The sequence below is a fragment of the Sceloporus occidentalis genome, unplaced genomic scaffold (assembly GCF_023333645.1).
Source record: "Sceloporus occidentalis isolate IW3139 unplaced genomic scaffold, rSceOcc1.0.p SCAF_1, whole genome shotgun sequence".
NCBI lineage: Eukaryota > Metazoa > Chordata > Lepidosauria > Squamata > Phrynosomatidae > Sceloporus > Sceloporus occidentalis.
This window is the reverse complement of record NW_028316981.1, coordinates 270,667,337-270,955,694: the sequence shown is the minus strand read 5'-3', so window position 1 is coordinate 270,955,694 and position 288,358 is coordinate 270,667,337. Positions and strand designations below refer to the sequence as shown.

The window sequence follows — 288,358 nt, the reverse complement described above, 5'->3', positions numbered from 1 at the left end:
AGTTCAACCTAAATCAGTTATTATTTGTACAAATTTACAGTAGCACTGTCATTTGTTTATCCAGTTTGTAAAAAAAAACATCCTTTCAATTACTTTCATTGACTTCAGATTACAAAATTTACTTTTACATAGTTTTGCTGGTTTGTTATTTTTAGAGTTTTTTGTGCTCTTGACCAAGTTGTTATTTAACCCTTATTTATTTATTTATTTATTTATTTATTTATTTATATCCTGCCCTCCTCCCAAGGCTGGGACTCAACATTAAAAAAACACCATACAGTTAAAAACATACAAAAATAGTATATTGAAATTAAATTAAATTACTACAATAATTATAACAAATTCAATACTAAAATCAAACTTAAAAGATTAAAATGCTTAAAATACATAAAAACAATATAACAGCACCCCGTCACCTGCCTTAAAAACTCTTACTCTTATCTATATCAGTTGTAACATTTCTTTTTACAGTAATTTTCTTCAATGTATTATCATGGAATTTCTTTTTCCAGTATGATTTATTCAGTATGATTTTCAGACACACCTACATGAATTATTGATTGGATAGGTTTTGATAAATGAAAGGACTTTAAGGCTATAAAGCTTCAATTTAACATTAAGATGGCATGCCTACGTGTGGTATGGAAAAACAAAAATACAGAATGAAATTGAAGGTCATTATCTTAGAAAAGCATTATTAAGAAATTGGACTCAACAAAATAATAAATTTTATAGCAAAAATCCTTTATGGATTTCTCCCCATGAAGCTTTTTATGGAAGATGGTGAACAGTAAATCTGCGGCTGACGTATAAAGATATCTTGATAAGGTAGCAACCAGGAACTAAATGTTGAAACCTCTGGAAGAAATAAAAGAACAAGATGTTAAACTACATTGGCTTCCAGATAAACAGCTATTAGAGAGATTCAAAAATGACCATAAATTGGAAGGCTTTTAAGAAGAAGAAAATGAATTAGATAAAGTGTTAAAAAAACAGGGAGAGAAGCTTAACATCCAAACTATACAAATGATTTCTGGCAAGAGAATTAGAGCAAAATGTAATCAAAAAGACAATGGAGGTTATCACATAGACATTTAACACAACTGCACCCTAACGGGATGCAGGCGGATCACAGGATGCATGTGGGAATTATCGCACGTAATTTGCCGCCGATTCCTTTGGTCAAGTACAGCCTGGCTGCATCCCAGCTCCCAGGCACACTTTGGTGGCTGCTTTTCCAAGTCAGAAAGCTCCCGGCTTTTAAAAGCAGCCACCAAAGCACGTTTGGGAGCCAGGATGCAGCCAGACCCGGCCAGCGGAATTGGTGGTGAATTATGTGCAATAATTTCCGGCTGCATCCCGCATCCTGGCTGCATCCCATTAGGGTGCAGTTGGGTTAAATGTCCATGCAATAAACTCCAATGTTGAAATGGTGTGTTGATATTGGAAGACAACTAGACATAGAAAGCTGGGAACATTCAAGGAAGAAAACTCAAGAATTTTCAGGATGCCAAGTTCTAAAAGAAAATTACTTTAAAATGGCTCAATGCTGGTACCTGACCCCAGTAAAAATTGCAAAATATATAAAACAAAGGATAACAAGTGCTGGATGTGTAATCAGGCAGTTGGGTCATTGTATATGTGGAATTGCCCTCTTGTCAAATCATAAGCCTCATAATTCTGAAATGAAGTCTCATTAATAGGGTGGGCCCAATATGTTTACTTGGGGGCTTACTTGAGACAGTGCCAAGAATGTAATCAATGGCAGCCTGAAATCATTGTAGTTGTTGTTCATCCCATGCTAATTTTCCTTGCATTAGTTGTTGCCTCAGATGACATGCTTTTTTCTTGAATCAACCCCAAAGAGAAATCAAGTGATGATACTCACCAAATAGTAGTGCCTTCCAAAAAGCAAAGAAAAACAAAAACATAACACTTGAGAGTTTTGATTAAAAAACAACAAAAACAACAACAACAACAACATCCAATTTAAAGTGAACTACAATTGCCCCTCCGTTTGCACAGACTTCAGATCTGCAACCCTTGTTTACTCGCAAGGAGCAAACAGAGGGGGTTAAAATGGGGGACGTGCCCCCATTCAAGCCTATACAGCTTGAATATCTGCAAATTTCCATTCTTGCAGGGCGTCCAGAATGGATCCCCCGTGACAACAGAGGGCTGGCTGTAGTTTTAGTCCATGCCATAGACCAGGGGTAGGCAACCTGCGGCCCGTGGGCCGGATGCGGCCCGGCGAGGCCTTGGGACCGGCCCCAGCCTGGTCCTGCCGCCGATTGCCACCGGGGCCTTTGGGGGGCAATTGTCTATAGAAGCCTCAGAAACATGCATTTATATTAACATTTTTTTAAAAATCAGCAAATTTTTTTGGTTGTCCTCCTTTTTTTAAAAAAAAGTGTCTTCCATTTGAAAATTTTGTCCTACATTTGTCCTGGTTTATTTATATATTTAATTTTTTAAAAAATTATTTAATTATTTATTTTTTGGCTTCGGCCCCCCAGTTGTCTGAGGGACAGCAACCTGGCCCCCGGCTCAAAAAGACTGCCTACCCCTGCCATAAACCTTAGGGCATTAAAAGAAATAGGTTGCTACTCTGGGAAGGAGCCAGCATCACGTACCTTGTAAGGTTTAGAGCTGAAGGCTAAGCTGTGTTTTCTGCCCCATGTAGTTTCATCCCTGGAGATAGGATGTGGCATCAGAAAGTGTTAAAGTAATGGGTAGCCTCAGCTCCAATAGCCAAATTTGCTTTTCTGTACTTTGATTTCTAAATATCTCTATGAGTCTTATCCAAGAGGAAAAAGCTAAAGTTAAGTTCTGTTTCTTAATAAAGTTTCCATTATCTGTCGTTTGTCAGACTATTTCTGAAAGGTGTGGGAAATGTTATTAGTTTGCACATTTCAGCAGAGATCCCATCATATCAGTCAATGTAATTAGTAGATTAAAACTCCCTTCAGCTGCTATTTTAGTCCATCAGTGGGTAAATGAAAAAAGTACTATCCTCTAGGATTGATATAGGAATTGTATTTCATTATTTTGTTAAATGAACCCTAACTTATGATAGCAGCTCTAAAGGAAGATAAGGTAAAAATTAGCCTACCAACATTATATGAAAGATGATTTATGAGTAGTTAGTTTAATTTTAATAAAGTCATATAATCCCTGGTTCCAGCTTTATAGGTAAAATTTTGCCTTCTACTTTTACAAACCATTTTCTTTCTGAGCTCTATCAACTGACAGCATTTCCTTCTATAGATCCCCAACGCTACTGCAACCAAATAACTCTTTCCAGCTATGTATAAGTCACTGAACCAATGAGCAAAACCTATCTATTTTGATATTTTTTCCCAAAATCCATTTACTTTTGTAAGGTCTATCACGAATGGTGCATATATGAGCAATTTCTTGCCCAGAGTGCTACTAAAACAGGAGTAGGGAATGTGCACTGTTCATTGACAACTTTTATAATTGCTAGCCAACTATTGTGAAGGGTGATGGGAGATGCAATGCAACAATACCAGGAAAGCTTTACATTCCTCAACCTTGTACCAGCAAATACTCCCCCCCCCCCCCACACACACACACAAGTGTTATTTGCAGGGAAGGTGAATTCAGTACACCAGGAACCAGCTTCCAGGCCATCTCATGATGGCAAGGATTCCCAGCCATGATAAGATTTGTCCTGGGATTGTGTGCTAATATCTCACATTGATACAAAACCCAGGAAGGGTTTATATCTATAAAGCAAATAGAACAAATGTTTGGGTAGCCAAAGTCAGTGCTGAAAGTCTTAGAACTGGACTGTTTCATCTGGGCTGGGCTGCCAAAGTAAGGAATGGGGGTTGCAGATTCTAGGCAGGAGGCTGGATGAATGAGGCTAGGTAAGGGGCGATTCAACCCTGAACCCCAGCTGGTATTGAACTCACAATCTTGTGGTTTGTAAGTGAGTGGCTGCAGTACAGGCATCAAGGCTCTTGTGGTCTCTTTCAACTCTATGATTACAGTCTGCCCATCCCATATGCAGGGTTCCCATATGCAGACTTGAGGTCATGTGGATGGGAAGCTCCATTTAGATGAAAGGCATGCATGCCCGTGGCACATGAGCTGCACCGCACTGCATACTGGAGATTTAATCAATCCTCATTAATCTAAATGGGGGTTGAGCATGCGTAGAATTCACTTGACCGGGGGGGGGGGGGAATCTGAAATGGATCCCCTGCATAAAGGAAGGATCCACTGTAAATGGAGATTATCACATGCCAAATCTGTGCCAGGATAAACGCGGGTTGTAACCATCACTGACAGATCTTATAACACTGCCCTGTACCCAGGCAGTAGGCAACCCATATCCAATCCAGGCTTCTCTGGCAGCTTTTCAAGAACAGGAAAATCTCATTCTTGACAAACTGCTGGAGAAGCCTGGATTGGATATGGGCTACCTGTGCCTGGGCACAGGACAGTGAGTTAAGATCCATCGATGACAGTTGCAACCCGCACCTATCCCAGCACGGATTTGGCATTCAATAATCTCCTAAAATAAGCCTGCATATTTGTAGTGACCACTAAACTAAAACATGGGGTTTCTTATTACTGTAGTTGCTGCTGTTGGCTCTTTCATCCGGTGTTTTGCTCTGTGAATGAAGGCTGCATACATTGAAGGGATCTGCTCTTCTCTTATGGAAAGAAAAGACTATTGGTATTTGGATTATAATATACTGCCTGAGAGCCAAAGACAATAGGAAATTGTCATGTTAGGGAAAGCTGACCTAAACCTATAACAAGTTCAAGTGAGTTTTCTCACTGATCTGCATCTTTTATTTCTCCTACCCTTGCCAACACATATATTATTGATTCATCCTTGTTGGTATAAGATTAATAAGGACTGATGTTAAAGGTTAGTAGAAAATGATGCAATTACTTCAACTAGAGGACACTGATCGTTTGAAAATGCAGTAGAAGTGGCTGGTTGCAAAGATCAGTCAGTGAATCAGTGATGACAAGTTCTTCAACATAAGTGTTTAGCGTATCTTTGAGTATACACAGAACAATTTTCTGCACAGTTATTTCTGCATCCTCACTGTCTTTCCACTCCCAAACAAGAAGCGTGGGATGTAAAGATCAGTGGTAGAGCACGTGTTTTGTATGCAGAAGCCAGGGATATCATGTTCAGTCCATGGCATCTCCTGCTTAAAATATAAGGTATCTAACAAGCTCAGTATTCTCTGATCCTCTCTTACCTTAGAATTTGTTTGTTGAAATCTCATAACCATGTAAAGTAAGGTTAATGAAATAGATTATTTTCAGTCATATATTTTGTTGTCTGTTTTTTTCACAGGACACAGGTGATATGTTTGTAACAAAGATTCAGGATGGAATCGAAGTATTCCAGGAACTGATGGACATATTATCATTAAAGCAGTCCAAAACATGTACACTGCCAACCTGTCCTGGCTGGTTCTCTGAAACAAACTCTATACCCTCCTGCTTACACATTCTTATCATTGAAGGAAAATGCAGTTATAGGAAAATTATGCAACCTTCCTATATCTACTTGCACAGGAGTAAATCTTATAAAATTTAATGGGACAAACTGCTGAGTATAGGGAGAACGTAATATTTTAGCTCCACATGATTAGTTCCAACATTACAAAAAAGATGTGTGACTCACTGAAGGAAAACTGGGTGGGAAACATAATAAAGGGTGAAGGGAGTAGGATTGAGAGTTTTCATGAGAGATGTTAGATACCTCTTATGACTAACTAGGTGCATTTTCTATTGCCTTCTTTTCTTTCTCTCTATTCCACCTTTCTTCCCAGCCAGATTTCTGCGATAGAAGCCTGGTCAGCATTCTCATCCAGGATCAAGTCCTGGAACAAGGATGTTTTTCCATTCACCAGCCTGGCACTGAGCAGAAGCCCCAGGAAGCCTGTTGCCAAGGCTACTCAGACTATCCGAAGTGGGGAACAGCTTGGAGGTAACCAACACTCTCTGGTCCTCCTTTCTAGCATAATAATAAGACTGTCTCTGCATGCCATATTTTCCTCTGCTCTTCATTGTCATAACGCCTACTTTTATATCCTGCCATATATCTGAGCATCTCAGGATAGTACAATTTGAACAACTGAGAACAATTTAAAACAGAAAGAATAATTTAAAGGCTAAATGAACATTAAATCATTTAACACTTAGAAAGAGACAGATTAAAAGCTATTAAAACAATTTAAAAGCACTCACATACAGATTTGGACAAGATAATCATGCCCCCAAAGCTTTAGTAAACAGTTGTGTTTTTATTTGGTGCTAAAATGACAGCAGTGTTGTTCGTAATTGGATGTACTGCTTTTAAATTTGTTTTATAGATAAGTTTGGTTTTCTTAGATTACTTGAATGCAATACAAGCTACAGACCAAGGTGGTTTTGTGCCTTTTAACTATCTAAAAGCATAAGTTTCTGTCTGATCGTGGAAGCTAAGCTAGATCAGGCCTGGTTAATAATTGGATGGGAGACTGTCAGTTCATGAGATCACCATAAGGTGACAGGTAACTTGAAAGTGCGCATACATGCACACATATGTTATTTCCTTTACCATATTCCCCCCTCACAGAACTCCTGTGTCTTTAACATCTGCAGCTTCTGTTTTCAGATATAGGCCCGAGGACCTGAACAACTGCAGAAGGCTTTCCACATTTGACCAAAAAAACCTCCAATTAATTAATTTAAAAAATATTAATAGTGTAAATATATGCATGTCTGCTCAGATGTAAATACTTCATAGAGTTCAACAGGGCTTGTTGCTGTTTAAGTGGATCTAAGATGGACTGTAGCTTAAAAGATAAAGTGAGTCTAATAGGAGACATTTAACCCCACCACTTCCTTCTTTTTTACTTCAGCTTCCCTGCCTCTCTCACCCTGTCTCAGACACTCACACATTAGCTTTCTTCTCCCCATTCTCAGTGCAGAGAAAATCCAGTTATCAATTTTATCTGTCTGTACTAGAGATTCCTACTCTTGAGGAGACATCTTGTGGGGGCTCCTCTTACTCCTGCAGACCATGGTGCCTGCCACTTAATGAATGGATATGGTACAACAAACCAAACCAGATTTTTAATTAATTAAGAAGTTTATCGCACTGCGTTCTGAGACCGTTCTCATCACGTGATGAGAACGGAACGCATTTGAGTATACCGCACAGTATGTGTTCCAATCGGGTTCTCAGAACGCTTAAATGCGTTCCAAATGTGTTCCAGGAGGGTACAGATATGAATGTGTTCCCAGAGAGCTGGAACGGGATGAGAACGTTCCAACAGAGGTGTGTGCGGTATTCTTATGTGTTCTCAAATCCGTTCTCGCATTCCTCCGTCTCCTGATTGGCTGAAAGAATGCCCTTCCCTTTTAGTCCTCCAAAGTCCTAGAGCGTACTAATTTTTTCTTTGCTCTCCCATGTATGACGTGCCCCCGTCTTTGACAAAAGGATTTTATCCTATTCTCTGCATACACACACGTGTGTGAGGTTTTTTTTCTGTGCACGGGTACAAAAAAGCAGAAATGGAGATATTACATAGACATAATGCATAGCACTAACTATCACAGGTTGCATGTTTGCAAACTGTTACCGAGTCGCAAAAGCAGAGGATACAAGTGTCTCCGGAATTGTCACAGAGTGACTTCTGTCGCCAGCATATTGCAATGTGTCTAGACATATTTATCTCTGGAGTTGTGTAAGTGACCCATCTCTGTTGTGTGTATGCACAATACACCATGATATCCGGGGGCTGGGGTTTAAAGGACATCTGGGGTCCGCGGATGCAGCGACACCGAGGGCAGCACTAGGAAAAGGGGGGAAATATTCCGAGGGGGGGGGAACCTGGAGGTTTCTCAGTTTTTTGTCTTTTTAAAACCTCTGTCGGGCTCTGAGGATTTGGGGCTGGCCTCCCTGCGTGCTTATGACAGATTGGGCTTTTTCCAGCTCGGCTTTGGGGCTTCTCCTCCCCTTGCAGATGATTGACAGAGGAAAGGGAGGCATTTAGGGGCAAATTTAGACTGGGGATTGGTTGTTTGGGGTCACATGTACGGAGGCAAGGAGACTATTGGATGGCCGGGTTTTGGGTATTGAAGCCATGGAGGCCATAATGGATGAGGGGTGCTGGAATGCTGGGAAATATATGCAAATTAGCTTTAAATTTTGGACAAAACGAGCTCATAACAGCAAAAGGAGCGGGTTGTGGGCAGCAGGACAAACGGTATAGGATCGACCATATAGAAAGAGATGTCATAGAGCAAGGAACGGCGATACTCGCCATGACACGAAAGACAGTGGAAATGTGTGGGGTCTGGGTTGCTCTTGATGCCAAATTGCTCAGTCGTGGCTCCTGTCATGGGAGCTCGACATGCCGCTGTATGCTGTTATCCTTGTGGGTGACACAGAAAAGAAAGGAGTCGCCTGCAGCGGGCAGAATTCTGGAACAGCATTAAAGCATCTCATGAGATGCTTTAATGGGCTGCCAGAAGACCGCTGACCAATATGATCCTGTTCTGATACTGTGTGACCTACAAGGATGACAGTATATTTCGGCCTGCACAAAAAGAGGCGGGGAACTTCCCCGCCTCACATTCTGGTAAAAGAAAAGAAATAGAAAAAAAAACCTTCCCTCCCCAGTGTCCCCTGAAGGTCTCTTCCATTTTGGGAGAAAGGGTGGGGGCCATGTAGAAATGCATGCAAGGCAGAGTTTCACACACTATAGGCATCCATGGAGGGTGTGCCGGGGATTGGCAGCATGCTGGCTAATATGCAAATGGATCTGGTTCTTTGAACAGCATGAGCAGCCCAAAGAAGAGTGTTAACTAAGCCAAAATTACATCTGAGGAAGTGGGTTTATGTGTAATGTTGACCATGGTTTTCATTGCTGGCTGGTAAACTTATTTTCAAAGAACTATTCTCCCTCCAGCATTTTACAAAAGGGATCATTTCTGGATTTCAGGAATTATGTTCTTTTTCATCTGTAATCTGTTATGCATTTGAGAAATTATTTCATATTCAGAATTTAACTAATATTAGAATTTGTTTATAGTACTGCACAATTTGCCACTCAAAACTTACCATTGCTGATGGATCATGAAGCAAACATGTATATCAATACTCTCTGCCTGAATATTATTACTATTATTACTGTTAAGCTTTATTTGCAAAGTGCTGAAAGTTTACACAGCAATGTATTTCCATTGCTTTTAATTGGGATGATTTTTATTTTGTAGAAAATTTCTACTTGCATGTATAAAACAACATGTATGGCCACTCTACCATGCATTTGGGATTGTTTGAATGAAGACACTTCTTGGTCACAAAGTACATGTAAAGGCTGTCAAACAGAAGCAGTATGATGTGGGCTAACTTTACAGGGGCCTACTGGTAATACGTCATACCTGCATCTACCTTGACTGTTTGGAATGCTAGCTTTTCACAGCTAAGCGAATTTGATATCTGGATTAAGGTTGTTATGTTACCTCTATCTTTATGAAACTATGTACCTTTGATGCTCTTGGCAGTGTGTATTTCCTGTACTTGGTGGCATGGTATTCAAGAAATTATCAATCTGCCAGTCTGAACAGCTATTTTTATATAGAAGTAAAGGACACTACTGTTAAGCATGGCAACAGATGTGAGTTATTAATTACAAACTGCGTTTATTACACTGCGACGCAATACAACAAAACAATCTTCTAAATCTGTAATAACAAACAAATGATTACCCAGAAATTGGGGATTCACACTTGTTAAAAATAAAGTCTGGTTCCCTTGGAACAACATATATGTACCATATGCAACTTTGGATGCCAGTCAAAAAAAGGTTTTATAAAAAAAACAGAAATACCCTTTTTAAAAAAAGGACAATCATAACTTCGTTAACATCGATCGATGCATGTTATTTGAAAACAAAATAACAGCCATCTTACGTTAAGAGTACAGTACTGTGTCCAAACTCTAAACTTGTATTCAATAACAATGCAGTAATAAAAACATGTGTGAATACAATTAAGTGTTGGATGTTTTCTGCAGATGCAATTCAATTATATTTTCGATTTTCTTTAATCTGCCATTCATTTTCTGTAGTACTCCCACAATTTTCCGATTGATGTTTTCCTGCGTTTTCAAGGAAGATTGCACTGTACAGACAAAAGATATATACAAAAAGCTTTTAATAAGACAGTTTATTGCAATGTATTCTCTGTTTAACACAATATGTTCATATATTTCTTTTTATTTACTGTCTTGAAAGTAAAGTTTTCGTGATATTCAGTTCTCCGGTATATAGATGTATGTTATTAATATAAACCTTAATCCTTATATGACCACCACTCTCTTTTGAAAAAGACAATGCATATTTATTTAAATTCACCTGACTGTTGAAGTTCAGTTATGTAGCTGGGTACAAGAGTTTGGGGTTCTGGCAAGATGTCTCTTGCCGATGGTCCCGACTGGATTCCACTACAGCAAGGTTCATCTATAGTATCTGCATGTTGATCAATATAAAAAAATCAAAGAGATAACTAGATCAGAAATTGTGCATTGATCATAGTAAGAATACTCTAGGAAAACTGCAGGTTGATAATACAACTAAAAATGTAGGACATCATAATTTCTCCATCTTTTTGCAGTTAGAAAAAAGTAAGAAAACAGAGTGGCAATGCTGTTGTCTAATAAATTTATCCTCCATATGTACACCCATCTATCCCTTCCTATGTTGGAAAAGTATGGCGACCTCAGGGCTGGTAGTCCATTGTAGTGTTTTTTTCTTTTGGAAACTGATAAGGGAAGTAGCCTAATATGATATTGATATAGTGACTGTCTTTAGCAACTGTTCCTTATGGCTACAACACTGGAGGAATTCCATGGCATACTATGCAACAATGAGCCTTTACTTGTAAAGCTACAAACTTACCCGAGGGATTTTTTTCCTGGGAGCCATGGTTCCCCGCCATAAGCCACAGCTCTTTCATTAGGGGGAAAAAGGGTGGTTGTTTTTCTTTGGGGGGTGATGGCCCAAAACTATTTAGACTGGCCAAAAATTTTTCACGCGTCATTTTGAACTTCCTGTACACCTCTTCGGCGGTGCGGTTGTAGCCATGCATTTTTAATTGCTCTGCTACCTCTCTATGCACAGGAAGAATGGGTACAGAACGGGACCTCATGAGCGTCTTTAATTTTCCGCTCCCCCTAACACTTCTCAGGAGCAGATCAATCTCCTTATTGACCCATTTGGATCCCTTCCTACGCGCCATCACTGCTTCCCAATAACTTCGGCCACTCCGAAAAGTCCAGCGGGAAGAGGGATTTGCAACGTCATCACTGTGCAGGGATTCTTGGCGCCAAAACTAGACTTGCGCCCTCTAGTGCTTTTACTGCAGTGCCGGGAGTTTGGGAGTGCAGAGAGCCAGCATCAGCAGCTAAGTGCTAACGCAGAAGTTTATTTCACAGCCTATATAATTAAATTGCAGACAGTATTATTTTATACTTTCTGTAATTAGGAAAGCCATGGATAGCCATGCAGTGACCGAAAGCAGTGCCTCCGCACAAGCAAGGGGGAGGGTGTGGAGTGCCAATGAAGTTTTGGCCTTATTGGAGATATGGAAAGAACAAAAATTGCAGTCCAAATTAAAAAAGAATTACAGAAATTTGGATAAATTTAAAGTTGTATCTGATGAAATGGCAAAGAGGAACCATGTCAGATCTGCCGAGGAATGCAGATCTAAATCAAAAAAATTGAGATTTGAGTACAGAAAGGTTGTGAAACACAATCAGAGAAGTGGAAGCAACCCTATTACATGTCCCTTTTATAGGGAACTAGAGGAAATCTTTCATGGGGATGTTAGCATCACCCCTAACAGGTTATCCCGAAGTCTTGATTTTGAAAGGGAGGGTGAAACCACAAATGTGAATCAAGAAACCGCATCCACCTCCATGGCTAACACAGGCGAAGGAAGCACCCAAGAAACAACTACCAGACAAGACAGTGATGAAGGCAAGTTGCCCATCTGTAATGCCTGAAGATTTCTGCTATGTGCATGACAACATTATTTTGTTAAAAAGACAAAGGCTTTACTCTTTTTTTCCCCTTGCATTTTTCAGATTCTGATGACACTTGTCTCGATGACACAGTCATTACGATACCTGTCACAATTTTGGAAAGTGGACCTACGCAAATAGCAGGTAGTCATATATAAATTTATGTCAATTTCTGGATCTCTGTTTTCTTCATAAATATTGTGAACCTGTATATGTGTTCAAAAGAAATAACGTTGGTGTTTAATGCTCCACTTTGAAGGTGCGACTGGAGAACAATTGGGTGACTTGGAAAGACGTGCAGATGATACAAGCGGTACAAGCAATGGTAGGTAGCATCTGCTTTTCTAAGAAAATTCTTTGTCTACAACCCTTTACATGATGCTACCATTAGAAATAAATTTCCTTCCTGTGGGCTTAATCTATTTTCACTAATTTTTAAATTTCAGTACCTAACGATCCAGAGGACGAACCACCCAATGTATTGCTGTCTCCTGGAACAAGACTGCGTTCAAACAGGAACAGGAATCGTCGCGCCAGAAGAGGAGAACATATTGCGCGCACTATAATGCAGAGTGCAAGTCGAGAGGCCCAACTTACCCGGAGAACACAGGAACGGTTCATGGAAATTGTACACGACAGCATGAAAGACTGTAGGAGGACAGAAATGGAACTTGTACATATTATGGAGGAAGATGTAAGGAGAAGTGCACAGGACAGACAGAGAATGTTGCAGTACATGGAGACCATGACTGAACTGTACCGGAGGAAAGTAGATCATGAATGTGCACTTCCAACGGGGCAACATGATACTGTTGCCCAAGGAACTATGCACACATCATTCAGGGCATCTCCGTGTGATATTCCTCCTTCAACACCAGGCCCAGCTGTCTTTACAGATTTCCAGGAGCAACCATCCACATCAGATTTTGGTGGGAAATGTCAAGGGAACAATTCCCCTGAACTCTTTGATGAACTTCCTCCTGCTTATGCTCCTGATGGTTGTCCTGTCACTCCTAGTAGTGAAATTAGAGATGGTGACAACACAGTAGAGAACATCAACAGGGATGTTCAGAATGTTGTTGCAGTCACTGATCCCCCAGAAAATGAAGGCTGCATTGGAACCGTGCAATGTGTGAGCAATGCAGGAACATCTTCCTTGCAAGGCGCAGTTGCACCTGTTCAAAACCAAGATAAACCATGCAGTTCTCGTACTGGGAGGATAATCAAGAAAAAAAAAATATTTTCCCCATAAGGGAAACATATAGGGAAAAGGTTCTGTTTTGAAACCTCAGATATGTTTCAGCATTCTATGTTTACCCTGTTACGTGCCCTTTGTGACCGATAAAGAGGGACTTAAACCATTTCTCCTTGAACCACAGTAAAATTTCATTTTCATGTTAAGGAAAGGTTTTGTATGTCACCATGTATATATGGATATGTTCTCACCTAATGTATATACAGTGTATATAAATGCGTGCTTTGTTGACATAATGGAAAACAAGCCACCAGACGGTTTTTTTCCAAAAGAAAAAGGATATTTAATCGTGTTTTAAAATGTTAAGTTATATTGTTGATAAAATACAGCTGTGTTCTCAGAAATTGGTCTACCGTCCTTAATATACCTAAACATTTCCACAACAATAGCAACATTATTCAGCAATGGTTTCTAGAACAGCCTTCCTTTTGGTTTTCAAGGTAGGAAACATGATGTATTACTATAAATGTAATATAAACAAGCCATTTTTACACCATTGTTTTCCTATATTGCCAAAAAAGGATATTTGAAACATCAATATAGCAATTGTATAACACTTCAAAATAGATTTCCAAAATTTGGGTAAACCATGAAGCTAATCTATAACAATCGGGTATTTATACCCCACAATAATATAAACACCACTAGCAGAACCTGATTGGGGAAAAAAAAGTTAAAAGAAAAAAGAATCTAAACAACCGTGATTCAACATTGCCGTCTGGTAAAGTTATTCACATGTTGTACATGACATGTTGTCAAACACATGTATATCAACATTTGTAGATTGATACAAAGGTAAACCAAGAAGAAACGTTTTGATCAGATCAATGCTGTTGCCATAACTGAGGTGATGTTATGAAACATCAAATAATGTCAGTTTCTGGTGTTAACGACCCAAAATAATGTTAGTTACTGCAGATCTAACAGTTTGACCCTCTTTTTTGTGATTTGTAGAGTGTCCTCTGATGCTAGTCGCTAAAGCGGGGAGGACAATTTTCGCAGGTGGCTCTACATCGGGATCAAGCACTTCTCCCCTCGTCTCGCAAATATTGTGCAGTATGGCACATGCTGTGACAACAGAGATGAAATTTTCCTCTTTCACAGTTAGTCTACCAGACAGACACCCCCACCTAGATTTCAATCGCGAAAAAGACCTCTCCACCACGCATCTTGCCTTGCAATGGGCGGTGTTATAAGCAAGTTTGTCAGGTGTTAATTCTCCACGATATGGTGTCATGAGCCATTTCCTGATTGGGTAGGCACCATCCCCTATAATCAGTGGAGGAATGGCTACATCGTGGACATGAAGGGTGGGATTTCCGGGCACAAAACAGCCTTCATCCATCACTTGACAGATAGCGGAATTGGTAAATATGTGGCTGTCATGTGATCTCCCACAATTCCCTACTTCAATGTCAATAAACCTCCCACTGTGATCTGTAGTTGCTTGCAGAACAATTGAAAATCCCTGCTTGCGGTTGATGTATTCCTCTCTGCGTCCCAGCGGTGGGCAAACAGAAATATGAGTGCCATCAATAGCTCCTATGCAGTGTGGGAATCCGAGTCTCTGAAATCCATCCATAATCTGAAAAAAGGCAAAGGTATAATAAATTTGGGATATCAAAAAGGTGGGTTAACATATTTCATATCAGATGATGCATTATTATTATTATTATTTGGTATATGAAACTGGGATCAAAGAGACAAAAGCATGAAAAGGACAATAGAAATTATTAGGGTTTATATATATACCTAGAACACACTGAAGGGGAATCCAGATGTTACTTGTTCACATATCAACTCTTGCAAATATATCAAGATACATTTTTTCAGAATAGCAAACCACAACAGCACAGCTGGATAAGAGAGAGGCCAGCAGCAGAGATGCACCTACGAAGTGCATGCTCCAAGCCCAGGACCACCCCCCAGCACAGCTGGATAAGAGAGAGGCCAGCAGCAGAGATGCACCTTTTAAATCCATGCCCCAAGCCCAGGACCACCCCCCAGCACAGCTGGATAACAGAGAAGCCAGCAGCAGAGATGCACCTTTTAAATCCATGCCCCAAGCCCAGGACCACCCCCCAACACAGCTGGATAACAGAGAAGCCAGCAGCAGAGATGCACCTTTTAAATCCATGCCCCAAGCCCAGGACCACCCCCCAACACAGCTGGATAACAGAGAAGCCAGCAGCAGAGATGCACCTTTTAAATCCATGCCCCAAGCCCAGGATCATTAACCCACCCCCATAATTGCAAAGGTAATTGAAAGCCTTTCTTTTTTTCCCAAACAAGGAAAAGGCAGGATGTAAACATATCTTAATGGTATTACATAAGCAAAACCTATCTATCTTTAGATATGCATTAATGCATTTGCACCCAGAAGTCTTAGGTTTAAAAGTAATATTGATACACACCGTGTGGTAGTTTCCAAGCTGGATAGTTTTCCTCAGCAGCAGCTTCTCCATAGCAAGGCACACCTCGATGGCGATTTCTGCAGCTGTGGATGCTCCAACCTCGAAACGGGAAGCCACCTTCCTATACATCAGAGGGCTTGAGAGCCACCAAATAGTCAGGGCCACTCTCTTCTCCACCGGGATGGGACTCCGGAATCTAGACTCCCCACGCTCCAGCTCTGGTCTCAAGATGCTGGCCAGATCAAAAAGGGTTTCTTTAGACATGCGGAAGTTAGAAACCCACATGTCGTTATCCCATCTCTGGAGGACTTCGTCACTCCACCAGTTGGTCCGCTCCCGGGGTTGCTGCCACCAACGTGGGATGCGAGGCCAGGTCGCCATCCATGCCAGACAACTGGATATATCAAGATTGCCGCTGGCAGCCATGACTGCAATCTTACTCAGAGCAGCCCTCTGGCGCGAAATGAGGACCAGTGATTGAGCAATGCGACTCATTCTTCTCCTTCTTCGCTCTTCTTCTTTCTCTACCATGCTCACAAGATCAAACCATGCTTTCTCCGACGCCATCTTTACACCCCACAAGGAAGTCACCGGACGACTTCCGGTTAAAAACAACCACCGAGTGGCGACGTCATTGGTACACCGCCCCCAAGATCTAATACGCATGCGCTATAGCAAACCGTTCTGAGAACGGTTTCAAGAAAAAGGAATCGCAGTGCGGTAAACTGCCGTTCTGATCACGTTCTCATCACGTTTTGATTGCTAATGCGGTAATATCCGTTCCAGGAACGGTCTCATCACGTGATGATATGGAACGTTCTCAGAACGCAGTGCGATAATCTCCTAAGGTATACACCACGAGGTTCCCCTAATACCCATGCTACATTTTGGGTTGCTCAATTTCACAGTTGTAGAGCTATGTCTTATACATACACACTTTAATTGTTACATGTTCTAGGCCATGGGTGGGCATGTTTCAGAGCTTGGAGAGCCATGCTGTATCATTTTAGTCTTTGCAAGAAGACCACACCAATCTATCACAGTCACCATTTCAGGCAACTAGAATTGACACTGTGTCACTTCCAGTCACTTTGCTGGCTGTTTGGGCTGGGTTTTCTTAAAACATTTCAGGTAATGCCTGAAATAGCATTAACTTTGAGTATACCTTTGAGCCCCTCCCCCCCAAAAACCCAACTCTTCTTTTCCTTCAACTAAAATAATTGGAAGGTGGGGTTTGGAGGGCATTGGAAGGGAGCCACACAGGCTGTATGATTCCTACACTGTTCTAGACATTTATATCTTGTTTTTCTATCAAGGTTGCCTAAAATCATCTATCAGAACATAAGAAAAGCCACAGTGTATCAGCCTAAAGTCCCATCTAGTCTAGCATTCTTCTCACACAGTGGCTAACCACTTTCCTATGAGAAATCTGCCAACAGCTGCACCTTCCTTCTTGCATTCCCACCAAGTGAACTACAGGGGCATTCTGCCTCCCGTTCTAGAAAAATCCTGTATAGAGCAGGGATGGAATGGATATTCAACAATTTTCAGAATATCATCAAAATGTGGTGTTCCCGACCACTCAGGGAAATCTAATGGGAATTAAAACAACACTGAGGGTTAAGCACCAGTAAAGCACCGGTAAAATGTCCCTGAAGCGTGAGGGTGTGAAAGCTAGCCATGGAAATGGCTGCTCTGTGAACAATTCAAGGATGGTAGAGGTGAAGGGACACTTCACTGACGTTTCAGAAGTGCAACCAGCTTTCACACCCTCCCACTTCAGAGACGTTTTACCGGCACTTTACTGACGCTTAATCCACAGTAAGCACTGACGTGAAAATCTTCTATGACATTATTCTCCCCTAATTTACTTTATCGCTACTCCTCTCCTGCTGCCCCCACTTCTACTACCACTTTTTCTTGTTTGTTTGTTTGTTGTTTTGTGTAACTTGGTCCCTAAGGTCTCTGGGCTCTGAGTCAGCACTCCCCTTCTTTTTGACTTACCTGACTCCCCAGTTCCTTCTCAGTCCTGATCATTTGCTTCAGTCCCAGAGTCTGCTGCTCTCCAGCCCCACCAACTCCTCTGCCCTTTCTCAGTTTTTTGTTTTTGTTTTGTTGGCGGTGGGTTGGCAATTTGCTCCCTGAACTCTCAGGACTCTGAATTTGTGCACAGAGATTTGATTGTTTGTGGGTTCCTTAGACTAAAGGGTAAAGGGGAATTGATTGTGATTTTCACTGCATGCCTTGGCCCTTCTATCAAGCAAGTCTAGCTAAATAAATATTTGAGAAGCACATTAAAGCATGTCATCAGATCTCTGGGCAGAGTACAGTATATGGGAAGCCATCTGTTCAGATTTTGAAATCACTAGAAAGATATCACAAGGGCATTGGCATACTGAAATCTGGTATAAATACAAGGTATGATATTAGGAAGGCTGGTTTCTTAGAACAGTAATAGTAGTTCATCTGTCCAGAATCTCTCACCATTCAGCTTCAGTGAATTAATTTCCATATAATACAATAAATATGGAGGAAAGCTTTTATTGTTTACTGTTACTTGTTCTGAGACACCATCCTTCCTAATATCATACCTTGTATCTATATCATTCTGAGACATCTCTTAGGATATGGTGCCATTAGCTTGGGAAAAGTTTGCATCAAAATTGCATTCCCAGATTGCAATATGCCAATCCCCCTGTAAAATCTTTCTAGTGATTTCAAAATCTGAACAGATGGCTTCCTATAGATATGAATCTTGTGTCAGGAACAGATAAATATTTGATCAGCACATTAAAGCATGTAATCATATAATGGATCTCTGGGCAGAATATAGACTCAAGGATTCTGTCTATTAATTTAGCAAAGAGTCATTTAAATTTTCACCATTGATTTGCTCATTCCTACAATCTTTTAAAACATACATTGTCTTAATACATTCAATTTGGTATTTAATTTCATTAAGCAGACTAAGGAAACTTTCATAACATGTTTTCTTTACTTCTCATTTTTAAAAAGAAAAAGAAAAAAGGCCATTTTCCTATAGCTGAAATCCCACCAGAGCATTTTAACTTAGAGATGATCACTACCAAAATACCAGTATTTAAATTTACACACAAATTACACTTCAAGCCAGAGACTGATAGACTCATCTTCTGGAAGTGCAGTAACATTACAGACTTTGTCACCTTATCTTGTTCAGTCATTTTATTAAAAGTTCTTTGTGAAAAGCTACTGTATATGTTACTGGTCTATAAGATCCTATCTTGACTTTGCTTCATTTTGTAGTGATTTATTACACAGCAGGCTAAATTCATAATATTAAACCTGCCCTTGTTAGAGATAATGTTTTGTCAGATAATATAACCTTTGTAAATGTTGCTTTCAAAGGAGTTTAAAATGTCCTGAATAACATTTTTGAAAGCTTCTTAAAGTGTGGAAGAAATGTAGGAAATATTATTTGGACTACGTCCTACTGCAACACACTGTTTACAGTTTGGAAATCTGAGTAAGTAAGGAGCATTTCTCTAGAATGGTCTGTGTAGAGCAGCTATCCTCCCCTTCCCCCTGGTGCCTCCAAGATGTTTTAATAGATTATCACACAAGGCTAAAAAGTGGAAATAAAGCAGGATAGTTTCGTCTATGGCAAAACCTTATCAGGCAATGTCGTAACTGAGCTGTAGCTGTTTATCCTCCACCCGTGACTATTGCGAACCTTTTCACTGATGGGCTTTGTTCATTAATAGCTGGCAATATCACTATTGTGGGATTAGTTCTGCATGCAATAAACTTCCAGCAGTAGTCTTGGCATTGGTCAGTCTTGAGATTTCTGTCTCCTCTCCTTTCCCTCTCCCCCACACCTTGCCTAACCAGTGCTGTAATTAATCTGCTTTGAGGTTGAATTAGTGAGTTCTAAAATTCTTCCAGTTTATTAAAATAATATGACAATTGCATTAATATTCTTAATAAGTTCCTATTTAGGAGTTAATTTGCCACACTGTGACAGTTGAGGATTCAATAAAATGATCTGGTTAATGGTTCAACCTTACCAAAGCAGGATTTTTATGTAGATCCTATATAGAGCCATTGATCAATCCCTTCATCTGACATATGGGTAATAAAGGCATATTTGCTACAATTTATCTTTTAATAAGAGCTATATATTAGAAACAGGGGGAAGATTTTAAAAGTGGACAAGTTCATTTCCCAATTTCTGAATGGGGCTATAAAAAGCTATCTATCTATCTGTCGCAATTATGTCAGTGTGGAGAGTTAAAATTTACTTCCTCATCATAAATGCTACTTAGAACTTCATTTCACATGTATGGCATGGAGTATATTAGGGAATGGTGTTACATTTGAAAGTAATGCACACAGCCATTATTATTGCAGAGGTAATCTGGCGCTTTATGTGACCCATATTGAGAAACAAACTAAAGGCTCATCTGGACAGGGCAAATGAGCGAGGAGGTGGTGTGGTATTTTTTTCTGTACTTCTTTCCCTTTTGGGGAAAAAAAGATACTTGGCACAATATTTTGGACTATCTCCCCCTTTCTGCTGCATTCCAAAGTAGTAATCATGGTAGTAGTAGTAGTACTAGTAGTAACAGCAGCAGTTTTATCCCACCTTTATTAGAACAGATACAGTGAAGTTAGAATCACATTAAAGTTTTTAAATATAATTAAATTATCTGCAGTATTAATTTATCTTTTATTGTTTTAAATTTAAAATTTTTTCAGTTCTCTCGATTGATTTTATTTGTACAAAATCCTCAGAGTCTATGATACTTTTAAAGAAACCAATAATACTTTTTCACCTATGTGTTTTAACTGTGTGTATTTCAGCAATAAATAGCCAAATGGGAATTCCAAAAGACGGTTAGCTCTGTCAGCTGTATCCCAAATGGGACAGTGTTGTTTCTTTCTTTTTTATTGCAATACATTTCAGCTCATCAGGGCAAGGATGTTAACTACAATAAAGCCAACTACTCTTTTGTTAATGGCTCCTGTTAAAATAATGGGCATTTTTGAATTTTCTCTGGTTACAAAGCTCACCATGTTTATAAGTTCACCTCTATCCACCCAAGCTTGGGTGTACAGTTGTCCCTCCATATTTGCGAGGGTTAGGGGAACAAGCTCCCTGTGAATATGGAAAATTCCCAAATAGCACAAATTCCCATAATTCCCAAATAGCCACTCGCCTCCTACTCCGATGCCTGGGATAGCTGCAGCCAGGTATCCCAAGTACAGGAGGAGGAAATGGGCAGGGCTCACACTGAGATCATGAATAATCAAATTTGCGAATCCCAAGTCTGCGAATATGAAGGGGCGACTATATGTACATTTTCTAACTGAAGTAACACCTCATGCATCTGAAGTAGTAAATATAATGTAGGAAAACTTACAACTTATAGGAAAACTCTAAGTTGCCCCATGACTCTATGTTGTTTAAAGAAGGCAGACTTCTTTAAATTGGTATACATCTACTGTTCAGGTATTGGAACATTTACTCTAAAGTATATGGTCAGTGTGGATAAACTTGTTGAAATCAATTCCCAGAGGTCCACTGTCTGACACTGAATATTATACTAGCTCAAGTAGCAAGGACTGTTTACACAATGAAAGGTGAGATTTAAATATTGATTCCAGCACTGACCGTGCACTCTTCCATGAGTTGATTTAATGAAGTTGTGGCCTTTTATAACCTAAAACTTCAGTTGCTAGACTTTCCCATCAATATAAATCTATCTTGACAAGTACTAAAAGAGACAGATAAAAAATGTCTATCAAATAGCAATGTACCAACTTCAATATCCTGCAAATCATAAGCGGCAACTACATTATTTCCTTCATGAAGACAAGATAGGGCACTTATTTTAGGAGAGAAAGTGACCAAAGTGAGTAGTGGATCCCTATAAAAATAAGGAGTTTGAATATGTCTGATGGCACCCAAAGGTTTTAAGCAATGCCTGAAATTGTTTGCCACAGGCTATGCTCTGAGTCTACACATTTAGTCCAATAAATTCTATAGACTGATGCTGTGATTCCAGTGGCAGACTGTTGATTTAAGGCGTAAATAGATGACATCATTTAATTTGCATTTAACAGGAAGGGTTTTAAGACTAGATCGAGCATGGGGAAGGAATTTAAAATGCTTTGAAGCAAGCATTTACATTGGAAAGAAATCCCTCTTGAGACTTATGCAAAAACTTGTAGCTTTGTCTTTACTCTATGTTTACATTGGTATTGTACCTGAATGGTGGCTGATAAATTTCATTAGCAACCTAATAAACACTTTCATTTCCCAGGTTTTTAAAAACAGGAATTCAGTGACACTGATTTTATATTATAGGTAAACTAAATGTTATTGTGTGTCTTCAAGCACAGGGTCTTCTTGGAAAGTTTTGTTCAGAGGAGGTTTGTTCTTGACTTCCTTTGAGGCTGAGAAAATGTGACTTGCCCAAGGTCACCCAGTGGGTTTCTATGGCTGAGTGGGAATTCAAGCCTTTGTCTCCAGAGTCATCATACAGTCGGACGTCTGTATGTGCCAGTGATCCATTCTGGACCCCCTCCCACCCACCCATGTACACACACAAATACAAATACAAATAAAGTGGGACCTTGTCCTGGTCTCTCTAATAGTGGTGTGATGTGTGCGTGCTTGCTTGTTTGGCTGTGTGCACACAACATGCACACAACAGGGCTGGCCATCCACAGATACTCAGATGTGCGGATGGCAAACCCGTGGATATGGAGGTCCGACTGTACAACATTAAAATCACTCCATCATGCTGGCTGTCTAATAGGTCTTCCTATTTAGTAAAGAAATCACCTTTTCATTTCCTTTGACAAATTGCAGTGCTTTGTGCTTGATCAAAAGTTGCTGGTCATGTTGTCTCACTCACTGTCCTTAATTTCCTGGCAAATGGTGAAGTAATGCCATGTGCACTGATCATATGATAATTCAAGTGAACCAAAATTTGTATTTCATCACATTTTGCCCTTTTATTCTCTGTTATTGAGCTGTTTTAATTAGACTTGGTCATTTGTGTAGCTAAGTTCCCATGGGAAGTTTGCTTGCCAAGCTCAACACACCAGAAGAAGAAGGTTATAAAATAGATTGGAAGTGTTCCTTTTTCCAGCTCAGTTCAACTCTTTAGTTTGGTAGTTCTGTCTGAAACATAGTGCCATACTGTATATACACAGCTAGTGTCAATTTTGCTGAAGATCAAAATGTATTCCTAATGTTTTTCTGCCAAGATTTATATTATATATGTCAAGTAGTCAAACCTTCTGAATCCAGGGACCATAGTAAAGGGGAGGGGGGACAGGCATTCCCCCTTAAGATATATAGCTTTCTTTGTCACATGCTTCTCCAATTGCTTGAGGATTTCTTGATTGTAAAAAGAAATTGAAAAAAGAGAATGTAAAAAGACATTGTCACATACAAATGATAGCTGAATCATACATTGAAAATAAAAATAATATTGCTGTTGGTAGCTACCCTGAATCTGGGAGTAAGTACCCTGAATCTGAGAGTCTGGGAATAAGTCAAGATATAAATAAAGTGATGGATGGACGGACTCACGGAGATGGATGGATGACACTTGTACCTGAAAGTTACTTCCACCCAAAACAAGAGGTTGTACTTCAGATAACCTAAGTTTAGGATGGGAACAGTTATTTAAAATGTATTGTTAATTCACTCTCAGGAATCTAGTTGTAGAACAAAATGTGTCTCCCCCCCCCCCACACACACACACACACATACACATTCACTTTCCTTCTTCTGTTTTCATCTCCTCACCCCTGTTGTTTTTTTCTAATGCTATCTCACCTTGCAAAAAGGGTAACCTGAATGATAAGCATATTGTTCTAATGATACACCAGCAGCTAATTTCTCCCTTGGCCTTCGTCATGCAGACAGTTCACTTACATCAGCAATGTTATGTTGGAACTACTAACTCATAAAAGATTACAAGCTCTACCTGCATGAAATGAAATATCACAGTGGAGGAAGGAGGAGAGAGATCAAATGAAGTTCATGAAAACTTGAGTGCCTTTTCCCCCTTGTGAGTTACCACATGAATAATGTTTCAAATAACCAGGCAAATACACAAACTGACAATCATGTTTATAAATGGATAATGTGGTTGTCCAAATTTGCCCAAAGCATCATCAAATAATGGACAGAACATTTCCAAGTAACTTGCTGGTTGCAAGATTTGAAGAGTTCAGCAAAGTAACTTTTCCATGCTCTGCACCAGTTGTAAGTGAAGAAGCAGTAATATCAAGAAATGTAAATGCAAGCCACATCCCCAGCAGGATTGAAACTCAGTCAGTCCAGTCATCCTCTTTAAAATTGTTAATTCTGCAAGCACACCTGCAAACTTAGTGGGTGAAATCTCTTGCGGGAAATGCAGTGCAAAACCACCACAGTGAAGTCACCAGCAATAAAAATTCAAATATAGTGGGCTAGATCAGTACAGTCGTTAAGGAGTTCAGCAAGATTATCTGAAGTAATGAATCTCTTTTCCTTCTCAGGATTAATCTGTATGTTACTTTGAGTTCATTTATTTAGAAAATAGATTGTCCTGTTAAGAAATAACAAATTGGACTGAAGAACAATAAGAAGATTGGTTTACAAAAGGATTCCATTCTAGATTATGTTCTTTTTAGCATTCATTAATTGCCTTCCTTTAACTTATCTGTGTATAGCAATCCTGACAAATCACTTGCAAAGTATTTGTATTTAGAAATCCATGAAATCTTTTTTGCAAGGCTGAGGGAAAGGAATCAATTCTTTATGTTTCTTGTTGCTTCACAACTACTTTATCTTCTCATCACATCAGTGCCTGGAAAGACAACATACAAAGGAATTGCATTTGATGAGCCAAAGATTTAGAGACATATTTAAAGCATGCTAAATTGTCTTTTGGTAATATTTTTTTTTTGGGGGGGGGGGGGAATCTAAATAAGAATTGGACTAGGAAATTCTCTGAAGTGGTAAACCAAAACTTCCTGATTTGCATTATTGATACTGAGATGGCTAACACCAGATGAAATAAAAATGTTAAAATCCAGAAGAATTAGTAAGTGGCTGTAGTGCATAGAACACCCGGCTGACCAATCAGAAGGCAGCTGAAGACCAGCCAATGGAAAGTGGGCTGGGACTTTTTAAAAATTCTGAGCTGCTAGAGAAGAGAGACAGTTGGGATTTGACAGTTGAGTCCAAGGGAGGGCTGAGTTCTAGGAGTTCCTCAGGAAATGGTTAGTTAGGGCTTGGAATCTGGAGAGTGAGGATTCCAGGGATAGAGAAGGACGGTTAGGGGCAGAGTCTGAGTGGAAAAGGGCTCCCTACTATTTCACTTCCAAGACTCTAGGAAAGGGAGTGGCTGGAGGGTGATATCCTGCGGTGTTAGCTTTGGTGGCTCTTAGGACTAAGTTTAAGAGAGGAACTTCATAAAAGGACTGTGAATCTTAGTTATAGGAAACTGGTGATTTAGCTAAAGAGTTATAAAACCAATACTAACTATAACAAAGTAGCAATTACATAAGATATCATATTAAAAACAATACTGTTAAACCTTCTTATAAATAAAGTTTTATTTGTCTGATTCAAGAAGGACACTCCTGGACTTGAGTTAATACCATGCTACTCACATTACAAAACAGGTGACAGCGGTGGGATAAAAAGGCCCAGGGGGCTGTCATCAGTGAAACTTAGTTGGGTGCATTACATAAATTGGTGGTAGCGGTGGGATAACAAAAGTCCCAAGCACCTGCCATCATAGAAAAGGATTGTGGTTTGGGTGTGCATTACATAATTTGGTGGCAGTGTTAGGTTAAAGGTTGACTGAACAGGGCCTTCACATAATTTGGTGCCACAATAGGAAAACTTCGTTACAGTGGCCTCCTTTGCTACATTCCAGCATCTGTTACCTGCCATCCTTTCTTCCCCCTGCCTAATGGTAGGGCTGGCCCTGTTGACAGTATTAGCCAACTTGTTGCTGTTGTGTGCCTTCAAGTCATTTCTGACGTATGACAGCTCTACAGCAAACCTATCATGCAAATTTCTTGGTCAGATTTGTTCAGAGGGGATTTGTCATTGTCTTCTGAGGATGAGAGAGTGTGACTTGCACAAGAGAACTCCGGAGACATAGTTGAATGGCCTTCAGAGTCATAATCCAATGCTCAGACCACACCACCACACAGGCTCTGGCTGATAGTTATACCGGGCTCATTTCTGTACAGCTGTAATATATCGCTTGGATTTTAAGAGATAATGATATCTCACTTTATGAAGAGTCACTCAGGGTGAAACAATGTGTAAAACCAAGCCCATTAGCCCAGCCTGTTTCTGCCAGTAAATGTAAATATATGAGAAAGGCATCATTTGCTAGGAAAAAATGACAGACTGGCCAAGGCAGTGTTTAAATATCCCTATCTCTGCCAGATGTCCCCAGTAAAAGTCCACCCCTGTTTTGTTTCCCTTGATATATAGAGCTTTAGATGTGTACAAGAATAATTCCTTTTGTGATAGAAGCATAAAACTTGGTAGAGATCTTCTTCTAGGTATTATGAGCAAGGTCAGATGTAGAGTCATGATCTGTCTGATTCCTTTCATTCATCCTTTAAATGGCTACCAAATAGATTTTCTCCTGAAAGGTAAATTCATTCTTATCAAACTGAGGACATATTAGCAAGTCATCTTGGTGTCAAAGGAAATAGAAGTGTTTCTTCTATTATCTGGAGATGCATTTTATTTATTACAATAACAATATACACTTGACCGAGTGCAGACTGCAGTGCAGGAAGAAATGAAATAATATAACCAACCAGGAATGATTTTCAAAGTCATCTTGGACAGCATACCACACATTCAAGTTATTACCATGACACTCTCCCATGTGTATAGTTCAGCTTCCACCTCTGTTCCCCAATTCATCAAAGTCTTCTTCTTTGATTCGCCATGCTGTGACTCTAGTTAAGAAAAATATTGAGTTTGTGAACTCATTAAGTGGTACCAATGTGGATCAGCCCCTGAATGCTATTAAAGCTTGGAAAAGTTACTTTTTTGACAGCTTCCCAAATGTCTCAGCCAGCCTGGTCATTGGCCAGTGTTGTTATCCCAAAAAGTAATGTTTCCAAGCTCTGCACAAAGCATAATTAGTAAACAGGACCTGTGATCCATTATGAGAAGAAGTTCAAGCTGTTGTAGGTATGATTAGATTGCGGCTGAAATAGAGTGGCTGGGCAGGAACTACAATTACATCATCTACTTTGGTCAAGAGGGCAAATATAATGCAAATTTACACTATGCAGGTTGAAAAGTTACACTCAATAGTGTACTTATGTAGTGTGATTCATTTTCCAATGAGCCCATACTGTTAGAGAAATGGTGCAGTGTGAAAACACTATAACATGTTCAGCTTTGATTCTGGATCCGTACCATACACCTAGAAGAACTGTTGTACTATTTGTTAAATTACTACAAGTGGAAAATTTCACAGTGAACTAAGGTTGCTCTTCTAAAATGACACCTTGGCTTTTCAGTTATAACAATCAAACTATGGTTAGTGGCTTAGTTTACTTATTATAAGACCTTGTTCTCTCAGAAACTGCTTCAGTGGAGATGATTCTTCTGGATTAAAAAGCTATATTTTTCATGTTCAAGATAGATATGGCTAAGACATTGGAAGAGTATACCCATTGTGTTATACTTTGTTATATTTATGGGAAACTGAAGAGTCGCAACCATGTAGGATTTTTTTTTAAAGGCGGCTTAAAAGCAACATCAGAACGCCAAAAGTTTAAGTAGTGATAAAAACATAAGAGTCCTGCTGAATCAGGCTTCCAGAATTCTGTTCCTCACAATAGCCCCCAAGTTCTCAGAATGGTTGAATTGGAGAGAATCTGCAAGCAGAAGAGGTGTTGGGAGGGCATTTGCTTTCATTCTGCTGGTTCTCCTTTGTAATTGCTCCACCACCTTCCATCAGCACTACAAGGTAAACATGGATTGAAAATATAACTTAATTCAAACCAAGATGCTTCTGTTGATTCTCTCAAATGTTTCTTTTATTCATTTTTAAAATGACTGGCAAATAGAATCTTTCTTGAAAGATATATTAATATATTATCAAGTTACCTTGATGCTGAAGGACATAGAAACCATTATCTAGAAATGCATTTTATCAATTAATATACTGCAGTTCAAGAAGAAATTAAATAGTTTGAATTTATAGTAGAGATGGCAAACCAACCAGAAAAGAGTTGGCTGGCATGCAACGCCATTTCGCCAGGCACAGGGCAAAGGAGAAGGTGGAACGGGCGTGTGCCCGTTCCGCCTCCTCCCTGCCATTTTCGGGCCTCCCGCTGTCTCCCTGAGACAGCGGGAAGCCAGAAAATGGCGCCTGGAAGGAGGAGACAGAGGCGCGCACGTCTGTCTCCTCCTTCTCTCCCAGCTTCTCTTTGCTCCACGTGAAAGAGCTCCATGGAGCCCTTTCGCAGGGAGCGAAGGGCTGAGGAGAAGACGGCTGGCACGCGGGCCCAGCCGGCTCCTCCTCCCTTTCCCTTCGCTCCCCACGAAAGGGCTCCATGGAGCCCTATGACAGGGAGCCAAGGGCCGAGGAGAAGGCGGCTGGGATGCGGGCCCAGCCGCCTCCTCCCCCTTTCCCTTCACTCCCCGCGAAAGGGCTCCATGGAGCCCTTTGATGGGGAGCGAAGAGCTGAGGAGAAGGCGGCTGGGACGTGTACCCAGCTGCCTCCTCCTCCCTTTCCCTTCTTTTGCCGGCCTCTGATGGCCCCAGAAGGGACCCTCAGGGGCGGTCAAAAGCTGGAGGACAACCTGCAGTCATCCACGGCCCTTTTGCCAGCCTCTGACGGCCCCAGAAGGGACCCTCAGGGGCCGGCAAATGCCGGGGCAGGAGCCAGAGGCTCCTCCCTCTGAAAAGGGGAAGAAGCCCCACCCCCGGAGGGTGGAAGCCCCACCCCCGGAGGGCAGAATCCCCGCCCCTGGCACTCAACCCCCATCCTGGGGGTAGAAGCCCCACCCCCTGCAAGCGAACTGGAAAAGGTTTGCCATCACTGCCATAGCCTGATGGCCTGGAGCTAGCCTTTTGGAGATCATGCAGAACATCTGTCTGACTATTAAGCAATCTGTTGATTTGGTTTACTAGCAGTTGAACAAAAATTAAGTTTGTCTTTTACTCTTATTAATAAAAATCTCCAGAAAACCTGAAGGTCAAATCTACTCGCATTGTCTTTTGAAACCCTTTCCTTTCTGCAACCCACACATATTTACCTCCAAACCTGACATTTTAAAGTTCAACACATTTGCATGATTAACTTTACATTTCTGAGATAATACAAGGACTGTTATATTATGAGCAAAAGAGCTTGAACCTTTATCTGTTCATTTTTTATTTACCTCATTTATTTTATAGAACCATGCTGAAATTTGCTTTGAAAGCTCACTGTATGTGAAAAAGCATTATTTTATTACTTGAAGGAACATAAACTCTGACTAGTAGTTCAACTTTTGCTAGCTGCAGTTGCATCAGGATAATTGAAAGTCTAGGTGATCTGTGTTCTGGATCATAAGTCCCTCTTCTGTATACAACTGGAGGCACTTTATGTTGGCTTCACAGGTATTATACAGCTAACTGGAAATCTGAAAAGTTCAATTGGAATTTGGCATTTCCTTGTGTACTTCAGAGAATATCTGTTTTATTTCCTATTTATTTAATATCAACAAAGTTTAATTCCATCTCTGCATGCAGCTTATGGGAAACATTCTGAAATATGTTCTTTAAACTATCCCATTGATGTGGACTTTGGGGCGATACAGATTGCCCCTAAGGAGCGGCAGAAGGCTGCCCCTTTACTGCCAGATCAGGGCCATGGCAACCTCATGTCGTGGCACAGATACAGCCTCTGGAAGTCCTTTTTGCATCTTCCAAAGGGTGCCATAGCCACGGCAGCACAGCTGTATGGTGACCCTTTGGCACTGCATCATCTGGATGCGGCATTGGAGTTCCGCCATCATGCTGCGTGCCGTCTGGAATGGCATGCGGCATCTTGATGCCCTGGGGGCAGAGTTAGGGCATCCAGCATCAGGACGCTGTGCCCTGACTCTGCCCACAGGCTGGAACAAAGTGCCGGTCTGTATAGGGCCTTCCTTTCCTTTTCGATAGTTACCAGAATTTTAGGCTGTGCCAGCCAGTTCCCAAATTACAACATTGATTATACTCCTAGGTTATGGATAGGATATAATATAGTTATGGACATGACTGGGAGACATTACAATGTTTGCATATTTCTTCAGAAATGGGCTGAATGAGCCTGAATTTTTTAAAAGAATTGAGAAAAAAATGTAGGAGCAAAAATAAATTTGTCCCACTTATTGAGAGAGTTTTGTGAGCTTCACTTTCCAAAATCTATCTTTTAAGCTTTGTGTAATCAGCAGCCTCCATTGTGGTGAATTAGGTGTTCTCTCTCTTCTCTCTTACAGGTTCCTCATCTTTAACAACTTTAACAGTGGCATTAACAGTGGCATGTAAGTACAATTAGGTCTTCTTTGTGGTCTGAAAGTTCATATCAGTTTTATTATTATTATTTTAGTTATAGTTAGGGAGATACAAACTATTCATACTCTGATACTGAGATGCCTTCTTTGATACTGAGATGCTTTCTTTCATCCTATCCTAGATGAAGCAAGAACATGAATAATGAAAGTGAAAATTGTATCCATGTGCTTAGCAACCTACAAATCACAATTTCCTTATGACAGCTTAACTCTCAAGTGATAATTTTTCACCACAATGGGACTAAAAAATGATGTGTGCATATAGGTTATTTTCAGAAATAAGCATTAACTATTTGAAGGAATGGAAGTGATTCTGCTGAGTTAATAATGTAACATGCCAGGACCTCAAAAACTAACAAATGCAAAATAAGAGATTAGCTGAAAACTCCTTTTAGTATAGATCTGAAATGAACTGCTGAAAGGTGATGTATTGTAAACCATTAAAGACCCAAGGTACTGGAAAAAGTGACTCATAGATAAAAACGCGCTAAGAACAAAATCTTTAGATGTTTAAATACATCACCTTCTCATAGCAATAAAATATGTTCCGATCAATATCCCTAGACATCAGCATATAATAAATGTTAGAAAGAACTATTGAACCAGTTTATTTTATTTTTTTTAAAACACAAATCAAAGCTTTTTAAGGTCTTTTGCTAACAAAGTTGTGGATGTGTAGTTAGCAGATCCAATAAGCCTTTGATACAGTCCAACCTTTCTTCAATTTGTTCCCTACACTTCTCACAGGTGAGGTGTATTTTCGAGTGCCACTACAGCCATGGTACATACATTCTGTACACAGCAGGCCATAGGACTGAAACTTAGATTCATGAAATGTGGGACCTTGTCACGCTAGTCTCTTGTTACACTAAAGAAGTAGCCTTGATACCATTGCTATGCTCCTAGGATTAATGCTTCCTTTCAAATTTCAGTTTTGGTTCCATAATTGTAGTGGTCATTCATGCTATAGCTTTTGGCACAAGGGGCAGTTTAAGGATGGCTGCCCATTGTTCCCTCAGCAGCAGCATCACTGGGGGGGGGGGAGCATCCACACTGGGTGACACCACTGAAGGGGAATGACATCACAGAACAGGTGGTGACACCTGGTGAGCACCCACCACCTCCCTGCCACTCACCATGGCACACAGCAGGGAGGTAGAGGGCACCCCCCAGTCCCTGCTCCATCCTATGGCATCCTGGGATTTGTAGTTTGTTTTTGCACCAGAGCTCTCTGACAGAGAAAGCTAAAAATGCCACAAAACTACAGATTTCATATTCCATAGCATTGAGCCATGGCAGTTAAAGCAGTGTCTTAACCCTCTCTGTTGTGATTCCAGCCAAACCTCCCCATCCATCCATCCATCCATCCATCCATCCATCCATCCATCCAATTGAATCATTGCTTTTGTTAAAACCATCAACCAGTCTGGAATTCCATTGTCAGTTCCTGGAACAAGTCATTTAGCCTTTGTTGCCTGTCCAGATAGTCCATCTCTTGGGGCTAGTTTCAAGGTATAAAAATGGTTTTGAAACCTAACCTCTGTGCACACAGCTGGCATATACACCACACTCTGTGTATATTCTGTGTCACCCTCAGACTTATTTATTTCCAAAATTTATATCCTGCCTTTCTTCCACAGTGGGACTCAAGGTGGGTCACAACTTATAAAAAAATACAAAGTTAAAACATTTATAAAAATTAAAAAAAACACTACTAACAACTAAAATATAAATAAAAACAGCCTGATTCAAAGCAATAATGATAAAACATTGAACATTAAAACAGCACTCAAATAGAATCTAGCCACCTACCTGAATAAAAATGTCTTCAGCTGCTGGCAGAAAGAGAGCAGGGAGGGGACCAATCTGACCTCATGTGGCAGGAGGTAACAGAATCTGGGAGCAGCCACAGAGAAGGCTCTCTCCCGAGTCTTCACCAACCGCACTTATGAAGGTGGCGGGATTGAGAGAATGCCCTCTCCTGCCGGTCTCAGTGCTCAGGGCTTGGTCTGGACCCAAGCCACTCAGGGTTTTAAAAGTCAAAACCAGCACCTTGAATTCTGCCCGGACATGGACTGATAGCCAGAGTAGCTGTTTAAGCAAGGGGATGACATGGTCCCTGTAGCCAGCCTCAGTCAATACTTTGGCCGCAGCATTTTTCACCCACTGCAGTGTCTCAACAGTTTACAAGGACAGCCCCACATGGAGTGTTTTACAGTAGTCCAAATGGGATGTAACCAAGGCATGTATCACTGTAGTCAGATCTGGCATCTCAAGGAATGGGTGCAGCTAGCACATAGGTTTTAACTGTGCAAATGCACTCTTGGCCACTGCTGAGACTTGGGCATCCAGGCTCAGGCTATGAGCCTGAGATTTCAGGGGGAGTGTAACCCCATCCAGCACATGTAACATCCCTATTACAACTGTCCTGTCTAGATTAAGCTTCAGTTTGCTTACCCTCATTCAGTCCATTACTGACAGCAGACACTGGTTCAGTACAGAGACAGCTTCCTTGGAGTCAGATGGGAAGGAGAGATAGAGTTGGGTGTCATTTGCATACTGGTGACACCGCACCCCAAAATTCCAGATGACCTCTGCCAGTGGTTTCATGTAGATGTTGAATAACATGGGGGACAGAACAGAACCCTAAGGGACCCCATAGGCCAACAGCCAAGGGGTCAAACAGGCATCCCCCAATACCACCTTCTGATTCCATCCCTCCAAAAAAGACCAGAACCACTGCATAACAGTGCCTCCAAGTCCCATCCCAGAAAATTGTCCCAGATGGATACCATGGTCGATGGTATCAAAACCTGCTGAGAGATCCAGCAGGACCAACAGGGACACACTCCCCCTGTCCAGATCTCTGCGTAGGTCATCCACCAAGGTGACCAAAGCTGTCTCTATTCCATAACCAGGTCTGAAGCCAGATTGAAATGACTGACTTCCCAGTCTGAGCCACTCCTGTTTTCCACAGTCTATGGAGCTTATCACACAGGCCCCTGGGATGAGATTGAGATGGAATGGAAGGGGGCAGGATGGGAACAGAATGGGAGATATTACCCATTTTATCACACTCCAGAACACAGCCAGTGCACTTCAGAAGTGTTCCTGAAAACTGCCTCCTGTGGGATGGAATGTAAATGGAATGGGAACTTCTGGCAGCATCAGCGGCATTCTAGTATGTGATAAAATGGGTGATAGCCCCCATTCTGTTCCCATCCCAGCCCTTCTGTTCCACCCCAATCCCATCCCAGGGGCCTGTGCAATAAGCTCTTACCTTTGGACAGGTAATTATAACCCTACTGCAACCCCTAAAAACTCCGCTATTCCCTTTCCATGTTTCCATTGAGGTTAGCTCTTTATGCTATGCTTGTTTGGATCGCTATCTTGTTTGTGTGATTGCACTCTGCATATTTTTCTAAATAAAAACCTTTTTAATTCACCCAGAACCTAGAGTCCTCCCATTTAGTACTGCTATATACTGATGCACAATGCACAATGATCCAAAGTTTACTCAAGCCTCTCACTAAGCTAATTTTCGTATTTGATATATCACTGTCAGCTGGTGAGAACCTGCAGTCTGCCCCCCCCCCCACCTGTTCTAACAACCTCCACATGTAGACTGTGTAACCTGAAGCAGAAGAAGAAAGTGCTTGTGCACTGACCCCTCCTCCTTGTGTGGAAAATAGAACTATAATTTAGTTAATATTTAAAAAAGAATATTGCAATTGATTCATTTCTTTCATATGAGAGAAAGTGAAAATTATCAATTGTCTTCATAAATCTGGTGAAAAGACTGAAAAAGAAACAAATAAATGTAGATGAAAGTGTAACCGAGATATTTATCCATCCCATCTCTTTTTGTATTGAAAGCGAAAGTTTCATTCAAACTGTATAATTTGTTATACAAATTATATGATTAGTGTTAGTTGCAATTACCTGTGTTCTCTTTTGCATCTATCATTGCTTATTGTTACCAAGACTGCAACTGGTAAATTTTCGATTAGCCCTGGGGACTTCTGATATCTTGATTGTGCTGGAAAACCAAGCAGGTTAAATGTAATTTGCTGCATGCCCCTAACATTCTTTAAATTTGTTCCTGAACTGAAATGTCAAAGAAGTGATGCAGTCAAGGATGAGTGCTTTCTGCAGAGAATTTAGCTGTGCCATTTTAAATAAGAAATCAGACTGCACTGAAGGAGAGCTAAAGGGAGAGATGATATTGGGGCCTATATAGCTGCAGTTGTATGACTGTAAATCTATAGCATAATGCACAATACAGTAAAAGGTTGTACAAGCATTTCATAGATATATATGATGATAAATAATATAACAAAAGAAAAGAACAGCACCCCTGAAGGAAAATATGGAATACCAATGTAATAAAGCTGAGGACCATATGCAATATTTATTGCAGGACTGTGAGCACACACGCATGCATGCATGCATGCACGCGCACGCACACACATTGCTAACCCATTCCTCCTGTGTATGCATACACATACCTACATTTAGTATCTGTTCCACCAACACACACAGCTCTGTCACGGCTACAGCCATAATTACTCCTCTGTTGTTCCACTTTTTCACCTGCTTTTAAATGTTCCAAACCCTAAGCAGAAAGGCAGGACATCACAGGCCAAGCCCCTGTTATCCTGCCCTAGTTTCTGCCCTGAGCCAGGCCCAAGACAGACGAGTGGGAAGGGGCATGTTCGCGCTGATGCTAGGGTTCGGGAGTGTGCCACATCCACATGTTGGGGCACCGCAATTGCATCATTAACGTGGCACAGTGTGCAATGGTGCACTGATGGTGGTGCCTGCCCACACCAAAAAGAACCTACTTTTAGTGGGTTCTTTTTGGTGTGGAGGGAGCCTGCACGGTTTTGTAGCTGTAGGCTCTCTTCATAGGGAAAACGGGCAGCTCCAGGCCACTCCTTTGGGGCAGTCTGTTCAGCCCCTCAGTCTCCAGGCTGTGCAGCAACAGGTGGGTGTTTTTGCACCCACTACTACCATATCATTGACCTGCTACCATTGCATGTCTTATACCTTTCTCCGCCATCACATCTGGTGAGAAGACTCCCATCACCACCAGTAAGGTATGGTCAGGTAAGGCATGGGTCATGTGGCCTTGCACCCCTTTTCCATAGCTGTGACAGGAGTCTTTCACCAGATGCAACAGGGGAGATATGTACAGGGCATGCAGGGTAGTCTGGTCTACCTGCTGTTACCATGCAGTTTCTAATTCTGTGGCAAAAAACCTGGCTTTTTAGACCAGGTTAAAGTTCCCTTTGGGTCGGGATCAGATCAGATGAGATCCACCAGACCTGATGCCTGTCTGCCAGATCCCAGCCCAGAGCTTATGGCTTGCAACATCTGAACAGGACGATGTGAGGCTGGAGGGGAGTGTGGGCCTTTTGTTCAATGCATGCAGACCCCTCGTTTCTCTTTCCTTCTCCCATGTTCCCCCTTTGTAGTTAGCTTACTTTGCTTATTGCAAACTGAGCTAAAAGCTCACAAGCAGTTTCCATTCAGTTAACTCAACATGTGTTGGAGCAAAGGAGGCAGAAAAATCTTGCCCTTCCTTCTAGACTATGAGTAGGGAAAGTTCACCCACATGAACATTTTTGTGGCCACATGGTTCAAACACAATTTTACCCTGAAAAGCCTCTAAATTACTTCTAGGTGATGTGGAGGTAATTTCCAACATGTTTAGAGGCCCCTGAATCCTACCTACACACACTTCTGATATCTGGCGGCGCCAGCGTGGCGTAGTGGTTTCAGCGTCGGACTCGGAGCCTGGAGACCCGGGTTCGATTCCCAGCTGCACCAAGAAGAAAGGTCCTCCTTAATGGCAAAGGAGAAGAGGATGAGGCACCACAAAAAATCTTCATCAGGCAGGCCCAGCTCCACCAGGGCTAGCCTGAAGAAGATGAGCCCTCCCTCTAGTCCATCTGCTTTGGTCCAGGCCTCAGAGGGAGAGAAGAATGCTGGACCTAATCCCCTCCCCCCTCACCATTCCCTTCTCCTTTAGTGTCGTTTCTTTTTAGATTGTAAGCATGAAGGCAGGGAAATGTCTATTATCCTCTCTGTTGTAAATCCAATTATTATTATTATCTCAGAGTAACAATGTGATTTTGCAAAATCTTTCAAAAAAAGTGTGATGAACTGACTCACAAACCAGCCAATCAGAAGCCAGAGACCCTAAGCCAATCAGATGCTGGCTGAGGAGTTTGAAGATTCCGCTTTGCAGTTGGTTTTAGTCAGTTAGGGTTTGGAATCTTGAGGGTGCAAGCTGGTGTTCAGTGGGGGAACAGTAGAGTCCAAGAGAGGACTGGGTTCCAAGAGTTCCTGAGGGAACAATAATTTAAGAGAGTGGGTTTTGATTACAGACCAAGAGAGGGTCTAATGGTCTCAAGAAGGGACAGTAGTCCAATTGAGAGTCTTGTAGTGAGAGACTCAGGGTTAGTCAGACTCTGGAAGAGGGGTCTCGGTTGATTAATATCCTGAGGGACATCATAGCCTGAGTGGCTGACTTTGGTTTACTACTGAGATAGAGTAGTGAGATATCTGTAACTAATTTGCCAAGTAAAGATACAATAATAATAATATATAATATTATATATTATATAGTCAGTTGGGACCCGGGGGCGAATAGGGTAGGCGTATGGCCATTGCGGGGGCCATAACGCGAGAGCGCCTCCCGGTGACTATATAGGCCATGCTGCCAGCCCCGGCCCTCAGTCCTATTGATTGGCTATGATGTCCCTCAGGATATTAATAACAACTGTTCTTCAAAAATTCTTAATATACTTCTGTTATTCAAATAAACATTTATTATTGTTTGAAGAAACTGCTTGGCCTGAATGTTCACAACACAGAAACACGCTACTGTATGTTAAAGACCGGAATAGAAGTAGGTTGGGGTGTGGAGTATGTCACATAAATTGATGGGCAGCACCGGGGTACAAAAAATCCGATAGCCAGAGGTGTGCTGAAGTTAAGGGGTGTGAGTGGAAATACCAGATACCCAATAGTAGGTTTAAACTTAAAGAAAGGAAAACCTGCAGTTTAAAATCTAGGCGTTAGATTCAGAGGAGTGATCTCTGAGGTAAAAACAAAAAGGGTAATTTGTAGGAGATCACTTGAAAACTGACAACCCTAGATAGGACTAGTCTCTGAGGTAAACGTACTGGGTATTGGTAAGAGACCAATACAACAAGAAAAAGCACACTTTGTGATTCCTGAGGTAAATGTCAGTGGTAAATGTAAGGAATCACTAATCTGATTTGAGGGAAAGTGGAGCCTCTATGCATAGTTGATACCTGGTTAAATAAACGTGATTCCTGAGGTAAAAAATTGTGGTAACGTAGGGAATCACCAGTCTGACTTTAAATCCAAGTGGATTCTTTTGACTCGGTTGAGGCATAGTAAAATAAGAGTATTTCCTGATGTAAAAGTTTGAAGTAATTGTAAGGAAATACTATCAACAATGCCTCCTAAAAAGTGAAACCTCCAACAGGGTCAGAAATGGTGGAGGAGGAAGTTGGAGAAGAAATGGTGGCTAGTGTTGGCACAGTAATTTCTGAACCTCAAGAGAGTGTAGAGATTTGGAAAATAAAAGAAAGAATGGAAATGGCCAGACTTGAAAAAGAAAAGGAAATTGAAATGGCCAAAATAAAAGAATGAGAAAGTGAGGGACTTTGTAGGGAAAAATAAATTGCAAGAGAAAAATAAATAGAAATAACCAGACTTGAAAAAGAAAAAGAAATTGAAATGGCCAAAACAAAAGAACGAGAAAATGAGAGGCTTTTAAGAGAGAAAGAAATGGATCATCAGCTTTGGATGAGGAGTTTAGAACAAGGAATCCCTCAAACCCAGATGATGACTGAGGTAAATAGAATACCTCGAATTGACATGAAACGATTTCCATGATATTATAAAGGAGACAATATTGAGTCCTTCTTGACTAACTTTAAGAGAACTTGTGAAGAATTAAACATAAAAGAAGAAGAAAGGATGAGCTATGTGAGGTCACAAATTAGTGGTGGTCTGACAGAAATTTATGCAGAAATGAGGCCAGATGAGGCCCAAAATTACAATCTGTTTAAGGACATGGTAAAACAGAGATTTGGACTAACTCCAGAGCACCGCAGAAGAGAATTTCGTGCGATTAAAAGAAAAGGTGATGAAACGTATACCCAGATGGGATGCAGATTGGATTATTTGTTAAAAAGTTGGATTGAGCGGTCCAAAATAACAACAAAGGACAAGTTTCAAAGTCTGATAAGCTTGGAACAGTTTTATAACGTCATTCCCCAGGAATATAGGTGGTTGGTTCAGGACCGACAACCTAAAACCATAGCTGAAGTGGCCAAGATATTAGATACATTGGCCTTAATCAGAGGGGATGATAGAAATATGGCAAAGACAGAAGGAAAATCTCCAGAAAATGAAAAAAAAAAATCCCAAAATTTGGTATACCTCAAAAGAGAGGAATAACAATGGTAACCTTGGCAGCAAAAGAAAACACCTGAAACTGAGAGAAAAAGAGTTGCAACGAGAGAATATGACCCTGAAGCTTATAAAAAAGATGGTTGGTCTAAAGAACAATCAAAATTCAATCCAAAAAAATGTTACGAATGTGGAAAATTGGGTCACCTCAGATATAATTGTCCAACAATATTTAATGAAGACTCAAGATCAAAAATAAAATCAGCTTATTGTGTAAAATCAGTTGGGCCAGACATACAAGAATGTTGCCACAGAGAACAGACTGAGGCAGCAGTTGCCATAGAAACGGCAGAAACTGACGCTAAAAGGATTCCTTCTCCGAGACCTTGCCTATTTGTAACAAATTTACCTCAAGAGTTAGGCACAGATGAGCATAGAGAATTGATACAAATAAATAAGAAATGGGTGTGGGGTTTTCATGACTCAGGGGCCGAGGTGTGTATAGTTAAATCACACTTAATACAACCTCAAGATTGGTGCCCAGAGGAAGAAATGACCTTAAAGGGTTTAGGGGGCCCTGCCTTTAAGGCACCGGTAGGCAAGATAGACATTTCATTCAGAGGACATAACTTGCAGTGGAAATTCGCATTATGGGATGACATTCCATTTCCATGCCTAATTGGAAATGACCTAGATAGATATTTTAGATTTGTGGGTGTAGTCACCAGACAGCAAAAAAAGGAAAAATCTTCAGAACTGGTTGTGATGAACTGACTTACAAAGCAGCCAATCAGAAGCCAGAGATCCACTAGCCAATCAGGTGCTGGCTGAGGAGTTTAAAGATTCCGCTTGGCAGTTGGGTTGTATCAATTAGGTTATGGAATCCTGAGAGATGAAGCTGGAGTTCAGTGGGGAAGATAGTTAGGATTAGAGACTGAGGGAACAGTATTTTGATAATAGACCAAGGAGGGGTGTGTTAGGTCCAGAGAGGGATAGTATTAGTTCTGGAGAGTCTAGAGAGGAGAGATTCAGTGTAGCCAGACTCAGAAAGAGGGGTTTGGGCTACATAATTTCTTGAGTGATAGTATAGCCTGTGCGGCTGAGTTATTATTGGAAAGTTAAAACCAGGCTTGTATATTTGCAACAAAAGAAGACATAGTAACAACTTCATGTCAAAGTTACCTTTGCCTATTCTGTGTTAAAATAAACTTTTATTATTGTTTAACTATCCACTTGGCCTGTGATTTAACATCCATCCACGGGTGTGTTGGGTCGCAAAGAAGGAAAGAATTGTTAGGTGGTGGGGACACGTTACACCGGTCAATCCAAAGTCTGAAGAAAACCAAGACAAAGCAGTGGTTATTCAAGATGAGGTTAAAGTGACAAATACCTCAATAAAGGAGGGATCTGAACAGAGTCATATCAAAGCCAACCCGGAATTTAGTCAAGAACAACGAAATGATGAAAGTTTAAAACCTTTGTTCGTTTTGGCAGAAGACAAAAGTGATGTAGATTTGAGTGAGGAACACCCTCACAGATTTAGAGTCATAAAAGACAATTTATATAGGGAAGTCCTGAAGTACAAATTTAACACACAGAAGAAAGTCCAAAAGCAGTTAGGGGTCCCTCAAAAGTATAGACACCAGATATTAAAAATGGCCCATTCTAGTTCATTTGGAGGTCATTTGGGAATAAAAAAGACTACCCAAAGAATATCTTAAATTTCTACTGGCCATGGATGGAGCAAGATATCAACCAGTATTGTAAATCTTGTGATACTTGTCAAAGAATAGGCATGGCCAATGATAAGACCAAAGCAAAGCTTTGCCCATTACCAGTAATTTCACAGCCTTTCCACAGGACAGGCATAGACATTGTGGGTCCGTTATCATAGGCAACCCAGAGAGGAAATACATTCTTAGACTATGCTACAAGATATCCAGAAGCAGTGGCTTTGAGAAATATGGAGATAACAACTGTGGCCAATGCTTTAATAGGCATTTTTTGTAGAGTAGGATTTCCTAGTTTGATTATGTCAGATTTGGGAAGTTCTTTTACTTCCAAGGTGATACAAAAACTATGGGAGGTCTGTGGACTTAAACATTTGACAACATCTGCTTATCACCCACAGAGTAATGGATTGATAGAGAAATTTAATGGGACATTAGTCAACGTGATTAAAGCCTATACCAAAAAAAAAAAAAAAAACCACGGGACTGGGACCTCAAGTTGCAACATCTATTAATATCCTATCATGAAGTCCCACAAGAAAGCTTGGGATTCAGTCCATTCGAGCTAATGTTTGGACGCAAAATAAAAGGACCTTTAGATCTCATTTGACACGAGTGGGAAAATCCAGTCGAAAGGGAGCCGGAAGATGTGGTGTCATATGTCCAAAACCAGATGACATTCCTAAATCAAGTCTTATGAATTGCAAGGAAAAACTTAAAGATGGCTCAATGTCGACAGAAGACTTGGTATGATAAAAAGGCCCGAGTTAGAGTGTTCCTGCCGGAAGATGAAGTTTTACTCCTGCGACCAATGAGAGGAAACAAACTTCAATATGCATGGACCGGACCAGTTCAAGTGACAGAAAAGATCAATGACATAAATTATATAGTGGACTTGGGGGATGATATGGGGTGTAAGTTTGTACATGTAAATATATTGAAGCCCTATCACAGGAGAAAAAAAAATCTAGTTTTATATGCTGTCAAAGAGACAGGAAATGATGTGATTGCCATTCCCAGTTGGAGACAGAAAAATGGGGAAAACGAAAAGATACAAGAGATTACTCTTGACTCTTCTCTCACTCCCCAGCAATGAGAGGAAGTAATGCAGGTGTTCACTGAGTTTAAGAGCATCTTCTCAGATCTACCAGGAAGAATAAATGGGATAGTTTATCATATCAATACAGGAGAAGCAACTCCTATTGCTACTTCCCCGTACCGTGTTACTGGTCCATTGGCAGACAGCATAAGTGATGAAATTGATACAATGCTAATGATGGCGATTATTGTACCATTGCAGAGTCCTTGGGTGTCTCCAGTAGTTTTGGTGGAGAAACCTGACCATACTATTAGGTTTTGTGTGGATTATAGGCAGTTAAATAAAATCACCCAAACTGATGCCTATCCTATGCCCAGATCCGAGGATCTAATTGAAAAGATGGGAAGGGTTCAGTATATCACCACACTGGATTTGACTAAGGGATATTGGCAAGTGCCTATGTGTCCTAAAAGTCAGATAAAAACTGCCTTTGTTATACATAGGGGATTATATGAATTTACAGTGTTGCCGTTTGGTTTAAAGAATGCACCCTCCACCTTCCAAAGGTTGGTGGACAACATTTTAGTGGGGTTAAAGCATTGTGTGGTAGCCTACATAGATGATATTGGTATCTTCAGTAACTCCTGGGGGAACATATCCGACATCTCACTAAAGTACTGGAAAGACTTAAAGAGAGTGGAATGACAGTCAAAAGTTCGAAGTGTCACATAGGGAAAAGAGAAAGCCAATATTTAGGCTATATTGTAGGTGGCGGGACCATCAAGGCAGAAACTTCTAAAGTGGAAGCCATAGTTAATTGGCCCGTCCCTACTTCAAAAAAAGGTGTACTGTCATTCCTGGGATTAGCAGGCTACTATAGGAAGTTTATTCCTAATTTCAGCAGTATTGCCAGCCCATTATCCGATTTAACCAAAAAGGACAAGCCTGCTAAAGTCCTGTGGTCAGAAAGATGTGATAGTGCATTCACAGAATTAAAGCACCTGATGACCACAGTTCTGGTTCTGATGGCTCCGGATTACACCAAGACTTTTATAGTTACTACGGATGCCTCTAATGTTGGACTGGGTGCAGTCTTAAGCCAAGAAGGGAAAGAGGGTCAGATCCATCCGATCTTATATATAAGTAAAAAACTCCTACCTGGAGAAAGACACTTAGCCACAATAAAAAAGGAATGTCTGGCTATAGTGTGGGCTGTAAACAAACTTAAGCCATACGTATGGGGAAGAAAGTTCATGATTAGAACAGATCACTCCCCCTTGTGTTGGTTAAATCAGACCAGAGGAAATAACAGCAAGTTACTGCGATGGAGTCTTATTATACAGGATTTTGATTATCCAGTATGTAAAGGATAAGGAAACTATAGTGGCCGATAGTCTTTCTAGACAATTTGAAGAGGGATAAAAGGGGGAGGGAGGGAGAGAAACAAGGTCTTTGGATAGGTCAATGTAATGATGTATATAAATGATCTATATGTATATAGTGATGGTGTTTACATGATGTTTGTATAATGTTATATATAACATTATATAATGGGTAAATATAATTTATAACTGAGATTTCATTGGCCCATATAACCGTTTGGTTATATGTGTAAATGAAGTAAATGAACCTATTAAAGGGGGGAGTTCATCAGTGTGATGAACTGACTCACAAACCAGCCAATCAGAAGCCAGAGACCCTAAGCCAATCAGATGCTGGCTGAGGAGTTTGAAGATTCCGCTTTGCAGTTGGTTTTAGTCAGTTAGGGTTTGGAATCTTGAGGGTGCAAGCTGGTGTTCAGTGGGGGAACAGTAGAGTCCAAGAGAGGACTGGGTTCCAAGAGTTCCTGAGGGAACAATAATTTAAGAGAGTGGGTTTTGATTACAGACCAAGAGAGGGTCTAATGGTCTCAAGAAGGGACAGTAGTCCAATTGAGAGTCTTGTAGTGAGAGACTCAGAGTTAGCCAGACTCTGGAAGAGGGGTCTTGGTTGATTAATATCCTGAGGGATATCATAGCCTGAGTGGCTGACTTTGGTTTACTACTGAGAGAGAGTAGTGAGATATCTGTAACTAATTTGCCAAGTAAAGATACAATAACAACTGTTCTTCAAAAATACTTAATATACTTCTGTTATTCAAATGAACGTTTATTATTGTTTGAAAAAACTGCTTGGCCTGAGTGTTCACAACAAAAAAACACGCTACTGTATGTTAAAGACTGGAATAGAAGTAGGTTGGGGTGTGGAGTACGTCACAAAAAGGTTTGCTTAAAATTTTCCTTAATGATCTAGGGAAGCTATTTTGTGGGAGGAGGTGCATCCATGGTCTCCTGGGGGGCAAATGATCTCCCCTAATATTCCTCAGTTGCCAACCCCTGCTTTAGACTGGATCACAAAATTGCTGCAGTATCTCCTAGCTTGTTTGATTTTCATCATTTATAACTTTTGACATTTTGACCAGATTCTGATGTTGCTTGGCCAGACATGCCCTGATTTTCATCTGAAAAATGTGGAAAGGTATGGCATAATTAAGGTCTGAAACTGAACAAATAACATTTAGAAACATCTATATACTGCTGCTATATTCCGTGTGTGTGTGTGCGCGCGCCATTAAGATGCCTTTTGTCTTAAAGCAACCTCATGAAATCAATAGTTTTCTTAAGCATGGTATACTCAGAGGTGTTTTTGCCAGTTCTTCCCTTTGAAATATAGCCTTGAGCACCTCCAAATGTCCTGCCTAGGCAGTCAGCCAAGGCAAGGAGTTCTATAGAGTTATTAAGGCCCAGTACAGATGGGCCTTTTGTGACACCCTCATTACGTGCTAGGGTTGCCTGGGGGCAGAGTGCCCACACACACCACAACCCTCGCACGTGACAAGGGCATAACAATGGCGGTGCCCTGTATACATTGTTATGCAAGCGCTATGCGGTGTCCGCAGAATGCCGCATGGGCCTTACGTACTGAGCGCACCAGTGGTGCACTCGTTACCCCATTGCCATGGGTAAAAAGAACCCACTTTTCGCGGGTTCTTTTTCCTCTGCAGGGAAGCTGCATGGTTTGGCGGCTGCAGCTTCCCTGCAGAAGAAAAACAGATGCCACAAGCCTTATTTTTTGGGAGGTCTGTACTGTGCCAAAGCTATCCTTCCAGAACTTCCAGTCCAGCATTTAGAGTTCTCAAAATCAAGCTAATCCAGATCAGCAGAAGAAGACGATCAACCAAGGCATCAAATCCAAAGGGGTATTTGTATCAAGGTCAGGCTATGAAACAGGGTTTCAAATTCTTGGGATTACACAAACTAAAAGTTAAGATCAAAGCAGCTTGCAATCTCCAGAAAGAGTCGTTGTCAAAAACCATCTTCCAGAGGCAAGGTTGGGAGATTTATGTTCTAGTAAACTCTCACAGTTTTGCCTGTTTGCAGCAGATTTTCTATAAATACACTCTGACCGATGCAAGCCCTACCTTTCCTGTCTATGGGGTTGTACAGACTGGCCATTCATGCCAGCCTGGCGGTGGAGCTGGGAGGAAGTCTAGATGGTGCAGGACCAAAGGAGTGCCAAAAAGCCACAGTGGCTATGGCGCCCTTTCCGCAGGGCAGAAAGGAGCCTCTTTTTGCAGCTCCTTTTTGCACCACAGAAAGGTGAGATCAGGGCTGTGGCATGTGGTTGCCATGGCCTGATCTGGCACTAAAAGAGGTGGCTGCAGGCTGCCCCTTAGGGATGGTCTGTACAGCCCCTACATTCACTTGTGGTCTTGTGGTAGGTATTATTTGGTTTGTATCTATGTCTTGTGGCTCCTGGGAGGTGGACCTTTGTTTATCTCCTGTATGGGGCATGTCCCTATGTTCTGCCTCTAGTTTTGAGAGCAACATTTGCTACCCTCTTTGTCTGCTTTGCTGTCTGTCTCACACTCCAGATCAGGGGTCTAGGAAAAGTTTAATGCAAAGTATTAATCATAGCTGATCCTGCTTATTTTCCAAAATCTGATGGGATTTGGTGCCTTTGGGATATTCAGATTCCCCATATTTTATACATTCCTGAAAATATCCATTATGCAATGTTTTTCTTCTCATCCATTGAGAACATGATGAGAATTTTTTTAAAAAAATATTTTTTTCAAAAGTCCCACTTTCAAAAGGTTGTTGATCTCAGGTGGATCCGACGGTCAGAAGCACCTGTTACCAGCTTCGGCTGATACACCAGCTGCGACCCTACCTAGGCCAGGGGGGACCTTGAAACAGTGGTACATGCTCTTGTAACCTCTCGGTTGGATTTCTGTAATGCGCTCTACATGGGGCAACCCTTGTACCAAACCCGGAAGCTTCAGCTAGTGCAGAATATGGCAGCTAGGTTGGTCACTGGATGTCCCAGGGCCGACCATATAACACCGATTCTGCATGATCTCCATTGGCTGCCTGTTCGCTTCCGGGCACAATACGTGTTGGTTATAACCTATAAAGCCCTAAATGGCTTGGGCCCAGGGTACTTGGAGGGCCGCCTCTCCCCATATAGTCCGCCCCGCACACTCAGGTCGTCTGGGAAGAATCTGTTGAGGATCTCGATAACGAGATATGTATCAACCTCACAAAGGGCCTTTTCTATTTCGGCCCCTGGGATCTGGAACACCCTTCCTGAGGAACTCTGCTCTGCCACTTCCCTGGATCTCTTTAAAAAGAGACTTAAGACCTTCCTGTTTCGGCAAGCCTTCCCCGATGCTCCTTGATGCTATATGACTCCCCCTTATATGTACAGCATTTCGAGCACATTTAGCTGGCCTAGATTTGATGTATGGATTTGATGTATGGTTTTAATCTGTATTTTGAAATGTTTTTATTGAAGTTTTATTTATGTATTGCAATTTTTATCTTGTATTTTGTATTTGATATTGCAATTTTTAATTGTATACCGCTATGATCAACACGGAATAGTAGTTTATAAATAAAACTTATTATTATTATTATTATTATTATTATTATTATTATTATTATTATTTTGTCTCTCCCTGTCAGCAGCTAGAGAAGTATTTTTCACAGATTTCCCGAATGACAATAAAAGAAAGTCGAACATTAACGCTAATTACTTGTGTTGGTGCTAATTTAATTTGCATTTCAAACTTAATTACCATGTCAATAGGAAGTTTGGCAGAGGTTTAAAGAACATTCCTCTGCTTGAAAAAACCTGAAGGCGCGCGTGCACACACACACACACACCAGTCTCAACAAATAAACTTTGATTGCAGGCCCAACAAGAAATGGTAGAGTTGGGGGGACCCTCAAGGACCATCCAGTCCAACCCCCTTCTGCTATGAGGGAATACATAGGATCCTAGAGGACATGTAGTCTGACCCTCTGTTCAACATCATGATGGCATTGGAAGATGTGACCAACCAAGGGTTTTCTTGGCATAAAGAGGAGTTTTGCCATGGGTTGCCCCTGAAGCTGAGACAGTGTGACCCTCACAGAAGAGAAGGGGTGGGGTGACAAATGGCAATGCTCTTCTGCCAAGTAGGAATTTTGCCATGGAGGAATCTTAGCATTGGAAGGGATTCCCAAGGGTCATCTCATCAAAGCCCCTTTTTGGATACACCACACTCTCTCATTCATGGGTATTCTGAACTCTCCTTGCAAAAAATAAAATAATAAAATGCATGATAGGTTTGCTTTAGCATCACTCATGGATATTCTGAACTCTCCTTTTCAAAAAAAAAATTGGGTAGGTCAATGATAGGTTATTATTTTATTATTTCATTTTTGGCAAAGAGAGTTCAGAATATCCATGAGTGAGAGAGTGTGACCTACCCAATGTCACCCTGTGGATTTACATGGCTGAGCTGGGATTAGAACTCTAGCCTCCCACTTCACCATAGAAATTCACTGGATCACCTTGGGCAAGTCACATGCTCTCAGCCTCAAGTCCATCCCTAAAATCTTAGGTACTTATTCATGGTAGAAGGCCAAGATGACCCTTGGTGATCCCTTCCAATGCTAGGAATTCCTGCCATTGCACCCCACCTTGCCCCTTCTTCTCTTCTGTGAGGGTCACACTCTCTCAGCCCCAGAGGTAGGGCATGACAAACCTCTCTCTCCAGCTCTCTCAAGGTGATGCTGAGGCAAACCTACTTTTATTTTGCATTTTAATTTTTTTAATTTATTTATTTATTTATTTATTTATTTATTTATTTATTGAAAAGGAGAGTTCAGAATATCCATGAAGGATGCTAAAGCAAACCTATCATGCATTTTATTATTTTATTTTTGGCAAGGAGAGTTCAGAATACCCATGAATGAGAGAGTGTGGTGTACCCAAAAAGGGGATTGGATGAGATGACCCTTGGGAATCTCTTGCAATGCTAGGATTTCGCCCCACCCCCTTCTTCTCTTCTGTGAGAATTTGAATGGCAGAGCATAATGTAAAGGGGAGAAGGTCTGAAAGTATCAACCACCACCTACACACAAAATGCTCTCCCCTTTTGTTCTCTTTTGTTTTTCAAAGCAAAGTTGTGGGCAAAGATGGGAGGGGGCATCGCCCTAACAAAGGAAATAGCCGCTGGTAAAACCCAATATGAATGGTAGCTTTGCTTATGCAAAATACACAAATCCTGGCCATCGAATTGTCAGCTGAAAGGTCCCGTTCCTTCACTTCATTTGGAAATGATTAAAAGTCAAAATTCTTACTCATTCATCAAGAAGTGCTCATAATTTCTTCTCTTTAAAAATGCTTTTGAAATCTTCGAATAACAGGTATTTCTACTGTTTTTCAAATTTTGACGAATATTCTTTACATCACTAAGTGGCACTGGCACATCATCAGTTTGTCTTGTGAACAACAGTTACATTGGAGAGTTTGTGTATGTCGTGCCTGGCAGAAAAACCAGACTGGTGATAAGTTTTTAAATCACAAAATTCTTAGGATTATGCACTTGATTCATCCCAGTACTCAAATCATTCACTCACCTATAAGCTTAAAGTATTGTTGTAACTTCCCATCAGGACAAACCTACAGCTACTTTCTGGACTGTCACGCATGTTGCACACCCAATCTTTTATGCCATATTTTTGTAATCAGGCACCAACTAGAAGCAATCAATAGAATTGATTGAATAATCAGACATAATCCTATTGAGCAGTGGATTATATTTTTTTGGTATCTTGAAGCGTTTAATACTTGCTTCAGCAGTAAACCGAGGCAATGACTAGTCTTCATAGTGAGGCTCCTGCAGATTAAGTTCTTTTAAAATCTGTACAGTGCTCACAAATATGGAAGATCATGAAAGGCAATAAATACCTTTTCAGTAAATTAATACATTAAATTTAAAGGCAAGATAAATAGCTTTTAATTGAACATCTGATGTTTTAGTTACTTACAAAGAACAAATTTCTTTTAACTTTCTTATTCAATCAATCATCAAGACCTTCCATATTTTGGTGCACTGTCATATCAGTGGAAACCACGGTGACTCACAAGTCTTGGCTGAGATTTGCTTTGAATCATAGAATCATAGAATAGAATCATAGAGATGGAAGAGACCGCAAGGGGCACCCAGTCCAACCCCTACCATGCAGGAACTCACAATCAAAGCACCCTTGACAGATGGCCATTCAGCCTCTGTTTAAAGACCTCCAAAGAAGGAGACTTCACCACACTCTGAGGGAGTGTCTTCCACTCTCAAACAGATCTTACTGTCAAGATGTTCTTCCTAATGTTAAGCTGGAATCACTTTTCCTGTAATTTGAAACCATTGTTCTGTGCCCAGGAGCCCTGGTGGTACAGTGGTTAAATGCTAGTGCTGCAGCCACTCACAGCCATAAAGTTGTGAGTTCAATCCCAGGAAGGGCTCCTGTGTCCACTCACACCTCCATCCTTTTGTAGGTTGGTAAAATGAGTACCCAGCTTCTTGGGGGCAATTGGCTTACATATTGTAAACCACTTAGGGAGTGTTAGTTCACTGATAAGCGGAACAGAAATGTACTTGCTATTGCTATTATCTGGAGCAGCAGAAAACAAGCTTGCTCCATCCTCAATATGACACCCCTTCAAATATTCAAACAGGGCTATCTTATCACCTCTTAACCATTTCTTCTCCAGGCTAAACATACCCAGCTCCCTATGGGTCTCCTCACAAGGCATGGTTTTCAGACTCTTCACCATTTTGGCTGTCCTGCTCTGGACACACTCCAGCGTATCAACTTCTATTTTGAACTGTGATACCCAGAACTGGACACAGGATTTCAGGTGAGGCCTAACCAAAGCAGAATAGAGTGGCACTTTTACTTCCCTTGATCTAGACACGATACTTCTATTGATGCAGCCTAGAATCATATTGGCCTTTTTAGCTGCCACATCACACTGTTCAACTTGTGATCATGTTCAACTTGTGATCTACTAGGACTCCTAGATTCCTTTTACATGTAGTCAAGTTAAGCTAGGTGTCTCCTGCCTAGCCACTTAAGTGCAGTACCTTATATTTCTCCCTGTTGAACTTCTTCCTTCTACAAAAATCTGGCATGAGGTGGTTCCCTTCATGCAACCACAGGCCATGATCCAAGAATCCACATTGTTCTCATTGGCACCATCTGTGGAGCCAGTTATTCACATCTGCTATTTTCCTGTCCCTTCCTGGACCATGTCCTTCAACTGGGAGAAGAAATGAGATGACAACCTGTGCATTCAGCTCTTTCAGCTTCCTATCCATTGCTTCATATTCTCTTATGATATTCTGAAGGCAGTGCTTTGCAGTAACATTGGTTCCTATATGGTCCAAAAGAAAGGGGCAATGGTCAGTAGGCTTGACAAGTGTTAACCTCACTGTCACATCATGGATTTTTGCTCCAGGGAGACAATACCTTTCCTGAGACATCTTATTAGGCCCACAAACCACTGATTCTGTACCCCTTGGCAATGAGTCCCCCATAACCATGACATGCCTCCTCTGAGGCTTAGTAGTGGCTATTTCCTGTTTTGGTATTCCCAGGGTCCCTTGCACTTTCCCTGAGGACTGTCTCTGCTGCTCTTCCTCATCATCCCTGATAAGAACAGAGCTTCAAATCAGTTCTGTAGCGGCAAGCTCACAGAATGATCCTTGGTTTCCCTATTTCTGTGTGTCTCATTCCTCCAACTGTCTACCTCCTCTGTTTCGGGGGAGTCACCTTCTCCCCAGAAACTTCCTCTGTGTGTTCCCCATCCAGGACCATTCGTTCCGTTCTGTTTGACATTCTAAAAGGAATATATACCTAAGAAATAGTGAAGGAAATACATTTGTTGACTGCCAGACAATTCTGATGAATATAGTTATGGTCCCCAAAAGAAAACGTGTTACCATATTTGGGATTTCAAATAGTCTAGAACAGTAGTCCTCAAACTGCCCTGTAAGAGATTTTGGAATTTAGCTCCCAGAAGCCTCAGCCATGTTGGTCAGTAGTCTGGGATTCTGGGAGCTGAAGTCCAAAATCCCTAATAGAGCACGGTTTGTGGACCACTGGTCTAGAATATAATATGACCAAGAACATTATATTTGGTAAATTAGAGAGATTAATGATTTTATTTATGTAATTTTACAAACAGTCATAACATTTCCCTGTTATGTACCTCACTGCTATCTTCTTCAAGGTTACAAACCAAATTTTGTGTGTGTTTCATCTGATTTTTAACTTCTGTGAAGTAAAAATAGCAAGAAAAATGTTATTTTGTGACTTTGAAGGCTTTCATGGCCGACATCCATAGTTTTTTGTGGGTTTTTCACTCAATGTGGCCATGTTCTAAAAGAGTTTATTCCTGATGTTTTGCCAGCATCTGTGACTAGCTTCTTCAGATAATTCTTTGGAGATGACAGCCACAGATGCTGTTGAAATGTCAGGAATAAACTCTTCTAGAACATGGCCACAGGTGTCATGCATAAAATGTTTCAAGATAAAGATACTGGGAAGCTTTTCTTGTCTCAGAACAAAAATTGTGACACTTTTTTCAGTTTTGAGTAAGCTGAATTTTAAAGGTCAATGAGGAAAATGTGTGTTTTGTACTGTGAATTTTGTTTTATTCCATACATCACAGTAAAGAGTAAACATTTATGAATTTTGAAAAGCCCCATTCTAATTTTAATGGGAAATCTAACACAATTAACTTAATTAGCTCTGTTCTCATAAACAATGCTATACATAATGTTGGATGGTGTATTAATTGCTGATGTATGTTTTTGATTTTGTATAACAGAGTTATATATTCTGTATAGTTTAATAATGAGCCAGTAAAACAATAACGAAGACAACAATCTCCTCACAATGTCTTCTTACGAATAATATGTTAATTTAAATATATGACAAAGGAGTATGAATTGGAATGTATTGCCATTTCATAGCCTGATCATTAAAGATTCTGCCCAGTCAGCACATGCCAGGCCACAATCCTACACACTCTAACCGGGTAACACATTAAATTTAATGAGTTTTACTTTTGAATAGATACTATAGGGCTTCACTGTTATATTACTTCTCAGTACTTTGAGGCAGTCTGGATGACCCTAATTTTAAGGTTAGTAAAGCAAAATTATTTGACTTATATTGCAGAGCAGTGATTGTAAGCTCCCAGTAACAAAAAAGAGCCAGGTTTTGCATTGGGTCTGATCCCATTTCTGATCTTTAACACTCACTGAATGGCATCCCAAACTGCAAGAATATGTCCCTGTTACATTTAATCTTTAGGATGTCATCATTCCGCTATGTAGTAAATTTATTTCTCACTGTTCTTCTTTATGTTACTTATATTGCTTATTGTCAAGGAACCAGCACCTTTATTTTTGTACATACATTTTTACTAGAATAAAAAATGACAAACAGCAGAAAATAAAAAGGTAGTCTCGCATAAAGCTTCACTTTAAAAGGGAAGGTTTTTTCTTTTAAATATAAGAAAATGTTTTGTGTCAATATGTGAAAAGCATGCAGCCTTCTTTTTCACTTTGAATGTGTAAATGGAGTTCTAGAACTGCTGACCTATCCATTCACTTTAATGGACAGAAAAAACTTACTTTGACAGGCAAGGGAGGGGAATTGTTCAATTTATATCCCAATTTTCTTCCATAGAGGTTGAAGAGGTACATATTGTATGATACTTTTCTCCTACTCCTGCCATGCACAATCCTGTTGAGATAGGGATTAGGTTAAATCATAAATTTCCTTGCTTTTTCACCACTTCTTTCTTCTCACTGGGGAATTGCTTAAGATAAAAAAGAAGCTATAGCTGCGCAGCAGTTTGATAGCTAGACCTAGGCCCTGTCTGCACGGGTAAAATAAAATGTTTCTTCCCCGTATCCTCTCAACAGGGAGTTTGGACAACACACAGTCTAAACCCTGACTCTAGTGCAAACAGTCCAGATGACATCCAGCCAGTTCAGCGCCAAATCCATGAGCTATACTCCCCTTATAATGGATTAAAATAACTCACCTTTTGTTCTGAATCTTCCCAGAAGATCCAGAATCCTATGTTGCAACACCAGATGGCTATTTACAATGTGTCTCGCTGTGCTGCCTGGTGTGGCTGCTAAGATGACAAGTCACTCATTTTGCCGAACTGACAATGACAACAACAATGATAATGATGATATGGGTTGTGTGTTACACTACACTTGTTGCATCATTTTTAGTGCTGGTGATATTTTTAAACTTCTCAATGGCTTTGAGCATTTTCGTTTAAATGGAAAAGTGGATTAAAAATACTTAGAAACAATTAGTCTTGCATAAACTCTTTTGTGCCTAAGCTTCCAGAAGAGCATAAGGTCCATGAGGGGATTATTCTCACATTTTGAGTTCAAATAGAAGATTCTTCTCCAGTGTTTTAGTAGCATATGATGGAAAAGCATTCTGCCACAATTGTGATAAAGAGGGCCGCCCAACTTACCAGATCGGCCGCACTGCCAGGCGGGAAGGGAGCTGCTGGTGGTGTGGCATCGTGGCCCTGGAGAGGCCCCTCATGACTCAGGCTGGGCTAGCTGAGAACTGATCGGCCAGTGGGGGAGAAAGTGCTGGACTACAAGTCCCAGAATGTGCCAGGGTGGAAGTGTCCCCTTATTAATGGCCATCACAGGCAGATGGTGCCTGCAATTGGAGGAGAGGTTGGGAGGGGTGGGACTTCTGCCCCTCCTGGCCTCTGAGTGATGAATTAGACTATTTAAGGCCATGTGGAAAAGAAGGAGGGCTCCATTATCACTCGGCTCTTGGAGAGGCAAGATCCGAGCTGAATAGGGAGGCGGCTGGGAGCATCAAGAGGTGAATTGGAAGCAACAGGGCTCAGCAGCTTGTAGCCCAGCCCAAGTGCAGGCTGCCCGGTGCCCATACCCAGGCATTCCAGCCACCCAGCAGCTGCAATAGCAGCCAGGGCATTAGCTGCAACAGTGGAGCCTCCCACACAGTGGAGCCTCCCTTGAAACAGCAGCAGCAGCAGTGGTTGCTGCATGTCAGGGGGCCTCTGCCACCGACTCCCCCCTCATTTCTTATGATTTGTCTCATCCGAGGCTAGTCATGCCTTCCAGGGACATGTCTAAAGAGGCCATTCCAGGGCCAGGGCTGGCTCGACCCACTACATGCGGCCAAATAGGTGAGCCCAAAATGTCCTGGGCAGACTTGGCTCCCAGGCCTAGGTGGCAGCACCCCCCAGGACCCACAGCAGCATCAACCTTGTCAGCCCCCTCACTGGCCTGCCTCACATTACTGGAATTTTTCCCCATTGTAGTAGCCATTCACATCTCGGGCAAGGATTTTGCCAACAAAGCAGTTTGCTTCTGTGTGACAACCAGGAGGTTGTCAGAATCATCAACTGCCAGAGCTCCAAGTCCAAGAGAGTCATGCAGCTGGTCCGCCATTTTGTGCTTTGTTGTCTCCACAACACCTTCAAGGCCCAATTCATCACAGGCCTCCAAAATAACATTGCAGACTCTCTCTCTCTCTCATTTTCAGGAGGCCAGGTTTCCTCAGCTGGCACCCAGAGCAGACCCTTTGCCCACACCCTTCCTGGAGAAACTGTGGGAGATTTGAAATCTGCTGTGATACAGGGCATCCTGTCTTCGCTGGCTCCAGCCACTCTTAGCGCCTACAAGAGAGCAATCTTCAAGCTGTCCGCATTTTTGTGGTATCAGGCCTCCAGGCCCACTGGTCTTTACAGTCTGACATGGTTCTTCAATTCATGGTCTGGTTAAGAGAGGCTAAGATGCACCCCAGACCATGTCTGTCCACTTAGCTGGTATATCCTTCTTCTCTAAGGTTGGGAGGTTTGGGGACCCTTGTTCATCCTTCCTAGTCAGGAGGATGCTGGAGGGCTGGAGAACGACACATGTGGGTAGAAAGGATGGCAGGAGGCCAATTTGTATTAACATCCTATTTCAGCTCGCTGGACAGCTGGCATAGGTTTGCATTTCCAGGGCCGAGGCCAGTCTGTTCAGAGTTACTTTTATAACAGCCTTCTTTGGGGCATTCAGGGTGAGTGAGCTTGTGCCCTCTTCCAAATCTGATGGTTCCAAACCATCACAGCAGAGGGAGGATGTTACTTTTGTGAGCAATGCTGTTTAACTCTCTGCAGGTCAAAATGTGACCAGTACAGAAATGGATCCTTCATTGTGCTGTGAGGGCTTCATGGTTCCCACTTGTGCCCAGTTTGAACTTTATGTAGATATGTGGCATCCCACGCCCAGACCGCAGACCCACTGTTCACTCATGTGACAGTTCTCCGCTGACTCAGCTCTGCACCCGGCTGTGAAACATGCGAGGCTGCCTCAAAAAGGATATTGGATATTGGGTTCACTCATTCCATATTGGGGTTGTTACATTTGCTGAAGGATGTGGCTTGCTGGTGGACTCCATAAAGAGACTGGGCAGATGGAAATCTGGTACTTACACAGGCTATATCTGCCTGGGTATGGACTTTTGGTTAGGACTCTCATGAGAGTGAGATCACTGCTGCGTAGGTTTGGGGGAAGAAGCCGGGGGGGGGGGGGCTGCCTTTAGTGGCAGTAGCATAGGCTACTGGGCGTGGTTTCCAAGGCTGCTTAACACTGGATTGGGAATCAAATGGGGACCCAGGGGTGCTGGGAGCAGCCTGGTGTTGCCATTGTGGGAGCAGCACTGAGCCAGCATCCCCCAGGGGCTAGAGGTGGTGATGCAATTAAGCAATCAGCTGGTTACCGAAGATGTGCATGGGCGATTAATCCATCACCCCTTTGTCATCCCGAAGCTTGGCCGTGATCAAGCAAATAGGTTCATCTATCAATCAGGGATTGGTTGATGGCAGATCTAGGCCTCATACTTTGGTATACCAACCTTACTTTATACCTATTATCTATAAAGTTGTGGCCTTTTCCTTCCAGTGGGTGTGTGCTGTTTCATTCTTGTGGCAACTCCCTTCCATGGCAAATTGTCATTCTTTAAGCAATCAAGCAACTGAAAATACATAAGTAACAAATACATTTCCTGCTGAGTAAATTATTCATGACTGAGAGCTCTGCATTTATGACTACCTTGTAGCTTTCACAAACTTTCTGTATACTTTTTCAAGAGACAAATGAGATTGCTCAGATGGATATCATGTTTGCAAGTGGAAAATATACAGCATTAATACATTGTCAGAATGTGCTGCCTGTACACTTTTACAATGCACAAATGACAGTTTATGAGGAACAGGCAAATCTGAAATCTATTGTGTCACAATATTAGCGTAACTTATGTGAGAGCTGTTGTCAAAACAGATGCAAACACAGGCTGGGTTATCACAGGTGTAGCTCACCAAAAAAGAAGTTGCATAAAATAAACACATAAAATTATCTTACAGCAACTTACAAGTCAAACCAATGTGCTGCTGCTATCACAGCCAAGGACAATAAATTAACATAAAACCACTATACCTCATTTTAATGTGTTTAATATTTTAAGTTGGCTCTGCAGTGCTCACATCTGCCAGGTGCCATTTACACATGAGACAAACAGCAAGCTTTTATTTATAATTTGAATTCAGTGCATTAAATGAAAGGACGACATTTTAATGGCAACCTTGATCTCATGGGCTGTTATCAAAAGGTTTTTGCACTTAGCAGGAGTGTTTCCAGAAACATTAGTGAGGCTGAGATCAATGTTACATTTTATTCTCAGTTTCCTTTCCCTTTTCCCTTCTCTTTCTTTCTTTCTTTAATCTGAAGCAAGTAGCTGAAGAACCAAATGGCACAATGTAATTGAGGAGGGATAAATTGTTCAGCTCTGGGAATCACAAGTTATTTTTGTCATCACATTTGAAAGTTGTCTATGTAATTATGTTGAAGGCTGGAAATCATGGTTCTGAGGTAATAAATTGCATAGAGGGATAAAGTGTATAGTCTTTAACACATGGGGGAGGGATTGGGGGAAAATCAGAGATTTAAAGACTCAATATCCCAGGAAAATCACAGTGAAGATTTTCACACACATCGCAATTAAAGAGCACTTATCCTGGGAACAACCAGGGAATAATCAGCAACAAATCATTCATGAGATTTCCCAATAAATGATTTGTTGCTGTTTATTTCCTGGTTATTCTTGGGATAAGTGCTCTTTAATCATGACATCGTGTGAAAATCGTCACCGTGATTGTGCAATTTTCCTGAGATATTGACTCTTTAAATCCCCGATTTTCCCTGTGTGAAGAAGTCCTATAAGAGAAAGTGCAAGTTAAACCAACAGCACAAGCCATTCCCATGATACTAATATAGATTTGCTATTTCCAGAAGCTTGCAAAGATATCCTCAAAATGTAATTAATCATTGTTATAGTATTAGGGAACTCCTAATAGTTATCTTTTTAAAAAAAATAAAAATAAGTATTTCTTTTTCTATTTCAGTTACTTTAATTACTTTACCTTGTTTATAAAAGTTACAGTCACACTGCAAAGAGGAGTGAAGTTGCACCTCACTAAGGTCCAAAACACACTGCAGACATAATGCAGTTTGAGACCACTTTAACTGCCCTGGTTCAGTGCTAGGGTGCCTGGTTCAGTCCAGGTTGTGCCATTCTACACAGTACAACACACAAACTAACTACACCATTAACCTGTAAACTACTTTCTGGTGGGTTACACACCGCCATTAAAGTACGCACGGAGCGAGTACTAGGGTTAGGGAGGTGCGGTGCTTCCACACCTCCCTAACCCTAATACACGCTCCACGCGTCAAAAATGACGGCGGCCGTTCCAGACGGCCACCGCCATGAGGATGTCACGGCCGCGCCGCCTCTATACGGGGCGGCGCGGATGTGACGTCCTCACTCTGCGCCAGGGCGCCTAGTGCACCCTTAGCGCGGACCAGGAAGGAGCTCCATTTCGGAGCTCCTTCCTGGTTTGTGGTGCCGCTTTGCGTCACTGGGTGCAGCCTTCAGACGGCTGCACCCAGCGAAGCAAGGGAGAAAGGGGCCAAGCGGCCCCTTTCTCCTCCTCCCTGCTGCCGCGGGGTGTCCTTGGGGCTTGAAGCCCCAAGGACACCCCTTTTCAGGCTGCGGGGAAGCGGCGTTTTGCCGCTTCCCCACAGCCTGAAAAGCGGCGGATCGGGGCCTCAGTGGCTGCTGTTCTGGCAGCTGAGGCCCCGATACACCGGGGAAAGGGGCGGGTACAGCCCGCCCCAAATGGGCGGTCTGTAACCCGCCTCTCTCAAGCAAGGGTCTCACAGGTATAGATACTCCACACACTTCCATGCCACCAACCTCTGAAGAGGCCAGCCACACATGCAGGCAAAGTGTCAATAATAAATTCTTCCAGAATGTGGCCACATAGCCTGAAATACCCACAGAAAGATAAGAATGTTTAATGTTTAGCCAAGCAACAACTCTAGTTTTGTAATTCATGTCCTACTACAAAAAAAAATAAAAGCCAGAAATGCCAAACAAGGACATGGGTGTGAGGACTCCTTAGGACAAAGGAGCGATGGAAGCAGCAACCAAGGGCAACACAGCTAGTGCCTTCCCTTTCTTTCATGGTTATGAGTGTACATTTCATAATACTTGAATTAGGATTCAAAAACTCAATTACAAACAGAAAAGCAATGCAGCAGGGAAATGAACCTTTTCCTCAGCATACCAGTTTTATTTTCAGGGAGATTTACCAAGGCAGTAGAGGGAAGGATGCTCATTTAAATGGATACCTTCCCTTCAGTCACCCCTTCTCTGGCATTGTAAGATTTTTTTAGTCTCTTCTACTTCTGGCAAATCACTAACTTATTTTGTTGCATTAGCTGCCTCCTAAGAAATAAGCTTCATATGTGTGTCAAAGTTAATCAATGTATCCTTTCTGCATTTATGAACCCCTTCATAGATGCTTCTTTTCCAACATTGTTTCTTCACAAAACTCTTTAGCGTCTCAGAACAGATTCTTAAAAATGCTGCTTTCCACTTCTTCATTCTCTCTCTCTCTCTCTTTCTTTTTTGTTGTTATTATTTTGAACTCCCTCCATGGCTGATAAAATACTTCTGTAATCTCACAATATTGACTGTCCCTCTTCTGGAAGCATGCTATTAAACTACTATTATGTCTTCCCACTCCAACAATGTAGCTACCTATATGAATTTTATCTAACACACATTTTGCCACTGTGCTGTCCAACAGGTTGTTCTCATAGGGGGAAATGTGTAGGTAGAAAAAGCACTCAAAAGATAAACATAAGTGAGGATCTCTGTTGACTTGAAAAGGACTTGCTTTCAGACATGTGGTTTACATTTTAGTGCTGGTGAGGCATGTCAGCAATAATAAGTACAATAGGCAAGTGCCACATCCCTATTAGAGGTTTGTGTTCCCTAGTTGCTTTAATCTACTGCCATCTTTTTCTATAATCCTGGCTGTGTTCAAAGACACAAAATAGAGCAGCAAGTATCAGCTTTCAGATCACAGAGACTTTTGAACATAAGATTTTTATTGCAGTTGGGAAAAAAGCAGGCATTTAAATGAGCAAAGGGTCAGAGGGGCTGGAATAAAAAATAAATGACCTAATATATATATCTCCAAGATGAATTCTATTACAGTAGCTCCACCAACAATCTCCCATGCTGTTTTTTGGCCAACATATTAATAATGCTAGTCTGAGAACCCTTTCCATTATCCATGTTCTGGTTTGAAGGCCTTTACTGGTGAATTTCATAACTTTAAGTCAGTTAAATATTTTTGGAAAGTATCTATTTGGCTGTAGATTGGTGGTGAGATACATTGCATGCAAAAGATTCCAGGTTCAACTCCTGACATCTCTGATTTGGCTGGTAAGGACTTCTACCTAAAATCTTGGAGAATCAATGCCAGTCAGTATGGATAATGCTAAGTTGGACAGGCCAACTGCCTGACTCAATAGAAGACAACTTCCTTTCAACTCACTTAAATCCAATTTCTACTCCCAGCTAGAATAGTAATTGTTGAATAGTAAATTGTTGAATAGTAAATGCCGTATTATCTCTTGTCTCTGGCTAAGGATAGGACAAGGAAAATGAATAATTTCTTAAGGTTCATAGATATGGAAATTTGCCCTCAGGATAAACCCAGGGTCCTGTCTTAATTTGATCCCATTGTTATGGAGGAGATGCACAGATATGGCATAGATGATGAATCACTATAATAGTAGATAATGCCACTATAAAGAGCTGTGTTGAAGAACAGACACCACACTCAGGAACTTTGGAAGACATTCTAGTAGCAAGGCAGCCAAGGAGAATGTCCCTATGGGAATCAGGCAGCCCACTGGGAATCATGCTATTCCCGGGGCTATTTTTTCAGTCCCACTTCCTTCTTCAGACCTCCCTTCCCCCAAATTAATGTTAGCCAGAAAAAGGAGAATCCTTGCTTCCAGACATCTCCAGTAGCAGCAATTCCCTTTTAAAACAAATTGGAGGCCTTGAATGGTTACAAACCCAGAACTGGATTTCAAACCACTTAAAATGTCACTTGATAGAAGTACGGAGGCCTATAGGGGGTCCCAGAAGAGGGACCAGAAGGGATGCTATCAGTATGTTAATGAAACCCAACTATATTTCTCTAAACCTTCAAAAACAGCCTCAGCTAAGGATAGTGTGCCTCCTCTGAATGAATGCCTGGAGAAGGTAATGGACTGGATGAAGAAAAACAAATTGAAACTGAATCCTGACAAGACAGAGGTGCATACTGTTAATGGTCCTAATCTGGTATTGAAGGTGTGTCAACCAATTGTGGATGGGGTTACATTCCCTCTGAAAGATTGTGTCCACAGTTTGGGAGTGCTCCTGGATCCGTCTCACCAAATGTCAGCCCAGATAGATATGACAATAAGGAGTGCTTTGGCTGATATGCCAGCTGTGCCTCTTCCTACATTTGGTAGTGCATGTGTTGGTAACCTCAAGGTTGGATTTTTGCGATGCACTCTACACTGGGCTACTTTGTTTCAAGTTTGGAAACTTCAGTTAGTTCAAAACACAGCATCCAGATTGATCACTGGTACATCTAGGAGTGAGCATACCACATCAATATTAGAATCACTCAACAGCTGCCAGTTAGTTTCCAGGCACAATACAAAGTCTTACCTTTAAAGCCCTACATGGTTTGGGTCTAGGTTACCTATGGGATCACATCTTCCTGTACATTCAGGTCCTCTGAGGGACTTTTATTTCAACTGTTTGCCATCATGCCCCCCCCCCCCCGAAGAGTGTAGAGGAAAAGACACCTGAAACAGGCCAAGGAAAAACTGGGAGTCACCTCCCGGACTTTTATTTCAACCAGTCAGAACTAGGCAACAGTCACCCAGAGAACATTTTCATCAGCTGCCCTTAGACTGTGCCATGACCTGCCAAGAATGTTTCAACAGCTAAACGTACTGTCTGAATTTAAAACAGTATTATGACTTATCTCTTCTTGCAGGCCTACCCAGTTGATTTTCAACTATACATTTTACACTGGGAATTTTAATCATATACTGGGTTATTTTAATGTTTCATATGTTTATGTGTTTTAATTTAATGTGCTTAAATGGATGTATGTATTTTACTCTACTCTGCTCTACTCTACCTCTTCACCAGCATTTTGGTTAAAGCTCACTGTTAACCTTTAGATTCCACATAAAGACAATCTTCTTCTCCCAAGTTTTTATAAACCTGTGCATTTCATCCTTGTCTGTTAGGGCCAAAACAAATGGCCCTAAAGGGGCAGCTTGATGCCACCCCTTTGAATGCTGAGTTGGGGCTGCAGCAACTGCACACCACATCCCCAGAAAGAAGCTCCTTTTTGAGCTGGCAAAAAGCCAGCTTTTCTGCCGCTGCCATGGCTTTGTGGTGTTCCTGTGGCATGAGGTGTCTAAATGCTGCACTGCTAGAGCACCGCAAAGCTGCCCGCCATGTGGTTGGGCAGGTGGCTTCACACTGGCTTCCTGCTGGCTTGGGGGCATGTGTCGTCTAAATGACACACACCCAAAGACACCAGGAAGCCGCTGCAAAGGGGCCATCTGTTTCACCACTTAGTTGTGCTCAGATTTTGCTTTGGCAAAAATTTCTAGTTTTATTCAACTTCTGTTTTTACTGGTGCTTCATTGAAGCATTATATGTTAATAGTTCAATAGTTTTAACTTTTGTTTTTAGCTGCCTTTTATACTGGAAAGCAGGCTAGCTGTATATCCATTACATAGGTGTAAAATCTAGGGCTACTACCCTATACTAATAGTAATTGAGAAGATTAATAGTGTGCAGAATTTCTTCCTTCTTACACTTGTTACTGTATCAGCACTACATATTGGGCTGTGTTCCATTCCACACAGTGCTGTGCATACATATGGGTAGTACTAGAGTTACCCATGAAGCTTCTTGGACATATGGCTTGGGGAAGTTTCATATGACAAAGCTACTGATATTAGTTTCAGCTTGAGGGAAGATTCTACTGTGTCTTTAAAACTCCTCTATTTTAAGTTCCTTTCTTATTCCCAGCAGGTCATCTGCATTGTCTACCATCAACTGAGACTGCTGGGATTTGTGGTGACCTACTCAGTCATCCTGAAGCTCAGCCCTACTGTCTTTGGGTAGTGAGGGGTAACTGTCTCAATGGCAGATGGTGGGGAGCAGCAACAGCAGCCCTCCCAGATGTATCTTAACTAGAGTATTTAGACAAATAAAAGGTTTTGAGAAGCTAAGATGTTTTCCACTGGCATGTTTTAATATAGAATAAAAGAAAAATAAGCTTTTGAGTCAGTCCTTAGTTTATATGTCTTTAAAGGAAGAAAAATGGAACTGTTTTATTGTGTAGGATTCCCACTGGAGGCCTTCTTAAATACTGTAAGTAACTTTAATAACGGTAAATCTTTCCAGATAGTGTAAGAAATGTCAGCTTGGTATTTTGGTATCCCTCAGTGCTGCTGTTCAATATGGTTCCTTTATTGGATAAGGGAATACATTTCCATTTAACAACAAATAAGACATAGAACAGCACAGGCTAGAATGAAATGCTTGCCAGAAGCCAAGTAATACAATTTTTTTAAAAAAAATATATAATGAAGCAATTTTCTAAGCTTTTTTTTCAAAAACAAATCACAATAGGAAGGAGGGTTTCAGCAGCAGTATGTGTATCTGTATGCATGTGGTTGTGTGTTTCTGTTCCAAAAACTGTTCTCTCTTTCTGTTGTTTTGTCCTGGTTTCATGAGATAAAAATTGTCCAACACTAAAAGCCCTTTCAAGAATTTCCTGTGAGATTGTCAAAGCAAAATTGAACTGGTTGGACTGCAGGATTTTCTTGAACATCATTTAGCTGAACAGCTTTTCTTTCCTCTTCTCATTCTTTGATAGTCAGTTCTTAATTTTCTTTTCTAACACAGTCATGTTTAGCAAGACCTTCAAGTATTAAGTAGGAATGACCTCCATGAATATATCAAGCTTCATAGCTTTTATGCCAAAGTAGCCTTCCTGTCTTAAGGAACTTTCAAACTAGAGCCAGAATTCCAAAGGGCATTTTAGGTCTTTAAGAAAGAAGTTTTAAGAAAAACAGAAACAACTTGGTTCTGCAGCAATGGCACGGTACAGACCATACAAATGTGCCATGCTGGCGCCCATTTTAGGGTTAAGGACTGCACATCAATCGCACAGTCCCTAACATGATTGCAGGAAGATTTTCACACAACATCGTGCATATACTATACTTATCCTGTCATCAAAGCATTGTACTAGTGCAACTTCTCATTAACGATAAAAAAGTGTTAATGGCTTGCCAATAGCACTTCATTAGCGCTATCACAAACGTGTGAATGGCAATCACATTTCAATAGCACCATTGAGAATCCATCATTAAATCTTCCAGAAATAAATTGAATCCTGCAGTCCCCCAATGTGCCGTTTGGCAGAACCACTTCCTGTGTCACACTTGTGAGTCACAGGAGAGTTCCTTAGCAGCGAGAGATTACCCATTTTTTTTCTCTGATCACATCCCCTTCTTTCAACGTGTGGAATATAAAAGCACTATTTTATCATTTGTGAATGATTAATGCCCCATTATTGCAACACTGTGTGAAAGTGTTGCAATATCACCATTGTATCGTTCTTGCTAAATAATGTTAGAATAGTATTATTAAAGTGTAAATAGCACTCATGTGATAATCTCCTTAGAGTTGGAAGGGGCCACAGGAAGTCATCCTGCCTTCATTAGGCTAAGTCATATTTGCACTTATTGTTGTGAGTTCTGCTTTTGACTCTGCAACCACTCACAGAAGAACACTGACCCTTTAAAGTTTTCTTGAACTTTTCCCCATTTAATGATGTGAGACAAAACCCCACAAGATTGCCCTGTGGAATGACTCAGCTGAAATACTCAAATGCCATTTCTACCTAAGATTTCAGCTCCTCAAAACATAACCTAGAACTAGAGCTGCATTGTGGCATTGTAGCCTAAAGCAATCCATCTCAACACTTTGAATCATAAGAGATCTCATTTTCCCATGGCCATGGCTGGGTCAGAGCTATTTATAGAGCACAGTTGCCAACTAACCAGAATAATCTCTCTGCTGTGCTTAATGTAGAGTAATCAGCTGTGTTTTTCACCTGCTAATATCTGCATGCAACATTGCTGTTAAAAGCTCCATTACAGAAAATGCTTCAAAGATTGGCTACCTTAAAGGGGGTGCAATCACCAACTTGTGGGTCTGTTAATCTGCACTCATTTTAGATTAATCCCACCTTGACTTCAGTGAAATGTATTACAGCACAATGGACATTGTGGTATATATTTAGACATGCAGTTAAAATGTATTATTATACCACTAATGTGTTATCATGGCCCAGTAAATTAATTTAATTTGTGTTTAATAATATGACTAGTGTAATCTGTATTTTACTAGTATAATTTCGTGTGCATTCCAACTATGGGAGAAAACCAGGATATTAATCTAAGGGGAAAAAAATAAAATAAAAAAGAAGAGTGTACACAGAGACTCAGGTTCAAATCCCCACCATGATACCCACTGCATGACCTCGGATGAGTCCTTATCTTTTATCCTATCCTACCTCACAGGATTTTTGTGAGAATAAAAAGGGCAAATAAAGACCATCTACATCATCTTGAACTCCTTAAAAATGGGATATAAATGTAGAAAATAAATAAATAATAGATAAATAAATAGGGAGAAATATTGCATAAACGTCTGTGTAGCGCCAAGATTATTGCTTTTGCATTTACATCCAACCAGGCCAAAAAAAAAAAAACAAAAACATTTGACACTCATTTTTTTTCAACATTATAGTGTAGATTTAGACATGTAAGTGTGGCAGAACAATAGACTGAACCAATACTTGAGCAGTGAAGGAATAGAGAGACATAGGCTGTCTTGTCAGCAATAAAAAATAAGAGAGACAAAGAGAAGGTTTACAAAATAGTCTTTGAATAGCTACCTGGTATGCAACCACACAATATGCTGCATTACCACCTGGGAAAGTTCAAAACCACCTTTGAATCACAGGTGCCAAAAGGTTGCTAGAGATTTGCTGGGAGAATTGTGTGTGTGTTTTTTGTTGTTGTTGTTTCTGGAGAGGCAGCAGCACCACTGTGGTTGGCTGAGATTGAAGTACTTTCCTCTTATTGATCAGCTTCTGACAGAGAGCTTTTCTTAACTGCTAGCTGAAGATAAAACTAAAAGGACAGTCTATGCAGAGACGGTGAACTGTTCTCAAATAAAGCACAGTTTTTCTGAACTACAAATTTATCTCTAGACAGACAAAAAAGGAGAAAAATGAAAAAGGAGACAGGGAAGGAAATGATAGAGAAAACCCTTACTGCAGAGTGTCTGGCAAGCTATGAAGCACTGATATTTCCTATCCTAAAAATTTATCAGCAAAAAGGCTGCATTAAGCACAATCCTAGAATCAAATCTTCTGGCCAAGGAGCTTTAGGAAGTGGCATTAGTTCTGCTATAATGGGTATATCACCAGCAGGAAAGATACAGTGGCATAACTCCCTTAATATGCTTGCAGAATCCTCCTCCTAGCAAAGACTTGCCTGCATAGTAAAAACAGCAGAGCCAAACTCAATGGCCCTGCTGTCTGGGGATTCTCTGAGTTGCAGTTCAATTAAAGAACATTTCTAAACTCCAGACAATAGAATGGATTTATGAATGGGTGTAGTGACACGAAGAGTGGAGCAGGGAGAGCTGAGGAGGGCCAGGTGGCAGAGAGGGGAGGGGAGAGCAGAGCTAATGAGGAGGAGGAGCCAGAAGAGGTTGGGGAAGGAGCCCTGGGAGACTTAAAAGAGGAAGGGCTGAGGTGCTTGGGGAGGAGGGCTCGATGCGGAGCTGTGGTTGGGGAAGGGACAGGTCAGGTGCAATGCACACCTCAGTGAGACAGAGCACCAGTCTCCTGGCAACGATATTCACAGGCCCACCAAAGAGGGCTGCATGAAGAGGTGCAGTTCCATAATCCCAGAGAGGTAGGTGACTTTGGGGTCTTGGGCACGGAGGACTGGGCCCCAAGGGCTCTGAGTGAGTTGGAGGATGAATGGTGGGACCCAAATGGGAACCGACGGGAGTTAGGGCCAGAACCCACTGAAAGGGAGAAGGCAGAGTACAAAAGCCTGGAGAAGAGCTCTGGGCTCTGGAAGTCAGGGGAGGAAGCATACCCCTGAACAGCACCCCAAATGAGGCTGAAGAACTAGACCTCAGGAAGAGGCTCTTTTATGTTGGAGTTGGCGGAAGAAAGCCTGTATTTTTGTTTTGTATAAAGTTGAGAGTTGTGTTATATAAAAAGTTGAAAAGCACATGGAGTGAGGAAAGTAAGTTTGTTACACATGTGTAATTCTGCAGAAGGGAGGAGTAGGAGGAGGGACTATGCAGCCTGCTCCGATAGCCCTGCCCACAATGGGACATGCCCAGCACGTACTATTTGCACAATATCCTAGATTCACTCCCCCATAAATCAGAGACCTTTGGAAGAACAATGTGACATCATCAGACACAATATAAGGTATTTCTTTCCTATAATAGTTGCATGGCAGCCAGCTGGAACCAAATGTATTATGCCTCATGGGTCTATCACCATGCTAGAAAGGTCATCACCTGCTGCATAGCTGTCTTATCAGAGGGTGCAAAGAAAGCTAGGGTGACCTGTCTGGGAAAAGTAGACACCATTACAAAGAAATGCTTAAAAATGAGAGAGAGAGAGAGAGAGAGAGAGATTCATAGGATATAATAATGGGCAAGGAATTTATCTACCTTGATATAAGCTGACTATTTATTGGCAAAGCTGTTGAATACTTGTTAGTTGGTTATTCCACACGGTAGGCCATGACTGCAGCTGATTGGGAGAAAAGGCTGACCTTGGTCTTCCTGTCCATCACTCCTCTCATCTGGCCAATCCATGTCCAAGAGCTTTTCTTCTGCCAATTTTGTAGACATAAGGGAGAGGCAGAGGACCCCCAAAATATAGGATGTTCACCCATTATGCTACCCACACCTTGCCTGTATCACATAATTATTGGCCTTAGACGGCTAGAGATGCAGTAGTAGTGTACATTTTTATATCCTTTCATCTGCACCAGCCCAGAGCTTAGAAAAGCTGCCTAATGGACACTGACTCCTCCAGTCAGCATGGTCATGTGGATTGGGAATTCTGGGATTAGTAGTGCAAAAAATAACATTTGTATGTTTTTCACCTGTCTGACATATGCCCAACAGCTTGGCTCCACCAGCACAATGTGACTTCCACTATATCTTACATCCCCTTGCCCTCCTTATCTCAGTTATAAGACTGTGTACTCAGGCAACATTGTGTTTGTTGTTTGTTTGTTTGTTTTAAATTTAAGTATGCTGGCCTAAACTGGACTTCATCTGGCACAATACACACTAGAGGTACCTTTGAGTGATTTAGAGTCAAATTTGTGTAATTAAAAAGTGACTGTTTTTCATCCTTTAAAATGTAATAATTAAATACATGTGCATGGTATATCGACATTTTAATCTACAGGAATGGAACTAAGCACAAAACCCAAAAGTTATTGGTCATTCCATATGAATTAAGGTGGAGTATAAGGTGTGAGCATGTATTATATAGAGAATGGAATTCTCTCATTATCATGGTACTTGTGAGGGGGAAAACATTTCAGGCATAACTGGAATCAAAGGTCTGGAGGTATCTCCGGGTTTATCCTCATAATAAAGCTGCTTTAGCGAATGTCTGGAGACATTGAATCAAATGCCCATTATTGTGTAATTTGTAAATGGTTTTTTGAAAAGCTAGATGAGGCTTTGGGGAATGGAGGGATGCTCCTGCCAATATTTTAGTCATGTTGACATACCAAAGCAATATGATGTACAGCATTTGTTTTTATTCTTCATGTAAGAAATAATTCTCTCTAAAACCATGCTGTCAACATGCTGCAATGAGACCACAAAGTATAGGGCTTAAACATTAATGGAACACAGATGGTGCATGCATCTGAATGTAGCTGGGTACACTGCCCATTGCAGGCTTCAACCTAAAATCCTGATGGCAGCAGAACCACCGCCTTGCCTTTCCTCACTCCTCTTACTGATTGCTCACTTGGAGAGAATAAAGGAAAAGCAAGTGACAGCAAGGGGAAGAAATGATGAGGTTGTGGGAATCAGGAACTGACCTGTGCCAGTGTGTGAAACTTTGCCTCATTGATGGCAGCTCTTTTCTACATGACAATATGGTGTCATGATGTTTTCTACAAGATCCCTGATTGTATGGATCTGGAGATGGATGGATTCATCTAAAGCACATGAGATGGGTAAAGTGTAGCCCATGGCTCATGCTCTGCCTACCAGACCCATTATAGGAGCCCACCATGCAAACTGAAGAGCCCCCAAAACCCAGACTGTACAAGTAGTGCTTGTCATGGTTTATCACATCCAAGTCATGCCAAAAGAAACACTCTTGCTTTCTCTTTCCCCCTTTCTCTTTGTTCTCTGTGTTAGTGTCTTGTCTTTCCACCCATATGCTTTTGCTTTGTGTCCAACACCACCAAAAAATGCCATCTGTATCCAGCTCCAATTATTCATCTTATTGTCAAGTTTCCCTTGCTCCCAATAAAATGAAATTATCTGCCTTCCATCTCACTATATTGTTTTCATCTAGCTTCTGAAGTATCAAAATGGCCCTGGAAATCTTTGAGAAGTAGTGAAGGCCTCAAGCTTATGGTCAAACTAGGCAATATACTTAGCATAGTTTTTAGAAAAGTGCTCCCTCCAATGGTAAAATATGTCTGTATGTCATTATGTAGTTTCTCTCATCTACAGATCTTGTATTTTGCATCTATATTTTGTTATTAATCATTGTAAACATGTTTAATTTGCAAGTCTGCTTAGCACAGTATGCATCTCCAAGGTAATTGCATTGCAGGAGGAAGAAGGTATTCATCAGAGAATATACCAATTCTCCTTAAATCTAGTTTTGGCCATCAAAGGATTTAATTAGAGATTAGAAATTCATGAAAATAAGGCAATCAATAGCTACTGGTCAAGTTAACTATACATTTTTTCAGGGTTAGAATGCCTCTGAATCAGAGGTGAGTTAAAATGCCCCACAGCTTCTCCCACCTTAACCTCACAGAAGTTGCAGCAGTCTTTCAGCATTGTTTCAGTTTCAGTAGCCACTGCCTTCCCCCCCCCCCCCACTCACCCCAGCAGTATGCAAGGCCTTCCTCCTCAGTATCAATGTGGTTTAACACTCCAAGGAGACCATGTGTATTTCCATAGTGTGTTCTGATTGAGATCTTACATCATGCTGGCAGAGCGCACATCATGCTGCCAGCATACAATACTGTACAGAGAGCATCTGATGAGTCTACAATCTTATTTCCATGAACTCCAGGGCTCTAAACAGCACTACTACTGAGCACCACTATGGGGGCCTTATAGAAGGAGGCACAGGTGACTGTATGTCCTTCCTCAAAGGTCTGAAAAAGTACATATGCAGGTGTATTCCCCCAGTTACACCCAAATATGTTACCAACAGGACATGCCAGCTGCAATCTGCAGTCCCACAACATCTACAATGCTTTGCTCTGAAGTGAAAATATCCTCCTAGAACAAGAAATGTGACATCAATAAGCTCTCTGAAGAACCTGCTAGTACAGAACTTCATTCTGAGAAGCCCAGGGGAAAGCTTCCTTGGAGAGCCTCAGCTGCCACAGACGGCTAATGCAACCACCAGCACCCCAAAAAATCTGCCAGTTTCCCACTTCAGGATCCTTTTTGCATTGCATAATTATAGCACTATTATTTCATTTCAACTGCCATGGCTGCACCCAGTCAAATCCTGGGGTTTGCAGTTCAGTAAGGCACTAATGCTCTCTGGCTGAGAATTCTAAATACCTCCCAGGAAAGTATAAATCCCAGGGTCTCATAGGATGGAAACACTGCAGTTAAAGTGGAATCACAGCAGTTAAAGTGGAACTCACATTGTGTGGCGCAAAAGGGCCCCCCTGATTTACAGCATACCTTCTTTATTTTGAATGTTCCAGCTTATAGATTCACCAAGAAGATCGGCCTCAGAAATGTAGCATGAGTTCAACAGCTAAGTCTTGATGTGGCTCCCACAGTAGCCTCAGAAATGTAGCATGAGTTCAACAGCTAAGTCTTGATGTGGCTCCCACAGTAGCCATGAAACAGATTGCTAGTGATTCTATTGTCTGTACTCAAATTTACAGGTTCTTTTGTAATCTTCCACCCTGTTGTTGTTTTGCCTACATGGACCAAAAAGCAAAAAGATAAAATAAAATAAAAACATCTTATCCCCAGTAAACCTGAATTAGTCATTTATTATTTACTTTCTTTGGGCATTGTGACAAGTAATTATATAAGATTTTGTGTCGGGAAAGGAAAAAAGAGTTTCTCTGTGAAATAAAATGCCTCAAAGGAACTGTGTGGGCAAAGAAGCTTTTATTCTATTCCTGCCTTCAGTAGATCATGTTTTGCTTTTAAAAACTGCATGTGATCCACAAATGGCTTAAGCTATGTACATTCACTTCAAGTGGGTTGATGAGTTTGGTTTAGACAAACTAAAATGAGTAGTCAGGCTTAGAACATACAAGTATCCCTTCCAGGATGAATTGCAGCTAATTATTCAACCCATGTTAAATGTTGTAATTTTAATGCAGTTTGGAACAGGGAATAGTTATTTTGCTTTAACGAGGGTGGAAGCAAGATGGGATCATTTCATTTCTGCCATCGCTTCCATCAGGACAAAGCATTCACAATCAATTATAACATGTGCATACTTTTTGGACCATTTCAGCAGCCATCTTGGGTCTGGTCCTATAGCAGCACGTCCAAACATTTTTGCAGGGATTACCCCACCACTTTTGTTTTGGTGCATTTACAGGACACGCAAACAACTCAAACCATTGTCCCCATGTTTTGGCCCATAGATTTTTTTATTAACTTTATAATCTTTCTGATATCCCTTCAAGATAGATTTAGGATTGTAAACCCTTCTTGCACATGTTACATGTTTGCCCATAGGTCAGAAAGTGTAACTCATGTTTAAGTCCCTCTTAGAGACTCTACAGATCTCGAAAGAGTGGCGTCCTTCCAGCACTGGATTGGGGCCATGACAACTGCATGCTGTGGCCCCGAGATGATGTTTTGCAGGCTCTAAAAGAAATATTAAGATGCTATCCCTTTTAGAGCCAGCAAAAAGGTGCCCTTGTTGCCACCACAACACTTTCCGGCACTCCTTTCGGCATGCAGCTTATAAACGCTGTGCAAAAGGAGTGCCATGATGCCACCTGCCATGCAGTTGGGCAAACAACATGATGCTGGTGTGGGGGCACACGTCGTCCAAACGCCATGCCCCCACACCTGCACTTATTTAAATAGACATCAGTCAACACAGAAAGGCTGGTCTATGGCAGTAGTTAAGAGCACTTGATGCTGGGGATAGCCATAAATTCAATCATGTCACTATTCTCATGTGGCAGTAATAGTACTAACCTACTTTAGAGCATCTTTGTAAGAACTACTAAGACAACTGCAAACTATACATGTACAAAAATGGTAATGACACTGTAGTCTCTTGGGCTGCTGCCACACTACAGAAATAAAGCAGTTTGACACCACTTTAACTTCCATGCCTCAGTGCTATATAATTCTAGGATCTGTAGCTTGGGGGAGCACCAGAACTCTCTGATAGGGAAGACTAAATATCTCACAAAACTACAAATCTTGGATTTCCATAGCATTGAACCATGGCAGTTAAAACAGTATCAAACTGCTTTATTTCTGCAGTGTGACAGAAAGGACCAGGCATTCAACTATTTGGTTATGGACAGAGTGAGCTAAAAACATAAGTAGGAAAGCAAGAACAGGAAAAAAAAATCTTGCAGGATCAGACTGAGGGCTTATCTAGTCCACCATTCTATTCACACAGTAGCTGACCAGTTGCCTGTGGGATTCCTTAGCAGGGCATGAATGCAACTACATCCTCCATATTGAATTTCCCAGCAATGAAAAGCAAAGACTTGCTGCCAAGACATACATCAATTCTGACTATATTACACAAAATTATGTATGCATATATGTAGGTAACTTCTGTACCACACATATAAATGGGTGGGGAAAGTCTCTCCAACTTTAATTTGACCATATAAAGACACTGAGATCTTAAACATCTCATTTTCAAATCTGTGTACCTGGTCTTTGTGGAATTTGTCAGTTGGGCTGCCTCATCATTCCAAGCAAATAGAATAACTCTAAAATACAGCCATTACTGTCCTGAGATCTTAAACGAATGCATCAGATAAATGCTAGACACACACAACCTACATGCTTATGTTTGCAAGGAGAAGAAAAAGGAGGCTATATTTGGCCTATGACTGTACATAAATGAATGGAAGAAAAAAGAGGAAATTCCCAGGTTCTTCATGTGGTGATCTCAACACTGCAAGGAAAGGCAATAAAACCTTAGGAGTGAAGATGAAAAAATATTTCAAAGTGTGATGAACATAATGTGGTCTCTTCCAACTCTATGATTCTATGATTCAGCTGCACTTTAAGTCATTTGTTGTCAAGAAGGCTCAAACTTACATTATTGTGCTGGTCTATGACCATAATAAAGGTGTTTTTTCTATTCTATTCATACTTACATTCCAATCAAAAACATGTCTACTCAGACATGGGTTCCACTGCAAATCTGGCTGCTGGATATGTGAGGAGTGAGTGTGGTTCTGGTGGCAATGAAGAGCTGGAACAAGATGGAGAACTGCAATGCATGCTATGAGAGTTACTTGGCAAGCAAGACAAGGATTTTTGAAAACTGCTGATGTGCGATCGCATATCCAAACCTTGGGTGCAGCTGCTTATCTGTAAGAAGAAGATGTCCAGAACTGTAAGAACAGCAACAGACTGATAAAGGATAGAAGGAACTGTTCAATCTAAGGGTGTTGGTTAATGTCAAAGAAAAGGATTCTTGAAAAAAGGCAAAGGGGCAGTGGACGTTTTAAAGTCAAAGGCCTTAAAAGAGAGACTTTCCAAACCAGAAGTATGTTCCTGTAACCGCGGCACCAGGACTCCCATGGGCTTTGTGAGGACAACTGATCACCAACTTCGGCAAAGTGCCACTTGTGTGTGTGAGTATATGTGTGTGAGAGAGAGAGCTCTCTTGATACTTAATGTTTGTGTTATGTTTGTGATTTAATAAATGTTACATGAATAGTGTATAAACCCAGATCTGGTTTCCCTTGTGTCTCATTTGAAAAGCCTTATAGTCTCACTGCCCCTTTCTGCCCATCTGTAGAGCTCCCATCAAACTGCTGTGGACACTGAGTAAGCATGGCTAGAGGAAGAAGAGAGTGACTGATAGCCATTGCAGCCACAGTGCTAAGGTGATGTCCCAGTGATAGTGTTAGGGTGGCAGGGATGCAGGGTGGAGAGTCCAGCTTGACATGGGGAGGGACATCAGTGGCACCATGTCAAAGGTTCCCTAAAGCCAGGCATTGATTTTCTTCACATGATGGGATTCCTTCCTAGGTAATTTGTATAAGATTTCTGCCTGCACATGTACATATTCACTCTTCATGTAATCACTGGGTAAACCAAGGAAGTCACTATGCAATTTCCAAGCCTGCCCTGGCTGTTAAAAGGTATCTGTGGTGGGATACAGACCGCCCCTTTGGGGTGGCCTTTACCCGCCCCTTTCCCCGACAGATCGGGGCCTGAGCTGCCACAGCGGCAGCCCTGGAGGCCCCTATCCGCTGCTTTTCCTGGCCTCGGGGAAGTGGCACGAGGCCGCTTCCCTGCAGCCGGGAAAGGGGTGTCCTTGGGGCTTCGTGCCCCAAGGACACCCCAACAGCGGCTGGGAGAAAGACAAAGGGGCCGCTTGGCCCCTTTCTCTCTGTATCACTGGTGCGGCGATTTAAAGGCCATGCCAGTGATACGCGCAGTGGAAGGAGCTCCTTCTGGTGCCATTGAAAGGGCGTCACAAGCGCCCTATAGTGGCGCCAAGACGTAACGGCCGCACCGCACCATTTGGACGCGGCACAGCCATCATGTCAAAATGGCGGTGCACATGTAGACAGGGCGTCACCATTTTTACATACTCAGTACGTACTAGGGTTAGGGAGCGTCTAAAAAGGACGCTCCCGGGCAACCCTAGCACGTACTGAGTACGTGCTTAATGGCCCGTGTAAACAGGGCCTATATTACTACTATTTAACACCTACTTTCTACATACTCCCAGCATTATGCAGGACTGACATGTTTACTAAGGCAACATTTTACATTTTCTTCCATGGTCTCATATGAAAGATTCCAATCCATAGCCCCTTTTCCAACTATTCCACAGTTCAATAGGAACACAGAGAATGAATGCTGGAGTTCTTCCATCCATGTAAGGGAGCCAGTTGTGAAAATTCTCTAACTGTACTTATTAGATGAGATGTGGATAAATAGATTTCTTCCTAATACTCTGAAATCCTGTCATTTATAGTGCACTGTCAGTTTCCTAACTGACCAATTTAAAAGGCCAGTGAACAAGCTGACAGGGAACATTGCCACTAATGCTTTAGCTGCTTTTTTTATGGGAAGGAAAAAGGCAAGGAACTAGCAACGGTGCCATCCTACATAAAAGTAGACATGTTAACGGAGGCATTTTCCTGCATTGCAGACAAAAGTGCTTCTGCTGTGAAACTTGCTCTGAGCCTGTGTTTATTACACCTAGATGTCTGAAGTAAAATGGGAAGACTTAAATCAGTAGTTTACTCACACCTGGCTGAGAAGGGCATAGAGAAATGGCAATTGCTTGATTCCACTGAACATTTCTAAGATGATTGCAACTAAAGATATTATTTTAAGTTGTTTAACTTTCTTTGTCCCTTGGCTGACAGTGGCATCTAGTGGTCACACATCAGTGAGAGTCAGCTAATGAAATGAAGACCAGCAATTCTGAATGCTCAAGGCTCTTCATTTATTTACAGTACTGTTTTCAAGATTTCGAAAATGAGCAGCATTCTACGCAGAACTGATCTGTTATTACTTTCACAAATAAAGGAGACAAGCTACAGGGGATTCAGAGAAGAGATACTAACAGTTTCCCTGTGCACTGGGAAGCATTCTATTGAGTTCAATAATCTATATATTTGTGGAAAGTACAGCCATTCTTTAAAAATTTTGGCAGTGCCACCCCAAGTCTCTATGTGTGTGTGTGTGAGAGAGAGAAACAGAAAGAGAGACAGACATAGATAATATATATATATGTAATCGAGCAATATGGTTGATTTAGTCAATTCTTTACTAAAATTTATTTACTAAAAATATTAATACATCACCCTGCAACAAAGTTTCTATAATAGTTTGCAGAAATCAGATAAGCTGCACATCTAAAAAGTAACAACATGATTTTCAAAAAGAAAAGAAAACTAAAATACATTCAAACGCTTGGGAGAACAACATTATTTTTGCTTTATACTGAAAAGATAACATTCTTTAGGCTCTGGCTACCTTTCCTCAGGTGAAGTATAGGTTTCAAACCCCTCCTAGCTTTCAGTGTCAACCACAGATGTATGATAGGTTGTAAATATAAAAGCAGCTACATCCAAATGACAACAGCAAAACATTGTAAGTCACCATATAGCTTTAAGGATACAGTCTTATGCATCCTGACCTCTGTGTAAGGCTCACTGAACACAGGATGAAAAAGGAAAGCATCAATTCTTCATGGAAGAGGATAGTTTTTGGCCTTCTCGTGCAAGACAACAGAGGTGTTACCTAGCTTCTTCAGATGCAACACACAAGAAAGTTGTATAATCCAATATAAGGTAGTTGCCTCTATAGTTCTTTCACTTATTCCAGGAATCTATACAAGAATCCTTGGCTGGGCTCTGCAAGGTAGAAGGATGGTCCATTATCAACTCTTGGTCTGACCTTCACCAAGGGCAAGCATAATAGCTGAGGTCAGAAGTGGGACTTATACAGCTTTCCTCATATTGTGTTGAACTACAAGTCCCAAAATTGCTCACCCTTCTCTGTGCTGGCTAGGGCTGCTTGAGATCCTAGGGGTCACAGAAGCCCTCCAACCTGCCTTAAGTTGTGACTTGCACTCTTGTCACAATCAGCAGTGCCAACCATTCCTAGGAGTTTATCACATGTAATTTTCATGCCGACCAAGGCACAGGAAGCTTTCCATGCTACCAAAATTGGCCACCAGAGCACTGCTGGAGGACGAGTGATGGTCAGGTGGCAGTGCAGCAGCAATTTTGCATGCGATAAAATCAGCCCAATCCCGTCCCGTGCCTGGGTCGGTGTGAAAATTACATGTGATAAACTCCCTAGGGCCTAGACATTCAATTTCTTTCTGAATTCTGCATCCCTGATGAAGAGAAACTTTTCAGCGACAGCTAACTGAGCCCCATAATGTAAAAATATTTTTGCATCATTTTATCAAAGGCCTGTTCTCTAATCATCGCTCAGATACTGCTGTGCTAAAGGCTACAAATGCTGATCTTTAAGGTTTTAGTGGCTGATGCTAAATGAAGCATTGAACTCCCAAGCTGTGGATCAAATAATTTCTGCAGTTTGCAACTAAAGATAGGAATGGTTAACTGGACTGAAGGTAAGCTTAGTTTCTGATCAAATTGAACTAAGGTTTAGGCAAGCATCAGGAGCTAGAATGGTCAACCCTTGATGCCCTGAAGGCTATTTTTGTACCTCCTTTGGCCCCCTGAGCACTAACACCAACCAAAATTGCTTCTGAAAAAAAAAAGATGTTTGCTTCTCCTGGAAGCTAGGAAGAAGTTACTTTATTTGCAACCAAGGTACAGCCTTCACTGCCTCTCTAAAAGGTATTTTTAAACAAAGAAAGAAACTAGAAGTAGGTTTCAGATCATTTTCAGTTTTCTTTCCTCTATTTATTTTATTTTTTTAAAAAATATGGAGCATAACTCACAGTTTATGGTAGTAATGTGAAATCCAGATCCCAGAACTTCCTCAGACCTGGTTTAGATCTTATAAATAAATAAATAAATAAATATTTTTATTTTTATCCCGCTTTTTGCCAAGCAATCAAAGCGGCATGCAACAAACTAAAATATATCCATATATACATAGTACACCCCCCCCCCTTTAAAACAAGATTAAACAGTATAAAACTAAAACTAACATTTTAAAATCCAAACAATAACCATGGGCAGAGTTCAATAAATAGGGAAGTCTTATTTGTGGCCCAGTATTTTATTCCAGGAAGGCCTGCCGGAAGAGATCTGTCTTAATGGCATTTTTGAAGCTCTCTAGGTTGGAAATTTGACAGATCTTGTCCAGCAGGCCTTCCCGGAATAAAATACTCGGCGACGACTAAGACTTTCCTATTTATCTTATGGAATTAAGATCTAAGTTTAAAGAAGTTTATCCCCTGTGGGCCTCTTTGTTACTGTACAACCATCCAAGTGGACCCATAAAGCTCCCAGACCTCCCAAAATATTAAAAGTATGTTTGGCAAACAACAACAACAACAACAACACTTGCTGGAAAATATAAGGGGGAAAACAATCAAATTGCCACAAAAGAATGTGGCAGTTTGGCTTTCCTTGCCATCCATAACCCTCACTGCCCCATGCAATGTGAAAACTGATCATATTTTGCCCAATTCCCAGAACCATAAGTGATCTGAAACACTCTCAATCATGGCCTAGGTGGCCATGATAAATGTGGGGGGCCCACATCCTCTGTAGCTGCCAACACCTACCCCAGGCCTATTTGGATGTTCCATCTCCATGGCAGGATTTGAAACTGCTCAGATTTCTGAGGCTCCCTGATAAGGAACTTTTCTCCCAAGAGAGGCACAGCACAGTGGAAGAATCTGTGCTGGCCCGCCAATACCTGGTCATGTTGGTTGGGAGATTCTGGAAGGTGCCCTCCCTAAGCAGTTACTTTCCAAGCTTCAACTGATACTCATTTCTTTTAATCCCTTGTTCAAGATGCAGAAAACTGATGCTAAAGAAAGCACTGTCCCTATGTTTCATCTCAGCTCTAACTCACAAGATCAAATATTCAAAGAATATTCAAATGTTCACATAATTAAATATTCAAAGGTAAAAGATCTTCTGCAGGTGACAAAAATGAAGATGTTGGAGATCACTTATCGTTGGCAGCAAGCATGCATTTTCCCATGCTAGTCTGTTTCTTGTGCATTTAAAACCAGCCTAGTTTACAATCAATAATCACACTTAGATTATGCTAAAATAAAATGGTGGTAGGCAGGCAACAGGGTGTTCAAATTTATCACATTACTAAAAGTCACATATCAAGTCTTTCAAAAGATAGACTGGGTAGATTTAAATGGGGCAAATACTTCAGTGTGAGAGGGAAAAACATACTGCAATGTGCTGCTAGTGACACCCTGTGGCAATCTAGAAACATCAGGTTTTATTTTAAATTTAGCTGAGACTGTAATCAGAATGAAGATACAGATACAGAAAGAATTGTTCACTTTGGAAAAGAAGTCTTTTGGTCAGCTACATATGTCCTAAGGTATACAAAATCATATCAAGGGATATACAACTGCTGTCCAAAGAAATATTGGCCAAATGAATAGTATTTTGATAATGATGCACAGTGAAATTTCAATGATGTTATAGTACATTTTACTATAAATATTAGTTCAAGGCAATTGGCAAACTACAGCCTTCGAGATGTGGCTGGACTACAACCCCTAACATTACTCACCAATGATTATGCTTCTGTATGCTGCTACAGGTGGAGACTGAGGTTGGGATGTTTGACCCAGATCAGTTACAGCCCCTTTGATGGTATAGCACAGATTTAGCAAACTGTGGTCCAAAACACACTACAGAAATCACTGCTCAGATACTGCTATGCTAAAACCTACAAATACTGATCTTTAAAGTTTAGTGGCTGATTCAGTCTGAGACCTCAATGCTAGGGAATTGTAGGAACTGTAGTTTTGTGAGACACTGAGCCTTCTCTGCCAGAGAGCTCAGGTGCCACAATAAACTCGAGTTCCCGTGATTCCCTAGCACTGAGCCAGGATAGTTAAAGCAGTCTCAAATTGGATTATTTCCGCAGTTTGTTTGGACCTGAGTCCCCCTTCACTGTATTTTAGAACATATCAGTTCATTTCTAAGCTCTGTCAGGAGCAGGTAAGTCCTCCATTCAAGAGCAGTAGGTTTCCACTTGGAATGGCATGAAATCCACAAAATGTTGGTGACACTGGCAGAAATATCCACCATATTGAAAAACAGCATTGACTATGAGCTGACTATACACTTAAAAGTATTATGCTTGGGAAGCCAGTGAAGATCGGGTTTCTAAAACTGCCCATGAACTACCATACAATGATCCATAGTGGACATGAGAAGTACAGCTTTGACTTTTGGGAAAAATATGTGACACCCATATTTATCACTGTGAAACCCAGCAACTAGTGACAGTGCTGGCCTTTGTTGACATGATTCACTTTGTTAATGTGGCTGCATGTTGTGTGTGTGTGTGTGTGTGTGTGTGTGTGTGTGTGTGTGTGCCAATATAGGGTTAGGTCTTTGATTAGCAAATCTTCTGGTAGACAAAAATGTGTCGCAGTACTGAATGTGTATGAAAATATTGTACAGTAAACTGCAACCAAGATGTCTTTCCTATGATGTACCAGGCTTTCCAACAGCATCCAAAAGGACCTGCTTACCCCATGTTAGACAAATAGATAATAAGGGCCTGGGAGAGACCACCCAAAAAGGGCGGCCTGCTGGTGGCCTACTTTCCTCTGGAGGGAAGTCGCAGCCGCCAACCGTGTGGCTTCCCTGGGGAGGAAAAAGAACCAGGGAAAAACGGGTTCCTTTTAAGCTGCAGGGGCAGTGTAACAAGTGCACCCCTGGTGCACTTGTTATGTAAGCGCTGTGCGGCAACATATGGATGCCGTGTGGCGCTTATGTAACAATGGTGGCTGCCATTGCTCCGCCACCCGTAAGTTCTCAGGTTAGATACTGTGCAGTTGCAACGCAGTCCCTAACCCTAGAATTGGCATTGGTACACCGCTTTATGGTTGTATGTACAGCACCAAGGATACTTTTCTCATTTGGATGACTCCTGAATTTATAACTGAATCCAGCTAATTTAAACAGATTTGAGATATGTCTGTATTGAAGTGGGCACCTCCAATGAAGACGAAATCCAAATCCAAACCTTTTTGCGATTCACTTGCAATTTAATTCAAGGGACCACAGAGATACATTTGGACTCCATGAATGGATATATTTATCTCCATGCTTTCTTCTTAAAGAGAACACCAGAAGGGGGAAAGGGGAAAGATAAAGAGATATGCCTGGTACCTCTTAGCTAATGTACTTTGAAGAAGCTGTACTGAAGTAATCAAAGGACTGGTGCAGTATTTGGTATTTATTGGTTCTTTCTTGTTCTTTTTCACAAGGACAGAAATGTTTTTGCGGAGTGGGACCTTGATGTGTATAGATTCTTGCATGGAAATTTTTGGATGTTTATTGTCCCTTGCCACTGTATGCTCCACATCCATTATGAAACCCTATCTAACTTTCCTTTCTATGGCCTTGATGCCCTCCGACCAAAAAACAAGAAAGCCTGAATCTGCTTTTCATCTACCATTTCCCAAACCCCGTAATAGTTTTTTTTTAGAAATTCTACAGGTCTCTTTCCTAGGGAGATCCTTATTTTAAAAGTCATTTTCACATACCCCCCTCCCCCAATCCAGGAAGTAATGTGTAAGTGAATAACTCCAACAACTGCAATTCATACACTTCCATTCCACAAAATGTGCATTTTATCTCAAATGTACACCCTATTCCACTTCTGCAGCACATTGCCATTTTTAATAGTCTGCATGCAAATATATGTACAGTGGACCCTTGTTATATGCTGGGGTTTGGTTCCAAGATCCCCCGTGTATAACAAAATCTGTGTATGATCAAGTCCCATTAAATATAATGACATAGCAAAATGGTGTCCCTTATAAAAGATGGAAAATCAAGGTTTGATATTTGAAATTTATACTTTTCTGAACATTTTCAAACTGTGTATGCTTGAATCCGTGTATAAAAAAATCTGTGTATAAGAAGGGCTGACTGTATATATTTACGGCATATTTGCATGCATATTTGAATGTTATTCTTGATTCTAAAGTCACCCCTCTTAACTGATGGATCTCAGATTTGTGACCTTGAAAATCTTCAGAGGGGTGACCTCCACTATTTTTAATGGGGCATGTCCTCACATACATGCAGAAGCGCGTGCGCGCACAGGCACACACCCCATTCAAACCTTTGGGGCTTGAATATGCACGAGCCTCCATTTTTGCGAGGTGCTCCACAACAGACCCCTCATGAAAATGGAAGGGCAACTGTATTACTTTTTCTTCATGCTTTCCAATAGCAGATACATTTCTGCAGGCATGTTTTGATCAGAGAGTCAGATATGTGGGGATAGGTAATACTGCTTTGCAAAAGTGCAGATTCTGATGAATATCTGAGTTTCAGTTTACATTCTGAGGTTCAGGAAGTGTGCACAAATTTCTCGCCCATCTCTGTTTTTGAGGCGTGAGCCCAAATATCAGTATACTATAGGAACATATCAGAAGGGTGAATATGCTGGCATAAGACCAAAGTTAATTTGGCAGGTGGAAATGAATATTGCCTTCAGGTAAATATGACAAAATAATGTGATATGACTCCAACTCATTATAATCATGAATGTTAAAATCTGTCTGCAAAACCTTCCATGTCTTTGCCACTTCACTCTAGAGCATTTAACAAGAGTTTGATTCATCCTATGCTGTTCATTAGCGATATGGTTTATAATGTCTGCTTCATGACAAACTGGATTACTTTGTATTCTAGGATGTATCTATTTTTAGCTGTGACTTTGAGTAACACTTATTGATTTTCCACTTTTACATGAAATTGCTATAAGGGATAAATGGCACCTGTATGTTAAGACTTTTGGGAAAAATACCAATGATAGAGTAATGACTCACAGGCTACATACAGAAGGTAAACACTATACACAAAATTAGCAGTGGTATGTAATGAAAACACGTCCATATGCCAGACATATGCCAGTGAAAAGTCATTAACTGTAATTTACAATACCCTTTTAGCATGGCACTGCTGATAGCAGCATAAATATTACCCTCCACATTTGTTTATTATAACAACAATGCAGCTTGAAGCCATAGTGCCACTGCTCAGCAAATACAAAATAAATAGCTATTTATAAAATGTATAGAATTTATGACTCAAACATGTATTTCCCAAGTGCTGGTAATGTTCAGAGTGCTCAGTGCAATACAGCATGATTTAGAGTAACTATGTACACTTTTCCATATGTAAATAGTGCACACTTTTGAAAAGAACAAGTTAATGGGGGAAATGTAGGCAAGACAGCATTCAGTAATTCTTAGATCATAAAATGGCAGCAATCCTGGGCAGGATTAAGGAGATATCCCAATTCAGATAAACACAGCAAACACTTGGAAGGCATCTTCTGTCCTACTACAATACAAAATTATACATACAATTGAAATACTGTTTATAGGAAGCCCCCTATGCCACTATTGACAAATAATTTTGGTTTCCTGAGATAGAGTTTTTAAGGCTCTGTGTTAAAGTTTGTTATCCTTTTGGTGTGAAATTCCAATGCTCCTTTTGGCCCCACATTTTAACTTTTAAGTAGTTGAGGGGTGTTTTTTTTAATGTAGGGGTCATCCAGTCCAGCAATTTGTGTTGATTCAATAAGGTACATATAGAGCCCGTACAGACAGGCCAAAATAAAGCTGGTTCAGGTCACTTTAGAGGTATGCTGTTGAAATGATGCATGTGTCCTAAGAGGCCAGAAGCCATGCCAAAGCCATGCTTCATCCCCACCCCTAGTGTCACTTTGGGCTGCTTCTTCCCATTTACATATTCAAATGCACATTTTTAAATATATATATATATATATATTTGCCTTGTCTTTCTTTATTATTATTGTGCTGAATGAAATTTCCCACCACACACACTCTCTCCTTCACTCATGAAGGCATGTGTGGTGGGTGGCAGTGGTGTCACTAGGGGGTGCGGCCCACACTGGGTGACACCTCAGAAGAGGGGTGACACTCTGTTGGGCCCTCTTCTTTGCCAGGCCAGTGGAGGCCTTCTCATGAGGAGACCTCCACCATCACCACGGTAAAGGAGAGGGTGGAGTGTGCCTCTCCCGGCTTTGCCATAGCAGCGGAGGCCTCCTCATAAGGAGACAGCCACCATGGCAAAAGGTAGGGCTGAGCGTGCCCTTTTAGCTTTCTGAACCCCCCTGCACCAGGTGACACCAGGGGTGGGGATGCCACTGGTAGGTGTGTGCATACCATGTGCACATACAGAGATCTTAACATAAAATCTGCAGTAGAGGGATAAGGAAAATAAAGAGGGAAACACTGGAAACTAGAAAGTAATTTTGTGTGTGTGTGTGTGTGTTTTAAACCCACCCTGTAGACAAGACAAACAAACAAACAAACAAAAGGACAGGATGCCTGGAATTCCCTAGAAGTGCCAAAATATTTTGTGGATCTCAAAAAAAAAAAAAAAAAGAAAAAGAAAAAGAAAAAGAAGCAGTAATAACAGGAATAAAAAAAAATCTCCCAATATATTTGGCTAGTCTGGATGAGCTTATAGCTATACTTTTTATGGCTTTGAGTCAAAAGGAACATGTGTAAATGTATACTTTTTATATTATGTGTTATTTTAAAATGTTGTACTCAGTTCTGGAATGCCTTGTAGATGAAAAGAAATTTGAAAATAATAATAAAAAAATGAGGTGGGGAGGAAAGGGAGGACAACAATGATTATGACTTCAAGGGCTCTTGGAAGTTTGACTCAAACCATGTACTTTTAAAACCTCAAATTGTTCTGTAACTAGATCAAAATCCAAGTTAAAGAATATTCCTCACTTTCCCCCCACATGTGTCAGCCATTCCTGACCTTCCTTCAAGCCCCCCATATGGCCCCTATCCACCCACCCATATTTTTAACATGGTGAGCATCCCTAGTGGAAGAAGCAGTGAAGAGTGATCAGTGTGCCTGGTTACAAGACTTTGGGATCCAAGCAAAATGCCAGTTTCCCATAAACTGCTACAATTGTTATATAGGTGTTCTGCATGCTGAAGTCATAATATCTAAATATGTTTTAATTTGGGGAATGGAAAGTCACTCAAAGCTGGCCATTTAATATAAGTTTCTAAACTTATGAATGAGAGCTAGCCTTATGTAGTGATTTGAGTGCTGGATTAGTACACTGGAATACTAGAGTTTGAATCCAATGTGAAAATCCTTGCAAAAAATGCAGAGTGAAAGAAAGCAGCACAAAGAAAGTACCATAATGGGGTGGGATATAACCATCTATATTAGATATTAAATTTTCTCTGAAGCAAGTTGTTTACCTCTCAGTAATTCTACCCCAATCACAGATTGTGCTACAGTACAGCAAACTTATTCAATAAACATTATTTATAAAAACTGAAATGTTCAGCTCAAAATGCAAGGGCAGTGCATCTTCCCCCTTTATTTATTTAATTAAAGTTTTGCCAGCACCTTTACATCATACCCTCCAACTGTCCCACTTTCCCAGGATCAGCCCCAATTAATCCTCTGCCATTCCAGTTTTTCAGCTGCTTTTAATATGTCCCAGTTTTTTTTTCTTCCTTCCACTTTCCCCCTTTGACCCCAGCTTACTCTGATTGCTGCAAACTGAATTCAAAGGGCAAAAATCGTTTGCAGAATTAACTCAGTGGGAGGAAGAATGGGGAGAGGCAAATTGCTTTTCCATAGATTCAAGAAAAAGCAAAGTGCTGCAGCCTTGCATGATAACCCTCATTAATAACTTTTACTACTGGCTATGCTACAACAAGTGAGTTGGTGTATTTATTTTATATTTTATTGTAACCAACCCCTGATAAAACTTTAAAGACATACATAAGACAATTGTTCCCCTTCTTTTATCTGGGGCTCCTGAGATAATGTGGCTACACTACTATAAGTGAGTTGGTGTATTTATTTTATATTACTTAATTTATATCATGCCTTTCTACCAACATGGGACCCAAATGTATAATCATTTTATTACATTTGGAATGCTTAGGCTGTTTTATAATAATTTGAAAAAACAAACAAAAACAAACAAATCCAATAGATGTTAAACAAAATGAGCAAGATCAGCAGCAGTAAAAATGGATAGATGCAGCAGATAAAAATCATCTTTAATAAAAACCCAAAGTAGTAAACAAAAACTTGTGTGACTATTCCATCAAACATAGGACCCACATACTGTAAATATGCACTGCCTTCATAGCACTACATGATCATGATCACATACACTGCTGCCACCCAAAGTTCTAGTTCAGGCTACCATACAATTTATTTGTACAAACACTGTAGATCTCAGATATTGATGTTACATATTTTTATATCGTATGCTTCATTATTGTTACATGCCACTTTGAAATCTTGCTATATGAGCAATTTATAAATACTTATTAATTAGTAAATGGATGAGATAAAGATAAGACTCTCTGCCCCCTTGAAACTCAGACTTCTTCAAGAAAGACTAGAGTTTTTTCTGATGAAACTTCAGTTCTTTTTAGTTATTTCTTCAAAAAAAAGTACAAAGAAACAAATGCCATTTCTCTACATCTTGCCATGAGTCTTCTCCAGAGTTGACACATGAGTCATCTGGCAAACTCCTTAGCAGTACACAAAACATATTTCTCTTCTAGCCTTTGACAGTACACCATAACAACTTCTCCTGCCTGCAATTGACAAGAATAATCCCTGCAGACCTGCCCCCTGCTCTCTTCAATGGCTTAGATGATTACATGGCTACAGTCCATTGGCTTTGGTCTGAGAACACGAGCTCAATAAAGACCTTGGAATAACTTTCTTCACTCAGGGGTTGTTTTTTTTAAGCTGTCTTGCAGTTGCAAGTGAAGAAATCTCTCTTGGCTGTCTTGTCAGTTTGATTTGGGTTGCAAGCCTTATGACAGGTGGATGACATGCTCCTGTCCAGAGGAAGCTGGACTATTTCATGCATTAAAAAAAAACTTACTTATAATGGCATGTGGGTCCCAATTCAAAAAAGAATTCTGCTTTTTAAAAAATTAAGTTTGACATCAGCTTCTTAACACACAGGATTTTTGTTATGAAACCGCTTAGAATCAGAAACAGTTTCCACCACAGTGTAAGAAAATTGCTTCTTCCCCTGCCCCCATGCTTTTTTTACACTGTAGTTTTGAAAAAGTGCCTGCATAATATGGTTCAATAAATTGAGGCCAAGGTTCTAATCAACTACAACAAATTCAACAGTGCTTAGATACATGGAAACCATGACCTATGAGGAGCAGCTTAGGGAGATGGGTATGTTTAGCCTGTAGAAGAGAAGGTTAAGAAGTGATACGATAGCCCTGTTTAAATAGTTGAAAGGATGCCATACTGAAGATGGAACAAGTTTCTTTGCTGCAGCTCCAGAGAATAGGCCCCTGATCAATGGATACAAATTACAGGAAAAAAGATTGTGCCTCAAATTTAGGAAGAATTCCTGACAGTAAGAGCTGTTCAACAGACATTCCCTTGGAGTGTGGTGGGGTCTTTTTCTTTGGAGGTTTTTAAACAGAGGCTAGATCGAGGCTGTTGGGAATGCTTTGTGTGTTCCTGCATGGCAGGAGATTGGATGTGATGGCCCTTGAGGTCTCTTCCAAACCTATGATTCTATTCTATATCTGTACATTTCAAAAGTAGTGACATTTTACAAGTTATACTACTTATTTCATGGTTAAGCAGAGGACCTGTGGGAAAAAGGCAAACATACTTGGTCCCGGTAGCAGCAATGGATGGGGAGCAGATTGGGGATGCAAACATTTCAGGGAAAGGATTACAAGAATGGAAAAGGAGAAGCCATGTTTGCCAGGATCAGTGTGCAAATGGGTCTTCTAGCACCTTTGAAGCTAAGAGAAAGAAATTTTTAGCAAAAGCTTTCACAGACTTAAGTCTTCTTCATTAGATGCATGGCATGAAATGCCTAGGAAAAGACCTTTATAGCTAACAATGAGCAGGTTATATGTGTTAATAGCAATAGAAATGTAAAACTCCATGCATCTTATGAAATAAACCTGTCTGCAAAAGCCTATGCTACCAACTTATTCCTTCTTAGTGCTGCAAGATCCCTTTGAATACAAGATACTGTGTGTGTGTGTGTGTGTGTGTGTGTGTGTGCGCGCGCGCGCGCGCCTGCAGATTTAAGGCAATCCCATGAATTGCACTGGGCTGTCTTAGGCAAAGAATACTCAGAGGTGGGTCTGAGATTGTTCACACTGCAATGTGGGACTTCTGCACAAAATTCACACATGGATGTTTTGCATAGAAAACATATGTACAGGAAACGGCCATTTTATTATTTATTTATTTGCAGAAATAACATTTCAGAGCAGAAATATTATTTCCTGCACGAAACAACCTCATGCATTTCCCCCCTCAAAATAAGACCCAAACTGTAAAGATTATTTTCAGTTCAGAAATCTTCTCATAAGGGCTTCTCAGCATTAAAAAAAAAAGCATGTTTTTCAACATTTTGTGTCTATGTGTGTGGTTCTGACTGTTATAGTGATCATTTATTTATTTTATTTCAAATCTTTTCCCACCCCTGGGACTCAGAGTAGCTTTTAAAGGTTAAAATTAGTACAACTAAAATGGCATGTATGGCTACATCATAGTATTGTATAGACCAGTGATGGTGAACCTTTTTGAGCTGCTGGCCCCAACTAAGGATTTTTCCAGCACCGGGTGTTACCCAGAGGTGGGGGTGGGACTTCCATCCTCTGGGGGTGGGATGGCCGGGGTGGGATTTCTCTCCCCTCGCACTTTCCCAGCCCCCGACTGTCTCTGAGAGACAGCTGAAAGCTGAAAAGGGTCTGGGAGGAGGAGACACAGGCGTACATCTGTGGCTCTTTCTCTCATTGCACTTTTCCCGGACCATAGCTGTCTCTGAGAGACAGCTGAAAGTTGGGGAAAGTCCGGGAAGTGGAGCAACAGGCGCACGCACACCTGTTCTTCCTCCTCTCCGCTGGGTTCCGGGTGAAATGGCATCATGTGCAACTTCTGGCACGCGTGCCATAGGTTCGCCATCACAAGTATAGACTTTGGGAGAAGAAAGAGCTTGGTAACATTACTTTTTTCAACTACAACTCCTCACTCTAACTGGCTACAATATTCTGGATTCCCCTGCATTAGCTACTCCTCCCATCCACTAACATGATAAAGACTTCCTGTACCCCATCATCAAAATCACTGATCAAAATGTTGAGGAGTGTCTATCCCATGCAACATTCCGGTCAAGACTTATCTCCATTTTGAAGAAATGTCATTGTTCTATCTTATTCAAAACAATGCAGCATAGGTACAGACTTGACATTTGACATGTATATAGATGGGCATTAGCCTTATGTTCATGTCTTCCAACCCAGCTGGTCAGTTCTCCATAACCATATTGGAATATCAGTATGTAACATGGTTGCACACAGAACTCAGAAAGCTTGCCTTTGGCAGTAAAATTCCTAACTTAATAGGAGACTCCCAGGGTTGTTGCCCAAAAAGTAACTTTTCTGCAATCTGGGTCCATTCACATGCTTCCCTCTCTTCTGCTCAAGGGCTATTTTATGTGTTGTTATTGTTGTTGCTGCTGCTGCTGTGTGCCTTCAAGTCATTTCCAGCTTATGGCAACCCTAAGGTGAGCCTGTCATGGGGGTTTCTTGGCACAGTTTGTTCAGAAGTGGTTTGCCTTTATCTTCCTCTGAGGTATAAAGAGTGTGATTTGCCCAAGGTCAACTAGTGTGTTTCCATGGTGGAGCTGGGATTCAAACCTGGTCTTGCCCCAATCTGGCCTTTCTGCAGCACCAAAAGTGGCTCCTTTTTGTGCCGTGGAAAGGGCACCATAGCATCTGACGCCACAGCTTTTCAGGACTCCTTTGGCAGAACGTCATAAGGACACAGCACCAGAGGAGCACCATGATTCCACCTGTCATGTGGTGGGGTGCACGGTGTCATGCCAGCATGAGGGTGAAGTCAGGGTATGCGTTGTGCAGATGCCACGCCCCCACTCAGCCCCCATGCCAGCCTTTCTCACTGGTCCGTCAAGGCTGTTTATGTCCTAGTCCAGCGCTCAAACCACTATACCACACTGGAGAGTTTATCGTTCTGACCCTGAAACGGGTCCAGTGCATTCTAAACGTGTGTGGGCGCGGGCGCGCACAGAACGGGATGGGGCCAAGAACCCCATTTTATCCCACGCTGGAACGCCACCTTTGCCATCGGGCGTTCCAGTTGTGTTCCCATTCCGTCCCAGAGGGTGCCATTTCTGAGAACGCTGTACAGTTTCAGGGCCAGTATGATAAATTCCTGGCTTTTTATGTGTGTGGGGAGGTCAAAACTGGAAATGGCTTTTTACGTCTTTCTGTTTTATGAAAAGGCATCTTCTAGGACCTTATTGCACGCACAACATGATTTTTGCCTGACGGATTACCTTCTGTCAGCAAAAAATGGCGCTCATCAGGACTGGACACAAATGAGTGTGCGCCGGGGGACAGAACGGGGCCTCTTGGAGGACATCTTCCTGTGCGATAAATTCTGTTTTCTGCAGAATGCGCACGTGCACACGAGCGTCCTCCTTCAATCCGCAAAACGTTGAAAATTGTGTGTGCGATAAGGTTCCTAGTCTTAAAATAGCCTGACTCACCTAAAAAATGGCAAATCCCCCCCCCCCCGCACCTCCACCTGCAGAGAATCTAAGGGGGAATTTGACACAAAAAAATAATAATTGCAGCAGGGTGCAGCAGCCTTCTGAGGCCCTGAACCTGCCATAAATGCTAAAACATGACAAGTATGCCATATCCAAGCCACTGTAGCTTAACACATTTCACTGCCCTATATGGGAAGTACATACCAAAGCAATTGTGAGAGACCAAATCAAGCCTCTGCAGAGGTCATAATACTAATAAGCTTGAATGTACATTTTAAGGAATTAAATATTTCTTTGTTGTATTTTGATTGCATGTATAAGTTTTCAAAGGCAGCACAAATATTCTTTAATTGCTAACTATTACAGAGCCATAGGATGAAGTATGAATGAATTAAGCTTTTAAAATTTTCATTTGTGGTTGTCTGCCATTACAGCAACCAAATCTATAATACCAAAGCAATACATACTATATCTGGGCCTATTCCTCCTACCTCATAGCTTAGACCAGATTTCCCAGACTGGGAAATAAACATCTGTGACTCTGTCTACAGCTGTATGCCAAAGCTGGTTAAACTCAGAGAGAGCTTGATTGAGTAAGATGTGGTGTTGATAATCAAATGCATCTGTTTCCTTTTTATTTCAGTTTCCTTTTTCACCTCAGCATGCTTTGAAACTATTTGGACGTTTTGAGTGTTCTCTAGGAATGTTCTCTAGAAAAACCTCCAAAAGAAGATTAAAAATATCCCCAATGTTTATTGTGCATCCATGGTCTAGTTAGTTTTCTTTACTCTTTACCAGCCATACCATCTTACCCTTGTAAAGGTAAGAAACCTTTGTAAAGGACAGAGGCTAACTTGTAGGAAAATATGAAGACAAGAATCCTCAACAGGTATACAGTTCCCAGAGTGCCTGTGGTGTGAGTGCAATTTGCCCTCTGGAATCATTCTGTTGCATACCCTCCAGTCTTTCACTGATGAATTCTGGGACCACACCAGAGTGGTCAAGATGGCAAAAGCTATTAATGAGGAAAAGCAGACAAGCTAGGAGAGGCTGTGGCAGCTTGCTTTTGCCTGATCCTGCTGGGAAGGATAGGATTCTGTCCTCCTCCTCCTCCTCCCTGCTGAGTTGAGCTTTGAACTCAGTTTTTAGCAAGGGAAGTAAGCTGAGGACAAAAGCAGGAGATGGGAAGTGGAGAGAGAGACTGGGTTCTTGCAAAACCAGGTGGAAAAAATTGACAATAGAGGATTAATTGTGACTGTCTCTGCCAAATGGGGACAGTTGGAGGGTACACTGTTGATGGATGTCTGTGAACTGTTTCTTGGGAGGGAGACTTATGCACTAGAAAAACATGTACTCTCTGTTAACTGAAGAATTCACTGAGATGTCCTGCGCTGCACTGGATCGGGACCACATCAACCGCACAACGCGACCCTGATCTGGCCTTTCCATGGCACAAAAAGGAGCTGCAAAATGATAGCTGTGGCACAGCGGCTTTAAGGTGCTCCTTTGGCACTGCGTCATGTAAATGCACCACTGGAGGAGTGTGGAGCAGCACGTGGCATCACACTGGGGACAGAGTCTGGGCATGCTTCATATGGATGCCATGCCTATACTCTGCCCTCAGGCTGGCCTTAATGGCTGGTCTGCACAGCTCCTGAATCTCCTGCAATAAATACAGTGTCATGAGAGTCCTGCTTCTTGTAGACCTATGCCTCATACCAAGGATGATTCAGAGATTCAGATGGATCCGAGGTCACCTCATTACTTAGGACCTTCCTCTGTGCTTTTGAGGTCTGAGCATGTAGGCCTTCTCTTAACTACTGTGATGATAGGCCTTACAGTATATCTTAGCCTTCAGTCAAGCAAAAACAGCCTAGTTCTCGACAGCCAGCAGGATTGAAGAAACTCAGACTTTTTAAGGCTTCAGTTGACTTCTTTTTTGGCTCTTTCATCAATTCTGTTAGCAGAGATGGGGATATAGGTTTTTATATCTGCTTTTCAAAGCAATAACTTTGTTATTTGGGGATTTCCTTCTATATTCCATTAGCATTGTCATAGATAACAAATGAAACCTAAACTTCCCTGTAATGGTTTCTTACTTTAGCGTTCACAGCCATGAGTTAAGCCTCAGTACCCCAATTTCATATTTGTTGCTGCCACTACCAATATTGTTTCATCTCTAGTGCAGCCAGTGAAGAGGCACTTATTTGTGAAAACAAAGCAATTTTTATTTTTATATATATATTTTTACTTTTAACATGTAATTTAGAAGAAGCAAGTTCCCTTTGTGTTCAGCAGCATACAATTGCAGTATGTCTATTGTTCTTTGTTTTAAATTACTGAATATATTGATAGAATGCAGCCTATCCTACCCATCTGCACTAATTTTCACCCTTAGACTATTTAAATCCCAACATAACAAATCAACACTGATCCTTCACTCTCTACCATTCATCTCTACACCTCATAACAAGCTCTGTCTAACTGCCAAAACAACCACCTTTCAATCTCTCCTTACGAAACACTTAAACAAGTCATCATCAGCAGTACAATATTCGAAATGTTCATTGTCACCACTTACCTTATATTGGTATCAACAGTTGCATAGGAGGGGTCTTTAGGCCTTTACCCTTTTTTCCAAAAAGTGCTGGTGGCTCACAAAACTACAAATCCCAGGATTCTGTAGGATGGAGCCATGTCAGTTAAAGTGGTCTCAAACTGCATTATTTCTACAATGTAGATGCTCCCTTCCTCAACCTTAGGGCACAAAGTTTCAGGGATTTTTTTTAAAAAAGAAAGACCCTTCAGATGCATAGTAGATAAAGAACCCTAACTTTGTTGTTCACCTCAGCTGTCTTCACAGTTGGGCTCTTCTCCTAAGAATGTGTTCTTTACTGCAAAACTCAGACCTAGGCATCTGCTCTTCTGTTTTGGTGGTGGGTGTCAGTTTTAAAAAAGTCTGCAAGTATAATTTTTCTTAGGGGAGCCCCTGTAACTTTTCAAATGTTGCAGGACTATTTCTGCTGACTGGACATGTTCATTGGGGCTGATGGGCACTGGAATTTAACAATATTTGGAGGGGCACACATCTCTTCATCCTGCTTTATACCAAGTTTGGCAAGAGGTACCTGGGCCAGGAAGGCCTCCCATTCATATATTTTTTCTTCTTCTTAGAATGCTTGTTTCATATTTCATTTGAAAACACTCTCTGTACCACTTCTGTGAATACCTCCCATGATTCCTTGCTTCAGAATGAATCCTAAAGCCAGAATCTAAATGGCATCTATTTTGCTACAGTACTTTGTACTGCTTTGCCTTGGTTTGAAAATAGGATACAATATTATATTGTCAACTGTAATGATCAATTTGAAAGGGGGAAAAGCCAGCAAAATGCAGCTTAAGAGCACAGTGACAGATGTATATGATGCTCTTCCAGTAATTATAAATAAAAATAATAAAAAATGTAAATAAAAAATATTTTTTAATTTCTATCCCGCTTTTTGCCAAGCAATCAAAGCGGCGTACAGCAAGTTAAAATACAACTATATATACACAGTACCCCCCCCCCTTAAAACAAGATTAAATAGTTCTCAGTTGGAAAGAGGAATTTTAACCATCTGAACCTAGTTGCCAATGTGGTGAATCACAATGCCTGATAAAAGCCAATTGGCTTCACACTTATTTCTAGTTTTTCCTTCACTGAACCCTGACTTCTCTTTAGAACTGTCTTCATTTGGAAGTTGGAAATGAACTAAAGCTGTTGTTTCCTATGAAGGAAGACTGGTGCATGAAGGTATTGTGTGGGTCATTTCACCATTACTGAATTGCATTTGAATGGCTAAATGGGGTGAGGATCAGTTCATCCTTCACACCTGACAACCTTGCATTCAATTGGACTTGTGTAGAAAGAGCCTCTCAAAATGTTTCATATTATCTCTGGATAGAACCCTGAGAAGGAACAGTAATCAAACCAAATTTCTCCAAGAATGGCCAAAAAACAAACACAAACAACTCGCCCATCACACACAGACACACATCAAATCCAGCAGTTTCTGAGAAGGTCAACATTTTATAAGTGGAACAACTTTAGTTTTTCTTAGCAAGATTTTTTCTTCTTCTTTCCAGTGCAGTAAGTGGCAACAACAGCAAATGCACTGGAAGTATAGCTACCCTCCACAATGCTGCAGACCTAGACTAGAATCCTGTTGGTGTTCTGTACTTGTTGCCACTCCTTTTTGAGAGTCATGCAACTGTAGTGAGGAGAAGCAGGTAACATTTTCTGGTTCCAACAAGTCTGTTTCTCCATACTTTATGTCCTTCACAGACACAGCACTCATAGTCATGTCCCTATTTCTGCACCACTATGCTTTTCAGTTACACTAGTATAGTGCATCAACAATATTTCTTGAGTTGCTGGACAGGAGCTAGTAGAGAAGGTAAAAAATGGTGCCTATTAAAGGGTGCAGAAGAAGAATCCACAACATGACATTTTCTGTAGGAGGTGGGGTAAAATAAAAGAAATCTCATAATTTTACTTAGGAAACATTTTCTGATCATGGTCCAAAGCAGATGGGCCAAAAGAACCTGTAGTTACCAGCTGTGTTTGAGCTGTAACATTTAGGTGATGCATGTCTCAAATATGGAGGGAAACTGCACTGGACCGACATCTTCCCCAAAGAATCAGGCCGAAAAGAAGTGGTAAAATACTGCTCCTTTTGCCGGCTGGTTCCAAATTGTGGTGGCGTTCCAGATCAGGGCCAGGCACATGTGGTTGCTGCAGCCCTAGCATGAATCGTGCTGGTGCAGCCACAGACCTCATTTTTCAGCCTGTCTGTTTCATGCCAAAGTTTCGCTTACCTCTAGTTTCAGTCTCAAACTTTAATAAAAGTAAATGTCAGTGCCACAACTTGGAAACATTACTTCATTGGATTATGAAGTCCAATTCTGTCATTACAATTCCCAAAAGGAATTTTGTCAAGCTTTGATAAATGCCTGCGACTTCTGTGTATTCAAGTATGTCTTCTTCCACTAGGCAAATATTTTTTTTAAAAAAATTAAGCCAACCTTTATTTTAAGATCTGTGGACTACTTACAATAAAATCAGTTTAAACAAATTAAAATTTAATGATAAAAGTAATGTAAAATTTCTAAAGATATATTAAACAAATGAATTTTTTTTAAAAAAATGTAAAATTATACAGTATATGTGTACAGATTTAGATGAAATTGTTAAACTCCAAAGATTTTCATAAAAAGCCAAATTTTCTCTTGGCACCAAAATAAAGCTAATGTTGGAAGCAACTGGACTTCCAAGTGGAAGGCATTTTAGGGTGTTGCAAAGGAGAAGGCTCTCTTCCATGTTCTCACACAATATATTCTTCCCACTGGTGGGACGCAGGAGAGCCCATTCAGTAGATCTCAATAAAACATAAATGAGAGACATTCCTCCAAATACCACAATCCCAATCCATTTAGAACTTTAAAATGTCATTTCCAGCACATTGAATTCAGTACGAAAACACATTGATAGCCAATGTACTTCCTTTAAAACCAATACTATGTGATTTCCTGGCGCTGTTACAGGAATTACAGCCGTGTTTAATTTTAAAATGGGTTATTATTGCATGCAGCTGGAGCCAGTCGAGTGCAACCCGTATGCAACCTAGATACCAGCTGTGCTTATCCAGCAGCTTTTCAAAAATGGGAGCTTGTCATTTTTCAAAAGCTGCAGGATAAGTGCTGCTGGGATCTTGGCTGCATACAGGTTGCATTCACCCAGCTGTGGCTGTGTGCGATAACACCCAGTTTTAAAATTAAACACTGTATCCCATTGTGGGTAAATTGCTTTAAATACAATGTGATAATCTCCTGTACAGTCAGTGATCTAACTCCATTTTGTGGATTGCCTCAGTCCATGTCTGCTTACTGTGAAGATTTGTCCCGTGCTGTGTGATTTGTGTGTTCTAGCAATGTTACTGCTGTGGGGACTGGTTGGCAGAGTTGCTATGCCTACTGTCCTTAGGAATGTTGTTTCTTCTTTACTTTGCTACTAGCCATGCATAGCATCACAACTTTTCTATGCTGATGTTACTGCAGTTAAGATGTCTATTGGATGCTGGCTTCCTGGGGCCATAAAATGCCTGACACAAGGGAATTAAAAACAAACCAGCAGATTTTACATTTCAGCATTTATCTTTATAATAGTTCAAAGGGGGAGGTTAAATAAATTGGACAATAACCACATTGGGGTTATCCAGATAATATTATTTGTGTTAGTCTGTTAGTGGTGGTGTGGGCAGTAGTTAGTACCTTTTTTCTAGTATCTACATAATGATGCTTTTTTGCCTCATTTCCACTTTTTTTCAATTTATTTTGGTCACTTTTGAAACTGACAAGGAGGGGAATATTTTCTGGAAGTGGCTCGACTGTGTTTTGCAAAGTAGATGGAGCAGAGATTTTAAGGAAGAAATTGTGCAGGTGTGTGTTAACTAATTGCAGAGAGAACTGGCATATCTCAGGATAAAAGAAGGATTAGCACAGAAACTTGCACTTTTCTAGAAGTTGCAGCTTTCTTCTTAAATATTTTTGGTGCATGTCTTTTCATTCCCATCCTGCTGCTAAACCATTGCAGTACATCAGATTAGTGCTAATCTTACAAAGGCTTTTTTAAAAGTTAACTCATTGAAAATGAACTCTGGATGGAAAATAGGAGAATAGGAGAATGGTAAATAGGGAATGCAACTAAAAACAAAGGCAAGTTGGAAGCGAAAGGGAGGAGTGGATTGTGCACACTGTCATCTAACATCACAACACATGTCAGAAGCAATAATGCCCACAAATGAACTGAAATCTTCAACTCTTATGAATCATACTGTTTGAGATTTTTTAAATAAGTCAAGAAGAAAACAGCATTTGGAAAGGGGCCTGACAAAGTGCAGTGTTAAATGGCAGAATGCTGCAGTAAAAAATCTCTCAAAATGACCCCATGTGTAAGAGCTTCATATTAATCTACCTTTAGTACTGTATTGAGTCTATAATATGACACTCAAAGAGCGAAAAGGAGAGTTCAAAAAAGATGGAACTAAGCCTTCCAGTGCTATGAAGCCGTTTTTTTATTTCTTCATTATTGACACTGTTTTGCTCTTCATTTTTCAACTTCTATTTGTTAACTTCATTTTGCAGTTTTTCATGACTGTCTTGCTTTTCTTTATATTACAAACTAGATCGATCCCTTCCTGCTATGTGATATCTGTCCATTGTATAATGTTCTTCCTCCAAGCGCTTCAAAATATAATACAGAAAAAGATATAATAAGTTAATCCTTTTTAAAAATGACATGCCCTTGAGGACTACAGTACAAATGGTGCAGCCAGCCTCCAGCATGCTGTATTCCTATTTAAGTGATAAGACTGAATATCTCATAGGTGACAAACAGTAGGAAAAAATCTGTGATATGCTGAAATACTATTTTCTTAATGTCACCTAATCTCAAGAAGCCTGGGTCCTTCATCTAATGGCCACTTAAGTGTGAGATAAGAAGGTATATGGGTGAGTGGGTGTTATAGATGCCAATATGATACTTCATTTTGTAGAGATAAGAATAATATTGCCAGTAGTACATCTAAGAGGAGGTATGAATAACAAATATAATTAAGATGTTATGTGTATATAATTTCACTTCTTGTTACTTTTAATGCATTAACATTGTGGTTGTCTTTTTAAAAAAATCTTTAGTAGTATACTAACACAACCAGTACTCCTTAACCTGAGCTCCATTCACTACTATACAATTCTAGCATTATGAATCCAGTTTAACTTCCATGATGACATCCTGTGGAATCCTGGGATTTGTGGTCAGGTGATGCATTAGAGCTCTCTTGTTGAGGATTCTAAATGACCCCATGGATTGGACCATGGCAGTTAAAGTGGAATCATAGTGCTATAACTGGGTGCTGTGGAAGAGCCCAAGCTCCCTCCTTGTCTCTCTCTCTCTTTTCCTCCTTCCTTCTCCAACTCTCCTGGAAACTCAGACCCTCTCTTTTGGACTTCTTCAGAACCTTATCTGCCAATTCTATGTGGCTCTCACATCCTTCCACCAACACCACCCATTCTTACTTGGTCACTAGTCACTACACTAAGGAGATTATCACATGCAGAAATACTCCCAATATAGATGCAGAATTAAAAACACAAAACTGGGTGTTATCACATGCACCAGCGAACAGGCAAGTGCAATTTGGATGCAGCCAAGACCCCAGTCACGCTTATCCTGAGGATTTTCAAAAACTGGAGCCTGCCATTTTTGAAATTTTGGGTTGCACTCACCTGGTCCACCAGTGCATGCGATAACACCCAGTTTTGAGTTTTCAATCCTGGATCTATATCGGGAGTATTTCTCCTCGTTATAAGCTCCTCTGTTAAGCAAATTAACTTCTCTTGCCATTCTGTTATAGTCACTCCATCTTCATGTACATTCCTGACCTAACACCATACATTGTACTGTAATATAGTTTTATGGGCAGAAACTATGGCGCGTTACAGACCGCCCGTTTGGGGCGGCCTGTAACTGGCCCTTTCCCCGCTGTATTGGGGCCTCAGCTGCCACAACGGCAGCCTCTGAGGCCCCGATCCACCACTTTCCAGGCTGTGGATCGGGGCCTCAGATTATGCAGTCGACACCTGGCGACGGCGGGGACCAAGAGAAAGGGGCCGCTTGGCCCCTTTCTCATTTGTGTCGCTGGCACAGCCATGTAGCAGCTGCACCAGCAACGCAAATCCTGGAAGGAGCTCCAAAACGGAGTTCCTTCCTGTGCCACTAAAAGAGCACCCCAGACACTCTCACGCAGCATGACTAATCTCTTTCTTAATCTCTTTCTTTGATAAAATTACCAGCTTGGTAGATGAAGGGAATGCTGTGGATATAGTATATCTTGATTTCAGTAAGGCCTTTGACAAGGTTTCCCATGACATTCTTGCAAACAAGCTTGTAAAATGTGGGCTAGACAAAGGAACTGTTAAATGGATCTGTAATTGGTTGACCGGCCGAACCCAAAGGGTGCTCAACAATGGCTCCTTTTCATCCTGGAGAGAAGTGACCAGTGGGGTCCCACAGGGCTCTGTCCTGGGCCCAGTGCTATTCAACATCTTTATCAATGACCTGGATGACAGAATTGGGAGCATACTTATCAAATTTGCAGATGACACCAAATTAGGGGGAATAGCTAATACCCCAGAGGACAGGATCAAGATTCAAAATGACCTGAATAGACTAGAAAGCTGGGCCAAAGCTAACAAAATGAAATTCAACACAGAGAAATGTAAGGTATTGCACTTAGGGCGGAAAAATAAAATGCACAGATATAGGATGGGTGACACCTGGCTGAATGAAACTACGTGTGAAAGGGATCTAGGAGTCCAAGTAGACCACAAGTTGAACATGAGTGAACAGTGTGATGCGGCAGCTAAAAAGGCCAATGCTATTTTAGGCTGCATCAATAGAAGTATAGTGTCTAGATCAAGAGAAGTAATAGTGCCACTGTATTCTGCTTTAGTCAGGCCCCACCTAGAATATTGTGTCCAGTTCTGGGCGCCACAATTCAGAAAGGACATTGAGAAACTGGAGCGTGTCCAAAGGAGGGCGACAAAAATGGTGAAGGGTCTGGAAACCATGCCCTATGAGGAACGACTTAGGGAGCTGCGGATGTTTAGCCTGGAGAAAAGAAGGTTAAGAGGTGATATGATAGCCCTGTTTAAATATTTGAAAGGATTTCATGTTGAAGAGGGAGCAAGCTTGTTTTCTGCTGCTCCAGAGAACAGGACCCGGAACAATGGATGCAAGCTACAGGAAAAGAGATTCCACCTGAACATTAGGAGGAACTTCCTGACAGTAAGGGCTGTTCGACAGTGGAATGCACTTCCTCGGAAGGTGATAGAGTCTCCTTCCTTGGAGGTCTTTAAACAGAGGCTGGATGGCCATCTGTCAGGGATGCTTTGATTTGGATTTCCTGCATGGCAGGGGGTTGGACTGGATGGCCCTAGTGGTCTCTTCCAACTCTACGATTCTATGATTCTATGATTCTATGATTCTACGTCACTTCCGCACCGCCTTGTTTGCAGGCAGCACGGTTGTGATGTAGTCACGGTGGCGCCCATCTGTATAGGGCACCACCATTTTCTACACGCTCCATGCGTATTAGGGTTAAGGGCGTCAGAAAGTTACGCCCCTTTCTAACCCTAGTACACGCAGAGCGCGTACTATATGCCCGTGCAGAACGGGCCTATATTTACAAGTTACCTTCAAGTGTACTATGTTACCTTTAGAGCGCACTGTTTCTATAGTAGCAACAGCTTTATGAGAACTTATTCCATCCAGACCACATCATTGATGGTGGCTTGGTTTTTATTTTGGGGAGGAAATTCAATACATTGACAAATTCTATCCTTCACACAGAATAAATAGCCACAATGGGGGAGGGAAGAGTCCTATTGTTTCTTTTTTAAAAATGTATACAAGCCAAGTCAACTTCCCAGCTTTGAATTTTCTTCCCCTGGTTCCATTTCCACACTGCAACAGCTGTCTCCACAGGTATCCACTGATGTTGCAGGTTGCCTGCTTCTGAGATCAGAATGAACTGCCCAGCAACAGTAAGATGGCTGGACACCTCGTGCTCACCTGAGAATGAGTGACTCATTTGCTTCTCTTGCTTTGTTGCTTTATTGTGGAGGTGACCCTGGACTCTTTAAGTCCACACTAGCAGAGTGAAAGCTTTGGCAGGTTATACCAAGCTAGTAAGGCTTTGAGATGAAGGCTTCATGGCAGGCTAAATATCAACTTTACTGAAGACTGGCCTAGCTAAATACAAAAAGGCTCATCACCAGAACATTGCCCACATTTACTATCAACATGGTGATGTGGCATAATTACAGTTTTCATCACTTGGAACCTATCTGCACTGATGGATATATCGACAAAGTGTTAAAGAATTTCAACATACCACTTTTTATTTCTCACTGTGTGTACAGATGCATCTCCATCTCTCTCTCTCTCTCTCTCTCTCTCTCTCTCTCTCTCTCTCTCTCTCTCTCACACACACACACACACACACACACACACACCACCTTTAATTAAATGTAAATGTCAAAGTCAACATATCTGTTCTAGAAAAATCTATATGCATAAGTCATATCATATTTTTATTGAAATGCCAATTATAGCTGCAGAAAATGGACACTCAATGCCACTGTTGCTATATTAAGCTAAACAAGTATATCTATCTGTCTGTCTATTTATCTATCCATCCTAAAGCTGAGGAAACTTTGCATGATTTGTAATTCAAAACTCTGATGTTGAAGTCTTTGCCATTTACAACTAATGAGATCCAAATCAATTGGCAACATTTATGGGAAGCATTCCACAGGACTGTCTCAATAAACTTTTATTGGCTTCCGAAATACTTATGGTAAAGGCTGTGAGCAGTACTTTGAAACCAGAAGACACAGGTTGGGAGTTTTATTGAGGAATACAAACAAGCCATCATGACTTTCATCCTTTTTGATATATGTAGCTAAATCTCTGCCAAGCTTGTGAACACAGCAACAAACCTTGGCTTAGATCTTAAAGTGAGTTAACTTAAGGAAGTTCATAGAAGAAAAGTTTCCAATCCTTCTGCAGACACCTCTCTACTAACTTCGCTATCTGTCTAACTTTTGTTTTGATTCTAGGACTCCAGGAGTAACAATAATGTGAAAACAGGATGAATGCCATTCTTTTTCATTAGGGCACTTGTTCTGTTTGGGTTCAAAGGATACATCCTACACTGAGCAATACTCACATGGAATGATCTCATTGATGGAGGACTTGACCTCATCTAAGCCCTTGTTTGATGACCTGGGAAGTGGAGAAACCCATGAGGTTTAGAATTTGGGTAGATACCTGCTCTGAAACACACACTTTGGAAATTTGGCTGCAGATACCTCCACCATGCTGCACAGTGACGAGAAGTTAACAGGGTCAGCACTTGTGCAGTCCCCCCATGTATGCATATAATAAAGTTTAAAATGTCATCAAAAATTGTTTAACTATAATGTCTGGATTTTGGATACAACTTCTGTTTGATCTCAAGGCAGGGCAATTTACTCATCTACATATGTGATGATAAATATAATTATTTTCTGTGCCAAAAATGCCAGATGTTAGTTTTTGAAAAGATTTCTTCTTTTGTGGATTTATTTTGGCTGCCCTTTGAAGTGGTCAGCTTGTGTATTAAACAGTTTTATAGTCAGAAAACATTTTAAAACTAGCAATGCACATGTGTGTCATTTTCAAATGCAGCATTACAGACAGCCATAATAATAAAAACCAGCTTCTAGCTTGTGAATATATTTTGTGTTCACAAACATTGTAAAAGAAATCAATACAGAAAGTCTTCAGTGGGCTGTAAGAGCCTAACAATTTGCTGACATAATTATTTCCAATTTTCCGTTCCAGTTAATTTCCAGAAAATGCAAGTCTTAGGCTGAGGGAGGGAAGAAATGGCTCAAATCTTTGCATCTATGGTATAATTTTAATTCTGTTCATGTTTTGAAGGTGGTTATAAACAATACAACTGGGTAATTTAATACCAGAATGCATACTGTATTCAAAATACATTTTGGAATCCCACAGAGCTCACTTGTTTGGATATTTAAATTTAAACCCCATTAGCAACAGAGCAAACAGAGCAAAGCAAAGTTACTTTTTCTATTATTAATAGAGTTTTGATTTTATTGCCTGGATTTTATGACTTGTCTCCCAGAGGCCACACAGCCCAAGTGGCCTCCACTTATATGGATATCCTTCCAGACCATCTTAACTGACAACAGCAAAAACAACATATGCCTGTGCTTCTGACATCATTTTTCTTCTTCCCCTCTATGATTTTAACATCTATGCCTGATGAAGAAGCCAGTGGAGCTTTGAAAGCTTGCATGATGTATTTTGTGCATTTTTGGTTGGCTTAGTAAAGGTATCACTGTTTTGTGGATTTTCAATGCTATTGTTGTTATTGTTGTTGTTGTTATTATGCTTTATTTATATAGCACTGTAGATTTACACAGCGCTGTACATACAAACAATAAACAGATAAAGTAAACCTGTCCATGGCGTACAATCTAAGAAATAATAGCATAATAATTGTTGGTTATTTATTGTATTTATTTATTCAATTTACATCCCATCTCTCTCTTGCCAAGCAATCCAAGGAGGCTATTATATAATATAACTTTTGTGTAATTATAGCACATTATGGTTGTAACTTAACAAGGATGATTTCATTCTTTCTGTGGTGCAACTTTTAACATTTAATTATTTTTGTATTTAAGCATGGTGTAACCTCACTAAATCTTGGAAGAGGATATCATATTGGCTTATTCTGTGCCTGGTATTGCTGCCTAGAGAAACTGAAATTTTTAATGAACTACAATTATAAACTACAACAATACATACTTTTTCCTCATTCACTGGGATAATGCCTTTGCCAGTTGTTGCAGGGATGTTTCCAGTGGGTCCCAACTTCTTGCTCTAGCTGGCCAGCATCTTCTCAGCATGTTCTGTGTGGAAACCATAGGCCTCTTAGGAGACGTGAAGACCAACCAATCAGGCTATAAGGAGGCAGGACCTTCTTAGCTTAGGTGAGGTCTTCATAGATATACAGGTATAGATAAATAGATATATATATATGTCTGTATCTCTCCACAACTCAGACCATCTTCAGATTTTGTTTCCACACCCACACCCTTAAATTGTAATAAATAAAATAATAAATAATAAATAAATAAAACTTTTATTTATATCCCACTCTTCTACCATAAGGCAATCAGAGTGGCTTACAGTATAAAATTGTGTAGTTCTAATTGTTGTTTATTAATTGTACATTCTAATAATCCTTATAATAAAGCACCTTATTTGGGTGGCTTTGACTTGTAACAAGATCCAGGTGGAGAGGGATGAGGAGAAGGCTGCCCCTTATAATTGGTTGAGGGTCCCTTTATGGCATGTTGAGGATGCAGAGAAGGAGAGGCATGCCTAGCTTGGGTGCAAGGGAAACACAGAGGGGCTTCCACCCATGTGGAAACATCACTGCAACAACCTTCCACCCATGGGGAAGTTACTGTTGTCCCACTGTCATCCCAGTGCTGTCATCCCAGGTAATTCCCAGCAGGTGGGATGGATGTTTTCACACATAGGTCAGCACTCCGATCAACTGGTGTATGGATCTGGACACATGCTAGGACCAAGCCTCAGCAGCTGTATATTATATATTTGTGTTCTTTCTTTCTTTCTTTCTTTCTTTCTTGCCAATGGCTGGTTATCTCTGTATTGTTCAAAGAAGCCAGCACTCATCAACGACCTGCAACAAATTATGCTTACCAAACCCTTGTGTGTGTGTGTGTGTTTGTGTGTGCGTGCATGCATGTATGTCTCTCTGTAAAACAGAATGCATGCACTCAGAAATATTGTTGATGTAGATGGCCCTCCAAATTTTTGATATTGTTTTAAAATTTCTCTTGAAGTATGTGATTATCACATCAACCTCTTGATGACTGATGGGTGGAATATATCATCCCCAGTTTAAAGATCTCAAAGCAAAAATATTTTCCAGAGGTAAAGCTCAGGACAGTTAAATCTATAAAAAATATAATATAAATGTCCTTTTATAGAACATTAGTAGCTCTTTGTTTGTATTCTTGTGACTACCAAATAACAAAGAACACTTTCATTTTTACAAAACTCTCACTGATCAGATGAATTTTAACAAAATCAGGAAGATTTAAGATATGCCTTTCAGCAGAAGCCAATGTGGTTTCTTGAGTTGTGAGCAAGCCATCTTCTCTTAATCATTGCTGTACATGTGACAACCACATCTGCCAGTGCATCTTGAACTTTTCCTGTTTTGATTATTTCCCTCCCATGTTTAGGATACACAGAGCACATTGTGCTTGCTTAAAGGACCATTTTGTTATATACATTTAAAAGTCATGTGGTACAAGGGAAGGGCTGTAGGTCAGTTGCATAGCACATACAAAAAGACCAAGGCTATCTAAGAGGAAATTTGAAGTCCTTTAATAAACTATAAATTCCAAGATTTTGTAAGACACAGCCATGGCAGTCAAAGTAATATCATTTTCTTTATAACTGTGTAGTATATATTGATACAGTGAACCACACAGTTATATCAGTCACTTTAACTGGCATGGCTCTGACCTATGAAACTGTGGTATTTGTAGTTTGTTTAGGTAGATGAAATTCTCTATTCTAGTTCAAATGAGTGAAGCACAGCTGACTAGGAAAAAATTCTAAGTACCTTACCAGACTACAAGTTCCTGTGCCTCAGAGGGTGAAGGTCTGGTAGTAAAAGTGGGATCAAGCTGCTATAATTGTTAGGAGCGCAAGGAGGCACGTGTTATAAAGAAATGGTGTGTGTGTGTGTGTGTGTGTATATATATATATATATATATATGCAATTGTCTTACTTTATTTACATGCCTTTGCACTAATTATAAGCTGCTCTGGAATGGTTTATATTCAGAACGGATGAATGAATATAAATGATTGCTAGAAAGTATTTTGTTGCAAACTAGATTATTGTTGGTTTGTCTTAAAGTGTAGGTCAGCATAAGTCTATTTACCTGGTAATCTGTATGGATAAAACTAGCATAATAAAAGTAGAATGACAAAACCCTAATAAATGAAACACAATGAGAAGGTTCAAGATAAAAATCAATCCATACATGTGTTTCATTATAAACTGTTGGGAAATATCAGTTAAAGTTTGACTGCCTGTGTGTATATCAATAAATAAATATTTTTAAAAGCTCCATGAGAAATTTCCAGGGAGTGCTCCAGGCAGTACAAGACATTGTTGTTACTCTTTATTACTTTGTATCTGCAATTATCTATTATTACCTCACCTCTCCATGTAGAAAGCGTGGGATGAGTCCCTCCTGAATCTTCGTTCGCAAAGAAAAGCCAGAGAGAGACCTCTAAATTTCAAAGGTCATGTTGTTCACCCTAGGGTTGGGTGTTTTTTTTAAGCTTATGACAAACTATAAAGAAGACCCAAACATGTAGAATTCTGGTCATTATCCAGGATACTTAATATCTTCAGAAAAGCACCCACTCTTCAAAATCCTCTCTGAAGCATTAATTGGCTTCCACTATGTTGTCTTTGGAAGGTCTAAAATTGACTGGAACTTCAATTTTTCAACCATGTTCAGATCATTGACAGAATGGCCCTCCTTCTCCCAAACCAAATGATGCCCATTAAAGTTGGTTGGGAGGTGAGTTATAATTGTGGTAGTGGTGTCAAAATTGTGACTAAATAGTGATCACGAATATGAAACATAAGTATAACTGTATCATATTCACAATCACTACTGAGGCCTGAACCACATGGGCAAAATGACATGGCTTCAGGCCACATTGGGGGTATGCTGTTTACATGATGCACACCCTGAATGTGGCCTGAAGGCATACCAATGCTGCATCATCTGCAAAGAACCAGGCCAAGAAGGAACTGATGGAATCGGGTGGTAGCCTGGTTCAGGACCATGGTGGTGGCCCAGTTGGGACCGGACGCATGTGGCTGCTGCAGTCCCAGCACGAACAGTGCTGGCGAGGGCTCCTGCCACTCTGTTTGCCCCATCTCTTTTGGGGCTGAGTCATAATTTTGACACAACTGCCACAATCATAACTCCCTCCCCAAACCTATTTTAATGGGTATCAGCTGCATGGGGAGAAGGAGGTTCATTTTGTCAATGATCAGAGTGTGATTAAATGATGTTCCCATCAGGTTTTTCACGTTCAGTCCAGGAAAAGTTACCTAGTTAAGATGATAACAAGATTCCTGCCACTGTGACATACTCTTTTTTAGAAGGTCATCATCTGCATTTAGCATTCAGTATTTCCCCACTCATATGCAACTGGAAGAGAGAAGAAGTAAACATATATTTGCATATATTTGCATATATTGCATTGTTGTTGTTGTTGTTGTTGTTGTTGTTAACTGCCCTCGTGTCAATAGATTCATGGTGACTCTATAAAAGAGACACCTCCAAAGCCCGCCTGTTCTCAACCACTCTTTTCAGGTCCTACAAGTACAGGCCTGTGACCTCTCTGATTGAATCTATCCATCTGCCATGCAGTCTTCTTCTCTTTCTTCTGCCCTCCACCTTTCCTAGCATTATTGACTTTTCTAATGAGTGATGCTTTTTCATGATGTGTCCAAAGTGTGACAGTCTCAATTTGGTCATCTTGGCTTCCAGTGAGTGTTCAAAGACTGATCTGTTTTAGGATCTATTTGTATGTCTTTTGGGCTGTCCACGGTATCCTCAGCACTCTTCTCCAGCACCACATCTCAAATGTGTTGATTCTCCTTCTGTCAGCCATCTTCACTTTCCAGGTCTCATATCCAAACATGGTGATGGGGAATACATAGCTTGGGGTATCCTTATTTTAGTGTTCAGCTTTATGTCTTTGCACTTTAGGCTCTTAGCATATATATTGCATACACGGCTATGAAATAGACTGAAAAAATAGACCTAAATCTTTTTTCACCCGTGCCTAATGTGCTCTCATAAGCTCTCTGTCTCTGTGATTTTTGTATTCGTTTGCTGGTTCACTCATGAAACCTAAAGGTTCTCAATCTGTAGCAGGATTTAAGCATGGAAACTCTTGGGCATAATGATAAATATGGAGCCCTGGTGGTGTAGTGGTTAAATGCCTGTACTGCAGCCACTCACTCAAAACCATAAGGTTGGGAGTTCAAGACCAGCAAAAGGGCTCAAGCTCGACTCAGGCTTGCATCCTTCCAAGGTCGCTAAAATGAGTACCCAGACTGTTGGGGGCAAATTAGCTTACAGTTGTAAACCACTTAGACACAGCTTAGGTGGTATGAAGCAGTATATAAATGAAGCTTATTTGTTTTGTTTTTGTTTGTAAATATATTATTGTATCATTCTATATATCATCTCAGCCAGAAGAAAAGGAGGAAAATATACATAGTTTTTTGTGGGTTTTTCGGGCTATGTGGCCATCTTCTAGAAGAGTTTATTCCTGATGTTTCACCTGCATCTGTGGCTGGCATCTTCAGAGAAACCCACAATAAACTATGAATGCCAGCCATGAAAGTCTTTGACATCACATTGGAAAATATACACACTGCATGGAAGTTTTCTGACCAGTTTACAACTCTTGCATACAATGCACGTATCTGGAACCATCCTAGGATCTACTCAATCTATATGATATGTTTATCATGTTTTTGCATAGGTACTTCCCCCAAGTGTTGAAAGATATCTGTTTTGGCATAGTATATGATTTTCCTCACCTAAATCTCTTGCATTTAGTTTTGTATACATAGGGTTAATTTGCCAGTCTAAGTGCTGATGTACATATCTCTGATGATATCCAATTCTGGGAAGTAAAATGGATTAATTGCAGGAAATATGTACTTTCCCTTTAACATCTCATTTGACCTTTAGGGTAGGAGAGAAGCTGAGTTGTTTATGGTGATGTGTATCAGCCTTCTTGCCTCAGGCTTTCCCTGAACCATGCCTGAATTGCCACCATTCTTCAATTGTTGCTGTCTGCCTGGATGCCCATTTAACTGAGATCATTTTGAATTTGTGGCACCCAGGTTTAACAAGTTGGGTAGATATCTCCAGGCCATTCAGCATAAATGAGGTTGTAATATACATGATGGCTCCATATTCTTCATCCACTCTTTTCTTCTTACTCTATGTTTCAGGTTTTTGAATCATTTATCATTTTCTATTAGGAAGATAAGGGTAGAGGAAGAAGAAGAAATATAAAGGGAGGGGGATACTTTAGTGCTTCCACAAGCATAATACAGTGAACCATCAAAAGGAGTGCATTCAAATGATGGCCAAAGAAGCAGGCATTTTATTTGATCAAGGGGATAAAAAAAACTTCATATTAAACAAAACTTGAATTGCTAATAGTATAAAAGAACACTTTCACAAAGAATACTTACAGCTTTGGGGCTGAGAAATCTATACCTGCCAAGCTCTTCAGTAAAATATAAACCAATCAATAAGGTGCAATCATTCTCACACAGCAACCATACAAAGAGAATCACTTGGTGAATGACTTTGTAAATGAGCAGAAATATTGATTGTATGTCTGCCTTGCTTTGTTGAGAGCCTAGAGGTTACAGGCACAGTTAATATTTAATATGTACGTATCCTACGGATCTTACTTTGACAAACGTAAAAAATATACACTAGGAAAAATAATTACTAGTGAACTTCAGCATTTGCAAAAGTGGTGGAATAGACTGCTGGAAGGAGTTTTCATTGTGGGGGAATCAGATTTGAAGGCCTCCTATTTTTTGTTCAGGAGGGATCACACTGTGGTAGTTAATTCATACATTTAATAGCTGACATCTCCAGATTGATGAGAAATCCATGGCTTAAATCCAATGAAATCATTGGACTGGTGAAAGGTGTGGTGCACAAAAAGCAATGGATTTCCAGACTTACCACAAAGGAGGAACCCAGTGCAGATTTTTCTTTCACAGCCAACAGCAGCACATGTGCTATCTCTTCTACTACCATTTCCGCTGTGGTGAAATCTACTATAACTATGATAGCAGAGTTTTCCCCTATGTTAGTGTCACATTGGATGTTGTAGTGCACCCCAAAGCCTTTATTTATTGTTTAATATCCCAACATTTTCCCAGTACTAGATATAGTAGCTTAACAATATACAAAACAGAATACAGTTAAAATCAGGTGGAATACAAAGTCTTAACACAATTAAATAAGCATAAGTATTAAAAACATTAATTTACAATTGTTTAAGAAGCAGTTAATGATGCTAAAAATACAGCACACCCCAGATTTTTTAAAAAAAATATTCAGCAATAACCAATTAACAAACAAAGGCTTGAGTGGACAAAAAGATCTTTGACTATAGGGAGAAAGAGAAGTGAGAATGGGCCAACCCAGACTCAGGAGCTTTATAGAAGGGAGCTTTATAGCCTGGAATTTTTCAAGTATTCATTGATAGAAAATAACAAAGAAACAAACTGCTTCACTTATTTCTGTGAACATGTTAATCATCCTTTCTAGTTTACAGTCAAAGAACAGAGACTGTGAAGAAATTTCCCAAGAACAGCAAGTTAAACTAAATGTCAAGAGTTACTAGAATCTGTAGTCTGGATTCTGTTAATCCTATTGTTAGTCATCCACCAGAATACACCCACTATATTCATTGTTGAATGGTGAAATGTCACCTAGCTACATCTTATTGATTAAATGGGTCTACTCTAACATTAGGATTTGAGCCTAGATGCAGCTGACTATCTTCTTAATGAAGTATCACAAAGACCCAATTTCTATCAACCACGTCTGGATAGGGAATGTTCTGTTTACCTCATCTGAGAGAGGAACACAAGAGAGCAGGATGCAAGTCCTGACTACACAATAAAGGAGTAGGCAAAGGCATAGGCAAAAGTCCATTCCAAAGGTCTGGCAACAAGAGTCTTGTATCAGAGTTTTCAGCAATGATGAGGACGGGTTGTTGACCACAAAGTAGTGAAGCTGTTCTCAATTACCTCTCCACTTGGCTTCCAGCTGGGACAAGTGCCTCAACAATTCCTTGGCATGTCTTGGCTCCATGGGTCCTGATGCTGGCAGGATAGGGTTTGTCTCTTCCTCTCTTGCATCCTGTTGTCCTCGGAGACTACAGAGGGCTCCCCCAGCCCAAGGTCCCCTCTGGAACCTCCAGGCATCCCCAAATCTGTCTCTGCCTCAGACTCTGAGTCAGACTCCACTTCAGACCCAGGACAGTCCATGACAACACTCCCCCTACTAGCATCCTCTTCCTTCCCAGGTCCAGGGGAACCTGGTTTAGCAGGATAACAGTGATGGAAGGCTCAGACAAGGTCAGGATCATGGACAGCAGAGGCATCTTCCCAGGAACATTCCTCTGGCCCAAACCCCCTGCTCAGTCAATAAGGTACTGCAGCCTACCCTGACGGGTCCACTGATCCAAGATCTGCGCTACTTCAAACTCTTCCTCTCCATCATCCAGGACCAGAGGCGGAGGAGGTTCAGAGCCAACATGAGGGTGGACATCTGTGGCAGAGACCAGGAGGGAATGATGGAACACCGGATGGATCTGAAGGGTCCGAGGAAGTTGCAACCGGAATGCCACAGGATTTATCTGCAATGTGATCTGATACGGGCCCACAAAGCGAGCATCAAGCTTCCTGCAGGGACGTTGGAATGGCAGGGGGTGAGTGGAAAGCCAAATCTGAGCACCGACTTTCAGAGGGGGGCCCAGCTGATGCTTCTAATCCTCCCTCTGTTTATAGGCCTGCTTCACCTGGTCCAGCTGGTCCTTGAGCATGCAACTTCTGTACTCATTGATCTGTGGCTGGGACTAGGCAAGGAGAAGCCACCCCAGGAAACAGATGTGGATGAAAGCCATAGGTCGCAAAGAATAAACTGCTGAGTGGAGGAATGCAGGGTGTTGTTATAGGAAAACCCAGCCAGGGAGAGCAACTACACCCACTTGTCCTGCTGGTAGTCTGTGTAACACCAAAGGTACTGTTCCAGAGTGACATTACTGCATTCTGTTTGCCCATCCATTTTGGGGTAATACACAGAGGACAACTGGGCCTGGATCCCCAACTGGTGCAATAAGCTGCACCACAACACATCTTAGACCTTAGCAGGGTCTATCTCAGTTCCCTAGAATGAGATCTTCTTGAAGGTGGTCTCATACTGCAACAGGTACCTTGGCCTTACCGGAGATGGGGGACCTCCCAGTCAATGCTCTCAGTTAGGATAGGATCCCCTCATGTGGCCTGAAACTCCTTGATAAACACAGCATAGTTGTTTAGTAGCAGGCTGTTTTGCTGAATCAAGGGAGTTGGCCATTGAGCCTTAGGTCCCGACAAGAGACTCATGACGAAGACCACTCTCACAGTATCTGTGGGGAAATCCTCTCCTCTCACATTGATGTATAACTGGTAGCTTGCCAGGATTGCATCAATTGCTCGGTCTTGCCCAGGAACATTTCAGGCAGAGAAAGAGGCACTTTCCGGTGAGAGGAGCCACGTGCGGAAGCTACCAGTTGTGGATATTGTTGAAGTTGGTTAAGCTGCCCTTGTAAAGTATTTACAGTGATCAGAAGCTGTGCAACTTGGGCCGTCTCAATTTGCTCTTTCGTCACCCTCATTCCATCTGCCTGGAAGGATTTATGGACACAAGAGTGCATGATGCAAGCCCCAATTGCACAACAAAGGAGTAGGCAAAGGCGTAGTCAAAAGTCCATTCCAAAGGTCTAGCAACAAGAATCCGATATCAGGTATCAGAGTTCTCAGCAACGATGAAGCCTCGAGGATAGATTGTCAGACATGAGGGTAGTGGAGTAGCTGGCTCCTTTTAAAGAGCCTTGGCGTGCCTCAGCTGTTCCGGATTAGCTCTCCGCTTGACCTCCATGTGGGATGAACACCTCGGAGACCACAGAGGGCTTCCCTGACCCCAGGTCCCCTCTGCAACCTCAAGGCATCCACAACAGATCCGTCTCTACCTCAGACTCCAAGTCAGACTCCGTGTCAGACCCAGGACAGTCCATGACAGGAAAAACTATAAGAAAATTTACATTTCCAGAAGAACCTTACCTGAGCCACATGGTCCTAAGCTTAATTGCTAGTACCAACTTGAGTAAACCTCTTGTATCAGTGGGTATTTTATAAGTTAATACTTATATAAATTCAATTGATTTGATGGACTTACTTCAGAAAAAAGTAGCAATTGGATTTAAGCCTGTGATCTTCCATAACTTTCATCTGTTCCTCTATGCTTTGTTATTTTTTCTCTCTCCTTTTTTCTAGTTTGGTCCATGGTCCCACTTTTTGTCCTGACTTGTTCTTTAGTAAAACTGGAAGTATGTAAATTTAGTTTAGAAATACAACAATATTTCTAAATTATTTCAGTTCCTCCAGAATGCTTAAATGTTGTGATTGCAGAGACTATACTTTCACCTACTTCCTAAGTACACAGACATATTTTGTGGCAATGCCTACAATTGTAAATGTAAAAGAATCAATGCCATATTGGTGGAAATATTTTTGAAAGTGTGCATATGTTGTATGATTGCCAACTCTCTAGTTTTGTCCTAAAATAACCAGAACCTGAACTTTGACTCCATGAAAATGGCCAAATATCCAGGTCTGGCCTGGGAATCCAGGGAATGGCCTTGTTGTCCAAGAACTTCTTGATGCCAGTAATATCAATCCATGATTGTGGTTTCAAACTTGCCTGTCATCTCAAGAGGGTTAAACTGTAAGGTACAGAAAATACAAAAGGAGACTAATAATAAGAGGGGGAAACCATGGAAGCTAGTCTTAGATACATTTTCCAAAATGAAATTAGGAAACTAGTACAGCTGCAGAGATAGCTAGAAGCTAGGAGTGTAGTATTCAAGAAGAATTCCCTGTATATTTCTGTGGTTAAGTATGCTTCAGCTTCCTACTGGGCCAGGATAAGGCCTCTCCACACTACGCTGGTCAGTTATACAATCTTTATTTCTCAAATTTCAACAAAACCACTCAAGTACTTGTAGGCAGTGATACTGCTGAAGAACATTCAGACTCTGGCACAGTTAAAGAGGTATAGTTTTGATGATGAATGATTGGGGGGGGGGGGAATTCAAAAATTGCCTTCATAAAATCCACATAGTTGCAACAGAATGGATTACATGTCATCAGGTTTTAGTTAAGGAAAGGAGAACAGGGAGAAGCCTCACTGAATGCATAAAAGACAATTAGAGAAACAACAGAAAAGAATGCCACAGAACTCATATTTTTTAAAAGACTGGAACAGACTCATCCCCCCCAAAACATGTGACAGTAGGTGGAGCAGGGTATGTTTGCTACAGTATTCCACACCATTTACATAACACCAACCATGATTGTGGAGACAAAATATTATTAAGACTATTGCCTGATTCTCAACTTGCATGTATGTACACACCCACATACATGTATCAACCAGCATAATAGAAAAGATTTTTGTCACCAGAATCATTGGAATTGACTCTATAGCTATATAGAGATGGGATGCTTTGTGATTGTTATATGGAAACTTATATATGCACTGATGTCTAGTCCTTTCCTTTGTGTCAGTCTTTGGGTTATTAGACTACTGACATCTATTTGCTGCAGCAAATAAAACTCTAGGTTCTCCTCCCTCCTGCGTGGACTTGGGCTTTATTGACATTATGGCAATGAAATAATAATACTAGAAAGCCCCTCTGCCAGCATTGGTGGTGGTGGTGGTGGTGGGTAGCCCTTCAGATAATATTAAACTGTAACTCCCCTGAATAACCCTTAGCCAGGATAGCTGAATTTGTGCACTACACATTTTGCCTTTCTCTATTATATGAAATTACACTGAAAGTACTAAATTTTCTTAAAGCATGTAAAGTTATAAGAGATTGGACACAATCATTAGTTTAATTCACAGTTTATCAGCTCCAGCTAATTATACATTGGAATTTCAATCACACATCTTGCCGTTCAAATTAAAGAAATCATTTGATCATTTATCTTTTAGTAGGTGATAGATGCTTCAGGACATTTGTTTTCCTTAATTAGTCTCTGTAAGGGACTGTACAAGATTTGTCGGCTGAAAGAAGAAGAAGAAATGCCTATAAAAGAATAAATTATCCTTTAATTATTGTTTTAAGTTTTCAATACTTTGAATAGGAAGATATATGTAGCAATTATATGCCAATTATTCCTTTCATCTCCACTGGCTGAAATCCTTCCTATTTTTAACTGTTACATCATGCAACAAAAGTAATAGTGCAACTTATTTAAGCCAGGGGAAATGCAACAGTCCATAAAGAGGAAGTTGTAGGATTGCTAAAAATGCTAGATTCCGCCATGATTTATTAGGCCACAGATTGGAAGATAATCAGATTTACCTGACCATTGCAGTTGTATTAACAATGGAATAATTTCCACCTAATTCCAAGGAAGCTGTTCCTGTTTTAAACCCGTGTCTGGCAGCTGTAATGGACTGAATGAGGGCAAACAAACTGAAGCTTAATCCAGACAAGCCAGAGGTGCTCCTGGTCAGTCAAAAGACAGATATAGGAATAGGGATTCAACCAGTGTTAGATGGGATTACACTCACCCTGAAAACTGAGGTTCATAGTTTGTACTTCTGGATTCAGTGCTGAGCCTGTAAGCCCAGGTTTCGGTGGTGACCAGCAGTGAGTGTGCACAGTTAAAGCTAGTGCACCAACTAGCCAACTGTCCCTGGAGAAGTCAGATATGGCCATGGTGGTACATGCTTTTGTTTCATCCCATTTTGAATACTGTAACAACGCTCTATGTGGGATTGCCTTTGAAAAGTGCTCAGAACCTTCATTTGGCCCAAATAGTTGCAGCCAGCTTGTTAACTGGAGCTGGCTACAGGAAGCATTGTTGCAACAGCTCCATTGGCTCCCAGTCCATTTCCAGACACAATTCAAAGTGCTGGTTTTAATCTATAAACCTCTATACGGCTTGGGTCGAGGTTATTTGAAGGAACATATCTCCATTTATGAGCCCACTAGAGCACTGAGATTGTCCACAGAGGCCCTTCTCCGCCTGGATTGGTTTGCCGTAGGGCGGTATACAAATTATTATTATTATTATTATTATTATTATTATTATTATTATTATTATCCTCTCTGTCCCACCACCCTCTCAGGCTCCTTTGGTTGGAACAAGAGAGAGGGCCCTTTCAGTTGCTGCTCCCAAGCTCTGGAACTCTTCCTAGAGAAGCCACAATGGATCCATCTCTGCTATCCTTTCGCCAGCAAATAAATACATTTTTGTGCTGTCAAGCCTTTTCAAACTGATAAGAACTAGGATTTAAATGTTGTGCAATTTAAATTTTATGTTTGCTGCCTTGAGTCCATATATTGGGAGGATATAAGAGAATAAAAAACAATAATAACAAAATAACAATAAGTAATCTTGAGATAAAGGGTAAGATTCAATGGAAGCATCTCTTTGGTAGAATTCTTTTCAGACTACACTTCTGTTGGCATAAGGTGGCAACATTTCTTAATTCTCTTTTGTCCTGCAGCCACTTTGAGGAGTTTATCTCATGGCTTACTAAATTGATTTACCTCTACATGTCTTAAAGCTTAATTCAGGTGGCATCCTGATGTTATCAGAAGGTTTTTGCCACCGAATTTGCCACCTGAATACAGCCCAGTTCCATCCTCACTTCCAGGAGTGCTTCTTGTGGCTCTTTTCAGATCTGGGAGTTTTCTGAGTTAAGAAAATGGCCGCCAGAGCACTCCTGGAAGCGCGGATGCACCCAGGCTGCATTTGGGCAGCAAATTCAGTGGCAAAAACCTTCTGATAACATCAGAATGCTACCCAAATTAAGCTTTAAGATGGATAGGGGTAAATCGATTTAGTAAGCCATGGGATAAGCTCCATACAGGCCTTCACTCTTTAACTGGGTGTGGCAAAAGGGTCTTTTAAGGTGTCATGCTGCACCTTTAGCTTAGGTTTAGTATGTATTTTAAACTTTAATATGTATTCTAAACTTTTTTTACATATTTTAATATAATTGGCTATGTAATTTTTAAAGAAACATTTTTACTATGCAGTGTTTTAATTGTATTTAGTGCATGAAACTCCATGAGTGTAACAAAATTTAAGTGCACATCTACTTTAATTCTCATGGTATTTTGGAGAATCTCAATATATCACAGGCTATAAAAATTCCTATGTGGAAAGAAGTGTTTAAGCAGAATCAGATGTGTTTTGCACATGATGATTAATGAAACAGCCATACATTTGGAAGCTCTTGACAGGTTTCCCTTGTCAGTGAAAAAGGACAACCTAACCACACTTGGTAGACAAAGCAGCAGCAAGTGAGATGTGGCATAATGTGGTAAGTATCACCAAAGACACTATTCTATTACTATAATTGCAGTTTAAAGGCAGCATGTGATAATGTCCTCAGTGTGACGCCTGATCACATCAAGTTTGTAAAGCTGCTCACACATTACCATGCCATTTTGCAGTGTGAACAGGAGAAGTACAGCTTTGCTTTTGTGGGGAATGTATGACACCAGTGTTTATCTCTGCCAAAACTAAACGCTTGTGACAATGGTTGCCTTTGCTGATGTGGCTGCATGGGATGTGGGAAATCTATGGCTTATTCTATCAAATTATGACAATGTTGGTCAAGGATGAGATCCTGCATCCTACATTTACCAATGCTACTCTATAAAAAACCCCATCTTTTCAAATATGCACCCCAGAAGAATTTCTAAGGCACTAAAAAGCCTGTCAAAATGTGCCCCACTACAGAATGTATATATTGTACAGGAGAGGGCTGGGCACATCATTGCTCACTACCCCCACTCTCAGTGTCCTAGAAATTCTCTGTAGAGTGGGGGGGAGGAGTTAAATGCTTTAAAATGTAGGATTCAGTGGGTACTTTCAGACTCTAAAAGTGAATTAGTGTAATTACTAAGTCATACATCGGGTTTACAACATCATAATTACTGAACAGGATGCCAACCTACACATTTCATTAACAGACCTTCTGCCTTCTGTGCTGGTAAAAAACCATTTCCCACTCTCAGTCCAACGTATAAATACTGTACAGCACTCTGTAGCCAAACTAGGTTTCCCATAGTATACTTGACTCCTTGCCAAGATAAACGTCTCCCTTCAGAGGTATAATGTTTTAGAATCCACCCACCCAACTATGAAGCAACAGTATTGTTTCCCATTAGAAAACACAGTCTTAAGTTGATCAGGCAGACATGGATTTATTGTTCAATAAAATCTGTGTCTCTCTCCCATGGTATTCTCACTGCAAATTCTTCTTTGCCCTGGTGATTACACAACTGCTCTTTCACACATAAGTTGCTGTCTTAGTAAACAATGGGGCTGTACAGATAGCCCTGAAAAGGTGGCCTCCAACCACCCCTTTTACAGCCAAATCAGGGCTGCAGCAACCGCACAGTGTGGCCCTGATCTGACTTTTTCAGGGCACAAAAAGGAGCCGCAAAAAGTGCGATAGCCATGGCGTCATGGCTTTTCAGTGCTGTGTCATGTGGATGCAGCGCCAGAGGAGTGCCGTAAAACTGCACGCTGTGCAGTGTGGTATGCAGCATCACTCTTCCCTGGGGGTCATGTAGAGTAGATGCTACACCCCGACTCTGTCTCCAACCCAGCCCAAACTTCTGCTCTGCACAGGCCCAATATGTCTTAGTACAGTCATCTTCCAGTTTCGCTCTTTTCTGCAGATGATGGAATTGTTTCCATCACCTGTTTCTCTTCATCATATTAAAGAAAAGAAATAGCATATGAAGTGGCACATTATATTGACTGGGACAAAAACAGATACCAATGATAAATCTCATTAGATTTGCTGGGTCTTCTTGCCCTAACCATTAATTTTAATTTTAATTTTTTTAAAAAACATTTATTTTTCCAGAGGTTTGAGAAAACTAACCACAGTAAGTGGCTGACACTTAAGAGCACTATTTTCAACTGTCCAAGCATCCATTCACACTACATAATACTACTACTATGATTCCACTTTAACTGTCTTGGCAACACCATATGGAATCCTGGGACATGCAGTTCAGGGCTGGGTATTTAGAATTCTCCATGAGAGCACTGTAGTTACGCACCAGACTATAAACCCCTGGATTCCGTAAGATGTTCCCATAGATTTTCAAATTGAATCCTAGCACTATAACCATGTATCATGAAAGGGCTCCTAGACAGTAGTAGACAATGTCCTCAAGTATTTGCCCACCATTTCATTTCATTTATTCATGGATTCAGAAGAGAAACTAGCTTTTCTTCAGGGCTCGGCTAACAATTGGCTGTCACATACATTAGAAATTGCAGGAGACAACATACTTAATTAGTTGTAGTGAAACTGCTAAAACATAAATGAGAGATGGGGCCAGGAGATGGGCTATTACCTTGGCATTTGCTGTTTAAGTTGGGGAGTTAGAATTCTTATCCAGAGAGCTCTAGTGACTTACCAAACTATAACTCCCAGGATTCTGCAGGATTCCATGGTGGTGCAGTGGTTAAATCCCTGTATTGCAGCCACTCACTCACAAACCACAAGGTTGTGAATTGAATCCCAGCCACGGGATCAGGGTCAACTCAGCCTGGCATCCTTCTGAAGTTGCTAAAATGAGTACCCAGTTTGTTGGGGGCAATTAGCTTACAGTTGTAAACTGCTTAGAGACTGCTTAGTGTGGTATGAAGTTGTATATAAATGAAGCTGCTATTGCTATTGCTATTATTGCCATAGCCATTGAGGCTGAATCAGTACTATAATTAAGTAGTTTGAATTGGACCCACTTGATGCTAGCTAGGTGGTGGCAGGAGGAGGAGGTAAAAGGCCCATGGTGCAAAAATCATGAAGGAATAAAGGTGCTGAAAAAGATCAGCTGCCAGATTTTATTTTCTTTCCTTTCCCATGCCATAGTGAGACCCAGAAGGAGTACAACTGCTAGTGTAGTGTGCCAACAAAATTCCAGCTAACATCACAGAATGCCTAAACTGTGAGTTTTGCTTCTCTTGATTCTGCAACAAATATAAGGCCACACTGGACAAGAGATGCTCAGAGTTGTAGTTGGGGGGGGGGGGATTGTAAAGCTCTGCTTCTCCTTATCACATGTTAAAAGACCTTGTGCAAATGTGCTGGGGCTTTGGGCGGACAAGGTTACAAAAATCCTATCCTGCCCCAAAATTATTTTATTCAGGACAGTATCTGGTTGTTCTGTTCAGAAACTCTAAGACATTTAGATTTTTCTTTCTCAGTTGTTCTATAGTGATATTTAAGGAGGTTCTGCCTTCCTCTCGCCCACCTGTTCCTGTAAACTGAGGCAAAGAGTTATATTTAACTTTCCAGGAATATTAAATATGAGGTGTGAAGACATATTTTCGCAACACCTGGCTGATGATGAATCATCAGGATGAACACCTCACATCTTGCTTAACCTCTGTGCTGTAAGGCAAGAGCACATCCTGTAACAATTTATGCCCTAGAAAAATCTGCCATGTCTTCTTGCTATACCTTCTTCAGTTTAAGCTCTGTTGCACTGATATTCAGCTTCTAATGTTCAACCCAGCATGCTTACCTCGGCACAGGATACAGGTATAACCAATATTTTGTAAACCTCAGAACAGCTCCTAATATATTTATCAATCCAATGATAATTTGATAAAGCATTAGGTGCCAGCATGAGCAATGTATGTATGTGATGGCATACATAGCACCAAAATAGGTAGTGTGAATGACACATAGACCCAGCCATCTGGAAAGGTGTGGAGATGAAGGAGCTTGCTGTAACAGCACCGCCACACAGACACACATCCCACCCTTCCCCTTCCCACCCTCATTTCTGATGGAAACTGAATGTCAAAAGATTTCTGACAGATAAAGTAAGACCATAATCCCCCTTTCATCTTTTGTGTATTCCTAAACAATCCTTCCTGCCCTCTCATTCCTGGGGATTCCACATTTTGTCTAGGTGTTCTAAAGTCCATGAAGCATCATCAACCAACACCAGTCCTTCTCATCTTCCATATATCAAAACAGACTCTCCACTTTGGAAACTTTCTCAGGTTTCATTGAAGAGCAATCAAGCTTTTGGTTTCCCATGGAACCTCCATGGATTGGGGTTGAATTTGAAGAATATATAGCACCCTAAAATTTAACCTTTCCAGTCCATTTGTGTATGTGTGTGCGCATGTGTGCACAGTGACTATTGCCTTCAGGCTTCAGTCTGAGTTGCTAGACTCTTGTCTGTTCCTGTTGGCATCCCTAAAACTGCATACTCAAGCTTTGTGATTTAAGCAGCTCCTGTTTTCCTACTTTCCATGGACCATCTTTTCAGGATTGGTAGAAATGCCCCCTTATCCTACCCTCAAAACTCTGCTATCCCCTTTCACTTTTCTATATTCAGTTATATTACTCTATTGTGTGTGTTCCTTTCTCCGAATAAAAGTTATTGTAGTTTGCCATGTCTGGAGTCTCTATCAGTTAGTACCGATATAACTGGTACTTAGTTCCTGCATATGTTATCCCCCCCCCCCCCCCCCGCAAAGCCAAGCTAAACATTCCCCTAATTAATTAAAGATAGATTGCAACTGTCAGTGGAGGCTCTAGAAGCCCCACACATTTTGGGTAACAATCTCTTCCACTGTAAGACACCACTGGGAGTTGTTGAACTCTATTTCTTATGGGCCCTAGCCAGCAGAGCTAATGGTGAGGGATGTTGGTGATTGCAATTCAACAATATTAGAAGGATCATACAATCCCCATCCATAGGAGGAATGGAAATTAAAGAGAGGAAGGGGATATCCACCTGAAGATATTTTTTTAAAAGTAAATGATTACAAACATTATGTCTTAATATTTGGAAGGTGCTATGGAACCATGGATTATGCACACATACAAATATATACCTGAAGTTCATATAATTTCAGTGTTCACCTATATGTAGTTCATTGCAGACAGGTCTATAGGGTAATTCTTTTAGAACTCACCCAAAGTCTTCTGTTCTCTGTTTCTCTTCCTCTGCTGCCTTTCAGTATTTTCACAGGTGCTTTAGGCTTCTGCACAGATATCTTTTCTCCAAATATCAATACACAGAGACATCAGTTGCACCCAACAACAGCTATACCTGCAGCAATCCACAATGCTCTCCATTGAAAACATTTTATATGTCTTTAAAACAGGGCTAAATGCCAGGGAATGTTATAAATGTTGATTATTAAAATGTTGCTGTTAGGTGGTGGTTTCACTGCTTTGCCTGGCAGTGGCTTAGGATGGGAGCCCTAACTTATTTATGGCTGTGGTTTTCCATGGCTTAAAAGACACATTATTAATGAGTGTATTAAATACTCAACAGGCTAGTATTAAAAGTTATCTATTGATCTTTGGGAAGGGAGGTTCCTGTTTTTCACACACAATTTTGAACAGAGCTTGGGAAAATCATTTTGTGTACTACAAATCCCAGAATCCCTCAGCAGCATGACCACTTGCATCAGACATAATTTGTGATGTCTCAATGGGTTATTCATAACTAGATGTGTTGTCATTTACTCTTCATGCTTTCTTTCTTTCTTTCTTTCCTTAGATGTTATGAAAACTTCTGCACCCGTGTTTCAATTTTTTGGCACTCATATTCACTGTGATGTTTGCCAGGATTCTCAGATTCATTTCAATGCATGCCAACACTAAGTGAACCAAATCCCATTATTTCTGCCTTATTGCCAAGCCCTCTAGTAATTTTTTCATGCTAATGCTTTCCTTGGAGAACTACACAAATTGGTCATTATCCAGATGAATTCAGGCATATTATCATTGTGTGCCTTCAAATCATTTCCTACTTATGGTGACCCTATCACTGGGTTTTCAGAGACTGAGTGTGTGCCACCCAGTTGGTTTCCATGGCCAAGTGGGACATTTTACTCTGATCTCCAGAGTCATAGTCCAGTGCTCAAACCACTACACCATACTTACTCTTAGGTTTATTGAAATCAAACTCTACAACACATCTTCTTTCCTCTGGTTCTCCTTCTTTCTTTAGTTTTGTAGCTTATATAAAAACCCACAGAGCATTTGAGAAGTAAATCCTATTCAGAATAGTGTGTCAGATCAGACCAAATGGCTATGGAAAGCCTACAAACAGAGAGGAAAATGAGGTAACAGGCCTCTTCCATTGTGGTTCAACTGGTATTTGGCCACATACTGCCTTTGATCCTAGACATAGCATATAGTGAACCTAACTAGTGGTGCCTGGACATAATTTATTACTAATAGCATTATTCCCCTAACCATACCTGGTCCAAACTCTGTACTGTGGGAGACTGTTATGGGTTGGAAGTGATAGCCACTTTTAAAATTTGCTTTAATACTACTAACTTTTGCTCATATGTATGTTGCTTTTTTGCATTTTGTGATTTTGGGGCTGTTCAGACCAGCAGTTTGGGCTGACTTGGGGGTGGAGTCATGGTGTAGCATCTCCACGATACACGCCATGGTTCCACCCCCAGGGTGCCATGATGCCACATGCTGAACCGTATGGTGCCATGGCAATACAGCTATCATGCCCTTTGCAGGGTGCAAAAAGGAACTGCTTTTTGAAGCTCCTTTTTGCGCCCTGCAAAGGCCAGATTGGTGTTCGGTTGCCACGGCCCCAATCTGGCTGAAACAGGGGTGGCTGCATGCCTCCTCTTTTGAGCTGTCTGTACAGCCCCTCTGTTATCTAACTTACTCACATTATAGACAGACAGAAGGGAAAAAGTAAAGATGGAACAAACACAATCAGTAAAACAAAAACAAAAAAAGACTGAAATCTGAGACCAACACAGAGGTCATAGAAATAAACAGAAACTTTATTTCTGCATAAAAAGTAAAGAAGAGCAATATGAAACTAAGTAAAGGTCTGGGGGGGGGGGACTGGATGCTATCAGGAATAAAAAAAAGGAGACTTTCAAGCAATGACATTATCACACCAGCCCTGTGTTTCTCATGGCAACTGTGTTATTAATGGAAATGGAAATTTGTAAATGTTTGTTATCACACCTGTTGTTTCCCAGAACTGCACCCCTTGGAACATATACACACCGGGGGTTAAGCACTTCTATCCTGGCATTATAGCCCTGAGGTGCCATGGGCAGGCCTGTCTCACTTCCTATTCCAAAGCCACACAGCCCCCAAAACCCATAAAAAACTATGGATGCCAGCTCTGAAAGCCTTCAGCTTCATGATAGGAACTGAGGTGCGTTACAGACAGCCCGTTTGGGGCAGCCTGTAGGCGCTCCTTTCCCCGCCGGATCAAGGCCTCAGCTGCCAGAACGGCAGCCTCCGAGGCCCCGACCCACTGCTTTCCAGGCCGCGGGGAAGCGGCAAAAGGCCGCTTCCCTGCGGCCTGAAAAGGGGTGTCCATGGGGCTTCATGCCCCAAGGACACCCGACGGCGGCGGGGAGGAGGAGAAAGGGGCCGCTCGGCCCCTTTCTCCTTTGCGGTGCTGGTGCAGCCATCTAAAGGCTGCGCCAGCAATGCAAACCGCGGAAGGAGCTCAGTTTCAGAGCTCCTTTGTGCGATGCGGAAAGGGCACTCTATGTGCCCTCCCATGGCACAAAGACATCACATCCGCGCCACCTGTTTGGAGGCGGCACGTTCGTGATGTTGTAATGGCGCCCCCTGTGGAACGGGCGCCGCTATTTTGTATGTCCTGGGGACGCATTGGGGTTAGGTGCGTGTGTAAGGCACGCACTTTGCCTAACCCTAGTACGTCCCCAGGACATACTTTACACCCGTTTGGTTTGAAATAATGAATGGGAGGGGAAGAGAGGAGGAGAATCAGGTCCCATTCTGCCAAGTGAGTGCTATAATGTTGAAGAGGCTTTTCATGCCATAATACTTGCGCTATAATAGCAAGATTGAGGATTCATTGATGAGTTTTGCCCAACAATGAAAAGGACACTACAGTAACAGAGAAGCAGCAGGACTTATCGTCTTTTATCCTGTTAAAATTTGACCATGGAAAGATGGTTGAAGACACAAAGACCGGTGTTGGAAATTCAGCTTTACATTATCTTGGATGTAGAATGGATCCAGCTCAGAAGCTTCTCTAAAATATGTTATATAGAAGAGTGGAATAATAAAGTAGAGTTTCAACAGCTACTCAGATATCTTGGGACCAGCTGCAAGTAGAAAGATATGTGAAGACACTATTAAAAATCCAGCACCACTCACAATACATTCTGGAGCTTTCTTAGAGCTTGTTTCGTTTGTTCAAGTAAATAGTGCGGACAGTTTGATTCCTTGTAAAACAATGCCACCAAGTGGCTTAACCATGGAGGGAGTCTTGGACTATTTGAGCAATAAGAAATCTAATGATGTAACAATCTGTGATTGTGGTTATTAGGAACTGTAGCAAGTTTATTTAAGTTGGATCTGTAATGACAGAATAATATATTTCCTTTTCATTTATCTTTTATTTACAGTTAGGATGGGGGGGGGGGGTTTGGTGGTCAGAGCCCTATTATGTTTTATATGGGTTTTTTTCTTTTTTCTTCTTTCTTTTCTTCTTCCTCTCTATCTGTTTTTTTATTCTATCTTTACCTTTCTTTTTGAATGTATTCTTTGAATGTATATTATCTTGGATTTGATTGAAAATTAAATTGTCAGTATTAAATGAATAAACAAATAATTTTTTGAAATAATGAAAGAAGTCTTAACAGTGACAGGAAATGAAAATTTCCCTTGACATGTGCAAAAGCTATTAAACACTGTTTGCTAAGAAGCTGTTAAGCAAATATTTGCCTTGGAAGAAAAAATTCAGCTACACCAGAACCATTTTTTCTAACTCTTCAAAATTGTCTTGAACTAAGAATATTATTTCTTCCTTGATTATGTATATTCAGTCAGGATGTGTTAATTTTTTTCTCATCTCTCACACACCCCAATGTCAAATCAAGAGGATTAGAAAGAATATAGCAATTAAAGACAATAAATATTTTAGATTTTTATGTAGGCAACATAAAAAGAAAGATAGAATTCTGTTGTTGTTGTTGTTGTTTTAAAAAAAACATTCCATTTATCTGAATATTGCTTAGCAACCTGTTCTGGAGAAAAGGTGGGATATAAATGAATTGCCATCACTATCAGTGTCCACAGAATGTGTACAGAGGACCCAGAATGGAGCTTTGCCACTCTAAGATTACCTGGCCATCTCTATTATCCTGCCAATTGCCAATAAGGATTTCACTATATGTGAGATGCAGATGTGTATTGAAAGATGCTGCAAAACGTGGGGGGGGGGGGGAGCGTGGGCTGTGTAAACTCACATTCATAAAATGAAGGGCATTTGTCTTTTCAAACTGATTGTTTCACAATTACAAGTTTTGACGGCTGAGAGTCTAGTCATTGTGTGTGTGGAGGAGAGCAGAGATTCACAGTCTACTTATATTCAGTACAAGTTGCATTTTCCTTTTCCAGAATTCCAAAATCCAAAATTGTCTACATGGATAGCTGAAATGGTGACACCTTTGCTTTCTGATGGTTTGATGTACACAAACTTTGTTTCATGCATAAAATTATTTAAAATATTGTGTATGAATTTACCTTCATTATTATTAGATAAAGTGTATATAAAACATAAATGAATTTCATGTTTAGACTTGGTTACCATCTCATGTATATGCAAATATTCCAAAATTTGAAAAACTCTGAAATCTAAAATATTTCTGCTCCCCAGCATTTTGTATAAGGAAGATTCAAGCTGTACTAGTTAGATGCTTTGCAAGTATAGAATCATAGAATCGTAGAGTTGGAAGAGACCTCAAGAGCCAAGATGTCCAGTGCCCAACCATGCAGGAACTCACAATCAAAACACTCATGACAGATGGCAATCCAGCCTCTGTTTAAAAACCTCCAAAGAAGGATAGACTACCACATTCCAAGGGAGTCTGTTCCACTTTTGAACTGTCAGAAAGTTCTTCCTCGTGTTGAGATGGAATCTCTTTTCCTGTAGACATGAGGCTCTTCGAGATTCATCTAAAGAAATGTGGATTCTCACAATATAGCTCCTTGTTTTTTACCAGCTTTCACTGGTTGTTCTCACCTTCATTTCTATTCAGTCCATTTTTTTTAGGTGCAGTTTCTGTACCAGCCTCTGTCTTTCTAACACTGGTCTCCATAACCTTACTTCCATGCCCTATCCCCTTCCCGGCATGCCTTTCAATCTGTATTTATTTTCCTTTCTTTTCATTGCTAGTACACTTGGGCAATCACATCAATCCATTAAAAGGAAGAAAGAAAGAAAGAAAGAAAGAAAGAAAGAAAGAAAGAAAGACAAGTAAAACAGCCTGCTTTGGAATAGCTAGGGGGAGTTGGAAAGTGTGGGGGAGAAGTGCATGATCCCACCCACTTGGATCACAAGAACTGCTTCTGGAGTAACTTATAACACATGAATCAATACTGGAATAACAGTGCAGTTAGAAGGCATTGAGGGCTTTGCCCCTCAATGAGAAGGAACACTCCAGCGATGAATGGGCTACAGACCAGCTACTGGATCCTGCTGTAATTCCACCTCTCAAGTCTCGTGTGATAAAAAGTCCTTGGAAATCAAAACAAACATACTTGGCAGTGAGGATAAATGTTGTTGCTGATGCTAGGTATTGCCAAAAATAGTCCAGGACAGCAAAAATGTCAGAGGAGGATGTGGGGAGGAGCAAACGGCAGCAACAAATAGTACAACCTGCCAACACACTTTCCCCACCTGGAGGAGCCAGCTCATGCACATGCATGCACACACAGAGAGTTGCATTGCTATTGTGAAAGATTTCTACAGTTACAAGACAGAGACAGAGGGAGATGGAGGGGATGCTGAAGTAGATGTGCCACCATTTCTTCCAGCAATGCACCTCTTACACTCTTAAGAGTTTACCACAGAACTAGATGTGTTTAACCACATCCGCCTCCCATTCTCAGATTCAGTTCCATCTTGGTCATTACTATTTCTCTGACCATGTCAGAAAATGTAAATTGAGTTATAGTATATCTGACCACATCCATCTCTCTCTTTTTTTTCTAAGACATAGAATATCTTGGGTTTTTCCTTCCTCTAATTTCATCTCAAAGCAGAAACTGAAGTGTGAGAGTGCCACACCTCCCACTCCCTTTATCCTGTGGCAATGAACTGATCTATGTCTGCACAATAAGCTACTTAATTATGAGTGTACGGTTTTTTTATATGATTTATAAATTTTATATTACTAGTATAGAAATTTATCACTGAACTTGATTGCTCTTTGTGGCCTTTGTGGGTGTTAGGCAGAAACTATTTTATTTTCTCATAAACTTCAGTTTTGCTCAGCACTTCCCAAATTAAATACAAATTTTTTGGACATCTAGGTTAGGTGGTCTTCATAAAGAGAGCCATTAACAATAACCCAGTCTACACAAAAGGTGTGGTACCTTACATTTAGTTTTATGTAGTTATCCCAAACTAATAAATTAGTTCCAACCAAACTGTATTTGTTGCAAATTCTGAAGCAGCTGGCAATGGGTTCTATAGTTATAGAAGATACAGAAAGACCAGACTATGTATTACAGTGCCAGAGCAATAGTAACACGTGCTAATATTCAAATAACAAATGTTATGCTTAGTCAGAACATTTATATATATAAAATTGGAATAAAAATAACACGTTAATTCAAACAACTGCACCAACTCCCCCATAACATCCAAAACAGTCCTTTGAAAACCATCAAATTCTACAACTTGGGGGGTAAGAAGGAAAGTGGTAAAGGTCCAAAGGTTCATTTGATCAATGTAGATGGTGAGACACAACCATTACCATAGAAGTTTTAGATTCTGCCAAGGTGTCTCATCAATCTCAGAAACAAGATGGGAATTCTCATAGTTTTATCATTAGTTAGGCAAACTGACCCTAATACAGAGACCCAACTACTGGACCAAGATACAGCTCACAAGGCTTTGGTAAATAAGAGCCCTTCAATTACAGATTCTCTCCTCAGGCTGATCAAATAATGAGAGGTTTAAAACACAAATCAGTGAACTGGACATACATAAGACTGAACCAAAGAGGATAAGAACTTCTGTATCTAGTGTGAACAGGGTAAGCTACCCAACAAAGGAGCTTATCACACGGGAGGAATTTCTCTTAGTGAAATGAATGAAAAGAAAGTGGGGCCAGAACACATTCACATGAATTTGCTAGTTCAGCGAATTTACGTGAATTCGAATTGCACTCGAACTGACTTCCCATTGCCTGAAAATAGCTTGCCATTGATCGAAATTGTGTGTGATCACCTCTCACGCAATAACATGAAACCCCATGATTGCATTCAGACTGACTTCCCATTCTCCTTCCATGTTTGAAGGATGCTTAAGGGACGTTTTACCAGCAATTCATCAAGTTATGAAAATCTTCACTGTCTTTAAAATATTTAGGAATGATAACTTAAAGAAAACTATTGAATTAAATTAGAAACCTTTATTTCAGGCTGTATAAAAATCAAGCCATGGAAGAAACTGAATTTCTTGCGGTTGGTCACAATACTTCTTAAACTCTGGTATCTATTAAAAACAATTCCAACTGGTTTCTCTTCAAATGTTTTGAAATATTGGCAAGATCATATAAATGTATTTTATTAATGTGAGAGTGGCCAGTCTAATACATTTAATAAACAAAAAGATTTTATTTATAAACTTGTCATGTTATTATGCAGCCTCTCAAATATCTCAGCATTAGAATACTTGAGGATAATTCCTCAAAAACATGATTCCTCACCAAAAAACAAAAACAAAAACCAATGGTTTTCTCTCATGATAAGGAAATCTAATCCATGTAGTCTAGAAGATATTTCATTCCTCTATGTTACTAAATACACACTTCTCCAGTCTGAGAATCCCCTTTCCCCAAAGAGTATGGGCAGAAAAGACAAAGGCATTGAAACTCTGTACAGTACCATCACCAATGATTCTCTTCTTAAATCATTCATTATTTTAAAGCCCAGAGAGGTGGGAATGGGGATGGAAATCAGGTCAATTATTTAAGATCAGTTCAGAACCTAAATCTGAGGTACAGGTCAATAACTGAGTAAAAGGTGAAAATTCAACAACTTCAGATCTTTCAGCAAGCTAGCCCTGTCACTTCCTGTACATTAGTCCTATATGGTGCAAGAAGTCACATGTGGAACAGCGCCAGCACTGAGACATTGCCTACACATAGGCCATGGCTTTTCCCCAGCTGCTCCAAGATCAAGCTCCAAAGGAACACTTAGGGCAATATCTTTACCACTGACACCTATCAGGACTGGGAAGCCCAGTTCCTCATCAACAATACCATCAAGTAGGTAGTTAGCAAGATAGCTTGAAGGATACCTTCAAATCCCAGCCCTCCTACAACCTCACTGGGAGAGGGGTATCCTCGAACATTACCACAAACACCAAGAAGGTCATCACCGAGTGGCAGGTGGAGACCAGAGGAGAACAAAAAATTGTCGCACTCAAAAATTCCAGGTTCACTTTCAATCTTCCATCACTACTATGTCACATTTGTCTGGCAACCACAATTGCAAGACAGGTTGGGTACGGGTTAGGCTTACTTTTATAAAGGCTCAAAAACCTTCCTCTTTGATTCAACAGATTTGCTGCTTAGTGCCTGTGGTTGCTGAGATGGGTAGTGACTGGTGTGATGTTGGGGGATTTTATGTCTATTTATAGTGTTATGTCTTTCTTTGTCTTTGACTGCACATGTTTAATGTCCCACCCTTTGGTGGAAAGGATGTTATAAATAAATGCTATTGTCATTGTTGCAGTGGTGATGCTGCTGGTGGTGATCATTATGATGATTTAGAAGTAATTTGATTTTTCTGCCTAAAAATAGCTTGACTAAAATGAAGCAATATATCTGCATCTTTCTTTCTAGTTGAAAAAAGAGACTCTGGTCTCTGGCCCTCACAGAAAAGCTGACCATGTATATGCATGATAAAATTGAACCAACAACATAATTTATTCTATATAATATGGGCCATTTATCATTTATTCTTATTATAATAGCAGGCAATATTTCCCATCTATTTTAAAGTGTAACTTATGGAAATATTTACTTACTAATTTGTTAAATACTGGCATCAGTCTGAGTGACACAAGAGGATGTTATGTTCTCTGTGTTTCTTACTGTACTGATTTTATATATTTTGTGTTTGTTCTTACTCTTGATCATTCTTTTAGACCAAATATAATATCCTAACAACTGTTGGGGATTTTTATCAAAGCTTTTGTATCAATTATACCATCAATTAATTGCTCAGGCCAAATGTACCACTACTGGACTAAAAAGCATTTGGGAACCAGATTTGGGTAGCTTTATTGTTAAAAAAGACTGGGCTAAATTTTGGGAAACAGCTACAATGAAATCAATTTTGGCAACAAAATAAATAAAAAATAGTTAAATAGCACTAGCCCAGTGTCTATTCTTAATACAATATTATTGCATTGATTTTGTCATTTGTAATTTTAATTTAAATGTTTTTTAAAAGAGAAGAAAAAAAGAATAAATGAATGAACGAAAGAAAGAAAGAAAGAAAGAAAGAAAGAAAGAGAAAAAAAGCTTGCCATGTAGCTTGTGAAAGCTACATGGCAAGACTGAACATTGGTTTCAGTGGGACAGCAGTCGTTTTGCCCATCAAAAAACTGAGAGTGAAACATCTCCTGTCAAACAGAAGTGCTCCTCAAAGTTGCAGTTTCTTCTTGCTGATGCAGCAGTAGGTGTTCTTTTGCCCTTATTTCTGAAATTGCTTTTAGAGGTTATATATTTATACCTGATCACTGAGTTATAAAGGTACTGTCTTAAAAAATTTGTTCTGCATGTTCAGGGACAAGGATGGTCTTGACTACTCAAACACCACACACACTCATACCATGACTCTCTGTGTCCCCCCCTCCCAAAATGAAGCTGATTCGTTAAGGATTAGGACAAAGAAAGCAATGTTCTTCTCCTTGTATTAGTGAAGACTGTACTATGAGAGATCATACTTTACATGTGACATTCTGAGATTGAGTAACTGCTTGTTCTAATAATGAAAACCTTCAGCTATTGCCACAAATAAAAACAGTCATGTCCAAGTGACTAAAACTTCAAATCATTAAAGAAAATGGCAAACACATTGCTGGATGCTTTTTAATAAATTAATTTTCTTTTCTTTTTTTAATTTTTATTCACAATTAACCAGCATACAATCCAACACACACACACACACACACATTATTAAAAGAAAGATTACATATACAGTCCAATCTCTTCATTTCATTTCGACTTTCTTGATGGTCATAATTACACTTCCAAAGTTGTCACATTAGAACTAATACTTCAAGAGAGAAAAAATAATTATTTACTAGCTCTTAATTATTTTCTTATAAATAATCCATAGGTGACTAATATAACAGTTCCCTTATTTCCACTGGGTTTGTTACTTCCTTAGATCTGGTACACCAAAACTTCCTCTCATTATATATATATCAATCCTCCAGTGATTATTAATCCTATATATTCATATATTCATTTATCTAAACCTTTATACCTACTATAAGACTTAATTACAATTTTTAATGAGTTTTTCATCTATCCTATCACCAGTTTTCTAGCATTAATGTTAGTTACATGGAGAGACAGCTAATGCTCTGGTAATACAGTATTGATGCATTTTAATTTTTTATGAAATATAGAAAATTGGCCAAAATAGCCTCCTTCATCTCTCAAATGTCTCTTTTTAAAAACCATCTACAAGTAATGCATTTGAGCATAGTCGTCTGAGGAAGTAGACTTTAGTCTATGAAAGCTCATGATGCCAACTTCTTTCTTTCAGTTAGTCTCAAAGGTGCTACAAGAGCTCTCTAAATACTGATTCTACTAATTAACACACCAATATGTTTGAATTCTGCAAGTAATGAGTATCTGTATAAATTTCACCACCTCCTTCCCCCGTGTAGTAACATCAACACCAAGATTTAAAAAATAAAAGTGTAATAATAATAATAATAATAATAATAAAATTTATTTATATTCTGCTTAATCTCAAGGAAACCAAGTGGATTACAACAGTAAAAATTATGTCCTTGTAAACAATATATATTATCACACTTGGTAACTGTTACTTGTAACTCATTTTGCCAGAATCATGTTGCACTTTTCCTGGGTTCATGCAAAGCTTTAAGCGGAATGCAAAGAAAATCTCCTCACTGTAAAAAGCATGTTCGTAAAACCATTTGGTTCCTTCATGGCCACTACAACGAATGCCTTTTTTTTCTCCCATGAATACCACTTATGCTGTAGTAGTTACACCAGTGTGTGCATCAATGAGATTCTGGACATTATTTCTAAGCTTCAGAAGTGGCAACATCCAAAGAGCACACAAAGCTGTCTATCTTTGATTGTATACAGAGTTTAATTCTGTACAACAGTTGGTATACACTGGCCCTCAAGGTGCCGCTTCTCTTTGTGGGGGACAAAGCTGTCTATCAGCACAACCTAACAATTCCCAGTTTCAGTAGAACTATATGGCAAAGGAAATTCAATTTTCTGTGAGAGAGTTAACAAAGAAGTATTCCTTTCACTTAATTGATACATTAGGGGTTAAAAAATCTAAGGGCCTGAACAGAGGGGCAAAATAAGTCCACTTCCCAGCATCATTGGTGCATGAGATTTAGACACCACACATAGTGATGATGTGGGGGAAACTGGCTTGAAGCTGTTCAGCTTCCATCGTAGGCGGCTTCATGATGCTCTGGCGGCAAGTTGTTTACATGCCGCACACTGCCGGGGCATCAAGATGCCACCATGGGGCCGCTGTGGGGCTGGCAAAGCTGGCTTTTCCCCAGCCAAAAAAGGAGGGGATATTATCCACTCCTTTTTTTGGTCAGGTTGAAGGTGAATGGGGGACACAGCAGGTGTTTGCCATAATCCCCAATCCATCTTCTTGCCACTTTGCCCCCCCCCCCCAATTCTGTTTTTCAATAACTACATTTTTACTTACTTATAACTTAAAGAGATGAAGTTAATAGAAAAAATAGGAAAATTTTACAATATTTTAAACTAATAATAATTTTGCATTAATGAAAACAATTTTTTAAATACAAAACTGCTTTTATCTTAAAAGTGTATATAAAATTCAGTGCCTTAATTTTATTAAGTTAAGAATGGTTCCCTGAACTATAGACCACTGAGTAACTCTTGTTCTGTCACATCTAGGTCATCTGACTTCTGCTTTCAGAATTCAACATAAATCTGCATATGAGTCAGTTGGATGTCTATAAATAGTTAAAGTCATCAGCATTTGATAGAATCTCCTCTTTTTTTAAAAAAAAACACAACGTTTTGAAACAGCTTTTCCTGTGGAAAGAAGGAAATATGTATGTATTTAGCTACCTTCTTCCTCTTTCCTCACATCTGTGATTTTTTTCTAAGCAGCAGAAAAGTCAATATAATTTGACAGAAGGAATGGAAAAAATATATCAGTATAACTCTGATATCAAAACAGCATTAATATTTCTGTTTCTATAATGCCATCCATGTATAGGTTAAAATATATTTCAAAAACTTAGAATGGGAAATCTAAAATGTATTTAAAACTGCAACACTATGCATGCTACCTTGGGATAAACTCTATGTAATTCCATGCTGAATAAATTTAGATATGATCATGCTACACCACTGCAATGTTCTTTACATTCAGGTTAAGCCAATATTCCCACCATTTTGCAGGGCTCTACATACAAAAGACGGAGATGGATAATTTGTCAAATGTTGAGGAGGAACAAGTTTAAGAAGGCTCATTTTTCCTTTCAATAGAAGTTGTGTTATATATATTGCACACTCACACTTTATGTGTATGTAAAAGGAAGAACTGTCATAGTAGGTGACTGTGTGTGTGTGTGTGTGTGTGTGTGTGTAGTCACCTACTATAGTTCTTCCTTTTAAAAAGAAAAAGAAAGGTCTCACTGATGGCCAGTGTTACCCTTACTGTTTACTTGAAGTTCATGCTGTTCTGTTTATGCATTTGGGTCAGAAGCAACCTCCCCATGCCATGCCCCATGTATTGATAAAGAATTCCTTTCTGCCCTAGGTCCTCAATGATAGGTGCCTATGGGCTGCAATTTACAATTTTCCACAATACCCCAACATGCCTGATGGCATGTTTTTCTAGAGCTTTGTATTCAGAAAGGTAGAAAGGAGTAAGGAATGTGACCCGACCCTGTGTCCTACACATGATTGCTGCTATCATAAAAGAGCAATCCTGCCTTCTCAACACTCTTCCAGTGCCAATTCCAATAAAGGCACACACACACACACACATATACATACAGATTCACAGTAAGTGTTACTATTTCTCCATTCATGGCCTGTAGCCAATTTTACAAGGTGTCCATAAGTCTGGGGTGCCCGTACCACCAACCTATGGATGTTAGAGAGAGGGTGTTTTGTTGAGAATAGCCTCAATTCTGGAGATACCCATGCTTGTTTTACACATAGACATTCAAGATTGTTTTTGGCACTCTGAAAGAAACATGGTAGTGTTCCTGATTTTTCATCCTCTGCTGAGAGTCAGTTTAAACATGTTGAAATATAAGAGTATGCAAATGGAGAAACAGAGTATCTGTCTAGCAGGGTTTCCCCTATCTGGTCTCTAACAAGCATATAACTGTGGAGGGGGGGCATAATTCAAGAGTGATTTCTAATGGAAAGAATAAAATGAGAAAGACAGTAAGATCATCGTTTGCACAAACACTATTGAATGAAGCAGGGGTGTGATGTTGCATGACTCCCCTTCATTTTAAATATGGCTTGTGCAGAAGTCATACCCAGCAGATGCTAGTGCCAACTAAATCCTTGATAAATGAGATCAGTGAATGTAACCCATATCGCACAGCAGTCAGCAGAAAAAAGAAGGAAAAAAGGACCATTGATTGTAATAGAACTGGATTGCATGCAATAAGACTTGCCTCTCTCCTACTGTTTTACCTGTAGAGAATAATCGAAAACTGCAAATAGAAATAAATTGCATGGAATCCAGTGTGGTTTCTAGATACTTTCACAATAACTATAAAGGCAGCACCTGCCACATTCATTCAAAACTGACTGTCAGATAGCAGGATATGGGATTTGCTTAAAATTATATTTAAGTAATATCCTATTGAATGTGTCAGTTGTAGGTCTCCATTTCCATCTTTCAGATTACTTAACACAAGATATTTCTTTCCTCACAGACACAAATAAGTGTCTCTGTGTGTTTATCAATTCCTTTATGTCTACACAATACAATAATTAATTTAGCCTTAAAAATAATGATAATAATGATGATGTTAATAATAATAATAATAATAATAATAATAATATGTTTATTATGTATTAAATAGTTAGATTGGTAGACTTCCCAAAACATTAGTAGGAGTAAGAAGAGGCAGGCTTACATAGGGCTGCATAAAAGAAAAAGAATAAGACACAGCATAAACCTCAAAGGCATTTTTCTAAATGAAGACGGGATTTAAAAAAATTAACACAGAAAAAAGACCAATCTATGGAGGCAAACACAAAGAAGAAGATGCCTATATTTTCATTAAGTCTGAAGATAAGGAAAAGCAACATGAAAAATGTCTAAAAAGAAAATAATGGCATCAATGAAATATGTTATATTAGCATACAATCAAGAAGCAAATGGTTAGATCTATGGGCAGATCTATGGCATCGTAGGAAGTTTGTGCTATAATACTGTATTAGGGCATAGCTTTTCCTGAAAATCCAAACTTAAAACAATGTTATAGCAAGATAAAGCTTTCAACTTCCTAATCTGAGTTATGGAGGATACTGCTGAGTCATAACTGAAAAAGATAATACTCATTTTCTACACAAGTCTGGAGCCATTTTGAATATTCCCCTCTACTCCCTACTGCAACAGTTCTCAGCATGGCATGCAGCTTCCAACCAGAATAGTACTGGATTGTGCCAGGGCAGCAGCACCATGCAGGAGGGGTCGATTGTGTGCTAAATTAGACACTCTAGGAGTGGGCACCTTGTTGGAGAGGACAGCCATACTTCCTGGGGCCATATGGCAGCACTACTGTCCTCTAAAATAAGGCATCCAATTCCCAGAGCACCTTGTTGTAATAAAAGTGCATGCTTTGTTCAAGGCTGATGCAGTAGCAAGTGGAGCAATGCATAATAGGATGTGGAGGTGCATCACAGTTAGCAGAGAGTTTGGCTTGCCTAAGGTCATCTAGTAAGTTCATGAGGGAGTTAAGGTGGAGCCAGGGAGTTACTAAACCATGACATATTCTAGCTTTCTGTCTAAATACAGAAATCCTCAAATGCCATCTTAGAAAAGGTATGACCGCATTCCAGCAGCAGGTAAACTCTTTTTACTTTTTATACATTTGTGTGCAATTGATACCACTCTTATTTTAGATTCTACTCATCACTATATTTTCAGTAGGTGGCTGTAAACTATTCATTGTTTATGAAACAATAAATCAATTATTCTTAAATCATGCTAGATGTAAAGCACAGCTTAATGCAGGGAGTGAAAATCTATGCAGGGCCTCCCGATATCACACTCCTTCCCACCCCATGTAGAAATTAATTCTTTTAAAACAAACTACCATTAAGTTTGATAGAGGCTTTTCAAGAGCCTAATTTTTATGTGTCATATTCACAAGCAAGTAGGAATTGCTGCTTGGAAAAGAAGGGATATTTTATCCTTGAAATGCAGTGTGGACCCTGCAATAAAAATCTGAAATACACAGCAGCTAGGCTTTAATTGTTGTGAAAAGAGTGAGAGAGGAAAGAGAGGGAAAATGGGAGAAAGACTGTGAGATGGCTCTACGATTGGAAAGTTTAGCAAGTCTCTAAGGTTGAAAAGATTCCCTATAACTGGGATAATTTGAAGCCCCACTCAGTCATGGAAACCCATTGGGTGGCCTTGGGGAAATCACACTCCGTCCGCCTAAGAGGAAGGCAATAGTAAACCCTCTCTGAACAAATGTTGCCAAGAAAATCCCATGATAGATTCACTTTAGGATTGTCATCATTTGGAAATTTGGAAAATACCTGAAGGCACACAAAAAGAAATTGTGTTTGTTTATTACATTTTGAGAAGGATTGGAAATATCTAGTTCTGTTACTGTTCCTAAATAGTAGACCATATTTTTCTATTCCTTCCATAGGCTCGAGCACTATAACATGAATCATGTGTCAATGGCTGTTATTTAGGCCAAAGAATATCTGGTTACAAATCAGACAGAATAAGGGTCAGGGTTGGGTTTTTTATCATAGAAGAACAAAATTGCTTTAGAAACGCATCTGCCCCTCCATTAATATATGGATAACCAATTTGGAAGCACAAAGGAATTGCAACATTAAGATTACTCTTGTGCACATTTCTACATGTTGAACTCTTCATGAAATCAAAAACAATTCTGTAGATCCATCTTGACAATCAGCCTAGAACCAGCAGAAGCGAAAGACCTTATCAAAGTTTCTGTTGCTGCCCACAGCACAGAGTGTCAGAGCAATGTCTCTGATGTGCACAGAAAGGAGATCACTAGCCTTAGGGTATCAACAATATTTTCATATATGTTGCTTCTTTTTTCATATAACTAAACTTCATATGCCTGGGCTCAGTTTCTGGTAAGAACCCCTCCCTCCCTCCAGCTTCCAAATGCCACTTGGCTGGTTGTTTAGAAAGAAGGGCAGACAGGCCTACCTCCATTGTGCCTTGGACCTAGCCTCATAGGCCCTTATCACACTGAGCCTTACCGTCAGCAAAAGGTTCCTGATGCATTCCTGAAGCACAAGGGTGGGATAGCCGGTTGCGCTTCTTAATCGTCATTGAGACATTCCGCTTCTCTTCTGTTGTCAAAGCATTCATGGAGCAGCCAGTTTTTTTAATAACGGGGACTTCCGTTACTCAAGAAATGGTTGCTCCATGAACACTTTCACAACAGGAGAGAAGCGGGACACCTCAATGACAATTGAGAAGTGTGACCGGCTATTCTACCTTTGCATTTCAGGAATGCTTCAGGAACCTTTTGCTAGCATTTTAACAATGGTAAGTGTTTCCATGTGAAAGAGTCTATAGAATTTTCTCCCCACACCCTTCTCACTCCCTATTCTTTCCCCCTTGTGTATCTTATCTCCTTTCCATTCTAAGCATGAGAGTGAGCACTGTTAAATTAACTATATTTAAGCAACCCTGGGAGCCTTTCCAGCAAAGGAAGTAATATACATGCTTCTAAATGATCAAAATACCTAGGTTTCAGTGGTGGCCAGGAGTGTATTTGCACAGCTGTAACTAGTGTGTCAGCTGTGCCCATTGCTTGAGGCATCAGATCTGGCTATTGTGACACATGCCTTGATTAAATCCTGTTTGAACTACAGTAATACATTTAAAGTAGGATTGCCTTTGGAAATGGATCAGAAACATCAGCAGGTCCATAATGCTGTGGCTGGAATGCTGACTGGGACCAATTATAAGGAGCATATAACACTGTTGTTAAAACAACTGCACTGGTTGGTTATGACCTATAAAGTCCTATACAGCTTGAGTCCAGACTATCTGAAAGAATGCACCTCCTCATATGCAGTGGCATCCCTAGGTTTAGTGTCCCCTGGTGCGGTAACTCATGGTGTCACCCCTTCCCCCAGTTTACCTCCTCCAAACAGACTCCTTAGCAATGCTTTTCTGCACTAATGTTACTTGTAAATCGTAATTTCCATATACCACTGAGTGTAATGCTAATAGGTGTGACATAAACAATTAGCAAAATTAAAATTATACCTTCAAATTACAATACCATATGCACAACCTAAATTTATTTACATATGCATAGTGAAGATTTGGTTAAAATGTGATGTTTCAAAGAAAATTTAAAAATAATTTAAAAATTAAAATTTCAATTTCTTAAAAAAATTAAGTGTTAAAATTTGAATTCATTGTGCTTCACCTCACACCATTTCTTAAAGCATTTTAAAAGGAATCAGATGAATGCCATAATCCATTTCTGCCAAAAGGTGGGTGTTTGAGGAGCAGTCACCTGGTGCAGTCCGCACCCCCTTAGTAACACCACTGCCCATATGAACATGCAGAACTCTAAGATCTATGGATGAAGGCTTTCTTTCAGTCCCACCACCATAACAGGTTCACTTGGTGAAGACATGAGAAAAAGCCTTCTCGGTAGCTGCTCCCACCCTCGGGAACTCCCTTCCATGGGAGGCTAGGCTAGCCCCTTCCCTGCTTTCCTTTTACCAGAAGGCAAAGACATTTCTGTTTAAGCAGGCTTTTAATTGGTGAGATGAAAAATGGCAAGACTGCCGGGATTGACGGAATTCTACCTAAAGCTTGGAAACATGGAGGTCATGTACTCATGCTAAACTCCATGAGCTCCTTGTGAGTTGCTGGGAAAAAGGCAAACTGCCATCAGATCTCCAAGATGCAGTCATCATCACCCTGAACAAGAAAAAAGGAGCAAAATCGGATTCATCACTTGCAGAGGGCTTTTGAAACTAGGTGCCTTTTTACATTAGAACAGTTTCAGTATTATGATTTTACTTTAACTGTCATGGTTCCATCCTATAGAACCCTAGGATTTGCAGTTTAGAGAGAGGCATTTATAATTATCGCTAGAGAGTTCTAGTGCCTCACAAAAGTACAAACCCCATCATTCCCTAGGTTGTAGCCATGGGAGTTAAAACAGAATCATAATGTATTAGCTGTGTAGTGTGAAAAAGCCATGGGGATGGCATGAGAGTGGGCTGCTGTGAAGCCTTAAAGCTGCAAGTTGCCTATCCTGATGTAGACAGAAAGCATCAGAAGCTCGATTTGATAAATTTATCCTTCACAAAAAATGAAGCTGTACTTTTCTTCTTCTTCTTCAACTTCCTGGTTCTTTTAACTTCCGCTTAGATAGTGTACAAGCCTCTAGAGATGAAATGATATCATTTTCTTCTATCTACTTCCAAGACTTGGCAATAACAAGTCTGTTTTATTATGGTTTTGTAAAGCCACAGAAGGAAATGGTGGAGTGTGAGGCTTGTTTTGCCCAATACAATGAAAATTCAAAACAGGAAAAAGGAAGAGTATGAATTTATCATCAGGAAAGTTACAAAGTACTCTCCAACGAAAGCCAGTTGTGTACCATGTGTGCCAACCTGTATCTCCTGCCTGTGATTGATGCAGGAATTAGAGAAAGTAGGCTAAAACTATCAGCATGCAAAAATAGCCAGAAATTTTAAAGAGCTGTCTTTTCAAGATCCACTTCTACCAATATTTGTCCATATATATCACTATTTGGGAATAATCTACTGAAACCCCTCAGACACTGAAATTGAAGTCACTGGGAAGACACAACATTTAATATAGATTGGGATCATGGGTAGGCAAGAAGAGCATAGGGAGGACTTCATATTTACTGTATCTTAGCCCTAGACTTGGCACAAAGAATGGCTTTTTCATTGAGAAGATATACAATATGGCAGCTATTCTACTGACATATCTTTTAACACAGACACAGACACAGACACAGACACACACACACACACACACACACACACACACAGAGTACTCTACAATATTTTAGTCCTGCATGTCAGCTCTTTCTAATCATAAGCAACTGGTTATGTAACACCATGTTCAGATTCAGGTTTCTGCATATTTTCACATATACTTTAAAAGACAATTGTGGTAGTTCCTAGGACCAGGAATACTCCTCTGGTGAACCAATGAATGTATGCTCTGACCCCACAGCCTACAAACTGATCAAAGATAAAGCAAAAATTATGAGAATTAATTTGGGGGAAAAAATCTCTCTTGAGACAATCTAATTATATCATCAAATTAGAACATACAGACTATTATTATGGATACAGAAGTTGACATAAAAACTACAAATGTTGGTTTAAAATAAGTTATTCTCCATTATTAGGTAATACACAAATAAATCTGAGTTGTTTTTGCCAGTTTCTTCCTCTGCAATATCGACTACAGCAACTGGTATTTGTTGGCAGTCTTCTATACAAAAATTAACCAGGGCTAACTCTGCTTAGCTTCAAAGATCTGACAGGATCAGGTGCCTTTAGGGTAATTAGGATATCCAATAATTTATAATAAGATATCCCCTTTTCCAAGAATGTAGCTCTAACATGATCTGTTTTAAATCCTCACAATGAATTCTATCATTACCTGTGTTGATTGTGCTATATTGTTTATTACCTGCTTTTATAATATTATTGCAGTAAAACAGTTTTAAGCAGCAAAAACAAAACAAAACTCAGAAGACAAGATGGCCATTGAGACATGCACATGCTGATTCATCTCAGATTATATGAATGTTGAAGAAAACCTCCATGTCAGCTGAATGGGAAACCAAAAATGTAATTTTGTGTGTTATAGGCTACATGTATTTCCTCCCTCTTCTATTCATCAGCTGAGGGTTCAGATGTGTAGCTGATTTTTAAAATACTATGGCGGGTTACAGACGGGCAGGGGAAGACATCTTGGAGGTGTATTCTGCTGAATACGGAGCCTCCAGACCGCCCGCCCCGGGGGCGTGGCTCAGGTGTATGGGGCTTCCACATGGGGGGCAGTGAAGACGCCTCACCTGGGGCCGTTTCTGACCCGCAGTTTCCATACCACCGCCTCGGAGGATGCTGCAAAGAGAGAGGCAGCTTCTGCACGGGCGGCCAAAAACGGGGCTTTTTTTTTTCTTTTGCCGGCTGGCGGATGCGCAGCTGCGCAGCTGCGGCGCTCAGCACCGGCGGCAGAAAGCCTATGTGCACATTTAAAGCGCCCAGGCCCCTTTAAACTTTTTCCCTCGCCATGCCCAAGAACAATGGTGGTCTCCTGCCAGCTGGTGATCAGCTGGTGTTGGCATCCTTGTCCGCTTGCACGTTGGTAGTGTCACCAGCATCATGGATGCCTCCTCTCCTTTGGTCCCCGTGCTCTTGCTGAATCTGCAATGCACAGCCACAGCTGTCGCCGCTGCCACCGCTGTCCCCCTGCCATCCCCCATCACCTCCCTTGTACATATGTAAATATTTAAAGTTTTAGGGTTTTTTTATTGTTAAGTGAAAATGGCACAGGAATGTGTGTAGGGGTTCACTTTAAATTCCAAACTTTCCCCAATTCTAGCAGCGCAGGCATACATGTTGCTCTAGGGTTAGGGTTAGGGTTAGGGTTACGAGCATTAAAATAGAGTGCAGATGTGCTGCAGCTTCCACATCTGCATGGCGTCTGATGCTCTAATTAGAGCCTCGGTGCAAACTGCACATGTTCCAGGACCCCGACTCATTATGCGACGCAGCTGACTCGGAGCTTTTAAATGGGCAACTCAAATTAGCGGCATAACAATTCTGGCGTACCAGTGCAGCAGCTTATAGACGGAGCTGCGCAGCTGCGCAGTATATAGAAAAGAAGCGGGGAAAAGCAGCACCTTTTTAATGCCGCTTCTTCCCGCTAGGGGCGTGCGGGCGGCGTGTTCATGGCGGCATTCAGGTAAGGGCCATCTGAAGGCTATACCTTCATGACGTCATGAACACACCCCTTTTTGCCCGTCTGTAACCCGCCTATGAGCCCTTTTTATCCACTGGAGTTTGGTTCCAGGACCCTCCATGGATAACAAAATCCGTGGATGCACAAGTCCTATTAAATGCAATTGCATAGTAAAATGGTGTCCCTTACATAAAATGGAAAAATCAAGTTTTGCTATTTGGAATTTAGACATTTTTCAATATTTTCAAGCTGTGGATGCTTGAATCCATGGATAAGTAGGGCCAACTGTAAAAATCTTATTGGTTGTTTTCTCTGGGTGAAGGAGTGGGCATGATGCCAGAACAAAGAATAAGTAGTGTCCACTGCCATCTCATGTTTAAAGGCCCAACCTGTTTTGAATTCTGACAATAAAATAAAGGTTGGAATCCTGTATGGCACAATATGGCATAGTAGTCCCAGGTTTTGCTTTTGCAAAGGTAGTAAGGGTGACCAAAGGCAAGCAATATGGCACAAGGCTCTCCTTTAGCACCTAGCTGCCCCTTTTATGCACTTGTTGCTGAAAGTGACTATGGGCCTGAACAGACAGGCCAAAATAAAGCTGCTTAGGGTCTCTTTCGAGGTATGCTGTTTAAATGATACATGTGTCCTAAGAGGCCGGAGGCCACGCTAAAACCACGCTCCAGTCCTAAGAACTGGAACACAGCTTTGGCATAGCTTCTGGCCTCTTAAGATGAGTGTGTCATTTAAACTGCATACCTCCAAAGAGACCAGAAGCAGCTTTATTTTGGCCTGTCAATTCAGGCCCTAAGTTACCTTTCCTTATGGTAAGGCTGGATCTGGGCAGTTGACTGTTCAAAATATAAGAATCTACACTATTTCATTCTGAAATGAAAGAATGAATGATTTCATCACTTTTGCCCCCATCTCATGAGAATATTAAGGTTTATGTACAAGCAGCTGTACCAGCATGCCAAGAGGTCCCTCCAGCTGCCTGTGATCTGCAACCAGAATACACTGTGGTCACCATTTCCAAGTGCCTTGATCTTCAGCATCACAGAAATCCTTTAGCTGGTTGGCTTGAGTCTGTTTGGCTGTTTGAGTGCTCTTGGCTTGAGATAGGTTTTTGTGGAATGTCATCAGCAAAAGATTAGAAACCATTAATATGCATTACAATTTCCAAGAAAGGAGAAACCAGGGACTACACTAACCAGAGAAACATTGCATTAATTTCCCATGCAAGCAAAGTGATGCTCAAAATTCTAGAACAAAGAGAAATGGAAAGAGAAATGCCAGCTGCTCAGGAAAGGAAGAGACACTAGGGATCATATTGCAAACATACATTGGAGTGCACCAAAGAATTTCAGAAGAAAATCAGCCTGTGCTTTATAGATTACAGCAGGGGTAGGCAACCCTTTTGAGACGGGGGCCGGGTTGCTGTCCCTCAGACAACTGGGGGGCCGAAGCCAAAAAATAAATAATTAATATTTTTTTTTAAAAAATTAAATAAATAAATAAACCAGGACAAATGTAGGACAAAATTTTCAAATGGAGGGCACTTTTAAAATAAAAAATGGAGGACAGGCGAAAAAATTTGCTGATTTTTTTAAAAATGTTAAGATAAATGCATGTTTCTGAGGCTTCTATAGACAATTGCCCCACCATGCCCCTCGCGCGAGACGCCAAAGGCCCCGACAGCAATCAGCGGCAGGACCGGGCTGGGGCCGGTCCCAAGGCCTCGCCAGGCCGCATCCGGCCCGCGGGCCACAGGTTACCTACCCCTGGATTACAGCAAAGCCTTTGATTGTATAGTTCATGAAAAATTGTAACTCACTCTTTTAAAAATAGCTGTGCTTTTCAGAAAAAAGAGAGAGAGAGAGAGAGAGAGAAAGTGGTCCTCGATCAGATCAAATCTGATTTCTCCCTAGAAACCAAGATGACTAAACTGAAACTGTCATATTTTGGACGTATCTTGAGATGACATGACTCACTAGAAAAGACAACAAAGCTTGGCAACAGGACAGTAGAAGGCAGTAGAAAGTAGTAGAAAAAGGAAAACTGCATTCCAGTTGGATAGACCCAGTCAAGGAAGTCATAGCCCTGAGTCTGCAAGATCTGAGCACATGATAATAGGGTGCTTTGGAGGTCTCTCATTCATGAGGTTGCCATAAGTTGAAAGCAACCTGATTGCCATTAAGAAGAACAAAGCAGTGAAGTAGCTACATCAACACAAATCCATCATCATAGCTACATTTGATGAGGCAGGATGCTTGCCATATTTTTTACACCAAAAATACATGCTGTCATGGGGGGAGGGGGTAGCAATGTAGGTTTATGAAGACTGTGTAATTTGAATATAATTTGCATAAAAATCCTAAAATGAGAAGAATCTTGTGACTGGTCTGACATCAGTGGTGTGCCTCAAGTGTTTAGACCCTCCTTCTTTTTAATCAGGGATTCAAAAATTAACAAACATTCTTCATATCCCAAATGCACACCACACTTTTTGCAAAGGATGAGGACTCAAACTAGTACTGCCTATAGCTGGTCATCCATATTTGGGGAAGGCTGCTATGAATCATAAAATATCTAAACCATTTTGCAGACTGAAGAAATTGAGCATTTTATTTTGATGGCCTCAGAAATGCTCATCAAAACAACTCAATCTCTTTAGCATTATGATATGCAGCATATCTCCTCTTTTGCTTTGGAAATTATCCCACAGAAAATGCTGTAGATCTGGTGATTAAAAAATAAAAATCACAAATGGCTCCAAGAGTCCAGTAAGGCTGTTCCACTTAGTCAATCCTTCACAGACATGAATGAGAATTAAGATTAAAGATTGGCTCCACAAGGCAGTTTTAGGAGCAGAATACTGAAATAAAATGACACTTCCAATTTTGCAGCCAGTCTGCTTCACAATGACAAGATGGCAACGGCCATGATTTGGACAGCACAGGTCAAGGTAAAGACCCAGATGAGAGAAAATGCATTTCAAAAGCCTTCTGCAAGCTGACATTCATAGCCCTGCTTTTGAGTATCTCCAATTCTGGCTCTTTATAGTAGATTGATACAGAGGGACTGAAGAAAGGAATGAAATTGCATGTCAGTTCTAATAACTCACAGCACACCACTGAAATTATTGCCTGAACATGGGCAGAAGACAGGAAAGTATTTTAAAACCAAATTAAACTTGCTTGCACTGAAATATGCCTTAAAATGTATCTGGATTTTCAGTAAATAATAGTAAAAGCAATATTAATAATAGTAATAGTAATACTGATCTTGATGTTTGTCATGTGCTAGGGCGTGTATCACTGTATAAAAATCACTTATGGTCTAGTGGGGCAGGAGGATTTTGGGTAAGACTGGTCTCCTACTGATTATCTGCCTGTGGATACTTGTTAGCATTTGCCCTGGCAATACAGTTACCATCTGAGTTTGCAAGCTATGTGATCAAACAAACATGATTCACTGATCCTATATTACTAACAATGGATTTTATGGCACATCATTATTTATATCACCATATATGCCTGCAAAGATTCCAATCACTGATCTGGCACCAACCATTAAATCACCTATTTTTAACATTTTTAAAAAATGTCAACACTGTGGGAGCCCATGGAGCATGAAAACCCTTAGGGCCCCTTAAAGAAAAACCAAATCATTACTCTCAAAAGGCTGCAGTCCTACACCATCAATCTGGAAGTAAGTCCCATTTAAGTCAATAGGGATGACTTCTGAGTAGACTTGTATAAGATTTTACTCTAGTTCACACATTGGTTTTTATTCTGTATGGTGTTCTCAAAGATTTTTACACAAATCAAGACTATGCAGTACATATCTTCATGAAATAAATGAAATAGTTGATCATTTCTCACTCCACAAATCTTTGGAGAGATAATCATCTAGAAAGGTCGCAAACAATTACTAGACACACTTCCACAATGCCTTTAGGCAGAACTTTCCCCCTAGAACTACACTTAAACATGAGACCCCAAAATGTGGATTTATTTATTTATGTATCTATTTATTATTTATTTTGTATCCCACCTGTCTCTCAGCCTAAGACTCAAGACAGCTTTTAAAAAGGCCAAAACAAGATAAAGCTAAAAATCTTTATAATAAAAAAATGTCAAAACAGAACTAAACTAGTTATAATGTTGAAATAAAATTAAGTTTTATATGTACAAAATAATTTCAAAAAAATATGTACAGCTACAACAAAACTCATGGAACAGTTTCTTTAGCTTATAAAAAGAAAAGTATGTGACTGAAACAAAATGTCCAGGCTGACTCCATTCTAACAATACTTTTATCTATTCACCAGTCTGAAAAGTGTTCTTGAAAACGTTATCTGTTGAAATATGCACATATTAAAAATATTAGCCATAGGGTACTTTTTTTTAGGGGGGAAATAGATCTAAGCATAAACTTACTGTAAATACTCATAGAAATTATAGTCAAAATACTACCCTTAAAACCTGGGTCAACTTATCCATGGTTCAATGCAAGTACTATACTTTAACTCATATCAAAAAAGGAATTACTTCCTTCTCTGAATGGTAAAAGGCAAGGGCTTAGTCTTGTCATGCTATGTGAAGAAGCTGCAGATTCAGAAGCAGAAACAGAGGAACCTAGCCTTGAGCCTGGTCCCAGTGCCTGTGCCAGCAAAGACTGCTGCCAATGAGAACAGGCAGGAACCCAGTACCAGTGCAGCAGGTTCCTGTCAGTTTGGGCACTGAGTAGAAGGAGGAGGCAGACTTACCTGTGCCTTCCTTCAGTAAACAAAGATCTGAAAGATAGGCTCGGCATCACACACAAATAATTCATAACAAACGCCGAGCAATTAGAGAACACCTGCACAAGTGTGAGCTGGAGATAAAAGCCTGGGAAGAACACCAGAACCTTTGACAGAGGTTAACTGACTACAGGAATATTAAATATCTTGAGTGGTTTTGAGACCCTTGTTGGATAAAGATCAATGAGAGTACAGCCACTGAGTTGATGTGATTTACATAAGTGTTGACTTACCTTTCAGACTGCATCTGCACAGCAGAAATAATCCAGTCTGAGATCACTTTAACTGCCATGACTCAGTGCTATGGAATTCTCAATGCTATAGAATTGTAGTTTTGTGAGACATTTAACCTTCTCTGTCAGAGACCTCTGGTGCCACAACAAACTACAATTCCCAGAATTCCATAGCATGGAGTCATAGATGTTAAAGCAGTGTCAAATTGGATTATTTCTGCTGAGTAGATGTTACCTTAATTGATCCAGTAGGTCTACTTTATTGAAAAGGAAACTGGATTTAACACAAGTTGAGAAGTGTGTGTGTTTGTGTTGTGTGCCTTCAAGTAATTTCCAACTTGTGGTGAGGCTAAGATGAACCTATAATGGGTTTTTTTTTGGCAAGATTTGTTCAGGCTAGTGGGGAATCAAACCTTGGTCTCCAGAGCTCTAGTCTAACAGTGAAACCTCTATGCCACTCTGACTCTCTAGAGTATCTTGTATTTCTAACAGGAACAGTTTCTGAAACCTGATGGACATGGGATGGCATGCGGCATGGGAGGACATTGCTTACAGGATGCAATCGGGAATTATCACATGAAAAATGCCGCCGATGCTGCTAGGCAACTACAACCTGGTTGCATCCTGGCTTCCAGCCATGCTCAGCCAGTCGACTTGCAAATACAGGTTTGCAAATCAGCCAGCTGAGTGTGGCTGGGAGCCAGGATGCAGGCAGGATGCAGTCGCCTGGTGTCATTGGCAGCATTTTTCATGTGATAATTCCTGATTGTATCATGTAAGTGACTGTATCCCAGCAGGGTTAAGTCGCTTTATTTTTGCATGCAATAATAAATAAATACATAAATAAAGCTTTTATTTATATCCCATTCTTCTGTAGCAAGACAATCAGAGCGGCTCACACTAAAACATCCACACACAATATAATACATAAAATTACAATATCCCCCCCTTAAATAAAAATTAAATATATTACAATTAACAGAGTTTTAAAATCCATTTATAATAAAGAAAACATAGGCAGGATGTTAGTAAATACATGGTGTGAGGGGGTAATCAATCTGTGGCCAGGGAATTTATTCAGAAAAGCCCTGCCAGAAGAGATCCATCTTGACAGCTTTTTTGAAGCTGTTGAAGTTGGTAATTTGATGGATCTCATCCGACAGGTTGTTCCATAGCCTGGGAGCAGTTGCAGAAAAGGAGGCTCAAGGCTCTGGGAGGTTGCAGTTAATCTGGTCTTTAAAGGCTGCAATAAATTCCTCCCAAAGGACCGGAGTGTGCAGGGTGGATTGTATGGAAGTAGATGATCCCTTAAATAGGTTGGACCCAAGCCATGTAGGGCTTTAAAGGTAATAACCAACACCTTGTACTGTGCCCGGAAACTAATAGGCAGTCAGTGGAGTGACTTTAGGATCGGTGTTATCCAGTCTCCTGTGTTAGTCTCCTCTAATTCTGTTAAAAAGCCATTCTTGATAGAGGTCATCACTTCATCTTGCCAAAAGTGAAAATCATAAAAATACTTGTGAACTAAGAAGCAATACGTATTCTCCTTAGTTTCAGTCATAGCATTTCATTATCACCCAAATTTTAAAGTAAGGTTTTCTCTGCCTGCTTCCACCATATATCACACCACTCAAACCTACCTGCCTAGATTCAGAGAAGTATAGAAATGGAAGGAATCCAAAGGATCCAACCCCTTACCAATGCAGGAAATCAGCATCTGAGCATCCAACCCCTTTTCAGAAACTTTCAGCAAAAAAAAAAAAAAAAAAAGGTCACCACCTTCTAAGGTAGCCTTTTCCACTCTCAAACAGAGCTTACAGTCATGAAGAACTTTCTAACATGTTGGTGAAATCTCCTTTCTTGTAATTTGAATCCATTGATTCAGGTCTTAGCAAAGCAATAACATCTCAAAAGCTGCAAGACTCATTACAGCCCCTTCTGCAAGCCAGGAAATCTTGGGAGAAGAGTTGGAGATTTGTGCAAATGCTGGATGCTTTGAGGCTACCAAGATGGGAGATGTTTGCTACAACACTTGTACCAAGTCCCTGAAAGTGTGTGATGACACCACCATCTGCTTTGGTCTACAAACCTTATCTCAACATTCTGAATCCTCTGTACTCTTCCCTCAGGATTCTGTCCTCCAAATCTGTCTCCACAGCCTGCATCTTGTTTTAAGAAATTTTGTCATTTTGTGGTTGCTAAGTAACTCTTCTTCCCTGTCCACCCTTGAACTAGCAAAACTCAATGATGAAGAAAGTGTGGCAATACATGACAGAACAGTAGCAACAAAATTGCCTTCTTCACATCTTCCTCCTTTGTCAGTTCTGAATTCAGTTTCAAAGCTCAGATAAAGCATAACATATTTGATTTGCAATATAGCCTGCTCAAAACTTGCATTTTGACAAAGCAAAGCACTGGCATCCTGAGTTTGCTAGATTAAAACCAAAATTTGTGAAATGTGGAATGGAAAGTGGGTTTTACAATATTAATTGGCAAAATTGTAAAGCTGTTTGCACAGAGCCTGGACTATGCTGAAAAGTCTTTTAATTTTTTCTACTAAGCTAAACTCTTGGACAGCCAAAATTTATAGAAAACATATGAAATCAATTACATCAAAAGCAAGGGCATGGGCAACTAACTGGCCTCCAGACTAAGGACTCAGTATGAGAGGACTAGAATGCTGTCTAGAATCTAGAAAATCATACATGTGTATACTGAGAATAAGATGTATTCACTTTATACATATTTCTTCCAGACTTTTAAAGAGCTAACCTTTCAGCATAGTTTTAGATTGATGTCATAGTCAAGTAGCTGTACTTCTCAGAAAACTCAAAATATTTCCACTTTCAAGTTGAATGTTATCACTCAATCTAGCCAAAGCAATCACATTATTTCCGCCTCTTTAAGTACAGGCATGAACCGAATAAGCTATTTTTTCTCTCTCTCCTGCTGTGACAACTGAAGCTGCTAAAAGTTTCTAAACAGCCTCAGAGTTATCTATACTATGGTTAGCTTTGAAATGCCCATTCGTCCTAAAGACAGCATTTTAACATTGCAGTAGGATGGATGCTTCTCATGCAAAAATCCTTTAGGGCCACATCACATTTCCCCTCATATGATTGCAGTTTGCTGCAGAAGGCTGAAGCAAAGGTATGAATATTTAAATTTATGGGGAAATCTTCTGAAACTTGAGAGTGAAAATTGAATATTTCTACATCCGTTTACTAGTTCACTTTGGTCCTTTAAAGTAAATAATTTTGAGATGCTGATTTGCCTGACTGCCATCTTCACATTGTCTCATTAAATTTCATGTGGTCAAAGCGTTCCAATTTTCAGGTTTGCAATCAGAATCTTCTTGAGTGATGGGAAAACCACTCTGGCAACTACTTCAATCTGCAATCGAGTTCATTTACTAACAAGTAAGGAATGTACAGTATCATAAATTGTATAACTAAAATGTATCTTGAGCCATACTCAAGAACCTAAAAAGTAAGTAATGATAAATAAATATCCTAGAAACAGATCAGGAGCAATATCATAGTCACCAATATGGTAAGTTATGATAACAGAGCAGTGGACAAACTGAAGCTCTCAGCAGCATGAAACTCTTGTGAATTTATTTACCAGCCTTGGGTCCCCTTCGTGACTCACATGGGGCTCTTTTCACTACAAAGTTTTCCACTTTAACTGCCATGGCAACAGACTATGGAATCCTGGGGTTTGTAGTTTGGTGACATACTCTCCAACATTTCAGTGATGAAAACCAGGGCGTGTGTGGGTAAGCAGCATTAGAGTGTGAGCAAAACAGCAAGAGTTATTAATGTGGAAATCACACAAACTAGGAGACTGCAGCACTTTGCATTTGCCTGAGCCTACTGGGAAGGGATAGACTCATTACTCCTCTCCTCTCTCCCCTGCTAATTGAGTACAAACCACTTTTGCACTTTTGATGCTGTTTACATCAATTGAAGTAAGCTAATATAAAAAGGGAAAGTGTGAGGAGGAGAAACAAATTGGAACATTTTAAAAGCTGCTGGGAAAAGTGGAACAACAGATGATTAATCAGGATTGTCCCTGCCAAATCCATACAGTTGGAGGGTATGCAGTGAGGCACTAAAGCTCTCAGGCTGAGAATGCTAAATACTCCTCCTTGAAATGCAAATTCCAGGATTCCACAGAAAGTTACCATGATAGTTCAGGTGAAATAATGGACTATAACTCTCTGGAGTTACATCTGAAATGAATCGATACATGTCTGTTTTATAAGACTTTACTTATCAGTGTGCAAAGTGAAGTCCCATTGTAAATATCATTGATAAGATGTGACTATGGGCCTGAACAGACAGGCCAGAATAAAGCTATTTACGGTCACTTTGGAGATATGCTGTTTAAATGGTGCATGCATCCTAAGTGGCCACAAGCTGCATCAAAGCCACACTCCAGTCCTAAGTTCTGTAGCACAGGTTTGGAGCAGCTTCTGGCCTCTTAAGATGCATGAGTCATTTAAACAGCATACCTCCAAAGTGACCTGAAGCAGCTTTATTTTAGCCTGCCTGTTTAGGCCCTATATTGTCATTTAGAGAACCCCTAGACTGCCTCTTTTTTCCCAAAGAACCCCCAGACTGCCTCTTTTTCTTCTTCTCCCACAACCCTCCAGAATCTGAGGTTCATCTTTTAAACTGTTTGCTGAACACCACTACACTGTCTAAAATACTAATAATAAATCTTGTTTTTCAAAAGTAAGGTGGATTTGCAGTAAGACATTCTGTATATCTAAATGGACACCCCGTCCTGGCATGCGGACACTTAGTCCTGACATTTGGACAGTTGGCAGTTGAATCAAATAGAAACATAAAACTTAATCACTGGACCAAGTGATTCCTACCTCTGTTTCAATGTCTTCATCAGGTTGCTGCTAACTAAAAATAAAAATATTCCATGGACAGGGATGGGGAGAAGCAATCCCAGATCAGTTGTATTTTGTAACCAATTTTTTTTCTAAGCTTTGATAAGCATTTTAGGGATTTTTCTTCTTATTTCAGTTATTTTCTGATGGTAGGCAGGATAATAATAAAAAATCTAGGATATCGATCTGTGTAAATGCAGCTCTGAATTAACTTCCTCCTTTTAAAATAAATAAATAAATAAATCACTTTCAACACAGCCTAAAAGACAGGATTGTATGTAGTAGAAAAGCTTCCACTCATGAATCTTTTGAGTGAGAAATAGCCATATTTTAAACACATTTTAAACTATTTATTTAAAAATTACCTGATTTGTAGCTGTTTTTACCTTATCAGATGGTGTTTGGGAGAGTCTATATGGTATCTGGCAGGTCTCCTGGGGCAGAAATTTGGTGCCTGGGCCCACAGTAATTGCCAGACGTGCCATAACAAATCTTCTTAGTAAGAATGAAGTCTACATGCCCATTTAAGAACACTGTTCAATGAAATTATTAATATCTTGATAGCAAGGCTGAATTGATTACCTGTTTTGGTTAATTAACTCAAGCAGAGGAAGGTATCATGGAGTTCATATTGCATATCCATATTGTGTATCCATTTTTGAAACCTTTGCTACCCTTCACCCCAGATCTGATGGCAAAAAAATAACCCTTTCCAAAAAAAAAATTTTCCTTAAAAACAAGGATGACAGGAAGCACACACTTTGCCTTGAATCCCAGTTGTACTTGCAGAAACCCCATAAAAAGTAGTAAACCCCAAGACAATATGTGTGATCCCTATGGCTGTTTTAAAGATTTCATTTTGTGTACAGCCATACTTTTTGCAGCATGACAGAGTAGGGGGTGACAGTCTAGCACCACCTAAACTTCTCTAAATTGTGTGGCCCTCAGCTAAAGCTTACTTAGTATCTGTAGTCCTCTTTGCCTGCTATTATATATGAATAAAGACCAACACTATTAGAAACCATAGATGTTTTATAAGTCTCTGATAAGGCCTCCAGAATATAATTCAGTGTGTTCTCCTGTCTTAGTACCCATAAAGTACCCATAAAGCAAGGGTGGACATAGGCAACCCTGGGACCACAAACACCTCATAACCTTTTACCATGGAAATGTCCAACTACGGATAATAGCAAACCCTATTGAAAGGAATTACTTCCAGCAGAAGTTGACCATAGAGTCACTTAGAATTCTCTTCTAGACAGTTCTAGTACTGAAATTCAGGGTATCATTATCATCTATTTACATAGTAAATGGCACTTTGCAAGTAACAAAAAATCACAAAGCAGTTCCCTGTCCTCGGTATTACAATCTAATTAAGAAATAATAGAAAAGGGTAAGGGGATGGCAGTATGAGAGGAATTAAGTCCAGCAGATACTACCTCTTCTCTCCATCTGAGGCCAGGCAGTGGCAGTTGGGATGGACAGAGGACCTTCCATACCATGGGCATAGAAATGATGGAACTATGCCTGCTGCTGCTTCTCTCCATCTGAGGACAGTGGCAGTTGGGATGGACTAGAATTCTCTAGCAGAGAATTATAAGTACCACACCCAATTACAAATCCCAGGTTTTTGTAGAATAAAGCTGTGAGTTAAAATGGAATAATGAAACTGGTATAACTGTGTAGTATACATTCTGCACACACCAAAAGACCAGGTTGGAAATGCAGAGTACAAAACTGTAGAGTATGAGCAGCCCTCCCTAGCTCTGAAAAAGATTGGGAGGGGGAATAACCTGCAACTACAACACATGCAGGCAATGACTTACAACAAGGCAATGATGCATTCTAGAAGAACTAGTGAAATAAAGCTCCACTCCACTGGCTGTTAGACTGCAAAGATCTCCCATATCATGGTCAACAGGTCCACAAAATGCAAAGAGATCTAAATGAAAGGAAGAATTTGGTAGCATGAGCTCCATAAAATGTCTTGCTGTCACAATGCTTCACAAAGGCAGGGAGAAAGAGAGTGGATGGGAGGGACAGAAACAGAATATTGAGCCATAAATAGGGCAACAGTGAACATTTCAGCCAATCAGTCTGAACATTTTCACCCATCAGTCTGGACAAAACATGACACTAGGTAAGAACTGGTGGAGAAATCACAGAAACATTTGGTCAGAAATCTTATTCAAATTCTGCTTGGAGATTTCACCACAAAAGAAACATTACATTGACAATGATAGGGAAGAGCTCTTTATCTTTGTAAACATACATTAAAAAACAAATGTTCTCATGCATATCAAAGAGATTATTGATTAAAACCTTGATGTATAAAACAGGCTAGTGTGTTAAGAAAATATACCTTTTTGAAACATCTGGTATCGCTATAAAGCATCACTTTATAGAATGAAAGAGGTAAATTTACTCCTAGACTCATTGCTTGCATGTTACTGAATACGAATGCTATGAATTAGTGTTGCTCAGTGGGGAGCATTAGTACTGTATGTCATCCAGACAACATGAATAGCCTTTCATCAATTAAAGTTAATAGCTGTTTAAGTTAGCCAGCTCACCAAGAAAGTTACAATTTATCCAACTGATACTGTAACATAATATTGCTTCCTGTAATTCCTGTTGAGAACAAGGTAATTTTTTCTTGGATTTCATCCTCTTTTAAATCAGTGATCATTATCTTAAAACTCCTAAGTGATTAAACTTCCATGGCAAAGAATCATATGCTGTAGGACTGGGTGACTTCTGCTTTTAACCCACTGTTTAATTCATTACTGTGCTATTACTCTTGTTGATTTACATTTCCTTGGAGCAATTCATTTAGTTAATAACAGAAACTTTTCTGCCCTTTATCCACTTCATTTTTATACAGCAAATTTCTGGTGGTTGACATTCTCTGATGTCTTTTACCCAGATGTTTCTATTTGCATGTTCTAAGGCAGAAAAACCTTACATACAATATTTGTTGAACATTTCTAAAGGATACTGTGATATTTAGAATGTGATCTCATACAGGGTATTTATGACAGTTTCCTTTATATTATGTAAAGCTGTAAGTTGACAGTTGTCTTTTCTACCTCACTTTCACTTTCCATATTTACATGCGTACATCTAAGATTCACACCAAATGCTCTTCAGGATTGGGCTTTCCTACATGTTTAGGAAAAGATGCTGTGACGAACAACCTTTCTATAGGGGCAGGCGCTTGGGACTTTTGTTATCCCACCACTGCCACCAATTTAGGTGAAGGTCTCTGCCCACCCTTCACCTTGACACCGGTTCTTTAGACCCTGCTCCCACCTAATTTATGTAAAGGGCCCCAAGATACTCTCCTATAATGGCCCAAGACCCCTGCGTTTCCAAAGATTAGTAGCATGGATTGATTTCAAAACACAGGCCAAGTGGATATTCAAACAAGAATAAAAGTTTATTTTAAAACAGAATGGAAAAAGGTAATTTGGACATGAAGCTATCACTGTGTCTTTCTTGGTTACATATATACAAGTTTGTTCTTAAATCCCAAGAAATAACTCAGCCACTCAGGCTATGATATCACTCAGGATATTAATCAACCGAGACCCCTCTTCCAGAGCCTGGCTAACCCTGAGTCTCTCACTACAAGACTCTCAATTGGACTACTGTCCCTTCTTGAGACCATTAGACCCTCTCTTGGTCTGTAATCAAAACCCACTCTCTCAAATTATTGTTCCCTCAGGAACTCTTGGAACACAGTCCTCTCTTGGACTCTACTGTTCCCCAACTGAACACCAGCTTCATCCCTCATCCCTCAGGATTCCAAACCCTAACTAACTGAAACCAACTGCCAAGCGGAATCTTCAAACTCCTCAGCCAGCATCTGATTGGCTTAGAGTCTCTGGCTTCTGATTGGCTGGTTTGTGAGTCAGTTCATCACAGATGCCTAGATGCCTTTTCAAGACAAACAGGCCAAACAGGAAAGGAGGAGGAATAGCCTTATATGTCAGGGACATTTACACCAGTGAAGAGACCCAGGACATCAAAACTGGAAGCCAGGTAGAGAGCATCTGGATAAAAATTAAAGGGGAAGGAAACAACAAGGACGTTATTGTGGGAGTCTACTATAGACTCCCAAGTCAGATGGAGGAATTGGATGATGCCTTTCTAGAACAGATCACCACACACTCAGAAAAAAGAGATGTAGTAGTGATGGGTGACTTCAGCTATCCTGATATTTGCTGGAAGTCAAACTCAGCCAAATCCTCAAGGTCTAGCAAATTCTTCATTTGCCTTGGAGACAATTTCATTGTCCAAAAGGTGGAAGAGGCAATAAGGGAATCAGCTATTTTAGATCTGATCCTAACCAACAGGGATGACCTGGTTAATGGGATGGATGTGGTGGGATCCTTAGGTGGGAGTGACCATGTTCTCCTGGAGTTTGTTATACAATGGAAAGGAGAAGCCAGGCATAGTCAGACACGCATTCTAGACTTTAGGAGAGCGGATTTCAGTAAACTTAGAGAAATATTGGGGGTGATCAGGAATACTAAATGAGAAGGGAGTTCAAGACGGATGGGAGTTTCTTAAAAAGGAAATACTGAAGGCACAATTAAAATAGTTCCAGTGAGAAAGAAAAATGGGAGATGTCTCAAGAAACCAGGATGGATGGCTAAGGAACTTTCAACTCAGCTAAGTTTGAAATGAAACATGTACAAGAAATGGGAAAATGGGGAAATCAACAAAGAGGAGTTCAAACAAATAGCTAGCCTGTGTAGGGGTAAAGTCAGAAAAGCTAAAGTGCAGAATGAACTCAGGTTTGCTAGAGAGGTTAAGAACAACAAAAAGGGCTTTTTTGGATATGTCCGCAGTAAAAGGAAGAAAAGGGAAATGGTAGGGCCACTGTGTGGAGAAGATGGCAAAATGTTAACAGAAGAGAGAGAAAAGGCAGAATTACTCAACATTTTCTTTGCCTCAGTCTTCTCAGAAAAGGAAAAGGATGCTCAACCTGAGGATAATGGAGCAAAGGACAGAATAGGGGAATTTCAGCACAGAATAAGTAAAGAGATAGTAGAGGAATACCTTGTTAATCTAAATGAATGTAAGTCTCCAGGACCAGATGAACTACATCCAAGGGTACTAAAAGAACTGGCAAATGTAACATTGGAGCCATTGGCAATCATATTTGAAAACTCCTGGAAAACAGGAGAAATCCCAGAAGACTGGAGGAGGGCAAACGACGTTCCCATCTTCAAAAAGGGGAAAAAGAGGATCCCAACAATTATCATCCAGTTAGTCTGACATCAATACCAGGAAAGATTCTGGAACAGATCATTAAACAGAGGGTCTGTGAACATCTAGAAGGCAATGCCATAATCACAAAAAGTCAACATGAGAAACAAGTCATACCAGACAAATCTGATCTCTTTCTTTGATAGAATTACCATGTTAGATGAAGGGAATGCTGTGGATATAGTATATCTTGATTTCGGTAAGGCCTTTGACAAAGTTCCCCATGATATTCTTGCAAACAAGCTTGTAAAATGTGGGCTAGACAAGGCAACTGTTACATGATTTGTAATTGGTTGACCGGCCGAACCCAAAGGGTGCTCAACAATGGCTCCTTTTCATCCTGGAGAGAAGTGACCAGTGGGGTACCACAGGGCTTTGTCCTGGGGCCAGTGTTATTCAACATCTTTATTAATGACTTGTATGGCAGAATTGAGGGCATACTTATCAAATTTGCAGATGACACCAAATTAGGAGGAGTAGCTAATACCCCTGAGGACAGGATCAAAATTCAGAATGACCTTAATAGATTAGAAAGCTGGGCCAAAGCTAACAAAATGAATTTCAACACAAAGAAATGCAAGGTACTGCACTTAGGGTGGAAAAATGAAATGAACACACCTAGGATGGATGACACCTGGCTGAACGAGACTACATGTGAAAGGGATCTGGGAGTCCAAGTAGACCACAAATTGAACATGAGTCAACAGTGCGATGTGGCAGCTAACAAGGCCAATGCTATTTTGGGCTGCATCAATAAAAGTATAGTGTCTAGATCAAGGGAAGTAATAGTGCCGCTCTACTCTGCTCCACCTGGAATATTGTGTCCAGTTCTGGGCACCACAATTCAAAAAGGACATTGAGAAACTGGAGCGTGTCCAAAGGAGGGCGACTAAAATGGTGAAGGGTCTGGAAACCATGTCCGATGAGGAACGACTTAGGGAGCTGCGGATGTTTAGCCTGGAGAAGAGAAGGTTAAGAGGTGATATGATTGCCCTGTTTAAAAACTTGAAGGGATGTCATATCGATGAGAGAGCAAGCTTTTCTGCTGCTCCAGAAACTAGGACCCAGAGCAATGGATGCAAACTACAGGAAAAGAGATTCCACATTAGGAGGAACTTCCTGACAGTAAGGGCTGTTTGACAGTGGAACACACTCCCTTGGAGTGTTGTGGAGTCTCTTTCCTTGGAGGTCTTTAAACAGAGGCTGGATGGCCATCTGTCAGGGATGCTTTGATTTAGATTTCCTGCATGGCAGGGGGTCAGACTGGATGGCCCTTGAGGTCTCTTCCAACTCTATGATTCTATGAGGCTGGAAATGGTGAATTCTGAACCCCAATCTCTGCTCATGGCCTTTAACTATACCTTATAGTAGGAGTGCACAGTTATAAGCAGACTGGGAGCCAAGAATTAGTTACAGGAAGACAAAATTAGGCATTATTCCTTCCCCACAATATGAAAGCTCCCCACATGACATTTGCTTTCAATCTCCACATTTCTACGATTGCAGAGAGCAAGACACTGAAAACCATTCATACCTAGAGAATTTTTATTTGCTATGTTTGCATTCCCTTGGTAACTTTGCCTCCCTCATTTCCTTGGATGCCTCACTGTATTTCTAAATGCTTAACTGAAATGTTAAGGTTGCAATGCTAGAAATCTGGAGACTGAAGAAGTGTTTCATTTGAGGAGGGGCAATTTTTTTATTTGAAGACAGGGTCCTCATTTTGGCCCTCTGATGGGAGCCAATTTCTAGGGCTCCTTTCTCCCACATCCCCTATGGGCCACACCATCTCCTTCTGACAAAACATGACGTGACTGGAAGTTCAATCTTATTTTTCAGGAAATTCTGCCACAGCACCTCCTGGGGGTGGGGGGAGTGTGTCTCTGTGTGTTTGTGTTTGAAATAGAACTGTGCCCTTTGGAGGCTTCTAGAAGCATGAATTCCCATTTGCTGCATGGGGAGGAAGGAGGGGTGTGTCTGGTTTTTTATTTTGTTTGGAAATGACCTTGAGAGAATACGTGCAGCCAGCAGACCACTTGATTCTTCCCCTGCTTTATTGTAACATCATGCCATAATTCCTAGGTGCACTTTGCAATCAGCAGCACATAGTGTAATTTATGCAGCTTTGCTGCTGCTGATTATCAAGGATCACTTTTTACAGGCTGGTATTAATACCCAGCATAGTGAAGCAAATGCTGGTTCTACTGATCATGACAGGGTTTACCTGGGATTATGATTTTGTTTATATTGCCTACAGCTGCATTTGATCCTTTTAATGTTGAATGTGGGAAAGAGAGAGACAGTGCATTTCAACATTTTATTTGTACACCACTGTTTCACATAAGGCAACTGTAGCACTGAGATGCTGTTGTGGTTGTTGTTGTGTGCCTTCTAGTCATTTCTGACTTGCCTTCCCCTAAGGCCAGTGGGATTTTATGCTCACGTGCGGAATGGAACGCTGGTCTCCAGAGTTGTAGTCCAACACTTAAACCAATATGCCATGCTGATATGGTGAACTGGAGGAAAAAAAGAATATGTATGCCCCTTGGATAGACCACAGTAGTTCTTTTCTGGCTTGCAAGCATAGCATGGACTTGTCAATGTGTCATCACCCTGGACAGAACCAAATGATCAGTCAAGCGTAAACTGGGCCATTGACCAAATCTCACCCAGCTTCTCAATGATTTTAGCTAGAGAGAGGAAAGTAAGTTTTATTTGTCACTAAGTTTACTCTGAAAAGAAAAAAAAACATATTAAACACAAAGCTTATGGCCGAGATCCTGTATTGGCAAACCAGCTGTACTTCTGCTGATGCTACCCTCCAAAAAATTGCCACTTAAGCCAGGCAGTGCCTCAGCTGAAGGATTTCTGAGGCACTGTAGATTGGGGAACTGGGAAATTATGACTGCACTGTTTTCCCAGGCATGGGGTGCATTGAAACAGGCAGCTGGAGAGAGTCCTTATGGTCCTGCCACCGTTGTTTGTCTCACTCACTGGGTAGTTAAACCTGGATTGCATTATGTGCTGTGTGTACTCATAACAATTGTCAGCCTAAACACTTTATAAAAATAAAGTGTTTGGTTATTTGCTATTGTGTTTGGATGAGCCATTGTGGAAAAGAAAACAGAATGCTGGATTGCACGTTCACGCACCCTTACCTGATGACCCAAGTGAAGTGCCTCTCTTATTTTCTAAACTCACCTGTTTGTTTGAGTGTCCTTAATCTCTCTGTAATCAGTCCACTTTGAAACAAGAATGTAGGCAGGTTGCAAGAAGGTTCTTGTCCACCCAAAGTGCAAATCACCTTTTGTTGGTGTGATGGTTTGCAGCCTATATGCCCTTTCTCATACAGTTATACCACTACAATCCCACTTTAACTGCCACAGTTCCATCCTATATTATCCTGGAATTCTGGGGGTACTTAGAATTCTCAACCTGAGAGCATCAGTGCCCCAACAAACTACAAACAAACTACAAACCCCAAGATTCCATAGGATGCAACCATGTCAAATAAAATAGATTCAAAGTGCTTTATTTTGTAGTGTGAAAGGGCACTAAAACGTAAAAGGTAAAGGCAGTTCCTTGACATGAATGTATAGTTTTAACCGACTGTAGGGAGTGCTGCTCATCTCCGTTACTAAGCTGAAGAGCCAGCATTGTCCGAGGACTGTTCTGGTGGTCATGTGGGCACCATGACTTCCAGAATGCTGTTACCTTCCCACTGGGGTGGTATCTATTTATCTGCTTGCATCTGCATGCTTTTGCACTGCTAGGTTGGCAGAAGCTGGGACTAGCCGGGAGAAGGAGGAGGCCCCTTGGCACTGCGGCAATTGACGCGATGACGGGCGGCCCCCCACGCCCCTTCCCGGCCTGGGAGCAGGCCGAGGCTTCCTCCCAAGCCGGGAAGGAGGAGGAGGCGGCTGGGCACGCGTCCCAGCTGCCTCCTCCTTGGCCTTCACTAGCCAGGAAAGGGCTCCACAGAGCCCTTTCCCGGCGAGCCAAGGCAAGCCGGGAGGGAAGAGGGCTGGGAGGAGGAGACAGACGTGCACGCGCCTCTGTCTCCTCCTCCCAGGCGCCATTTTCTGGCTTCCCACTGTCTCAGAGAGACAGCAGGAGGCCCGAAAATGGCAGGGAGGAGGCGGAATGGGCACGCACCCGTTCCTCTTCTCCCTCGCCCCCCATGCCTGGCGAAACCACGCTGCGTGCCACCTGTGGCACGCGTGCCACAGGTTCGCCATCACGGCAATAGAATGTGTGCAGACTACAGAAAAGTAGCCCAGTTCATGGCTGCAAACAAGTAAAACAGTGAAAATGTTCCAGGAGAGCTAAGGTTTGTCCTGAAGGCTGGGTCAGAGTACTACACAGCTAAGGGAAAAGAGGAACCTCTGGTGTCATTTCCAGAAGGTACAGAGGTGGCATGTGCCCCATAAACATGCAGTCCTTCCACTGTGGGATGTCTAGGGACAGGGCTACTGGTCTCATGGTCAATCTGTACTCCTGTACTTCCAGATGCTCTTGCTCTGAGATCCTGCCCAAGGAGCAAAAGCCCATGATGTCTTTTACTTTTTTAAGCACAGAAAACAGGAGCCCATGTAGTTGCTTCAGAGGATCAAATGTAGGATTCTATTTGGATTTGTTTAGAATCTTCTGATTCACATGATGGTGCACATGGGTGTACTGTGCAGTCCTGCACTGGTTATTCTGCTAGTTCCATGGGTTGCTGAACCTGTCCATCAAGGAATAAAAATGATTCTTGAAAAGTCCAAGACTAATTTTTGAGATAATTTATCAATGTGGGGAGGACAAATGAATAGCACTGGTCAATTCCCCCCCCCCCCCCCGCATCATTTCTGTTTTTTTTAATTAGGAAAAAAACACTTGATATTTGAAATAAGAATGTAGTTAAATATTTCCAATGCTAAATACATCCTGAGGGTTTAAAAATGTTCATTGCAAGTACTTATTACAAAACCAAGATGATATCTTGGATTGGGATTCTGCATTGTGACAATGGGTGTTTAAACTGACATTTCAGAGAATAAATGAATGAACATAAGCATTTTTACTGATGATAAATAAAGATGTAAAATTTCATTGCCCTGGGACTACAAAATGTGGCCCCTCCATTAGGCAAAGGATTCCCTTCTCCCCCTTACCAGAACTCCATCTGCCAGTTGTTCTGTCACTGCACAGCTGAATGATAGTGCCTTCTAGCCTCTACCCTTAAAAATTACTTACTAAGCTACACGTGCAACTAACCTTTTATTCATAAGAAAACAAGTATAAGAATGTATGTTACAGGACCTGCTCCTTAATCCTGCCTTTGTTTTCTCAAAGAATTTCCCTTCCTGCCCCCACCACAGATACCAATTATGGTTTCATACACTCAGTACAGGAAATGAGACAGCAGTGATCTGTGACTGAGTGCTCCTTCAACATTGTTTTTTGACTAAGCATATACTCTTCTACAAGGCATTTAGTTAGTACTGTTTGCACATATGTACAGAGACTTCCTGTCCATAGCTAATGCCTGCTTTCAAAACTCTTAATGGAATTCCGTCAAGGATGTATACTACTAATTCTTACTAAGCAGCTGTTCCATTCAGCATAATAAAATTGATCCTCAATTATGTTGAACAGCAAGATTATTTACTTTCTTTGCTACCAAACCTGTTGGTAAAATAAATGCAAGTTCTGCATTCTTCTGAAGCTCACATATTCTTATGTAAATATTACTCAGCTCAGTAAGAGACTTTGACCAATCTGTTGCCAGAGCATGTACAGTAACTTAGGAAATTGGTTTGCCTACTTGTATCACTGGGTGACCTTGGACAACACACTCTCTCAACCTCAGAGGATGGCAGTCACAGATGCTGGCAAAACGTCAATAAGAAATTCTTCTAGAACATGGCAACATAGCTCGAAAACCTCACAAAAATCTACACATCTTTTTACTTTTGCGATGTCAGCAACAATGCATTTCTTATATCACTTTATTTGCACAACTGTGATAATCATTTGCACAATTACTCACCATTTCTACTTCATTTTCAGGATGCTTTAAATGCACTTTAATCTCTCTTTAATATCAAAATCATCCCCAGTGTGATAAACTTCTTAGATAGGATTACCAGAGTGAAAACTGAAGAAGACTCCTAAATCTCTAGTGGTTGTTTAGAGTGGGGATTTCAGACAGGTACATAAAACAGATAAAAAGAAAATAAACTCATTTTGAGATGCTGTGCTGGAAAAGAATGCTGAGGATACCGTGGACAGCAAAAAATACAAATAAATGGGTCCTAGAACAGATGAAGCCTGAAATTTCCCTGGAGGCAAAATGACTAAACTGAAGATGTCATACTTTGGCCACATCATGAGAAGGTGCAACTCATTGAAAAGGCAATAATGTTAGGAAAGCTGTAGGAAAGTGGAAAGAGAGGAAGACCACACACTAGAGGGATGGACTCTATTAAGAAGGTCCTAGGTATGCATCTGCAAGAACTAAGAAATGTAGTGGAAAATATGGAATCTGAGGCAGGTTACAGACCGCCATTAGGGACGTCCTGAGGACGTCCCAGTTTGAAAAAGGGGCGTCTCTTCCAGATGCCCCTAACCCTATCACGGACAGAGTCCATGACAAATGGCGGCGGCCGTTCCACACGGCCACTGCCTTATTGACATAGCGGACGCTGTGTGTCCGCACATCGCGCCCCGGAAGTGACGCCACGAGTGCGCGAGTAGCGCCTCGCGGCGCCTCTTCCGGGGCCCAGGAAGGAGCACGATTTCTGTGCTCCTCCCTCAGAGCGTCTGGGAGCTGCGCGGTTTGGCCACTGCGGCTCCCGGATGCTGAAAGAAGAGGCGGAGCCAGACCGCTGCAATCCGGCAGTCTGTAACGCGCCTTAGAGATGTCTCATCCACAGGGTCACTATGACTCGAAATCAACTCAAGGGTAGTTAGCAACAACAAAAACAGCACAGCTAGGTACCAAGCAACAGCTACTGAAATTTCTTCTTCTACTCAACCACTAAATGTACAAGAGCCCTCTCCAGTTTTCATCTGGCAACCGTATTTGTCTACAGCATGGCATTTTGCAGTGTTTAAAAAGGCAAATGGCCCTATGTATAATGTATTTTCCCTTTGTGGGAAAATCTGAAATGTATTGGACATGGCAGTCCCTGTTACAGAACTGAGCAGATGCTTAAACTTGCTTCTGGTTGTTCACAGAATATGAGTTTTGGACTTTGTTCCTATTAGTAGTCATTGCTCAATCATTGGATGCCACCACTTTCAAGAGTGTTTTGTTTGTTTGTTTGTTTTGTCTTTTGGAAGGATATCAACAACCGGCCTTTTCTAGTAAATTTAACTGATTTTTTTTTTAAATGCATAAGCCACATAAAAAACATTACAAACATTAAAAAATTACAAACAATTAGGATAATGCATTTTATCATTTATATTGGAAGTGGGCAAAGTACAGCCCTCCAGATGTTGCTGAACTGCAGTTCCCACCATTCTTAAAAATAGTGCCAGAACCTAGCTAAATAAAGACGTTGAAATATGAAATCTCTTTTTACATTTCTAATGTATATTTCTTCTTCATCCAGCGAGTTACAAAGAGTGCAGTCATCAGCTGTGCAAGTGTCAAAAACTATATAAGCATGTTCACAAGGCACATATTATGACATTACTGATTGTCACCTCTTTGCACTGAGGGAAGAAAGAGACATGGGCTGTGAATTAAAATGCTCAAGGGTCTACACGATTTCTTCTCCTTGAACACAGAATTCATATGATGTATCCAATTTCAATTATTATTGCTCTTGGACACAGAGAGAAAAGGCCAATGTATTACAAGAAAGGACAAGATCTGCCAGCCATATGATTAAATATAAAGATCTATCTACAATTTTTTTTTTAAAAAAAATAGTAGGTAGGGTCTTTTTTAAATAGAGAATTCAAGCATGTTGAGCATGGTTTAATGATATTAATTGAAGGATTTGTTTTGAGTGGCATTTCTTGTACTTTAAAATAGAGTGATTTAAAAAAAGCAACTGACACTGGATATTGGTCTAAGAATGAACAACCGCCAATAAACTGTTAATGTTGAAATGTTTAAATTCAAAAAGCAATTGTTGTTCCACTAACAAAATTGGAAATAGTAATAATAGCCAGACTTTTGTAAAAATATGAATAATAATTTCTTTTTTAAAAAATGAGTGGGTTTTTAAATCATTTGGTTTAAACTGAAAGTTCATGTCCCAGTGAAAGCAGCCTAACACTGCCACTCCACCACCACCATTTGGCTCACTCATTTCTTATAACTGAATTCACTGGGGTGTGGACAATATGGATGGAATCTGTGGATCTGTAAGAGTAATAAATAGATAAAGGGATTTTTTTAAATATATAGATAAAGTGCCTTTGCTTTATTTCCAATAGGAAATAGGAGATGGAACAGTATAATGCTGTGCCTCCTACCTCTCAAACTATCAGTTCCCAGGCATAAGCTTTGTAAACACTCTTTTTTGAATCCCTGAAGGTGGTTTTAAAGTTGCACTGTAAGTAATATTTTGTACTTGGATAAGTTTCTTTGGGTTAATAGGTATTTTTAAAACTGAGACATTTTACATGCATCATGATGCAGTTTATATGTACTGAAAACTAATATTGCAAATTGTAACTTGTCTCCTGTTATTTTTGTTTTGTGTTATCCCTTTCCTTTTATCTTTTAACAGCTCCTGAAAAAAAGTTATTAAATATTACTAGGCTGAGATGTATTGGTCTAATTACAAGAATAAAACCATCTTTTTCAACACTCTGAGCCTTTGTCTCTTCTCTGCATCCTTTCTGGGCAAAACAACAATGTGCAAATTTTGCACAAAGTAAGTCCTGAACTTTGAAGATTTTAACTAGTCCAGGATTCTTCCAATCGGTGTTTCTCAATATTTGAAAAATATGTTTTTCAATGTTTTTTAAAAACATTTCCTATTTTTTTCCATCCCTGTTCATGATAACATAAGAACCTCTGCTCTTTGAACTCATTTCACAACTGCAAATACTGAATTAAATGTTCATGTTATTCCAGTGCCATCTTTGTCATTTAGATATGCAAGGTGTGAAAGATTTAGCAGTAGAGTTTATAATTTCAAGAGAATTTCTAATTTGTAGAGGTATTTTGGTGAATCAGAATTGGGAAAATGAACAAAAGTTTGTAGCAAGCCTAGATTGACAAAGTCAGTTATCTGAGAAGAAATACAGAATGGTGTCAGGACTGCAATTTAAATGTCAGATAAGGTATGTCATTTTTAAATGTGAAACGGTTGGCTGCTTTTAAAAGAATCTGGTGCCTGTGTAAGGTATCAATGAATTAGACATCACTGAACTATCACCTTTGTTTAATCAGCAAGAACGTTAGCTCAGAATAATTCTGAATCACAGAACCCTTTAAACAGAACACATTTTGCATGAATTTCTCAATGATGAATTTCTAGAAGACCTTCAGAAAGTGATAAAGGATGTTGAAACAAAGATGACTGAAGTGGTATATTTTGGAATTCCTTGTATGAAATGCTTAGATGAAGAAAGATGCTAACTTGATATGAGTCCAAGACAGCAGTAGAAAGAGAAGGAAAGGGTGGTTGTAAGGATTTATCTTCAGTGACTTCAGTTAATAAAGGCAGAAAATTACTCTCCCTTTCAGTGTTGCAGAGAATGTTGCTTCTTGCCTTCATCCACAGGACCTGTCACATATACAGAGAGGATGCTAAGTGGTGTTCGGGTGTGTTTGGTAAAGTTTTCAAAAATTGATAACTAAGAAGATGATGTGGGACATGTGGAATTGGTCGCAGGTTACTGGGTTTTTATTTTTGTCATTGCATTACCTGCTGTCTAGAACAGTGAAAATATGATATATTTTACTTAGAAAGATATAGAGATCTGACTTTGGTTGGATTTGTCCTTAGGGGTACATTATTATTATTTTGGATTGTGTATATACATATGTAGAAGAACACATCACAGATCAACTGTTCTGAAGAGTGAATAATGGCTAGGGTTGCTGCCCAAGTTGACATAAATCAGGCCAGGTGTGAGAAATTCATCTTGCATAATTTCAGTGTTATTTTACATAATGGTCTCTCTTACACCATGTGTCTAAACACCCAGATATGGTAATCATGATTGATTATTCAAAGTTTATCAAATGCACTTTTAGCAAGTTTTCAGTGAAAAGCACCAAGGCAACATGGAAACACATCTCATTTCAACATGATATTCACCATTCTGTTAGAACACAATGTTCACAATAGTTACAAGAAGTTAAAAACAAGAACAAATCCCTGTACATAGAGCAATTCAATTTTCTGCATTAAAAACTGTCCGAGTTTAAATGTAAGTCTCTATATAAATGGCTGTTTCCTCCTACTGTTTCCGTTCTGTTTCTATATGCTCAAAACAGTATTTTCAAAAGCACAGGAAGGATTACTGTATATACTCATGTATAAGTCTAAAAATTTAAGTAAAAAATGACCTCAAAACCCTGATTCGAATTATCGATGGGTCAATGTAAACACTGTACTTTTATTTATTTATTTTTTTAAAAAAGAAACACTCCCTTGGTGAAAGGCAAGAGTGTAATCTGTCTTGGAAGCACTGAGCCCACTCTGCTCTCTCATCCATCCAACCTTTAATATGAGCACAGTTATGCCTGCTGGAATTTTGTTCTTTGGCATTGTTTTCCTTTGCTCCATTTTTTACATCCTTTGTTACATGCCCCTAAGTTTTATCCTCGACTTAGCCATGGGTCATATCAAAATCCATCATTTTGACCCTAAAATCTGCCCTTGACTTATACACAAGGTCGACTTATATGGCAGTTAAACAGGTGTGTATATAGGTGAGTATATTCGGTAGTTAAAGAGGTGTTAATACTGACATTCTTTGTGGCTGTGTAGTTTCTATTCTGGTAAATCAGCAAGAGCTATTTCCCATTAAAGCTATATGTGAATAGTGGCTGTTTCTTCCTTTAGCATCAGCCTTAAGAGATGGCCCACACATACTACTTTTTAAACTTAGGCACAAAAACTATGAAAGGTTAATTAAATAGTTGGGGTTCCCTGCCAAAAACAAAACATGGAAAAAGGAGAACAAATCTTTTCTCAGTCCCTCCAACAGTATCTACTGCAGGGAGAGCCAGCCATTTCAGCACAGTAGACAATCTGTACTTGATGCTATCATGCATGTGCTCTAGCATTTAATGGTTTTTTAAAAAAAATGGAAGTGTGAAATGTTCCTAAGTGTTTGGCTCTATAATGCTGAGTTCATTTCCCATCTAAGTCATGTGATGCCATTGTACCTACAAGACTTACCCAATGCAAATGTGTGGAACAAAGGACACATTACATAGAAATATAGACAAAGTCCCCCACCCCCCCGCCATTTAAACAACTTCTGAAGCATAGGTTGTGTAATGACTGGGCCCTCCAGTCATTTGGGGACTTCTCCTGAACCACAATGGGTTAATCTGGGGGAGGTACATGCTAATGAGAGCTGACATCACATGCTAATGAGCTGTGACATCATACCTCATGTAAGGTCTAACTGACCAATCAGAGAGTAGGACCGCGAGATTCAAGAACATTCTATGGAAAATCTTTAAAAGGCCCTTTGCGGCCATCATGTGGGTCTTTGTCTCTCCCTCCCTCCTCTTGGGGGAAACCAGATGTTTTCTTTGTTCTCTGGGCAGCTGGGAACCATCTCAGGAATGCAGGTGGAGTTGGCAAGAAGCCAGCTCCCTACATCCAAGAACTCAACACAGACTGCAAATCCCATCACCGTGTGAGTAGCTAGGGAATGTGTTAGTTAGTGCGTCTAGGTTTTCTTATGTTTATCTAATACAGGGGTAGGCAACCTTTTTGAGCCGGGGGCCGGGTTGCTGTCCCTCAGACAGCTGGGGGGCTGAAGCCAAAAAAAAAAAAAAAAAGTAAATAATTTTTTAAAAATTTAAATAAATAAATAAACCGGGACAAATGTAGGACAAAATTTTCACATGGTGGACACTTTTTTTTAAAAAAAGTGGAGGACACGTGAAAAAATTTGCTGATTTTTTAAAAAATGTTAATATACATGCATGTTTCTGAGGCTTCTATAGACAATTGCCCCTGCGCGCAAGAGGCCAAAGGCCCTGGTGGCAATCAGCGGCAGGACCAGACTGGGGCCGGTCCCAAGGCCTCGCCGGGCCGCATCCGGCCCGCGGGCCGCAGGTTGCCTACCCCTGATCTAATAGCTTGCCTGAAATGAACATCTTTGTAATTATGCTTTCTGTACCTGTGAAGCAAGGAGGCTTTGCACGAAGGATACCTTCCCATCCTATGCTATTTCTTTAAAATAAACATCTTTCTTTAAAAGTATCTGCTGTCTCTCTCTCTGCTCCTGGACACGTGCCTTTTAGCTCGGTTGCTGATTACCGATTGCTTAAACTAGAGAGATCCCTAGCAAGTCCCAGTGTGTGCTTAGGGAAAACGTAGTTGATTGAGATTCACTGGGTGGTGGCAGCGAGACTACAGGACCTCAAGGGGTCCCATTCAGCTCGGCAGGGAGTGGGAATGGAGACCTAGGAGATCCTAGAGGGGAAAGTGTGAAAGGGACACCCTGGGAGTAAGAGCCACGCACAGGGCTGGTTGCTCCAGGGATCACCCCCAGATCACCACAGCTTGAAATTTATTTTTATTTTTATTTACTATAGATTGTCTGAATACTATAGAGGACTACAGATCTTCTATTTATAAACTTCTGAATAACAAATACTTCTGGAGCATACGGTGGAAATGTGTTTTGGACTATCGATCTCAGAATCATCCAGTGATCATGGCCATTTTTTTCCAGACAGAAGGGATTTTGTATGAAGGGTATATTGTAGGGGTGAGAAGAGGATTTAATCTTTTCCCACTAGCTGGTGATCCATTCCAAATCCCACACATAGGGGAACAGATATATTGGAGATTGGCAAATGGGGTTGTCTGGATGGTGCCAAGGACCATAAAAATAGTGTTGAGGGCCTGAATGTGTCCCAAGGGCCATAGTGTACAACCCTGGCATATATGTTTCCAAAGTTAAACTGTAATTGTGTAATGACAATGAACATGAGCAATCGTCTTATCTGGACATGTGCTCCCAGATTTGAACAATGTGGTATTCCTTGACCTATACCTTCTTCCATTCTTTCAGACTTCACTCATCCTGCTCAGGAATGTGGCTCCATGGACCTTTCCCACCACACTATAATTCCATTTTAACTGTCATGGCTTTATTCTGTGGCATCCTGCGTTATGTAGCTTGGTAAGGCAAACAGACCTCTGGCTGAGAACTCTCCCTACATTGCAGATCCCAGGATTCCATAGGATGGAACCATGACATTGAATGTGGAATCATAGTGCTATAAATATGCAGCATGAAAGGACCCCAATAGGGGTTTGGGAACAGAGGAACACACCACTACGAAATGTTACAGCCGCAGAACACTGCAGCACAAAACAAAACACAGCACAAAACAATCTGGCCCCTGTTTTGTCTGATTAGTAAAGGCCGTGGGGGTGGGAGATAAGATGGGACCCACTCTCAACCAGGAAATAGGAACTGATATATAGGGCTGGCCAGAAAAAGACTTAAATCCCCAAATGCAGAACAAGTATTTTGTGTTGAATAGATAAGTAAAACTAGAAAGCCAATGTCAGAACTCACATTTTTGCTGATGGATAAATCTCAAAATTTTAATCTATTCATTTCTAATCAAAGATTGCCAGCCAGAAATTATATTACGTGCAGAAACACAGGATCAGATTTCAAATGAAAGATAAGATGGGCTGTGAATAACAACATATGTAACTGTTGCACAGCAAAAACAATGTGTCTGTCAGATACCATTACATATGCATGCATAGAAATGCACACAGTGATAGAAAGCAAGAGTTTTGCACAAAGTATAAGTGTTTCCACTTCTCTTTATTTTCTTTTAATTGCTCTGATTTATCTCTCTCACAGCCCCCTCTGTAGCAAACATACACTATCTATCCAGTTAGTCTGTTTTCTTGGAAATATGTCCATTTAAGCCTTTTCATTTTCTGTTTATTTTAAGTAAAATGTGTTAAGGTCTACCACAGCTGCCACACTGTGGCATTCAAAAGTACAGTGTCCTTTTGCCTGCATGCCAAGATAATAATACACTTTTGTGTTTCATTGGGTTCAAACAGACAGGCCAAAACAAAGCTTCTTCAGGTCACTTTGGAGGTATGCTGTTTAAATGATGCATGTGTCCTAAGAGGCCAGAAGCCGTGCCAAAGGCACACGCTAGTCCTAAAGACTGGAGTGCAGCTTCGGTGCAGCTTCTGGCCTTTTCAGATGAGTGTGTCATTTAAGCAGCATACCTCCAAAGTGACCCAAAGCAGCTTTATTTTGGCCTGTCTGTTCAGGCCCATTATTAACCTTTCCTCCTCTTTGGAATCTATTTTCACCTAAACCTGCAGAAGATATGTAACCACATGCATCTGTACAGTTTTGTGAAATGGCAATTATAAAGGGGGGGGGGGGGTAATTAAAAGCTCTCTCTTATGTCTGGAATCCTAGACTCTTCTATGGGTACAATGTGGTAGAACAACTAACAAACTTGGGCTAGAAAACTAGTAAGTATATGACTGTATATGGATTTATAAAATATTATTTTAAAGGATTATAGGCACAGTAAAGACTGTCCTATTGTTGTATATTTTTATGCTCAACACAAAAGCTTACATTCACATATTATAACACTAATCAACAAAGGCATGCCTTAGAAAACCGTAGACTGGAAAAGCCATTGAACAAAATTATCTAATGTCTTAATGGGCAAGTCCCTACAGTTAGAAAAGGAACATGTTGGTCTGTGTAACTTGTCACCTTCTTGAAAGAAGGACCTTGGAGGCTGGGTAGGTGATAATTGTCCCCACAGTTCTCAAAGGCTATTAACATTCATTTCTTTACCTGCAAAGTTTTGTACTTGATTTTATCCAAACAGCAGCTATTGTTCACAAGGAAAGTTGATTCTCTTAACCTGCAGCAACAATGTAAGCATTAGCTTCCAAAAACACTCACTCCAGAAGGTGTTTAGGTTACAATAACAGGTAACATTCACTCCTGTCTGGTGTTAGTTGCTTGTAACTTTAAATTTCCATCTGGCATGTTGTTGCTCAATTGTAAACTTTCATAAATAAGTAGATTTTTGTAACCGAAACAATATGACTTGCCCAACAATATCAAGACATTGCATATCAACAACTGAAGAAGTTAATTGTGCCTAAACTTCACTCACTGACATTGTATGAACAAGTATCTAATATAATAAATTTAACAATATTGTTAAAAAAGGGCTAATTTATATAACAACAAACATTACTGTTTGGTTGCATATTTTCAAACACAGAGGCATGCTTAAAACACTATGATGTTTATCACACTATACTCTTAAAGTGCTACTATTCCACTTTGACTCCTCTAGCTGCCTCCTGTTGCATTCTGGGATTTGCAGTTTTAAGGAGGGGTATTTAGAATTCTCAGGCACAGAACTTCTCTGCCTGAGAATTCTAAATACCCCTCCTTAAAACTGCAAATCCCAGAATGCAACAGGAGGCAGCTAGAGGAGTCAAAGTGGAATAGTAGCACTTTAAGAGTATAGTGTGATAAACATCTATGTTTGGTACAATGACGAAAGGGAACTTAAATAGCCCAAGGATTGAGATGGTTTGGCAGAGGATCTCACAAAAAGTAGGTGAGATTTAATTTTTCATTGAGACTGCATGGGATGATAGTTCCTAACCTGAATGACCAAATGCTTCTCTCCTTAAAGAAACAGTACTTGAATCAAAATCAAGATGAATTTGAGGTGAATTTAAGGTTAATGGGTCTTCTAAACCCAATGACTGGAGGAAATTTACATGCTATTATCTGATTAATTTACAATGTGCCCATGTCTATTAATTCTTATTTCAGTCTTATCTGCCAATGGGTCAAATGTAATAGTTAAAAAATGCAATCATGTTTGATATCGCTTTTAGGTCAAACCCGCTGTTGTCTTTCCACACTGAAGACTCTGATAAACTATTGCTGTAAGACCTTCTTTGGATAACCCCTAGAAAACAAATCCTCCAAAAACTGATTAGCATCTGTGATGAATTGACTGTTATAAAAACAATTTCTTTTCAATTGCAGCATTTGTGGAAAAGGTAGATTGGCTTTTAAAGACTTTTTTCCCCTTGAACCACAAAGCTCTATACAATATCCCAAACTGTGTTTGGAATTCTTCTTATTTTCAAATGCCATATGTGGCTTTTCAGAAGAGCCTTCCTAAACCTGGTATTCTCCAGATGTATCAAGTTTTGTCAAATGTCAACTCCAGCAAGCATGCTTTGGGGATGATGGGAGTTGTAACCCAATACACATGGATGGCTTCAAGATGAGGACAATGGTGTTAGAGAAAACTAGGATGGGTTGAACGATTTGGGTGCTGGTCACAAAGTTGTCTTGTGTATGCTATGACAGACAATGCACACATTAGTTGTAACTTTCAGGAAGCCATTTCATTTTAACTTTTTAAACTCTGTCAGTCCAGCAGTATAAGCATACTGCACAATATTTTCTTTATACACAGAGATGTTAATAACATTTTTAATTATACACTCCTGCTCCTCTATTGCTCAGCCTGTACAACCTTCAAACTGATTTAGAAGGCTGTGACACATTGCTTCTTAAAATAACTTCTCATGAAGAATTCATTCCTTGTTATCCTGTATTATTGCGCCACCTGATTAACTGTTCATATACTATGCATTATATATGGGAGATCATGTGACAACAGTCATTCTGGATCTCTAGAGAACAGTAAATAGCTCGCAACATAACTGTAACATAATTAATAAGATCTCATACATGTTCAGTGCTTTAAAAGTTTAATGGTACTGTGAGGGTATGATTAAGTATAATGGCATGAGCATTAATATTTTACACAAACCTAAAGGGGGGGAGCCTAAAAGCAAAGAATTCCTCTTTGTAAATCTGCATTGTTATAGTATTAAAAGATCAAGGCATGGCTTAACAGGCGACTCAAAGATATTCTACACATTCTAAATGCAGCTCTGGGAGGATATTGGGCATTCAAGTACTGTAAAGCACATATGTATAAACATATTACATGTGCAGTAATAAAAAAAAGGAGCAGAAGCTGGCAACTTGAGAATTTTCTGTTTATATCCAAATGCAATCTTCCAAATTATTTCAAAAACCTTTCTTGGTATAATGCATAATATAATTGCATTGCTCAAGGGCAACGCATACAAAGAGCAAATACAGCAATTGCATTGACTTTTTCTGATAAGAGTTTCAATGATCGTGGGAAAGTTTTGGCCCTCTCGATACAGATATCATCATCATCATCATCATCTCACGTTTTCCCCAGCCTGTAAGATGGTTTATGACAATGAAAAGAAGCATAGCTAAAAACTTTTCAACTATAACATTTAAAGATACCATTAAACTCTTTTGAGTCAAGGTGGGCCTGATGAGGGCTGTTGGCCAAAATATCTGAAGGGTTGTACGCTTTGTGCCACTGCTGTAATAGTTATATACCTGTGCAGCCATGTTCACACATCCTAATAATCATTTAAAAATTACAATTTACAGACTCTCCTCTCCTCTTCCTCTTTTTGAACTCTCTAAGCTATTGTTTATACTGTTTTGCATTGTTTACCCTCTCTCAGAAATAAGAAAATAAAGTAATAATAATTGCATTTCAAACAATTAAAAGAAGAACTGTTTCAGCTGTTGGATAAAAACTACAATATATACAGTTTTTCTAAATTCTTTTCAGCTGCTCTAAGAAAAGAAAATACTTGAAAGTGACGACAGACATTGTATTAGTCTACATATATCACCCTCAACAATGAAAATTTGCAAAACTGATTATACATCTGCCCCAAACATGGGAATAAAATATGCTTGTCCCCATTAGATTTAAATGGAGATAGACGAAGATGGGTCTCTTAATATTCTTTTGATAACGAATCTACTATGGCAGTGAAAAAGCATACTAAAAGCTATTTTCTGTTGTGTGATTATTGTAATGCAATCATAATACTAAATTAACTTGCAGTTTATCATCTTACGTGTTTTATTCAGCTGAATGCCTCTCCTTCAAAATCCAGTTTTGCTCTTGTAAACTGAGAGTGACTTTGCTGACTAAGCAGGGCACAAACTAATCAATCCTGGCATCTGTCATAAAATCTAACACTATCTAGGTCAAACAATGCCTATGAAACCACAGGGTGCAGAAAAGAAAGAACACTTTTAGTATGGTGTGCTGAACTTCTTCAATAAAGTATTATTATTAGTAGTATTAGTATGTAGAGCATTGTTAATTATATTTATTTGCAGGATACAAAAGCAGTATACGATTTAAAGAGAACAAAACAACTAAAAACATACAAAAAGTGAACATTAAAATGGAACTACAGTATTAAAACAGTTCAAAACTACTCTTAATAGCCTTCTCTGTTAGAGAGCTCTGGTGCCACAACAAACTACAATTCCCAGGAATACCTAGCACTGAGCCAGGACAGTTAAAGTGGTCTCCAACTGGATTATTTCTGCAGTGTGTTTTGGACCGACTACTATGTCTCATTTTATTTTATACCACTAAGTACTGTGTTGAAACACATTAGCAAACAGACTTTTTCTTTTTTGCAGAGGCTGGATAAAAAGGAAAGCAAAGGCAAACCTCCTCTGAACAAATCTTGCCAAGGAAGTCCTATGAAAGGGGCATCTTCGGGTCGCCGTCAATCGGAAACAACTTGAAGGTAGACAATAACACATACCAAAAGGATATGAGAAATATACTTTGACAATTCTCTCTCTGTATACATAGTATACTATATATACTTGTCCCTCCACATGTGTGACTTTTGCAGATTTTATTATTCATGGTTTTTATTAATATGTTCTCTCTAGGAATATCTCCAGAGCAACTCTATAGTCAACTTTAACCAAACGTCGCATTGAAACACCCAAGATTGCTAGAGAGAAGACATCTGTAGCTCCTCCAGAACAATTCTATGGCCAGTGTCTGGCAGATGTTGACCACACTGGAGCACCTTTGCCCCTCTGCCCAGTCAATGTGGAGGGACTAGTATATATACAATATATATATACTATAGATAGATGAGTGTTTCATACCTGTGTGTTGTAGAGGTATGGGCTAACCATCGAAGTGTTTAGAGCTTTACTGATGAGGAACAATTTGCAGTATGATACATAACAGTTGTGATCCATGGTATGTTAGCTGTTGGCTGCTGGTCTCTGGCAAGTTTCCAGGAAAGAAAGTAGCAGTTGTAGTCAATGAACACAGATATAGTGATGGTCCCTGGCGTGTACAATAGAAAAGCCTACCGGTCCCTCACATTAGATAGCTTAATCATAATCATAATCATAATCGGATTGATTTCTATGCCGCCCAATCACTGGGAATCCGGGCGGCTTACAAGAGAGGGGATGATAGAGGCTTCCCTGCCCTGAGGCTTACAATCTAAAAAGAGAGACACAAAAGGAGAAGAAGGGACACTGAGAGACTGGAGAGATACCTGAGCTCTGGAAGAGTCCTGTGGAGCACAATGGCCTTGGTGGCTGTTAGGCACAAGAGGGCGGATAGAGAGCCTATGGGGAAAGGAGGAGGTCAGTAACCCAGATAATACAGCTGTTTTCTATGAATCTAAGCCACGTCTAAGAATAAAAGAGTGCAAAATGTAACTAAAGAACAGAAAGGGAAAGCTATAGAACAACTTCAGTCATTGATGCTTCGCATACTTCTATTTCTTGTTCCAGAGCTTTTCTAAACGGCAGCAGCAGCAGCTACTGGGCCTTAGAGGTGGAGCGGAGGGAGGGGAAGAAGGCCCAGTGGCCTGGAAAGCAGAGAGCGGTCTTTGCAGAGCCTACTTAATTTCTGCCTGAACAGAGAAGCCCTCTCAGGCCAGAGGAGGGGGGGCGCCATTTAGACGGAACAGCCTAGGGCTGGCTGAGCCAACGCCCCCTCCTCCGAAGCCTAGAGGCGCATGCGCAGAAAGGACGAAATCTGTGTCCTCCACAGAAAGTGGGAAGATGCCACAGGCTCCTCCCACTGACGGCGTGTCACCTCCGCAGCTGCAGCAGCCACCGCCCCTGACTCGGGTGGGCGTGGCCTTCCTCGGCTTCCCCATTGTTCCCATTGACTGGGGGGCGGAGTCTCCCCACCATGGCTCCTCCCCCGCAGCGGCCGTTGAGGCCCAACCGTCGTTCATAAATTCCTCCCCTCCCCTCCTCCTCCCTCGTTCGTGGCTCCGCCCACCGGGCACGCGCTGCGCAGCGAGGGGCGGGGCGGCGCGAAGGGAGCCGGAGCCGGAGCAGCATGATGGCGGCGGCGGCCGAGGCCGGGGGCGAAGAGGGCGGCTCTGGGGAGCCTGGCGGACATGGCGGCGGCGGAGGAGGAGGAGGCCCTCCAGCGGCTGCCTCCTCCACCTGCGGCTTGAGCCCTTCTTCTTCGCTGGGGAGGCCTCCCCCTCCGGAGACGCCCAAGGCCCCGCTTCCCGAGGGCGGAGGCGAAGGAGGAGAAGGACGAGGCGCCGCCACAGCTGCCGCCGCCGCCGCCGCCTCCGGGGGCTTCCCTCCGCTGCCCCCGCCGCCTCAGCCTCCTCTTCCGGCCGGGGGCCTGAGCACGGTGGACGAAGGCGACTCTCTGGACGGGCCCGAGTACGAGGAGGAGGAGGTGGCCATCCCGCTCAACGCGCCCCCCACAAACCAGTGAGTCAGGCCCCGCTTCACACACGCGCCCCCGCCTCCTCCCTCACGCGCCCTCCGGGAACGCGCCTGGCAGCCACGCCTCGCCCGCCCTCCCTCTCCCTCCCTCCGTGTGTACTGTAGCCATGTGTATATATGGGGGGGGGGGTGAGAAGAGCATGTGTGTGTGAAGAGTACATGTGTGCATGTATGGGGTGAAGACTGTTTTTATACATACAGTATATCTACATGCATATAGATGCATATTATATGTGAAGAGGGTGTATATAAATATGTGTGTGCTTACTGTATGTGTGTCTATTCGTGTGTGTATGCATATTTATATCATATATATATCTGTGTGAAGAGTAGGTGTCTATATGTATATGTAAATATTTGTGACAAGTGTGTATATAAATACGTGTGTCTGAAGAGTATGTGTGTGCGCACATGTATATGTATATATTATATATATCTGTGAAGATGATGTGTGTGTATGTGTATACACACACACACATTTATTTGGGTTTGTGTCTGAAGAGTATGTGTGCATATGTACATATAAATAAGTGAGTGTGCAAAGAGTATGCGTGTGCATGCATGTTTGTGTGAAGAGTATATATATGTGTGTGTGAAGAATGTGTGTCTGAAATATGCACACATACATACATGTATATGTGTGTGTGTGTGTGTTGTTATTATTATTATTTTATTTTCTTCTATCCCGTCTTTCTCCCAATATAGGGACTCAAGGTGGATATAGATAGATAGATAGATAGATAAATACACTATGTATCTCTATGGTTCTATGACTCTATATATCCCTTTGGCAAACTCTGGGCAACTCCTGGAAGTTTCTTTGCCCTGCCTCTGCTCCAGCCACCTCCCATTGGGAACCAACTGGGTTGGGGAAGCTCCTGCCTGCTTCCTTGCTGCCCAGGAAAACTGGCATTTTAGGGCCCCCCACCACCACTTCCCCTTCTGTTTCAATAAAAAACAACTGCCTAGGTCCTGGAATTATAGAGTCGGAAGAGATACCACCACCGCAAGGGCCATCCAGCCCACCCCCATTCTGCCATGCAGGAACTCTCAATCAAAGCATCCCCGACAGATGGCCATCCAGGCTCTGTTTAAAAACCTCTAAGGAAGGAGACTCCACTACACTCTGAGGAAGTTTGTTGCACTGTTGAACAGCCCTTACTGTCAGGAAGTTCCTCCTAATGTTTGGGTGGACTCTTTTCCTGTAGCTTGCATCCACTGCTCTGTGTTCTAGTCTCTGGAGCAGCAGAAAACAAGCTTGCTCCATCCATCCTCATTGGGGGAAAAAAGAGCGTAGGGCAGCCAGATGTCCTCCTCCAGGAGGAATCTCAACAGGTCCTCCATTTTGAGCATGACTAAGAAGCATGGGTTTATATTTATATGAATGTTTTTTAAAATCTTTTGTTCGCTCATGTCCTATGTTGGTTCTTGGCTGTCCTACATTTTGTGGTGCCTTGTCCTCCTTTGTGGTGAGGACCTCTGGTTGTCCTGGTGGAGAGGCTCTGCTTCACATCTGTCAAAAGCATTCAGAATCCTGCTTTCTGTTTGGTGGACCATTCTTCCTCCACTCCCCCTTTTCACAAAATGTATTGCTACTGTTCCTTGTGGCCTGGCAGATCTTTTGGACCAAGGACCCATCTTTCATTCTGAAGTGCAATAAGAGGACTGTTAGTTCTTTTTATTATTATTATTATTATTATTATTATTTCAAGGATTCATATCCCGCCTTTCAATGGGATTTAAGGCGGGTTACAATAATTTAAAAAAACAAAACCTAAAACTCTGATTATAAAAGATAAAAAGATATTAGCCACATTAAAACAAAAGTTAAAAACAGCACAGTTAAAACCAATAAAACATTAAAACAGCTGTTTGTGTGCCTTCAAGTTGTTTCCAACATATGGCAATCCTAAGGTGGCCCTGTCACGGGGTTTTCTTGGCGAGTTTCCTCAGAGGGGGGTTGCCATTGCCATCCTCTGAGGCTGTGAGAGTGTGACTTGCTTCTGAACAATACTGTACTTGGAGAAGCCTCCACCATGCTTTTCCTCCTCTCTAGCAATAACATTTGGAATGGAGGTCTTGATAGTTTGGCCCTTGTATTTTAAGATTGTCCTGGCACCTTGACTATGCTTTTGGCAACTCGCTCTCATCCTTTCTCCCAGTCTCAGAACTGTAGAGGGGGCAAGTATCTGTAGGGACCCACTGCAGCCATATGTTCAGCTTCACAGTTGGAAGAAAGGTTGGTGGCTTATACAGTTTTCCAGAGTTAAATACCACGATTGCTGTAATGAGCATACATTTCAATAGATGCTCTTGCCACTATCCTTAAAATAATCCATATCAAGGTCATTAAGTACATTGACTTATAAGTGCATCTTAAGAGGAAAAAAAATTGTGTCTTGAGTTTTCTTTGCAAAGAGACACAACACAGGAATCCTGCTATTTCCCATAATTTTCAGCTTTCTGTGATAACTTTTTTTTCCAGAAGCTCTTTTTTATAAAGTGTGGGAAGGGGGTGTTGAATACCAACAATGTCTTCTATTAATATTTTGCTACAATTTACCAATGTTAGTCTTGATATGCTGCATGTTGCATCAGTGGCTTCTTTTTGTTTATGGATAAATAATTTTATGAATCTTTTGGCTGCTCTTGAGTCAAAACTTGTCAGAGCAATTAACAAAACATTTACCAGTTAACAAATATATCTTTATATAGTACAGTAAAATACAATAAACTTATTTTTGTGGGATTAATATACAAATTCAATATATATAAAAGATTTAGAAAATAAAAAGGTAGTTACCTGGCCTGAAAATCAGAATGGGGATGGTGATAACGAAACCTCTGTGGGAAGGGAATTCCAAGGACAGTTTTCGGATGGTGCAGGACTTTGAGAATAGGCCGTAAAACATAGTGGCTATGTTACTGTCCTGAGTTTCAAATCAGCTTTAGAGGTTATCCTACATACAGGACATTGCAATAGCCTGCATGTTGTGCTACCAGAGTATGACTAACATGTGGCCAGCAGGTTTTGTATACCCAGAAGTGTGTATATAAATGGCTCATCAGCAAGCCATGACTTGTGCTTTTAGGTTGTTGGTGAAACATGCTTTTAATAATAATAATAATAGGATTTATTTATATGCTGCCCAATCACTGGGAATCCTTTTAACTCTCAGGATTAAGGCCAGCTCTAAACGTCTTGCCACAATATGAACCTGATCCTTCAGATAATGCAGCTTCATCTGGAACATGCTGAACAACACCTGTAAGCCCCCACAAACTACTGACCAGCAATTTTTCCTTGACTGTACTTGGCCTCCATCCAGTCTGTCATTGATCCCAGCACACAATTTAACATTTCTAGTGCTTTACCAATAACTGATGAAAAAGAAATAGAGCTCACTGTTTCCAGTATACTAATGGAACCTCATTCATTTAATACAATGATTAATATTAATTGATAATAATTAATAATATTAGTAATTGCTATTATAATCAATTAATTCTAATTAATATTAATTTCCTCCTCCTGCTCCTATGCCTGGCCCTCTCCTCAGGAGAAAGCTAAACAGCAAGGGAGTCTTTCCTGTCCTCCTCCTAGGCCTAGACTACTACTCGGGAGAAGACCAAGTGACAGAGGAGCCTTGAGGGGTGAGTGTTTGCCCCTCTTCCTCCTCGGCCACCTAGCCTTCTCAGGAGAAATCAAGACAGTGGAAGAGCCTTGCAGGGTGAGTGTCTTGCTTGTTCTCTTCCTCTTTATGGCTCTATTCTTAGGAGGAGTGTGGTGGAGTCTCCCTCCTAGGGGGTCTTTAAACACAGGCTGGATGCCCATCTGTTGGGTATGCTTTGATTGAGATTTCCTTCCTGGCAGGGAGTTGTACTGGATGGCCCTTGTGGTCTCTTCAAATTCTGATTCTATGATTCTAAGTGGAGGAGGAGCTTTAAAGTCATTCCACATCCCTGCAGGTTACCCAAAATCCTTTGGCAGGCTGCACACTGTCTGTGAGCCATATTTTGTGCAAGCCTGCTTTACATATATATGAATTAAAGTACAACTCTTACATTGACCTTTGGATAAATCGAGTCAGTTTTTGGGGAGACAATTTTTTGACTCATATTGGTAGACTTATTCATGAACATATACAGTAGGTGGTATAATTAATATACTGCCAGTGATTGTAACCTTGGCACCTGTTTGTCAAATATTAGTGGAACACCTTACATTTGTGTAGTCTGAAGATATGGACGGGATCCTTTGAGAGGTGAAAACCACCATGTGCGCTAAACCCTTTCCCTTCCTGGCTTATCAAACAGGCCAGAGGGAGACTGACTGAGTGGGTGAAGGGAGTGATCAGTGTCATCCTACAGCAAGGCAGCATTCCATCTTTCCTAAAGGAGGAAGTTGAGGTCTTTGTTGAAAATACCATCCCTGAATCCCTCTAAAATGGATAATTATCGGCCATTGTCCAGCCAATTGTTTTTGGGCAAGGTATTGGAGTGTATGCTGGCTTCCCAACTCTAGGAGTTTCTGAGTGAAATGGATTATCTAGATCCATTTCAATCTGACTTCAGGTCTGCCTTCGGGACTGAGACAGCTTTGGTTGCCTTGGTGGATGATCTACATAGGGAACTAGACAGGGGGAGTGTGTCCCTGTTGGTTCTACTGGACCTCTCAGCGGCTTTTGATACCATTGATCATGGTATCCTTCTAGGTTGCTTCACTGGGATGTGACTTAGGGGTACCTTTTACAGCTTCTGGAGGGGCAAACCCAGAAGCTGGTCCTGGGGGACTCCTGTTCAACCCCCTGGCCATTGACTTGTGGAATCCCTCAGTGTTCTATTTTGCCTGACATGCTATTTAATATGCATGAAACTTCTGGGAGAGGTATTCCAGAGTTTTGGAGTGCCTAGCCATCCATATGCAGATGACTTACAAAACTACTGTGTCTTCTCACTGGAATCCAAGATGGCTGTTCTAGTTCTGAACCAGTGTCTGTCATCTGTAATGGACTAGATGAGGGCAAATAAATTGAAACTTATTCCAGACAAGATAGAGGTGCCCTTGGTCAGTTGGAAGGGAGATCAGGGAATAGGGATTCAGCCTTTATTAGGTGGTATTACACTTCCCTTGAAGATATAATAATAATAATAATAATAATAATAATAATAATAATTTTATCCCACTTCTCCAAACAGATCAAAACAGCTGACAATAAAATCACCAGTAAAATATAAAAATGAATGGTTCACTGTGTAACATACTCTCAAGTCATGTCCAGCTCACAGTGACCTTGTGAAGGAGACATCTCCAAGACCCCCATCTCCTCTACCTCTCTTTACAGTTTGGGGATACTCCTGACTCATCTTTGAATCTTGAGGCCCAGGTTTTTGTGGTGGCTAGTTACCAGCATGGTTTGAGTGTTTCAAGGTGCTTGGGCGGGGGGGGGGGGGAGGCACCCACCATTGCTTTTTCATGATTGGTGAACTGAGAAATGGTGAGGGCCAAAACATAGTGTGTTTAGGTGGATTATGAGAAACTTTGGGTCCAGAAGGACCCCCTCTTTCTTGAACATAGCTCTGGACATAGTTCAGCATGGTAGAAAATTTGCTGACCCTGCAACTGATAAGACTAGTTTCCCTTTCTACTAAAATTAGTGGGAGGAAAAATTTAAAAAGGATGAGTAACAAGATGCAATATAAGGCAAAAACTTCTCTTTCAAATACCTTCTGCCATGTTGATGTGTGCCCAGTAGGGCTTGAGTTAGTTGCTCCTGTGACACAGTTTGTCCTTCCCTTCCACTGTGGGATTTAACATGGTTGCAGTTTTGAACATACAGTTGGCCCTTCTTATACACGGATTTTTTTATACACGGGTTCAAGCATCCACGGTTTGAAAATGTTCCAAAAAAGTATAAATTTACCTTGATTCTCCATTTTTTTTTTAATAAGGGACACCATTTTGCTATGTCATTATGTTTAATGGGACTTGAGCATACACGGATTTTGTTATACACAGGGGATCTTGAAACCAAACCTCAGCGTATAACAAGGGTCCACTGTACTTAAGTGTAAGTTGTTTTGAGTTTGGAAGTGGTATTTTGTAAAGAATATTTTAACAAAAGTGATTTATTTTCTACAAACTATTTTCAGTTGCTTCTGCATACAGTTGACCTACCCTCCATGTACACAGATTCAACCATCCATGGCTTGAAAACATTTTTAAAATTATAAATTCCAAGAAGCAAACCTTGATTTTGCTATTTCATGTAAGAGATGCTATTTCACTGTGCCATTGTATTTAATGTGACGTGAGCACCAACAGATATTGGTATCCATGGAGGTTCCTGGGACCAAACCCTAACAGAATTCAAGGGCCTACTGTATTTTATTGTTTTCTAATATTTCTATGGATTTTAACTTCTGTTTTTACCTGCAATGCAGTAATTTGAGGTATTCTTTGACTATGTGTTATCCCTAGACTCTGAGCTGATAGTAGTGGCAACAAATACTTCGGCACAGTTTCAATGGGGCTGCATCCACACAGTAGAAATAATCCAGTTTGACACCACTTTAACTATCATGGCTGAATGCTGTGGAATTCTGGGAGTTGTAGTTTGTTGTAGCACCAGAGCTCTCTGATAGAGAAGGCTGAATATCTCACAAAACTACAAATCCTACAATTACCTTATGCTTCAGTTCTAATTTTACTTTGTGAGAGCATGTAAAACTGAAATCAATGAACAGTACCTGTAAATAGATATAAGCGAGAGTTGCATTGTGATCCTGAGTTACGCTGAAGACATGCTCTAAAATACCAAGAGCTAAAAACGCCCATTCCTCCGCTGAAAAGTCTGGTGTTTTGAGTATTGCTTACTGCAGCATGCAGGGAGTATGGAGGGAAAGAAAACATATCTATGCCATCTGCCGGCCTGAGAGGAAGGAGATTCTGCCCTCCATAACTGCCATCCACCGGCCTGAGAGGAAGGAGACTCCACTCTCCATAACTGCCATCCACCGGCCTGAGAGGAAGGAGATTCCGCCCTCCGTAACTGCCATCCGCCGGCCTGAGAGGAAGGAGATTCCGCCCTCCGTAACTGCCATCCGCCGGCCTGAGAGGAAGGAGATTCCGCCCTCCGTAACTGCCATCCGCCGGCCTGAGAGGAAGGAGATTCCGCCCTCCGTAACTGCCATCCGCCGGCCTGAGAGGAAGGAGACTCCACTCTCCATAACTGCCATCCGCCGGCCTGAGAGGAAGGAGATTCCGCCCTCCGTAACTGCCATCCACCGGCCTGAGAGGAAGGAGACTCCACTCTCCATAACTGCCATCCGCCGGCCTGAGAGGAAGGAGATTCCGCCCTCCATAACTGACATCCACCGGCCTGAGAGGAAGGAGACTCCGCTCTCAATAACTGCCATCCGCCGGCCTGAGAGGAAGGAGACTCCGCTCTCAATAACTGCCATCCGCCGGCCTGAGAGGAAGGAGACTCCACTCTCCATAACTGCCATCCGCCAGCCTGAGAGGAAGGAGACTCCACTCTCCATAACTACCATCCGCCGGCCTGAGAGGAAGGAGACTCCGCCCTCCATAACTGCCATCCGCCGGCCTGAGAGGAAGGAGACTCCGCCCTCCATAACTGCCATCTGCCGGCCTGAGAGGAAGGAGATTCCGCCCTCCATAACTGCCATCCGCCGGCCTGAGAGGAAGGAGACTCCACTCTCCATAACTGCCATCCGCCGGCCTGAGAGGAAGGAGACTCCACTCTCCATAACTGCCATCTGCTGGCCTGAGAGGGAGTTCACCAGGCAGGTCCAGCTCCATCAGGGCTAGCCTGGAAGAAGGAAGAGCCCTCCCTCCAAGCCATCTGCCTTGGTCCAGGCCTCAGAGGGAGAGAAGAACCACTGGACCTCATCCCCTTTCCCTCCACCATTCCCTTCTCCTTTTGTTTCGTGTCTTTTAGATTGTAAGCCTGAGGGCAGGGAACTGTCTGATTAAAAATAATAATTGTAAGCCGCCCTGAGAGCCATTAGGGTTGAAGGGCAGGATATAAATACCTAAATAAATAAATAAATAAATAAAATATGTTCAGGTTTAGATTTGATTTAAATTAGCCTAATATTTTAGTTTGAATTAATCTATCTTTAACATTTTTATGTTAATGCTGAAGTATACCTATGCTACTTCTCAACACAAAATAGATTTGTGACAACTATTGGTACTGAATGTGGATACATAGCTTTGGCATAGTTTATTGCACTGACCTCAGTATTATATGAGTCAAGAGTACATTTCAACAGTAAAAGGTTGCTGGCACTTGTTTGCAAGTATTGTTCTTTCTGTAGGTTTCTGTTTCTGGGTAAAAAGTAGTTACTAAATGCAGAAACAGGTCTTAGTAACAGTTGGTAAAGTCAAAGGCTTTCATGGCCAGCATCCATAGTTTTTTGTGGGGTTTTCGAGCTATGTGGCCATGTTCCAGAAAAGTTTCTTCAGGACGTTTCGCCAGCATCTGTGGCTGGCATCTTCAGAGAATGTTTGCCTGGAAAGGACTTGGGTATATGTAATGTGTGACCTGGAAAGGCAGGAGTGAATTTGCATGTATATTGTTTTTGATGCTAATGGCAGGTCTCAGAATGGAGGGTGTGCACAAGAGGATTAATGTCTGCTTGATGGTGCTCATTGTCTGCTGGGAGAGTTCTCATTTGCATTTGTTGAGTCTTTGTCTTGCTATCTTTTAGGACTGGTAGCCAAACCTTGTTTAAGGGTTTCCTCTTTTCTGTTGAAATTGTCCAGGTGTTTGTGGATTTCAATGGCTTCCCTGTGCATCCTGACATGGTAGTGGTTGGCACGGTCCATAACTTCAGTGTTAAACAGTATTTTGTGCCCAGGATGGTTTGTGGCATATTCTGCTACTGCTGATTTTTCTGGCTGGCCCAGTCTGCAGTGTCTCTCGTGTTCCTTGATTCTTGCTTGCACACTGCGTTTGGTGGTCCCTATGTAGACTTGTCCGCAGCTGCATGGTATGCTGTAAACTCATGCAGCTGTGAGAGGGTCTCTCTGGTGCTTGGCTGAGCGAAGCATTTGCTGGATTTTCTTCGTCGGTTTGTAAACCATTTGAAGGTTGTGCTTCCTCACCACTTTGCCTATTCTGTCTGTGACTCCTTTGATGTATGGTAAAAATACCTTCCCTTTGGGTGGCTGCTTGTCTTCACTTCTCTGGGTTTTCTTGGGCCTGGCAGCCCTTCTGATGTCTGAGCTGGAATAACCATTGGCCTGTATAAATGTCTTGTTTTACATCATGGAATATATTTATTAAATTTTGTATATAATACATTATGGTTTGATATGTCACTTAATATGTGCTTGCTCACTTGCATGTTCTCATTCTGACGTTTTCAACATATATTAATGGGCAGCTTTATGTTGTTTGGGTTATGTGCTGATGACCATTTTTGTTTTGTCTGTTTCGGTTCTCTGTCCTTTGACTAATGTGCTTCGTGGGAATAATACCTTTGTGGGACAAATGATTTTCATCAGGGCTCTTGTGGGCAGAGTTGTGACCCTAATCAACCCTCCACACCTGTCGATTGCTATTTTCTTGAAGACAAAACAAAACAACCCCAAAACAGATCAAGTGTGGACACACTGTTAACATGTTGTTTAGTAGTATGGTTGTAAGCGATCTGTTACAGAATTCGTTGACATAACTTGCTACATTTCTTTACTTTCTGAGTCAGGAATAAATAAGCTCTTAAGAATGCTTCACTCGCTTCTTGTTCTTGGGACATGCTAGTAAGATGTAATAGAGAGTAGGTGAAGTGTAATGTTCAGTCAAGGCAGTCCAGAAATAAAAAGCCTTGGAAAGCAGGTTGCCAACAGACCATATATGCCACAGCAATGAAGTAAGTTTTATATGAAACATAACAGAGTGTACTGATGTTGAAGGAGGCAGTAGTAATACCTCTTTTTCAGTTCCACATGTGGTTAATCTGAACTGTACCATAGATACTTTACAGCTAAACCTGGCTGTTTGATTTGAGCCTTGAGCCTTGATTGGGCTTATGTGCTGATTTTCTCACTGGCTGATAGTGAACCATGCTTGCCTCCTTGGGATGCCACAACTAATTAGGATTCCAGTAAACGAAGAAGTCATTGGTTTGTTTGTTCACAATTTTCCCTTGGCAGAATCCCAGTACAATTGCCCCTCCGTTTGCGTGGACTTTAGATCCGTGACCCTCACTTGCGAGGTGCAAATGGTGAGGGTTAAAATGGAGGTTGTGCCTCAGGTGCGGACCCATAGCCACTTGCGGGTGCCCCCCCTTCAAGCCTATGGGGCTTGAATATCTGCGAATTTCCATTTTCGCAGGGATATGTGTGTCCAGAACAGATCACCCATGAAAACGGAGGGCTGACTGTATCAGCATGAGTTAAAAATATATCTTTTAGGTGGGTTACAGACCGCCCGTTTGGGGCGGCCTGCACCCGCCCTTTTCCCCGCTGTATCAGGGCCTCAGCTGCCAGAACGGTAGCCTCTGAGGCCCCGATCTGCCGCTTTCCAGGCCGCGGGGAAGCAGCAAAAGGCCGCTTCCCCGCGGCCTGGAAAGGGGTGTCCTTGGGGCTTCAAGCCCCAAGGACACCTGGCGACGGCGGGGAGGAGGAGAAAGGGGCCGCTTGGCTCCTTTCTCCTCTGCGTCGCTGGGCGCAGCCATGTAAAGGCTGCGCCCAGCGACGCAAACCCCAGAAGGAGCTCCGTTTCGGAGCTTCTTCTTGCGCCGCGGAAAGGGCGCTCTAGGCGCCCTCGCGCGGCGCAAAGACATCACATCCGTGCCGCCTCGTTTGGAGGCGGCGCGGTCGTGACGTAATGGCGGTGGCCATGTGGAACGGCCGCCGCCATTTTGTGCGTGCTCTACGCGTGCTAGGGTTGGGAGTGTCCGGAAAGGATGCTCCTTTCTAACCCTAGTATGCGCAGAGCGCGTACTTTTAGGCCCATCTGTAATGGGCCCTAGTAAAATAATCAAGGGATGGATTGGAGGAGATGAAAAAACTATTTTAGATTAATGCTTTTATATGCCCTTCTTCACCAACCTAGGGCATGCCACTGCATGTAGTGTTCTCAGATGTACTTTAATGAATAAGGATTGAAGTCTGCTTGGCCAGAACGGAAGAGTGAAATAATACTGTGTGTGCAACTTCTGTGAATAAATTTTAACCTAATAGCTGTGAGTCTTTGTAGCTGAAGATGGCCAGACTTTTAAATGTACTGTAAAATCATTAAATATGTACTTAGTTACATTAGTGTATCAGACTAAGAGTGTGTAAAAAGTATTAAATATCAAGTATGCTGAACATATTCCTGTGGCTTGTGCCAACCAGAGAGTAGGTTAAGAACCACAGCAGAAATTGTTACTTGAAGCGAAACTGCATGAACTTTCGTGTTTCCTCAAAAGCAGGGAATGTGTGTTGTGTAAAATACATGTGTATCCTATTACTGATTGTCCATTTCACTTTCCAGATGCTTTGTAGAAGCATTGTGGGAAAGCAGCACAGTGGTGGGCAAGCACATACATTTTGATAAAATCTGAACTAAATTATAATTTCCAACAACAAAATATGTTTTTGTCAGGCAAAACTATCAAATCACTTACGTTGTTCAGATCAAACCACCGTGAATTGGAAGAAAGGCAGGATACCAATTCAATAAATAACTAACATGAATACAAGATCTTTTTAGGTGTTACATGTGCCTGCTATTTCATAAAACCAGAGGGCAGGGTTCAACATTGGAATTCCTCAGATAGACGAATTGAGCCTGGTACCTGTTCGGAAAAGAAATAACTCTCTTTAACCATTGCACCCCTGCCTATCCCATCAGCCTGCTCTGATGACAAGGAATCTTTCTGGAACCATAGATAGTTTCTGTTGTGAACCTATCACTGAATTTCTTTGACAAGATTAGTTTGGGGTTGGTTGTTCCGGTTTTTGTGTGTGTGTGCCTTTTTTTCATCTGTGGCCAAGAGAGTGACTTGCCCAAGGTCACCCAGTGGATTTCCATAGTGGGGATTCAAACCCAGCAGAGTCATAGTCCAGCACTTAAAAACACCACTTCATGTTGGTTCTATATGATTCCTATAATAGGAATTGTACTATAAATCTAAAATAGTATCTAACAAACTCACATTTCTATCACATTGTAATTTCTGTTGTTGTTGTTGTTGTTGTTGTTAACTTCTCTTGAGTCACCTCCAAGCCCCCCCCCCCCCCCCGCCGGCCTCAGCTGCTCTGCTCAAGTCCTTCAGACTCAGTGCCATGGTCTCCTTGATTGAGTCTATGCATGTAGTATGTGGTATTCCTCTTTTTCTACTACTCTCCACCTTTCCTAGCATCATTGTCTATTCCAGTGAGTAATGGCTTCTCAATATGTGTTGGAAGTACAACAGCCTCAATTTATCTTGACTTGTAGAGAGAGTCTGTTCTAGGACCCATTTATTTGTCTTTGACAACCTGTAAAATCTCATGAGCTTGGAAAGTGGAAATGGGTGAATATACAAACATCCCTCCATATTTGTGGGTTAACCATTTGCAGATTTGGTTATTCATGTATTACTGCATTTGCTACCCCCTCCAGTGTTGCCCTATATGCAGCTGAAAATATGTCCTCTCTACGTCCTCTAGTGCAGTTCTGTGTTCAACTTCTGCTGAAATAATCCTGATTTTCATACTACATTTTAGTAGTGACAAGGCAGCAAGAGAGAGATCTGATGTTGTTTTATGTCCTCTCTAAAGCCAAAGTTGCTTGATATAGTTAAGCCCAGTCAAAAACCCTTGAGGAAGGGAATTGTTATCTCTCTCTCTTTGACAGAGTTCCAAGAGAAAAGGGGAGTAGTTGTCTGTGGTGGTGGTAATTCTGCTTCAGAGTTGTACATGAAATGAGCAGTTCATATCTGTCCTCCATCAAGTTGTCTGTATGTGACTGATGATGTAAAGGGGATGACTTGTTCTCTTGTCTGTCAGACTCAGTGGAAGTTCTCTCCTCATGCCTAATCTACAAAGTCTCTGAGATAGTTATGTATTATACCTTTGTTCTGAGCATTCATCTATAGGAATAGCTGGTTATCATGGGCAATTGGGTTTGTGAACTCTGTTTGCAGTGATCTGACTTTCCAGAAAATATTTTGGAAATCTGATAGTGTCCTAAATGTTGGAATAGTAACAAGCTCTACACTTGAGCCATTATAGGGTTAATAACCATTACAGGGTTAATGGAGAGCTACTGAGAACACAGATGACCTACAGCTGTATATGCATAGTTCTAATCAACTTTAGAGTCTTAATAAGGCTAGCTTTGTAGTGAGGTCTTCCCCCTCTCTCCCTCTTTTGCTTACTCTACTCTCAGCCTTCTTTTCTGTTGCATTATACTTGTGTTATTTGATTGTATTATATAGTTTGTATTATTATTTGCTGTTATTATGTTTGCCATTACTATTATGCTTTATTTTGTATCCTTTGTATATATGGGTTTTGTATGATTCTGTTATATATATATATATTGTTTGTTACCCTTTTAAGCATATATAGATAAAGCCTTTTTATAGTACCTTGTCTCAATTAGTCTCTTTTCAAATACATTGTTCCAACACTAAATAGACTGACATCTGATCTAGCATGTTGTGACATAATTAGGATACACAACTTTAAAATAAAAACAGACTATGTTAATTGTATATGTGTTTTTTTCGGGCTATGTGGCCATGTTTTAGAAAATGTTCTTCCTGACGTTTCATCAGCATCTGTGGCTGGCGTCTTCAGAGAATGTTTTGCCTGGAAAAAGTTGGGTGTATATATACTGTGTGAGCCTGGGAATGCAGGAGTGATTTGCATGTGTATTGTTCTGTGCTGATGGCTGGCCTGAGGCTGGGAGGCTAATGCCAAAGATGATTAATGTCTGTTAATTGGTGATCATTATCTGCTGGGAAAGCCCCTGACTCAGAGTGGTTTCCCATTTGCATTTGCTGAGTCTTTATTTTGCTATTCTTCAGTACTGGTAGCCAAATTTTGTTCATTTTAAGGGTTTCTTCTTTCCGGTTGAAATTATCCAGATGTTTGTGGATTTCAGTGGCTTCCCTGTGCATCCTGTATATGTTGTATAGGCTTACCTCACTTATCAAGAAGCTCCTTTTTATAAAGACTTTTGGGCATACATAGCTAGAATGATGCTCCTTTCTACTCTCACATGTATATTTCTCTTCGACATAAGAGTGAAACCCCACCTCGGGATGTTGCCCACTGCTTGAAGCCTGGTGTGCCTGCCAAGCCCATGCTTGCCCACTCTTATTCCTCTTTGTCTTCCATCTTTCTGGGAATTTCTTAGTATCATCAGGAAAAGTGCTGGAGACCAATGGAAAGAAACAGTGTAGCCAGTGGACACAAATATTGTTCTGGTCTCAGAAACATTGGGAAAAACACCTAATGTCCCTCACACCAGATATCTTAAAAGCTACTGCTCCTAAGGCATGCAAAATCAGTTTTTTCGACTCAAAGATTGTACTACAGGAGTCCCTCACATATTCAACAGGCACTGTCAAAAAGCAGAAATCGTTAAAATGCAGAACCTACACTGCTCTGGTCCCTAGTCTGTTGAATAGCCAATGCTTGTATTTGGCAGCACCCTGAAATGCTTGGGAAAGTGTGGAAGTAGCTTTAAAGGAACAAGTGGAATGTCCTAACTCACTCTGCTGACGAGAACACGAAAGAAACCTAAAATTAAGAGGTAGCAGTGATTTAGGAAAGTTTAACATCAGATATGTAACTATCCCCCCTTACATCCCCATCCTTCGTAAAGAAGCAGGTTCTTATTCTTATACAGTGGACCTTTGTTATACGCTGGGGTTTGGTTCCAAGATGTCCTGTGGATAACAAAATCCGTGGATGCTCAAGTCCCATTAAATATAATGACATAGCAAAATGGTGTCCCTTATAAAAGATGGAAAATCAAGGTTTAATATTTGAAATTTATACTTTTTTTGAACATTTTCAAACCATGGATGCTTGAATCGGTGTATAAGAAATCCGTGTAAGAAGGGCCGCCTGTATCACTTCTAGTGGAGAAAATTACTTGGATTTATTTTGACTTTGTTTCCAGATTGAATGTAGACTCTGGAAAGGTATTTGAGGCATTTATTTGTCTTGTTTACTAGTTTACTAGTGAATGAGTTTCACTATATTCAACATGATGCTGTGAACAAACTGCCAACTTGCCTGGTACATCCCTATACATCCTGATTGATGAGCAGTGCCAGAGCAGGGCCTGCCAAATGGATGAGGAGTGTTGTAAATTCTTCTTTTAAAAGGGGCTTTGTTCAAACCCTTCTAATACAAGCACTAATAAAACCTCCTTTGAAGAAACCTTTGCTAGAGACCCCCACCCCCCATAATTATTGTTCAGTTTCTAACTCCTTTTAAATAAAAGTCATGGAGCAAGTCATAGAAGCATATCTCTAGGATTTCTTGACTGAAACTAGTTTTCTGTTATCCATTCCAATATTATCCATTCATATATGAGTTCAGGCCTGGTTACAGAACTGGAAAAACCTTAGTTGGCTTGGTAGATGAGCTACACCAGGAACTCAAGTCCAGTTCCTGTTGATTCTGATACATCTCTTGGCAGCATTGATCCAAGTTGCTTGACTGACATTGGACTTCAGGCCACTGTTTTGTTGTAGTGGTTCCATTTATTTTGGGCTCAGCTATCTTAACATATGGTTCAACCATGGTCTGTTAGCCTATGGGACTATATACGACTTAGTATTTTTTGTTATCTACAAAAGCCCAGTTGAGGGAGATCATTTTGGAGAAAAGCATTATAAGTGTGCTGCAAGAGAAACTGTGGAAAGCCTGAATCTCTGTTAGGATGTAGTAAGGATTGACTGTATCTGAATGAATAGGGGTTCAGTTCAGACAATATGGAAGTTATTTTGATCAGTAAGGAAGTTTAAACTGTGGTTGGGATTACAGTTTATTCTGGATTGGATTACATTCCCTCTGAATGATCAGGTTCCTTGGTTGGACCTAGGTCTTTTGGTCCAGCTCAGATCCCAGAAGGCAAGGTAGCTGTGGTGGTAGGTGTGCTTTGGGTTGATATGCCAGCTGTGACCTTTCCTAGGGAGGGCAGATTTGGCCACAGTGCCTACATTACCGCCCAGTTTGATCGATGTAATGCTTTCTATGTGGGGCTGCCCTTGACAAATGTTCGGAGGTTACAGCTAGTGTAAAATGCAGCATCCAAACTAATGCCCACTGTGTGATTTTTGAGATCATATAGCACTGATTTTTGTAACAGCTGCACTGGCTTTCCATTTGTTTTCAAGCTGAATTCAAGATGCTTCTTTTGACCTACAAAGCCCTAAACAGCTTGGAGTAAGGATATTTGAATGATTCCCTCCTCTCATATAAGCTGGAGATCCTGTTGCATGTCCAAAGCTGGGTATATGTGACAGAGTCCAACAGTTAAATTCCATTCCAAGAGAAATCAGGTCTTAGCAGGCAGCTAAGATTGTATTTCCTGTGGCTTTTGATTGTCAAAACTGTTTTAACTCTGTTACTTTAGAACTATTTTTAAGAACTGCTATATTCTCTCTTTAAATTATTTTATTTGTATATTTAATTTTTAAAATTCAGTTGTACCTTAAAGAGCCAGTATAGTGGTTTGACTCTGGATATCTGGGTTCAATTCACCACACAGCCATGGGAACTCACTGTCAACCCCAGAAAACCCTGTGATTGGTTTGCCTTAGATTTGCCATTACTTGGATAGGGTTGCCATAGGTTGGAAACAACTTGAAGGCACACAACAACACCTTATAACATCAGGGCCTAGCAGGTTGACATGCAATATACAAATGCTTCAAATAAACTGAATAAATAGTTCTGCTGCAAAACATCAATAGCTTTATTTATGCTGAGATACTTTCAGGAAGATATTTCTACTAATAGATTTGTTTCTAGATTGGCTCTTAGTGCACTAATAAATAATGATCCAAATTACTCCATCTTGATTCCTGTAATGATTGTCTGCATGTTTCAGATTTCTACATCAATAATACGGACATTATGAATAAATAAAAAATAACTTACAGAAATATTCATACAATTTAGTTTTAAAATCTCAGCAATAATAATAAAAATTAAATTCAGCACATGTCTGAAAATGGCTTTAGCAGTTGTTCAGTTGTTAAAGGCTTCCCTGAGTAAAGCAAAGCAAAACAAAACAAAAGCCTCTTACTTCCCTGAAGAAGGACAGTAGGGAGGGAGCTAGCCTAGTGTACCTTGGAATAGAATTTGAGAGTCTGGGGAAAAGCACCAAGAAGGCCATCTTGTGTGACTTCACCAAATGTGCCTCTGATGGTAGCTGTAAAGTAGAGGGTTCTCCTACATATCTCAAAAATTTGAATAGGTCTATGTGATAATTGGGGGAGGGGATTTTCACAGTCTATATGGGAGAATATAGTCTTTCCACTGGCCTGGATCCTAGTCTTATGTATAAGTCATAACTAGCACTTTGAAATGTGCTCCAAAGTGGGCTGTTAGCCATTGGCACTGATGGAACGTATCATAGGAAGTTTCCAAATTCACTTGAGACCTCACATACAGTAGCCCAAACAGGATGTATCCCCATGGTCAGATCAGATAGCTCTAGGAGTGGATGCTTAATTGAGTAAATGGATTCCTGGCCACTATAATTACTTAGAAATCGAAGTTGAATCCAGAAATACACCTAAATTTCAATTGTGCTTGAATTTTAAGACAATAACTTTAGTTGATAATATTGAAATGAGATAATCATTCTCATCATACACTTGCATCTTCTCTGGAACATCAGTAAATCCAATATTCTCTCTCTGTGGTAGTCCATCTTTGATGCCTACACAACACTGACGTCAGACTTTACCCAGATCTTGATTGCCTTGGACACTTAACATCCCTTGACAGAAACCAAGCATTCAGTATTTTGTCCTCAAGATGACTATGAGTGTGAAGGTCATCATCAAAGTAAAAATGCCATATTGTATTGTATGTGTGCAGAAAATTGCATTTCATAAGAGTTGTATACTCTGCAGCTGTTTGGATAGCTCAACTGCAGTTCTGCATCTCATAGCTACCAAAATGTATGTATGAATTCATTAAAAAGTTAGTTTAGCAGCCACTTCTAGTGACTTCAACTGAATAATCTTATCTCTGTAGTGCTTTGTGGCTAACTTGTGATGCTTCATGGTTATAAGATATTTCATCTTGCATTTCCATGTATTAAATGTTAATATAGTGATGTCTTTCTGTTTTTCTAGATGGTATCATGGGAAGCTTGACAGAACAATTGCAGAAGAACGCCTTCGACAAGCAGGGAAGCCTGGAAGTTACCTTATTCGAGAGAGCGATCGAAGGCCAGGATCATTTGTCCTCTCGTTCCTTAGTAAAACCAATGTTGTTAATCACTTTAGGTGAGAATTTAATGTAATGTTTTGGAAGAAGTTGAGTCTTTGTAAAATGTAGTTTTAAAACATGCTGTTTGAACCTTATCTTGCTTCTATGTATGCTTTTAGAAACTGTTTTCCTCACTCAAAACTTGAAAGAGCTAGGACTGGGCGGCAGTGAGCACATTGGCGGCAGTACTAAGAAGGAAACAGAAGGAACAGTAGTTTGTGTGCAGTTAAAGTGCTCTTTAGATTCTCTTCTTTGAAAAGCTATTTTCCTCATTATCTACTAATGAAAAACCTTAAATGTTTTTCATACTTTAGTAAAGATCCTTAGTAGGCACAAGAAGGCCCATGGTGAGAACTTGTACAGTGGGAGCTCCCCTTACACGGAGGGTCTGTTCCGGATCTCTCCCCCCCCCCCCCCCGCATAAAGGGAAATTCGCGTATGCTTGTGCCCCATTAAAAACAATGGGGCGTAGGCTCATGGCTCGGAACACCATTACTTTCATAGAATCATAGAGTTGGAAGAGACTGCATGGGCCATCCAGTCCAACCCCCTGCCATGCAGGAAATCCAAATCATCCCCAGCAGACGGCCATCTAGCCTCTGCTTAAAGACCTCCAATGAAGGAGACTCCACTACACTCCGAGGGAGTGTGTTCCACTGTCGAACAGCCCTTACTGTCAGGAAGTTCTTCCTAATGTTGAGGTGGAATCTCTTTTCCTGTAGCTTGCATCCATTGTTCCGGGTCCTGTTGTCTGGAGCAGCAGAAAATAAGCTTGCTCCCTCCTCAATATGACATCCTTTCAAATATTTAAATAGGGCTATCATATCACCTCTTAACCTTCCCTTCTCCAGGCTAAACATCCCCAGCTCCCTGAGTCGTTCCTCATAGGGCAAGGTTTTCAGACATTTCACCATTTTAGTCGCCCTCCTCTGGACACGCTCCAGTTTCTCAATGTCCTTTTTGAATTGTGGTGCCCAGAACTGGACACAATATTCCAGGTGGGGCCTGACCAGAGCAGAATACAGTGGCACTATTACTTCTCTTGATCTAGACACTATACTTTTATTGATGCAGCCTAAAATAGCATTGGCCTTTTTAGGTGCCGTATCACACTGTTGACTCATGTTCAACTTGTGGTTTATTTGGACTCCCAGATCCCTTTCACATGTAGTTTCATTCAGCCAGGTGTGCCCCATCCTATATCTGTGCATTTCATTTTTCTGCCCTAAGTGCAGTACCTTACATTTCTCTGTGTTGAATTTCATTTTGTTAGCTTTGGCCCAGCTTTCTAGTCTATTCAGATCATTTTGAATGTTGATCCTGTCCTCTGGAGCATTAGCTATTCCTCCTAATTTGGTGTCATCTGCAAATTTGATAAGTATGCTCCCAATTCTGTCATCCACATCATTGATAAAGATGTTGAATAACACTGGGCCCAGGACAGAGCCTTGTGGTACCCCACTGGTCACTTCTCTCCAGGATGAAAAGGTGCCATTGTTGAGCACCCTTTGGGTTCGGCCGGTCAACCAATTACAGATCCATTTAACAGTTACTTTGTCTAGCCCATATTTTACAAGCTTGTTTGTATGTTTATTATGTTTGTTTGAATGTGATAAAATCAATAAAATTAAAAAAAAAGAATGTCATGGGAAACCTTGTCAAAGGCCTTACTGAAATCAAGATATACTATATCCACAGCATTCCCTTCATCTACCAAGCTGGTAATTTTATCAAAGAAAGAGATCAGATTTGTCTGGCATGACTTGTTTCTCTGAAACCCATGTTGACGTTTTGTGATTATGGCATTGCCTTCTAGATGTTCACAGACTCTTTGTTTAATGATCTGCTCCAGAATCTTTCCTGGTATTGATGTCAGACTAACTGGACGATAATTGTTGGGATCCTCTTTTTTCCCCTTTTTGAAGATGGGGACAACTTTCATTGGTGCGCAGCTTCCATGTAAGCTGGAAGCAGCGTATAGTGCACCCACGTATGGTGCGGGCGCACTGTACTATGTAATAACTGATCGTGTACCTATAATAGTGCTATTCGAAGAGGTGGTCCATAGAACAGTACAACCTATTGGCTGCTGGTCCCTTGGAAAGAAAAGAAGAAAGAGAGAAAGAAACAAACAAACAAACAAACAAACAATTATAGCCAATGTACACAAATAACTGATGACCCACCCCCACCCCCACAATAGACATACTTTAGGACAGTGTTTTCCAAGCTATCTGTTGTGATGGGATCATCAGTTATTTTTTTTTACAGTGTGCCAGGAATTTATGCCAATTGGCTATAATTGTTTTCTTTCTTTCTTTCTTTCTTTCTTTCTTTCTTTCTTTCTTTCCTTACAAGGGACCAACAGCCCATAATTCGTACTGGTCTGTGGAGCACCTCTTTGGATAGCACTGTTCTAGGTACATGTTCAGTTACAGCATAGTACTAGTTCTCTCCATGGGCTTTAATTGTCTTTCTATAGGGAAGGAGAATCTATTTCAGAAAATGAATCAGTAAATTAGATAATATTGCAGGAGTTCTGTCCCCTTGTTCTAAATAATATGCTTTTTCAGTTCTTCTGTCAGTTACCATTTTTCAAAGCCATGTGGTAAGAGACTGGGAAAGGTGGTGGGGAGGGAAGAGTGTGGCCCATGGGCCCCTAGAACACTTTTTACACCCGCACCCACCTCTAAACATTTTTTTATGTGGCAAATTCAGACTGTTTTGTTTCCTGCCTGGCCTGTGTAAAGAGTGCTTTTTTAAAAAAGTAATATCACTACTACTTTTTTAAAAAAATTGTTCTCCCTGGAGCTAAAATAGGTCTAGCATCTCCCATCCCCTTTCAGAATGGCCAGATACTTCTTTGAAATGTGACCCCATTTTGTTTGACCCAATTTTGGGCATGGGGGAGGCTTAAGGAACAGAGGCCTCTAGCCAAGTGCCTGGGGGCTTTTGCAACCGTCTGATCACTGGAAGTTGCTCATCTCTACTCTAGAAGATAGAGTTGGAGGCAGATACCCAAGAACTGTAGTTAGTCATCTTGCAGTATGTTCTACAGCCACACTTTTGCTGTTATCTATAGATGGGCAAGAATGTTTGATGAGACATGGTGAGATACCAGATAGTGCCTAGATGGCCTGTAGATCTAAGCAAAGTGATAGCCCTATTTTGACTTCTTTGCAGGGACTTAACTGTTAATTCCCACTCGTCTGAGAGAGAGAGAGAGAGAGAGAGAGAGAGAAGACTTGATTTGCAACTTTCTGTATTTATTGTAGCTTTTTAAGGCTAGAAGGCTGAATAGTGATTAGTGTGGTTTCCTGGAATAGGTGTTTTCCACCTGTGTAAGCAGAAGTGGCCATTTTTGTGCTTGACATACATACTCTATAGCAGTGGTTCTCAATCCTCCTTATGCTGCGACCCTTTAATACAGTTTCTCATGTTGTAGTGACCCCCAATGGATAGAGGAGCAGTGTCCCGGTTCCTAAGGCCATCAGAAATATGTGTTTTCCAGTGGTCTTAGATGACCCCTGTGAAAAGGTTGTTTGGCCCCCAAAGGGGTTGCGACCCACAAGTTGAGAACTGCTGCTCCATAGGGAATGAGGAAAAATCAATGTTGATGGACAAGATGTCTAAAAAGCATAATTTGGAAACAATGTTTATTTAATTTCTTAATACAGCCTTCGTAATCAGTCTTCAGTAAATTTCTTAGCAAGAAACAAAGTTTGAAAACCTTAGTATTAATTTTTTCATATACATATGCACCTGTACCTTGTACAGAAGATCAGTAGTGATGGACAAAGGTTCTAAGAAAAAAATAATTTGAAAATCATAGCTCCAGCTGCTGTTCAGAGGAGTTACTGTATGCCTCCAGTAAATAGTGAATTCATTTGCATTTATTGTGCTAATTAGGCTCCTCCTAGGTTTAAGCTTACTGGATATCAACATATTGTGTGGTACATAACTCCCTAAACTATTTGCCAGTGTTTGAGGAGAAATATGTCTTTTTCTGAGGTTTTCCATTTGGAATTAATGTTGAGTGTACTTGATATTTTTATTAATATTTTTAAAAAGTTCAGTGGTAGCACATTATTAGATAATAGCATCTTTACTTTTTTCTCTTTTTGAAACTATTAAATAGTCTCCCCCCACCCTTTGTATTAATATTGTAGTATTATTTAATGTGAATATGTATGATGTTCTTAAGACTGAAATCATGGCCAGCATTAGATTTACACTTTTAAGTTACTTTCCTTAAATTGTATTATCCAGATGCTTAGGAGTACAACTTCCATTGGCTCCAGTGATCTTGGTGTGTGACCAAGGATTGGTGGCACTTGTGGGGAAAACATTTGAAGGTCACCAAATAGTGGAGAGCTACATTAAAGTTTTGAGAGGTCAATCAATAAAGAATGGGCTAATACTAAAGAGTATATTTCAGAATTTATTTATGGATTTTTTAAAAAAAATATATTCTAATATTGGTCATTATCTTTCCTCACAGGATTATTGCAATGTGTGGTGACTATTATATTGGTGGACGACGATTTTCTTCACTTTCTGACCTAATAGGTTATTACAGCCATGTGTCTTGTTTGCTTAAGGGAGAAAAATTGTTATTTCCTGTGGCACCGCCAGAGGTAATGTGTTTTTAAAAAACAAAACAACACACACACCCCACACATATACTTGTGTGAATTTAAAATGTTTACAGAGTGCAATAATTTTAACATGTGTAATGATTTTATGTCTTGATTGTTGTGTGTCTTCAAGTTGTTTCCAACTTACGACAACCTAATGTTTTCATGGGGTTTTCTGAAGCAATTGCCCAAGGTCACCCAGTGGGTTTCCATGGCTGAGCGGTGATTTGAACCCTGGTCACCAGAGTCGTAGTCCAGTGCTCTAACCACTATGGCACATTGGCTAATTGTACACCAGCTATAGAAATGTTAGATTGTATCAGTGGTAAAAGATGCTATAGCATACATAACAAATCTAGCAGTATGAGTAATAGGCGTGCTAGAAATCATACATTTAATCCCTTGGTTCAAACCAGCTTGCCTCTCTTCCTTCATGGGTGAAAGTAGGAAGCAGAGGAGGAAAAACTCCACCCTGCTTGTTTCAAGCAGCTGGGATATTCTCTTCTTATCTTTCTTTGTGAGAAGACAGGCATTGTAGAGAATTTGTAAACTCCAAGCAGGATTTCAACTTGGGGCTTTGCTGTCCCATTGCCTCTTCTAACTCCAGAAATAAATTGTGGGATCCTAAATGTGGAACATTCCCTTCATGTGTGAGCCATCATGAACAGAGAGGAAACAGTGTAGTGTAATGTTTCTTGTTCTCCTGGTAAAGTGTCCTGGATGTTTTTCAGCATACTAACAAGAGAACAGTGGTAAAGTAGAAACTGTGATAGATCTCATTTCCTTTTCTGTCTCATTGACAGTTGTGTAGCACTTCAGTTTAAACAAGAAAAAATAATTGAAAAAATCTGGTGGCAAAGAAGCTACATGAATATACTGTCGGCCATCCTTATCCACAGATTCAATCCTCTTCACCTTGAAAATATTAAAAAAAAGTATAAATTCAAATAGCAAACATTGATTTTGCAATTTTATATAGGGGACACCATTTTGCTCTGCCGTTGTATTTAATGGGACTTGAGCATTCATGGTTTTTGTTATCCATGAGGGATCCTGGAACCAAACCCCAGCAGATAACAAAGGCCCACTGTACTCTATTCATTATCGTTGGGCAGAATAATTTGGCTATAAAAATAGTGCTTATGCTGGCCACTAGTTGAAATAAACAAAGCTAATTCATATGTCATATTCTGGTTTATTATGTTGCAAAACTCCAGGAGAAGACTTCTTACTGTCTCCAAAAACCCAAATCAATTTTTTGGTGTTATTAAGTTGAATTAAAGACATTAGTCTTCGTTTTTTACACAATACCTTTCTAAATGCTGAATGATCTAAACCACAGCCCATTGTTGTACCTTTCATTGTATACCTTTATACCACCTGAAAATATATGCAGAGAGTTTTCCAGTCCTCCAAAATAGATTTTGAGAGGGTGGAAATTGGATGGAATCGTATTTTTGCTAATGGAATTACCTTTGTCTACAAGTATGTAACACCCGACATGCTTTAAACTGAATAAATATCAAATCGTCTCCACATGGATTCCAAACTGTATATAATAGGAAATATAATAACATGCAATTGTCATAAGAATATAGATAAACTGGGAATAACAACTTTGCCCAGTATGTCTGCTTTCTGATAAACATTGACCAAGATCTTGCATTGTCTGACTTAGCTACAGCAACAGAGCTTGGTTGTCGTAACTACTTCTGTCAATGCTGCCTCTCAAAAATCTACCTCTTAATCCAGGCAACAACTCAGCTGAAGGGTTTCTAAGGCCCTGCTGAGTAACTTTGGAAAATGTTGACTGCAGTGATCTCTTGGTCACAGGATGTGTTTAGACAGGCAGCTGAAGAGACCTCTTGGGGACTGGCTGCAGCTGTTCATTTGAACACACCTTGCAACCAGGAGATCACCACACTATTTGTTTCCTTGTGTCTCAGAAACCCATCAATTGGGCTGCTGCCTGGCTTAAAAGAGAGCTTTGGGGGGTCATGTTTGGTCATTGACAACCACAAACATGAATCTGAAAAGTTACAAGATTCTAACTCTATTTTGTACTCTTGTAATCTGTTTTATGCTCTTGTAAACATTGGCCAGGATGCAGGTGTGTATATTTTGTTATATTTCATACAATCTTAGTGTTTGCAAGGGGCTTCAGGGACCATCTAGTGCAACCCCCTGCTATGCAGCAGTACACAATTACAGCATTCCTGAAACATGCCCATCCAACCTCATAATCTCCAAAGGAAACTCCATCATTTTCTTAGGCAATCTATCCCACTGTTCAACAGTTCTTACAGTAAAATTTTTCCTAATGTTTAGGTGAAATCTGTTTTCTTGTAATTTAAATCAGTTGGTTTGTGTTCTGGTCTCCTCAGTAGTAGAAAACTCATCGGGCACTGGCAGTTTTTGTATCTCAGTGTGCTAGGACCAGCAGAAAATTTGTTGTTTAGTCTGTATAGTTGTATTATTTCCTGTAACATGCCAGACACCAATGGCTCAGGAACCAGCACTAGTCGAAGGACCACCATTTTGAGTAGCACTGTTCTATATAATATCCCTTCAGATATTTAAAGATGGCCATCATGTCACTTTTCAGTCTTCTCGTCTCCAAACTAAACATATCCACTTCCTAAGTTACTCCTCATAAGGCTCACCTTCCAGATCTTTGATCATCTTGGTTTCCCTTCTCTAGATGTGTTTCAGCTTGTCAGTATCTTTCTTGAACTGTAATGTGCAGAATCAGACACAGTATTCCAGGTGAGGTCTGACCAAAGCAGAGTACTATTCCCTTGATCTGGACACTGATTCTGTTGATTCAGCCCAGCATTCCACTGACTTTTTGACTACTGCATCACAATGTTGACTCCTGTTTAGTTTGTGGCCTATTAAGACTTAGATCTTTTTCATACGCATTTTTTTCAAGATAGGTGTCACCCATCCTATATTTGTGCATTTCATTTTCTTTTTCTTTTTAGATTACCTTACGTTTATCCCTGCTGAAATTCTTTTTGCTAGTTTGGCACATCTGTCCCATCTGTCGATGTGATTTTGAATTCTGATCATCTTCTGTGGTGTGACCCATGAAATCCTCAAGGTATACTATATCCGCAGCACCCCCCTCGTCTTCCAAACTTGTAGTTCTATCAAAATAAGGAATAGGATTAGTTTGGCATGACTTGTTTCTGAGAATCCCAGGCTGGCTCTTACTAATCACAGCATTCCTGACCATTCTAAAACCTTTCATGATATCTGGGTCAAGCTAACTAGTCAGTAATTCTTTGGCTTCTCTTCTTTGTCCTTTTTAAAGATTGAACAACATTTGTCCTCCTCCATTCTGCTGGTATTTCTCCTGTTATTCATAACCTTTTAAAAGTTATTGAAATGGTTCTGAGATTACAGGTGCAAGTTTTTATAGTGCTCTTGGATGCAGTTCACCCAGTCCTAAGACATGAATTCATTTAGAGTAGTTAGGTATTCCTGTACTACCTCTTTCTTAGCTGAAGTTTTCATGCTGCAAGACTTGTTCCATTTTCACCAGTTAGAGCACTGTTTTCTTTTGGGAGAAGGCTGAGACAAAGAAGCCATTAAATATTTTGACCTTCTCTTTGTCCCCTGTTAGCATTTCACCATCTCCTCTCTGTAGTGGTTTACCATTTCATTTTTCTTCCTCTTGCTCCAAAAATAGCCCCAAACCTCTCTTTTATTATTTTTAGCTTCTCCAGCAAGCTTGAGTATACTCTGAGCTTTAATCTTTCTGACGTTTCCCCTAGAATTACAGTAGTCCCTGGAGGCTATGTTCCGAGAACCCCAATGGATGCCTAAAACCGCAGATAGTACCAAACCCTACATAAAAACCTGTAACGTTTTTGGAGCAAAACTGTGGATAACAATATTACAATTTCAGAACATGGCTGACTGCGGGCAACTGAAATTGCAGAAAACAAAGCAGCAGATAGGGATGTAGTACTGTAGTAGTTATTTGTATTCCTCCTTGGTAATTTTCTCTTTCTTCCATTTCTTATACCTGTCTCTTAAATCTCAGCTCATCTGAAAGTTTTTCTACTTCCAACTTTGTTTCTATAGACACATTCCACTTTTCTTTCTTACTGGAACTGTTTGCAACTGCACCTTCAATATCTCACCTTTAAGAAACACCCATGCATCACGAAGGAATATCCATGTATCATGAGTTACACACATGGATCTTTTTATACACTGTTTGCTCCACGTGAACATGGTTTGATATTTATCCACTTAGTGCTTACCTGTTTGTTTTAGCTCCTGTGATTTGTTAATTTATGTAAATTTGTTCTTGTTGATTCTGACTTTTGGATCCTGACCCTAGTATTTTTTGGGTCACTGACCAAAATTGTGACATTAAAAACCATAAAGGTGACAATCAGTTAAAGATAGAAAGTTCCTGTTGGCTGTAAAACTAGTAGGACAGATTTAGGATATAATTGGATTATTGAATCTTTTGCCTTGAAATCCATATTGCTTGCTTTGCATTTCACATTTGAAGCTTTGCTTCATAGCAGAACACTTTTGTTTTTTGTAGCCAGTAGAGGACCGCAGGAGAGTCCGAGCCATTCTGCCATACACGAAAGTGCCAGAAACAGATGAAATAAGGTATAGTTTATAAGAATTATGAGTGCAATGGCAAACTATGTTTGAGTTTGTGGCCACATATTTAGCAATACCCAGTAATCCTGATTGACAGTAAGCTTGGGGAAAACATCTTAGTGGTGTGAAATCTTAAGTTGTGGTCATTGCTTTCAGTTTATAAAATTTTTAAAGGGATCAGGCAAATAATAGATAAAACGCTGATGAAAGATTATCGATGAGAATAGTTAAATGGGATCTTCAAAATGAAGTGGCTTTGGGTGCCAGATATTTAAGTCAAAACAAGAGAACAGCTATCATGCCTATCCTCTTCTTCCAGATGTCTATATATTCATGTGTTGCACTTCTAGACTTCACAGTCAAAATTCAGATAAGGCTAAAAGCAACTTCTTATAAAATCACAAGAAAAAAAAATGTGGCAGCACACAAACAGATTAAAAACAGTTGCAGAATAAGAGTGTGAAGGTCTATCTAAAAACATTTCTTAAATTTGTCAGGAAAGTAAAAAGGGCTTTGTCTGATGCTGATCATACCAACATAAGTTCCTGGTAAACCTCACTAGGAAAGGCATTCCAGGAGGCACTCTCTCTTGTAATCACCCATTTCACTGCATTTAATGAGTTCCTAGGAGGAGGGCTAGAGATGTTAAGCTTTGGGTCTGAAGAGATAGAAATGAAAGAAGACATTCCCAATGATAATATATTCCCAAACTGTTTAGGGCTTTAAAAATTCTTAATCTTAAATTACATATGATGCATTTGGCACTCCCTATAAATATGATAGATCTACTGTTACCCCTAAATAGTTTGTGGTATTTTAAAGCCTGTATTTGCAAATAGTTCCTCTTATGTCTTTACAAATGCCTGTGGAAAATAACATTGAAAGTATCTGAAAGGGCCTCTTCAGAAAAGCTCATTCAACAATATATTTATTAGCATTCTAAATGCCATAGGTCTTTCCAGAATCACCCTATCTCACTTTCACTCCAGTTTGACTCCTTACTTAAGACATTGCTAGTATGTTGGTATGGTTCTACAATTTATTATTATTATTATTATTATTATTATTATTATTAACCTTTATTTATGAAGCGCTGTAAATTTACACAGCACTGTACATGCAATCTTTTTAGTTAGACGGATCCCTGCCCTCGGGCTTACAATCTAAAAAGACATGACACAGAAGGAGAAGGTAGTGATGGAGGGAAAGGGTAAGAGGTCCAGCAGTTCCTCTCTACCTCCGAGGCCTGGACCAAGGCAGATGGACTGGAGGGAGGGCTTGGCTTCATAATGGATGGTTAATCATTTTCCAGGGAAAATACATACTCTCAAGTAGGATAATGCATCTACAGTACATAGCAATACAGGAAATGGTTTGATAAACAAGCACCAAAAGAACATCAAATAGTAAGCGACAATTATGCAATGCCTGGGAAGGCTTCTCTGAACAGGATGGTTTTCAACTCCCGTTTTGAAGCTGGTTAAAGAAGTGATGGCTCTTGCTTGTGGGGGAAGAAGGTTCCAGGAGTGAGGGGCAGCAAGTGAAAAGGGGCGAATCCGGGATGGGGCAGAGGAAATCCTGGGCTGAGACAGCAGACCTTGACTACCAGAACGGAGGGCCCTGGTGGGAAGGTGAGGAGAAAGAAGGTCTGATAAGTAAGGAGGGGCCAGTCCATGGAGGGCTTTAAATGTCGACAGCAGGAGCTTATACTGAATGCGGAAAGGGAGAGGGAGCCAGTGAAGGGATGCCAACACAGGAGAGATGTGGTCAGAGCGGTGGGTGGAAGTGATAATGCGTGCAGCTGAATGCTGAACAGAGATTAGAGGACGGAGGTGAGAAAGAGGAAGCCCAGCCAGGAGGACATTACAGTAATCAAGTTGTGAGATCACTAGGGCATGGACCAGGATCTTGGCAGTAGAGGCAGAGAGATATGGTCGGATTTTGGCAATATTGTACAAAAAGAATCTACAAGCCTTGGCTGTGGTCTGGATCTGAGGGATACATGACAGATAAGAGTCAAAGATAAAACCAAGACTGCGGGCTTGCTGGACTGGTTGAATAGAAATGTTGTCCACAGAGACAGAAAAGGAGTGTTGAAGGGTGGGCTTAGGAGGAAAGACAAGAAGCTCCGTCTTGGACATGTTGAGCTTCAAACGCCGATGGCGCATCCACTGCGAGACAGCTGTGAGGCAAGACGAAACTTGCTGTTCAAGCCTTGGAGAAAGGTCAGGGGCGGAAAGATACAGCTGGGTGTCATCAGCATACAGATGGTAGGAAAAGCCAAAAGAGCTAATGAGTTTTCCTAAGGACAGTGTGTAGAGAGAAAACAGAAGGGGACCCAGAACAGAGCCCTGGGGAACTCCAACAGATAAGGGAACAGGAGAAGAAGTCTGACCGCCAGCAACCACTGCAAAAGATCTGCCAGACAAGTAAGATCTAAACCAGTCGAGAACAGAGTCTGAGAACCCAAGGTCAGAGAGTATGTCAATTAGGAGAAAGTGATCAACAGTGTCAAAGACAGCAGACAAATCAAGAAGGATGAGAACAGAGTAAAGGCCATTAGCCTTGGCCTGTAAAAGGTCATTCGAGATCTTAGTGAGAGCTGTCTCTGTAGAATGCCTTGGGCAGAAACCAGACTGAAAGGGATCAATGATGGAGTTGGCTTCAAGAAACTCAAGACAGCGAGAATAAACAACCCGTTCCAAAACCTTAGAAAGAAAAGGAAGAAGAGAAATTGGACGATAGCTAGACAAAGAGGAGGGGTTGAGAGAAGGTTTTTTTCAGAATTGGGGAAATGAGAGCATGTTTGAAGTCCGAAGGGAAGGAGCCTGTAGAGAGAGCGAGATTGAAGATATGGAGAAGCGAGGGCAGAAAGGAGGGAGCTATAGAGATTAGAAGACGAGTAGGAATTGGATCAAGAGAACAGGTTGCAGGTTTGGAAGAGTTCAGAAGTGTAGAGAGTTCATCCAAAGAGGCAGGAGGAAACACAGAAAATTTGTTAGGCGAGGGCGATAAAAGATTAAGAGCAGAAGAAGAATCGGGGGGGGGGGACTATCTCAGAGCGAATAGTGGAAATCTTTGAGATGAAATAATTAGCAAAGTCATTAGGAGAGAATGATGAAGAGACAGGAGGAGAGGGAGGTTTAAGCAAAGTGTTGAAGGTGGAGAACAAACGCTGCGGGCACCTCTCATTGGCAGAGATCAATGATTTGTAATAATTCTGTTTTGCCATAGAGAGGGCATGTGAGAAGGAAGAAAGAACAAATTTGAAATGGATAAAATCAGCCCACTCTTTGGACTTTCTCCAAAGACATTCGGCCGCTCTAGAGCAGGACCGGAGAAACTTAATGTTGGGGGTAAGCCAGGGCTGAGGTCTAGTCTTAGAGGAAGAAGTGCGTACAGAGACAGGGGCAAAATGGTCAAGAGTTGAGGAAAGAGTGGAGTTAAATAAAGACATAGCTGAATCATCAGAATCCCCGAGATTTAGGGAAGAGAGAGATGAATCCAGGGTCAGACCAAGATGGTTAGAGTCGACAGATTGAAGATCACGAAAATGGCGTTGAATAGTGTGACGAGGAGGAGGAGTATAAGTAAGAGCAAAGGAGATTAAATGATGATCAGATAGTGGAAAGTCAAGTGCCAGGTAGTCAGAAATGGTGCAGTTTGCAGCAAGAACTAGGTCAAGACAGTGACCAAGAGAATGAGTTGAAGAGTTGGAATGTGGTTGGAGGCCAAAAGAAGCTAGCAGAGAGTTAAAGCGAGATGTTGTAGGGTTATTGGAATCGTCAACGTGGATATGAAGTCACCTAGGATCAGAGTGGGGACTGAATCTGAAAGAAAGAATGTTAGCCATGATTCAAAGTCTGAGAGAAACTGGGTGGCAGAGCCAGGAGGGTGATAAATAACTGCGACCCGGAGCTGTAGAGGAGAAAAGAGTCTAATAGGATGAAACTCAAAAGAAGAGAAATGATAGCTGGGGGGAAAAGATAGAACTTGAAACTGGCAGGAGTTAGATAGCAAGATACCAACCCCTCCTCCTCGACCCTCAGGGCGGCTTGTGTGGGTGAAGGAGAGACCACCAAAAGAAAGGGCAGCGGAGGTTGTAGTATCATGGGCTGGGAGCCAGGTTTCGGTGAGAGCGAGGAGGTTAAAGGATTTATGTATTTATTATCCAGAATTTTTGTTTTCTAAGATATAATCACATCTGAATAAACAATATATAACACAACTTTTCCCAGGGTTTGGGGTGGGCAGATTTTAAAAGGTGTACAGTAGAGTCTCAATTATCCAACCTTCGATTATCCAACATTCTGGATTATCCAACGTCGCTGCTCAGTGATTTCTTTACATTTTCAGTGGACTGAACTGTTTATAGAGTACATATTGTACATCACAATGTTGATCAGTGATTTCTTTACATTTTTAGAGGACTGTTTATACATTACAGTGTTATTCCTATAACATTACTGCAATGTTACTTTTACTGTTACTGCAATAAAACTTCAATACGTTTGCAATTCACAGTGATTTCAAGGCTTTTCTTGGACCCTCCGGATTATCCAACATTTTCGGCTATCCAACTATCAGCCCGCCCATTTATGTCGGATAATCGAGACTCTACTGTATTTGATTTCCAAAGACATATAGGAGTATAACTAAGTATATAAGACTATAACTTAGCACAAGTATAGCTAAGCTTGATTTATTATAATGGGAACCTGTTTAATAATTATCTATAGCTTCCTTAAAGGAGATATGTTTATTGTCCACAATGAATTAGAAGATGGATGGATGTGGGTTACAAACCTACGTACAGATGAACAAGGCCTTATAGTAGAAGACCTAGTGGAAGAAGTGGTAAGTTGTTATTATACTAGAGCTAATTGAGTTTTCCAATATAAACTTAACTGTAAAATAAAATTTAAAAAATTAAAATAGGTAGTTCCCAATAGGTAGTTTTCCAATTGTTTATTATTTTTAATTACTAGAAAGAAGACTATATAGATTTAACTTGTTTTTTTTAACTATAGGAACAGTTGAAATTTTACAATAAAACTATGGGTTCATGTGCTCTCTCTCTCTCCCTTGTACACTCTACCTAATAAGTTACTTGGTAGCCATTTAAAGCAGCAAATTATAGTTTGTGTTTGCTGTGGATGCTAGAAATTGAAGCCAATTTGCAGCACAAAGGACAACTGTAGTTCAACTATTAAAAGTATGGCAACCTGGTTTCCTGCACACTAGGAAGTAACAAAGTGAGTGCATGAGGGAGGAAAGTGTCTAGTATCAAGACTCATTCTTGTAGTTGAGCATTGTGATTTACATTGTATGTGAATTGATCCCATGAACAGAATAAGTGTTATCAACATAATGGCTATAATTTGGATTTTCTCTTCAATTTTTGTGATGTTGCGTTCATTGCCACTGTGGAGATACTCTATGGGTCCTCTTCCTCTCCTGCTGAGCTGGATGTGACCCCTAGAGACCACCTTTTATCTAAAGAACTAGCTGTCACGATCTGATGAATTATCTTCCTATTTTAGCAACACATCAGGATGTTGCTGGGGAATTCCACTGGTATCTTTCCTGCCAACCCAGGACGAACTAGCCAAGCTAAGGCATATGAAAAAGTGCAGGAGAGGCAGAGTACCTTAAAGAAAAGTTTTATTCTAAGTATAGGAAATCTATAGCAAAAGGATATCGCTCCATGAAGGACCAACTTGTCCTACAGGCACAGACAGAAAGTTGCAAATTACAAAGTAAAGTCATCATCCAAACCAGGAAAATAAATAAAAAATCCTGACATGATTGACTTTTACATGTTCCTAATCTTACAGATTGGATGGGATTTGTAGTCCTTGATGTTTCTGGATAGATGGGAGCCTGGACTCCATTTTCCAGCTCCACCAGCCTCAAGATCTACCTCATCATAGCCAGAGACAAAGTCAACAGGCAGATAGGCAAAAGCTTCATGTTGCATCCACACTTTTTAAAACCTCTCCCACAAACCATCTTGAAGGGTCATAATTCTTCCCATCTCATTGGACAGTTGCTGCCTCATCACCTGTGATGTAGACCCTTATTAAAATGTAACTGTATGCCCTCCCACTTTTAACCCTTTGTTATCTCGGAGGAAGGCTCTGGTAAATGAAGGGACTCCCATTTATCACAGCAGATGGCAATGGCTAAAATCTTGAAAATTTGAAAAATGCTTTTACAAGTCAAAAGAAAGTCTTTCTGAAGGTGCATAGTTTGTTTTCTGAGGCTGACCTAAAAACATCTTTGTCCCAGACTGTAACACTATGGGGCAATCCAGACTGCCCCAAAGGGACGAACTGGAGGTGCCCAGTTTCCCTCCAGAGGGACGCCACAGCAGCCAAACTGTGCGGCATCCCTCTGAATAAAAAAGAACCGAGAAAAACTGGGTTCTTTTTCGCGCGCCAGGACAAAGTCACCAATGCACCATTGGTGCACTGTGACACATCCAAGACGTAAACCCAGCACCTGGCAGTGCAGACGCAGTGATGCATTCGCATCACGCACGTGCACCACGTAAAGATGGCGCCATCCATACTATTAGGGTTGCAAAGCATGCGGTTGCCGTGTACTCTGGAACCCTAATTTCAGCGCCGACACGGCGCTTTTGGCCTGTCTGTTTCAGGCCAAAGTATGGTTTCCTTGCAATAATGTTCAGCTGTGTGATTTAATGTGGACTAGAGACACATAGACCTGCACTGTGAATTTGTTAGGTCTGAAATGTTCCAAATTTTAAGTTTTAGTTCTGCTAAATTTTAAAAACTTACTTTATCTGCAATTAGTTCCTTACATAGCTTCACTGTCATCGTATGTTCTGTGGTATATTTTCAATAGGGGCGAGAGGAAGATCCACATGAAGGAAAAATGTAAGTATGTCTTCTAGAAAAAAATTAAGACTTGCCACTTTTTAATAAATGCTGATTCAAAATCTGTATTTTTAAAAAGACATGTTTTTTTGCATATTTCTACGGCTGTATGTAGCTGTGATCAGATAAGGTTAGTGCTAATTAAAAATAACAATTGTAAGCTGCTCTGATAGTGTTTAGGGCTGAAGGGTGGGGTATAAGTACTCTAATAAATAAAATAAAATAATTTAGGATGCAAAGAGAATTGTTTCTAAGTCTCTTGAAGAAAACAGTCAGCTAGGATCAGCATTGCTTTCCTTAGTTTAAAATGTATGTAGACAGATGAGAGGATGTAACACTGCTACAACAAGTGTAATAATGCCTAGTCTTTCTCTTTTCTCCAAGATGGGTTTGAAGGTGGATTACAAATTAAATGATTACAATATAGTTAGAAACATACAAACAGGCATCACTAAAATAGAATTAAACTGCTTTTGAGTTGCTGCCAACTGCACCTTGCTATAGAAAATTGTTATGGGTGGTCAGTTTTTTTAAACAACAATAATTATAAGAATCCTGGAATCAGAATCTGAATGTATGGACTCTGTGTCTTTCTTTGTTTTTGTTTGGCTGTTCACATGTGCATTGAACTCTAAACAAAGAAGTCATATTTTATTATCATCTAAAACAGTGGTCCCCAAACTGTGCCCTTTAAGAGATTTTGGACTGCAGCACTCAGAAGCCTCAGCCATGTTGGGCAATAGTCTGGAATTCTGGGAACTGAAGTCTAATTCAAAGGGCACGGTTTGGGGACCACTGATCTAAAACAAGCTGGTTAGCTTTTTGTTCTGTTATTTCAGATGGTTCCATGGTAAAATCTCCAAACAAGAGGCATACAGCTTGCTGATGACAGGTACATGTATTAATGTAAATGCAGCTAATACAGTGTAATATCTATTGTCAGTACACTTGTAAGAGTGTAAAAGACAGATGCCTAATGCAAAAAAGTCATTTATTCTAGTATATGATTAGGTGGTCTATCAAAGTGAAACAAAATATTGTTTCTGACTTGCAAAACACTTCAGAATGAATAGTATTATTTGTAGCATATATCATATGGACTTGACTTCTTTTTAAAAAGAGTCCTTAATCCTTGGTGACTTACAGTAATAACAATTAATAACATTTAATTGTGAGAACAGACAATACTAGCTTTTTGCAACTGGGTACATTTTCAGTAGGCATGTCAAATTCTGTATGAGTTGAGTAAATGGATCAACACAGACAGGATAAACAGAACTAAGCACTTTTTGTTCTCTTTTTTGCAATTAGTTGGTCAGGTGTCAAGCTTTCTTGTGCGACCTTCTGACAACACACCTGGAGATTACTCCCTCTACTTCCGTACCAGTGAAAATATACAACGCTTTAAAATATGTCCAACACCAAATAACCAATTTATGATGGGGGGCAGGTACTATAACAGGTATGACTTAGTATTCTACAAGTTGTGCATTGTTGTGTGTGTTACTATTTTTTCTTGGCATGGTACAGCTATATTTCTAACTTTTGTTAGAATACAATCATTGTATTTATACATGATGCTTAGTCATGAGCTGAAAGGTTCCAGAGTTCAAAAAGTGTGAAACAGGTAAAGTAAGAATTGTGTACCTGAATTGAAAAAAGAGGAATGATATATGTTCTATCTGAGATCCCTACTGGTAAGACAAAAAGAAAACAATGGTCCATTTAAAAAAAACGAACAGCATTGAATTCTCTTACTGCATATCATTTGTGCCATTTGACTAAAGAACTTGACTGTTAATATGAAAGGAATGTTGGAATGGAAATTGTTTTCAACTGATATATGCCTACCTTTAAATAAATTTTATTTTCAGGTTCTAAAAGACATGACATGACAGTCTAGACAGTAATGTGTTTGAACAGCTCTTCTTAGTAGTGGTGAGTTTAGCTCTCAAAGGAGATGGCTATTGCACTAACCCACTGATGATGGAAGTTGCCAAACCTGAACCAGGGAGTTGATATCCATCCCGACTGAGAATTTATCTCGCTTCCAGCTTGGCTTCTGAGTGGTTAGAGATCCTGCACCTGGTGTGACTGACAAAGTATCAAGTTCTTCTAGCTGAGAAGTTATTGGACTGTCATAGGACTTCAAGTGGACGATGGTATGAGGCTAAGCAATTGGATCCTTTTGCATATTCCACATACAACCTATTTTAGTACTTTCTTCATTTAATCTGTCTGGCCTCCAGACATCCTCATTGAAAATCCAGCTAGGAGCAATTTCAGCTTTTGTGAAGGTAAACTATTTTTTGCCCATTCTCTGGTTGTCTAGTTTATTAGGGTTATGGCAGTAGAAGCCTCCAATTTGAAAATCTTGACATGTATTGATCAGGATTCCAGTTTTGCTCCATTATTCAGTAAATGAAATCTCATTCTCTGGATGACATAGAGGAGCAAGCCACTTAACAGTTGAGTGAAACTTGCGCAAACTTACACGACAGGAATATCTCATTCCAAAGAATCATTTAATTGTTACGATTATTGTTACCTGTATTCACGTCCTTGCTGCTTAGATTTGGTTTTCACCTTTACACAATTGATAGAAGTTTCAAAAATGGAGATTGGGCAGAAGAGGAAAAAGTCATAAGAAGAACACGGGAATGATGTTACTTTAGTTCCATCAATGGAGAAGAGAGTTAAAACTAACACTGGAGACACTGTGAAAGAAAAGGTAGCACTGACTGCCCCTCGGCAGATTGTGATTGGAGAACTGGTGTAATGTTGACTACCCTCCCCCACAGATCACAGCCAGAAATATAAAAATAAATGGAAAAAAAGCAGATAATTGCAAAACTGCATGTGTCTGAGGTTTCCAGTATTGAAATCCTAAGAAAAATATTTTTTGCTGCAAACAAAGCGTCTCTGGCAGTTCGTTAGAAACACCTCTGAAACAGTTAAAGTTGTAGAAGTGATAGGTAGGAGACCAAACAGAGTATCCACAATCACATATAAAAGTTAAGAAAGCCAGAAACTCAAAGGTGAGAAGATAACTGACTTGCCTGTAAGGAATGTGACTGGAACTCATGAAAAAACCACAGCAGAGTCTCCACATGTCTGTTTGGGCCACCGTGTTGGAAACTTGCATTCTTAAGTGGGGCAGATCCAAGCAGCCCAGTATTGTTAAGCAACAGGCAAAAAGTGGAGAACAACAAGGCTTGATTGACAGGTGAGTTGAAGACAAGAAGACAGACAAAAAATTGATTCAGAACAGCAATAAAGCAAAGGGATAACTTTCATATCTTAGAAAATAATGATATAGGGACAGAGGCAATGAATACTCGAGCAAACATGCAGTTCATCAGTACGGAGAGATTTAAATATTAAATAGTTAATTGAAGAGTCTGTTAACAGGGAGTTAGGTAGAATGTTTAATAGAAATTTGGCATTACCTTTGGAAGGGTATACATACAAATACAATTTGGTGAATTGATATAATCAAATGGTCATGATGAATTTATTACAAAAATATGATTTAAATTAAATGAATTTATTGCCTAATGTTAATCAGCAATTAATTAATTTAAATAGTTCAGGAAAGGAATCAAGTTCAGCATATGGCAATAAAGGTAGTAGACAGAGGAAAAGGTGAGTCAAAGAGGATACGGTGAAATGCATGTGGGTAGGAAGTGTATGAAGAAAATATGCAAGAGAGTGCTGACAGTTCTGATTTGGAGGCTCAATCTTATCTGCCAGAAGTAGTAGAAAGGGAAGATTTATCTAAAGAGCAAATTCTTCAGAAAGTAAGGAGGAAAAGGAAATATTAAATAGGTTATTTGATTTGAATAAATGCAAAGGAATGTTAAGAGTGTTAGGATGAACATTGTGACAAGGATATGAGAATTAATGATACTAAGGCAGCTTCTGTTATGAAGAAGCCAACTCCACCAAGCATGGAGTTTCCATTGCCAGAAATATTTAAGGAATTAATAGATTTAGTGTGGAAGTCTCTGTTAAATACAAGGATGCTTTTAGGTTAAAATCAGAACTTGTACAACAAGAATGATATGGCATATTTAAAAGTCCGATTGGTTGATAGTCCAATTTCTGCTTTGATTTCTCATGTGATAGGTCTTTGTGAAGGTGATACTGCTCTTAAATATATCAATGAGCCTAGAACCAAAATCTCCATGTAAGTGAGCTGAGGAAGCATCTGTGTTGCCAATCTGCTCATCAATCTGTATTTACTAGAACAGCAGTCTGTAGACTCAGAGGTTTTTGAGTCATTTTTAGAGCAGTGGAAAGAATTTAAAGGGCTCTTAAATTTATTACAGATTCTAGGCATGATTCCATAGTGTATGCAGCCAGAAATATAACTGTGGCCAAGGTGACAAGGAGATCACTCTGACTGTGGCTCTGGAAGCTGATCAGAAACCTAGAATACATCTTGCTTATATAGTGGGCCCTTAGTAGGCACTGGGGTTTGTTTCCAAGACCTTCCATGGATATCAAAATCTGTGGATACTCAAGTCCCATTAAATAGAATGGCACAGTAAGATTGTGTGCCTTGTATACAATTGCAAAATCATGGTTTATTTTTTATAATTTATGTATTTGTAAACTACAGTGCACCCACCCCATACACAGGCTTGCCATCCATGGCTTTAAGCTTACAAGGACGGTGAACCCTGGATGTCCGTGTGCGAGCATTGAAACAAACGGGACTTACGCTCCTGTGGTTTTTGCCATACGCAGGGGGCCTGGAACGGATCCACTGCATATATGAAGGGCCCACTATATTTTCAAACTCGATGCTTAAATCTGTGGCCTTTTAGAGGATAACTTCTTTTTAGAGAAAAGGCATTAGAGAAGGGTTTAGTAGAGAATAGGGGGGGAAAGCAGCAAATGCCCTCTTTGCAGAAAAGAAAAACTTCTTTCAATTAGATAAAACGTTTGCTAGACAGAATGATTTTCAATTTAAACGGTCACAGTAGAATAGATCTGACTATGGGCAAAGATGATAAAAATTTTCAGCAAGCAAAAAAGGGTACAAACCAAACGGTAGGGGAGGTTGTAGACAATATTGACAAAAAAGATATTCCAGTAGGGAGAAGACTTATTTTAGGGGGAAATGTGGCCAAAAAAACAGACAACTGAGTGTGCCAAAGTTATTTCATAGCAATAGTCAGAAAATCAAAAAGCAAATATATTCCATAACTGGTACTAAGGAATTCAGTGAAGGAGATAGTAGCCAAGGAGATTCAGCATCCTCTGCAAATTGGGACAACAGAACAATCAGAGATTCATAGGGTTCTATTCACAGTATCAAAAAGCAATGCTGTTTACAGACTAGTTTTGGACCTCAAGTGCCAGTATTTAAATGGCTTCAAGTTTTATCTGAGATTCAAAATGGCAACTCTACAGACCATCAAGGAGAATGGTCAACAATTGGTTAATATCAATAGATTTAAAGGAAACTCATTTGCATATCACTTTTACCCCAGTTTGCAGAAGATATTTGAGATTTCAGTTTCAGAACTCCCATTGTCAATTCAAGGCCATTCTATTCAGCCTTGCCTCCAGCATCCAGGGTGTTTACCAACATTTTGATAGTATTGGTGGCTCACCTCAGACAGACTGGGGTAGAACTGTATCCTTATTTAAACTATATTTATTTTGAGGTGGGGCACAGGCTAAAGGCAAAGAAGGATTTCAATCTGACAGTGGAAATATTACAGGAATAGGAATGTCTGGTCAATTTTAAGAGTCATCTAGAGCCTTCCACAATATTGACTCATTTGGGGGCAAAAATAGGCACAAGAACAGGTTGAATATTCCTTTCTCAGGAAAGGGAAAAGGTGATGAGAAAAAATAAGATTCATATTAACCAGGAGGCCAGTGGATTAATGCACTCAGCAAGAACAATCGGCCTTTTGATAATTGACAGTGTAATTAGTACCATGGGCAAGACCACATACAAGGACTTTGCAGAGAATGTTGCGATCCCATCAATTGGGAATAATGAACATGAGTCATTGCCTACAGCACTTACCTCCTACTGATGTGAAAAAGGACTTATAGTAGTAGATGCAGAAACATAACTTGGAAAAGGGGGTAAATTTTAGAGCAAGAAAGTATTGTGATCATGACAAATGCAAGCCTCCCTGGATTGGGGAGCATATTGCAAAGGGCAGAGTGTCCAAGGAAATGGATTGGCTTGGACCTGGTCCACAGCATACATTTTCTGCATCAAAAAGCAGGATGGCTGGCTTTATTGGCATTCAGGAGACTAATATAGAACCAAACTATTACAACATACAATATGATAATTCGATCTTACATTTCAAAATAGATAAGTTCATGGTCAGTCTTGCTTTGCAGGGAAGCAGACAAGTTATTAACTTTGGCAGAGAAAAGGACTTTATCCCAGCTATTTATCTGAAAGGAGCATGAAATGTTAAAGACAATTACATGAGTTTACAAAATCCAGAACGGAGAGTGGTTGTTAACTCATGAGGTGTTTGTGTATCTAAACAATTAAGTATGCCCATTTCAAGGGGACTTGTTTGCTTCTGGGGTGAATTTCAGATTAAAGAGGTGTTTTCAATCAAAGGAAGCAGAAGTTCAGAACAGCACAATGCACTGTCAGTTGCATGGCCAACAAGAAGGCTTTATGTCTTCCTATTTGGGAATTCAAAGAGTATTGCCTAAAATTCACCAAGAAAGGGTCACAGTGTTTCTGCTGGCACTTTATTGGTCAAGGTGACTGTGGTTTCCATTGTTGGTACGGTTGTCCACAGTAGAATGGTGCCGTCTTCCAGACAGGACAGATTTGTTGAACCACAGTCCAATTTGGCATCACAGTCTGGCCTGGTTGAAGTTGACCATTGAAAGGAGACATTTGAGAAGATTGTTATGCAGACTCCATGGTCAAAAAATGTTAGCTTCCAGAAAGTCTTCCACTCAGAGAATTTATAACATGACTTGCAAGGTATTATGAAAATGATGTCAATCTAGATATTGATGATGTGAAGGTATGTGACATTTAAAAAATTTTGGGAGATGTTATTGATAAGACCAAACACCTTGAAAAGACAAGGAGCAGCCTTAGCAACAGTGTTTAAGCCAGAGGAAGAATGCTTATCACATCATGACATTAAGAAATTTTTAAGAGAAGCAACAAAACACACTGCAGAAATAATCTAGTTCGAGACTGCTTGAACTGCCCTGGCTCAGTGCTAGGGAATTTTGCAAACCTTAGTTCTTTGTCGTGGTTTCTGTGAATCAAACAAACAGAATTTCCTGCGCCTGCACGAAGACATTTGAAACCTATAATTGTTAGAGAAGAATTTTTGGTGGTAGCTCTGCCCACCCTATATATACCCCTAGCTTTCCCACTCTTTTCCCCCAGTTCCTTTTTGTTCTGTGAGACATTTAACCTTATCTGTCAGATAGCTTCAGTGCCATAATAAACTATAGTTCCCAGGATTCCCTAGTATTGAGCCAGGATAGTTAAAATGGTCTCAAACTGGAGTTGGCAGCATTGTCAGTTCATCCAACTTTATGAACATTATCTTTAGATTCTACTTCTCCCCCCCCCCCCCCCGAAGTGCACATTAAATAGAGGTATACATCAATCTGTTTACTTGAACATTTTTTAGATCCATCACATTCACTAGAAAAGAAGTGGCACATGTTGAATGTAATGAGGGCAATGAGGATTTATGTGAAGAAAACAAAAGGCATTAGAAAGTCATGTTTCTTTTAATCCTAAAATACTGGAAAATAAGATTTCCAAATTGATAATTGCATTATATAGTGGACCCTTGTTATATGCTGGGATTTGGTTCCAAGATCCCTTGTGTATAACAAAATCTGTGGATGCTCAAGTTCCATTAAATACAGTGACATAGCAAAATGGTGTCCCTTGTAAAAAATGGAAAATCAAGGTTTGATATTTTAAATTTATACTTTTTTGGAACATTTTCAAACCATGGATGCTTGAATCCGTGTATAAGAAGGGCCAACTGTAGTTAAAAGTGTGCATTTTTCTTTGTAATGATCTGGCAGATGTTTCAAAACCTCAGAATGTTTGACCTCATTCTACAAGGTCAATGGCTACCAGTAAAGCATATGGTGTGTCAACATCTCTCGGAAGATGTCTATAATGGAGTGGGTTGGAACGCCTTCTCCCCTTCCTTCCTTGCCTTACTGAGACAAGGCCTTGGCTGGCGCAGCCATTTTCCTGACCGGTTTGGCCTTGCACAAAGAAGCCCGGCTGAAGTAAGAATCTTTTTCAGCTGGCGCAGCCTTGCCCTGGTTGGTACGGCCTTGCTCCGGTTGTTGCAACTTTCTCCGGCCGGCACAGCTGTTTTCCCAGCCGGCACAGTCTTGCTTCTGCCAAGGCAAGGCCACTCTGGCAGGAAGAAGGCCACACCGGCTGAGGCAAAGCCTTCCTTAGGCCAATGTGGCCTTGCTCCTTGTGGGTGTGTTGGCCTACAGCCGGCCAGTGTAGCTTTCTTCTGGCCACCTTGGCCTTGCTTCAGCAGGAGCAAGGCCGCACTGGTCGAGGCAAGGCCTTCCTAAGGCCGTTGCCGCATTGCTCCTTGCAGCCGCATTGGTCTTCTACCAACCAGCTTGACTTTGCTTTGGCAGGAGCAAGGCCACACTGGCCAGGAAAACAGCTGTGCTGACTGGAGGAAGGCTGCGCCTACCGGAGCAAGGCCACACAGGCCTAAGGAAGGCTTTGTATCAGCTGGAGCGGCTTTCTTCCAATCAGAGTGGTATTCTTCTGGCTGGTGCAGCCATCTTCCTGGCCAGCGGAGCCTTGCTGCTGCCGAGGCAAGGCCAAGCTAGCCAAACAAAGGCCGTGCCGGCCGGAGAAAACCCACACTGGCTGAGGCAAGACCTTCTTCCAGCCGGCACGGCCTTCTCCTGACTGGTGTGGCCTTGCTCTGGTCAGTGCAGCCTTCCTCTGGCCAGTGCGGCCATTTTCCCCGCCGGCATGGCCGTGCTCCAACAAAGGCAAGGCTGAGCCAGCCGGAGAAACATTATGTTAGTCTAGGCCAGGCTGTGCTGACCAAGGCTTTGCCTCAGTAAGGTAAGGGAGGGAAGGGGAGGGGAGGGAGGACTCGTATTTGTAAATACTCAAGTTCCCATTGTCCCCAGTGGTGGTGCACCATTGGGGACAATGGGACTTGAATAACCGCAAAATTTCGAATTCGTTGGGGTCCCCGGAATGGATCCCCTGCGAATTCGGAGGGATGACTGTAGTTCAGCCTATGCCATTTTTGGTCAGACAGTGCTGCAGTCAGTATTATATTTTTTTTAGTTAAGGCAGCCATGCACCCCTAGTGAAGAAAAAAGCTTTGGTTCATCCCAGCTGTAAAGCGATTGCTCCTCCATGCCATGCAGAGAATGAGAGATTGTTACTTACCATGAATTCTTTGATGGCTTGGAGGAACAACCTACACTCACTCACATTGTGGCTGCATTAGGATAAGTTTTTTGCAGGGGGAATGGAGATTCATAAGAATTGTAATATTTTGGTTACAAAAATTAAGTTTTACGGTGTAGGACATGTAAGAGATTAGGTAGGGTACAGCAGGTTTTGGAAGAAAACTGACATGAAGCCAGAAGGAGACAACAGTCATAATGATTGAAGAATTCTTTGTACTGTGATTTTTCTGCCACACGAGCTGATGTGAGGAGTTTCACTCAACTCTAAAGTAGATTACTCTTCTGAGCCATCCAAGAATGAATTGTTACGGTAAGTAACCAAATATCTAATTTCCTTATGATTAGATTTATGTGACTCAATTTAGTCAGAAGAGGAGTAGGTATTATTTTAAGGAAAAAATTCTCTGGTGGTGTATACATTTTAGGTATGCTCGTTCTTTAAATGAATTTGAGAGCTTTCTTGTTGGTCATTATGAAAATGACAATTCAAACCTATTTTTCCTGCCATTAATGGTATCACCATAGCTTAGATATTAAATCTAAAAACATTGACTCAGTTCCACAGGCTTCTGCTTATGCAGAAAGAGGAAGTAAAGAGAAGCTTTATCACACTTTGCAATAGATTTTGGCCATTTCAGGAATTTTCATCTCGTTGCTGCTGTTGCTAATAGTTTATAGTTAGATAAGTTAGATAACTGGTTTTTGGTGATCAGCATGATAAAACTAACTGACAGAATGATGATGATGATGATGATGATGATTAAAATAACTTTATAAGTATGCCATTTCAAGAAAGATAGTCTATGATTAGCTGTATGATTAGTTGATGTAACCAGTTCTTGGCAAAAAGCTAGCTGAGAAGGATAAGTTGCACGACAACAAAGTCTTGTGGTTCTTTTGTGGGGTTTTCGGGCTATGTGACCATGTTCTAGAAGAGTTTTCTTCCTGACATTTCGCCAGCATCTGTGGCTGGCTGAAGATGCTAGTCACAGATGCTGGTGAAACGTCAGGAAGAAAACTCTTCTAGAACATGGCCACATAGCCCGAAAACCCCACAAAAAACTGGATGCTGGCCCTGAAAGCCTTCAACTCCACATCTTGTAGTTCTGTTAGATTGCATCCTTGGATGTGGACATATAGGGCAATAAAGATGTCAGAAAGAGAAGCTCCAGATGTGAAAAAAATGATTTAATTGATTTTACATTATTCTGAATGTTTGTAGTGCAACTGTTTAGAATTACAAGTGTTAAGACATTTTTATGCAATATCTGAAATTTAAATTGCAGGCATACTGTAAAAGAATACAGTCGGCCCTTCTTATACATGGGTTTATTTATACATGGATTCAAGCATCCACGGTTTGAAAATGTTCAAAAATGTATACATTTCAAATATCAAACCTTGATTTTCCATTTTTTTATAAGGGATACCATTTTGCTATTTCATTATATTTAATGGGACTTGAGCATCCACGATTTTGTTATTCACAGGGGATCTTGGAACCAAACTCTTGTATAACAAGAGTTCACTGTATAATCTTCTTAATGATTCTGTTAATTCTGACATTTTAAGCAAATTAAATTTTTAACAGTTGTTAGGATATGAAGAGGGGGCTTTACGCTAGTGTTTTTGGAAAAATCATGTTGCATTGTTAACTATTTTTGGGAAATGTTGAAGTCATTAGATAGATATAGCAGTTGGTTACATCTGAAGTAATCCTTTAGATCCTAACCATAACATTTTATTTTATAGCATGTCACATTAAAAATCAGTTGTTCTGAACTTAGGGCTGAAACAGATGGCCCCAAAACACCACATTGGGGCCGCTGCGGCACTGCAACAACCCCACACCATGCCCCAATCTAACGTTTTTTGCTTCTTTTTGCATTGGAAAAAGGCGCCTTTGCTGCTGCTTCTGCAGTTTTTGTAGAGCTCCAGCAGCGCACATAAAAACTGATGCTGTGTGGGCAGCAGGGCAGCTTCACGGCATGTTCCTGATGTCTTAGGGATATGCATCTTGCGCATGCCACATCCCCAAGCCGCTGAGAAGACGCCTCATTTTGCCTGTCTGTTTTCCCACTTAGATTTCTTAATCAGTTCCCACGTGACTGAATTTGGTGTAATGTTTTCTTGCTGGTTTAGTTGTACCATTAAAGCTTTAAGTTCTGCTTCCAAATGACATCATTAATATACAGCATGTCAAACACTGGATGCGTTTATTAATGACTGAATTAAGCATTTCCCAATGTTTTTCATGGCTTTTCATTCATAGAGGGCTGCTTCCCTTTGTGGTCTAGTTGATTTGTGGGAAAGTCTTGAAATATTTTGTTGAACTACATTTTACCCACCCCCCCCAAAAAAAAAAATATGCTGGATATGGGACTGTGAGAACAACATTTTTTAGTTCCAATGAGTTTCTGTCACCTTAGCAAGCGGTTATGATATTGGCAGCCCGCACACTCCTAATCAAATACACAGGTATCATGTTGTAGTGCTAAACAGCTCTATATAAAACTCTATAAAACAGATTGCATGAGCCAGGGTATAAAAGTAGATGCTATATACAGTCACCCCTCTGTTTTCACAGACTTCAAGTCTGCATCCCTCACCCGTTCGTGGGCGGCAAATGTAGGGGGGACAAAATAGGGCGTGTGCCCACAGGCACACACCACCATTCAAGCCAGTGGGTCTTGAATATAGGCCAATTTCTGTTTTCGTGGGGGGGGGGGGAGGGGGTCAGGAAAGGATCCCCTACGAAAATGGAAGGATGACTGTACAGTGTAATATATATTGAGACTACAGTTTGGAATCATTACTCAGCAGTCATTTTTCAATAGTAATATATTACTATTGTTAATATTGCATTGTATATTACTACTTGTTAGTCAGGAATAACAAATAACATCATTTTATTAATGTGTTACTCTCAGCATGAATTTAACTTTCTAAAAATTGAAATGGACAAATTCTTGAAAGCCTCTAATTAGGCCCAAAGTAACATTTTTGAATTATACACATACACACACATACACTCAATGAATGTAAACATTGGTCTCATTAAAAGTCAGCTTGTTGGATTTCATTACTTTTTAAAAAATATCTTCTCCCCCAAGTAACTCAAAACAATTTATTTAACTTTCTATACATTATTTTCAAGATCTGTTTGATAGTTATATCCAAAAGGAATTGTATATGTTTGTTCTTGTGGATGGTGATAGGACAAAAACCCATTTTTATTTCACTAGTGTCTTGAAGTTTTAAAGAATTATAATTCTTTTGATTTTTATTTTTCTCTGTATATCAACGTTTCTGTAAGTCTTAAAGAGACATTCTTCTTTGTGTTTTCACTACATTTGTAACTGTCTACTTCAAATATTTTATAATCCTATTGCTCTTGTAAGGCTGAGTTTCCAGTTTTCTTTATAAAGTAACAGGAGATACAGATTAATCTCTTAGACGAGATGCTTGAGACCAGAAGTGTTTTGGATTTCAGAGTTTTTCAAAGTTTGCAATATTTGCATATACTTAAAGACACCTTGGAGAGGGGACTCAAGTCTAAACATGAAAATCATTTGTGTTTCATGTATACTTATACACATAATTTGAAGGTATTTTATGCACAATACTTTTTAATACTTTTGTGCATAAAACAAAGTTTGTGTACATTGAAAGCAATGCTGTCATTGTCTCAACCACCCATGTGGATAATTTTGTAATATTTTGCATTTCGGAATTCCAGAGGGGAAATTCAACCTGTTCAGGCAAAATGAACCTTTTAAAACTGATATCATGTAGCATTTCAAGGAAACAGTGGGTTATCAGCTACCAAAATTTTATTTATTCTTTTTAATAAATGGTACATGTAATTCATTTATTGAGAGGACAACTGTTGGGAAGCTGTTCTTGGGGACATGTTCAACTACATCAAATATTTTATGTAATTTTTGTAAGTAAGCCCACAAAATTTAGTTAGTTAGAATTACTTGGTTACTGGGGAAGAAGAGGAATGACAGCCATCCTTGGGTAGCTAGAGATGCCCGCACTGTTCTTTTCCCTTGCATATTTTCCCCCTTAACCTGGAACATGGATCAGCACAAAATGTCTGTAGTTACCATTGTAATTTTCCACAAAATAATTTAACTCTGGACCATTTTGTGAAATTAAAATTATGGCACCCAGCCACCACCCTAGCTTTACTGTCTTTAGAGACCATCTTCAAATATGGACCCAACCCTACAGGGAATTTCATCCCACCCCCACACACCCCAGCCCCAGCAGTCCATAACAATTACAAAATGAATAAATTTGTGGTATATGACTTCCATTGTACCAAGTTTGGAAGTGTACTGGAAACAAGCTTTTGAAAAAACCCTGATTTGCCATAATAATAATCTATATATTATTTTCACCTAGTATCTGGGTAACAAACTCGTGGAAATGTAACTTGAGCAATATATTTTAGCATACATGCTTTGTTGACCAAATTTTACTTTTTTGTTCAAAGTATTAAAGTGTGCTGTCTTGCCTATATGTTGTTACATGTTTAGGCCAATGTTGACAATGGACACACACACACACCAGAATTTTGTATATTCCCTGTGGTCACTAACTTTAATAAAAAATGTTGATCAATAAGACTGTGCTCAAATATAATGTGTGGAATGTTGGTGTTCATAAGTCTTCCAATTCTTTGTCATTAAAAATGCAATTTTCACCTGGCCCTATATGATAATTGGAATGTGGATTTTTCTGTAAATTGGCTCCACTGATAAAAGTACTTGAATTTAACATGATAACTTAGTGATTTCAAAATGTTGTCTGTATAATCTGTACTAAGGTCCTTCTTCATTTCACATTCCGATTTTTTGTAGAAATTACTTTCTGTTCTGTAATAACTTTGTCCCTAGTGGCAGAAAAGTTTGAAAAAATATTAATGAAAGTGTACTTTTTATGCTGACTGGTACAGTGGTAAAATTGGCCAAGATGCAGTATATTGAGTTCCACTGATAGAACTGCTTCTATCAATAGAGCCAGAGGTAGGATGCGGTGATCACCCTCTCCTGTATACCATTAAAACATGCACCCGAGGGCTGAGAAACACTTTGCAGCAGTTTTTCAGATGGTTGCAGAAGCAGAGAAAAAAGTACCATCATATTTTGGTTGACTGCTGCCATAATGCTGAAATACTCCATTTTTTCTTTGCTTGAAAATACAGAAAATTGGTGTCATTCTTATACTTTAAAAATTCTCATATGAACTGAGCAATAATGTTTTGGAACCAGACCTAGTCATATTTAACAGCAGATATGTCCCCCCAATGGGACATAAGTTAATGATGCCTAACAAGTCACATTAATCTTGGTGGGTCTGATCCAGCTATGTCTAAATCTGGTTCCAACCCTTTTCTAAATTGTCTTATATGCAACAGACATGTTTAAGCCTGTTCAAAGCATGTTTGTCTGCCTGTTAGGATTTACATCTATAGTCCTCATTACTGATTTTGCTTGGATTTGTGTGTCTCTTGGTATGGATGTCACTGAATGAAGACAAATACATTGGTCAGAATTAGGTTTTACTTTTTGTTGTTGTTATATCTCTGCCATAAAGTCAGCATTAATAGAAGCACGTTACATTGGTTTTATTTTAATTAAATGTGTTTCTAAACAAATATGTCAATGACTGAATAGTTCATATTCAGTTTTGTATATTCAAAAGGTCAGTTTATTCATAGATCTCTGTTTTTTATTAACAGTATTGCTGACATTATTGAGCACTATAGAAAAGAACAAATTGTTGAAGGCTACTATCTTAAAGATCCTGTTCCAATGCAGGTAAGTCATTACATGCTACCTAATTTTACCAAGAAATCACTTGCCATTGATTGATTCATGATTGTAGAGAATAGAGTGGCTGGGTTCAGACACCATGACTACAACCCCAGAATTGAAGTGAATTCTGCTTTGTCAAGAGCAAGCTAGTATGTTGGTATGTACTGTCTGTTTGCTCCTGCTTGGAGCAGAAGTGTCTAAACAAAATATAGACCTTTTTGCATTGGCCTGTTACAGACAGGCCAAAATAAAGCTGCTTCGAGTCACTTTGGAGGCATGGTATTTCAATGATGCATGCGTCCTAAGAGTCCAAAAGCCACACCAAAGCTGCACTCCAGTCCTTAGGACTGGAGCATGGCTTTGGTGTGGCTTTTGGACTCTTAGGGCACATGCATCATTGAAATACCATACCTCCAAAGTGACTCGAAGCAGCTTTATTTTGGCCTGTCTGTAACAGGCCATTGTTTGATGTGTGAACCAGGCAGGCTTTCTAGTTTGTCTCTTCCACAGCAAGTAAAAAGAAATAATTCAGGGTTGGTTCTAGGATTAATTTTGTTGCTTACCAGCAGGAAAAAACAAAACAAAACTGGAGAGCTCACTCCCTGAACCAGAATCTATGATTTGTTCAGCTTTTTTCAGCTGCAGCTGGGAGCAATCAGGCAGCATGATCAGTGGACACAGAAACCTATTGGAAGCTCTCTACATTGAACTGAATAATCCAACTAGAGATGCTGAAAATTGCAAACCTTTTCTTAAACACTATCTAAAAATACAGAGACAGAGCAATAGGGAGGAGATGTTCATCTGACACTGCTGTGACAGCATTATCACTACTTAGGTGAATCTTGTCAGGTATCTCAGATTACCACCTGCCTAATATTTGATGTTATGAAATTCATAGAAATGCCTCAGAATCTGGACAATTGGATGTGAGAGCAAGTGACATTTGGTTCAGATCTCAAGATTTCCATTCTGCTTTTAATGTAAATGAGGGAGTGGTGTGTGGGAGTGGATTATTAAAAAAATCTTTTTAAAGTAAACAACATGTATGCTATGTTCTATTGTAAAGATGCATGTGTATTAACTTATTCAAAATCTGAGTTGTGTTCCATTTTGAAGTTTTACCAGTAGCTCTGAGCTGGGATCATTGTACCTATTATTTATTTACTTATTTTGTTATAAAACATAGAACTATCATGAGCTGTAGGAAACTAAGTGCATTTTAATGAACTTAAAATACTGTTTAGAGTGTAGAATTCATGTCCATTTCAAATGGATAAACTACTGCCTGTTTTGTTTTGTTTTTCCCAGCATCAAGGACAAGTACTTAATGACACAGTAGATGGAAAAGAAATCTACAATACAATTCGTCGTAAAACAAAGGATGCATTCTATAAAAATATTGTTAAAAAAGGTTATCTCCTGAAAAAAAGTAAGAACATTGCACAACATTTTATCCTAGGGATATCTATGAATCTTTGGGCCCATACAGGCAGGTCAAAATAAAGCTGCTTCGGGTCACTTTGGAGGTGTGCTGTTTCAATGCTGCATGTGTCCTAAGAGGCCGAAAGCCACGCTAAAGCCACAGTTCAGTCCTAAGGACTGTAGCACCGCTTTGGTGCAACTTCTGGCCTCTTAGGATGCATGCATCATTGAAACAGCATACCTCCAAAGTGACCCGAAGCAGCTTTATTTTGGCCTGTCTGTATGGGCCCTTTGTTGCCTTAAATAGCTTCTGCTACCCTTAATCCCGTTGGGCAAGAACAATAACAATGAGCAAGTCTGCTAATCCTGTGTTTGTGCTCTCTTATTTGCACATGCACACTTCTTATATGCATACTTAGACATCATGTCAGTGTTCTTCAGCTGTCCATCTCTGTGTTCTGGTTATTAAAACTTAAAACCTGAATCCTTACTTAAAGCCAGAACTGTAACATCTCAAAAAGTTCCATAAGGTGTAGAGAACACACACACACACACCAAAAACAAAACTGGGGGGAAGTCTCTTGATGGCTGATCAAAATTTGGATATATAGCCAATTTGTTTGGTCAAAACTAAATAAAATCTAGAAGTCCTATCGAATTCTAAGAAATCAGCCAGCTTGGTCAATTTTTCATCAACTCTTTTTATTTGTTTTATAGGTAAAGGAAAGCGATGGAAGAACTTATACTTCATTTTAGAAGGGAATGATGCTCAACTTATTTATTTTGAAAGTGAAAAACGAGCCACTAAACCCAAAGGATTGATAGATCTTAGTGTGTGTTCTGTGTATGGTGTTCATGATAGTTTGTTTGGCAGGTAAGACCATAATTACGGTTTCATGTATCATATGATAGGCATTCTCAAATATTCAAAGGGCTTTCATACAGATGATGGAACAGATTTGTTTTCTGGTACTAACTGTCCATTACAAGAAGTGGATTTTTAAAAACTTTTTGATATTATGAATAGATTGACATTGAAAAGACTTCCATAGAAAGTGTTCAATTTAGATAGAGGCTGGGTGGCCACCTATTGGGGATACTGCGGCAGTGGACTATTGCAGAAGCATGGGATTTAACAAGGTGGTGACCTTTGAAATCCCTTTCAACTCCATGGGAAAGAAAAGGAGTGTGGAGAAAAAGAAAGGGAACAGAAGGAAAGTGAAAGATAAACTTGGAGTAACTAATCCTTGGAGAAGTTAGCACATGCTGATCCAGAATGGAAGAAGGGTGAGACTATCAAGAAAGGAAAAAGACTAGGAGGAAGAGAGTTAAAATAGGACTGCAGTGACAATGTGATGGATTTTAAATGTTGCTATGCAAGGCTAGGTACTTCTACTAGATAATGCTGGATGTCAGCACCCATCCTCCTCCTTCATAGGCCATGTTGGCTGTGACTAATAGAAGTTAAAAATGTGACAGCCTCTGGAAGGCCACAAATTGTCCAGTCCTCCCCGAGGACATGTAAGTTGGTATGAATAATGCATGCAGTAACGAAATCAATATATCAAGTCTCGAAGAATGTGAAATAATGCATTCTTGATCAAATATTTTGCATAATTCCTGATATCCTTTACAGACCATGCACACCAACTGAATGTGCAATATCCAAAAACCCTAATCAGTTGCATGCATATATTTTTTAAATATTTTCTTTTGGTAGCTGTACACGATGTCTGTTAATATTTATTCTGAATTCATCTCAGTAACTATAACATATATACCCATGTATAAGTTGAAAAGAAATTGACATAAAATTGATCCATGATCCAATTTACACATTGGGTCAGTGAGGTACCTCTGTCCATCATAGTGCTGCTGCTTGCTTTTTCTAATTCCTGCTTTAAAAAATGTGGTGGTGGCGGCATCTCCTTGCCACAGCAGAGAGTGCAGATGAGGTTGGTGTTTCCATTAGTGTAGGCTCTCCCGTCTAGACAGACTAAGCTCTCACTATAGTCTTTCCTGGGAGAACCTTTAAAAGCACCGATTTCCTCCACTCTCCCAACTGTGGCAACAGCTCTTTGGCATTTCCTCCCATGACAGAGATTGCTGAGGGGGTAGGTGCTTCTTTCAGGCTGCCCATCCCAAGAGAACATTTAAAAAGCACCTCCTCTACTCTCTTCCACAGCCTTTTGCAATGCCTGGGCAGAAAAATGGCTGTGGTGGCAGCTCTTTGGTGCTTCCCTGCAGTGTCAGACAGAGGTCACTTCTCTGCTGAATTTTTCTGTCCATAATAGATACTTTAAAATAGAAAAAAAATAATTCTTGCCCCTTTAGCATTATTCCAGTTAAAGGTTATTGAACATGCAAAGGGTCCAATAATTGTGTAGCTGTAAGAGAATTAGGCATCAAATGAAATACTTGTAAGAGACTGGAGAAAACAAGAGGAACACTACAAAAATGCCAAAGTAAAAGAAAATAATGCATCGCAAACCTCTGTCTCTTAATGAAAAGGATCTGAATGCCTGGATCACAGAATGCAGACCAAGTGCCCTCATCATGACTTGATCTAGCATTTGGATAAGGGTGCTTCAGATGGCAAAAGAATAGACAGTATTTCACAGTTCAAAGCATTGACTGGTTGTATTTGGTTCATGAACTGCTATGGATTGTGCTTTTCCAGTGAACTAATATCTCACAGAAACTGCCTAAATAGTAAAATAAAAAGATCAATTCCTTTGATAGATTTATTATAAAGCAGAAACAAAATCTTGATGTTGATATTGCTAACATTAGTAATATGGACAAAACTTCAATGACTTTTGACATGCTGGGTAATCGAACTGTAGCAAGAGTTGGTGAAAAGAACATACTTGTGAAAATGACCAGTCATGAAAAGACAGATTTCACAGTTGTCCTATCTTGTCTGATCAATGAGACAAAGCTGCACTCACTGATAACATTCAAAAGGGAAACATATCAAAAATGTTTTAAAATTCCACCAGGTGTAACTGTTGGTATTCACACTAAAGGCTGGCTGGATGAGGAGGGCACTAAATAGTGGCTGTACAATGTGTAGGGTATGCAACCGGGCAGTGCTATTGGCATGGGATATGTTCTGTGCACATGTTACTTAGGATGTCAAAGATGAAGCAAAGAAAAAGGTGACGGTTAGCAGCGATTCTAGATGGCCTAACATTGATGCTCCAGTCATTGGATGTTTGTCTCAACAAGCCTTTCAAGGAGTGACTGCACAAGATGTGTGGCAACAATGTGTTCTGGTTAAGCAAAGTTAAGAAAAGGACAAAACCCAGACATTGACTTGGTAGTGAAATGGGTAAATGATGTTTGGGTTTTAGTTCCACCAGAAATGATGAAGAAATCATTCTTAAAATGTGGCATTAGAGTGCTGCAGATGACACGGAAATGATGCCATCTTCAAAGACAGATATAAATTAGCATTGGATAATGATTTAGTGCATTTTATAGCACAGATGATGTCCATGCCAATGATGTCACCAAAGAACAGTTCTGCCCTTTAGTTATCGTAGTAATGAGGAATCGGCTCTGAAGAATTTCAGTAAGGCTTTTGTGTATATTTGTCAGCTTTTCTGGGTTAAAATCAGGCAAAGTTATCCCATGAACATTCATAGTTGTAGTCCTGTTTGTCCTTTGTTACATGCCCCTAAGTTTTACCGTCAACTTAACATGAGTATATATGGTATAAAAATCTTATTTAAAGGATACATATACATACATATAGCTGTACAGATATTTTAGTAATCAGCTGATAACATTAAATTCATTGGGAAACACTATGTTTAAAATGAACACCTTCACTTAAAATTACTTGGAGAACACAAGAAAGCCTAATTGTATGTACCATATACAGTCATTCCTCTGTATTCACAGGGGTTAGGGGCGAAGGACCCTCATGAATTTGAAAATGTCACGAATAACCTCTCCCCCCAGTTTCAGAGCAACAGGGAGGGACTGCACTTGCCTCTCTTCCCTCCTCCGATCCCTCAGACAGCTTGCCTGAGCTCTCTGAGGCATCCTAAAGAGGCTGGGGAACTCTCACACACTCTTCTCACCCCTCCTCCTCACCCCAGGCAAGCTCTCTGAGGCATTGAGGAAGGGAGAGAGAAGTGTGTGTAACATTCCTCTGCCTCCCAATGCTTCAGAGAGCTTGCCTCAGTTGTCTGAAGCATCAGAAGGAAGGTGGGGGACTCACTCTCCCTTCCTCTGGCCGCTGCTGCCCTGGAAATCCTTGGTAGAAGCCTCCCCCAAGCCTGTCCAAGGCAGCAGGGGCTCAGGGGAAGGGAGTCCTCTCTTCCTCAGGACTCTGTTGGCCCTGGAACGCCTTGGGAGAAAGAAAAAGAAAGTGTTTGCCTGTATTTCCTCTGTCGCCCTGTAGCTGGCTCAGCTGGGCTAGATACAGGGTAGCAGGGAGGGGATGGAGAGGAGAGGGTGTGCTTGGCAAAAGTGGGATAAAAATAAAAAATTATTATAAAAAAGAATATGTACATATTGAGGCCTTGACCTCACAAATGATCAAAACCGTGAGTGCCAAAGCCGTGAATACACAGGGACGACTGTATATTAGAATATAAGTCAGCATGGTGTATAAGTTGGGTTTTGGAGCCAAAATTAAGGATTTTGATTCCCTGAGGAGAAGTTGAAGGTATCCCTTCCTCCTCCTCTGCAGTAGGGCTGTCCCTTCGGAGGGCATACAGAGGACAGCCCGCCTGAGGAAGGGAGGGAAGCAAACATTTCCTTCCCAAGCCCTTCCTCAACACAGCTCTCCCTCAGAGGACAACTGGGCTGCGGAAGATGCTCGAGGGGCAAGCCTTATTACCATATTGCCTCATGTATACGCTGACCCAGGTTTTTTGGCTCACTTTTGGGGCATAAATTTCTCGACATATAGTTCAGTATATACAACATGTTTAGTTGGAAATCTTGTTGAGTTCAGTAACTTTGCAGAGTAGAGTATTATGGCTGAATGTACAAAAATTTGAAAGAGCACTGCAAGTCATAATACTAACAGGAATTTGCTATTCTATTGATAATATTCTATTCTTGTTTGTTTTTTCCTCCAACTAGGCCAAACTGTTTTCAGATAGTAGTTCAGCACTTTAGTGAAGAGCATTACATCTTTTACTTTGCAGGAGAAACTCCGGAACAAGCACAGGTGCGTTTTGTTTTTGCTTTGCAGTTAATTTTGTTAAGATACCAACATATATTAAGTCATTCTCAATAATATGATAGCTTACCTTTTATGTACTGCAGTAAAATTCTCTATGCATATATATTATTCACTGAATATATTTGTGAATTCAAGCACACTCTGACAGTGTAGCACATGCCCGATTATGTTAGCCTGTAAAGGATCTTTTAACCTTGGCAGTAGTGCATATTGGACAGATCAGAATCAATAACCCATATATGCACAGAGCAATCTAAGAAGGACATTATTCAACACAAAGAATCAAAATATATACATTGATTGCACTGAGGAATAGCAGATAGCTAGCTAATGCAGCACAGTTTCTTCAGAATGGGAAAATGGTTAGTCAAATGAGCATGCTTATCAGCTGAAGAAGGCTTTACGATCCTGGCTGTACTTGCAAGGCCTGAAGGGGCAGATTGATCAGACATCACCCTTTTTCAGGACTTGTCATCCATTTTAGCCTTCTGTCTAGGAGGAATTTCAAAATGTCCTACATTTTGAGCATGACTAAGAAGCAGGAATTTATGTTAGTATTTTTAGCTTTTATTTTGCAATGTCCTACATTTTTCTTGGATGCCCTACATTTTGAGGGTGTCTTGGCCTCCTTTGTGGTTAGGACATCTGGCTACCCTGTGCAGGGGCTATATGACTCTAGATTTGGATTGCAGGAGGTGACCAGGTTTGAAGTCAAGGAATCTAAGGTTCAGGGATTGCTTAGAGCAGCCTACACAACATATGGTCTATGGGCTGCTTGTGACCAGCCAAAAGATTTCCAGTGGCCTGCAAGAATGTGGAATGACTTCTAGTGCAATGGCATTGTAGCTGGCTGCTAACAGCCAGCCATTCTATCTGGTAAGGCTCCTCTGCAGCCCATCTTTCTCCTGAGAATAGGGTCAGGAGGAGGAGGAGGAGTATGGGTGGATGTTCGCCCCTGAAGGTTCCACTCAGCCTTCTCCTGCAGAGATGGCCAAACAGAAGGGCATAAAAATAAATAATAATAATAATAAATTGATAATTAATTTTAATTTTGTACCCTACCTGTGGCCAAGTTGTGCAGGTCTAGCTTAGAGGAAAGGGAGATTTGAGAAGGCGGAAGGGTCTGTCCCTATGCCACACACAAGCACACTAGGTAAAGAGAGGGTAAATGGGAGCTGTCAATGATCAAACAAAATATTCCCTGAGAATTAGATTTAGAGCAGTGATGGGCAACCTTTTCAGCGTGTTGTGTCAAAATTCGGCAAAAAATCGAGCATAACTCGCATGGTGTGTCACTTCGACAAAAAAACATAATTTACAAATGTAGGACACATTTTTTGAAAAATGGAGGACACGCCAAAAAATAATGATTTTTTTAAAAATGTTAATATAAATGCATGTTTCTTAGACATGGTCAAAATGGAGGACACTTTGTTATTTAATAACAAAAATAAAACAAAATAACCAAGGCTGGGTTGAATATATTTTAAAATAAAATAAAATAAAATACCAAGGCTGGGTTGTATATATTTAAAAATAAAATAAAATAAAATAAAATAAAATAAAATAAAAAACCAAGGCTGGGTTGTATATATTTAAAAATGTTTTAAAAAAAACTTTTCCCTCCCCCTGCCCCAGAGGCCTATCCTCCTCCTTTGCCTCCTCCTCTTCCTCTTACTCCTTTGCTGCCGCCACCTCCTCCTCCTTTGCCTCCTCCTCCAAGGCTCCTGACACTGGCCAATGGCAGACTGGGGCTGGAAACTAGGCCAGCCCCTGCTCATCTGCCATTGGCCAGAAGGCTTAGGAGGCGAGCGCTGCCCCTTAAGCCCCGTGCGCAAGCGTGCAAAAGGGGCAAGCACGTGCTGCTGCCGGCTGTGGCCCAGGCAAGCGCTGCGGGCTGCGCAGCAGCTGTGCTGGGGGAGAGTGGGAGGAGGAGCGGTGGAGGCAGAGGGCGACGCAGCACGGCCATGGAGGAGGAGGAGGAGGTGAGTGGCCAGCCAGCCGCGTTAGTGGCCGTGGTAATGGCCACATGAGCGCGCCCGGCCCGGAGGCTGGGCCCAGGACAAAGGCCCCAATTGGGGGGAACCGGGCAGGGACGGGCAGGGGCCCCCCAAAAGCAGGTTTGTCCCAGGGGGCGCCGCGTGTCACCCCAAATGGCTACGCGTGTCAGCACTGACACGCGTGTCATAGGTTCGCCATCACTGATTTAGAGGATACAGAGATTAACCTTCCTGAGTCTCACTAGATTTCTTAGGAGGATTTGTGGAACACTGGAGCAGAGAACTTTCTAAGTTTCTTTGAGCTAGAATTCAAGATACTGCAATTCTGTGGCCAAATACCAAATGTTCAGCATGTATGTGAAAATGGCATTCTCTATTTGCCCAGTGAGCAAGAGAGTGTAATTGAAGGTGCTTTGATTCTATTCATGAGTACTGTTAATTTCATTTATTTAACATATTTTGTTGAAGAATTTTGCATTTTCTTTCCTCCTTTTTAGATAAATAGGGAATTCCTATATGCAAACTCTACCTCCCTCTTGAACTAATCAAGTGACTTAGGTCACTCCCCCTTTGGGACTAACAAACATTCTCTCTCAAGATTTCCAGCTGAACTGTTGGTCTTCCTCCTCTCTCAACTGTCTTTTGTGTAAAGAAGATGAGAAAATTTCTTTTTACCTGAACTATTCACTAGCTAGTTTAGGATATAGCTTTGATGTAAATATAGATTAAAGCCATTAGTAAACTTTTGGTTTTAAACTACAATCTACTTGTGTTATTTTTTTAGTCATTCTCAGTTCTTAGGGGATCACAGTTACACAAAAGCACATTTCTGCTACTCTAACAGGCTTGGCTTTGATATTTTGATATTTAAATATTTTAAGTAGGAAACTTAAATTACCCCACATTTTTAAATAACAGCAGATAAATGGGGAATTAAATCCATGAAGTAAAGGTATAACATACCAAAAATCAGATAAATAAAAGCACCTTGTAAAAGCAGTACACAAAGGATTCAGGTCTCAGATTAAGCAAAATTAGTAATAAAAAGAGAAAAAGAAAACAAAAAGAAGCTAGTTTCCCAGGGACATCTGGGCTTATAGCCATTGCAAGTTTCTAGAGTATCTAGCTTGGTGGCTTCTTCATACTATTTTGTTGTCTTGTAGCTTGACCAGCCATAGAATCCACTTCTCTTTCTGCTCATTCTGCAATCCAAAAGGTCCAGGCTGAGAAATCTCTGCTCTTCAGCGAGTTCACCTTAAATGAAATTACCCTAGGCATAGATTATGGTTTTAGCAAGAGATCTTTAAGACCAGGAGGTAAGAAGTTGTTTCTAGGACTCAGAACTCAAAGATGGAAGCAGTAAGCAAATCCCTCTTGAAGAATAAAATAATTTTTGCACTCTGGGATCTTTATGTGGCTTTTATAATCAGGGACTGGAGCTTAAACTTTCCTTCTTAAACTTGGATATTTCAAAATCTTACATTGTTTCAAGATCTTCCATCATTTTGCAGATGGGTAGGCAAGATATAAAATTATCAAAGGAATAACACAGGCTCCAATGATTGAGGGAAGAAAAATCATGACTATATTTGGACTAAAAGAGGCCAGTGTTGATACAGGATCTAAAGGGTTACATTTGCACTAGGGCTTTTGTATTCTTTCTTTCTGCTTCAATCAGGAAACCTCTGGATCAGTGTGTAGTGTGACACCAGAGACCTGTGAGAAGTAAGTGTGCTGGTGCTCACTGTCCAGTTGCTCGTTCTTGGCTCTTCTTCCCAGTGAAAGCAGCTAATGAACTTTCTATATAAGGCATTACTGTAATTCCTGGAGTTCTGTCTCCTCAAACAAGCCAGAATCCTAAATTATGGTTTGTTGCTGGGATGTGACTGAGATTTCTTCCCTTATTGAAGAAAATAAAGCATTGGAAAATGTATAAGCAATGAAATTTCTTATATAAGTATATTACTGGGAGGATTGCCATTTTTGCAGTTATGCTTGCTGATTACAAAGGGAAAAAATTACATGACAGTATAGTTAATGTGAGAAAAAAAAACCTTGGCTGCTGAGTGTACCAGTTTAGCTTGGTATGCATTTTTAGGTTTGTACTGTCTGCTGATTTGTATTAATGTTTTTTTTTCTCAGTCTTGTGGTTACGGTCCAAATATATTTTAAAATATGCTTTCCTTGTCAAGTATTCTAAAGCATCTTAGTGTATTTTGGATGGCTTTGATATGGTCTGTTGACTAATCCAAATAAAGCAGAGCTGATGATGATAACTCATGCCTGATTAAAGGCAATCCAGAACCTACACTTTTGACATCAAGATAAAACATGTATAGATGAGCTGTGGTTTATTTATCATTTGTCACTTGCAGGAGGAGCCAAGTGGCAATGATTGGTGACATATCCCAGACTAAATACAGAGCTGTGCTGATTAACTGACATGCATTATGCTGAGAATGATGCTACATTGTTTAATGACAAACTACACTCATCAGAATATTAGAAAATCTTACTCAGAATTCTGAGTCAGAAGTATCCAAAAGATGGATGCAGGGCTGGAGAAGAGATGGAGGAAATAAGAAAACATGATCTATCAAAACAAACTATATCCATTTGGAGTCTGTTAAATCAGCCTTACCTTACTTCATGCCCTCCAAATAGTTTGGGCTATAATGCTGTTTTTTTTTATCTTTGACCATATTCATTAGGCTGATGGGAGTTGAAGACTAAGACACTGGTGGGCTGGGTAGTGGAAAGCTCTGTTAAATTAGTAGATTCTTTACTTAAAAATGCAGTTTAGGCTGCAGTCCTGTACAGTCCAATCCCCGTATCGATGAGATTGATAGCTGTGGTTTCATTTACTCGCATCCAAGGGAGAAAAATCTCTCTAGCCGTCTGGAGGTCCTCCACCATGACTCTGTGGTCAACTTCCAGCAGAAATATAACATGCACCATTATCCTCCATTCTTGCTATCTCTGTTACAGTCTGAGAACATATCTCCCATAGATATAGGAGTAGGACTGTACTTACTTAACTGGAAGTTAGTATCATTGAGCTCAGCAAGGCTTTCTTCTAAGTATATACTAAATAATATTGCACTGAAAATATACCAGTGAAAAAAAATCTGTTTTCTAGGATTGGATGAAAGCTTTGCAGACATTTTGCAATTTAAGAAAAACTAGTCCAGGAACATCTAATAAACGTCTACGTCAGGTAAAGTATTCTTGTTAAAATTGTGAGTAGCCCTCTGTTGAACATTTGATATAGTAATGATTGATACAACATTTTTAAATCTTAGAGGTTCTTTTCTTAACATTAAATTTATTGTAAATTTCTAAAATATTTTTGAAAGATTTGCATGAGTCTTACTAGGTGCAGTTAAGAAGTTGCTGCTTTAAACATTGTCTCTTTCTCTATGTGTGTGTGTAGTAGCAGTAGTAGAGACAGCACTGATTATTCTTAAGTACAAGTGATGAATCTGATATTACCTAGCACATCAAAGATGTTGTGCAATCACATAAAACCTAGAATGCTTCACTTGCCCAGGTAGTAGACTATCTCCTAAAAATAATGTGCCATAATTGCAAATCACATAAAACCTAGAATGCTTCACTTGCCCAGGAAGTAGACTATCTCCTAAAAATAATGTGCCATAATTGCAAATAGTCATGCTAAGAATGTAGAATCAGAATATAGGAAACGGAAGATATAATTATTGATTTCGTTATTAGAGTTACCAGTGGTTGCAACAAAACTGATCATCAGCTGATACAAATGATCCAATGAATAAGTAACTTTTGTATATTTATTAGAATATTAACATTATGTGGCTGTTAGTAACTAGAATATGGGCAGATGTTTCCAGATAACCTGAGTTGTATGCCATGCATTTTCAAATGAAATGTTATATAAATGAGTAATAATTTGAGCTTGATTTCTAGTACAGCAGGTCCTTGGTATCCACTAGGATTTGGTTCCAGGACCCCCATGGTTACCAAAACTGTGGATACTCATGTCCCATAAAATACAGTGGCATAGTAAAATGGTGTACCTTATATAAAATGGCAAAATAAAGGTTTTCTTTTTTTGAATTTGTAAAGATTTTTTAAATATTTTCAAGCCATGGATATCAGTAGATAAGGAATCCATGGATATGGAGGGCAAGACTGTAAGTCGTGTTCTAACTCAGGTATACCACTTTAGATTGGACGTGGAGTCTCAGATGACTGAATACCTTTCTAGAAAATTGATATACTGTATTTTGGAAAAGGTTAAACTGAGAAACTTGCCCTAAGATATATTTGTCTTTTGTAGTGGCTTTTCCCCTGTATATAGACAGACCTAGTCAAAAACAGCATGTTCCTCTAGTTATCCATTCAAGGTGGCATAATGCACATAAATATCTCAGTGGCAGACAGTCCATAAGATTATAACCAGTAAAGGGGGAGGGGAAGGCTCTTCCTTTGTGTTCTTGTCTAGCAGTCTAAATGTTGGTATCACATAGAATCAGTTTTTAAAAAGTCAAATTTTCATTGTCATACCTTAATTTCCAAAACTGAAACTGAAAACAAATCAGTTCATGATCTGAAAAATAAATAGCCAAAATTCAGTTGTTAGTCTTTAACTAGTTTAGACCTATTGAATCAATGATAATTTGGTAAGTCAACACTTCTTTACATTTTATAATTTGGACATAGGTTAGTGTCTGTTACAAAATACCTTTTTTGTTCTCTTATTGTGTGGCTGATGACTATTACAGTGCCTAGTGATGTGGGATGTTAAATATTTTATTTAGAAAGCAAAACTGTAATCTGAGAACTTCACTAATGTTAGAATAATTCTCAGCAGATCTACACTCAACACACATACATTTTCATCTGAATGCCCTCATCATAGGAGGGTTATTGCTTTATTTCCCCCCTCCCCCAACTATATCTCCTTTCCTCCATTGTGTATATTTTTGGGTATTGCCAATTTCTTGTTGTTGCAGCTGTAGAATCTTTCCGTTATGTAGCTATTCATCACAAGATGTAATCCTGTTTTTTATTGGCAGTATAAAATAGAAATGAGATTATATTCTACCTTCCTTACATCCATAGTAAAAAAGTGCTCTAAAAATAGCTAAATTTAACATTTGATGCTAATTTGTTCTTTATCACTTCTTAACATTTAATTTAATTTATTAGAGTTTTTTTTCATATTTTACATGTAAGTATAGATTGTATGCTTCCATGGGGCAGAGAGAGTGGCCCAGTGTGTAAAGCATAGAATATATTTTGTGTTATTTCTCTAGGTCAGCAGTCTTATACTACATGTGGAAGAAGCCCATACACTTCCAGCAAAGCATTTTACTAGTCCTTATTGTAATATCTACTTAAATTGTGTGCAAGTAGCAAAAACACATGTACGAGAAGGACAGAATCCTGTGTGGTCAGAGGAGTTTGTGTTTGAGTAAGTCTTTTGCTTTTATATTTTAAATTTAAATGTTGTATCCAGTGGTATTCACTGACCAACAGAACAGACACCACTGGAACAAGTGATCGCCTCTCTCTCTTTTAGCCTTCCTAAGCAAACCTGCATCTTTACTTTGGGAATTGGGGGGGGGGGGGATCTTAAGTGAAGATTTGGAGGTGTTGGGGGAGTCCAAGGATAAGAATTACTTTTTTGCAAGCAGAGGCTTGTTTATTTTATTTTATTTTATTTTATTTTATTTTATTTTATTTTATTTTATTTTATTTTGGGGTGTGTTTTTTTTCTCGAGCTATGAGGCCATGTTCTGAAAGAGTTTATTCCTGATGTTTCGCCAGCAGCTGGGGCTGGCATCTTCAGAGAATCAACCTTAGATGCAGTCTTAAGAACATGAATCAGTTCTCACTGATTTATGTTTAATTTTCCTTAGTTTTGAAGTGGGGAAAAAAACACCATTGTTTTGGTTGGATAATGACTGTTTTTCATTTGTGGCTTTATGAAATGAAACTAAATACTGACCTCATTTTTATTATTATTATTACTATTTTTAATTTTACATTGTCACAGTAAGTGTACAATTGTGAATCAGATTTTTTTTCTGTATTTTTCCTAGTGATCTTTCATCTGATATCAATAGATTTGAAATAAGTCTTAGTAACAAAACAAAGAAGAGTAAAGATCCAGATATATGTAAGTTATATACTTTTGAAAGAAACTGCAAGAGCTCAATTAGTAGCATCATACATCTTTTTTATAAGTTTATCACAATTGACAGTTATATCATGAGTAAAAAAAATGTATTGTAGATCCTTTTTTTCAATAAACGTATTATCCCATTAGCATTATCCAACTTTTTCAAAAATCACACTTCATATTAAAGAATGAGGTCTTCATTAATGGCATATCTGATAATGTGTAAGAATAATACTCTCCCTTATTTAAACACATATACAGTGCACTTTCTTTAAAACCCTGGTTCTCTGTGATTTCTGTGACTCACCCACATGGACTGTTCTGTTCCTGTATAGAGCTGATTACAATATTTAGTACTAAATGTAGCATTTTATACCCAATGTACAAATCTAGGCAGGATTCCAACCAATCCTCTTACCATATATACTCGAGGATAAGTCAACCTCATGTAAAAGTATAAGGGCATATTTTGCCATGACCTGTGGATAAGTCAAGGGTAAAACCTGGAGGTTTCTTCAGTGTGTGTATGTGTGTGTACAGCAAGTGAGACTCTAATTGAAGCTTTTTGCTTCACCGTTTGTTTCAACTTTGTTTTCTGCCTTTATCCAGATGGCAATGGCCAGCCCAGGCAGGAGAGGGACTTTGTTTGTCTAGCAGCAATTAATCACTCAGGACTCCTTCAGCTTGGCTCAGGAGAAAAATAAACTTTCTTCCCACCACATAGGGAAATCTGAAAGAGTTGCTATCACATTACCATACTGTCCTGTAAATAAGTCGACCTGGGATTCTGGGGTCAATTTTTGGGCATAAATTTTTTGACTTATAAACGAGTATATATGGTAATTCCCCCCTCCCCAAACAGCAACTCTGTTGAAAACCTCTGGCTTCATACTTTTGAGCTACATTTCACACTTCATAGTTTTCTTCTGAAATTGCTTTTTCACCATCCCATCCCTCCTCTTCCTCCATATTTCTTCATCATATTTTTGTTCCTTCTTGTTCTCATCTTTTTGTCTGTTCTTTGGGAGAAACCCACATAATATGTAAGTGCAAACATTTGTTAGAATTGGATTTATCTAAATTGGAGATATTTTTCTCCCTGATTGATTGATTGATTGATCGATTGATTGTCTTTCTGGATCACCTCCCAGCCCACAAGGGCTCCTGAGGCAATGAATAAATAAGAACCAATTAAAACAAAACAGAGATAAAACATTTTTAAATCATATTAAAATATTCTTTTGAAAACTCCTAAAAGCCTTCTAAAAAACAATCCAGTTTAAACAATCAGATCAGCTAAACTGATACAATCAAATGGCTATACTTGGAGACCAGTATTTTTGGAGAAATAGGAGACAAGAGTTTGAGGCATTCTTTTCAGTGGCCCGTTACACACGGGCTTAAAAGTACGCGCAGAGCGCGTACTAGGGTTAAGGCAGGGCGGTGCATGCTGCGCGCGCAGAAAATGGTGGTGGCCGTTCCACAGGGCCGCCGTCATCGATACGTCACGGCCGCGCCGCCTCCAAACGAGGCGGCGCGGTTGTGACGTATTGGGGTCGCGGCAGGGCGCCTAGGGCGCCCTTTCCGCGACCCCAGAAGGAGCTCTGTTTCGGAGCTCCTTCCTGGTTTGGTCCGCTGGGCGCAGCCTTTAGACGGCTGTGCCCAGCGGACCAAAGGAGAAAGGGGCCAAACGGCCCCTTTCTCCTCCCCGCCGCCGCGGGGTGTCCTTGGGGCTTGAAGCCCTAAGGACACCCCTTTCCAGGCTGCAGGGAAGGGGCCTTTTGCCGCTTCCCCGCAGCCCGGAAAGCGGCGGATCGGGGCTTCAGCGGCTGCCGCTCTGGCCACTGAAGCCCAGATCCGGCGGGGAAAGGTGCGCCTACAGGCCGCCCCAAAGGGGCGGTCTGTAACACGCCAGTGTTTCACTTTAAAATATAAAATGCTTTTCTGAATCAATCTCAAAGAAATTATGGCTGAAATCCAGTGTTGCTCTAGCAGACATCCACTTGCATAATGGAATTTCCTTCCTCTCATCCCAGCGGCCATCTGTACTGCCCAAACGTTTGCTCTGGAGGGTTTCCAAGCCTTCCAGTGCAGATTTAAAGGCTTATTTGGGATTGTGGGGGATAAAGGAATTGCTGTCCTGTTGATTCTCTGAATAAAAACCATTGGGTAAGTGGAACTACGTACAGTGACAAATTCTGTTCCATATTTACTATTTACTAGATTTAAAAATAAAGTATAATTAGTGTCTTCTTTTAAAAAAAATAGCTTTCTGTGCTATTTTCATTCCAAAGGAATTTAATGTGCAAATACGTAATTTTAAAAATCCCATACGTATGTGGGATAACAGATCTGATAAAGTTCATAGTCCTTTGATCTTGCACTCTCAGGTGAATTGTTTTTATTTCATTCTTCTTAGGTTTTTCGTTCTGGTTCAGAGCTCTTTTGTGTCCATCCCCCCCCACACACTGTTCTATCCTGGTGAATCATGCCTCTTTATTTTTTCCTGCTGAAGAATTGTTTAAATAATTGGTTCAACAGATTAGCAGCCATAGCAAAACCCTTTAAGACACACAGGGACTGTGCAGACCAGCATCTTTGCCCCGGGGACAGAGTCGGGACATGGCATATACACAATGCACGCCCCAACTCTGCTCCCAGACTGGCATGATGCTGTGCACTGCACCATACAGCACACATCATTATGGTGCTCCTCTGGTGCTGCATTTAGATGTTGCAGCATCAAAGCAGCACTGATGGCTATGGCACCCTTTCCAAAGCGCAAAAAGAAGCCACTTTTTGTGGCTACTTTTTGCACCATGGAAAGGCCGGATTGGGACTGCCGCTTGCAGTTGCCATAGCCCCGATCTGGCGAATCTGCATAGTCCCATAGTCATATTTCTTGAGTTTAAAACGAAGGCTCATATTTATCTTATTGTGAATAGAAGAGAATGAAATATGTTGTATTATTGCTCATATAAACATTTTTACTGTAATAATGAATTCTAACAATATTGAAGCTAAACATGGCATAAATATTAGTTAACTGAACTATGATTCTGTCAAGAGATTCATTCAATTCTGATTCCTTTCTATTTTAAGTGTTTATGCGATGTCAGTTGAGCCGTCTTCAGAAAGGACAGGCAACAGATGAATGGTTTCAGCTCAGTTCACACATACCTCTGAAAGGCATTGAGCCAGGCTCTTTACGTGTCCGAGCACGGTATTCAATGGAGAAAATAATGCCAGAAGAGGAATACAGTGAGTTTAAAGAGGTATTGAACTACGATATTTTAAATATGCATTGAAAGGGCCTTAAACTGAATATTTATAGAGTTGCTTGTTAGCACATGAAGGATAAAAAAATCTTTAACAATCTCCCATGCTCTTTTAAATCTTGCATTAATTTAAATATGACATGCATGCCATGTCCAGGGATACCTGGAGGATAATTATTGTCATCTTAGGACTTTGCCATCTCTGTTTTTCAGCTAGTATTGCAAAAAGAGCTGCATGTCGTTTATGCCTTATCACGTGTATGTGGACAAGATCGAACACTTCTGGCTAGCATTTTACTGAAGATTTTTCTTCATGAAAAACTGGAGGCATTATTACTGAGAACACTAAATGACAGAGAAATATGTGTGGAAGGTACAGTATGAATATATTAATTTAGATTACTGAAAGTAATTTTCCAGGCCATTCTCCTTCCATTTCAAGTGGCAATATACATTTGCTTCTAGAAAGTCATATTTGCTATTAACCACCCTTAAATTTAAAAGAATTTAATTTTCAAATCCAGTTTATGAATATGTTGTTTTTGTTCAGATGAAGCCACTACCTTATTCCGTGCCACAACGCTGGCAAGTACACTTATGGAGCAGTATATGAAAGCTACAGCCACACGTTTTGTTCACCATGCTCTAAAAGACTCTATTTTAAAGATAATGGAGAGCAAGCAGTCTTGTGAGGTGAGCATGTCTTAATGACATCATAAACATTTCTATTTGTAAAGTAAAGCAATGGAAGCAGAGCAGGTTGTCATTTTGTAAAGTGTACATACTGAAGTTTTCCAAAGTACTTAAAGTAGCATGTTGACTATCCAAGCAGTTCAGGCAGCTTCATAACTGAGAATAGTTTTAAACCTGGATTCCCCTTGGAAGTGCCCTGGATTACACTGATTCCAAATTGGGTTGTTGGAATTATTTTGTATGTCTTGTCAGTTTTCTGAGTATGTTGTTCTTCAAAATATTGGAAGTATTATTTAAAATAAAGTTGAGTATCTAGTTCATGGAGAGCCAGCATGGTATAGTGGTTTGAGTGTTGGACTACAACTCTGGAGTCCAATGTTCAGTTCCCTGCTTGGCCAAGGTCACTCGGTGACCCAAAAAAACCCTTGATAGGTTTGCCTTAAGGTTGTGAAAAGTTGGAAAAAACTTGAAGGCACTTGACAGCAATATGCATCTAGTTCATAGTCGATGCATTGATTAAGGTCAGACAGCATGTCACAAGCATGCAAGTTTTTTAGTTGTTCAGAACTCTTAATCAGGCTGCTTGAGTGAAAATATTGTAGAGAATAGAGGTTGGCCAGACCACTGTTTCCAATTCTTGTTGTTATGTCTCTTCCAAGTCAACTCCTTTTTATGGCAGCCATATCATAGGATTTGCTTGTCAAATTTTATTCTAAGGAGGTTTGCCATTCCTGACATCTAAGGCTGAGAGAGTGTGACTTGCCCAAATTCACTCAGTGCCTTTCCAGAGTCCGGGTCCACCACTCAAACCACTACACTGGCTCTGATATTATTTCCCATGTTTACTAGATATGACAGACTTGTCACATATACTGGAAGAGCTTTCGGAAAGTCAAAATGAGTGATTTTATAAGAATTCATATGTAATTCATATGTGATTGCTGAGATCCAATGTGCTGTTGACTGCTCTAACCTCTAAGAAGTTTGTTTTTATTTTGAATAACCTTACTGGCTCATATATTGAACATAAATTTCAACTCTCTGGTTTTTCTGTTTGTTTTTTAGTTAAATCCTTCAAAATTAGAAAAGAATGAAGATGTAAATACTAATTTAGCACATCTTTTGAGCATTCTCTCAGAGCTGGTGGAGAAAATTTTTATGGCTGCAGAAATACTACCTCCGTAAGTTTATTGCCAATGTATGTAGCTAAATCAAGAGAATACATGGGAGGGAAGAACAAATCCAGGTACCTTGGATATTAATACTGGGAGTTAGGTATTGGGGGCACTGCGCTCCAATGGCTCCATTCCTACCTCTTGGGCAAATTCCAGAGGGTGATGCTGGGGGACAGCTGCTCTTCTAAGAGAGAGTTGACATCTGGCATCCCGCAGGGTGCTATTCTGTCCCCCATGATGTTTAACATTTACACGAAGCTGCTGGGAGAGATCATCCGGAGACATGGGGCACAGTGTTATCAGTACACTGATGACACCCAAATCTATTTCTTTATGTCTCAGACTGTTGCAGTGACTATGGATAGCATCTCTCCTCTGGATGCCTGCTTCGAGTCAGTAATGGGCTGGATGAGGGAAAACAAACTGAAGTTGAATCCAGAGAAAACTGAGGAACTTGCGATAGGTACCCCAAGTCCAGGGATAGAGATTTGTCAACCAGTCCTGGACGGGGTCACACTTCCCCTAAAGGACAAAATTTTCAGTTTGGGAGTACTCCTGGAGCCATCTCTACAGTTGTCATCTCAAGTAGATGCAATGACCAGGAGTGCTTGGTACCAGCTTCGGTTGATACGCCAACTGCGCCCCTGCCTGGACCAAAAGGACCTTGAAGCTGTGGTACATGCACTGGTAATCTCTTGTTTAGATTTCTGTAATGCGCTCTACATGGGGCTACCTTTGTACCAAGTCCGGAAGCTTCAATTGGTTCAAAACGTGGCAACCAGACTGGTCACTGGAACACCTAGATCAGACCACATAACACCTGTGTTAAAATTCCTTCATTGGTTGCCGATTAGCTTCTGGGCGCAATACAAAGTGTTGGTTATTACCATTAAAGCCCTTCATGGCTTGGGCCCAAGTTACTTGAGGGAGCACCTCTTCCTACACAATCCACCCTGCACTCTCAGAACATCTGGAAAGAACCTATTGAAGTACCCAAAAACAAGGCTAACAACAACTTAGAGAACATTCACCGCTGCGGCCCCCAGATTGTGGAACAGCTTGTCGGAGGAGATCCATCTTATCATCACCTTAGATGCCTTCAAGAAGGCACTAAACATGGATCTCTTCCGGCGGGCCTACCCACCTGACATTTTATAAGAGATCTTAAATACTCTGCTACTGATCTGATTGTATGAATGTTAGTGTGAATGTTAGTTGATGATATGTTATTTTAGTGAATTAATAGTAATGTCATTGTTTTATTTATTGTATTTTATATGGAATTGTTTTATTGCTGGAATCCCACCTTGATCCGCAGGGAGAGGTGGGAAATATAAATAAAAAGTATTATTATTATTATTATTATTATTATTATTATTATTATCTTTTGGTTCTTCAACAATTGTTTGTTAGATGATGCTGGTACATAAACCTTGATCAAATTGCATGGTCCAACAGTTCCTTAAAAGAAGTGACTCCACATACTCCATTATACACAGAGTTCAAAATCTGAAGAGCGCTGTTGTGTTTTTTCAGCGCTCTATTAGATATTGTCTTAACCTGTACCACTTTGCTTATATTTATCTTTGACATGACCTTTCATTTAATTCATCTTTTCTTACTCTTTTTAATTTAGAGAACTAATTTGATTTTATAGATGTAATGCAAAATTATTTATTATTGTTGTTGTTACTGTTATTATATACAAAATATCTGTGTATCTGTGATAGTACAATTTTGGAATTTGCTTTCTGAACCACTGCTATCTAAGAGACATACAGTATTCTAAAAATAGATAAATTAACTTTCTTATGTGTATTTTCTGTTTTTTACAGGACACTGAGGTATATTTATGGTTGTTTACAAAAGTCTGTTCAAAATAAATGGCCAGCCAACACAACTATGAGAACAAGAGTGGTTAGGTAAGGGATTGTTGTTGTTCTTTCCTTTAGACCTAAGTTACCATATTTTCTGGCGTATAAAGCGATGGGGGGTATAAGACGACTCCCCACGTTGCCCGCTGGCAGCATCCCTGGCCTGCCCTGAGGGGGTCTTGCGCCGGCTGGAGGGGGCCTCTCTGGAGGCCTGAGAGGATCCTCGGCGGCTGGGCTCTTGCCGCAATTTTTTTCAAAAGGCGGTGGCGGGGAAGCGGCTCTAGAGCCAGCCCTTTACTTCTCCGCGCCGCTGCCACCTGGGATCCTCTGCTCCTCCAGCGGCTTCCACGGAGGACTTCTGAAGCTGCTGGAGGATTGGAGGATCCCTGCCGGCGGCGGCGGTGTCAGCGCGGAGAAGTAAGGGGCCGGCTCTTTGCCTCGGCCCGGCTGGCTCTGGAGCCGCTTCCCCGCTGCCGAGAGCCCAGCTGCCAAGGATCCTCTGAGGCCTCCAGGGAGGCCCCCTCCAGCCGGCGCGAGTGCCGGCTGGCTGGGAGAGGACCCAGCAAGAACCCCAGAGACAGGGAGGTGGCCTTGCCATTCTCATGTCTCTGGGGTATAATTCCAGCATATACGGCAGACTTCAATAGTCGCCTTATACGCCGGAAAATACGGTAAGAATAATTCAGCATTAGTCTTCTGAAATATTTTCAAAGCAGATTTGACCAATTAAATTATTATTTTTTTTAAAATCAAGTTTATATTATATAGTTGTTGTAGTAAAAACAAAGTGTACATGTGTGTTTATGTATCTTCAAGTTGCTTGTCAACTTATGGCGCCCCCATGAATTTAATAGGGTTCATTTACGCAAGAGATACTCAGAGTTCTTTGTCAGTTCCTTCCTCTGAAATACACCCTCAGTTCAAGTCTCCCGCAAATATAGACACTACTGCACCTGGTATTCATTGGAGGTCTCCCTTCCAAGTAGTAACAAGGGCTGACTGTGCTTAGTTTCCAAAATCAGGCAAGATCTGGTACCTTTAGGGTATTTAGGCTTGAGGCTAACTCCCTAGAACGGGGGATCTGAAGTCATTACAGATTAGGAAGGATCATACAAGAGGTTCTTACATTTAGCAAGTGCTGTCAGGTTTGTTTTTTATTTGCTAGGCATATAACTATTTAGCATGTAACTCAGTTAGGATTTGCTGTATCACTGCTTAGTACAATGATCTGTATCAACCCAACTACCGGTTTGCTCTCTGCTTATACCTCATATGTAGTAAATTTTAAACTGGCAAGATGATTGATTATCAAACCATTCTGACAAGAAAGAATTCTCATTTTCTACATCTTAGGAACTACTTTTATCATCCTGTAAAATAGTAAAGAGAATTCTGCCATATAGAGAGGTACAACTACCATATATACTCATATACAGGTCGACCTAGTGTATAAGTCGAGGGAAGATTTCAGGGTAAAAATAATGGCTTTTTCTATGACTCGTGGATAAGTTGAGGGTAAAACCTAGGCTAACAGTCTAAATGGGATAATATGACTTTCTTTCCTCTTTCTCCTTCTCCTGACCTTTACTGACCACCTAATACTACACCTGTGGTACTGGATGGGAGGTTTGAACATTGGGTTGGGGAGTAAAGGAAGTAGAGTTAAATGGGGTGTTTCAAATCAGATTGGGAAAGGAAAGAAGTGGAGCTAAAAGGGATTTTTTTTTTTTTTTTTTTTTTGGATGGGAAGAGAAGGTTTTCAAATCAGACTAGGAAAGGAAAAAAGGAGCTAAAAGGGGTGTTTTTCTCACCTTACAGTCAAGTATATGTGGTATATGATGAAATTGTTCATCTGTATATGTAATGCGAGTTACCACCATCTTGTGAGGACACTCTTAAGATCTATGTGGATTTTTTACTAGCTGGTTGCTTCCAAAGAAATATTTTGAGGAACAGGTTTCATTTTCAAATAATTGGATTCTTGATTTTTTTTCCTTTTCAGTGGTTTTGTTTTTCTTCGACTCATTTGTCCTGCCATTCTGAATCCAAGAATGTTTAATATAATCTCAGGTAAGTGCTTTAGAACAGTGCTACTCAAAGTGATTACACTGGACCAGTGATGGTCCCTGAGCCGTTGGTTATTTGTACCTGGCAAGTTGCCAGAAAAGGGGGAAAAAAAAACAGTACCCATTGAGCACAAATACAGTGCCAGTTCCTTGCTGGTCCTCCTCATCACATAGCCTGAGAAGCACTGCTTTGGCCAGTGTTGTGATAACCAGGTGTATCTCTTTACTTCTTGATACAGTGGTGAGAAAACACCTTCTTAATAGGTTTGTAAGGAATGACGTGTTGCATAATTTTCTCACTAGAAGGGTAGGTACACAAATATAATGGGCTTGCATGGATGGGTTGTATAATAAGTAAGGCCTTAGATGAACAGATTGCTTACCTTTGACTGTGGTTCTTCGAGTGATCATCAGTGCCCTCACACATTAGGGTTTTGCACCTGCGCAGAGACTCCATTTGGAGGTTCAAAAGCTGAACAGATTGGCAGGTAGCCCCATTCACTCCCGTGTACATAGCATGTTCAGTCCCACCAATCTAGCTCCACCCTAGGTTCAAGTCTGTCACAAAAAACACAGGGACCCAGAAGGGGAGGTAGAGCAGGTATGTGTGAAGGCACAGATGACCACTCAAAGAACCACAGTTACAGGTAAGCACCCTGTTCTTCTCTTTTGTGGCCTCTGTGCCTCACACATTAGGATGACTAAAAAGCTTGCCTATGGAAGGTGGGCAGGTCACTATAGAATAGATGAAAGAACAGAACGACCAAAATGGGCATTCTGGCATGACTTGGAGTCAAGCCTGTAGTGTCTGACAAACAGAAGGTTGTGACCATGTAGCAGTCCTGCAGAGGTTATGTAGAGGGACACCTTGGAGGAAGGCAGCAGATTAGGACACAGCCCTGGTTGAGTGTGGATGCACACCAACATGATGAGGACATTTAGCAAGTTCAGAGGCCAGGAGAATAGTCTTTGCAGTCCTTAGGCCAGGAAAATAGTCTGTGCAATCCAAACCTTTGTGAAGAAACAAGGGTGGCCCTATTTGGGTCCACCAGAACAAATAAACAACTTGTTGGTCAACCTGAACTCAGCAGAACATTGAACATAAAAGGCCAAAGCACAACGAACATCCAGAGTGTGCATAGTGTTTTCCAAAGGAGTGGACGGCTCCAGAAAAATGTAGTCAGAACAGTGTCTTGAGACGGTTGGACTGTCTATCGTGGTCGAACACCGATAGGAACCAATTCTGAAGAGGCCTGAATTTCATGTGCACCATATAGGTTACAACCATGTTGACGCCATGAGACCTAGGAGACACTGAATGTCCCTCACAGTTGGATGGTGATGATGAAGGACAGTTCAGATGTGAGATCAAAGAGACTCAGCCCTTCTTGTGGGAAGATCTGTCCAAGTCATGACAGAGTAATAATGTTCCTATAACTCTATTACTCTGACAGTTCCAGAATGGACTTGGAAGGGTTGATGGTAAGACCAAGGTCCATGAGAAGAGAAGGGTATAATGAACATCTCGGAACAGTTAGTTGTGAGAGGGCGACACCAGAAGTCAATAGTCTAAATATGGAAAAATCTTTATCCCCTGAACACGAAGGTGTGAGATCACCGTCTGTCTCCTCGATAAAGGAAAGGCAGAATGGACTGTAGAGTCACCATTTTGAACTTGTGTGGGGTGATGTAGTGGAAAACTCCTGAGACCTAAAATAGGATGGAAGTCTCTGTCCTTCGGAACTGTGATGTACCTGGAGAAATAGCCGTCCAGTCTGCCCCTGTCTGGGATGCATTGGATGGCACCCTTGTCGAGATGAAAGGTGATTTCGTCCTGTGGAGTTGTTAAAGATGGAGTGGAGCAAAAGATGCCAAGAGGTGGAGTATTTGAAAATTCTATGGCGTAGCCAAGTCGAATGATGGTTAAGACCCAGGCATCTGTGGTGAACTTCCACCAGGTGTAGAAGCAGGGAAATTTGGAAATTTTAATATGTGATATAACATAAAAGACTGGCTGGTGCAGAGGTGATGCCCTCATGAACAGGTAAAAAATGAGACTTAGTAAAAGACTAGGACATTCTAGAAAACTGCTGCTGCGGCTGATAGTGTTGCAGTCTAAAGGGCTTTCTGGAGAAGTAGTTTGAGAGGAGCCACGGAACTGCGAAGAAGTGGAGAAGTGAGATCTTGAGTAAGTTGAGGAAGCAGATCTAGAGCACCATTGCGGGCACAGACGATACGTTTGCCTCTGTCCAGTGAAACCAAGCTTTTTCCTAGTGAAGCAAGTTTTACAAAGATGGGGTCTAAGGAATCATCTGGTTTTGGTGTTGAAAAGACCCTCTCCCTCGGAAGGAAGGCCCTTCACACATTGCTTGTCCTCATCAGTAAGGTTGGTGTACCTGAGCCATGCATAGCACCGAAGAACAACTTGGAGGCCAGTCAATTGAGTGAGTGTCTTGCTGAATGTATCTGCTGATTAATGGAAGAGCCTCGTAAAAGTTCAAGGCCATGGCTTTCTACTCCTCAGGGAGGCTTGGCATAAAGATTGTCATCCTGTCCCAGAGGAATTTTTGATAAGCAGATATGCAAGCCTGCTTGCTGCCCACTTTGGCTGAGAATGCTGCAGAGGAATAGAAAAGCCTGCCAAAGATGTACAAATGCCTCTCTTCTTTGTCAACTGGGGCAGATTGTGTTTTCTCAGAGGACTTCGATGTAGACTCCACCACCAATGAGTTAGGTACTGGGTGGGTGAAAAGGTAGGAAACACTGTCAGGTTGGACTCTGTATAACCTTTCTAGGTGTTTGGAAACAGGTGGCATGGAGGAAGGCTTAGCCCAAGAAAGTTGCATGACATCTGAGAGTTGATGCCAAGAATGGCTGTACTACTAAAGCAAGAGGTTTTGAGTTCAGTATTTGAAAGATTGGATCTCTTGCCAGCTTAGGCAAAGCATCCACATGGAGACCAAGGGCCCTGGCCATCGTGGTTACCACATTGGAAAACAACTTGACATTCTCCAGTGGAGAGTAAGGACCAGTATCCTCTACCTCTTCAGGAGGAGACTATGAGAGGAGAAAGGAATGCCAGCCAAGAGGTCTTGGTTTCATAATTAGATTCCTCAATGGATTGTTGAGGATGCCATGGGGTAACAAATTGGACCACTTGTGTAGGTGGTACCGAGGATCGCAAAGTCATTGATGCTGTGGATGGTATCGACCTTGGTACTCAAGGTGCAATCAGCATCGGCATCATAGATGGAACAGTTGTGGCAGATACTAACGATATCACAGATGGTACAGTGTGCCCGCGTCATACGCAAATTTGAGCATACGCTCAAGCCTGTGTAGAGCCACGCAAGACTGCGCAAAGCATAAGGGGCAGCACATCCCATTTGAATGAATGGGGCGCGTGCCCATGGCACGCCGCTGCGCCACCATGGGCATGAACCCCATGGAGCCCCATGGGGCCCCATGGGGCTCAAGCATACACATTTTTGGCTTATGCGGGGAGGAGTCCAGAACGGATCCCCGCGTAAGTCAAGGGCGCACTGAATAGGTGTTACCATAGAAGTAGCTACATATTGTAGGTCGTCAGCATCGAGTAACAGCTGGAGTAGGAGACGGAGGAGGAGGAGGGCACCCTTGAGTCCCTTGTATCCTGCTGGAGAAAAGACGATGGAGGAGTAATGGTCTATAATAAAAGATAGGACCTAGAAGAACAGTACCAATACGAGGAGCAGGATTGGCACCGGGAATGTTCTCGATACCAAAATGGAGAGTGGAAGGAGGTGATGGTACCGATCCTGATAGGAAGGAAAATAGAACCTGTACGATGATGATCATCCTCTCCAATAGTCCTCTGTCCTATACCACTGCATGTAGGAGGTCAAGGTATAGTGAGGAATCCACTCCATAATACAGCCTTGAAGAAGAACGGGAAAGGTCTGGTGAATCCCTATATGGAGTCATGGAATGGTGAGACCTGACTGACAAAGGATGTCAGAATAGAGGACACAGTGAAGAGGAGAGTCTATAAGCCCTCGTTGATGAAGCCAAGATCTGGTAGCGGAGAAAGCATTGTTACCGGTGTCGACATTGGTATAGGAGATGGAGCAGGTTGGAAGGATGGTACCAAAGCCATGCTTGGTATAGATGTCAATGGCGCTCCTGGCATGGAGTCCATAAGGGAGACTGAAAGGGGCACAGAAGCAGGCCCTGAGGAAATCAGTATTGAAGCCACAGAGGTCTTCGGGGCAACAATACAAAGCTTTGGATGTTTATGCTTTCTTTTAGCCTTTGCAGGGTCAGTGTCTGACCAGCCCTCTGAAGTCGCTGGCCACTTTTTTGTCTTGTAAGATTCCAGTGGCTGAGAAGTCGAAGGCATTTCTTGTAATGATGGAGAAGACCCAGCAGGGTTTGCTACCTCAGTGGTAGGCTCCATAGCATAGATGACACAGAAGCTGATGATTTGGAGGCTGTAGATATTGACACCATCAATGTCGATGGTTGAGCCACCTTTCAGATCTTTGGACCCTACGGTAGTTTTGAGATGGAAACCAACTTCAAAGGGTCTTTTGAAGCGACTGCATGCTCTGCCACCAATGGAGAGCATTTGAAAAGTAAAAGAGTGGCAAACTGAGCAGCATTCCAGAACATGGCTCTCTCCCAGTAAGCGCTACTTTACGATGACAAGAAACGCAGAACTTAAAAAGTGAAGTGAAGGCCATAAGCGGTAAGGAGAAAATGCCCAGCTGGGTGGAAACTGCTAAAAAACAACTACTTCCAGTTTTTTTTGTTTGTTTTTTTGAGGGGGGTTAAACAGAGGTCAAGAATAAAAAAGGAAAAACTGATGAAAATAAGAAGAAAAATAGTAATCTAAACATAGACAGAATATTTTAGCTAGGGAACTACCTAATAGATGTTAGTTTTGCAGCAAACGAAAGAGAACTGAGGGTGGAGCTAGACTGGCAGGATTGGGTATACTCAGTACATGGGAGTGGGTGGAACTACCCACCAAAATGCTCAGCTTTTGAACCTCCAAATGCAGCTACATTAACTTCTGTTAATGTTAGCTTCTATGCTAATTCAATGTGATGTAGAGTGTTAGGGGAAAGTGCAAGTGCCCAGACTTATCAGTCTTGTTATTTCTGAATCGTTTGGATATCTGTTAGATGGTCCATTGTATGCTTGTGCTTTTTTAGTTTTTAAAAGGACCTTTTTACTCCAGTTCTTCAAAAGGTAAACTGCCACACACTCACTGCTTGTATGTTCCCTATTGCCTTCCTCCCTCACTTAAGAAAGGAAACGTTGTTTGGGAGGTTCTCCCACTGCCATTAATTAAGAGCATACCACTTAATGGGGCAGATAACCTGGTGTGGTTTAGGTGGGGGAAGTAATCTTGTTGCTTAGATCTGTGCCTCTGCCCTAGATTGGTCTGCCAGCCAGTCTAGTTATCAGCCACTAGTACTATACTGTCATTATGAGTTATAATTGTCAAACCGTTTATCTCAGATTCTCCTTCTCCTACTGCTGCAAGAACACTGACGCTGGTCGCCAAGTCTGTGCAGAATCTAGCAAATCTAGTTGAGTTTGGGGCAAAGGTAAATACGAAGCAAAACATAAGTGAAATCTTTCTAAGTGTATTTATAAGTTGAAACTAATTTCTATGCTGTATGTTTAATGAGGGAATTTATGTAATCCAATCACTGTTCCTATACTGGTCTCCAGGAAAGGGAAAATTCTCATAGCTCAGTAGAAAGCCACATAACTTGTGAGTAATTTGTCTCATGTTCAGTGCCTGGAATTAATTGTGAAAAGGGATGCAGTAGAGGAGTAGGAAAGAATTCAACTTTAGGAATAAAAAATATTTAAATAAATAAATATGGGCACAACTGCTTGTCTTCTTACTGACTGTAGAAGAGCCACAGCCACCAAAGAACAAAGAGCTTATCAGTACAGTCGATTAGCATTCATACTTTGAAAGCATAACTGAAACAAAATATAAACTTTTGAAAAGCTTCCCCCAAAACTCATCTCAGACTTTACAAAATGTTGTTTAAACCAAACACAGACATATCACTGTCCCAGAACTTAAAAAAATTACAAAAATTAAAGGAGATAGAACTATGATCCCATTGCTTTCAGACTTGATTATTACAGAGGGCTCTACCTGGGCCTGCCTTTGAAGATTACTAACTACATTTGAAGATTACTAACTAGGTAGTTTCAGATGTTGTGCATGCCCTGCCCTAGTGGGTAACGGATAGAAGTGCACGATAAAGGTGTTTTGTGTCTTCTGCTCTGGCTTTACTCTTTAAAAGCTTGCACAGTCTGGAACTCTTATGTCTCAAGGACCTTATCTCACCATGTGAACTCATTCACCAGTTGAGGTCCAGTCACTTGAGCCTGTTGACTGGTTTTCCTATGTGATGGGTTTAAAGAGCAAAGCTGTTCTAGCACTAATCTCAAATCACTGAAACTTCTCAAGTAGACATCAGCAAGATATCAGTATTGTTTTAATTTTCAAACAGCTCTAACACTTATACTGAACCTTTAGATTAAGATTTTAGTTCTCAGTGGCAGCTGTGTCATAACATTCTTTTATTTGTGTTTTAAAACTGGTTTTGGTTATATTTGTTTTTTTTTACTAAGAATAGTATGGGAAAGGTGTAAAATTATTGTATTAATAGAATGTAAACAAAATCTAGAAAGCATCACATCTTTATCTAGATACATATAGGATGTGTCAGGTGGTAATTCAGTAATTTGAATTTTAGGAGCCCTATATGGAAGGTGTAAATCCTTTTATCAAGAGTAACAAACACCGGATGATCATGTTTTTGGATGAACTTGGGGTAAGAAGATTGACATCTATCATCCTCTATGATCTACTTGTCCACTTCAAAAATTAGAGCGGTTTTTTTAGGCTTTTTGCAAGGCCTGCAGCCAATACTTGTTGATGGTATATTTTGAAATGCAGCTAACGTAGGACTGATTCACATGGCTAGTCCCAGTTAAAAGTTAAATTCTCTGAACCACTTGAGATTTACTTAAGCTTTACCTAACATTTTGCAGTTGATTCAGTGGGTCACCTCTAAGACTGCAGATGGATTTAGACTCTAACCTACTTATCTTTAAGGAAAGAGTGGGAGAACTTTGGTAAATAGCCAACTTCTGGGCAAGCATGTTGACATTTCTATGCCAGTAGTGAGTGGATCATGTCAGCAAGTAGCTGTCCCTTACTGCTACTGCACTCTACTCCTAAATAGCACCCTACTGTTATTTCAGACTCTCTGCCTATTTCCCACTTACATATGCTGTCATATTCATATACAATCCTGCCTTAAAATGCTCCCCATGCTACGGTTAGGCTTACAAAGCTAAGCCAAACAATAGCGAATTTTGGTGGAATTTTAGATGGGGGTGAGTCACTGCTTTGAGTAGGGGAGAATTAGCACTTTTCTAATTAGCCCTAAATTCACCTCAATTGAATTTAGGCTTTCCCTTGACATCTGCTGAACTGTAAAGTGTAAGCATTATTTAAGAACATGACTTTTCTTTGTGGGTGTCTTATATTCTGTTAGCTGTAAAACAGTTTATTAAAATATAGATATCCACTGGATGACCTAAGGCAAGTCATATGCTCTCAGCCTCAGGAGAAGGCAATGGCAAAGTTCCTCTGAACAAATCTTGCCAAGAAAACCCCCATGATAGATTTGTCATGGGGTCACCATTAGTCGGAAATTTCTTGAAGGCACACAACAACAAAAGTGCCTATTCCTGTGTTAAGTCGCATATTGGGAAAGAGGCAGGATTCCCCCCCATCTCTGCTCAAAGCTTGCTCTTGTGTTAACCAGAAAATATCCTTCAAAGGTTCATAAACTAATTGCCATCCCACTGGTTTCATATTCACTGTTACTGCTGTAACTTGGAATTCTAGTACATTGCAGGCATTGAAAATGTAGACAGTTTGTCTGGATTGCATGCATGACATAATTTTAAGAAATCATTTCTGTTAAATGATAAAATGCAGTGCTGTGTATTAGCCACTTGCTGAGCTCACTTCATCACACTCCTCTAACTCCTTGAGGTTAAACTAAGCTTATTTTCACTCTTATTCCTCTTGCGTATTCAATACAAGCATACACTCTACCATTTGAACTTTACATTTCCTGTGCAGAAGGAGAAACATTGTCTGTATGAGTAGATACTGCAGTTATCTACCTACAGAGAAAGTAGGGAATGTTTGCCAGCGAATATGAATAAATATGCCATGATGCCTTTTCACTGAAAATGTTTCTAAGCACTTTTAATACTTCTTGTTCAAGAATGTACCTGAACTTCCAGACACTACAGAGCCCTCTAGAACTGACTTGTCACGTGATCTAGCAGCCCTTCATGAAATCTGTGTAGCACATTCTGATGAACTTCGAACACTGAGTAATGAACGAGGGGCAATGCAGGTAAGAGCTGTTCTAGAAAATGGATTCTTCCTCATTTCGCTTAAGTGTTAGTTGCAGACACAAAGAACAAGCTAGGCAAAATTAAAGAGCCAGTTGCAAATATAACATAACCTCGGTGTATCAAAGTGCACTATAGCAGAACAAAATAGATAAAAGTCTACTTCGTGATCTCTAAAATGTGAATTGGTGGGAGTCTGTCAGATTTGAAACAAAACATATTTAGAACCTGGTTATGAAAATTGCTCAGGGGGCTCTTTGTACTGTAGATTGCTCCTGTCCCATGTTTTCTGTGTTCCAAATGGCAGAACAGTTTGGCATTTGAAAAAAAAGGGCTTTCACAGTATGAAATATTTTACCAAACGTATCAAAATGATAAGAGTGAAATTCTTATGTGTTGTCAAACATTGTTACCCTAACTCATCAGTTATCCAGGTTAGGAAGAGACTTTATTTCCCTCAGGCTGTATTTTGTCAGTTATTACATTCACGGGTTTGTGAATGAATAAATTGACCATATATTTTCAACTTGGAATACTTAATATTAGCATTATTAGGCTTAATAGTGGAGCCAATTACATGCTGATAAATTTAAAGCACACAAGGTGTGTGTTCACACAATAACTAGGGATCTGCACGTACTCTGGCTTGTCATGCATGAGTGGTGTGCTGGTGCACTCTGCTTAGCCATTCCTGTTTTTAGTAAACAAAACACAACAGCTTTGCAGTTGGTTTACTGCACCGCTCGGCAATGGTTAGTTTCCCTTCTCTGACATGTTCTTTCCCAACAATCCAGAATCCATTTTTTACTTCCTTCTCTGGTTTGTTGGCATGGAACAAACCAAAGAATGGCAGCCGTTGGTTGCATATAACAGTAATGTATAACACAAAGCAAAGCTCCACTGTTTTTTTCAGCTGTTTCTCCTGCAAGTGGAATGACTTCACAATATAAAATAGCTTTCTGCTCATTCATGACAACCCAGGTTTCCCACAGATCCCCATATGAAAATGAGAGAGCTTTTATGTTGCCCATTCCATGGTTACAATTCAAAGGTATACTAAAAGCTTAAATGATTTTATCCTTTAAAATGGGTAGAGATTCTGTGGTCCTTCATCAATTTCAGAGTTGCAACTCATGCTAGGGTCGCAGCCTAGCAAGTGTTACCAATGGTGTGGAATGAAGGGACTGTAATGAAATAACATATGAAGCATCAAATGTCGCATATCCCTGCTCTGAAGCTGCAGAAAAGCTGTGCACATCTGAGGATCAAGAGCATCACACTGATATTTTAATGTATAAATAGTAAAAACTTCGCTAATCCTCTTAATTATCTACATTTTTTAACAGCATGTGTTGAAGAAGCTGCTGGCAATAACAGAACTGCTTCAACAAAAGCAAAATCAGTATTCTGTGTCTAACAACATCAGGTAGCAGCTTTCTGCATGATCTAGCATGTTCAGTACGACAACATTCACCAATATCACTTCCTCTTTGCTCTTGCCAAAAATAGCACACACATTTCCAGTGATGTGTGAACTATGCAAAACACAAAAACAAAGAACCTGTTGGTGACTGAACATAACCAGCAGCTTTAAGCTATCTGTGCAGGACACTTGCACTTTCTTCCACTTGGAAACAATTTTCACAACCTCTGAGCCTTGGTGTACAGATCACCTTCCACAAAGAAAATGCTGTGACTGTCTCTATGAACTTTAGAGTTGTTTCAACACCTCCAATTGCCAAAGTCTTGCTGTCTTTTTGGGGGGAAACAAAAACAAATCTATAGCCAACTGCTAAGGAAGTGTTTTGACAGCAAAATATAACTGGATAGAACACACTTTACTGTAATTTCACTGGTTACAACTATATTAGGATTGTTCAACCACTTTGAAATATATTTACAGCTTCCAGAATTTGATAAGAAATCTTTGCCGTACACTTTTTGTACCATTTGATTTCTCTTGTTTAGAATTGTGTTGAAAGAATATGCAGTCTGGGGTTTGTCAAGCTTTTTTTCAAATGTGCCACTTATTATTTGAATGATTTTTCCCATCAAGGACTGTATATCCAAATAAATCAGTGCTTTTTGTAAAATGTTTACAACAGTAAATAATTTGAATTAAGTTTATTGATTATTGTATCAGGCATGCATGCATTCATTAAACAATTTTATAGCATACTTATCCCTCTTTTTTGCCTACCGCCTCTCAGTTTAATTGCTTTGGAAAAATGCAGGTCTCTATTGAAAAAAGATTCCTCTTGTCCTGTAAGTTTTTTTAACATGCTAGGATACTGATCTAGACTGGGGCCCCTTTCTACCTATGGTCAGTAACAAGGAGACATTTTGTAGGACTGGAGAACACTAGCCTGGTTATTTCTTCCCTAGGAGACAAACCAATCTTCTGTAAAGATTAAATCAGTTAGATACATGAATACAATCCTAAAGGACCCACATAAGTCAACTTTTTCACAAGTCCCTGGTGTTTTCTTATACAAAAAGCAGCCTGACAGACAATCCCAGGTTTGCAGTAAATAACAAAAGGGGTGCAAAGATGGCCAAGCAGCTACTTTAAATTCACTTTTTACTTCTAGCACATTCTACATGTAGCCTGCTACAGGAACTCTCTTCAACCATCCCATTAAGCCCTGCTCAAGTGTTCACCTGAATATATATAGGGCTAAAATGACATGTACATAAGTGATACATTAAGCTCATGTTTTTGAGCATCTGAGTTACTTTTGTACTCTGATCACAAAGATCTAGAAGGCTTTTGTGGTCATATTTGACTGAATGTGATCATATTTTACTGAACGTAGTTACAAAGCTCCTCTAAATGGAAACCCTGATAAGTTTGGGCTCCTGCTTTGATCTTTGTAACAACTTTATAAATCTACTTTCACCAGTATGTTGTGAACTGCTGCACCACTGAAGGATAAAATGCTTTACCAACACCCATTAGAGACTAAAGTTTGCAACAAGAGAAAAAGCAACAGTACTGCAAGTACTGTAGCTAGAGTGCATTCACACTTCGTCGGCCACAATTTACAGTACAGTACTTCCACAGCAAATATATTAATGTCAGCATACTGTACTTATTTAGGGTGGGGGGATGGGGATGAATTACTGATTTACTCAAGCACTGGAAGCTATGCCGATCTTCTGACTGAATATCTAATAAAGCCAAGGTACAGCATTACAAAATAATGCCCCACCCAGTTGATCAGTAGTTCTCCATTTTGGATTATGTTTTATGTTCCATCTTTTGATGGAAAGGGCATTCTAAGTGTATTGTTACAGTATGGCTAGGGGAACACAGCTAAGTAGGATACTGCAGCTCATGGCATCACAGGAATCCTATGCACATACACAGCAAACTTCACAGTGCATGGGTTGACAGATGATTTCACTATATATGGATAGAAAATGGAAAGCCCCATTATTTAGAACTCAGTTCTTTAACTGTGCCCATTCATTTTTGGATCTGCCATCAATTTATTTAGGCTAGCTGCCAGAGATTCCATTTGGGGAGAAAGCTGGGTTATTAGTGCAATAAACAAACAGTCCTGGGGCATTTATCCCCCCACCCCACCCCTTAAATAATCCTTTTAAATCAAGCAATCAGTGTTGTTCGGTTTAATAATCTGAGGTGATGTTCTGTGGGGAACCCGTGGTCACTTCCATGTTCTACTTTCTGTCTCTTGGGAAAGAAATTTATCCGTTTCCCACCCTGATGTTACAGTTCATCTTGGCTATCAGTGAGGGAACCGAGCCTGTCTTAGCATTAACTGCTACGACGCTGACAAGAAGTAGAAGGAAGATAATGTAACACTAAATATTTTACTAGCTTTTCCAGTGTAGCACCCTTAAAAAATGTAACATAGTAATTTTAAGAAGTGAAGTTATTCTCAATTAAAACCGAAATGAGCGAATCTGGTCCTTAAGCAGTAACGTTGCCCCTTGCAGCAATGCTGTTTAAATAATTTCAAGTATTCCAGTCAGTTTGTAAAACAGTATTTATTACATTAGTGGTGTTTTATTTCTCTGCAAGCAGAGAGCTGTGCAACTTTCCCCCAGCTCTACAGCCTGCTAAACATTCATGATTACATCTCTGGACACTCAGTCAATCAAGTCATCATCTGTCCATTCATCCTAAAAAGAGAAAGAAAGAAAAATTAAGGTAACCTTCTGTTGCAAAAGAAACCAAACATGGACCAAATTGGGTATTCTGAACTTAGTTCAGTTTGAATTATCCCTAAAGGGTGAAAGTTGAAAGGTTTCCAACATCTTGGGATATGATGGAAACTGGTTATGCAAACACACTAAAACATGACTGCTAGTCTAGGTGGAAAATGTCCCAAAGAGATACAGTGTATAGCTGTGACTACATTAATACCAAAAGCTCCTGATCCAAAATAAGGCAGCTAGCTTTCAGGAAAAACAGAAATATCATCTGAAGTATGCAGACTGTAGGGATATCATCATCAGAAGTATGCAGGCTGTAGGAAAAATAGGGCCGGAAATAGTAAATATAGTATTGTTTTTTATCAAGGAGCACAGCAAATAGCATCCTGCCCTTTTCCCAATCTGGGATTCTGCTTAAAAATGTTAAAACAGATATAGTTCACATCACAAAAAACTTTAAAATATAATTAATTAAAATATAATAATTTCTATCCCGCTTTTCTAATTCAGATCAAAGCGGCGTACAAATCCAGATAAAATTACAATAATCAATAAAACAGATAAAACAGCATATATAACTAATACTCGAGTAGCTGAGTAGGGGAATCCAGAAAAACATAGCCAGAGTCGTTACCAAATAGAGGGGGAAAACCAAAGTCACATCTCATGGGGGGAAAGCTTGGGAAAAGAAGAAGGTCTTGAGATTTTTCTTAAACAAGTCCAAAGATGTGGTGGAGCGGAGCTCATCAGGCAGATTATTCATATTCTCGGGGCCAAGACTGAAAAGGCCCATTGCGAGGTCCTCACATAATGCGCAGTTGGGACCTCCAGCAAGTTTTTCCCTGCAGACCTGAGTGTGCGGGGCGGATTATATGGGGAGAGGCGGTCCTCCAAGTACCCTGGGCCCAAGGCATTTAGGGCTTTATAGGTAATAACCAACACCTTGTATTGTGCCCGGAAGCAAATAGGCAGTCAATGGAGATCTTTCAAAATAGGTGTTATATGGTCTGACCTGGAACCACCAGCGACCAATCTTGCTGCCATGTTTTGCACTATCTGCAGCTTCCGGATTTGGTACAAGGGTTGCCCCATGTAGAGCGCATTACAGAAATCCAATCGAGGGGTTACCAGAGCGTGTACTACAGTTTCAAGATCCCTTCGATCCAGGTAGGGTCGCAGCTGGTGTATCAGCCGAAGCTGATAACAGGTACTCCTGACCGTCCCATCCACCTGAGATGTAAGGTGGAGCGACGAGTCCAAGAGCACCCCCAGACTGCGAACAGAGTCCTTCAGGGGAAGCCTGACCCCATTCAGGACAGGTGGATAAATCTCCAAACCTGGACCCGGGGAACCTATCACAAGTACTTCCGTTTTCTCTGGATTCAGTCTGAGTCTGTTTTCCCTCATCCAGCCCATTACTGACTCCAAACAGGCATCTAGAGGAGAGATGCCATCCCTGGTCACTGCATCAGTCGGAGACACAGAGAAACATATTTGGGTGTCATCAGCGTACTGATAACACCGCGCCCCGTGTCTCCGGATGATCTCTCCCAGCGGTTTCATGTAAATGTTAAATAGTATGAGGGACAGAATGGCTCCTTGAGGGACACCAGATGTAAGGGCCCTCTTATCAGAGCACATGTCCCCCAGCTGCACCATCTGGAATCTACCCGAGAGGTAGGAACGGAACCACTGGAGCCCCCGATACCTAACTCCCTCAGGCATTCCAGAAGGATACCATGGTTAATGGTATCGAAAGCCGCTGAGATGTCCAAAAGCACTAACAAGGACACGCTTCCCCTGTCCATACCCAGGTTGGTATAGATGTATTTTTCATTATATCTGTTGACCTTCTGTCTAGTGTCAAAATCTCCTTGATATTTTTTGTAAATAATGATTTATATTAAGTTTTTTAAAAATTATTAATGTTTCTGGCTTTTAGTTGGTTGTGTCCTCCATTTTTCTTGAACATCCTACATTTTGGGCAAATTTTGTCCTACATTTTGTCTACATTTTATCCCAGTTTGCTGGTAGCAAATTATGACAACCCTAATGACAGAAGCCTTAACCAATGCAAAAGTACAATTTTATATTAATAGGATTTAAACAGCAATTTTAAATTTTAATGTTTAGTTTAAAAAAATCAAAAATCAGCTTCTAATTTTAAAATTAAAAAAACCCAGCTTATACCTTTTGCCACTATTACTATGAAGACCAAGGTCATATTTCTACTGTTGAGACTGAATATTCCTTGGAGGTCTTTAAACAGAGGCTGGGTGGCCATCTGTCGGGGATGCTGTGATTAAGAGTTCCTGCATGGCAGGGGATTGGACTGGATGACCCTTGTGGTCTCTTCCAACTCTATTATTCTATGATTCTATAACAGAACAGACCTATGGAAAGACTTATGCTAAAAAAATAGAGAGAAATAATCCAGTTAATATTGCCAACACTTTCAGCTGCTAATCACATGAACAGATGATATGTATATTTGGGAGACCAAAAAATAGACCAATACTATTTTTAAAGCACTTGTTACTTTGGTTCTTTTGTGTCTCTGTTGCTGCTTTTGCTGTGATAAATATGTTTTAGTTGTTTATCTGCTTTTTGTATTTCTAAGCTGTTCAGTGCATTTCCAATTTTGGAGAGGAAATGCAAGAGACAAATACTTCTTCAATAGATTAATTGAGTATCTGTAATAACCCAAGCAGTAACTTCCATACGTATTGTTAAACCTTGATTTGCTGTCTAGCCAGAAAGTTTGACGAATAGTGACAAAACTATGCCAACAGCTTGTGAATCAAAGAAGTCCAATCTTCTAAGTCGTATTTTAAGAAAAATCTGATTGTCTAAGAAGATGCTTCCAATTAATTGCCATTTCTGCTCCCAAGAAAGAGAGAAAGGCAACTTCCAAGACAATGCCTGCTGTGACACATCAAGCACAATCTAAAAGCAAGGAATATGATGTTTGCTTGAGAACTATTCTAAATGCAAATTTATGCAGATTTAATATAGTGGTCAATCAATCTGTCAATTAAGATTTCTTTAATTAGGTAAGTTATTAAAAAAATTTTTTAAATGTACAGAAATCTACTAACCTCCATTTTAGGTTTCTTTGCAATGTATTCATCATCTTCATAGCCCTTTCTCTTCTTTCTACCAGCCACAAAATACAAAGTTATAAAGCATGTTCCTCCTCAAGAACTGAATTTATTTAATCAGTTACTTTTTGTTATATTAAGGAAACTAGAACAAATCCAACCACCCAACTAAGATTCACCAGTGTTCAATATGTATTTACAATCTCAAATTTGCAATAAAAGCTCCTTAAAGCTACTGATAATGAACACTGGCCTGAATCTGTTGGATAGTTGTGTATTTCTAAGTGGACTTAATCTCTGCAGGAATGAGAATTGTGCAATTGTGTAATGTCAATATCCAGTAGAAGTGCTGTTACGTTACTATGTAGCAGGGCTAGCAAAGTGACCAATGTGCATTGGTGGCCAATGCATGATGGGCTGATGATGCACAATGAGACTGATACACATCGCATCAGTCTCGATGAGCACTGGGCACCGATGCACATCGGGCACTTTACCAGTGGTCCCATTACACATGTTCTCAGTTCAGTAAACAGATTTCTTAGCACATCTGCTACACAGCTAAATATACACAAAGATACATAACAAAAACAGGTCAAACAGGATTCCAGCAAATATTGGGCCCGAACAGACAGGCCAAAATAAAGCTGCTTCAGGTCACTTTGGAGGTATGCTGTTTAAATGACATGTGCCGGAAGCTGCACCAAAGCTGTGCTCCAGTTCTTAGGACTGGAGCGTGGCTTTGACATGGCTTCCAGCCTCTTAGGGTGCATGTGTCATTTAAACAGCACAATTGTTACTAAACAGAGTCCTATAGCATCTTGAAAAGATTACTGTATTTAGTTGGCACAAGTTTGTGTGGACTGCAGTTTGTTTCATCACATGGATGAATAATTACTTTTCAGTTGACAAGTAATGTATAAAGGCTAGAAAATGAGAGGTTAGTACTTATCTTAAATGGTCTTTCAGGGATGGCAGGAGGACCAATCTACTTATTCATGGGTTATTTTCTGTGTGCCAACTGATGAGGCAGGAGTCTGAGTTCTTTTATTGTGACTGTTGACACTCCATCCCTTCCTCACCAGTTTAATTTTGAAGTGCTGACCTGACTGATGCACATAACCCATCTAAATAACAAAATTAAAACTTACCTTTTTGCAGGGGAAGGGATGGGATTGTTCCACCTGCCACCCCAGAATTACCATTCATAGTAAGTACCAACCTCTCATTATTGGGATGGCATGAGGGAACAAGACATTCACTCATGGGACTTATCCAAGCCCCTAGTGATTTAGGTCGGTCCAGGTAATACAGTGGGCCCTTCCCTTACACAAGGGATCCGGACCCCCCGCATAAGGTTGCGAGTTCAAGACCAGCAAAAGGGCCCAAGCTCGACTCAGGCTTGCATCCTTCCGAGGTTGCTAAAATGAGTACCCAGACTGTTGGGGGCAAATTAGCTTACTTGCTAATTAGCTTACTTGCTGTTCACCGCTATGATCTTTGGAATAGCGGTATATAAATAAAACAAATTATTATTATTAATTATAAGGGGAATTCCGCATATGCCTGAGCTCCATTTAAATGAATGGGACTTCTGCACGTGGTGGTGTGCAAGCGCCATTACCCCTTACAGGGCATGCCGCCCCTTTCTCCAGCGTGGCTTTCAGCATGAAAGCCGCATAAGGCGCACCCACGTATGACGCGGGTGCACTATATCCTATGTCATCACGGCAGCATAGTTCAAACAATAAAAAGCACACACAAAAAGACCCAAATATGGGACCCAAAATGTCTTACAATATAAGTTAAAACAAAATACAACCAATGTTCGTGTGTGTGTGTGCATGCATGCAAATGTAAAATAACAGTCCAGCACACACCCATTAACAATGAGGAAGTTACCATGTAACTTTACATTGCTACTTACATATTTGTATTAAGGCCAAGTTCTGGACTATGACATTTCTCTAGCTTCTGTTTTAGAGCAGCAATTTCTTCTGGATGTGGTAGCTCATATTTTTTTACCAGATTTTTCATGCCTACAAAGAATCAACAAAACATGACCAAACTGATAACTAAAAATCCTGTGACCTAAGTTCATAATCAGACCCACTATGGCAGATCCAAGAGTACTGCTGCTATTCCAGTATTCTGCTATGAGGATCTCCTGGTCCCAATCCTCATACTCAAGCCTTACGAATTAGTTATAACACTATGTTTTCCAGCAATCAACCCATTTCAATTAAACAGATCTGGCCAACTGTGCAGCAGGACATAGACTGTATGCCAGGCCAAACATGCTCTAAACTGAAGAACTTTAATTGTTGTATGTGCCCTTGCCTTAGTTGAACTATATCAGTTTTCCCCAACCTGGTGCCCTCCAGATGTTTTGGACCTCAATTCCCCAAAGCCACAATATTCATGGCTAACAATAAGGAATGCTGAGCTGTAGTCCAAAGCATCTAGAGGACTTTGGGAATATATTGTGTCAGCTGTAACCCTCAGTACATATTTTTCCTAGCTGACAAGTGTATCTCTCTTGACCCTGTTCCCTTTCAGCAGAATTCCTTACTTGTGATGCACACCAATGCAGTTATGAAAAGGGCTAATGCTGACTGAGCAAAAACAGCCTCCTTCTAGGAGGTGTCTGAAGGCCCTTAACCACATGTTGAAAACAACCTTTAAAAAAGGAAAGGAAAAAGAAGAACCACCACAACCACAGCCTATATATCCAAGGTCTCAAAAAAGTCACAGCACTGTGCAGACACTTAATAGGTTTTCTAGCAAATTCAAAGCAAACCCTCTTGTCAGAACAAGCACTAATCAACTTAGTACTGCTCTAACTTCTTTCAAATAGTTTCACAGACAAAGTCTTGGCTTAAAATTTGCCATTACATCCTTCACCCCTTTACAGAAGCCAAGATTACATTCATAAGACTCTTAGCTGTCATCTTACATCAGAGGATTTATTCTAAGTAATGTCAAGACACAGTGTAAGTATGAAGTAAAGAACTATACTGAACTAGTTGTTCACATTATGTTTTTGGATTTCCTTGAGGTTAATGGATAATGCAGAGTTAGCAATACTGTCCCAGGAAAACTGTCAGAAGCATAGGCACATTTTGCATATCAAGCCTTCAGAATATAAATCAACTGAAGGCTGTGTTGTCTTTGATGAAAGCATAAAAGAAGTATCAAGGACAGTCTAGTAAGCACCAGTCTACTGAACAACTGAGTACATCAGTTTTGACATTTTTGTGTGCCCAAGCCCGCAGGTTTCAGGCTATTAATACCTTTAAGGGTGGAGGAGGGAAGGCAGGTTGATCAAATATCCTCTTTTTCTTCCTTATGGTGCTCTAGAGAGCATTCAAGCTTTGTTTTAGTTACTTCATTTAAAAACTTTCCATTGTCTCACAAAAATTCAGGTTTCACTTAATCTAAAACTTTGCAATTCAAAATGGTAGCCCCTGAACCAGTGGAAATTCACAAGCCATCATATGTTGGTTCCTGGGAGGTTTCCAAGGAAAAACAAACAAACAAACAAACAATTGTTGTCAGTGGGCACAAATATGGTACCAGTTCCTGGCACACTGAAGAAATAAAAATACAGTCCACCCTCGGTATCCACATCTTGCCATCTGCAGATTTGAGGGAGCACCAGCAGCAAAGGAAGAGGATGTGAAAAAGTGAGAGCCAGGAGGGAGGGAGGAAGAGGAGGATAAGAAAGAGGCAGAAGGAAGAGAAGGAGAAAGTGGCGGTGGTGGCACCAGCTGCCTGTGAGAGGAGGGTGGGAGAGGAGGCAGGCGGAAGGAGGAGGAGGAGGAAGCAGCTGCAGTGATGGCAGTCCCATGCCTCCCACTGCAAGTAAGCGAGGAAAGAAGTCATCCCTGTGTGAGGGCCAGTGAAGGGACTGTCGCCAATTGGACTTGAGCATCCACAAATTTTGGTATCAGGTGGGGGGGGGGAATCTGGAGTGGATCCCCTACGGATACTAAGGGCCGACTGTACAAATGCCCCACATCATATTGCCTGAGAAGCACTCATCTAGAAGACACTGAATTCTATCCCATGTTGTCCTTTCAGTCTCAGAAGGCTCCTTGAAGGCTTTCATGAATAGAAAAGGGGATTTCTGCAAATCTCCCCTTTTCTCCTGATTTCCATCTGCTCTACTCCTCACACTCTTCTGGAGGATCCCTTATGTCTCTGAACAGATGATGGGAAGTACAAGATATGGGAGATTCCATTCTGTGAATGGAAGCCTCTACTGGATAAAGAGTCTTCTGTGAATGGAAAGACCCAACTGAAGTGAAACCACTAGCAACACTGACAAGGGAACAATGACAAAAATGAGTATTAACATCTGCACTAACTTAAAGTGGGGGTGACATCACCAATTTTTAGCAAAGTTGTTCATTTCAGATTTAGCTGTTAGATTTTAGCTTTGGCTACTGTGCTAACAATATAATTCAAGGGCAAAATTGTTATCTGGCAAATTAAAGATCGAAGGTAACCTTTTTTTAAGACTTGTGCTCTAACATTCTCTAAAACATTATTCAAAGAATTAATCCATCCTAAGTCTCAACTAAATCTTTGAGGTGGTTAGCAGCATTTTAGAAACATAATAAAATCACAACAGAAGAGACTAAAATGCAAAACAGCAAAATCATTTAACAGCCTGAAGTTAACAGAACTGTTTTATTGACTGAAGTTTTAAAATGCTTGGCATTGACCCAAAATGCCCACCAGAATAAAAACATGTTAACTATTTTCCTAAAAACAGAGACCAAATCATACTTGATAGATCTTGCTTCTAAGCCTTCCTCTCACAAGAACTGTTTTCAACTTCTAGTTGAAAAAATAAGATGGGCAATTATGCTACCAGCAACAGAAGAAACTGCCATCTTTTGAACATCTTGAGATATTTCTCCGATTTCTTCTGTAGATTTCACTGGATCCGCCCAGTTTCTTCTTGAATTATGCTAGCAGAACTAAATCCATAAGGCCAGAAAATGACACAGGAGATGTATGATTATATCAAGTATGTCATACTCTGGCCTAGGAATGTAAATGTTTGTATCTTGTGCAAAAAACATTATATTCTGCACAACACACAAAGAGATTTTTGTACTTTTTTGCAATAACATTCCTAAATGCAAAAAAACAAAACAAAAAACAAATACCAAACCACTTGTAGCAGTTACAACATTTTTCTGATAAAAAAAAATGCTAGTATTCGTTATATCTTAGATTCTGATCCAAGAAAATTTGAGGGGGGGGGGGACAGTGCAACAGTGCTAGCCTGAAGAAGAGCCCTCCCTCTGGTCCATCTGCCTTGGTCCAGGCCTCAGAGGGAGAGAAGAATGCTGGACCTGATTCCCTCCCTCTCTCACCATTCCCTTCTCCTTTTGTGTCGTGTCTTTTAGATTGTAAGCCTGTGGGCAGGGAACCGTCTATTATCCCCTCTATTGTAAACCGCTCGGATTCCCAGTGATTGGGCGGTATATAAATAAAACCTATTATTATTATTATTATTATTATTATTATTATATGGGACTGTCTTTAATCCTTTTCAGCAAAAGTAGGAAGTGAGTAGGAAACCACTTTCACATAACCTTGCATTGCACTGATGAAGAAGATGGCTGGAGATCACCTGAAAACCACTCAACGCTGAGATTCACTGCAAAAGTGTGGTCTTATTTAAGCAGCCTGTTATGCCTCAGAAAGCAAAACTTAGAGCTCTTGGTGAAAACTTACTTTGCATTCTCCTACCCATATAACAGAGTATTTAGAAGAATATCCCAAAGAATGTTACAACTGCCTATTGTTTTCCTACTGAATGGTGGCAGGTCATTTTAAGCACATTTCAGATAATGCTGAACTGAAATGGTAGAAGGAAGGAATGGTTATCACAAATTTCCTCTTCCCACTCCCCTTTGGACATTTTTAGCACAGTTGAGAAAAAGTGCTTACATCATGGCAAGTAGGAAAATGTTAAAAAGCCAGTTGTTTCCCATAGTTACGCCACTGGAGTAGAATATCAAAGGGAATACACATCTGGGATACTCTGCCCCATCTGCAATTTTGTATGTGATTACTGTTGAAGTGGGGCAGATGTCTTACTCCAATACTGCTCTCTTGCCTTGCAAGCAATAGAACTGTCAATACAACAAGACAGCAGGTACAGAGGGTTTAGTTGATTATGAGCTTCTCCCACCCCAATCCCAATTCAGAGAGAAGACAACAGGATCATTTGGTATGCCCCCACAACTAAATCCAGATGGCCATTGTTTAAACATTTCATGGTACCATGATGTTATCATGGGTACTATGCACTATTATAGAGCTGGAAGAGACCATCAAGGACCATCCAGTCCAAACCTCTGCCATGCAGGAATACACAATCAAAGCACCCCTGATAGATGGCCATCCAGCCAGTTTAAAAACCTCCAAAGGAGATTCCACTATTTTCCGAGGGAGTGCATTCTACTGTCAAACAAGCTCTTACTGTCAGGCAGGTCTTCCTAATGTTGAGATGGAATCTCTTTTCTTTCTTTCTTTTTTAATATACTTTATTTATTTCAGTTATTTAGATATTTACATAAAATCATACATTAATAAAATAAATCAATATCACTTACTCCTCCCTCCCATTTCATCATTCTTACACACATTCTTTCTTTCGTTCTTCTTTCTTCTGACTAAACATTCGTTACTTCCTTTGGTTGTCCATCTTTGGTGCTTTAAAATTCCATATTTTTTAAAATAGTCTATCTACTTAATCTTTAGTTTCTGTCCACTCTACTTTTCATTGTAGTATCTTCTTCCATTTCCAGATGCTTATTTTCTCTTACTCTTTTATGGTTTCCCTTGTAATTTTTAAACCTTATATAAAAATTCAGTAACACCATATTTGCTCTTTCTGTTTCTCTTTACTCTGTAATTATTTATTTTTCTAATATCTTTTCTAAATATTTTTTGTCATATATTTTGTCACTTCCCCCCATACTTCTTTTTCTGGCCTCATCTTGTCATTTAATACTGTCGATAATACGTCCATTTCATGGCCAATAATTTGAGGGTCCACTCTTCCACTTAGGGACATATTTCTAATTTCCAACATTGTGCATAAAGTAATCTTTGCAGCTGTGAGCATATAACTTTCCCTTCTTTTTTTTCAATTTCATTATCTACGTGGTTTAATAACATAATTTCTGGCTTACATTCCAATTCAATCTTTAAAACTTTGTTAATTTTTTGATTAATTTTTCCCAATTGTAAATCCTCTTTGTTTTATATCTAATTTAGTTCTTTCTAATAGTTGTCTGTATAAAAACCAGCTACATGTTTTTCCTTCTTTGAGTTGTTCATAAGATTTCAAAATAAACTCATTATTTTTATATTCTAGTAAGTCTTTGTACTTAAGCAAATCATCATTTTTCCATGGATCTATAATATATAGTGCCTCATGGGATGATACCCACAGTGGCATTTTTGGACAGATTCTTTCTCTATGTTTTTTCCAGACTTTTATTAAACTAGTTCTCAGAGAGTGGTTATGGAAATCTCTATTGGCTTTTTCCTTATTATAAAAAAGCAAAGTATGACACTCAAGCCTAACTTGGGTGCCTTCAAGTTTAAGTAGATTTTTATTTTTGAGTTTTATTCAATTACTTATCAAGACTAAGCAACTTGCTTAGAAATAGAGTCTTAAGCTGGGTAATGCAAACCCTCCCCTCTCTTTTGCATCTTCTCATATTTTTGCTTTGATTCTTGCTTTCTTACTCACCGATATACTGCATAATTCCTTTTTGTCATTCTTTATGTATGTTGTTATTTTTAATTATGGGTATTGCCTGAAATAGGAATAGCAATTTTGGATGTACATTTTTATCAGGGCTATTCTACTTAATGGAGATAAATTTAGCTCTTTCAAGCTTTGCTGATCTTTCTTTATTTCATTCCAGGGTTTGTTTGTTTTTTTGATAGTTGTTTAATCAATCCAAATTTGTTATTGTTATTCCTAGATATTTTACTGTGTTGCTTAAATTAAATCCTAATTTATCCTTTACTATTTTTCTTTTTTGTTCATATTTTCAGTTATAATATTTGTTTTTTCTTTATTTATTTTTAATCTGGATATTTCTTTAAATTGATTTAGCTGATTTCTTAGTTACTGAATACTTTTAATTGGATCCTCTAGTGATATTGCGATATCATCCGCAAAAGCCCTGACTTTAAATTGGATTCCTTTGCACTTTACTCCTTTTATCTCCTTATCGTCTTTTATATTGATTATTGTTTCCAAAATAATGATAAACAACAATGGAGAAAGTGGGCATCCTTGTCTCATACCTTTTTTTATTAGTATAGGCTTGGTTTTCTCACCATTGACAATTACACAAGTTGTTTGTGATTGATATATTGCTTTTATCCATTCTAGAAATCTATATCCTATTCTTATTTTTTTAACACTTCCATCATCAAAGACGAACTGATATTAGCAAATGCTTTTTCTATGTCTAGAAAGAGCAATGCAAATTTTTTTATTATTATGAAAATTGAAATGTTCTACTAAATCAATAATATGTCTAATATTTTCATTTAAATATCTTTGTGGCAAAAAGCCACATTGCTCTTCCCCAATTAGATTTTTCAGCACTTTTTAAAACCTATTTGACAAAACAAATGCAAGTAACTTATAATCTATACAGTCCTCCCTCCGTTCTTGTGGGTTTCGAACCTGCTTCCCTCACTTATGTGCAAGGGATGAACGGAGGGGGAAATAATGGGGTGAATGCCAGACGCGCTCCCACAGTTGTGCGCCTATATTCAAGCCAATGTAGAGTTCTTTTTCCCCTTCTTTCTTTTCTTTTTATTAAGTAAAGGGTTAGTTGTTTGATAGTGTTCTGCCCCTTCTAAGTGGAAAATCACAACCAAATATTCCTTAAGTCCGTTTTGTTTTGTTATGTAATTTTTCAAACAGTCCACGCCACCGTTTGCACCACTCAGCAAAGCTAAAAAGTGGCTGCTTCCCTGATTCTCCCTCAGCTTTGTTTCTCCCATTTCCTTCTTCTTTTCTCTTTTTCTCCCCTTGGTGCCTGGTTCTGAAGCCACTGCCTCTGTGGAATCCCTTTGAATCCCCTGTTCCAAGGGGATATTTAAAGCCCTTTGTTGATTTGGCTGCTTTCTTTTCTTTTCTTTTCTTTCCTTTCCCCTTCTCCCACTCTGCTTTACTGCTCTTCAAAGCGGCTAGCCTTCTGGGTGTGGTGGCTTGGAGCAGCTTAGAACATCTGGGATGCGAGCATTCTCCAAAGCTCAGACATCAACCCAGAAGGTGGAATCTCTTTTCTTGTAATTTGAACACATTACTCCGGGTCCTATTCCCTGGAGCAGTTGAAAACAAATTTGCTCCATCTTCAGTATGACATCACTCTAAATATTTAAGCAGGGCTATCATATCACCTCAACCTTAAACTTCTGTTATTTCAGACTGGCTGGAATCACAGTGAAGAAAACCTTTTGTGTTAGAAAAAGGTGTGGCTGAAGCAGCAGCAGACTGAGAAAATATAATAACTGTGAACGGATGAAAATATCTAGGAAACTAGAGAAAGCAGGAGTGTCTCCCCCCTTCCTAAATAACTTCTTATGAAAAGTCAGCACACTAGTGGTAGGTATTAAAACAAAATGAAATGAAAAATTAAAACATTCAGTAGATGTACAGTATTATGCCTTTTTATTTATTTATTTAATTTTTATTCCACCTTTCTGCCAAGTTGAGGTTTTTAAAAGAAACTTTGTATGTTCTTTCAGCAGATAATTAATTAGTGGTCTACAAATTCTTTAGTGAAAAACTGAAGAAACAATGTAAGTGTGCTGTAATGTGGTGTGCTGTTTTAATGGTTTTTACTTTTTAAATGGTTTTAACTATTTAATATTTAACTTACATTTTAAAAATCAGTATTATTTCATTTTTTAAAAACTTCTATAATTAATGTTTTACTTTTATCTTTTTAAATTATTATATGCCACCCTGAATCCCATTTTGGGAGAAAGGAGGGATACAAATCCCATAAATAAAGAAATGCACTGACACTGGGCTGGATCTGATACACATTTTGATAGTTTATTTGGGTAGAGTAATGATTGGAAGAGTACAGTCCTCTAGAAGTTGTTGGGCTAGAGCATCAGCCCCTACCCAACATAGTCAGTGCAGAATGCTTTTAAGTTCAGTCCAGTAGTATCTAAACACCATACTTTGCTCATCCTCAGTATATAGTAAAAATGACCCATTACTTCTTAACATTCTTTGGGTAGGGAGAAAGTCATTTCAGCACACTTCTGTATTTAAATTTTGTTGTTGCTGATATTTATAGTAATAATTATTTTAAATAAGTAACACTAGCTCATTAGCTTTTGCAGTAATGTTTTCTATCTGTTTGTCTGATTAAATAACTTTGGACTTCAGGTGCTCTTGTTCTTTTGGACTATGGCTATAACAATATGCAATCCAAAAACATCTGGAAGATCCTGTATTCCCCACCCCTGCTCTATAATTCTGCACATACATTCTCCTTATAACTGTCACTGAATAGAATTATCTAGAGGATGGAGTCTGGTTGAAAGAGATAAACTGTTACTTCCTCCCAATTATTTCTATAGTTTCCATTTAACTGGAAACATGGTTAGACAATAAAATGTCTTGGTATAAAAATTTATATTTATCAGGCTTAAAGTCACTTTACTACTGAGGGAACATAATTGCACTTAGATGTCTTTCTTCTCTTGTCATTTTATGCCCTGGTACAGGCGTATAAGAGAAACAAATGACACCCAGTAAGAATCCTTTTATCATCAGCTGGGAACAAGTTGGTTTCAACATATGTTCCAGTGATCATCTAGAAACAAAGAAATGCCTCTACTATCTTTCAAATGGCTATCAAGTCTTGTGCAAAGCCCTTTCCTTCAGAAATATGTAGCATAAATCTGTACATATTGCCTCCTCTTTACTTACATTTCATTCCATCCAGCAATTGGTTGAGGGAAGCTTTGTTCTCTTTCAACATTAGGCTTTCTGACAAGTAGCTGTCAAAAGATTGTGAAAATTAGATCCCAACACTACCATTTGGATGCACAGAGAAGCAAACAACAGCTATGAAGAACATTTAAATTAACAGACATCCTGTAAAGAGAATTACATTTACCTAGTGTTTCATGTTAGGTGAAAGAACAGAATTTCTGAATAATATTTAACACACACACTGTAACAAGTAACAAATCAAGACAAAAATCAGTATAAAATGTTACAATTAAACTAAAGATGGTTTGAACTCTACAACAAAAACTTCCATTTCCAAAGAACTAAACCCTCAAACAATCAAATATAACTTTTCCAGAACAAAACAATGGCAATCTTGACATGAAGTAGTAGCCTAGAAGCATTCATGTGTTCTAGTAGTATAAAATAAACAAATATTAAAGATGCAATAATAATTTTACAAGCCACATCTGAAATATGTCAGAAAAAAACAGAAGGCTCAGTACTTTCCAAAAATCCTACAATTTGGATTGCCCAACACTGAAATGCAATTCTTTTCCAAGTAGTAGTCCCACACATGGTTAACTGAACACAGTAGGAGCTATATTGTTCTAGATCAAAACAGAAACAGATCAATGTTCTATTCCCATAAAGCCAATCAGATCTTATTGGAAAGTCCACAAGCAGTTCACAAGAGTAAATAGCACCCTCCCATTCAGGCTATCCAGCAGCTAGTACTCAGATGCACAAGTTCTCTGATAATGGAGGTATACAGCCATCATGGGGAGTAGCCATTGATCATATTATCCTCTGCCACAAACAGCTGATCAGGCTGTCCATTCATGTGGAATCTACACTGATTATTTTTGAAAAATATTAAAATACAAACAAACTCTTACTAACACAATAGATACATTCTTACATAACTGTATAAAGAGGGCTAGTACCTTTTATAGTTGCATCTTAAATGTTAAAATATTATGTACCTTTCCATATTAATTCCTGCCCTAGATGCACTGGACAAGATGGCAGTGAGAGCTATCTGAGAAGGTGTATATAGGAGACAAGCATCTGTCAAAGCTACCCGGTTAAGAAAGTCATCAGCCGTCTTCCTCAATGTCTCAGGATTCTCAAGCAGTGGGTAACGGGTCTAGAAAATAAGCATTCAAATGTTACTCCCTCAGCAGCACAGCACTTCACCATTCTCATATTCAGGGCTAATTTCAAATGGATATTGTTATTGTTTTTTTAAAAAGCAGGCCAAAATGTTAATTACCCCTCTTGATTTCAGGAAAAAGGATAAAAAGGAGTCTTTAAAAAAAAAAGATTTGCCCACCAAGTCCACTCCAACCCACAAGAATATCACAAAGAATGTAAAGCACCAAGGATTTAATGAGCCAGCACAATTGACAAACATTTCCTGAACTCAGGGTCAAACTACATACAACCTTCTATATTCTTATGAAGTAGTGCAGCCCTCATACATAGAAGTGGGTTATGGCAAAAACAAACGAGAAACCTTTTGGCAATACTTCAGGTACAGCCAATGTTTCTGTCAGACCTTTTGCCACAGACAAAGCTTAATACAATGTGGCCCTTGGGGTCCTAGGTTGGGGCCTTGAAGCCACAGATACCCTGTGCTGCTCTCCAAATTAAACTGTGGATGATTATTTTGGCTTCAAACACCAAATGCAGCAGTTTTGCCCCCCAGCATATTTACAAAATGTTACCCCCCCCCCCAAAAAAAATTGGCTGAACATTTGCCAAAAATGACACTACCAACTGTGCTGGGCGTTCCAAAATGGCCCACCAGGCGGGTGCTAGAGCAAAAGATGTCCCCCACTACAGTTGTTCACTCTGGCTTAAAACATCACAGAGAGCTTCAGTGCTACAGAAGGTATTAAAGCTGAGAGATACAAAATTTCTTCTCATTACCACCAATAACTCTTGCTCCATTCTTGTTCTTGGCTGGTTCAAGAAAAATGTTGTTTAAAAACAAATCTGCATTTAACAAGCTTGTCTGCATGAATGACAACTTGCACATGCTGATCAAAATAGCTAAGCAAGCCTCCTGTCCCCCCCCCCCCACCAAGAAAGAAGTAAAGCCAATTCTGTTTTAAGCCGTGACATGTTAATTCATCAGACATTTTGTCACTTAAAGGTATGTGTGCTATCTGCTGCATATTGAAAACTGTATATATTGAAAACTAACTTAAGATTATTATTATTAGCTTTATTTATAAAGTGCCGTAAATCTACATGGCGCTGTACAAAACCAAGTAAAATCAAGAATATAAAATATAAAGCCAGCCTATGGCGTACAATCTAAAAGTTAAAGCAACAAATTAAAAACATCATATAAAACAAGTTAAAACAGCAATATCCACTATTGAGTCAAGTTAAGAAACAAATTTTGAAAGGTACCCAAAACCCAGGTAAATTTTATATGCTAAATATGACCTCAGTGAATCAGGGATGTAGCCAGGATTTTGGGAAGGGAGGGTTCAGACTAAGTGCCACCATTATAATGGGGCTTGGACATGGCGACGCAGCAGCACACACCATTAATTGTATCTAATGGAAGGGGGGGGGGGTCCAGAAAATTGAACTGAACATTATATCTTAATAGTCCAGCTGATAAGAAGATATCATAAGCAGAGTTGTGTTGGATCAAATCTAGACCCTATCCAACGTAGAACTCTTTTCCCAAAGCAGCCAACTACTTGCCCCAATGAAAAATCCATGTGCAGAATTACTATAATGCTCTCACTGATGTTTCCCAACAAGTAGTTGTCAGGGACATTCTGTCTCTACTATTGTAAGCAATGTATACCCAATGTTCTTTATAGCATTCATGTTTCAATACTGTACAACAGCTCTTGCAATTTAAGATGCATTTCTTCAGCAATCAAAATCTGTTACCTTCAAATCAATCAAGAATCCTTCAAATGGTCTGTAAGGGTTGTGCACTATAAGATGGAAGTTGAGTTGCTGAATAAGTAGCAATTCATATTCTAAGATCTGTTCAAGAGCCTTTTCCTGTCCCACTGGGCTTTCACGAAGGTTACTAACAAACTGTGCACTAGACACATTGAATTCATCTACTTTACAGGCCAAGAATGCACATGTTAACCTTAAAAACAAACAGCAAACACATCTCATTACAAGGAAGATAATTACAAATTATATAGTGAACATATGAAGCATTTAAAGCAATCTAACCTAAAACTCCTAGCCTAGGAATGGGAACTGTGCTGCTCTCCAGATATTGCTAGACTGCAGCTAACAGCATTTCTCAGAATTGGTTTTGATGGCTAGGACTGCTGATATTTGCACTCTCAACAATATATGGAGAACCACATGATGCTCCAACCTCCGTCTTAAATGGAAACTGAGGAATGTTTCCCTCTTATATGAAGCCATGAATTTTTCCATATCATTAGCACTTAAAACTGACAGTCTACTCACAAAAATTTAAACTAATACACAAAGTGTATCATTTACTCACATAATTATACGAGGGTGATACTCCATCACTGAGTTGTTGAGGTAAAAACGTTTGAAGTACATGCAGGCTGATCCCTGAAATGAAAATATAGTCAGAGAATTCATTCACATGATAGCAGAGAATAGCACCTGTACTATCCTACAGAATGTATAAAGGAAATGCAGGATATGTCCAGCAATTAAATGGAATAGTAATGTACAGATCAATCCTATACATGTTTATTCAGAAGCCATGAGCGTTCAACAGAGCCAGAGGGGAAGTCACTGCAAGAGAACAGGGGAAAGGACAAGTTCTTCCTAGAGGAATGAAACACCTGGGTCATTGCTAACTATCCTCACCAGTTCATCTATCTGAAGGGAAACAGTCACTAAAATTTCCCTCTTAGGCAACATTTGTGTCAGTATTGCAACCCTTTTCTGACTTAAAAGGAGCACAACTCACTAGAAAAAATGCTCATATACTCTCTTGGAATCCCAAAAATGTTAGGTTTTTTTCACAATTGTCCTTCTCCAGCTTTGGTAGTCTACTTGCTTATGTCTGATAAAGCTGAGATGTAGTCTTCTTTGGGAAAGGTCAACTGGAAGACAAATGAGTTTGCTTCTCTGATCCCATTATCATTTCCAACACTCTGATTCTAGGGCAAAAAAACCATTGTGCGGGTATGCATGTGTTTGTGCCTTCAAATTGCCTGTTGACTTATGGTGACCCCATGAATTTTAACAGTACGTTTTCTCATAATCCTGCGAACAAGAGGCTCGAATAAATTGCTGCTAACTGAAGAGATTTTTTTCAACAGCACTCTGAAAATTGCTGCACAAACTCTGGAAGGACATCAGAAATCAGTAGTAGAGAAGCTAATTCACACCTTGCAATTCTGACACCTACTGTCTTGCTACTATTGGGGCCTGAACAATATAAACTTCTGTAAGGCAAAGAAGAGCATGAGTTACCCATTCTTGAGACTGTTGGCTTGGGGGAGCTGCTTATGCTTTCTGCCTTTGGTGCTTGTCTACCATTTGGCATCTCTAAAAGGCAGCCAGATCTGGATGGGTGTGCAAGGAATGCTTCCTCCACTCAGCTATTCTCACTGGATACATGTATGTGTGTTCAAGCTGCTGCCTCTTATGGCAACCCCATGAATTTCATAGCTTTTTCTTAAGCAAGGAATACTCGGAGGAGGTTTTGCCAATTCCATCCTCTGAAATATAGCCTACAGAACTTAGAACTTAGTATTCACTGGTGGTCTCCCATCCAAGTATTAACCTGGGCTGATCCTGCTTAATTTCCAAGATCAAAAGGATATGGTTCCTTTATGGTATTTAGACCCTTTAAAGCTGTCAAATTCTTGTGCTCAGAACTCAGTCACATGAGCAGAATTGCCCTATGCGCTCTCTCTTGCGCGCGCGCACACACACACCGACATTTCGATGTACAGAAGGTTGGTGATGGAGGTATTTTAGAGGACAAAAATGTTGGACGTCAACCAGCCATTTGCCCTGTGACAGAAACCCTTGTACCTTAATTCTAAGTGCCTGAAGTCAAAGAACAGCTGTGAAATTTGCTCGCTCTATGTATGCTCAACAAAATAATATGTTTACATCTGGAGGGGACAACTACAACAAGTGGAATAATCTTAGAAAGGTTAGGGTAAAAATAAATCTTGTCAAGCACAAAAAGAGGATTTTTTACTCAAGAGTTGTTAACGTCTCAGATGCTGCTTCCTCTAGTCTCAGATAATGCAAGCGGATGCAATAAAAAGAACTCACCACCACAGATCTGGGCATTGCTGGCTTGAATACAGAGCAGAAATCCAATAATCTTTTTTCATAATATTTGCAAACTGCCAACTCCTCATGTGCCTCAAGAAGAAACAAGTCAGTCTGTTGAACCTTGTGAAAGGCAAGAAGCATCTGGTCAGAGTTGCAGGTTCGAGCACGGATTCCATACAAAACAGATAGGTAAACTGCACTACATGTTTGTGGGATCTAATATTTTATTATTTAAAAAAGGCAGACTACAAAGTTGTGGGAGCTACTTTTTTATTATCATAACCCCAGAATCCAAGAGCCGGGTCCGAGTGCAAAGGACACATACTCAAGTAAATTCTGAGCCTTGGAATTTGTTTCATGCTAAATGTACTCTTAGGTCCAAAACACACTGCAGAAATAATCCAGCTTGAGACCACTTTAACTGCCCTGGCTCAATGCTAGGGATTTCTGGAAACTGTCGTTTTGTGAAGAATTTACCCTTCTCTAACAGAGAACTCTAGTGCCACAATAAACTACAAGTCCCAGGATTCCTTAGCTCTGAGGCAGGGCTGTTAAAAACCATCTCAAACTGGACTATTTCTGCAGTGTGTTTTGGACCTTGTTATACCAACATCCATTTTCTTCATTTCAGTATGGAAGTACAGATCCAAGGGTGAAGCAGGGGGTTCGTTTTGAGGTTGCCACTATTAAACAGCCAGCCACCAGAAATCATTCATTCTCCTGCAATTCAGGGTGACCAGATGTCCTCCTTTTCCAGGACATGCCCTATATTTCAACCTTCTGAGCCTGACTAAGGCTGCATTCACACTGTAAGAATAATCCAGTTTGACCCCACTTTAAGTGCCATGATTCCATGCTATGCAATTACGGGAATGGTCCCAGAACAAACTACCATTCCCAGAATTCCACAGCACAGAGCCCTGGCAGTTAAAGAGGAGTCAAACTGGAATATTTGTATTCTTTCATATGTATGACCCTACTGACTTCAATCTATTTGACATACTTTTATACATTAACATATAAAATACCAAGCTGCTGAGCCCACTCTGGTGCCAAGACAAGCTGCCGTTCCCAGAATTCCATGGAACAGAAGCCTGGAAGTTAAAGCAGGGTCAAACTGGGCTATTTCTGCAGTGCGGATGCAGTCTCCACAGCACATTATTAAGGGACACCAAGTTTGCTTTCCCCTTTGAGAAATGCATACACATCTTCTCCTCATTCCAAACAGTGGGAAAGGAAGATGGATCTTTCTAAGCTTCTATTTCTGGAAGCAAGACTCGCACCCAGAGCTCAGGGTGACTTTACCTCCAAACACACTGCGGAAACAATCCAGTTTGAGACCTGACTCAATGCTAGGGAATTCTGGGAACTGTAGTGTTTGTGAGACATCTAGCCTTCTCTGCCACAGTAAACTACATTTCCCAGGATTCCCTAGCACTGAGCCAGGGCAGTTAAACTGGTACCAAACTGGGTTATTTCTACAGGGTGTTTTGGACCATAGGTTTCGGGAAGTGTAGTTTATTGTGGCACCAGAGCTCTCTGACTGAGAAGGTTAAATGTCTCGCAAAACTACAATTCCCAGGATTCCCTAGCATTGAGTCAGGGCAGTTAAAGCGGTCTCAAAGTGGGTTATTTCTGCTGTGTGTCTTGGACCATACATTTTGGGAATTGTAGGTTGTTGTGGCCCCATTATATTATATATAATGTAATATAATATATGTATAATATACATAATATATATATATAAATATATATAATATTGTAGTATAATAGATAGTGTATAATATAATGTTTATATTATATACATGCTTCATAGTAATGAATAAATATCGCTACTCTTCTGCCTGCTCTTTCGGGTGAAGCCTATCCCTGCAAAGGAAGCTCTCCGAGGCCAGAGGATTCCCAGAGGCATGGGACAGGAGGGAAAGAGGAGGAAAGAGGAGGCTCTGGGGTCCCCGACCCAGCCGCCCCTATTTCACCAGAGGAGAGGGGGGCTCCAACGCCGCCTTCCAACCCCCACCTTCCCTCCGGCCACCGCTTTGCCGCGGAACCTGCGGTTGGCCTCGGCCCGGCGCCGGCAGAGCTCCTCCTCGCCGCGGAAGGTCCAGTGCCGCCTCTGAGTGCTGCTGTGGAACATATTCCGACATCGAGGGCAACGCGCGAGGCCTCCTCCTCCTCCGCCAACCGCCTCAGTATCCCGTCATGCTCCGCGCGAACTGGTTTCCCGGCATGCACCGCTCCCCGCCGCTTTCCCTTTAGGCACCCTTTTGGCTCGCCTAAACGTTTTGGACTTCAACTCCCAGAAGCCTCGGCCAGCTCACCCAAATGATCAGGGATGCTGGGAGATGGAGTCTAAAATGCTTAGAGGGCCCAAGGTCGAGAACCACTGCCCGGGCAAGAGATTAAGACAGAGGCGAGGCCGCCATTTTGCTCCTGTGCAAATGGCAATGGCAAGGCTGCTGTTGGTCCCAAAGCCCCGTTGTCCCTTAAAGGGGGGATAGTCCCGTTTAAAGACAGGGCTGTCGGCCTTCCAGCTCTTGTTGCGCTATAAATAATAATAATAATAATACCCTCACTCTGACAGGAGAGGCAACGGAGGGTTTCAAATAACAATCATAATAATTGTGCCCAATGATAATAATCGGGCTATAAATCATTATTATTATTATTATTATTATTATTTTCTGATATCCCACCTTAATAATAACAATAGAGTCCCTATATTGGGAGATAAGGCGGGATATCAGAAGATAATAATAATGATGATGGGGTTTATAGCCCAATTATTATTATTATGGGGCCATTGTTCTATTTTCTTATATCCAGCCTTATTTCCCAATATAGGGACTCATTATTATTATTATTATTATTATTTGAAGCCCTTCATTGCCTCTCTTCTTAGTGTGAGGGAATTGTTATTATTATTATTATTATTATTATTATTATTATTATATCCCGCTGTTCTCCCAATATCTCAAGGGGGCGAACAAGTGTAATGCAATACAATTTAAAAACAATA

General features: G+C 40.3%; 3 protein-coding genes across 8 annotated transcripts; 2 read left to right on the top strand and 1 right to left on the bottom strand.

Annotated features, from left to right (window-relative positions):
* Positions 1-11,498: 11,498 nt before the first annotated feature.
* On the top strand, positions 11,499-13,721 carry LOC149323864 (uncharacterized). Its single transcript, XM_089493594.1, has 2 exons — positions 11,499-12,398; positions 12,520-13,721. Exons 1-2 carry the CDS (start codon positions 12,317-12,319, stop codon positions 13,323-13,325), a joined length of 888 nt encoding a protein of 295 aa, XP_089349720.1. The 5' UTR covers positions 11,499-12,316; the 3' UTR covers positions 13,326-13,721.
* Positions 13,722-179,059: 165,338 nt separating this feature from the next.
* Positions 179,060-263,900, top strand: RASA1 (RAS p21 protein activator 1). 3 transcript variants are annotated; one of them, XM_089493578.1, is made up of 25 exons: positions 179,060-179,465; positions 197,817-197,969; positions 202,454-202,589; positions 207,157-207,227; positions 211,961-212,078; positions 214,092-214,123; positions 214,963-215,015; positions 215,435-215,585; positions 229,332-229,410; positions 230,719-230,839; positions 231,550-231,706; positions 235,936-236,023; positions 241,178-241,255; positions 243,336-243,493; positions 244,125-244,201; positions 247,307-247,479; positions 247,696-247,855; positions 248,033-248,175; positions 249,241-249,356; positions 251,186-251,272; positions 253,227-253,294; positions 258,796-258,884; positions 260,061-260,138; positions 261,612-261,746; positions 263,091-263,900. In XM_089493578.1, exons 1-25 carry the CDS (start codon positions 179,074-179,076, stop codon positions 263,172-263,174), a joined length of 2,997 nt encoding a protein of 998 aa, XP_089349704.1. In that variant the 5' UTR covers positions 179,060-179,073; the 3' UTR covers positions 263,175-263,900. The 3 variants fall into 3 exon arrangements, with proteins under 3 accessions (XP_089349704.1, XP_089349706.1, XP_089349712.1); XM_089493586.1 differs by lacking the exons at positions 179,060-179,465; positions 197,817-197,969 and adding an exon at positions 200,313-200,372; XM_089493580.1 differs by lacking the exons at positions 251,186-251,272; positions 253,227-253,294; positions 258,796-258,884; ... (1 more) ...; positions 261,612-261,746; positions 263,091-263,900 and adding an exon at positions 249,693-250,635.
* Positions 263,901-265,739: 1,839 nt separating this feature from the next.
* Positions 265,740-287,557, bottom strand: LOC149323862 (cyclin-H-like). Of its 4 annotated transcripts, none has more exons than XM_089493563.1 (9): positions 287,319-287,557; positions 285,337-285,459; positions 283,571-283,644; positions 282,985-283,195; positions 281,049-281,212; positions 280,039-280,109; positions 270,955-271,066; positions 269,025-269,082; positions 265,740-265,893 (listed from the first exon to the last, which is right to left on the bottom strand). In XM_089493563.1, the coding sequence occupies exons 1-9, from the start codon at positions 287,484-287,486 to the stop codon at positions 265,861-265,863; spliced, it is 1,014 nt and encodes a 337-aa protein (XP_089349689.1). In that variant the 5' UTR covers positions 287,487-287,557; the 3' UTR covers positions 265,740-265,860. The 4 variants fall into 4 exon arrangements, with proteins under 4 accessions (XP_089349689.1, XP_089349695.1, XP_089349697.1 ...); XM_089493569.1 differs by having other exon boundaries at positions 287,360-287,556; XM_089493571.1 differs by having other exon boundaries at positions 287,391-287,556.
* Positions 287,558-288,358: the final 801 nt, after the last annotated feature.

Excerpts from the sequence above, each read along its gene's own strand:
- RASA1 (XM_089493578.1), top strand. The coding sequence starts at position 179,074 with ATGATGGCGGCGGCGGCCGAGGCCGGGGGCGAAGAGGGCGGCTCTGGG. Across the intron at positions 179,466-197,816 it reads AACGCGCCCCCCACAAACCA|ATGGTATCATGGGAAGCTTG; the intron begins GTGAGTCAGGCC and ends CTGTTTTTCTAG. Across the intron at positions 247,480-247,695 it reads AATACAGTGAGTTTAAAGAG|CTAGTATTGCAAAAAGAGCT; the intron begins GTATTGAACTAC and ends TCTGTTTTTCAG.
- LOC149323862 (XM_089493563.1), bottom strand. The coding sequence starts at position 287,486 with ATGTCGGAATATGTTCCACAGCAGCACTCAGAGGCGGCACTGGACCTT. Across the intron at positions 271,067-280,038 it reads ATTGCTGGATGGAATGAAAT|GCATGAAAAATCTGGTAAAA; the intron begins GTAAGTAAAGAG and ends GATTCTTTGTAG. Across the intron at positions 269,083-270,954 it reads CTTGGCCTTAATACAAATAT|AAAGAAGAGAAAGGGCTATG; the intron begins GTAAGTAGCAAT and ends TGTGGCTGGTAG.
- LOC149323864 (XM_089493594.1), top strand. The coding sequence starts at position 12,317 with ATGCTCCACTTTGAAGGTGCGACTGGAGAACAATTGGGTGACTTGGAA. Across the intron at positions 12,399-12,519 it reads TACAAGCGGTACAAGCAATG|TACCTAACGATCCAGAGGAC; the intron begins GTAGGTAGCATC and ends TTTAAATTTCAG.